Below are 288,358 nucleotides of genomic sequence, written 5' to 3'. Positions count from 1 at the left end.
GGCAGAATGCGCAAGTTGGCTATTGGCTCGACCCCCTCTGTGTGCTGCCGATAGTGCTGCCGCAACCCTTGGTCCGGTCCAATCTTAGACTAGGAATGAACTCCGTATGCTTAGCCTGGGAATGAACTCTGTATGCTTAAGTCAACCCACGAAACGAGTGTACGGACACTTAGCCGACCAGAGAGGCAGGATGCGCAAGCTGGGGATCGAACGGGTGGTAGGTGCGTTCAAGCACATCTTCATATTTCTGTCATGCCAAAGCCATTTTTATGGCTTGTAAATTCATACAATGGTCCCCTAAGCCTTCATGTGATGTTTCGTGGCAAGACGACCTATTTTCTATTTTTCATAATTTTTGAAACCTTTTGCGATTCGAGATTTTTTAAACTTTTTTTAGAAAGATTTTTGTCCCCAAATTTGGTAGAGCTAATCCTTGTATTTTTGTTGGCTTGCCAAAACATTCAACTAAAAACTCGAAGTGGAGAAGATTTTATGACCGTTTGAAAACCTATAAAGTCTCAAATGCTCTTTAAGGAGGTGTGAGTTCTCGAGGTTTGATGAGAGATAGGGGGCCAATATAAGGGCCAAGTACCAGCACCCATCACACATCATGTGCGCACACCCCCCAGACCCCCAATCGCCAGAACCCCTAATGCCGTCGGTTAGGCTCTCCGGTGATGCTCCGACGATGGTGCCCTGGGCGAAAAAAGTGTGGCACCAGTACATGCCCGAGCCTAGCATGTGCGCCTTGGCTCAAACTCTTAGATTGGGAATGAACTCCGTATACTTAGACATTGAATGAACTCCGTATGCCTAAGCCAACCCACGAAACGAGTGTGCGGGCGCTCAGCCAACCGGAGAGACAGAATGCACAAGTCGGGGATCAGCCCGATCCCCCTCTGCGTGCGGTCGGTCCCACTACCACAACCCTCTGTCCGACTGGGGCTTAGACATGGAATGAACTCCCTATGCCTAAGCCAACCCATGAAACGGGCGTATGGGCGCTCAGCCGGCCGAAAAGGCAGAATATGCAAGTTGGGTATTGGCCCAGTCCCCCTTGCGTGCTGCTGATAGTGCTGCCACAACCCTTGGTCCGGTCCAATCTTAGACTGGGAATGAACTCTGTATGCTTAGCCTGAGAATGAACTCTGTATGCTTAAGTCAACCAATGAAATGAGCATGCGGACGCTCAGCCGACCAGAGAGGCAGGATGCGCAAGCTAGGGATCGAACGGGTGGTAGGTGGGTTCAAGCACATCTTCATATTTTTGCCATGCCAAAGCCATTTTTATGGCTTGTAAATTCATACAATGGTCCCCTAAGCCTTCATGTGATGTTTCGTGCCAAGACGACCCGTTTTCTATTTTTCATAATTTTTGAAACCTTTTGCGGTTCGAGATTTTTTAAACATTTTTTAGAAAGAGTTTTGTCCCCAAATTTGGTAGAGCTGATCCTTGTATTTTTGTTGGCTTGCCAAAAAAAATTCAGCTAAAAACTCAAAGTGGAGAAGATTTTATGACCGTTTGAAAACCTATAAAGTCTCAAATGCTCTTTAAGGGGGTGTGAGTTCTCGAGGTTTGATGAGAGATAGGGGGCCAATGTAAGGGCCAAGTACCAGCACCCATCACACATCATGTACGCACACCCCCCCGACCCCCCAATCACCAGAACCCCTAATGCCGTCGGTTAGGCTCTCCGGTGATGCTCCGGCGATAGTGCCCTGGGCGAAAAAAATGTGGCACCAGCACATGCCCGAGGCCAGCATGTGCACCTTGGCTCAAACTCTTAGATTGGGAATGAACTCTGTATGCTTAGACATTGAATGAACTCCGTATGCCTAAGCCAACCCACGAAATGACCGAGCAGGCGCTCAGCCAGCCGGAGAGACAGAATGTGCAAGTCGAAGATCGGCCCGATCCCTCTCTGCGTGCGGCCGGTCCCACTGCCACAACCGGCGGTCCGGCTAGGGCTTAGACATGGAATGAACTCCCTATGCCTAAGCCAACCCACAAAACGGGCGTGCGGGCGCTTAGTCGACCGGAGAGGCAGAATGCGTAAGTCGAGGATCGACACGATCCCCCCTGCGTGCTGCCGATCCTGCTGCCGTAACCCTCGGTCTGATCCGATCTTAGACTGGGAATGAACTCCGTATGGTTAGACTGGGGATGAACTCCGTATGCCTAAGTCAACCCACAAAATGAGCGTGCGGGCGCTCAGCCGGTCGGAGAGGTAGAATGTGCAAGCCGGGGATCGGACCGGTCCACCCCTGCGTGTTGTCGATCCTACTACTGGTCCTGCTACCGATCCTGCTATTGGTCCTGCTATCGTAACCCTCGGTCCGGTCTGATCTTAGACTGGGAATGAACTCCGAATGCTTAGACATGGAATGAACTCCGTATGCCTAAGCCAACCCATGAAACGAGCGCGCAGGCGTTCAGCCGGCCGGAGAGGTAGAATGCGCAAGCCGGGGACCGGCCCGGTCCCCCTTACATGCTATCGATCCTGCTGCCACAACCCTCGGTCCAATCCGATCTTAGACTGGGAATTAACTTCGTATGCCTAAGTCAACCCATGAAATAAGCGTACGGGTGCTAAGCTGACCGGAGAGGCATAATGCGTAAGCCGAGGATCAGCCTGGTCCCCCTTCGCATGCTACCGGTGCCGCTGCCACAACCCTCGGTCCGGCTAGGCTTAGACACAGAATGAACTCCCTATGCCAAAGCCAACCCACGAAACGGGCGAGTGGGCACTCAGCCGTTCGGAGAGGCAAAATGTGTAAGCCGAGGAACGACCCGGTCCCCCCTGCGTGCTGCCGATCCTGCTATCGCAACCCTCGGTTCAATCCGATATTAGACTGGGAATGAACTCTATATGCTTAGACTGGGGATGAACTCTGTATGCCAAAGTCAACCCACGAAACGAGCTTATGGACGCTCAGCCGATCGGAAGGGCCGGTCGGAGGGCAAAATACGCAGGCCGGGGATCGGTCCAGTCCCCCTGCGTGCTGTTGGTCCTACTACCGTAACCCTCGATCCGGTCCGATCTTAGACTGGGAATGAACTTCGTATGCTTAGACTGGGGATGAACTCCGTATGCCTAAGTGAACCCACGAAAGGAGCGTACGGGCACTTAGTCGGCCGGAGAGGTCGGCCGAAGAGGCAGAATGTGCAAATCGGTGATAAGTTCGATCCCCCCTACGTTCTGCCGATCCTGCTGCTGGTCTTACTGCTGTAACCCTCGGTCTGATCTGATCTTAAACTAGGAATGAACTCCGCATGCTTAGACATGGAATGAACTCCGTATGCCTAAGCCAACCCACGAAACGAGCATACGGGTGCTCAACCGACCGGAGAGGCAGAATGCGCAAGCCAGGGATCGATTCGATCCCCCCTGCGTGCTGTCAATCCTGCTACGGCAACCTTCGATCCGATCCGATCTTAAACTGGGAATGAACTTTGTATGCCTAAGTGAACCCACGAAACGAGCGTTAGGGCGCTGAGCCGACTGGAGAGGCATAATGTGCAAGCCAGGGATGGCCAGGTCCCCCTCTGTGTGCTGTCAATCCCGCTGCCAGAACCCTCAGTCCAACTGGGGTTTAGACATGGAATGAACTCCCTACGCCTAAGCCAACCCACGAAACAGGCGTACGGGTGCTCAGCCGGTCGAAGAGGCAGAATGCACAAGCCGGGGATCAGCCTCGTCCCATCTTGTGTGCTGCCGATCCTACTACTGGTCCTACTGCTGTAACTTTCGGTCCGGTCTGATCTTAGACTGGGAAGGAACTATGTATACTTGGACATGGAATGAACTCCGTATGACTAAGCCAACCCACGAAACGAGTGTACGGGCACTTAGACGGTCGGAGAGGCAGAATGCGTAAGTCGAGGACCGACCCGATCCCCATCTGTGTGCTATCGATCCTGTTGTCGCAACCCTCGGTCCAATCCGATCTTAGACTGGGAGTGAACTCCGTATGCCTAAGGTAACCCACAAAAGGAGCATTCGGGCACTGAGCTGGCCGGAGAGGCCTAATGTGCAAGTCGGGATTGGCCCAGTCCCCCTCTGCGTGCTGTCGATCCCGCTGCCACAACCATCGGTTTGGCTGGGGCTTAGACATGGAATGAACTCCCTATGCCTAAGCCAACCCAGGAAACGGGCGTGCGGGTGCTCAGTCGATCGGAGAGGCAGAATGCGCAAGTCGGAGATCAGCCTGATCCCCCCTTCGTGCTACCAATCTTGCTACTGCAACCATCGGTCCGGTTCGATCTTAGAGTGGGAATGAACTCTGTACGCTTAGACTGGGGATGAACTCTGTATGTTTAAGTCAACCCATGAAACGAGCGTGCGGGCATTCAGTCGGTTGGAGAGGCATATTGTGCAAGCCGGGGTTCAGCCCGATCCCCCTCTGCGTGCTGTCGATCCCACTACCGTTCCTGCTACCACAACCCTCAGTTCGGCTGGGGCTTAGACATGGAATGAACTCTGTATGCCTAAGCCAACCTACGAAACGAGCAGGTGGGTACTCAGAATGCAGAAGCCGAGGATCAGCCCGGTCACCTCTGCGTGCTGTCAATCCTGCTACTGGTCCTACTGCCGTAACCCTTGGTCCGATTCGATCTTAGACTGGGAATGAACTACATATGCTTAGACATGGAATGAACTCCGTATGCCTAAGCCAACCCACGAAACAAGTGTACGGGCGCTCAACCGGTCAGAGAGGCAGAATGCGTAAGCCGAGGATCGACCCGATCCCCCCTGCGTGTCTGATCTTAGACTAGAAATTAACTTCGTATGCCTAAGTCAACCCACGAAACCAGCGTGCGGGTGCTGAGTCAGCCGGAGAGGCATAATGCGCAAGTCGGGGATCAGCCAGGTCCCCCTTGCGTGCCGTCAGTTCTGTTGCCAAATCCATCGGTCCAGCTGGGGCTTAGACAAGGAATAAACTCCCTATGCCTAAGCCAACCCACGAAACGGGCGTGCAGGCACTCAGCCGACCGGAGAGGCAGAATGTGCAAGCCTAGGAATGGCCCGGTCCTCCCTTGGTGCTGCCGATGCTGCTGTCGTAACCTTCAGCCCAGTCCGATATTAGACTGGGAATTAACTCCGTATGCTTTGACTGGGGATAAACTTCGTATGCCTAAGTCAACCCATGAAACGAGTGTGCGGGCGCTCAGTCGATCAGAGAGGCTGATCGAAGAGGCAGAATGCGCAAGCGGGGATCGACCTAGTCCCCCCTGTGTGCTGCTGGTCCTACTGTCGTAACCCTCCATCCGATCTGATCTTAGACTAGGAATGAACTCCGTATGCTTAGACTGGGGATGAACTCCGTATGCTTAAGTCAACCCACGAAACGAGCGTGCGGGCGCTCAGCCGACCGAAATGGCAGAATACGCAAGTCGGGGACCGGCCCGGTCCCCATGTGTGTTGTCGATCCTACTGTCGTAACCCTCAGTCCGGTCCAATCTTAGACTGGGAATGAACCCTATATGCCTAAGTCAACCCATGAAACGAGCGTTCGGGCGTCGAGCCGGTCGGAGAGGCATAATGCACAAGTTGGGGATCGGCTCGATCCCCCTCTGCATGCTGCCGGTCCTGCTACCACAACCCTTGATCTGGCTGGGGCTTAGACATGGAATGAACTCCCTATGCCTAAGCCAACCCACGAAATGGGCGTGTGGGCGCTCAGCCAATCGGAGAGGCAGAATGCACAAGCCGGGGATCGGCCCGGTCCCCCCTGCATGCTGTCGATCCTGCTACCACACCCCTCGATCTGGTCCGATCTTAGATTGGGAATGAACTCCATATGCTTAGACTGGGGATGAACTTTGTATGCCTAAGTCAACCCACAAAATGAGCATGCGGGCGCTTAGCCGGTTAGAGAGGCAAAATGCACTAGCTAGGGGTAGGCCCGGTCCCCCCTGCGTGCTATCGATCCTGCGATCGCAACCCTTTGTCCAGTCCTATCTTAGACTGGGAATGAACTCCGTATGCCTAAATCAACCCACGAAACGAGCGTTCGAAGGCTGAGCCGACCGGAGAGGCATAATGCGCAAGTCAGGGATTGACTCGATCCTCCTCTGCGTGCTGTCTGTCCTGCTGCCACAACCCTCGGTCCGGCTGGGGCTTAGACATGGAATGAACTCCCTATGCCTAAGTTGGGGATTAGCTCGATCCCCCTTTACTTGCTGTCGATCCCACTGCCGGTTCTACTGCCACGACCCTCGATTCGATTGGGGCTTAGACATGGAATGAACTTCGTATGCCTAAGCCAACCCACGAAACGAGTGTGCGGGTGCTCAACCGACCGGAGAGGCAGAATGCACAAGCCGGGGATCGACCTGGCCCCTCCCTGTATGCTGTCGATCCTGTTGCTGGTCTTGCTGTTGCAACCCTTGGTCTGATTCGATCTTAGACTGTGAATGAACTCCATATGCTTAGACATGGAATGAACTCCGTATGCCTAAGCCAACCCACATAACGAACGTGCAGGCGCTCAGTCGACCGAAGAGGTAGAATGCACAAGTCGTGGCCCGACTCGATCCCCCCTACGTGTTGTCGATCCTACTATCGTAACCCTCGATTCGGTCCGATCTTATACTGGGATTGAACTTTGTATGCCTAAGTTAACCCATGAAATGAGCATGCTGGTCCTGCTGTCGCTACCCTCGGTCCGGTCTGATCTTAGACTGGGAAGGAACTCCATATGCTTAGACATGGAATGAACTTCGTATGCCTAAACCAACCCCCGAAATGAGCGTCGGGCGCTCAGCTAACCAGAGAGGCAGAATGCGCAAGCCATGGACCGGCCTGGTCCCCCCTGCATGCTGTCGATCCTGCTACTGCAACCCTCGATCCGATCTAATCTTAGACTGGGAATGAACTCCATATGCCTAAGTTAAGCCACGAAACGAACATTCGAGCGCTGAGCTGGCTAGAGTGGCATAATGTGCAAGCCGAGGATCGGCCTGATCCCCTTCTACGTGCTATCGGTCCCACTGCCACAACCCTCAGTCGGACTGGGGCTTAGACGTGGAATGAACTCCCTATACCTAAGCCAACCCATGAAACGGGCATGCGAGCGCTAAGCCAGCTAGAGAGGCACAATGCACAAGTTGGGCATCGACTCGATCTCCCCTGCATGCTGTCGATCCTGCTGTCACAACCCTCAGTCTGGTTCGATCTTAGACTGGCAATAAACTCTGTATGCTTAGATGGGGGATGAACTCCGTATGCCTAAGTCAACCCACGAAACGAGCGTGCAGTCGCTCAGCCAGCTGGAGAGGCCGGTCGAAGAGGCATAATGAGTAAGCCGAGGATCAGCCTGGTCCCCCTCTACGTGTTGTCGATCCCGTTGTCGATCCTGCTACCACAACCCTCGGTCCGGTTGGGGCTTAGACATGGAATGAAGTCCGTATGCCTAAGCCAACCCATAAAATGAGTGTGCGGGCACTCAGTCGATCGGAGAGACAGAATGCGCAAGCCGAGGATCAGACCGATCCCCCTGCTTGCTGTCGATCTTGCTGTTGGTCCTGCTACCGCAACCCTCAGTCCGATCCAATCTTAGATTGGGAATGAAGTCTGTATGCTTAGACATGGAATGAACTCCGTAGGCCTAAACCAACCCATGAAACGAGCATACGAGGACTGGTCCGGTCCCCCCTGTGGGCTGTCGATCCTGCTGCCGTAACCCTCAGTCCGGTCTGATCTTAGACTGGGAATGAACTCAGTATGCCTAAGTCAACCAACGAAAAGAACGTGCGGGATTGAGCCAGCCTGAGAGGCATAATGCACAAGCCAGGGACCGACCCAATCCCTCTCTACGTGCTGTCGGTCTCGCTACCACAACCCTCAGTTCGGCTGGGGATTAGACATGGAATGAACTCCCTATGCCTAAGCTAACCCATGAAACGGGTGTGCGGGTGCTCAACCGGCCGGAGAGGTAGAATGCGCAAGCCGGGGATCGGCCTGGTCCTCCTTTCATGTTGCCGATCCTGCTGCCGCAACCCTCGGTCCGGTTTGATCTTAGACTGGGAATGAACTCTACATGCTTAGACTGGGGATGAACTCCGTATGCCTAAGTCAACCCACGAAACGAGCATACGGACGCTCAGCCGACTAGAGAGGCAGGATGCACAAGTCGGGGATCGAACAGGTGGTAGGTGGGTTCAAGCACATCTTCATATTTTTGCCATGCCAATGCCATTTTTATGGCTTGTAAATTTATACAATGGTACCCTATGCCTTCATGTGAAGTTTCGTGGCAAGACGACCCGTTTTCTATTTTTCACGATTTTCAAAACTTTTTGTGGTTCGGGATTTTTTAAAATTTTTTTAGAAAGAGTTTCATCCCCAAATTTAGTAGAGGTGATCCTTGTATTTTTGTTGGAATGCACAAAAATATTCAGCTAAAAAATCGAACTGGAGAAGATTTTGTGACCGTTTGAAAAAAGTGTCCCCATTTTAAACATTTTAATGGCTACTGGCAGCAAACCTATAAAATCTCAAATGCTCTTTAAGGGGCTGTGAGTTCTTAAGGTTTGATGAGGGATAGGGGGCCCACATAAGGGCCAAGTACCAGCACCGATCGCACATCATGTGTGCACACCCCCCGACCCCCCCAATCGTCGGAACCCCTAATGCCGTCGGTTAGGCTCTCCGACGATGCTCCGACGATGGTGCCCCGGGCAAAAAATATTCGGCACCAGCACATGCCCAAGCCCATCATGTGCACCATGGCTCAAACTCTTAGACTGGGAATGAACTGTGTACACTTAGACATGGAATGAACTTTGTATACCTAAGCCAACCCACGAAACCAGCGTACGGGCGCTCAGCCGGCCGGAGAGGCAGAATGCGCAAGCCGGGGATCGGCCCGGTCCCCCTCTGCGTGCTGCCGGTCTTGCTGCCACAACCCTCGGTCTGGCTGGGACTTAGACATGGAATGAACTCCCTATGCCTAAGCCAACCCACACAAACGGGCGTGCGGGCGCTTAGTCGGCTGGAGAGGCAAAATGCGCAAGCCGAGGATTGGCCCGGTCCCCCTTGCGTGCTATTGATCCTGCAGCCGCAACCCTCGATCCAGTTTGATCTTAGACTAGGAATGAACTCCATATGCTTACCCTAGGGATGAACTCCGTATGCCTAAGTCAACCCACGAAATGAATGTGTGGGCACTTAACCGATCGGAGAGGCCGACCGGAGAGGCAAAATGCTCAAGTCAGGGATCGGCCCGATCCCCCCTACGTGCTATCGATCCTGCTGTTGGTCCTGCTGCTGCAACCCTCGGTCTGATCTGATCTTAGACTGGGAATGAACTCCATATGCTTAGACATGGAATGAACTCTGTATGGCTAAGCCAACCTACGAAAGGAGCGTGCGGGTGCTTAACCGACCGGAGAGGCAAAATGCACAAGTCGAGGATCGACCCGGTCCCTCCTACGTGCTGTCGATCCTACTGCTAGTCCTGCTGCCACAACCCTCAGTCTGGTCCGATCTTAGATTGGGAATGAACTCCGTATGCTTAGACATGGAATGAACTCCGCATGCCTAAGCAAACCCACGAAACGAGCGTACGGGTGCTCAGCCAATCGGAGAGGCAGAATGCGTTAGCTAGGGATCGGCCCGATCCCCCCTGCGTGCTATCGATCCTGCGACCACAACCCTTGGTCCAGTCCTATCTTAGACTGGGAATGAACTCTGTATGCCTAAGTCAACCCACGAAACGAGTGTTCGGGCGCTGAGCCGACTGGAGAGGCATAATGGGCAAGTCAGGGATCGGCCCGATCCCCCTCTGCGTGCTGCCGGTCCCACTGCCACAACCCTCAGTCTGATTGGGGCTTAGAATGGAATGAACTCCCTATGCCCAACCCACGAAACGGGCGTGCGGGCACTCAACCAGCCGAAGAGGCAGAATGCGTAAGCTGGGGATCGGCCTGATCCCCCTACATGCTGTCGATCCTACTGTCGCAACTCTCGGTCAGGTCCGATCTTAGACTAGGAATAAACTCTATATGCTCTAGGAATAAACTCTATATGCTTAGACTGGCGATGAACTCCGTATGCCTAAGTCAACCCACGAAAAAAGCGTACGGGAACTCAGTAGGCCGGAAGGGCATAATACGAAAGTCGGGGTTCAGCCCGATCCCTCTCTCCGTGCTGTTGATCCCGCTGTCGGTCCTACCACCACAACCCGTATGCCTAACCCAACCCACGAAATGAGCGTGCGGGTGCTCAGTCGACCAAAGAGGCAGAATGCGTAAGTTAGGGATCAGTCTGGTCCCCCCCTGCGTGCTGTCGATTCTGCTACTGGTCCTACTGCTGTAACCCTCGGTCCAGTTTGATCTTAAATTGGAAATGAACTTCGTATGCTTAGACAAGGAATGAACTTCGTATGCTTAAACCAACCCACGAAATGAGCGTATGGGCACTCAACCGACCGGAGAGACAGAATGCGCAAGCCGGGGACCGACCCAATCCCCCTCTACGTGCTATCGATCCCACTATCGTAACCCTCGGTCCGATCTGATCTTAGACTGGGAATGAACTCCGTATGCCTAAGCCAACCCATGAAACGAGCGTTCGGGTGTTGAGCCGACCGAGGAGGCATAATGCGCAAGCCGGGGATCAGCCCGATCCCCCTCTGCGTGCTGTCGATCCCGCTGCCACAACCCTCAGTTCCGCTGGTGGTTAGACATGGAATGAATCCCTATGCCTAAGCCAACTCACGAAATGGGCGTACGGGGGCTCAACCGACTGGAGAGGCAGAATACGCAAGCTAGGGATCGGTCTGGTCTGCCTTGCATGCTACCGATCCTACTACCGTAACCTTCGGTCTGGTCTGATCATAGACTGGGAATGAACTCCGTATGCTTAGACTGGGGATGAACTCTGTATGCCTAAGTCAACCCATGAAACGAGCGTGTAGGCGCTCAGCCGATAGGAGAGGTTGGCCGAAGAGGCATAATGCACAAGCAGGGGATCAGCCAGGTCCCCCTCGTGTGCCGGGGATCAGCCAGGTCCCCTTCGGTCTGATCCAATCTTAGACTGGGGATGAACTCCGTATGCCTAAGTTAACCCATGAAAGGAGCATGCGGGCGCTCAACCGGTCGGAGATGTAGAATGCGCAAGTCGGGGATCGGTCGATCCCCCCCGACGTGCTGTCGATCCTACTGTTGGTCCTGTTATCGCAAGCCTCAGTCCGGTCCAATCTTAGACTGAGAATGAACTCTATACACTTAGACATGGAATGAACTCCGTATGCCTAAGCCAACTCACCAAACGAGCATACGAGCGCTCATCCGACTGGAGAGGCAGAATACGCAAGCCGGGGACCGACCCGATCCCCCCTACGTGCTGTCGATCCTGCTGTCGCAACCCTCCATCCGATCTGATCTTAGACTGGGAATGAACTCCGTAAGCCTAAGTCAACCCATGAAACGAGCGTTTGGGCGTTGAGCCGATCGAAGAGGCATAAACGCAAGTCGGGGATCAGCCCGGTCCCCCTCTGTGTGCTGCTGATCCCGTTGCCATAACCATCGATCTGGCTGGGGCTTAGACATGGAATGAACTCCCTATGCCTAAGCCAACCCATGAAACGGGCGTGCAGGTGCTCAGTCGATCGAAGAGGCATAATACGCAAGCCAGAGATCAGTTCAATCCCCCCTGCATGCCGTCGATCCTGCTGTCGTAACCCTCGATTCAGTCTGATCTTAGAGTGGGAATGAACTCCGTATACTTAGACTGGGGATGAACTCTGTATGCTTAAGTCAACCCACGAAACGAGCGTTCAGGCGCTCAGCCAGCCGGAGAGGCATAATGCATAAGTCGGGGATCAGCCCAGTCCCCTTCTGCGTGCTGTCGATCTCGCTACCGGTCCTGCTGCCACAACCTTCGACTTGGCTGGGGCTTAGACATGGAATGAACTTCGTATGCCTAAGCCAACCCATGAAATGAGCATCCGGGTGCTCAATCGGCCAGAGAGGCAGAACGCGTAGGCCGGGGATCGACCCGATCCCCCCCTGTGTGCTATCGATCCTGTTACTGGTCCTGCTGCCACAACCTTTGGTCCGATCTGATCTTAGACTGGGAATGAACTCTGTATGCTTAGACATGAAATGAACTCCGTATGCCTAAGGTAACCCATGAAACAAGCGTGCAGGTGCTCAGCCGGCCGAAGAGGCAGAATGCACAAGCTGAAAACCGGCCAGATCCCCCTGCATGCTATCGATCTTGCTACCGTAACCCTCGATTCAGTCTGATCTTAGACAGGGAATGAACTCCGTATGCCTAAGTCAACCCACAAAATGAGCGTGCAGGCGCTGAGCTGGCCGGAAAGGCATATTGCGTAAGTCAGGGATCGACCCGATCCCTCTCTGCGTGCTGTCGGTCCCGCTGCCACAACCCTCGGTCCGGCTGGGGCTTAGACATGGAATGAACTCCCTATGCCTAAGCCAACCCACGAAATAGGTGTGTGGGCGCTCAGCCAACCGAAGAGGTAGAATGCATAAATTGGGGATAGGCCTGGGCCCCCCTACGTGCTGTCGATCCTACTGCCGCAACCCTCGGTCTAGTTCGATCTTAGACTGGGAATGAACTCCGTATGCTTAGACATGGAATGAACTCTGTATGCCTAAGCCAACCCACGAAATGAGCGTATAGGCGCATAGCCTGTCGGAGAGGCAGAATACGTAAGTCGTGGATCGGCTCGGTCCCCCCTTTGTGTAACCGATCCTGCTACCGCAACCCTCAGTTCGGTTTGATCTTAGACTGGGAATGAACTTCGTATGCTTAGATTGGGGATGAACTCCGTATGCCTAAGTCAACCCATAAAACGAGCGTGCGGGCACTCAATCGATCGAAGAGGCCAGCTGGCAAGGTAGAATGTATAAGCCAAGGATCAGCCCGATCCCCCTACGTGCTGTCAATCCTACTGCTGGTCCTACGGCCGCAAGCCTCGGTCCAGTCAGATCTTAGATTGGGAATGAACTCTGTATGCTTAGACAAGGAATGAACTCCGTATGCCTAAGCCAACCCACGAAACGAGCGTGCTAGCGCTAAACCGATCAGAGAGGCAGAATGCACAAGTCGGGGATCGGCCCGGTCCCTTCTATGTGCTATCGATCCTACTATCGCAACCCTTAGTCTGGTCTGATCTTAGACTGGGGATGAACTTCGTATGCCTAAGTCAACCCACGAGATAAGCGTGCGGGCGCTTAACCGATCAGAAAGGCAGAATGCGTAAGCTGGGGATCGATCTGGTCCCCTCTACGTGTTGTCGATCCTACTGCTGGTCCTGCTACCGTAACCCTCGGTCCGATTCGATCTTAGACTGGGAATCAACTCCGTATGCTTAGACATGAAATGAACACTATATGCCTAAGCTGACCCATGAAACGAGCGTGCGGGCGCTCAGCCGACCAGAGAGGCAAAATGTGTAAGCTGGGGATCGACCCGATCCCCCATGCGTGCTATCGATCTTGCTATCACAACCCTCGATCTGGTCTGATCTTAGACTGGGAACGAACTTCGTATGCCTAAGTCAACCAACGAAACAAGCATTCGGGCACTGAGCCTGTCAGAAAGGCGTAATGCGTATGCCAGGGATCGGCCTAGTCCCCCTCTGTGTGCTACCGATCCCACTGCCACAACCCTCGATTCGACTGGGGCTTAGACATGGAATGAACTCCCTATGCCTAAGCCAACCCACGAAACAGGCGTCCAGGCGCTCAGCCAGCCGGAGAGGTAGAGTGCGTAAGCCGGGGATCAGCTCGGTCCCCCCTGCGTGCTACCGATACTACTATCGCAACCCTCGGCCCTGTCCGATCTTAGACTGGCAATAAACTCCGTATGCTTAGACTGGGGATGAACTCATATGCCTAAGTCAACCCACGAAATAAGCGTACGGATGTTCAGTCGATCGGAGAGGCATAATGTGCAAGCCGAGGATCAACCCGGTCCCCTTCTGCATGCTGTCGATCCCGCTATTGATCCCGCTGTTGGTCCTGCTACCACAACCCTCAGTCCAGCTAGGGCTTAGATATGGAATGAACTCTGTATGCCTAAGTCAACCCCCGAAACGAGTGTGCGGGTGCTCAACCGACCGGAGAGGTAGAATACGTAAGTTGGGGACCAGCCCAGTCCTCCCTGTGTGCTGTCGATCTTGCTACTGCAACCCTTGGTCTGGTCTGATCTTAGACTGGAAATGAACTTTGTATGCCTAAGTCAACCCACGAAATAAGCATTCGGACATTGAGCCTGCCGGAGAGGCATAATGCGCAAGCTAGAGATCAGCCCAATCCTCTTCTGTGTGCTGTCGATCCCACTGCCACAACCCTCGGTCTGACTGGGGCTTACACATTGAATGAACTCCCTATGCCTAATCCAACCCATGAAATAGGCGTGCAAGTGCTCAGCCAGCCGCAGAGGTAGAATGCGCAAGCCGGGGATCGACCCTGTCCCCCCTGTATGCTGTCGATCCTACTGCTGGTCCTACTACCACAACCCTCAGTCCGATCCGATCTTAGACTGGGAATGAACTTCGTATGCTTAGACATGGAATGAACTCTGTATGCCTAAGCCAACCCACGAAATTAGCGTGCAGGCGCTCAGTCAGTCGGAGAGGCAGAATGCGTAAGCCAGGGACCGACCCGGTCCGTTCTGTGTGCTATCGATCCTGCTATCGCAACCCTCGGTCCGGTCTGATCTTAGACTAGGAATGAACTCCGTATGCCAAGTCAACCCATGAAACAAGCGTGCGGGCACTGAGCCGACCGGAGAGGCATAATGTGTAAGCCGAGGATCGATCCGATCCCCCTTTACGTGCTGTCGATCCTGCTGCCACAACCCTCGGTCCGGTCTGATCTTAGACTGGGAATGATCTTCGTATGCTTAGACTGGGGATGAACTCCATATGCCTAAGTCAACCAATGAAATGAGCGTGCGAGCGCTCAGCCGACCAAAGAGACAGGATGCGTAAACCGGGGATCGAACGGTGGTAGGTGGGTACAAGCCCATCTTCATATTTTTGCCATGCCAATGCCATTTTTATGGCTTTTAAATTCATACAATGGTCCCCTAAGCCTTCATGTGAAGTTTCATTGCAAGACAATCCATTTTCTATTTTTCACGATTTTTCAAACTTTTTTCGATTTGAGATTTTTAAAAATTTTTCTAGAAAGAGTTTTGTCCCCAAATTTGGTAAAGGTGATCCTTGTAAAAACTCGAAGTGGAGAAGATTTTGTGACCGTTTGAAAAAAGTGTCCCCATTTCAGACACTTTAATGGCTACTGACAGCAAACCTATAAAATCTCAAATGCTCTTTAAGGGGGTGTGAGTTCTCGAGGTTTGATGAGGGATAGGGGGCCAATATAAGGGCCAAGTACCAGCACCCATCGCACATCATGTGCGCACAACCCCCAGCCCCCCCAATCACCGGAACCCCTAATGCCGTCGGTTAGGCTCTCCGGTGATGCTCCGACGATGGTGCCACGGGCGAAAAAAAATGTGGCACCAGCACATGCTCGAGCCCAGCATGTGCACCATGGCTCAAAATCTTAGACATGGAATGAACTCCGTATGCTTAGACATGGAATGAACTCCGTATGCCTAAGCCAACCAATGAAATGAGCGTGTGGGCGCTCAGCCAGTAGGAGAGGCAGAATGAGCAAGTCGGGGATCGACCCGATCCCTTCCTACATGCTATCGATCCTGCTACCGTAATCGTTGGTCTGGTCTGATCTTAGACTGGGAATGAACTCCTTATGCATAAGTCAACCCATGAAATAAGTGTGCAGGTGCTGAGCCGGTCGAAGAGGCATAATGCGTAAGCCGAGGATCGACCCAATCCCCCTCTGTGTGCTGTCGGTCTCACTGCCACAACCCTCAGTTCGGCTGGGGCTTAGACACAGAATGAACTCCTTATGCCTAAGCTAACCCACGAAACGGGTGTACGGGTGCTCAGTCGGCCGGAGAGGTAGAATGCGCAAGCCGAGGATCGGCCCGATCCCCCTTACGTGCTGTCGATCCTGCTGCCGTAACCCTCGATCTGGTCTGATCTTAGACTGGGAATGAACTTCGTATGCTTAGACTAGAGATGAACTCCGTATTCCTAAGTCAACCCATAAAACGAGCGTGTGGGCGCTCAGCTAGCCGAAGAGGCTGGCCGAAGAGGCAGAATGCGTAAGCTGGGGATCAGCCTGGTCCCCCTCTGTATGCTGTCGATCCCGCTACCAGTCCTGCTACCACAACCCTCGATCCGGCTGGGGCTTAGACATGGAATGAACTATGTATGCCTAAGCCAACCCATGAAACAAGCGTACGGGCGCTTAGCTTGTCGGAGAGGTAGAATGCGCAAGTCAGGGATCAATCCGGTCCCCCCTACGTGCTGCCGATCCTACTGCTAGTCCTGCTACCATATCCCAAGGTCCGGTCTGATCTTAGACTGGGAATGAACTCCGTATGCTTAGACATGGAATGAACTCCGTATGCCTAAAACAACCCACGAAACGAGCGTGCGGGTGCTCAGTCGATCGGAGAGGTAGAACGCGTAAGCTAGGGATCGGCCCAGTCCCTCCTGTGTGCTGTCGATCCTGTTGCCACAACCTTCGATCCAGTCCAATATTGGGCTGGGAATGAACTCCGTATGCCTAAGTCAACCCACGAAATGAGCATGCAGGCATTGAGCCGACCGAAAAGGCATAATGCGCAAGCCGGGTGTCATGAGCCAACCTTGTATAGGGCCATGATCGGGACTTAGGTTGCCATAAGCCACCCATGTACAGGGCCATGGCTGGGTATATCCCTTGTGCTAGGAAAAGTGTCCCCATTTCAAACATTGTAATGGTTACTGGTAGCATAGCTCTAAAATCTCTAAGGCTCTTTAGGGGGGTGAGCCGGCAACGTAGTGTTGGGCTGTCTCCCCGATTGCTATGCGAGCTTAGGCCACCCACCAAGGGCTGCCCCCTGGCCCTGGTGATGGTGGGAGGTCCTGATGTATGATTCCTGACTATAATAAAACTCACCCTAATTAAATGTCTCGATTGTTGCCTCGATGTGTTTTTCTTTTTCTCGATACGAATATGCCTTATTGTGTGTGTGCTTGAGATCGATCTCGATATATTGTGTCTTATTGTGAATGCTTAGGACTAACCATGGCTTATGGTTATTTGTTCAGATATCGATCTATTGAAGGCTGACTTGGTTGGGAGCACCCATTCAAGTGTCGTACAATCTATTGCTTGCTGAGAGAAAGATTAGTCCGTGACACGTGGTATTAGAGCACGGTTGAGAAGTGCTAGAAAAATGAATGAGATGGCCACAAGTGGTGGACCCAATCATCAACAGAGAATTGAGGAACTTGAGGCCGTGGTGGTCGCAATGAAAACTCATATGGCAACTAAAGATCAAGTGAGGGAGATCGAGACAACCTAGTGGGAGTTGTCCGATACTCTCCACAACATAAGCAAAGAGGCTAGAGATGCCTTGAACATTCTCCAAAAGGAGTTTGAGAAGCTCAGAGCATAGGTGAGCATCCTACAAATGGCTGTGGCCAGATCGGGTTCGAGCTCGATGGAAAAGGGAAAAAGGCCCAAGGTGCCAGAGCCTCGATGCTATAAGGGGGCAAGGGATGCTAAAGAACTTGAAAATTTCTTGTTTGACATGGAGCAGTACTTCCGAGCTGTACACACGGATTCAGAGGAAGACAAGGTAGCAATGGCGTCGATGTACCTCGCAGGGGATGCCAAGCTGTGGTGGCATTCCAAGTTTGTCGATGACGAGTGCTTGATTAAGACTTGGACGAATCTGAAGTGAGAATTGAAAAACCAGTTTTTCCCTGAGAATGTGGAGTATATGGCTCGAAGGAGACTTCGAGAATTGGTGCAAACAGGAATGGTGCGAGAGTTTGTAAGGAGCTTTTCTACCCTGATGTTGGATATTTGGGACATGTCCGAAAAGGACAAGATGTTCTATTTTCTTGAGGGCCTCAAGCCTTGGGCAAGAACAGAACTACAAAGGCAGAAAGTGCAAGATGTGGCCATGGCCATGGCTGCAACTGAACATCTCCACGATTATAATGATGGCTCTTCAAAATGAAAAAATCCTCCATCAGCTGGCAGTAGCTTCAACTTTGGGAGTGGGGGAAAGATGACCAGGTTGGACTGGCCCTTCAGTGGGGGATCAGATAGGAGGTCTTTTGGTCGAGATAGCACCCAACCCAAGATAAGCAACGCAGGGATTTTCAAGCCTAGGCAACCGCTAGCTTGCTTTCTTTGCAAGGGACTGCATCGGGTGGCTGAATGCCCGTACAAGGGAGCCCTTAATGCCTTAAGGACCTCGTCTCAAGAGTCTATAAAAGTGCCAGAGAGTGTTGAAGAAGCTGAAGAGGAGCCAGCCAGGATGGGTTCAATAAGGTTCCTTAATGCCCTCTGCACCCAATTGAACATTATAAATAAAGAGCAGAGTAGAGGCTTGATGTATGTGAACTTGACGATCAATGAGAAAGCCACTAAGGCTATGGTGGATACGGGTGCAACCGACACTTTCATCACACCAGAAGAAGCAAAAAGGTGTGGTCTTCAGATTAGTAAAGACTGTAGACGAATGAAGGCGGTCAACTTGCCAGCCTTTATGATCAGTGGAAGCTCCAAGAGTGTGACAACCCGATTGGGGCCATGGGAAGGGAAGGTAGACTTTACAATTTCCCCCATGGATGACTTTGATGTTGTTCTCGGATTGGACTTCATGATGTTGGCTCAGGTCATCCTTATTCCCGTCGCTAGCTGCTTGTTGTTCTTAGGGGAAAATCCATGTGTGGTGCCAGCCAACATCTTACCAAAGAGTAGGAAGAAAATGATTTCAGCTTTACAGTTCAAGAAAGGGGTAAAGAAAGGGGAACCCTCCTTTGTGGCTGTGTCGATCTATAAAAAAGGGTCAAAAGTAGAACCAATACTTGATGGTGTGGGAAAAATATTGGAAGAATTCGAAGAGGTGATGCCAGAGATGTTGCCTAAGGTTTTACCCCCTCGACGAGTAGTGGACCAAGAAATTGAGCTCCTCCTAGGAGCGAACTGCCTGCTAGAGCTCCTTATCGCATGGCCCCACCAGAGTTGGCCGAACTAAGAAAATAGTTAGATGAGCTGTTACAAGTCAAGTTCATCAGACCATCAAAGGCTTCTTTCGGAGCACCAGTGCTATTTCAGAAGAAGCATGATGGAAGTTTACGATTATGTGTTGACTATAGGTCCCTGAACAAAGTCACCATAAGAAACAAATATCCCATCCCCCTTATAGCAGACTTGTTTGATCAATTGAGCTGGGCCAAGTACTTCTCCAAATTGGACCTGAGATCTGGCTACCATCAGGTCAGAATCGTTGAGAGAGATGAGCCAAAGACCACTTGTGTGACACGATATGGTGCATTTCAATTTCTTGTTATGCCTTTTTGACTGACCAATGCTCCTGCCACATTTTGTACATTGATGAATCAGGTATTCCATGACTACCTAGACAAATTTGTAGTCATCTATTTAGATGATATAGTGGTATATAGCTCCACCTTGGAAGAACATCAAGAACACTTGCGCCAGGTACTTCAAAGATTACAGGACCACTAGTTATACGTAAAAAGGGAGAAGTGTGCATTTGCTCAGACCCAAATCTATTTTCTCGATCACATTGTCGAACATGGCCACATTCGAATAGACATGGAAAAGGTTAGGGCCATCAAGGAGTGGACAACACCGAAGAATGTTAGTGAGCTCCGCTCATTTTTGGGACTAGCCAACTATTATAGAAGGTTTGTGGAAGGGTACTCTCACAAGACCATAGCCCTCACGGAGCTATTGAAAAAGAAGCATAAATGGTGTTGGATGAGTGAGTACCAAGAGCCTTTCAAGGGATTGAAAGATGCTATTATGAAGGATCCCATCTTAGCTCTCCCTGATATTGAAAAGCCTTTCGAAGTTCAGACGGATGCATCTGATTTTGCTATTGGAGGAGTGCTTTTGCAACAACATCAACCGGTAGCATTTGAAAGTAGGAAGCTAAGTGAAGCTGAAAGGAAATATACGACCCAAGAAAAAGAACTCCTGGCAGTGGTTCATTGCTTGAGGGCTTGGCGACATTACTTGTTGGGTTCACACTTTGTCGTGAAGACAGACATTGCGACCGTTAGCCATTTTCTCACCCAACCAAGGCTACGACAAAACAAGCTAGGTGGCAGGAATTTTTAGTGGAGTTCGACTTTTGTTTTGAGCACACCACTGGAAAGACCAATCAAGTGGCCAATGCATTGAGTAGGCGAGCAGATTTAGCGGCCCTTAGAAGAATTACCCCAATGGTGACTAGCAGAGCCACTACAGACATTCACAAGTTGATTGGAGATCACTTAGGGAATGACCTGCAAGCTTGTGCCATCCTGAAGCTAGTGGAAGAAGGGAAGTCCAAGTACTTCTGGCAAGAAAATGGGATCTTATGAACCAAGGGGCCTCGAGTGTTTATGCCAAGAACAGAAGGTCTGGGACAGATGCTGATGAAGGAATGTCATGACACACCATGGGCGGGACACCCGGGCCGGCAACACACTTTGGCATTATTGAAACAGGGGTACTATTGGCCTCACATGCAACAAGATGTGATGGACTATACGAAGACTTGCCTCATTTTCCAACAAGACAAGGTTGAAAGAAGGAAACCTGCAGGCATGCTTGAACCACTACCAGTACCCGCCAAACCGTGGGAAAGCATCTCCCTCGATTTAATTTCGAGCCTACCCAAGGTTGGTGACCTTGGAGCTATTTTGGTGGTGATTGACCGGTTCTCTAAATACACCACATTCATTCCCGCTCACAAGTATTGCACAGCGAAAGACACAGCTCGACTATTATTCAAACATGTGGTCAAATACTGGGGCCTCCCTCAAAACATTGTTAGCGATCGAGATCCGATATTCATGGGGTCTTTCTGGAGAGAACTTTTCAAGATATTGGGGTCCCAACTCAACATCTCCTCAAGCTATCACCCTCAAACCGATGGTCAAACGGAACGGTTCAATGAATTATTAGAGGAATACTTGAGGCATTTTGTTCAAGCCAATCAGACAGACTGGCCTTCATTATTAGACATGGCTCAACTCTGCTTTAATTCCAACAAAAGCTCTTCCACCAATAAGAGCACATTTGAGGTGGTCACTAGACAATTACTAAGGCTACCCCACACTTCCTTGGAACAATATGGAGGAAAAAATTCGAGAGCCTTCAATCTCAGCAAGGAGTGGAAACAAAACACAGAGATTACATAAGCTTACCTGGAGAAAGCATCAAAGCAGATGAAGAAATGGGCAGACAAGGGTCGTAGGGCTCAACAATTTCAAGTTGGTGATTTGGTTCTTGTTCGACTAGTTCCTGAACAAACCAGGTTCTTGAGAAAGAGAGATCGTAGACTGGTGCATAAATATGAAGGTTCAGTAATCCAAAGTGGGGAATGCTTCTTACAAAATCGACCCACCAAAGTGGATGAAGGTGCACCCAGTATTTCATGTGAGCAACCTGAAACCTTTCCATGCAGATCCTACAGATGCTAGCCAAAAGGAGCCAACCAGAGCTGCCATCACCATGAAGACACCCTCAAAGCGTGGAGTTAAAGAGATCTTAGTTGACAGGGAAACCAAGATATCTTGAAGACTAGTTCGGGAGTACTTAGTGAAGTGGAAGGGATTAGGACTAGAAGAAACCAGCTGGGAGAGAGAACACGACCTCCAGAGATTTCAAAGGAAGATCAAAGAATTTCAAGCTAGCAAGTCGATGAGGACGTCGATAGAATAGGTGGGGGAAGATGTCATGAGCCAACCTTGTATAGGGCCATGATCGGGACTTAGATTGCCATAAGCCACCCATATATAGGGCCATGGCTGGGTAGATCCCTTGTGCTAGGAAAAGTGTCCCCATTTAAAACATTGTAATGGTTACTGGTAGCATAACTCTAAAATCTCTAAGGCTCTTTAGGGGGGTGAACCGACAGCATAGTGTTGGGCTGTCTCACCGGTTGCTATGCGAGCCTAGGCCACCCACCAAGGGCTACCCCCTAGCCCTGGTGATGGTGGGAGGTCCCGATGTATGATTCCTGACTATAATAAAACTCACCCCGATTGAATGTTCCGATTGTTACCTCGATGTGTTTTTCTTTTTCTCGATACAAATATGCCTTCTTGTGTGTGTGCTTGAGATCGATCTCGATATATTGTGTCTTATTGTGAATGCTTGGGACTAACCATGGCTTACGGTTATTTGTTCAGATATCGATCTATTGAAGGCTGACTTGGTTGGGAGCACCCATTCAAGTGCCGCACGGTCTATTGCTTGCTGAGAGAAAGCTTAGTCCGTGACATCGAGGACCGGTCGAGTCCCTCTCTGCGTGCTGTCAGTCCCGCTACCACAACCTTCGGTCCGACTGGGGCTTAGACATGGAATCAACTCCCTATGACTAAGCCAACCCATGAAATGGGCGTGCGGGCGCTCAGCCGACCGGAGAGACAGAATGCGCAAGCCAGGATTGGCTCGATCCCCCTACGTGCTGTCAATCCTACTGTCGCAACCCTCGGTTCGGTTCGATCTTAGACTGGGAATGAACTCCGTATGCTTAGACTGGGGATGAACTTCGTATGCCTAAGTCAACCAATGAAACGAGTGTGCGGGTGCTTAGCCGGTCGGAGAGGCCGGTCGAAGAGGCATAATACACCAACCGGGGATCAGCCCTGTTTCCCTCCACGTGCTGTCGATCCCGCTGTCGATCCTGCTGCCACAACCTTCAGTCCAGCTGGGGCTTAGACATGGAATGAACTCCGTATGCCTAAGCCAACCCACGAAATGAATGTGCGGGTGCTCAACCAACCGGAGAGGTAGAATACACAAGTCGGGGATCGGTCCGGCCCCTCTTATGTCTTATCGATCCTGCTGCTGGTCCTACGGTCTCAACCTTCGGTCCGGTCCGATCTTAGACTGGGAATGAACTCCGTATGCTTAGACATGGAATAAACTCCATATGCCTAAGCAAACCCATGAAACAAGCTCACGGGTGCTCAGTCGATCGGAGAGGCAGAATGCGCAAGCCGGAGATCGACCCGATCCTTCCCTACGTGTTGTCGATCCTGCTACTGCAACCCTCAGTCCGGTCTGATTTTAGACTGGGAATGAACTCCGTATGCCTAATTCAACCCATGAAACGAGCGTGTGGGCACTGAGCCAGCCGAAGAGCCATAATGCGCAAGTCGGGGTTCGGCCCGATCCCTATCTGCGTGCTGACGGTCCCCCTGCCACAACCCTCGGTCCGGTTGGGCCTTAGACATGGAATCAACTCCCTACGCCTAAGCCAACACATAAAACGGGCGAACGGGCGCTCAGCCAACAAGAGAGGAAGAGTGCGTAAGCCGGGGATTGGCTCGGTCCACCCTACATGCTGCCGATCTTACTGCTGGAACCCTTCGTCCGATCCGATCTTAGACTGGGAATTAACTTGGTATACTTAGACTGGGGATGAACTCCGTATGCCTAAGTCAACCCACGAAATGAGCGTACGGGTCTCTCAGCCAGTCGAAAAAGTTGGTCGGAGAGGCATAATGTGCAAGCCGGGGATCCTTGTATTTGGTAGAGGTGATCCTTGTATTTTTGTTGGCATGCACAAAAACATTTAACTAAAAACTGGAAGTGGAGAAGATTTTGTGATCGTTTGAAAAAAGTGTCCCCATTTCAGACACTTTAATGGCTACTGACAGCAAACCGATAAAATCTCAAATGCTCTTTGAGGGGGTGTGAGTTCTCGAGGTTTGATGAGGGATAGGGGGCAAGTACCAGCACCCATCGCACATCATGTGCGCACACCCCCCAGCCCCCCCAATCGTCAGAACTCCCAATGCCGTCACTTAGGCTCTCTGACGATGCTCCGAAGATGGTGCCCCGGGCAAAAAAAATGTGGCACCAGCATATGCCCAGCCCAGCATGTGCACCGTGGCTCCAAATCTTAGACTGGAATGAACTCCGTATGCTTAGACATTGAATGAAATTCGTATGTCTAAGCCAACCCACGAAACGAACGTACGGGCGCTCAATCGATCGAAGAGGCAGAATGCGCAAGTCGAGGATCGACCCTGTCCTCCCATGTGTGCTGTCGATCTTGCTGTGCAACCCTCGGTCCGATCCGTTCTTAGACTGGGAATGAACTCCGTATGCATAAGTCAACCCACGAAATGAGCATGCTGGCGTTGAGCCGACTGAAGAGGCATAATGCGTAAGTCGAGGATCGATCCGATCCCCCTCTGCGTGCTATCGGTCCCGCTACCATAACCCTCGGTCTGGCTGGGGCTTAGACATGGAGTGAACTCCCTATGCCTAAGCCAACCCATGAAACGGGTGTACGGGCGCTCAGTCGATCGAAAAGGCAGAATGCGTAAGCCGGGGATCGGCTCGGTCCCCCTGCATGCCGTCGATCCTACTGTCGCAACCCTCGGTCTGATCGGATCTTAGACTGGGAATGAACTCCATATGCTTAGACTATGGATGAAATCTGTATCCCTAAGTTAACACACGAAACGAGCGTACGGGCGCTCAGCCAACCAAAGAGGCCAGCCAGAGAGGCATAATGCACAAGCTGAGGATCAGCTCGGTCCCTCTCTACGTGCTGCCGGTCTTGCTATCACAACCCTCGGTCTGGCTGGGGCATAGACATGGAATGAACTCCGTATGCCTAAGACAACCCACGAAACAAGCGTATGGGGGCTCAGTCAGCCGGAGAGGTAGAATATGCAAGTCGGGGATCGGTCCAGTCCCCCCCTTCGTGCTGTCGATCCTGCTACTGGTCTTACTATCGCAACCCTCGGTCCGATCTGATCTTAGACTAGGAACGAACTCCGTATGCCTAAGTCAACCTACGAAACGAGCGTGCGGGCGCTCAGCCTACCGAAGAGGTAGAATTCGCTAGTGGGGACCGACCCGATCCCCCCTGTGTACTATCGATCTTGCTACTGCAACCCACGATCCGGTTCGATCTTTGACTGGGAATGAACTCTGTATGCTTAAGTCAACCTACGAAATGAGTGTGCGGACGCTGAGTCGACCAGAGAGGTAGAATGCGCAAGCCGGGGATCGACCTGGTCTCTCTTGCGTGCTATCGATCCTGCTACCGTAACCCTCAGGTTGGTCTGATCTTAGACTAGGAATGAACTCCGTATGCTTAGACTGGGGATGAACTTCATATGCCTAAGTCAACCAACGAAACGAGCGTGCGGACGCTCAGCCGACTAGAGAGGCAGGATGCATAAGCCAGGGATCGAACAGGTGGTAGGTGGGTTCAAGCACATCTTCATATTTCTGCCATGCCAATGCCATTTTTATGGCTTGTAAATTCATACAATGGTCCCCTAAGCCTTCATGTGAAGTTTCATGACAAGACGACCCGTTTTCTATTTTTCAAATTTTTTTAAAACTTTTTGCGGTTCGAGATTTTTTCTAAATTTTTTTAGAAAGTGTTTTGTCCCCAAATTTGGTAGAGGTGATCCTTGTATTTTTCTTGGCAGGCACAAAAAAATTTAGCTAAAAAATCAAAGTGGAGAAGTTTTTGTGACCGTTTCAAAAAAGCGTCCCCATTTCAGACACTTTAATGGCTACTGGCAGCAAACCTATAAAATCGCAAATGCTCTTTAAAGAGGTATGATTTCTCGAGGTTTGATGAGGGATAGGGGGCCAATATAAGGGCCAAGTACCAGCACCCATCACACATCATGCGCGCACACCCCCCGCCGCCCCAATTGTCGGAACCCCCAATACCACCGGTTAGGCTCTTCGGTGATGCTCCGACAATGCTCCGACGATGGTGCACTGGGCAAAAAAAATGCGGCACCAGCACATGCCCGAGCCCAGCATATGCACCGTGGCTCAAAATCTTAGACTGGAATGAACTCTGTATGCTTAGACATGGAATGAACTCCGTATGCCTAAGCCAACCCACGAAATGAGCGTGCGGGTGCTCAGTCGGTCGGAGAGGTAGAATGCACAAGCTGAGGATCGGCCTGGTCCCCCTGACGTGCTCTCAATCCTTCTGCCACAACCCTCGATTTGGTCTGATCTGAGACTGGGAATGAACTTCGTATGCATAAGTTAACCCATGAAACGAATGTGTGGGCGCTGAACCGGTCGAAGAAGCATAATGCATAAGATGAGGATCGGCCCGGTCCTCCTCTGTGTGCTGTCGATCTCGTTGCCACAACCCTCGGTCTGGCTGGGGCTTAGACATGGAATGAACTCCCTATGCCTAAGCGAACCCACGAAATGGGCGTGCGGGCGCTCAGCCGGCCGGAGAGGCAAAATGCGCAAGCCGGGGATCGGCCCGGTCCCCCTGCGTGCCGCTGATCCTGCTGTCGCAACCCTCGGTCCAGTCTGATCTTAGACTGGGAATGAACTCCGTATGCTTAGACTGGGGATGAACTTCGTACGCCTAAGTCAACCCACGAAACGAGCGTGCGGGTGCTCAACTGGTCGGAGAGGCATAATACGTAAGCCAGGGATCAACCCAATCCCCCTCTGCGTGCTGTCGATCCCGTTACCAGTCTTGCTACCACAACCCTCAGTCTGACCGAGGCTTAGACTTGAAATAAACTCTGTTTGCCTAAGCCAACCCATGAAACGAGCGTGCGGGCGCTCAGTAGACTAGAGAGGTAGAATGCGCAAGCCGAGGATCAGTTCGGTCCCCCCTGCATGCTGTAGATCCTGCTACCGTAACCTTCGATCCCATCTGATCTTAGACTGGCAATGAGCTCCATATGCATAAGTGAACCAATGAAACAAGCATTCGGGCTCTAAACCGGTCGAAGAGGCATAATGCGCAAGTCGGGGATCAACCCGATCCCCCTCTACGTCCTGTCGATCCTGATGCCACAACCCTCGATCCGACTGGGGCTTAGACATGGAATAAACTCCCTATGCCTAAGCCAATGCACGAAATGGGTGTGCGGGCGCTCAGTCGGCTGGAAGGGTAGAATGCACAAGCTAGGGATCGGCCCGGTCCCTCCTGTGTGCTATCGATCCTACTGACGCAACCCTCGATCTGGTCGGATCTTAGACTGGGAATGAACTCTGTATGCTTAGACTAGGGATGAACTCCGTATGCCTAAGTCAACCCATGAAACAAGCGTGCGAGCGCTCAGTCAGCCGGAGAGGCTGGCTAGAGAGGCATAATACGTAAGTCAGGGATCAGCCCGATCCCCTTCTACATGCTGTCGATCCCGCTGCCGGTCTTGCTACCACAACCCTCGGTCTGGCTAGGGCTTAGACATGGAATGAACTCCGTATACCTAAGCCAACCCACGAATCGAGAGCGCGCGTGCTCAGCTAGCCAGAGAGGTAGAATGCGCAAGCCGGGGATCGACCCGGTCCCCCACTGTGTCCTGTCGATCCTACTGCCATAACCCTCGGTCCGGTCCAATCTTAGACTAGGAATGAACTCTGTATGCATAAGTCAACCCACGAAATGAGCGTACGGGCGGTAAGCCGATCGAAGAGGCATAATGCACAAGCCGGAGATCAGCATGGTCCCCTTCTGCGTGCTGCAGGTCCCACTGCCACAACCCTCGGTCCGGCTGGGGCTTAGACATGGAATGAACTCGCTATGCCTAAGCCAACCCATGAAACGGGTGTGCGGGCGCTTAGTCGGTGGGAGAGGCAGAATACGCAAGTCGAGGATCAACCCGGTCCCCCCTGCGTGCTACTGATCTTGCTACCGTAAATCTCGGTCCGGTTCAATCTTAGACTGAGAATGAACTTCATATGCTTAGACTAGGGATGAACTCTGTATGCCGAAGTTAACCCATGAAATGAGCGTACGAGCGCTCAGCTGGCCAAAGAGGCATAATACGCAAGCCAGGGATCAGCCCGACCCCCCTCTGGGTGTTGTCGATCCTGCTGTCGATCTTGCTGCCACAACCCTTGGTTTGACTGGGGCTTAGACATGGAATGAACTCCGTATAACTAAGCCAACCCACGAAACGAGCGTGCAGGCGCTCAGCTGGCCAGAGAGGCAGAATGTGCAAGCCAAGGATCAACTCGGTCCCCCCTGCGTGCTACCGATCCTGCTGCCGCTACCCTCGGTCTGGTCCCATCTTAGACTGGGAATTAACTCTGTATGCATAAGTCAGCCCACGAAATGAGCGTGCGGTCGTTGAGCCGGCCGAAGAGGAGTAATGCGCAAGCCGAAGATCGGCCCGATCCCCCTCTGCGTGCTGCCGGTCCTGTTGCCACAACCCTCAGTCTGACTAGGGCTTAGACATGGAATGAACTCCCTATGCCTAAGCCAACCCACGGAATGGGCGTGCGGGCGCTCAGTCGACCGGAGAGGCAGAAAGCGTAAGCCGGTGACCTGTTCGATCCCCCTGCGTGCTGTCGATCTTGCTGCTGTAACCCTCGGTCCGATCTGATCTTAGATTGGGAATGAACTCTATATGCTTAGACTGGGGATGAACTCCGTATGCCTAAGTCAACCCACGAAACGAGCGTGCTGGCGCTCAGTCGGCCGGAGAGGCATAATGCGTAAGTCGGGGATCAACACGGTCCCCCTCTACGTGCTGTCGATCCCGCTGCCGGTCCTGCTGCCGTAACCCTCAGTTCGGCTGGGGCTTAGACATGGAATGAACTCCATATGCACAAAAAAATTCAGCTAAAAACTCGAAGTGGAGAAGATTTTGTGACTATTTGAAAAAAGTGTTCCCATTTCAGACACTTTAATGGCTATTGGCAGCAAACCTATAAAATGTCAAATGCTCTTTAAGGGGGTGTGAGTTCTCGAGGTTTGATGAGGGATAGGGGGCCAATATAAGGGCCAAGTGTCACACCCTGGGCGGGCATGCCAGGCAGATCAGGCGCACCAGCAGGCGAGCCGAGGTTGAGGCTTGCAGACCAGGCGTGCTGGCGGGTATCTACGCGCAGAGCCTAGCAAACGAGTTCAGAACGCCCGCCTAACTTGCAGGCCAGCCCGTGAGACCAAGGCTTGGCATACAAGCTACCCGCACCACATCCAGAAGGGCCCAAGGTGTTGGACACGCAAGGGAAGCTTCTGGAAGCAGGTAGGATCAGCAGCAGCATCCTAACAGATTTGGTTGACCCTGAAAATCAGGAGTTAGCATCCTGATTGATTGTAATATGTATAATCCCATGATTTTAGCCTTTATTCTAGGGATATTGCCATTAAGTGTAAGCTGGAGCCTCGACTATAAATAGAGGGCTACTCCTCCCTCATTTGTACACCATCAAACACTTCTGTTTCAGTGAATACAAGAGCATTTCCAGAATTCTGCCTTCTTATCCTGTTTCTCTTTAACTTGCATAATTAGCCCTTCTTGTTGTTCTAGTGCCCGTACGCTTGTGTTTTAGGCTGACTTAGGCATAAAGGAGGAGATTCCAAGCCTAAGGTCGTACGGTTTCTGAGTCTAAGGTTGAAGCCCGTGATAGTTGGTATCAGAGCAAGTTCGATTCTGCGTGTTTATGTTGTGAAGGTTAGAGGAGATGGCATCCCAAAGTGACGCTGCTAACCAACAACCAGAGGCCCAGGAGCATGGGCATGGAAGAGGGAGGAAAGCCACTTCTAGAGATATCTGGTCTACCATAGACGATAGGCTGGCCAAGGTGGAGGTGACCATGGGCAACATGGGGGAGAAGCTTGAGGGGGTAGAGACTCACATTGCATTGTTAGACTCCATGAGGGAGGAGATCCAGAGTGAGCTGCAAGTTGCTCTCAACAAAGGCTTGGACATGTTCACCCAAAAGAATCAGACCTTGGAGGCTGAAGTGCTGACCTTGCGCGATGGCATGGAAGCCATGTGCCAGCGGATGGAGGAGCTTACCAGTGAGCTCGTTGCTTGCAAGACTACCATTAGGAATGGCATGTTGGCTAGAGTGTCCAAGTCCAGATTGGATGTCCCCAAGCCTAAGAAGTTCAAGGGGACTAGGGTGGCCAAGGAAGTAGATAACTACCTTTGGGGTATGGAGCAGTACTTCCAGGCCATAGGCATGCAAGGCGAGGTGATAAAGGTAAGCACCGCTGCTATGTATCTCACTGATGTAGCCTTATTGTGGTAGAGGCATAGGTGTGATGATGTCAGGCGTGGGAGTGCCAAGATTGGAACCTGGGTAGAGTTTCAAAAAGAGTTCAGAAAACAATTTTACCCAGAGTATGCTGATGATGAAGCACGGGCAAAGTTACGTAGGTTGAGCCAGCAAGGGGACATAAGGGAGTATGTCCAAAAATTCTCTGAACTGATGCTACAGATCTCAGATCTAAGTGAAAAGGACACCTTATTTGCTTTCATGGATGGGCTGAAGCCGTGGGTGAAGCATGAGCTACAAAGGAGAGGAGTTCATGACTTGGCTAAAGCCATGACTACTGTCGAGGCCTTGATAGAGTTCAAGCCTCTGAACAAGTTCGAGTCTACCAAGCCCAAGGGTAAGGGCAAGGACGATAGGGATCAAAAGAAGTAGTCCAAGGGGAAGGACCGTGATCGAGAGTCCAAGGATGGAGACCGAGACCATTCAACCAAGGATGGCAAGAGGAAGCCACCAGCAGGCAAGTGGAAAGCAAAAGGGGACCGAGAGCCACTAGCATGCTACCTATGTGGAGGGAGACACATAACGCGTAATTACTCGCAGAAGGGTAAGCTGGCTGCTTTTGACAAGGAGTCTGATGAGGTGCTAGAGTCAGGGGCAGCAAATCTTGGGTCGTTAGTGCTCAATACTGTCCAAAGTAAGGGAAGTCGCAAGCCAAAGGGCTTCATGTTTGCAGATCTGATGGTTACGGGTCAAAAGGTGAGCGCACTAGTGGACACAGGTGCCTCACATCTTTTTATTCCAGGTGATAGAGCCTGGAAGCTCAGACTAAAAGTGCAAAAAAGGACTGGTACCATCAAAATGGTGAACTCCAAGGAAGTTTCAACCATTGGAGTAGTGCAGGGAATGGAGTTACAGCTTAGAGACTGGAAAGGCAAGGAGACCATTGAGGTAATACCCCTTAACGACTATGAGTTTGTGATTGGGTTGGATTTCCTTGTTCGGATTAATGCCCTCCTTATGCCTTTTACCGATTGTGTTTGCATCTTGGATGCACGGTGCCAATGCCTAGTGCCATTGAAGAGAGGGTTTGAAGTTGGGTCGCGGGTGGTGTCAGCCATCCAATTTGCCAAGGCGGTAAGCAGACAAAAAGACACCTGCTTGGCAGCCCTGAAATATGATGAGCCAAGGGAGAAGGAGACCGATTCACCCTTAAAGGTGCTAAAGGTGCTGAAGACCTTTAGTGATGTGATGCCCACAAAGCTACCTAGCAAGCTACCACCTAAGAGGGAGGTGGACCACAAGATCGAGCTGGTGTCTGAGGCCAAGCCACCAGCTAGAGCCCCTTACCGAATGTCTCCACCAGAGTTGGAGGAGTTGAGGAAGCAGCTCAAAGAGTTAGTTGATGTTGGCTTCATTAGGCCATCGAAGGCACCCTATGGTGCACCGATTCTATTTCAGCACAAGCATGATGGGTCGTTGTGGCTGTGCATAGACTACTAGGCTTTGAATAAGCTGACCATCAAGAATAAGTACTCCATCCCACTCATTGCAGACTTGTTCGATCAACTTGGGAGCGCAAAGTGGTTCACCAAGCTAGATTTGAGGTTAGGCTACTATCAAGTCAGGATCGAAGAGAGAGATGAGCCAAAGACAGCATGTGTCACTCGGTATGGTTCGTATGAGTTCTTAGTGATGCCTTTCGGACTCACGAACGCCCCAGCAACATTCTGCACCCTTATGAACAAGGTACTTCAGTCATTCCTTGATCGGTTTATTGTGGTTTATTTGGATGACATTGTGATCTACAACCAGACTTTGGGAGAGCATGTAGACCACTTTAGACAAGTGTTTGAGGTGTTGCGGGTGCACAAGCTATTTGTTAAGAGGGAGAAGTGCTCATTCACCCAGCAGGAGATCCCATTCCTTGGCCACATAGTGGGAGGTGGCAGGATACGCATAGATGAAGGCAAGATACATGCCATCCTGGAGTGGCAACCGCCAGCCAAGGTCACTGAGTTGATATCATTCCTTGGGCTAGTCAACTACTACAGGCGCTTCATCAAAGGTCACTTAGCAATAGCCATGCCATTGACTGACTTGCTCAACAAAAGGGAAAGCATGGGAGTGGAGCACAGGGTGCCAGGAAGCCTTTGACAGGTTGAAGTAGGCTGTGAACGAGGAGCCAGTCTTGGCCTTGCCAGACCATGCCAAGCTATATGAGGTGCATACGGATGCATCAGACTTTGCCATAAAGGGCGTGTTGATGTAGAAGGGATGTCCAATAATGTTCGAGAGTAAGAAGTACACGGTCCAAGAGAAGGAGATGACTGCAATGGTGTACTCCTTGCACACTTGACGCCATTACCTGTTGGGGTCGAGGTTCATGGTTAGGGCGGACAATGTGGCAACCAGCTACTTTCAGACGTAGAAGAAACTATCCCTCAAACAGGCGAGATGGTAAGATTTTCTTACGAAATTTGATTTCCAGATGAAGTAGAAGCCAGGGTGGGTGAACCTAGTGGTAGACACCCTGAGCAGGAAGGCTAACCTTGCTGCCATTAGCCAACCAAAGGGGTCACTAGTGTCGTGCATCAAGGAGGGACTTGCGCATGATCCTATAGCCAAGGCTTTGATGGAGTACGCCCAGCAATGTAAGACTAGGCGGTTTTGGTTACAGGATGGCTTGCTGTACACCAGGGGAAGTAGACTGTTTGTGCCGCAGCATGGGAAGCTTGGCAAGGAAGTTTTGCAAGAATGCCATGATTCAAGGTGGGCTAGACGCCCCAGAGTGAGCCGTACCTTGGTGTTAATCAAGGATTGGTACTACTGGCCGTACATGAGGGACGATGTGGAGGCCTATGTGAAGACTTGTCTTGTGTGCCAACAAGACAAGGTAGAGCTCAAGAAACTAGGCGGTCTCTTGGAGCCATTGCCAGTGCCAGAGCGACCATGGGAAAGTGTTTCTCTGGACTTTATAATCGGTCTACCCAAAGTAAAAGGGTTTAGAAGCATCATGGTAGTGGTGGACAAGTTTTCCAAGTATGGAATCTTCATTCCAGCAACCAAGGAGTGCCCAGTCGAAGAGGCAGCTCGATTGTTCCTGAAGAACATGGTTAAGTACTGGAGAGTGCCGAGGACCATTGTTAGTCATCGGGACAGGCATTTCACGTGCAGGTTCTGGACTGAGTTGTTCAAGCTGTTGGGGTCAGACTTAAACTTTTCCACCAGCATGCATCTGTGGACCGATGGGCAAACAGAACCAATGAATGGACTATTGGAGGTCTACCTCAGGCACTATGTGAGTGCCACACAAAGGGACTAGCCAAAGCTGCTAGATATTGCGTAGTTTTCTTACAACTTGCAAAGGAGCGAGGCAACGAACTAGAGCCCATTTGAGGTTGTGACAGGGCAACAACCACTAACACCCGGTTCGATTGCTACAGGTTATACAGGGCCGAATCCAGCAGCATACAAGTTTGCCAAGGCATGGCAGGAGCAAACTGACTTGGCCAAAGTTTGTCTACACAAGGCGGCCAAAAGGTCGAAGAAGTGGGCAGACCAGAATAGGCGAGACGTGCAGTTCCAAGTTGGAGACTTGGTGTTGGAGAAGCTGTATCCCATTGTACGCCATAGGGGGCTGCACAAAGGCCTAGTCCAGAGGTATGAGGGACCTTTTCGAGTAGTCAAGAGGGTAGGCAAGGTTGCCTACAAGTTGGATATGCCACCCAAGCTGAGGGTACACCCGGTGTTCCATGTGAGCATGCTCAAGCCGTTCCATAAGGATGAGGGAGATCTAGGACGGGTAGAGTCAAAGCGTGTGCCATTGGGAGTAAGGGCCTTATATGAGAAGGAGGTCCACAGCATCATAGCTGATCGAGAGGTGAGACGGAAGAACTATCAGCCAAGACAAGAGTACTTAGTGTGCTGGAAGGGACTTTCAGATAGTGAGGCGAGCTGGGAACCAGTAGATGACTTATGGTAGTTCAGGGACCAGATCAAGTAGTACCATGCAGAAGACGTAATGAGGGCGTTGTGCAATCCGGTGGGGGACAATTTCATGCCCTGGACGGGCATGCCAGGCGCATCAAGCACACCAACAGGTGAGCTAGAGGTTGAGGCCCGCAGACCAGGCATGCTAGCGTTTATCTACGCGTAAAGCCTAGCAAACGAGTTCAGAATGCTCACCCAACTTGTAGGCCAGCCTGTGAGACCAAGGCTTGGCATACAAGCTGCGCGTACTACACCCAGAGGGGCCCAAGGTGCTGGACACGGAAGGGAAGCTTTTGGAAGCAGGCAGGATCAGCAGCAGTATCCTGGCAGATTTGGTTAACCCTGAAAATCAAGAGTTAGCATCCTAATTGATTGTAATCTGTATAATCCAATGATTTTAGCCTTTATTCTAGGGATATTGCCATTAAGTTTAAGCTGGAGCCTCAACTATAAATAGAGGGCTGCTTCTCCCTTATTTGTACACCATCAAACACTTCTGTTTCAGTGAATACAAGAGAATTTCCAGAATTCTACCTTCATATCCCGTTTCTCTTTAACTTGCGTAATCAACCCTTCCTGTTGATTTAGTGCCCGTACGCTTGTGTTTTAGGCTGACTTAGGCATAAAGGAGGAGATTCCAAGCCTAAGGTCGCACGGTTTCTGAGTTTAAGGTCAGAGCCTATGACACAAGTACCAGCATCCATCGCACATCATGTGCGCACACCCCCCGACCCCTCATATCGCCGGAACCCCCAATGCTACCGATTAGGCTCTTCGGTGATTCTCCGACGATGCTCCGACGATGGTGCCCCGAGTGAAAACAAAGCGACACTAGTACATGCCCGAGCCCAGCATGTGCACCGTGGCTCAAAATCTTAGACTGGGAATGAACTCCGTATGCCTAAGCCAACCCATGAAACGAGCGTGCGGGCACTCAGCCGGCCGGAGAGGTAGAATGCGTAAGTCGGGGATCAGCTCGGTCCCCTCTACGGGCTACCGGTCCTGCTACTGGTCCCGTTACCGTAACAATCGGTCCGGTCTGATCTTAGATCGGGAATGAACTTCGTATGCTTAGACTGGGATGAACTCCGTATGCCTAAGTCAACCCATGAAATGAGCGTGCGGGCACTCAGTCGATCGAAGAGGCTGGTCAAAGAAGCATAATGCACAAGCCGGGGATCAGTTCTGTCCCCCTCTACATGCTACTGATCCCGCTACCAGTCCTACTGCCATAACCCTCGATCCGACTGGGGCTTAGACATGGAATGAACTCTGTAGGCGTAAGCCAACCCACCAAATGCTCGTGTAGGCGCCCAACCGATCGGAGATGTAGAATACGCAAGCCACGGATCGGCCCGGTCCCTCCTTGTAAGCTGTCGATCCTATACTGGTCCTACTGCTGCAACCCTCGATCCGATCTGATCTTAGACTGGGAATGAACTCTGTATGCCTAGACATGGAATGAACTCCATATGCTTAGACATGGAATGAACTCCGTATGCCTAAGCCAACCCACGAAACGAGCGTGCAGGCGCTCAGCCGATTGGAGAGGTAGAATGCGCAAGCTGGGGACCGACCCAATCCCCCCTACGTGCTGTCGATCCTGCTGCCACAACCTCGGTCCAGTCTGATCTTAGACTCGGAATGAACTCCGTATGCCTAAGTCAACCCATGAAATGAGCGTGCGGGCGTTGAACCGATCGGAGAGGCATAATGCGTAAGTCGAGGATCAGCCCGATCCCCTTCTGTGTGCTGCTGGTCCCACTGCCACAACCTTTGGTCCGGTTGGGGCTTAGACATGAAATGAACTCCCTCTACCTAAGCCAACCCAGAAAATGGGCATGCGGGCGCTCAGTCGATCGGACAGGCAGAATACGCAAGCCGGGGATCAACCCGGTCCCCTTGGGTGCTGTCGATCCTACTGTCGTAACCCTCGGTTTGGTCTGATCTTAGACTGGGAATGAACTCCATATACTTAGACTGGGGATGAACTCTATATGCCTAAGTCAACCCACGAAACGAGCGTGCGGGCGCTCAGCCGACCAGAGAGGCAGGATGCGTAAGCTGGGGATTGAACATGTGGTAGGTGGGTTCAAGCACATCTTCATATTTCTGCTATGCCAATGCCATTTTTATGGCTTCTAAATTCATACAATGGTCCCCTAAGCCTTCATGTGAAGTTTCGTCGCAAGACGACCCGTTTTCTATTTTTCACGACTTTTGAAACATTTTAAGGTTCAAGATTTTTTAAAATTTTTTCAGAAAGAGTTTTGTCCCCAAATTTGGCAGAGGTGATCCTTGTGTTTTTTTTTGGCATGCACAAAAAAATTTAGCTAAAAACTCAAAGTGGAGAAGATTTTGTGACCGTTTGAAAAAAGTGTCCCCATTTCAGACACTTTAATGGCTACTGGCAGCAAACCTATAAAATCTCAAATGCTCTTTAAGGAGGTGTGAGTTCTCGAGGTTTGATGAGGGATAGGTGGCCAATATAAGGGCCAATTACCAGCACCCATCGCACATCATGTGCACACACCCCCCAGCCCCCTAATCGTCGGAACCCCCAATGCCGCCAATTAGGCTCTCTGGCGATGCTCCGACGATGGTGCTCCGGGCAAAAAAAATGTGGCACCAGTACATGCCAAAGCCTAGCATGTGCACCATGGCTCAAAATCTTAGACTGAAAATGAACTCTATATGCTTAGACATGGAATGAACTTCGTATGCCTAAGCGAACCCATGAAACGAGCGTACGGGTGGTCAGCCGGCCGGAGAGGTAAAATGCGCAAGCCGGGGATCGGCCTAGTCCCCCCTACGTGCTGTCAATCCTGCTACTGCAACCCTTAGTCTGGTCCAATCTTAGACTAGGAATGAACCCCGTATGCATAAGTCAACCCACGAAATGAGCATGCGGGCGTTGAGCCGGCCGAAGAGGCATAATGCGCAAGCCGGGATCAGCCCAGTCCCCCTCTGCGTGCTGCTGGTCTCGCTGCCACAACCCTTAGTTCGGCTGCAGCTTAGACATGGAATGAACTCCCTATGCCTAAGCCAACCCATGAAACGGGCATGCGGGTGCTCAACCGACTGGAGAGGCAGAATGCGCAAGCCGAGGATCGGCTCGGTCCCACTTGCATGCTGTCGATCCTACTGTCGCAACCTTCGGTCCGGTTTGATCTTAGACTGGGAATGAACTCCGTATGCTTAGACTGGTGATGAACCCCGTATGCCTAAGTCAACCCACGAAAAGAACGTGCGGGCGCTCAGCCGGCCAGAGAGCCATAATGCGTAAGCTGTGGATCAGCCCGATCCCCCTTTGCGTGCTGTCGATCCCACTGTCAGTCCTACTGCAACAACCCTCAGTCCGGTTGGGGCTTAGGCATGGAATGAACTCTGTGTGACTAAGCCAACCCATTAAATGAGTGTACGGACGTTCAGCCGATTGAAAAGGCAGAAAGCGTAAGCCGGGGATCGACTCGATCCCCTCTGCGTGCTGCCGATCCTTCTGCTAGTCCTGCTGCAGCAATCCTCGGTCTGCCTAGGGCTTAGACATGGAATGAACTCCGTATGCCTAAGCCAACCCACGAAATGAGCGTTCAAGCTTTCAGCCGACCGGAGACGTAGAATGCACAAGCCGAGGATCGGTTCGGTCCCCCCTACGTGTTGTCGATCCTACTGCTGCAACCCTGGGTCCAGTTCGATCTTAGACTGGGAATACACTCCGTATGCCTAAGTCAACCCATGAAACGAGCGTGCGGACACTGAACCGACCGGAGGGGCATAATGCGTAAGCCAAGGATTGGCCCGATCCCCCTCTGCGTGCTGTCGGTCCCACTACCTCAACCCTCGGTCTGGTTGGGGCTTATACATGGAATGAACTCCCTATGCCTAAGCCAACCCACAAAACGGGCGTATGGGCACCGAGCAGGCCGATGAGGCATAATGCGCAAGCTGAGGATCGACCCGATCCCCTTCTGCATGCTGTCGGTCCCACTGCCACAACCCTCGATCTGGTTGGGGCTTAGACATGGAATGAACTCCCTATGCCTAAGCCAATCCACGAAATGAGCGTGTGGGTGCTCAGCTGGCCGGAGAGGCAGAATGTGCAAGCCGGGGAATGGCCCGATCCCCCCTGCATGGTGCCGATCCTGCTATCGCAACCCTCGCTCCGATCCGATCTTAGACTGGGAATGAACTCCATATGCTTAGATTGTGGATGAAGTCCGTATGCCTACGTCAACCCACGAAAAGAGTGTACGGACGCTCAGTCGACCAGAGAGGCAGGATGCGCAAGCCGGGGATCGAACGGGTGGTAGGTAGGTTCAAGCACATCTTCATATTTCTGCCATGCCAATGCAATTTTTATGACTTGTAAATTCATACAATGGTCCCCTACGCCTTCATGTGAAGTTTCGTGGCAAGATGACCCGTTTTCTGTTTCTCATGATTTTTGAAACTTTTTGTGGTTCGGGATTTTTTAAAAATTTTTTAGAAAGAGTTTTGTCCCCAAATTTGGTAGAGGCGATCCTTGTAATTTTTTTGGCATGCACAAAAAAATTCAGCTTAAAACTTGAAGTGGAGATGATTTTGTGACCGTTTGAAAAAAGTGTCCATATTTAAGACATTTTAATGGCTACTGATAGCAAACCTATAAAATCTAAAATGCTCTTTAAGGGGGTGTGAATTCTCAAGGTTTGATGAGGGATAGGGGGCCAATATAAGGGCCAAGTACCAGCAACCATCGTAGATCATGAGTGCACACCCCCCGGCCCCCCAATCGTCGGAACCCCCAATGCTGCCGGTTAGGCTCTCCGGTGATGCTCCGACGATGCTCCGGTGATGGTGCCCTGGGCAAAAAAAATGCGGCACCAGCACATGCCCGAGCCCAGCATGTGCACCGTGGCTCAAACTCTTAGACTGGGAATGAGCTCCGTATGCTTCAACATGGAATGAACTCCGTATGCCTAAGCCAACCCACGAAACTAGAGTGCAGGGGCTCAGTCGATCGGAGAGGCAGAATGCGCAAGCTAGGGACCGACCCATTCCCTCCTGCGTGCTGTCGATCCTGCTATCGCAACCCTCGGTCTGGTCTAATCTTAGACTGGGAATGAACTTCGTATGCCTAAGTCAACCCACGAAACGAGCGTTCGAGCGCTGAGTCGGCCGAAAAGGCATAATGTGCAAGCTAGGGATCGACCCGGTCCCCTTCTGTGTGCTGCGGGTCCCGCTACCACAACCCTCGGTCCGGCTAGGTCTGAGACATGGAATGAACTCCCTATGCTTAAGCCAACCAACGAAACGAGCATGTGGGCGCTCAGCCGACCGGAGAGGTAGAATACGTAAGCTGGGGATCTACCCGATCCCCCCACGTGCTATCGATCCAGCTGTCGCAACCCTCGGTCCGGTTCGATCTTAGACTGGGAATGAACTCCGTATGCTTAGACTAGGAATGAACTCCGTATGCCTAAGCCAACCCATGAAACGAGCGTGCGGGTGCTCAGTCGACCGGAGAGGTAAAATGCACAAGCCGGGGACAGGCCCGATCCCCCCCTGCGTGCTATCAATCCTGCTACAGCAACCCTCAGTTCGGTCCGATCTTACACTGGGAATGAACTCCGTATGCTTAGACTAGGGATGAACTCTGTATGCCTAAGTCAACCCATGAAACGAGCGCATGGGTGCTCAGTCGGGGATCGACCCGGTCCGCCTTACGTGCTGTCAGTCCTGCTACTGCAACCCTCGGTCTGGTCTGATCTTAGATTGGGAATGAACTCCGTATGCTTAGACTGGGGATAAACTCCGTATGCCTAAGCCAACCCACGAAACGAGCGTGTGGGTGCTCAGTCGACCGGAGAGGCCGGTCGGAAAGGCATAATTCGTAAGTCAGGGATCAGCCTGATATCCTTCTGCGTGCTGTCGATCCCGCCATCGATCCTGCTGCCATAACCCTCGGTTCGGCTGGGGCTTAGACATGGAATGAACTCCGTATGCCTAGGTCAACCCACGAAATGAGCTTTTACGGGCGCTGAGCCGACCGAAGTGGCAGAATGCGTAAGTCGAGGATCAGCTTGGTCCCCCCTGCGTGTTATCGATCCTACTGCTGGTCCTACTATCGTAACCCTTGGTGCGGTCTGATCTTAGACTAGGAATGAACTCCGTATGCTTAGACATGGAATGAACTTTGTATGCTTAAGCCAACCCATGAAATGAGCATACGGCGTTCAACCGATCGAAGAGGTAGAATACGCAAGCCGGGGACGAACCCGGTCCCCCCCTCCGTGCTGTCGATCCTGCTGCCACAACCCTCGATCCGATCCAATCTTAGACTGAGAATGAACTCCGTATGCCTAAGTCAACCCATAAAATGAGTGTGCTGGCGTTGAGCTGGCCGGATAGGCATAATGTGCAAGCCGAGGATCGACCGGATCCCCCTCTGTATGCTGTCGATCCTGCTGCCACAACCCTCGATCCGGCTGGGGCTTAGACGTGGAATGAACTCCCTATGCCTAAGCTAACCCATGAAACGGGAGTGCAGGCGCTCAGTCGGTCGGAGAGATAGGATGCACAAGTCGGGGATCTGCCCAGTCCCCCTACGTGCTACCGATCTTGCTATCGTAACCCTCGATCCGGTCTGATGTTAGACTAGGAATGAAATCTGTATGCTTAGACTGGGAATGAACTCTGTATGCCTAAGCCAACCCATGAAATGAGCGTGCGAGCACTCAGCTGGCCGGAGAGGCAAAATATGTAAGTCGGGTACAGGTCCGATCCCCTCCTACGTGCTATCAATCCTGCTGTCGCAACCCTCGATCTGGTCCGATCTTAGACTGGGAATAAACTTCGTATGCTTAGACTAGGGATGGACTTTGTAAGCCTAAGTCAACCCAAGAAATGAGCATATGGGTGCTCAATCGGGGATCAGCCCGGTCCCCCTACGTGCTATCGATCCTACTGTTGTAACCCTTGGTCCGATCCGATCTTAGACTGGGAATGAACTCCGTATGCTTAGACTGGGGATGAACTCCATATGCCTAAGTCAACCCATGAAATGAGGTGTAGGCGCTCAGCCGGTCGGAGAGGCAGAATGCACAAGCCGGGGATTTGCCCGGTCCCTCTACGTGCTACCGATCTTGCTGTCGTAACCCTCGATCCGGTTTGATCTTAGACTGGGAATGAACTCTGTATGCTTAGACTGGGGATAAATTCTGTATGCCTAAGTCAACCCATGAAACGAGCGTGCGGGCGCTCAGTCGACTAGAGAGGCAGGATGCGTAAGTCGGGGATCGAACGAGTGGTAGGTAGGTTCAAGCACATCTTCATATTTCTGCCATGCCAATGCCATTTTTATGGCTTGTAAATTCATACAATGGTCCCCCAAGCCTTGATGTGAAGTTTCGTGGCAAGACGACCCGTTTTCTATTTTTCACGATTTTTCAAACTTTTTGCGGTTCGGGATTTTTTAAAATTTTTTTAGAAAGCGTTTTGTCCACAAATTTGGTAGTGGTGATCCTTGTATTTTTTTTGGCACGCCCAAAAAAATTCAGCTAAAAACTCAAAGTGGAAAAGATTTTGTGACCGTTTGAAAAAAGTGTCCCCATTTTAGACACTTTAATGGCTATTGGTAGCAAACCTATAAAATCTCAAATGCTTTTTAAGGGGGTGTGAGTTTTCAAGGTTTGATGAGGGATAGGGGGCCAATATAAGGGCCAAGTAAAAGCACCCATTGCACATCATGTGCGCACACCCCCCGGCCCCCTCAATCCCTGGAACCCCCAATGTCGTCGGTTAGGCTCTCCGACGATGCTCCAGCGATGCTCCAACGATGGTGCCCTAGGCAAAAAAAATGCGGCAACAGCACATTCCCCGAGCCCAGCATGTGCACCGTGGCTTAAAATCTTAGACTGGGAATGAACTCCGTATGCTTAGACATGGAATGAACTCCGTATGCCCAAGCCAACCCACAAAACGAGCGTGCGGGCGTTGAGCTGGCCAGAGAGGCAGAATGCGCAAGCCAGGGATCGGCTCGGTCCCCCCTACGTGCTGTCTATCTTGTTGTCACAACCCTTGGTCCAGTCCAATCTTAGACTGGGAATGAACTCCGTATGCATAAGTCAACCTATAAAATGAGCGTACGGGCGCTGAGCCGACTGAAGAGGCATAATGCGCAAGTCGGGGATCGGCTCGGTCCCCCTCTACGTACTGCCGGTCCTGCTGCCACAACACTCGGTCTGGCTGGGGCTTAGACATGGAATGAACTCCCTATGCCTAAGCCAACCCATGAAATGGGCGTACGGGTGCTCAACCGACCGAAAAGGCAGATTGCGCAAGCCGGGGATCGACCCAATCCCTCCTACGTGCTGCCGATCTTGCTGACGCAACCCTCGGTCTGATTCGATCTTAGACTGGGAATGAACTCCGTATGCTTAGACTGGGGATGAACTTCGTATGCCTAAGCCTTGGAATGGGTCCGATTTAAAAAAAAGGGTCCCACTGCCACAACCGTCGATCCAGCTGGGGCTTAGACATGGAATGAACTCCCTATGCCTAAGCCAACCCACAAAACGGGCGTGTGAGCACTTAGCCGACCAAAGGGCAGAATGCACAAGCTTGGGATCGGCCCGATCCCCCCTGCATGCTGGCAATCCTACTACCAAAACCCTCAGATCGGTCCGATCTTAGACTGGGAATGAACTCCGTATGCTCAGACTGAGGATGAACTCCGTATGCCTAAGCCAACCCACAAAACGAGCGTGCGGGCGCTCAGCCGGTCGAAGAGGCAGAATGCGTAAGCCAGGGATCGACCTGGTCCCCACTGCGTGCTATCGATCCTGCTACCGTAACCCTTGGTCCAGTCCAATCTTAGACTGGGAATGAACTCCATATGCTTAGACTGGGGATGAACTCCGTATGCCTAAGTCAACCCACGAAACGAGCATGCGAACACTCAGCCGACCAGAGAGGCAGAATGCGTAATCTAGGGACTAGCTCGATCCCCCTTGCGTGCTATCGATCCTGCTGCCGCAACCCTCGATCCGGTCTGATCTTAGACTGGGAATGAACTCCGTATGCCTAAGTCAACCCACGAAATGAGCGTTCGGGGGCTAAGCCGGCTGGAGAGGCATATTGTGCAAGCTGCGGATCGGCCTGGTCCCCCTCTGTGTGTTGTCGGTCCCGTTACGACAACCCTCGGTCCAGCTGGGGCTTAGACATGGAATGAACTCCCTATGCCTAAGCCAACCCATGAAACGGCCGTACGGGCGCTCAGCTGGCTGGAGAGGAAGAATGAGCAAGCCAAGGATCAGCCCGGTCCCCCCTATATGCTGTCGATCCTGCTGTCGCAACCCTCGGTTTGGTCCGATCTTAGACTGGGAATGAACTCCGTATGCTTAGACTGGAGATGAGCTCTGTATGCCTAAGTCAACCCATGAAACGAGCGAACGGGTGCTCAGCCGACCGGAGAGGCCGATCGAAGAGGCATAATGCGCAAGCCAGGGATCAGCCCAGCCACCCTCTGTGTGCTACCAATCCTGCTGTCAGTCCTACTACCACAACCCTCGGTCCGTATGCCTAATCCAACCCACGAAACGAACATGCGGGCGCTTAGTCGGTCGGAGAGGCGAAATGCGCAAGTCAAGGATCAGCCCAGTCCCCTCTGCGTGCTGTCGATCTTGCTGCCGTAACCCTCAGTCCAATCTGATCTTAGACTGGGAATGAACTCCGTGTGCCTAAGTCAACCCACGAAATGAGCGTGCAGGAGCTTAGCCGGTCGGAGAGGTCGATCGGTGAGACAGAATGCGTAAGCCAGGGATCGACCCGATCCCCCCTGCATGTTGTCGATCTGCTGCTGGTCCTGCTGCTGCAACCCTAGGTCCGACCTGATCTTAGACTGGGAATGAACTCCATATGCTTAGACATGGAATGAACTCCGTATGCCTAAGCCAACCCACGAAACGAGCGTGTGGGCGCTCAGCTGACTGGACAAGTAGAATGCGTAAGCCGAGGGCCAGCCCGATCCCCCTATGTGCTGTTGATCCTGCTGCCACAACCTCGGTTCAGTCCTATCTTAGACTAGGAATGAACTCTGTATGCCTAAATTAACCCACGAAATGAGCGTTCAATCATTGAGCAGGCCAGAGAGGCATAATGCGCAAGCCGGGGATCGGTTCGGTCCCCTCTGGATGCTGTCGGTCCCACTGCCATAACCCTCGGTCCAGCTGGGGCTTAGACATGGAATGAACTCCCTATGCCTAAGCCAAGCCATGAAATGGGCGTGTGGGTGCTCAGTCGATCGGAGAGGCAAAATACACAAGTCGGGGATTGACCCGATCCCCTCTGGGTGCTACCGATCCTACTGTCGCAACCCTCAATCCGATCCGATCTTAGACTGGGAAAGAACTCCGTATGCTTAGACTGGGAGTGAACTCCGTATGACCAAGTCAGCCCATGAAATGAGCGTACGGGCGCTCAACTAGTCGGAGAGTCATAATGCACAAGCTGGGGATCAGCCCAGTCCCCCTCTGCGTGCTGCCGATCCCACTGTCGGTCCTACTGCAACAACCCTCGGACCGACTGGGGTTAGACAAGGAATGAACTCAGTATGCCTAAGCCAACCCACGAAACGAGAGTATGTATGCCCGATCCCCCCTGCGTGCTACTGATCTTGCTGCTGCAACCCTCGGTCCAGTCCGATCTTAGACTGGGAATGAACTCCGTATGCTTAGACATGGAATGAACTCCGTATGTGTAAGCTAACCCATGAAACGAGCGTGTGGGTGCTCAGCCTATCGAAGAGGTAGAATGCGTAAGCCAGGGACCGGCCCGATCCCCCTTACGTGCTATCGATCCTGCTGTCGTAACCCTTGGTTCGATCTGATCATAGACTGGGAATGAACTCCGTATGCCTAAGTCAACCCATTAAACGAGCGCGGGGGCACTGAGCCAACCGGAGAGGCATAATGCGCAAGTCGGTGCGCAAGCCGGGGATCGACCTGGTCACCCTCTACGTGCTACAGGTCCCACTGCCACAACCCTCAGTTCGGCTGGGGCTTAGACATGGAATGAACTCCCTATGCCTAAGCCAACCCACGAAATGGGCGTGCGGGCGCTCAGCAGGCTGGAGAGGAAGAATGTGCTAGTCAGGGATCAGCCCGATCCCCCCTGTGTGTTGTCGATCCTGCAGTCGCAACCCTCGGTCCAATCTGATCTTAGACTGGGAATGACTCTGTATGCTTAGACTGGGTATGAACTCTGTATGCCTAAGTCAACCAACGAAACGAGTATGCAAACGCTCAGCCGACCAGAGAGGCAGGATGCGCAAGCTGGGGATCGAACGGGTGGTAGGTGGGTTCAAGCACATCTTCATATTTTTCCCATGCCAATGCCATTTTTATGGCTTGTAAATTCATACAATGGTCCCTTAAGCCTTCATGTGAAGTTTCGTGGCATGACGACTCGTTTTCTATTTTTCATGATTTTTGAAACTTTTTACGATTTGGGATTTTTAAAATTTTTTTAGAAAGAGTTTTGTCCCCAAATTTGGTAGAGGTGATCCTTGTATTTTTGTTCGCATGCACAAAAAAATTCACCTAAAAACTCAAAGTGGAGAAGATTTTGTGATCGTTCGAAAAAAGTGTCCCCATTTTAGACACTTTAATGGCTACTGGCAGCAAACCTATAAAATCTCAAATTCTCTTTAAGGGGGTGTGAGTTCTCGAGGTTTGATGAGGGATAGGGGGCCAATATAAGGGCCAAGTACCAGTACCCATTGCACATCATGTGCGCACACCCCCCAGCCCCCCCAATCGTCGGAACCCACAATGCCACCAATTAGGCTCTCCGACGATGTTCCGACGATGTTTCGACGATGGTGCCCCGGGTGAAAAAAAAGTGGCACCAGTACATGCTCGAGCCCAGCATGTGCACTGTGGCTCAAAATCTTAGACTGGGAATGAACTCCGTATGCTTAGACAAGGAATGAACTCCGTATGCCTAAGCCAACCCATGAAACGAGCGTGCGGCCACTCAGTCGACCGAAGAGGTAGAATGCACAAGTCGAGGATCGGCTCGATCCCTCTCTGCATGCTGCCAGTCCTGCTGCCATAACCCTCGGTCCAGCTAGGGCTTAGACATCGAATGAACTCCCTATGCCTAAGCCAACCCATGAAACGGGTGCGCGGACGCTCAGTCAATTGGAGAGGCAAAATGCGCAAGCTGGGGATAGGCCTGGTTCCCCCTGCGTGCTGCTGATCTTGCTACTGCAACCCTCGATCTGGTCTGATCTTAGACTGGGAATGAACTCCATATGCTTAGACTGGGGATGAACTCCGTATGCTTAGACTGGGGATGAACTCCGTATGCCTAAGTCAACCCACGAAACGAGCGTACGGGCACTCAGCTGGCCAGAGAAACCGATCGGAGAGGTAGAATGCATAAGCCGGGGATCGACCTTGTACCCCCTACGTGCTATCGATCTTGCTGTTGGTCCTACTGTCGCAACCCTCGATCCAGTCCGATCTTAGACTAGGAATGAACTCCGTATGCTTAGACATCGAATGAACTCCGTATGCCTAAGCCAACCCATGAAACGAGTGTGCGGGTGCTCAGCCGGTCGGAGAGGCATAATGCACAAGTCGGGGATCGACCCGATCCCCCATGCGTGCTGTCGATCCTGCTGCCGCAACCCTTGGTCTGGTCCAATCTTAGACTGGGAATGAATTCTGTATGCCTAAGTCAACCCATGAAATGAACGTTCGGGCGCTAAGCCGGCCAGAGAGGCATAATGCACAAGCCAGGGATCGGCCCGATCCCCCTCTGCGTGCTGCTGGTCCCGCTGCCACAACCCTCAGTTTGGCTAGGGCTTAGACATGGAATGAACTCCCTATGCCTAAGCCAACCCACGAAATGGACGTGCGGGCGCTCAACCGACCGAAGAGGTAGAATGCGCAAGTTAGGGATCGACCCGATCCCCACTGCGTGCTACCGATCCTGCTGTCGCAACCCTCGGTCCTGTTTGATCTTAGACTGGGAATGAACTTTGTATGCTTAGACTGGGGATGAACTTCGTATGCCTAAGTCAACCCATGAAACGAGCGTGGGGACACTCAGCCTTCCAGAGAGACAGGATGCGCAAGCCGGGGATCGAACGAGTGGTAGGTGGGTTCAAGGACATCTTCATATTTCTGCCATGCCAATGCCATTTTTATGGCTTGTAAATTCATACAATGGTCCCTTACGCCTTCATGTGAAGTTTTGAGGCAAGACAACCCGTTTTCTATTTTTCACAATTTTTTAAACTTTTTACGGTTCGGGATTTTTTGAAATTTTTTTAGAAAGATTTTTGTCCCCAGATTTGGTAGAGGTGATGCTTGTATTTTTGTTGGCATGCACAAAAAAATTCAGCTAAAAACTCGTAGTGGAGAAGATTTTGTGATCGTTTGAAAAAAGTGTCTCCATTTCAGACACTTTAATGGCTACTGGTAGCAAACCTATAAAATCTCAAATGCTCTTTAAGGGGGTGTGAGTTCTCAAGGTTTCATGAGGGATAGGGGGCCAATATAAGGTTCAAGTACCAGCACCCATCACACATCATGTGCACACACCCCCCGGCCCCCCTAATCGCCGAAACCCCCAATGCCGTCGGTTAGGCTCTCTGATGATGCCTCGGTAATCGTGCCCGAGCCCAGCATGTGCACCGTGGCTCAAACTCTTAGACTGGGAATGAACTCCGTATGCTTAGACATGGAATGAACTCCATATGCCTAAGCCAACCCATGAAACGAGCGTGCGGGCACTCAGACGGTCGAAGAGGTAAAATGCGCAAGCCGGGGATCTGCCCGATCCCTCCTGCGTGCTACCGATCCTGCTGCCACAACCCTCAGTCCAGTTAGATCTTAGACTGGGAATAAACTCCGTATGCTTAGACCGGGGATGAACTCCGTATGCCTAAGTCAACCTACGAAACGAGTGTGCAGGCACTTAGCCTGCCAGAGAGGTCGACCAGAGAGGCAGAATGCGCAAGCAAGGGATTGGCCCGGTCCCCCTGCGTGCTGTCGATCCTGCTGCTGGTGTTACTGCTGCAACCCTAGGTTCGGTCTGATCTTAAGACTGGGAATGAACTCAGTATGCTTAGACATGGAATGAACTCTATATGCCTAAGCCAACCCATGAAACGAGTGTGCGACTGCTCAGTCGGTCGGAGAGGCAGAATGCACAAGCTGGGGACCGGCCCGATCCCTCCCTGCGTGCTGTCCATCCTGCTGTCGCAACCCTCGGTCCCGTCCAATCTTAGATTGGGAATGAACTCCGTATGCCTAAGTCAACCCACGAAACGAGCGTTTGGGCACTGACCCGATCGGAGAGGCATAATGCGCAGGCCGGAGATCGACCCGATCCCCCTCTATGTGCTACCGGTCTCGCTGCCACAACCATCGGTCCAGCTGGGGCTTAGACATGGAATGAACTCTCTATGCCTAAGCCAACCCATGAAACGGGTGTGTGGGTACTCAGCGAGTCGGAGAGGCAGAATGCGCAACCTGGGAATCGACCCAGTCCCCCTACATGCTGCTGATCCTGCTGTTGCAACCCTCCATCCAATTCGATCTTAGACTAGGAATGAACTCCGTATGCTTAGACTGGGGATGAACTATGTATGCCTAAGTCAACCCATAAAAGAGCGTGTGGGCGCTCAGCCAACCGGAGAGGCTAGCTACAGAGGAATAATGCACAAGCTGGGGATCAACCTGGTCCCCTTCTATGTGCTGTCGATCCCACTACCGATCCTGCTACCACAACCCTCAGTCCGGTTGGGGCTTAGACATGAAATGAACTTTGTATGCCTAAGCCAACCAATGAAATGAGCGTGCGGGCGCTCAACCGATCGAAGAGGTAGAATACGCAAGCCGGGGATCGACCCGGTCCCCCCTACGTGCTGTCGATCCTACTGCTGGTCCTGCTGTCGTAACCCTCGGTCCGGTCTGATCTTAGACTGGGAATGAACTCCATATGCTTAGACATGGAATGAACTCCGTATGCCTAAGCCAACCCATAAAACGAGCGTGCGGGTGCTCAGCTGGTCGAAAAGGTAGAATGCAAAAGCCAGGGATCGGCTCGGTCCCCCCTGCGTGCTGTCGATCTTGCTGTCACAACCCTCGGTCTGATCCGATCTTAAACTGGGAATGAACTTCGTATGCCTAAGTCAACCCACGAAATGAGCGTGCAGGTGCTGAGGCGGTCGAAGAGGCATAATGTGCAAGCTCGGGATCAGCTCGATCCCCCTCTGAGTACTGTCAGTCCCGCTGCCCAACCCACTAAATGGGCATGTGGGTGGGTCGGAGAGGCAGAATGCGCAAGTCAAGGATTGACCCGGTCCCCCTGCGTGCTATCGATCCTGCGCTGAAACCCTCGGTCCGGTCCGATCTTAGACTGGGAATGAACTCCGTATGCTTAGATTGGGGATGAACTCCGTATGCCTAAGTCAACCCATGAAACGAGAGTACGGGAGCTCAACCGACCGGAAAGGCCGGTCAGAGAGGTAGAATGCGTAAGCCAGGGATCAGCCTGGTCCCCCCTATGTGCTGCCGATCCTGCTGATGGTCCTACTGTCATGACCCTTGATCCGATTTGATCTTAGACTGGGAATGAACTCCGTATGCTTAGACATGGAATGAACTCCGTATGGTTAAGCCAACCCACAAAACGAGCGTACGGGGTCCGGGTGCTGTCGATCCTGCTATCGTAACCCTCGGTCCAATCCGATCTTAGACTGGGAATGAACTCTGTATGCCTAACACAACCCACGAAACATACGTTCGGGCGCTGAGTCGGCCGGAGAGGCATAATGGGCAAGCTGAGGATAGACCCGATCCCCCTCTGCGTGTTGTCGGTCCCGCTGCCACAGCCCTCGATCCGGTTGGGGCTTAGACATGGAATGAACTCCGTATCCTTAAGCCAACCCATGAAATGAGCGTGCGGGGTCCAGGTGCTATCGATCCTGCTACCGTAACCCTCGATCTAATCCGATCTTAGACTGGGAATGAACTCTGTATGCCTAAGACAACCCACGAAATAAACGTGTGGGCGCTCAGCCAGCTGGAGAGGCATAATGCGCAAGCCGAGGATCGGCTCGATCCCCTTTGCATCTTGTTGATCCTATTGCTGGTCCTACTGTCGTAGCCCTCGGTCTGATCCGATCTCAGACTAGGAATGAACTTCGTATGCTTAGACATGGAATGAACTCCGTATGCATAAGCCAACCCATTAAACGAGTGTGCGGGCGCTCAACCGATCGGAGAGGTAAAATGCGTAAATCGAGGATCGGCCTGATCCCCCCTGCGTGCTGTCGATCCTGCTACTGTAACCCTCAGTCCAATCCAATCTTAGACTAGGAATGAACTCTGTATGCCTAAGTCAACCCACGAAATGAGCATCCAAGCACTGAGCTGGCCGAAGAGGCATAATGTGCAAGCCGAGGATCAGCCCGATCCCCTTTTGTGTGCTGCCGATCCCGCTGCCACAACCTCGGTCCGGCTGGGGCTTAGACATGGAATGAACTCACTATGCCTAAGCCAACCCATAAAATGGGTGTGCGGGCGTTCAGCCGGCCGGAGATGCAGAATGTACAAGCCAGGTATCGTCCTGGTCCCCCCTACGTGCTGTCGATCCTACTACCGCAACCCTCATTTCGATCCGATCTTAGACTGGGAATGAACTCGGTATGCTTAGACTGGGGATGAACTCCATATGCCTAAGTCAACCCACGAAACGAGTGTGCAGGCACTCAGCTGGTTGGAGAGGCCGACCGAAGAGGCATAATACGTAGGTCGAGGATTAGCCCGGTCCTCCTCTACGTGCTGCCGATCCCGCTGCCGTTTCTGCTGCCACAACCCTCAATCCGACTAGGGCTTAGACATGGAATGAACTCCCTATGCCTAAGCCAACCCGCAAAATGGACGTGCGGGCTCTCAGTCGGACGGGGAAGCAGAATGCGCAAGCCGGGGATTAACCCGATCCCCCCTACGTGCTTCGATGATGCTCCAGCAATGGTGCCCCGAGCGAAAAAAATATGGCACCAGCACATGCTCGAGCCCAGCATGTGCACCGTGGCTCAAACTTTTAGACTGGGAATGAACTCCGTATGCTTAGACATGGAATGAACTCCGTATGCCTAAGCCAACCCACGAAATGAGCGTGCGGGCACTCAGTCGGCTGGAGAGGTAGAATGCGCAAGCCGGGGACTGCCCCGATCCCCCCTACGTGCTACCAATCCTGCTGCCACATCCCTCGGTCCAGTTCGATCTTAGGCTGGGAATGAACTCCGTATGCTTAGACTGGGGATGAACTCCGTATGCCTAAGTCAACCCACGAAATGAGCGTACGGGCACTCAGCCGACCGGAGAGGTAAGCCGGAGAGGTAGAATGTGCAAGCAGGGGATCGACCTGGTCCACCTTGTGTGCTGCTGGTCCTGCTACCGTAACCCTCGGTCCGGTTCGATCTTAGACTGGGAATGAACTTCGTATGCTTAGACATGGAATGAACTCCGTATGCCTAAGCCAACCCACAAAACGAGTGTGCGGGCGCTCAGCCGACCAGAGAGGCAAAATGTGTAAGCCAGGGACCAGCTCGGTCCCCTCCTGCGTGCTATCGATCCTACTGACGCAACACTCGATCTGATCCGATCTTAGACTGGGAATAAACTTCGTATGCCTAATTTAACCCACGAAACGAGCGTTCGGGCGCTGAGCCAACAGGAGAGGCATAATGTGCAAGCCGAGGATCGGCCTGGTCCCTCTCTACATGATGTTGGTCCCATTGCCACAACCCTCGATCCAGCTGGGGCTTAGACATGGAATGAACTCCCTATTCCTAAGCCAACCCATGAAACGGGCGTGTGGGCACCCAGCCGGCCAGAGATGCGGGCCGAAGAGGTAGAATGCGCAAGCCAGAGAATCAACCCAGCCCCCCCTGCGTGCTGTCGATCCTGCTGCTGCAACCCTCAGTCCGGTCTGATCTTAGACTGGGAATGAACTCCATATGCCTAAGTCAACCCATGAAATGAGCATGCGGGCGCTGAGCCGGTAGGAGAGGCATAATACGCAAGCTGGGGATCGGCTCGGTCCCCCTCTGCGTGCTGCCGATCTCACTGCCACAACCCTCGATCCAGCTAGGGCTTACACATGGAATGAACTCCCATTGCCTAGCCAACCCACGAAATGGGCATGCGGGTGCTTAGCTGGTCGGAGAGGTAGAATGCACAAGCCGGGGATTGGCCCAATCCCCACTGCGTGCTGTTGATCCTGTTATCGAAACCCTCGGTCCGTTCCAATCTTAAACTGGGAATGAACTTCGTATGCTTAGACTGGGGATGAACTCCATCTGCCTAAGTCAACCCATTAAACAAGCATGCGGGCGCTCAACCGACCAGAGAGGCAGGATGCGCAAGTCGGGGATCGAACAGGTGGTAGGTGGGTTCAAGCACATCTTCATATTTCTGCTGTGCCAATGCCATTTTTATGGCTTGTAAATTCATACAATCATCCCCTAAGCCTTCATGTGAAGTTTCGTGGCAAGACGACCCGTTTTCTATTTTTCATGATTTTTGAAACATTTTGCGGTTTGAGATTTTTTAAAATTGTTTTAGAAAGTGTTTTGTCCCGAAAATTGGTAGAGGTGATCCTTGTATTTTTGTTGGCTTGCATAAAAAAATTCAGCTAAAAACTTGAAGTGGAGAAGATTTTGTGATCGTTTGAAAAAAGTGTCCCCATTTCAGACACTTTAATGGCTACTGGCAGCAAACCTATAAAATCTCAAATGCTCTTTAAGGGGGTGTGAGTTGTCGAGGTTTGATGAGGGATAGGGGGCCAATATAAGGGCCAAGTACCAGCACCCATCGCACATCATGTGCGCACACCCCCCCGGCCCACCCAATCGCCGAAACCCACAATGCCACTGGTTAGGCTCTCCGGCGATGCTCCGGCCAGTGTCACACCCTGGGAGGGGTGCGCCAGGCACATCAGGTGCACCAGCAGGTGAACCAGAGGTTGAGGGCCACAGACCAGGTGTGCTAGTGGGTATCTGCATGCAAAGCCTAGCAAACGTGTTCAGAACGCCCGCCCAACTTACAGGCAAGCCCATGAGACCAAGTCCTGGCATACAAGTTACCCGTACCACATCCAGAAGGGCCCAAGGTGCTGGACATGCAAGGGAAGCTTCTAGAAGCAGGCAGGATCAGTAACAGCATCCTGGCAAATTTGGTTGACCCTAAAAATCTGGAGTTAGCATCCTGATTGATTGTAATCTGTATAATCCCATGATTTTAGCCTTTATTCTAGGGATATTGCCATTAAGTGTAAGCTGGAGCCTCAACTATAAATAGAGGGCTACTCTTCCCTCATTTGTACACCATTAAACACTTCTGTTTCAATGAATACAAGAGCATTTCTAGAATTCTACCTTCTTATCCTTTTTCTCTTTAACTTGCGTAATCATCTTTTCCTGTTGCTCTAGTGCCCGTACGCTTGTGTTTTAGGCTGACTTACGCATAAAGGAGGAGATTCCAAACCTAAGGCCACACGATTTCTGAGTCTAAGGTCAGAGCCCATGGCAGTTGGTATCCAAGCAAGTTTGATTCTGCGTGTTTGTGTTGTGCAGGTTAAGGAGATGGCATCCCAAAATGACGCTGCTAACCAACAACCAGATGCCCAGGAGCATGGGCGTGGAAGAGAGAGGAAAGCCAGTTCTAGAGATATCTAGTCTACCATGGACGGTAGGCTGGCCAAGCTGGAGGTAACCATGGGTGACATGGGGGAGAAGCTTGAGGGGGTAGAGACTCACATTGCATCGCTAGACTCCATGAGGGAGGAGATCCAAAGTGAGCTGCAAGCTGCTCTCAACAAAGGCTTGGACGTGTTTACCCAAAAGAATCAGACCTTGAAGGTTGAAGTGCTGACCTTGCACGATGGCATGGAGGCCATGTGCTAGCGGATGGAGGAGCTTACCAGTGAGCTCGTTGCTTGCAAGACTGCCATTGGGAATGGCATGTTTGCTGGAGTGTCCAAGTCCAAATTGGATGTCCCCAAGCCTAAAGAGTTCAAGGGGACTAGGGCGGCCAAGGAAGTAGATAACTACCTTTGGGGTATGGAGCAGTACTTCCAGGCCATGGGCATGCAAGACGAGGCAATAAAGGTAAGCACCGCTGCTATGTATCTCACTGATGTAGCCTTATTGTGGTAGAGGCACAGGTGTGATGATGTCAGGCGTGGGAGCGCCAAGATTGGAACCTGGGTAGAGTTTCAAAAAGAGTTCAGAGAATAATTTTACCCGGAGTATGTCGATGATGAGGCACGGGCAATGTTGCACAGGCTGAGCCAGCAAGGGGACATAAGGGAGTATGTCCAAAAATTCTCTGAACTAATGCTACAGATCTCGATTCTAGGTGAGAAGGACATCTTATTTGCTTTCATGGATGGGCTGAAGCCGTGGGTGAAGCATGAGCTACAAAAGAGAGGAGTTCATGACTTGGCTAAAGCCATGACTACTGTCGAGGCCTTGATAGAGTTCAAGCCTATGAACAAGTTCGAGTCTACCAAGCCCAAGGGTATGGGCAGGGATGATAGGGACCAGAAGAAGCAGTCCAAAAGGAAAGACCGTGACCGGGAGTCCAAGGATGGAGATCGAGACCGTTCAGCCAAGGATGCTGAGAGAAAGCCACCAGCAGGCAAGTGGAAAGCAAAAGGGGACCGAGAGCCACTAGCATGCTAGCTATGTGGAGGGAGCCACATAGCGCGCAATTACTTGCAGAAGGGCAAGCTGGCTGCTATAAACAAGGAGTCTGATGAGGAGCCAGAGTCTGGGGCAGCAAAGCTTGGGTCGTTGGTACTCAATGCTGTCCAGAGTAAGGGGAGCCGCAAGCCAAAGGGCTTGATGTTTATGGATCTGATGGTTACGAGTCAGAAGGTGAGCGCACTGATGGACACAAGTGCCTCACATCTTTTTATTTCAAGTGATAGAGCCCAGAAGCTCAGACTAAAGGTGCAGAAAGGGACTGGTACCATCAAAACGGTGAACTCCAATGAAGTTCCAGCCATTGGAGTAGCGCGGGGAGTGGAGTTGTAGCTTGGAGACTAGAAAAGCAAGGAGACCATCGAGGTAATACCCCTTGACGACTATGAGTTTGTGATTGGGTTGGATTTCCTTGTTCGGATTAATGCCCTCCTTGTGCCTTTTGTCGATTGTGTTTGCATCTTAGATGCACGGTGCCAATGCCTAGTGCCATTGAGGAGAGGGTCTGGAGTTGGGTCACGGGTGGTGTCAGCCATCCAATTTGCCAAGGCGGTAAGCAGCAAGAAGACACCTTCTTGGCAGCCCTGAAATATGATGAGCCAAGGGAGAAGGAGATCGAGTCACCCTTGGAGGTGCTAAAGGTGCTGAAGACCTTTAGTGATGTGATGCTCGCAAAGCTACCTAGCAAGCTACCACCTAAGAGGGAGGTGGACCACAAGATCAAGCTAGTGTCCGAGGCCAAGCCACCAGCTAGAGCCCCTTAACGAATGTCTCCACCAGAGTTGGAGGAGTTGAGGAAGTAGCTCAAAGAGTTAGTTGATGCTGGCTTCTGCAGGCCATCGAAGGCACCCTATGGTGCACCAGTTCTATTTCAGTGCAAGCATGATAGGTTGTTATAGCTGTGCATAGACTATCGGGCTTTGAACAAGCTGACCATCAAGAACAAGTACCCCATCCCACTCATTGCGGACTTGTTCGATCAACTTGGGAGCGCAAGGTGGTTCACCAAGTTGGATTTGAGGTCAGGCTACTATCAAGTCAGGATCACGGAGGGAGACGAGCCAAAGATAGCATGTGTCACTCGGTGTGGTTTGTATGAGTTCTTGGTGATGCCTTTTGGACTCACGAATGCCCCAACAACATTCTGCACCCTTATGAACAAGGTACTTCGGTCATTCCTTGATCAGTTTGTTATGGTTTATTTGGATGACATTGTGATTTACAGCCAGACTTTGGGAGAGCATGTAGACCACTTGAGACAGGTGTTCGAGGTGTTGTGGGTGCACAAGCTGTTTTTCAAGAGGGAGAAGTGCTCATTCGCCTAGCAGGAGATCCCGTTCCTTGGCCACATAGTAGGAGGTGGTAGGATACGCATGGATGAAGGCAAGTTACATGCCATTTTGGAGTGGCAACCGCTAGCCAAGGTCACTGAGTTGAGATCGTTCCTTGGGCTGGTCAACTACTACAGGCATTTCATCAAAGGTCACTCAGCAATAGCCACGCCATTGACTGACTTGCTCAAGAAAGGGAAAGCATGGGAGTGGAGCGCAGGGTGCCAGGAAGCTTTGATAGGTTGAAGCGGGCTATGATCGAAGAGCCAGTCTTGGCTTTGCCAGACCATGCCAAGCCGTATGAGGTGCATACGGATGCATCAGACTTTGCCATAAGGGGCGTGTTGATGTAGGAGGGACATCCAATCGCGTTTGACAGCAGGAAGCTGAACGAGACTGAGCGTAAGTACACGGTCTAAAAAAAGGAGATGACTACAGTGGTGCACTGCTTGCGCACTTGGTGCCATTACCTTTTGGGGTCGAGGTTCATGGTTAAGACGGACAATGTGGTGACCAGCTATTTTCAGACGCAGAAGAAGCTGTCCCCCAAGAAGGCGAGATGGCAAGATTTTCTTACGGAATTTGATTTCCAGATGGAGTACAAGTCAGGGCGGACGAACCTAGTGGCAGACACCCTGAGTAGGAAGGCTAACCTTGCTGCCATTAGCCAACCAGACGGGTCACTGGTGCCATGCATCAAGGAAGGACTTACGCATGATCCTACAACCAAGGCTTTGATGGAGTACGCCCAGTAAGGTAAGACTAGGTGATTCTGGTTGCAGGATGGCTTGCTGTACACCAGGGGTAGTAGATTGTTTGTGCCACAGCATGGAAGCTCCGCAAGGAAGTTTTGCAAGAATGCCATGATTCAAGGTGGGTTGGACACCCCGGAGTGAGTCGTACCTTGGTGCTAATCGAGGATCGGTACTACTGGCCGCATATGAGGGACGATGTGGAGGCCTATGTGAAGACTTGTCTTGTGTGCCAACAGGACAAGGTGGAGCTCAAGAAACCAGGCGGTCTATTGGAGCCATTGCCAGTGCTAGAGTGACCATGGGAGAGTGTTTCTCTGGACTTTATAGTCGGTCTACCCAAAGCAAAAGGGTTTGGAAGCATCATGGTAGTGGTGAACAAGTTTTCCAAGTATGGAATCTTCATTCCAGCAACTAAGGAGTGCCCAGCCGAGGAGGCAGCTCAATTGTTCCTGAAGAACATGGTTAAGTACTGGGGAGTGCCGAGGACCATTGTTAGTGATTGGGCCGGGTGTTTCACGGGCAGGTTCTGGACTGAGTTGTTCAAGTTGTTGGGGTCAGACTTGAACTTTTCCACCAGCATGCATCCACAGATCGATGGGTAGACAGAATGAGTGAATGGACTATTGGAGGTCTACCTCAGGCACTATGTAAGTGCCACACAAAGGGACTGGCTAAAGCTGCTAGATATTGCATAGTTTTCCTACAACTTGCAAAGGAGCGAGGTAACGAACCAGAGCCCATTTAAGGTTCTAACAGGGCAACAACCACTAACACCTGGTTCAATTGCTGTAGGTTATACAAGGTCGAATCCAGCAGCATACAAGTTTGCCAAGGCATGACAGGAGCAAACTGACCTGTCCAGAGTTTGTCTACACAAGGCAGCCAAGAGGTCGAAGAAGTGGGTAGACCAGAATAGGTGGGACGTGCAGTTCCAGGTTGGAGACTTAGTGTTGGTGAAGCTGCATCCCATTGTGCACCTTAGGGGGCTGCACAAAGGCCTAGTCCGAAGGTATGAGGGACCTTTTTGAGTAGTCAAGAGGGTAGGTAAGGTTGCCTACAAGTTGGATATGCCACCCAAGCTGAAGGTACTCCCAATGTTCCATGTGAGCATGTTTAAGCCGTTCCATGAGGATGAGGGAGATCCAGGACGGGCAAAGTCAAAGTGTGTGCCATTGGGAGCAAGGGCCTCATATGAGAAAGAGGTTCATAGCATCATAGCTAATGGAAAGGTGAGATGGAAGAAATATCAGCTAAGACAAGACTACTTGGTGCGTTAGAAGGGACTTCCAGACAGTGAGGTGAGTTGAGAACCAACAGATGACTTATGGCAGTTCGGGGACCAGATCAGGTAGTACCATACAAAAGATGTAACAGGGCATTGCACAATTAGGTGAGGGAGAATGTCATGCCCTGGGTGGGCGTACCAGGCACATCAGGTGCACCAACAGGTGAGCCAGAGGTTGAGGCTCGCAGACCAGGCGTGCTGGCAGGTATCAGTGCGCAAAGCCTAGCAAACGAGTTTAGAACACCCTCCCAACTTGTAGGCCAGCTCGTGAGACCAAGGCCTGGCATACAAGCTGTCCGCACCACATCCAGAAGGGCCCAAGGTGCTGGACTTGTAAGGGAAGCTTTTGGAAGCAGGCAGGATCAGCAATAGCATCCTGGCAGTTTGGTTGACCCTAAAAATCACGAGTTAGCATCTTGATTGATTGTAATCTATATAATCCCATGATTTTAGCCTTTATTCTAGGGATATTGCCATTAAGTGTAAGCTAGAGCCTCAACTATAAATAAAGGGCTGCTCTTCCCTCATTTGTACACCGTCAAACACTTCCGTTTCAGTAAATACAAGAGCATTTCTAGAATTCTGCCTTCATATCCTATTTCTCTTTAACTTGTGTAATCAGCCCTTTTCGTTGTTCTAGTGCCTGTACGCTTGTGTTTTAGGCTAACTTAGGCATAAAGGAGGAGATTCCAAGCCTAAGGTTGCACGGTTTCTGAGTCTAAGGTCGAAGCCCGTGAGATAAGTACCAGCACCCATCGCACATCATGTGCGTACACCCCCCGACCCCCCCAACCGTCGGAACCCCCAATGCCGTCGATTAGGCTCTCCGGTGATGCTCCGGTGATGCTCTGACGATGGTGCCCCGAGCAAAAAAAATGCGGCACCAGCACATGCCAGAGCCCAGCATGTGCACCATGGCTCAAAATCTTAGACTGGGAATGAACTCCGTATGCTTAGACATGGAATGAACTCCCTATGCCTAAGCCAACCCACGAAACGGGCGTGCAGGCGCTCAGCCGGTCGGAAAGGTAGAATGCACAAGCCGGGGATCGGCGTGGTTCCCCCAGGGTGCTATCGATCCTGCTGTCGCAACCCTTGGTTTGGTCAAATCTTAGACTGGGAATGAACTACGTATGCTTAGACTGGGGATGAACTTTGTATGGCTAAGTCAACCCACGAAATGAGCGCACGGGCACTCAATCGACCGGAGAGACTGGTCAGAGAGGCATAATGTGCAAGTCGAGGATCAGCGCAGTCCCCCTCTACGTGCTGCCGATCTTGGTGCCGGTCCTGCTATCACAACCCTTGGTTCGGTTGGGGCTTAGACATGGAATGAACTCCGTATACCTAGGCCAACCCACGAAACGAGAATACGGGCGCTCAACCGATCAGAGAGGCAGAATGCGCAAGCTACGGATCGACCCGGTCCCCCCTGCATGCTGTCGATCCTGCTGCCACAACCTCGGTCCGATCTGATCTTAGACTAGGAAGGAACTCGATATGTTTAGACAAGGAAAGCACTCCGTATGCCTAAGCCAACCCATGAAATGAGCATGCAGGTGCCCAGCAGCCCGGAGAGGCAGATTGCACAAGCTAGGGATCGGCCCGGTCCCCCCTGCGTGTTGTCGATCCTACTGTCACAACCCTCGGTTCGGTCTGATCTTAGACTAGGAATGAACTCTGTATGCCAAAGCCAGCCCATAAAACAAACGTGCGGGCGCTGAGCCTGCCGGAGAGGCATAATGCGCAAGCCGAGGATTGGTCGGTCCCCCTCTACGTGCTATCGATCCCACTGCCACAACCCTCTGTCTGACCGGGGCTTCGACATGGAATGAACTCCCTATGCCTAAGCCAACCCACAAAATGGGCGTGCGGGCGCTCAGCCGATCGGAGAGGCAGAATGCGTAAGCCGAGGATCGGCCAGTCCCACCTGCGTGCTGTCAATCCTGCTACCACAACCCTCGATCCAAACAGATCTTAGACTGGGAATGAACTCTGTATGCTTAGACTGGGGATGAACTCCATATGCCTAAGTCAACCCACGAAATGAGCGTGCGGGTGCTCAAGCCGACCAAAGAGGAAGGATGCGCAAGCTGGGGATCGAACGGGTGGCAGGTGGGTTCAAGCACATTTTCATATTACTATCATGCCAATGAAATTTTTATGGCTTGTAAATTCATAAAATGGTCCCCTAAGCCTTCATGTGAAGTTTCGTGGCAAGACGACCCGTTTTTTATTTTTCATGATTTTTGAAACATTTTACAGTTCGGGATTTTTTAAAATTTTTTTAGAAAGCGCTTTGTCCCCAAATTTGGTAGAGGTGATCCTTGTATTTTTTTTGGCATGCACAAAAAAATTCAGCTAAAAACTCGAAGTGGAGAAGATTTTGTGACCATATGAAAAAAATGTCCCCATTTTAGACACTTTAATGGCTACTGGCAGCAAACCTATAAAATCTAAAATGCTCTTTAAGGGGGTGTGAGTTCTCAAGGTTTGATGAGGGATAGGGGGCCAATATAAGGGCCAAGTACCAGCACCCATCGCACATCATGTGCGCACACCCCCCCGGCCCCTCCAATCGCCGGAACCCTCAATGTCGCCGGTTAGGCTCTCCGGCTATGCTCCGGCGATGGTGCCCCAGGTGAAAAAAATACGATACCCGCACATTCCTGAGACCAGCATGTGCACCGTGGCTCAAATTCTTAGACTGGGAATGAACTCTGTATGCTTAGGCATGGAAGGAACTCCGTATGCCTAAGCCAACCCATGAAACGAGCGTGCGGGCGCTCAGTCGACCGGAGAGGCAGAATGCGCAAGCCGGGGAGCAGCTCGGTCCCCCTTTGCATGCTGTTGATCCCACTGCCACAACCTTCGGTCTGGCTGGGGCTTATACATGGAATGAACTCCTTATGCCTAAGCAAACCCATGAAATGGGCGTGCGAGCGCTCAGTCGATCGGAGAGGTAGAATGCGCAAGCCGGGAATCGGCCCGATCGTCCCTACGTGCTGCCGATCCTGCTGTCGCAACCCTCGATTCAGTTTGATCTTATACTGGGAATGAACTCTGTATGCTTAGACTGGGATGAACTCCGTATGCCTAAGTCAACCCACGAAATGAGCGTGCGGGCGCACAGCCAATCGGAGAGGTCGACTATAGAGGCATAATGCGCAAGCTGGGGATCAGCTCGACCCCCCTCTACATGCTGCCAATCCCGTTGCCGGTCCTGCTGCCACAACCCTCGGTCTGACTAGGGCTTAGACATGGAATGAACTCCGTATGCCTAAGCCAACCCATGAAACAAGCGTACGGGTGCTCAACCGGTGGGAGAGGCAGAATGCGCTAGCTGAAGACTGGCCCAATCCCCCTGCGTGCTATCGATCCTGCTACTGGTCCTGTTGCCGTAACCCTCGGTCCAATTCGATCTTAGACTGGGAATGAACTCCGTATGCTTAGACATGGAATGAACTTCGTATGCCTAAGCCAACCCACGAAACGAGCGTGCAGGCACTCAGTCGATCAGAGAGGTAGAATGAGAAATCTGGGATCGACCCGATCCCCCCTGCATGCTGTCGATCCTAGTGTCGCAACCCTCGGTCTAGTCTGATTTTAGACTGGGAATGAACTTCGTATGCCTAAGTTAACCCATAAAACGAGCATACGAGCGCTGAGCATGATCGCAACCCTCTGCATGCTGCCGGTCCCGCTGCCACAACCCTCAATTCGGCTAGGGCTTAGACATGGAGTGAACTCCCTATGCCTAAGCCAACCCACGAAATGGGCGTGTGGGCTCTCAGCCGGCTGGAGAGGTAGAATGTGCAAGCCGAGGATTGACTCGGTCCCCCTTGTGTGCTGTCGATCCTACTACCCAACTCTCGGTTTGATTTGATGTTAGACTGGGAATGAGCTCCGTATGCTTAGACCGGGGATGAACTCCATATGCCTAAGTCAACCCACGAAACGAGCGTCGGGCGCTCAGCCGACCAGAGAGGCAGGATGCGTAACCGAGGATCCAACGGGTGGTAGGTGGGTTCAAGCACATCTTCATATTTTTGCTATGCCAACACCATTTTTATGGCTTGTAAATTCGTACAATGGCCCCCTAAGCCTTCATGTGAAGTTTCTTGGCAAGACGACCCGTTTTCTATTTTTCACGATTTTTGAAACTTTTTGCGGCTCAAGATTTTTCAAAATTTTTTTAGAAAGAATTTTGTCCCCAAATTTGGTAGAGGTGATCCTTGTATTTTTTTTTGCATGTACAAAACAATTCAGCTAAAAACTCAAAGTGGAGAAGATTTTGTGGCCATTTAAAAAAAGTGTCCCCATTTCAGACACTTTAATAGCTACTGGCAGCAAACCTATAAAATCTCAAATGCTCTTTAAGGGGGTGTGAGTTCTCGAGGTTTGATGAGGGATAGGGGGCCAATATAAGGGCCATGTACTAGCACCCATCACAAATCATGTACGCACACCCCCCGGCCCCCCCAATCGTCGGAACCCCCATTACCTTTGGTTAGGCTCTCCGACGATGCTCCGACAATGCTCCGATGATGGTGCCCCGGGTGAAAAAAATACGACACCAGCACATGCCGGAGCCCAGCATGTGCATCGTGGCTCAAAATCTTAGACTGGGAATTAACTTCGTATGCTTAGACATGGAATGAACTCCGTATGCCTAAGACAACACATGAAATGAGTGTGCGGGCGCTCAGCCGGTCGGAGAGGTAGAATGCGCAAGCCGGGAATCAGCTCGGTTCCCCCTACGTGTTATCGATCCTGGTGCCACAATCCTCGGTCCGGTCCGATCTTAGACTGGGAATGAACTCCGTATACATAAGTCAAACCACGAAACGAGCGTGCGGGCACTGAACAGGCCGAAGAGGCATAATGTGCAAGCCAGGGATCAGCCCGGTCCTCCTCTACGTGCTGCCGATCCCATTGCCACAATCCTCGGTCTGACTGGGGCTTAGACATGGAATGAACTCCCTATGCCTAAGCCAACCCACGAAACGGGTGTGCGGGCTCTCAGCCGACCGAAGAGGCAGGCTGTATAAGCCAGGGATCGACCTGGTCCCCCCTACATGCTTCTGATCCTGCTATCGTAACCCTCGATCGGGTCTGATCTTAGACTGGGAATGAACTCCGTATGCCTAAGTCAACCCATGAAATGAGAGTGCGGACGCTCAGCTGGTTGGAAAGGCATAATGCGTAAGCCAAGGATTAGCCCGGTCCCCCTCTACGTGCTGTCGATCCTGCTATCGATCCTGCTGCCACAAGCCTCGATCCAGCTGAGGCTTAGACATGGAATGAACTTCGTATGCCTAAGCCAATCCACGAAACGAGCGTGCGGGCGCTCAGGCGGTCGGAGAGGCAGAATGTGTAAGCCAGGGACCGACCCGGTCCCCCCTGTGTGCTGTCGGTCCTGCTACTGGTCCTGCTGCCCGTAACCCTCGGTCCGGTCTGATCTTAGACTGGGAATGAACTCCGTATGCTTAGACATGGAATTAACTCTGTATGCCTAAGCTAACCCACGAAACAAACGTGCGAGTGCTCACCGATCGGAGAGGCCGAATGTACAAGCCAGGGAGCGACCCAATCCCCCTTACGTGCTATCGATCCTACTACCGCAACCCTCGGTCTGGTCCGATCTTAGACTAGGAATGAACTCCGTATGCCTAAATCAACTCACGAAACGAGCATGCGGGCGCTGAGCTGGCCTGAGAGGCATATTGCACAAGTCGGGGAGCGACCCGATCCCCCTCTGCGTGCTGCCGGTCCCACTACCACAACCCTCGGTCTGGCTAGGGCTTAGACATGGAATGAACTCTGTATGCCTAAGCCAACCCATGAAACGAGCGTACGGGCACTCAGCCGATCAGAGAGGTAGGATGCGCAAGTCGGGGATCGAACGGGTCGTAGGTGGGTTCATGCACATCTTCATATTTCTACCATGCCAATACCATTTTTATGGCATTCAAACAATGGTCCCCTAAACCTTCATGTGAAGTTTCGTGGCAAGACGACCCGTTTTCTATTTTTCATGATTTTGGAAACTTTTTACGGTTCAGGATTTTTTAAAATTTTTTTAGAAAGAGTTTTGTAACCAAATTTGGTAGAGTTGATCCTTGTATTTTTTTTGGCATGCATAAAAACATTCAGCTAAAAACTTGAAGTGGAGAAGAATTTGTGACCGTTTGAAAAAAGTGTCTGCATTTCAGACACTTTAATGGCTACTGGCAGCAAACCTATAAAATCTCAAATGCTCTTTAAGGGGGTGTGAGTTCTCGAGGTTTGATGAGGGATAGGGGGCCAATATAAGGGCTAAGTACCAACACCCATCACACATCATGTGTGCACACCCCCCGGCCCCCCTAATCGTCGAAACCCCCAATGCCGCCGATTAGGCTCTGTGACGATGCTCCGACGATGGTGCCCCGGGCAAAACAAATGCGGCCCCAACACATGCCCGAGCCCAGCATGTGCACCGTGGCTCAAAATCTTAGACTAGGAATGAACTCTGTATGCTTAGGCATCGAATGAACTCCATATGCCTAAGCCAACCCACGAAATGAGCATGTGGGCACTCAGCCAGCCGGAGAGGCAGAATGTGCAAGCCAGGGATCGGCTCGGTCCCCCTGCGTGCTGTGGATCCTGCTGCTGCAACCCTTGGTGCGGTCTGATCTTAGAATGTGAATGAACTTCGTATGCATAAGTTAACCCACGAAATGAGCGTGCGGCGGCTGAGCCAACCGAAGAGGCATAACACGCAAGTCGAGGATCGGCTCAGACACCCTCTGCATGCTGCTGGTCCCGCTGCCACAACCCTCGGTTTGGCTGGGGCTTAGACATGGAATGAACTCCCTATGCCTAAGCCAACCCACGAAACAGACGTGCGGGTGCTCAGTCGATCGGAGAGGCAGAATGCATAAGTCGGGGATCGACTCGATCCCTCCTGCATGCTATTGATCCTGCTGTCGAAGCCCTCTATCCGGTTCGATCTTAGACTAGGAATGAACTCCGTATGCTTAGACTAGGGATGAACTCCGTATGCCTAAGTCAACCCACGAAACGAGTGTGTGGGCGATCAGCCAGCCGAAGAGGCCGACTGGAGTAGCATAATACGTAAGCCGAGGATCAGCCCGATCCCCCTCTGCGTGATGCTGACTCACTGTTGGTCCTTCTGCCACAACCCTCGGTCCAGCTTAGACATGGAATGAACTCCGTATGGCTAAGCCAACCCATGAAACGAGCAACGGGCGCTCAGTCAGCCGGAGAGCCTAAATACATGAGCTGGGGATCGACCCGGTCCCCCCTACGTGCTGACGATCCTGCTGCTAGTCTTGCTATCACAACCCTCGATGCGGTCTAATCTTAGACTGGGAATAAACTCTGTATGCTTAAGTCAACCCATGAAATGAGCGTGCGGGTGCTGAGCTGGCCAAAGAGGCATAATGTGCAAGCCAGGGATCGACCCGGTCCCCCTCTGCGTGCTATCGGTCCCACTGCCACAACCCTCGGTCAGGCTGGGGCTTAGACATGGAATGAACTCCCTATGCCTAAACCAACCCACGAAACGGGCGTGCGGACGCTCAGTCGGCCGAAGAGGTAGAATGCGCAAGCCGGGGATCAGCTCGGTCCCTCCTGCGTGCTATCGATCCTGCTGCGGGTCTTACTATCGCAACCCTCGGTCTAGTTCGATCTTAGACTGGGAATGAACTCTGAATGCTTAGACATGGAATAAACTCCGTATGCCTAAGCCAACCCATGAAACGAGCGTACGGGCGCTCAGTCGGCCAAAGAGGTAGAATGCATAAGCCGGGGATTGACCCGATCTCCCCTACGTGCTGTTGATCCTGCTATCGTAACCCTCGATCTAGTCTGATCTTAGACTAGGAATAAACTCTGTATGCTTAGACTAGGGATGAACTCCGTAAGCCTAAGTCATCCCATGAAACGAGTGTGCGGGCGCTCAGCCGACCAGAGAGGAAGGATGCTCAAATCGGGGATCGAACGGGTGGTAGGTGGGTTCAAGCACATCTTCATATTTCTGCCATGCCAATGCCATTTTTATGGCTTGTAAATTCATACAATGGTCCCCTAAGCCTTCATGTGAAGTTTCATGGCAAGACGACCCATTTTTTATTTTTCATGATTTTTGAAACATTTTGTGGTTCGGGATTTTTTAAAAATTTTTTAGAAAGATTTTTGTCCCCAAATTTGGTATAGGTGATCCTTTTATTCTTGTTGGCATGCACAAAAATATTCAGCTAAAAACTCGAAGTGGAGAAGATTTTGTGACCGTTTGAAAAAAGTGTCCCCATTTCAGACACTTTAATTGCTATTGGCAGCAAACCTATAAAATCTCAAATGCTCTTTAAAGGGGTTTGAGTTCTCCAGGTTTGATGAGGGATAGGGGGCCAATATACGGGCCAAGTATCATGCCCTGGGCAGGCAAGCCAGGCACATCAGGCGCACCAGCAGGCAAGCCAGAGGTTGAGGCCCGTAGACCAGGCGTGTTGGCGGGTATCTACGCGCAAAGCGTAGCAAACGAGTTCAGAACGCCCGCCCAACTAGCAGGCCAACCCGTGAGACCAAGGCCTGGCATACAAGCTGCCCGCACCACATCTAGAAGGGCCCAAGGTGCTGGACATGCAAGGGAAGCTTTTGAAAGCAGGCAGGATCAGCAACAGCATCCTAGCATATTTGGTTGACCCTGAAAATCAGGAGTTAGCATCCTAATTGATTGTAATCTGTATAATACCATGATTTTAGCCTTTATTCTAGGGATATTGCCATTAAGTGTAAGCTAGAGCCTCAACTACAAATAGAGGCCTGCTCCTCCCTCATTTGTACACCATCAAACACTTCTGTTTCAGTGAATACAAGAGCATTTCTAGAATTCTGCCTTCTTATCCTGTTTCTCTTTAACTTGTGTAATCAGGCCTTCCTATTGTTCTAATGCCCGTACGCTTGTGTTCTAGGCTAACTTAGGCATAAAGGAGGAGATTCCATGCCTAAGGCCGCACGGTTTCTGAGTCTAAGGTCAGAGCCCATGACAGTTGGTATCAGAGCAAGTTCGATTCTACATGTTTGTGTTGTGCAGGTTAGAGGAGATGGCATCCCAAAATGATGCTTCTAACCAACAACTAGAGGCCCAGGAGCATGGGCATGGAAGAGGGAGGAAAGCCAGTTGTAGAGATATCTGGTCTACCATGGACGGTAGGCTAGCCAAGGTGGAGGTGACCATGGGCGACATGGGGGAGAAGCTTGATGGGGTAGAGACTCACATTGCATCGCTAGACTCTATAGGGGAGGAGATCCAAAGTGAGCTACAAGCTGCTCTCAACAAAGGCTTGGGTGTGTTCACCCAAAAGAATCAGACCTTAGAGGCTGAAGTGTTGACCTTGCGCGATAGCATGGAGGCCATGTGCTAGCGGATGGAGGAGCTTACCAGTGAGCTCGTTGCTTGCAAGATTGCCATTGGGAATGGCATGTTTGCTGGAGTGTCCAAGTCCAGATTGGATGTCCCCAAGCCTAAGGAGTTCAAGGGGACTAGGGCAGCCAAGGAAGTAGATAACTACCTTTAGGGTATGGAGCAGTACTTCTAGGCCATGGAGAAGCAAGACGAGGTGATAAAGGTAAGCACTGCTGCTATGTATCTCACTGATGTAGCCTTATTGTGGTAGAGGCACAAGTGTGATGATGTCAGGTGTGGGAGCACCAAGATTGGAACCTGGGCAGAGTTTCAAAAGGAGTTCAGAGAACAATTTTACCCGGAGTATGCCGATGATGAGGCGTGGGCAAAGTTGCACAGGCTGAGCCAGCAAGGGGACATAAGGGGGTATGTCTAGAAATTCTCTAAACTGATGCTACAGATCTCGGATCTAGGTGAAAATGACACCTTATTTGCTTTCATGGATGGGCTGAAGCCGTGGGTGAAGCATGAGCTACAAAGGAGAGGAGTTCATGACTTGGCTAAAGCCATGACTACTATCGAGGCCTTGATAGAGTTCAAGCCTCTGAACAAGTTCGAGTCTACCAAGCCCAAAGGTAAGGGCAGGGACAATAGGGACAGAAAAAAGTAGTCCAAAGGGAAGGATCGTGACCGGGAGTCCAAGGATGGAGATCGAGATCGTTCAACCAAGGATGGCAAGAGGAAGCCACCAGCAGGCAAGTGGAAAGCAAAGGGGGATCGAGAGCCACTAGCATGCTACCTATGTGGAGGGAGCCACATAGCACGCAATTACCCATAGAAAGGCAAGCTGGCTGCAGTAGACAAGGAGTCTATAGCAAAGCTTGGGTCGGTGGTGCTCAATGCTGTCTAGAGTAAGAGGAGCCGCAAGCCAAAGGGCTTGATATTTATGGGTCTGATGGTTGCAAGTCAGAAGGTAAGTGTACTGGTGGACACAAGTGCCTTACAACTTTTTATTTCAGGTGATAGAGCCCGAAAGCTCGGACTAAAGGTGTAGAAAGGGACTGGTACCATCAAAACGGTGAACTCTAATGAAGTTTCAGCCATTGGAGTAGTGCGGGGAGTGGAGTTACAGCTTGGAGACTAGAAAGGCAAGGAGACCATTGAGGTAATACCCCTTGATGACTATGAGTTTGTGATTGGGTTAGATTTCCTTGTTCGGATTAACGCCGTCCTTGTGCCTTTTGTCGATTGTGTTTGCATCTTGGATGCACGGTGCCAATGTCTAGTGCCATTGAAGAGAGGGTCTGGAGTTGGGTTGCGGGTGGTGTCAGCCATCCAATTTGCCAAGGCGGTAAACAGACAAGAAGACACCCTCTTGGCAGCCCTGAAATATGATGAGCCAAGGAAGAAAGAGATCGAGTCACCCTTGGAGGTGCTAAAGGTGCTGAAGACCTTTAGTGATGTGATGCCCGCAAGGCTACCACCTAAGAGGGAGGTGGACCACAAGATCGAGCTGGTGTTTGAGGCCAAGCCACCAGCTAGAGCCCCTTACTGAATGTCTCTATCAGAGTTGGAGGAGTTGAGGAAGCAGCTCAAAGAGTTAGTTGATGCTGGCTTCATCAGGCCATCGAAGGCACCCTATGGTGCATCGGTTCTATTTCAGTGCAAGCATGATGGGTTGTTACGGCTGTGCATAGACTATCGGGCTTTGAACAAACTAACCATCAAGAACAAGTACCCCATCCCATTCATTACGGACTTGTTCGATCAACTTGGAAGCGCAAGGTGGTTCACCAAGCTTGATTTGAGGTCAGGCTACTATCAAGTCAGGATCACAGAGGGAGATGAGCCAAAGATAGCATGTGTCACTCGATATGGTTCGTATGAGTTCTTGGTTATGCCTTTTGGACTCACGAACGCCCTAGCAACATTCTGCACCCTTATGAACAAGGTACTTCAGTCATTCCTTGATTGGTTTGTTGTGGTTTATTTGGATGACATTGTGATCTATAGCCAGACTTTGGGAGAGCATGTAGACCACTTGAGACAGGTGTTCGAGGTGTTGCGGGCACACAAGTTATTTGTCAAGAGGGAGAAGTGCTTATTCACCCAATAGGAGATCTCGTTCCTTAGCCACATAGTAGGAGGTGGCAGGATATGCATGGATGAAGGCAAGATACACGTCATCCTGGAGTGGCAACCGCCAGCCAAGGTCACTGAGTTGAGATCATTCCTTGGGCTGGTCAACTACTACAGGCACTTCATCAAAGGTCACTTAGCAATAGCCACGCCATTGACTGACTTGCTCAAGAAAGAGAAAGCATGGGAGTGGAGCACAGGGTGCCAGGAAGCCTTTGACAGGTTGAAGCGGGCTCTGACCGAGGAGCCAATCTTGGCCTTGCCAGACCATGCCAAGCCGTATGAGGTGCATACGGATGCATCAGACTTTGCCATAGGGGGCGTGTTGATGTAGGAGGGACGTCCAGTCGCGTTCGAGAGCAGGAAGCTGAACGAGACTAAGCGCAAATACACGGGCCAAGAGAAGGAGATGACTACAGTGGTGCACTGCTTTCGCACTTGGCACCATTACCTGTTGGGGTCGAGGTTATGGTTAGGATGGACAATGTGGCGACCAACTACTTCTAGACGCAGAAGAAGCTGTCCCTCAAGTAGGCAAGATGGTAAGATTTTCTTACAGAATTTGATTTCCAGATGGAGTACAAGCCGAGGTGGGCGAACCTAGTGGCAGACGCCCTGAGCAAGAAGGCTAACCTTGCTGCCATTAGCGAACCAGAGGGGTCACTGGTGCCTTGCATCAAGGAGGGACTTACGCATGATCCTACAGCCAAGGCTTTGATAGAGTACGCCCAGTAAGGTAAGACTAGGCAGTTTTGGTTACAGGATGGCTTGCTATACACTAGGGGCAGTAGACTATTTGTGCCGTAGCACGGGAAGCTCCGCAAGGAAGTTTTACAAGAATGCCATGATTCAAGGTGGGTTGGACACCCCGGAGTGAGTCGTACCTTGGCGCTAATCGAGGATCGATACTACTGGCCGCACATGAAGGACGATGTGGAGGCCTATGTAAAGACTTGTCTTGTGTGCCAACAGGACAAGGTGGAGCTCAAGAAACCAGGTGATCTCTTGGAGCCATTACCAGTGCTAGAGCGACCATGGAAAAGTGTTTCTCTGGACTTTATAGTTGGTCTACCCAAAGCAGAAGGGTTTGGAAGCATCATGGTAGTGGTGGATGGGTTTTCCAAGTATGGAATCTTCATTCCAGCAACCAAGGAGTGCCTAGCCGAGGAGGCAGCTCTATTGTTCCTGAAGAACATGGTTAAGTACTGGGAAGTGCTGAGGACCATTGTTAGTGATCTGGATGGGCGTTTCACGCGTAGGTTTTGGACTGAGTTGTTCAAGCTGTTGGGTCAGACTTGAACTTTTCCACCAGCATGCATCTACAGACCGATGGGCAGACAGAACGTGTGAATGGACTATTGGAGGTCTACCTCAGGCACTATGTGAGTGCCACACAAAGGGACTGGCCAAAGTTGTTAGATATTGCACAGTTTTCCTACAACTTGCAAAGGAGCGAGGCAACGAACCAGAGCCCATTTGAGGTTGTGACAGGGCAACAACCACTAACACCCGGTTCAATTGCTGTAGGTTATACAGGGTCAAATCCAGTAGCATACAAGTTTGCCAAGGCATGGCAGGAGCAAACTGACTTGGCCAGAGTTTGCCTACACAAGGCGACCAAGAGGTCGAAGAAGTGGGCAGAACAGAATAAGCGGGATGTGCAGTTTCAGGTTGGAGAGTTGGTGTTAGTGAAGTTGCATCCAACTGTGCACCATAAAGGGGCTGCACAAAGGCCTAGTCAAGAGTTATAAAGGACCTTTTCGAGTAGTGAAGAGGGTAGGCAAGGTTGCCTACGAGCTGGATATGCCACCCTAGCCGAGGGTACACCCGGTGTTCCATGTGAGCATGTTCAAACCGTTCCATGAGGATGAGGGAGATCCAGCACGGGCAGAGTCAAAGCGTGCACCATTGGGAGCAAGGGCCTCATATAAGAAGGAGGTCCACAGCATCATAGCTGATTGGGAGGTGAGACGAAAGAACTATCAACCAAGACAAGAGTACTTGGTGCACTATAAGGGACTTCCAAACAGTGAGGCAAGTTGGGAACCAACAAATGACTTATGGCAGTTCGGGGACCAGATCAAGTAGTACCATGTAGAAGATGCAACAAGGGCGTTGCACAATCAGGTGGGGGAGAATGTCATGCCCTGGGTGGGTGCGCCAGGCACATCAGGTGCACTAACAAGCGAGCTAGAGGTTATGGCTTGCAGACCAGGTGTGCTGGGAGGTATCTGCATGCAAAGCCTAGTAAACGAGTTCAGAACGCCCACCCAACTTGCAGGCCAACCCGTGAGACCAAGACCTGGCATACAAGCTACCCGCACCACATCCAGAAGGGCCTAAGGTGCTGGACACGCAAGGGAAGCTTCTGGAAGCAGGCAGGATCAGCAGCAGCATCCTGGCATATTGGGTTGACCCTGAAAATCAGGAGTTAGCATCCTGATTGATTGTAATCTATATAGTCCCATGATTTTAGCCTTTATTCTAGGGATATTGCCATTAAGTGTAAGCTGGAGCCTCAACTATAAATAGAGGGCTACTCCTCTCTCATTTATACACCATCAAACACTTTCGTTTTAGTGAATACAAGAGCATTTCCAGAATTCTACCTTCTTATCCTATTTTTTTTTAACTTGCATAATCAGCCCTTCCCGTTGTTCTAGTGCCCGTACGCTTGTGTTTTAGGCTGACTTAGTCATAAAGGAGAAGATTCCAAGCCCAAGGCTGCATGGTTTCTGAGTCTAAGGTTAGAGCCCGTGACACAAATACCAGCACCCATCGCACATCATGCGCGCACACCTCCCAGCCCCTCAATCACCGAAACCCCCAATGCCATCGGTTAGGCTCTCCGGTGATGCTCCGACGATGGTGGCCCGGGCAAAAAAAATGTGATACTAGCACATGCCCGAGCCTAGTATGTGCACCGTGGCTTAAAATCTTAGACTAGGAATGAACTCCGTATGCTTAGACATCGAATGAACTCTGTATGCCTAAGCCAACCCAAGAAACAAGCGTGCGGGCACTCAGCCGATCGAAAAGACAGAATGTCCAAGTCGGGGATTGACCCAGTCCCCCCGTACGTACCGTCGATCCTGCTGTCACAACCCTTGGTCTGATCTGATCTTAGACTGGGAATGAACTCTGTATGCATAAGTTAACCCACGAAACGAGCATGCGGGCATTGAACCGATCGAAGAGGCATAATGCGCATGTCGGGGATCGGTCGGAGAGGCAGAATGTGCAAGTCAAGGATTGGCCCGATCCCTCCTACGTGCTATCGATCCTGTTACAGCAACCCTCGGTCCGATCCGATCTTAGACTGGGAATGAACTCCATATGCTTAAACTGGGGATGAACTCCGTATGTTTAAGTGAACCCACAAAACGAGCATGCGGGTGCTCAGCCGATCGAAGAGGCCTACCAGAGAGGTAGAATGCACAAGTCGAGGATCGACCCGATCCCCTTTGCGTACTGTCGATCCTGTTGCCGGTGCTGCTGTCGCAACCCTCGATCCAGTCTGATCTTAGACTGGGAATGATCTCCATATGCTTAGTAACGGAATGAACAGCATATGCCTAAGCCAACTCACGAAACAAATGTACGTGCACTCAGTCGATCGAAAAGGTAGAATGCGCAAGTCATGGATCAACCCGGTCCCCCCTGCGTGCTACCGATCCTGCTGCTGCAACCCTCGGTCCGGTCCGATCTTAGACTGGGAATGAACTCCATATGCATAAGTCAACCCACGGAACGAGCGTACGAGCGCTGAGCCGGTCAAAGAGGCATAATGCACAAGCCGAGGATCGGCTCGATCCCCCTCTGCATGCTGTCAGTCCTGCTGCCACAACCCTCAGTCTAGCTGGGGCTTAGACATGGAATCAACTACCTATGCCTAAGCCAACCGATGAAATGGGCGTGCGGGCATTCAGCCAACCGGAGAGACAGAATGCGCAAGCCGGGGATTGGCCCGATCCCCCCTACGTGCTACCGATCCTACTACCGTAACCCTCGGTCTGATCCGATCTTAGACTGGGAATGAACTCCGTATGCTTAGACTGGGGATGAACTCCGTATGCTTAGACTAGGGATGAACTCCATATGCTTAGATTGGGGATGAACTCTGTATGCCTAAGTCAACCCACGGAACGAGCGTGCGAGCGCTCAGCAGGTCGGAGAGGTCGATCGGAGAGGCATAATGCCCAAGCCGATGATCAGCCTAATCGCCCTCTGTGTGCTACCGATCCCGCTGCCGGTCTTGCTGCCATAATCCTCGGTATGGCTGGGGCTTAGACATGGAATGAACTCCATATGCCTAAGCCAACCCATGAAACGAGCGTACGAGCGCTCAACCGAACGGAGAGGCAGAATGTGCAAGCCGGGGAATGACCTAATCCCCACCTGCGTGCTGTCGATCCTACTACCGTAACCCTTGGTCCGATCTGATCTTAGACTGGGAATGAACTTTGTATGCCTAAGTCAACCCACGAAACGAGCGTTCAGGCGTTGAGCCAGCCAGAGAGGCATAATGTGCAAGCCGGGGATCGACCCGATCCCTCTCTGCGTGCTGCCGGACCCGCTACCACAGCCCTCGATCTGACTGGGGGTTAGACATGGAATGAACTCCCTATGCCTAAGCCAACTCACGAAACGGGCATGCGAGCGCTCAGCTGGCTGAAAAGGTAGAATGCGCAAGTTCGGGATCGACCCGGTCCCCCTTGCGTGCTGTCGATCCTACTTCCGCAACCCTCGGTTCAGTCCGATCTTAGACTGGGAATGAACTTTGTATGCTTAGACTGGGGATGAACTCCGTATGCCTAAGTTAACCTATGAAACCAGCGTACGGGCGCTCAGCCGACCAGAGAGGCAGGATGCGCAAGCTGGGGATCGAACGGGTGGTAGGTGGGTTCAAGCACATCTTCATATTTCTGCCATGCCAATGCCATTTTTATGGCTTGTAAATTCATACAATGTTCCCCTAAGCCTTGATGTGAAGTTTCATGGCAAGACGACCCGTTTTCTATTTTTCGTGATTTTCAAAACTTTTTACGGTTCGGGATTTTTTAAAATATTTTTAGAAAAATTTTTGTCCCCAAATTTGGTAGAGGTGATCGTTTTATTTTTTTTGGCATGCATAAAAAAATTCAGCTAAAAACTCGAAGTGGAGAAGATTTTGTGACCGTTTGAAAAAAGTGTCCCCATTTCAGACACTTTAATGGCTACTGGCCGCAAACCTATAAAATTTCAAATGCTCTTTAAGGGGGTGTGAGTTCTCAAGGTTTGATAAGGGATAGGGGGCCAATATAAGGGCCAAGTACCAGCACCCATTGCACATCATGTGCGCACACCCCCCGGCCCCCCCAATCGTCAAAACCCCTAATGCCGTCGGTTAGGCTCTCCGACGATACTCTGACGATGGTGCCCCGAGAAAAAAAAATACGGAACCAGCACATGCTCAAGCCCAGCATGTGCACTGTCACTCAAAATCTTAGACTGGGAATGAACTCCGTATGCCTAAGCCAACCCACGAAATGAGCGTGCGGGTGCTCAGCCGGTTGGAGAGGCAGAATACGCAAGCCAGGGATCGACTTGGTCCCCCCTGCGTGCTGTCTATCCTGCTGCCACAACCCTCAGTCCGGTCTGATCATAGACTAGGAATGAACGACGTATGCATAAGTCAACCCACGAAACGAGCGTGCAGGCGCTGAGCCAGCCGAAGAGGCATAATGTGCAAGCTGGGGATCGGCCTAATCCCCCTCTGTGTGCTGCCGGTCCCTCTCTGCGTGCTATCGGTCCCACTACCACAACCCTCGGTCAGGCTGGGGCTTAGACATGGAATGAACTCCCTATGCCTAAGCCAACCTATGAAACGGGCGTGCGGGCGCTCGGCTGGTCGGAGAGGCAGAATGAGCAAGCTGGGGAATGGCCCGATCCCCCTACGTGCTGTCGATCCTTTTGCCGCAACCCTCAATCTGGTCTGATCTTAGACTAGGAATGAAATCCATTTGCTTAGACTGGGGATGAACTCCGTATGCCTAAGTTAACCCATGAAACGAGCATACGGGTGCTCAATCGGTTGGAGAGGCATAATGCGTAAGTCGGGGATAAGCTCGGTCCCCCTCTACATGCTACCGAACCCGCTGCCGATCCTGCTGCCACAACCCTCAGTCAGACTAGGGCTCAGACATGGAATGAACTCCGTATGCCTAAGCCAACCCATGAAACGAGCATACAGGCACTCAGCCGATCAGAGAGGTAGAATGCGTAAGTCGGGGATCAGCTCGGTCCCCCCTTGCATGCTAGCCGATCCTGTTACCGCAACTCTCAGTCCGGTCTGATCTTAGATTGGGAATGAACTCCGTATGCTTTGATATGGAATGAACTCTGTATGCCTAAGCCAACCCACGAAACGAGCAAGCGTCTGGGCGTTCAGGCAGTCAGAGAGGCAGAATGCGTAAGCGGAGGACTGACCTAATCCCCCCTGCGTGCTGTCGATCCTACTATCGCAACCCTCGATCCAATCCAATCTTAGACTAGTAATGAACTCTGTATGCCTAAGTCAACCCATGAAACGATCGTGCGGGCACTGAGTCGGTCGGAGAGGCAGAATGCACAAGCCAGGGATCGGCCCGATCCCTCTTTGCGTGCTTTCAGTCCCACTGCCACAACCCTCGGTCTGACTGGGGCTTAGACATGGACTGAACTCCCTATGCCTAAGCCAACCCATGAAATAGGCGTACGGATGCTCAGCTGATCGAAGAGGAAAAATGCGCAAGCCAGGGATCGGCCCGGTCCCCCTAAGTGCTACCGATCCTATTGTCGCAACCCTCGATCTGGTCTGATCTTAGATTGGGAATGAACTTTGTATGCTTAGACTGGGGATGAACTCTGTATGCCTAAGTCAACCCACGAAATGAGCATGCGGATGCTCAGCCGACGAGAGAGGCAGGATGCGCAAGCCGGGGATCGAACGGGTGGTAGGTGGGTTCAAGCACATCTTCGCATTTCTGCCATGCCAATGCCATTTTTATGGCTTGTAAATTCATACAATGGTCCCCTAAGCCTTCATGTGAAGTTTCGTGGCAAGACGACCCGTTTTCTATTTTTCATGATTTTTGAAACTTTTTATGGTTCAAGGTTTTTTAAAATTTTTTTAGAGAGCGTTTTGTCCCCAAATTTGGTAGAGGTGATCCTTGTATTTTTTTTGGCATGTAAAAACAAATTTAGCTAAAAACTCGAAGTGGAGATGATTTTGTGACCGTTTGAAAAAAGTGTCCCCATTTCAGACACTTTAATCGCTACTGGCAGCAAACCTATAAAATCTCAAATGCTCTTTAAGGGGGTGTGAGTTCTCAAGGTTTGATGAGGGATAGGGGGCAATATAATGGCCAAGTACCAGCACCCATCGCACATCATGTGCGCACACCCCCCGACCCCCCAATCGTCGGAACACCTAATACTGCCAGTTAGGCTCTCCAGCGATGCTCCAACGATGGTGTCTCGGGTGAAAAAAATGGGGCACGAACACATGTTCGAGCCCAACATGTGCACTGTGGCTCAAACTCTTAGACTGGGAATGAACTCCGTATGCTTAGAGTTGGAATGAACTTCATATGCCTAAGCTAACCCATGAAATGAGCGTGCGGGCGCTCAGCCGGCCGGAGAGGCAGAATGCGCAAGCCGGGGATCAGCCTGGTCCCCCACTGCGTGCTGTCGGTCCCGCTGCCACAACCCTCGGTCCGGCTGGGGCTTAGACATGGAATGAACTCCCTATGCATAAGCTAACCCACGAAACGGGCGTACAGGGACTCAGCCAGTCGGAGAGGCAGAATGCGCAAGCTGGGGATCGACCCGATCCCCCCTACGTGCTGTCGCAACCCTCCGTCCGGTTTGATCTTAGACTGGGAATGAACTTCGTATGCTTAGACTAGGTATGAACTCCGTTTGCCTAAGTCAACCCACGATACGAGCATGCGGACGCTCAGCGTGCTGCCAATCCTGCTGCTGGTCCTGCTGCCGTCGACCTCGATCCGGTCCGATCTTAGTCTGGGAATGAACTCTGTATGCTTAGACATGGAATGAACTTCGTATGTGTAAGCCAACCCGTGAAACGAGTGTGCGGGTGCTCAGCCGACCGAAGAGGCAGAATGCGTAAGTTGGGGATCAGTTCGGTCCTCCCCTACGTGCTGTCGATCCTGCTACTGCAACCCTCAGTTCGATCTGATCTTAGGCTGGGAATGAACTCCGTATACCTAAGTCAAACCACGAAATGAGCGTTCGGGTGCTGAGCTGACCGGAGAGGCATAATGCACAAGCCGGGGATCGACTCAATCCCCCTCTGCGTGCTACCGGTCCCGCTGCGACAACCCTTAGTTCCGATGGGGCTTAGACATGGAATGAACTCCCTATGCCTAAGCCAACCCACGAAAGGGGCGTACGGTTGCTCAGCCGACCGGAGTGGCAGAATGCGCAAGCCAGGGATTGGTCTGGTCCCCCCTGTATGCTGTCGATCCTACTACTGGTCCTGCTACTGCAACCCTCGGTTTGGTCTGATCTTTGACTGGGAATGAACTCCATATGCTTAGACATGGAATGAACTCTGTATGCCTAAGCCAACCCACGAAATGAGCGTGTGAGCGCTCAACCGACTGGAGAGGCAGAAACGTAAGCCGGGGATCAACTCGATCCCCCCTTACGTGCTATCGATCCTGTTATCGCAACCCTCGGTCCGTATGCCTAAGTCAACCCACGAAATGAGCGTTTGGGCGTTGAACGGGCCGGAAAGGCATAATGCCCAAGCTGGGGATCAGTTCGGTCCCCCTCTGTGTGTTGTCGATCCCACTACCGATGTTGCTACCATAACCCTCGGTCCGACGGGGCTTAGACATCGAATGAACTCTGTATGCCTGAGCCAGCCCACAAAATGAGCGTGCGAGCACTCAGCCGGTCGGAGAGGCAGAATGTGCAAGTCGAGGATCGGCCCGGTCCCCCCTACATGCTATCGATCCTGCTGCTGGTCTTACTATCGCAACCCTCGATTCAGTTCGATCTTAGACTGGGAATGAACTCCATACGCTTAGACATGGAATGAACTCCGTATGCCTAAGCTAACCCACAAAACGAGCGTGCGGGCATTGAGCCGGCCAGAGAGGCATAATGCACAAGCCTGGGATTGACCTAGTCCCTCTCTGCGTGCTGTCGATCCCGCTGCCACAACCTTTAGTTAGGCTGGGGCTTGGACATGGAATAAACTCCCTATGCCTAAGCCAACCCATGAAACAGGCGTACGGGAGCTCAACCGGCCAAAGAGGCAGAATGCGCAAGCCAGGGATCGATCCGGTCCCCCCTGCATGCTGTCGATCCTGCTGCCACAACCCTCGATCCGATCCGATCTTAGACTAGGAATGAACTTCGTATGCTTAGACTGAGGATGACCTCCGTATGCCTAAGTCAACCCATTAAACGAGCGTGCGGGCGCTCAGCCAGTCGGAGAGGCCGATCGGAGAGACATAATGCACAACCCAGGGATCAGCCCGATCCCCCTCTAAGTGCTGTCGATCTCGCTGCCGGTCCTGCTACCATAAAATTAGCGTGCGGGCACTAAGCCGGCCAGAAAGGCATAATGCGCAAGCCAAGGATCGGTTCGATCCCCCTCTGTGAGCTATCGGTCTCGCTGCCACAACCCTCGGTCCAACTGGGGCTTAGACATGGAATGAACTCCCTATGCCTAAACCAACCCACGAAATGGGCGTGCGGGCGCTCAACCGGCAGGAGAGGCAGAATGTGTAAGCCGGGGATCGGTCCGGTCCCCCCTACGTGCTACCGATCCTGCTACCCCAACCCTTGATCTGATCAGATCTTAGACTAGGAATGAACTCCGTATGCTTAGACTGGAGATGAACTCCGTATGCCTAAGTCAACCCACGAAACGAGCGTGCGGGCGCTCAGCCGACCAGAGAGGCAAGATGCGCAAGCCGGGGATCGAATGGGTGGTAGGTTAGTTCAAGCACATCTTCATATTTCTGACATGCCAATGCCATTTATGGCTTTTAAATTCATACAATGGTCCCCTAAGCCTTCATGTGAAGTTTCGTGGCAAGACGACCCGTTTTCTATTTTTCACAGATTTTTGAAACTTTTTACGGTTCGAGATTTTTAAAATTTTTTTAGAAATAGTTTTGTCCCCAAATTTGGTAGAGGTGATCCTTGTATTTTTTTTGGCATGCACAAAAAAATTCAGCTAAAAACTCGAAGTGGAGAAGATTTTGTGACCGTTTGAAAAGGTGTCCCCTTTTCAGACACTTTAATGGCTACTGGCAGCAAACCTATAAAATCTCAAATGCTCTTTAAGGGGGTGTGAGTTCTAGAGGTTTGATAAGGGATAGGGGGCCAATATAAGGGCCAAGTACCAGCACCCATCGCACATCATGTGCGCACACCCCCCCGGCCCCCCAATCGTCGGAACCCCCAATGCCGTCGGTTAGGCTCTCCGGCGATGCTTCGGCGGTGCTTCGGCGGTGCTTCGACGATACTCCGATGATGGTTCCTCGGGTGAAAGAAATGTGGCACCAGCACATGTCAGAGCCCAGCATGTGCACCGTGGCTCAAAATCTTAGACTGGGAATGAACACTGTATGCTTAGACATGGAATGAACTTTGTATGCCTAAGCCAACCAACGAAACAACCGTGCGGGCACTTAACCGGCCGGAGAGGCAGAATGCACAAGTAAGGGATCGGCCTGGTCTCCCCCTACGTGCTGTCGATCCTGCTACTGTAACCCTCGGTCTGATCCGATCTTAGACTGGGAATGAACTCCGTATGCCTAAGTCAACCCATGAAATGAGCATGCGGGTGTTAGGCTGACCAAAGAGGCATAATGTGGAAGCCGAGGATTGGCCTGATCCCCCTTTACGTGCTACCGGTCCCGCTACCACAACCCTCAGTCCAACTGGGGCTTAAAGATGGAATGAACTCCCTATGCCTAAGCCAACCCACGAAACGGGCGTGCGGGCGCTTAGCCGACCGGAGAGGCAGAATGCGCAAGCCGAGGATCGGCTCGGTCCCCACTGCGTGCTATCGATCCTACTGCCGCAACCCTCGGTCTGGCCCGATCTTAGACTGGGAATGAACTTCGTATGCTTAGATTGGGGATGAACTTCGTATGCCAAAGTCAACCCATGAAACGAGCGAACGGGCGCTCAACCGGCCGGAGAGGCTGGCCGAAGAGGCATAGTGCGTAAGTCGAGGATCAGCCCGGTCCCCCTCTGCGTGCTGTCAATCCCTCTGCCGGTCCTGCTGCAACAACCCTTGGTCTGGCTGGGGCTTAGACATGGAATGAACCCCGTATGCCTAAGCCAACCCATGAAATGAGCGTGCGGGCACTCAGCCGACCAAAGAGGTAGAATATGCAAGCCGGGGATCGACCCGGTCCCCTCTGTGTGCTGTCGATCCTACTGCTGGTCCTGCTACCGCAACCCTCGATCCGATCCAATCTTAGACCGGGAATGAACTTCGTATGCTTAGACATGGAATGAACTCTGTATGCCTAAGCCAACCCACGAAACGAGCATGCGATCGCTCAGTCGGTCAGAGAGGCAGAATGTGCAAGTCGAGGATCGGTCTGGTCCCCCTACGTGCTGTCGATCCTGCTACCGTAACCCTTAGTCCGATCTGATCTTAGACTGGGAATGAACTCCGTATGCCTAAGTCAACCCACGAAACGAGCGTACAGGCGCTGAGTCAGTCGGAGAGGCATAATGCGCAAGCCGGGTGTCATGAGCCAACTTTGTATAGGGCCATGACTAGGACTTAGGTTGCCATAAGCCACCCATGTATAGGGCCATGGCCGGGTAGATCCCTTGTGCTAGGAAAAGTGTCCCCATTTCAAACATTGTAATGGTTACTGGTAGCATAGCTCTAAAATTCTAAGGCTCTTTAGGGGGGTGAGCCGACAGCGCAGTGTTGGGCTATCTCACCAGTTGCTATGCGAGCCTAGGCCACCCACCAAGGGCTACCCCCTGGCCCTGATGATGTGGGAGGTCCCGATGTATGATTCTCGACTATAATAAAACTCACCTCGATTGAATGTCCCGATTGTTGCCTCGATGTGTTTTTCTTTTTCTCGATGTGAATATGCCTTCTTATGTGTGTGCTTGAGATCAATCTCGATATATTGTGTCTTATTGTGAATGCTTGGGACTAACCATGGCTTATGGTTTTTTGTTCAGATATCGATCTATTGAAGGCTAACTTGGTTAGGAGTGCCCATTCAAGTGCCGCACGGTCTATTGCTTGTTGAGAGAAAGCTTAGTCTGTGACACGTGGTAGCAGAGCATGATTGAGAAGTGCTAGAAAAATGGATGAGATGGCCATAAGTGGTGGATGCAATCATCAACAGAGAATTGAGGAACTTAAGGCCGCGGTGGCCACAATGAAAACTCATATGGTGACTAAAGACCGAGTGAGGGAGATCGAGACAACCCAGCGGGAGTTGTCCAATACTCTCCACAACATGAGTGAAGAGGCTAGAGATGCCTTGAACATTCTCCAAAAGGAGTTTGAGGAGCTCAGAGCACAGGTGAGCATCCTACAAATGGCTGTGGCCAGATCGGGTTCGAGCTCAATGGAAAGGGGAAAAAGGCCCAAGGTGCCGGAGCCTCGATGCTATAAGGGGCCAAGGGATGCTAAGAAACTTGAAAATTTCTTGTTTGACATAGAGTAGTACTTCTGAGCTGTACACATGGATTCAGAGGAAGACAAGGTAGCAATGGCATCGATGTACCTCATAGGGAATGCCAAGCTGTGGTGGCATTCCAAGTTTGTCGATAATGAGTGCCCAATTAAGACTTGGAGGGATCTGAAGCGAGAATTGAAAAACCAATTTTTCCCTGAGAATGTGGAGTATATGGCTCGAAGGAGACTTCAAGAATTAGTGCAAACAGGAACGGTGCGAGAGTTTGTAAGGAGTTTTTTTACCCTGATGTTGGATATTCGAGACATGTCTGAAAAAGACAAGATGTTCTATTTCCTTGAGGGCCTCAAGCCTTGGGCAAGGACAGAACTACAAAGGCAGAAAGTGCAAGATGTGGCCACGGCCATGGCTGCAGCTGAACGTCTCCATGATTACAATGATGGCTCTTCAAAACGGAAAAATCCTTCATCAGCTGGCAGTAGCTTCAACTTTGGGAGTAGGGGAAAGATAACTAGGTTGGATCGGCCCTTCAGTGGGGGATCAGACAGGAGGTCTTTTGGTCGAGATAGTACCCAACCCAAGACAAGCAACGCAGGGATTTTCAAGCCTAGGCAACTGTTAGCTTGCTTTCTTTGCAAGGGGCCACATCGGGTGGCTGAATGCCCGTACAGGGGAGCCCTTAATGCCTTAAAGACCTCATCTCAAGAGTCTGTAAAAGTGCCAGAGAGCGCTGAAAAAGTTGAAGAGGAGCCAGCCAGGACGGGTTCAATAAGGTTCCTCAATGCCCTCCGCACCCAATTGAACACTATAAAGAAATAGCAAAGTAGAGGCTTGATGTATGTGAACTTAATGATCAATGAGAAAGCCATTAAGGCTATGGTGGATACGGGTGCAACCGACACTTTCATCACACCAGAAGAAGCAAAAAGGTGTGGTCTTCAGATTAGTAAAGACTGTGGACAAATGAAGGCGGTCAACTCGCCAGCCTTTACGATCAATGGAAGCTCTAAGAGTATGACAACCCGATTGGGGCCATGGGAAGGGAAGGTACCATGGATGACTTTAATGTTGTTCTCATATTGGACTTCATGATGTTGGCTCAGGTCATCCCTATCCTCACCGCTAGCTACTTGTTGTTCTTAGGGGAAAACCCATGTGTGGTGCCAACCAACATCTTACCAAAGAGTGGGAAGAAAATGATTTCAACTTTGCAGCTCAAGAAAGGAGTAAAGAGAGGGGAACCCTCCTTTGTGGCTGTGCCGATCTACAAAGAAGGGTTGAAAGTAGAACCAATACCTGATGGTGTGGGAAAAGTGTTGGAAGAATTCGAAGAGGTGATGCCAGAGATGTTGCCTAAGGTTTTACCCCCTCGACGAGCAGTGGACCATGAAATTGAGCTCCTCTCAGGAGTGAAACCCCCTGCTAGAGCTCTTTACTACATGGCCCTGCCAGAGTTGGTCGAACTAAGAAAATAGTTAGATGAGCTGCTGCAAGTCGGGTTCATCAGACCATCAAATGCTCCTTTCGGAGCGCCAGTGCTATTTCAAAAGAAGCATGATGGAAGTTTGCGATTATGTGTTGACTACAGGGCCCTGAACAAAGTCACCGTAAGAAACAAATATCCCATCCCCCTTATAGCAGACTTGTTTGATCAATTGAGCTGGGCTAAGTACTTCTCCAAATTGGACCTGAGATCTGGCTACCATCAGGTCAGAACTGTTGAGGGAGATGAGCCAAAAACCACTTATGTGACATGGTATGGTGCATTTGAATTTCTTGTTATGCCCTTTGGACTGACCAATGCTCCTGCCACATTTTGTACATTGATGAATCAGGTATTCCATGACTACCTAGATAAATTTGTAGTCATTTATTTAGATGATATAGTGGTATATAGCTCCACCTTGGAAGAACATCAAGAACACCTACGCCAGGTACTTCAAAAATTACAGGACCACCAGTTATACTTAAAAAGGGAGAAGTGTGCATTTGCTCAGACCCAAATCCATTTTCTCGATCACATTGTCGAATGTGGCCACATTCGAATGGACATGGAAAAGGTTAGGGCCATCAAGGAGTGGACAACACCGAAGAACATTAGTGAGCTCCACTCATTTTTAAGACTAGCTAACTATTATAGAAGGTTTGTGGAAGGGTACTCTCGCAAGACCACGGCCCTCACGGAGCTATTGAAGAAGGAGCATAAATGGTGTTCGATGAGTGAGTGCCAAGAGGCCTTCGAGGGATTGAAAGATGCTATTATGAAGGATCCCATCTTAGCTCTCCCTGATACTGAAAAGCCTTTTGAAGTTCAGACGGATGCATCTAATTTTGCTATTGGAGAAGTGCTTTTGCAACAACATCAATCGGTAGTGTTTGAAAGTAGGAAGCTAAGCGAAGCTTAAAGGAAATATACGGCCCAAGAAAAAGAACTCCTGGCAGTGGTTCACTGCTTGAGGGCTTGGCGACATTACTTGTTGGGTTCACACTTTGTTGTGAAGACAGACAATGTGGCCGTTAGCCATTTTCTCACCCAACCAAGGCTTACGGCAAAATAAGCTAGGTGGCAGGAATTTTTAGCAGAGTTTGACTTTTATTTTGAGCACACCATTGGAAAGACCAATCAAGTGGCCGATGCATTGAGCAGGCGAGCAGATTTAGCAGCCCTTAGAAGAATTGCCCCAATGGTGGCTAGCAGAGCCACTATAGACACTCACAAGTTGATTGGAGATCACTTAGGGAAGGACCCGCAAGCTTGTGCCATCCTGAAGCTAGTGAAAGAAGGGAAGTCCAAGTACTTCTGGCAAGAAAATGGGATCTTATGAACCAAGGGGCCTCGAGTGTTTGTGCCAAGAGTAGAAGGTCTGAGATAGATGCTGATGAGGGAATGTCATGACACACCATGGGCGGGACACCCGGGTTGGCTATGCACTTTGGCATTATTAAAACAGGGATACTATTGGCCTCACATGCGACAAGATGTGATGGACTATACGAAGACTTGCCTCATTTGCCAACAAGACAAGGTTAAAAGGAGGAAACCTGCAGGCATGCTTGAACCACTACAAGTACCCACCAAACCATGGGAAAGCCTCTCCCTCGATTTAATTTCAAGCTTACCCAAGGTTGGTCACCTTGGAGATATTTTGGTGGTGATTGACCGGTTCTCTAAGTACACCACATTCATTCCCGCTCACAAGTATTGCACAGTGAAAGACACAGCTCGACTATTGTTCAAACATGTGGTCAAATACTGGGGCCTCCCTCAAAACATTGTCAGCGATCGAGATCCGAGATTCACGGGGTCTTTCTGGAGAGAACTTTTCAAGATATTAGGGTCCCAACTCAACATCTCCTCGAGCTATCACCCTCAAACCGATGGTCAAATGGAACGGTTCAATGGATTATTAGAGGAATACTTGAGGCACTTTGTTCAAGCCAATCAGAAAGACTGGCCTTCATTATTAGACATGGCTCAACTCTGTTTTAATTCCAATAAAAGCTTTTTCACCAATAAGAGCCCATTTGAGGTGATCACCAGACAATTACCAAGGCTACCCCACACTTCCTTGGAACAATATGGAGGAAAGAATCTGAGAGCCTTCAATCTCAGTAAGGAGTGAAAACAAAACACAGAGATTGCACAAGCCTACCTAGAGAAAGCATCAAAACGGATGAAGAAATGGGCAGACAAGGGTTGTAGGGCTCAATAATTTCAAGTTGGTGATTTGGTTCTTGTCCGACTAGTTTTTAAACAAACCAGGTTCTTGAAAAAGAGAGATCATAGACTGGTGCACAAATATGAAGGTCTAGTAAGGGTCCTTCCCAAGGTAAGGAATGCTTCTTACAAAATCGACCCACCAAAGTGGATGAAGATGCACCCAGTATTTCATGTGAGCAACCTGAAACCTTTTCATGTAGATCCTACAGATGCTAGCCAAAGGGAGCCAACCAGAGCCACCATCACTATGAAGCCACCTTCAGAGCGTCGAGTCGAAGAGATCTTAGCTGATAGGGAAACCAAGATATCTCGAAGACTAGTTCGAGAGTACTTAGTGAAGTGGGAGGGATTAGGACTAGAAAAAACCAACTGGGAGAGAGAACATGACCTCCAGAGATTTCAAAGGAAGATCAAAGAATTTCAAGCCAGCAAGTCGATGAGGACGTCAATAGAATAGGTGGGGGAGGATGTCATGAGCCAACCTTGTATAGGGCCATGACTAGGACTTAGGTTGCCATAAGCCACCCATGTATAGGGCCATGGCCGGGTAGATCCCTTGTGCTAGGAAAAGTGTCCCCATTTCAAACATTGTAATGGTTACTGGTAGCATAGCTCTAAAATCTCTAAGGCTCTTTAAGGGGTGAGTCGGCAGCGTAGTGTTGGGCTGTCTCACCGGTTGCTATATGAGCTTAGGCCACCCACCAAGGGCTACCCCCTGGCCCTGGTGATGGTGGGAGGTCCTGATGTATGATTCCCAACTATAATAAAGCTCACCCTGATTGAATGTCCCGATTGTTGCCTCGATGTGTTTTTCTTTTTCTCGATGTGAATATGCCTTTTTGTGTGTGTGCTTGAGATCGATCTCGATATATTGTGTCTTACTGTGAATGCTTGGGACTAGCCATGGCTTATGGTTATTTGTTCATATATCGATCTATCGAAGGCTGACTTGGTTGGGAGCGCCCATTCAAGTGCCGCACGATCTATTGCTTGCTGAGAGAAAGCTTAGTTCATGACACCGGGGACCAACCCGATCCCCCTCTACGTGCTGTCAGTCCTGCTGCCACAATCCTCAGTCCAACTGGGGCTTAGACATGGAATGACCTCCCTATGCCTAAGCTAACCCATGAAACAGGTGTACGGGCGCTCAGCCGACCGGAGAGACAGAATGCGCAAGCCAGGGATCGACCCATCCCCCTGTGTGCTGTCGATCCTACTGTCGCAACCCTTGGTCCGATCCAATCTTAGATTAGGAATGAACTCTGTATGCTTAGACTGGGGATAAACTCTGTATGCCTAAGTCAACCCACGAAACGAGCGTGCAGGCGCTTAGCCAGCCGAAGAGGCAAAATGCGCAAGCAGAGGATCGAATGGGTGGTAGGTGGGTTAAGCACATCTTCATATTTTTTCCATGCCAATGCCATTTTTATGGCTTGTAAATTCATACAATGGTCCCCTAAGCCTTCATGTGAAGTTTCGTGGGAAGACGACCCGTTTTCTATTTTTCATGATTTTTGAAACTTTTTACGGTTCGAGATTTTTTTAAATTTTTTTAAAAAGAGTTTTGTCCCCAAATTTAGAGGTGATCCTTGTATTTTTGCTGGCATGCACAAAAAAATTCAGCTAAAAACTCGAAGTGGAGAAGATTTTGTGACACTTTGAAAAAAGTGTCCCCATTTCAGACACTTTAATGGCTACTAGCAGCAAACCTATAAAATATCAAATGCTCTTTAAGGGAGTGTGAGTTCTCGAGGTTTGATGAGGGATATGGGGCCAATATAAGGGCCAAGTACCAGCACCCATCACACATCATGTGCGCACACCCCCCTGGCCCCCCCAATTGTCGAAACCCGTAATGTTACCGGTTAGGCTCTCTGACGATGCTCCGACGATGCTCCGACGAGGGTGCCCCGAGAGAAAAAAATGTGGCACCAGCACATGCCCGAGCCCAGCATGTGCACTGTGGCTCAAAATCTTAGACTGGGAATGAACTCTATATGCTTAGACAGGGAATGAACTCCGTATGCCTAAGCCAACCCACGAAACGAGCGTGCGGGCGCTCGCTGGCCGGAGAGGCAGAATGCACAAGCAGGAGATCGGCCCAGTCCCCCCCTGCGTGCTGTCGATCCTGCTATTGCAACCCTCAGTTTGGTCTGATCTTAGATTGGGAATGAACTCCATATGCATAAGTCAACCCACGGAACGAGCGTGCGGGCAATGAGCCTGCCGAAGAGGCATAATGCGCAAGCCGAGGATCGGCCCGATCCCCCTCAGCATGCTACCGGTCCCATTGCCACAACCCTCAATCTAGTTGGGGCTTAGACATGGAATGAACTCCCTATGCCTAAGCCAACCCACGAAATGGGCGTGCGGGGGCTTAACAGGCCGAAGAGGCAAAATGCGTAAGCCGGGGATTAGCCTGGTCCCCCCTGCATGCTGTCGATCCTGCTGTCGCAACCCTCGGTCTGATCTGATCTTAGACTGGGAATGAACTCTGTATGCTTAGACTGGGGATGAACTCCGTATGCCTAATTCAACCCATGAAACGAGCGTGCGGGCGCTCAGCCAGCCAAAGAGGCATAATGCGTAAGCCAGGGATCAATTCGGTCCCCCTCTACATGCTGTTGATCCCAATGCCGGTCTTGCTGCCACAAACCTCAGTCCGACTAGGGCTTAGACATGGAATGAACTCTGTATGCCTAAGCCAACCCACGAAATGAGTGTGTGGGCGCTCAGCCGGTCGAAGAGGCAGAATGCTCAAGTCGGGGATCGGCTTGATCCCCCCCTGCGTGCTGTCGATCATGCTGCTGGTCCTACTGTCGCAACCCTCGGCCCAGTCTGATCTTAGACTGGGAATGAACTTCGTATGCTTAGACATGGAATGAACTTTGTATGCCTAGGCCAACCCATGAAACGAGCATGCGACCACTCAGTTAGTCGGAAAGGCAGAATGCGTAAGCCGATGACCAACTCGGTCCCCCCTGCGTGCTGTCTATGGCTGATCTTAGACTAGGAATGAACTCCGTATACCTAAGTCAACCCATGAAACGAGCGTGTGGGTGCTGAGCCGGCCGAAGAGGCATAATGCTTAAGTCGAGGATCGGTCCGATCCCCCTCCGCGTGTTGTCGGTCCCACTGCCACAACCCTCGATCTGGCTGGGGTGTAGATAAGGAATGAACTCCTTATGGCTAAGCCAACCCACGAAACGGGCGTGCGGGCGTTCAGCCGATCAAAGATGTAGAATGCACAAGCCGAGGATCGACCCGGTCCCCCCTGCGTGCTGCCAATCCTGCTGCCTTAACCCTCAGTCCGGTCTGATGTTAGACTGGGAATGAACTCTGTATGCTTAGACTGGGGATGAACTCCGTATGCCTAAGTCAACCCACGAAACGAGTGTGCCGGTGCTCAGTCGACCAGAGAGGCAGGATGCGCAAGTCGGGGATCGAATGGGTGGTAGGTGGGTTCAAGCTCATCATCATATTTCTGATGTGCCAATGCCATTTTTATGGCTTGTAAATTCATATAGTGGTCCCCTAAGCCTTCATGTGAAGTTTCATGGCAAGACAACCCGTTTTCTATTTTTCACGATTTTTGAAACTTTTTACGGTTTGGGGATTGTTTAAAAATTTTTTAGAAAGAGTTCTGTAGCCAAATTTGTTAGAGGTGATCCTTGTATTTTTGTTGGTATGCACAAAAAAGTTCAGGTAAAAACTCAAAGTAGAGAAGATTTTCTAACCGTTCGAAAACAATGTCCCCACTTCAGACACTTTAATGGTTACTGGTAACAAACCTATAAAATCTCAAATTCTCTTTAAGGAGGTGTGAGTTCTCGAGGTTTGATGAGGGATAGGAGGCCAATATAAGGGCCAAGTACTAGCAGCCATCACACATCATGTGCGCACATCCCCCCGGCCCCCCTAATCATCAGAACCCCTAATGCTGCCGGTTAGGCTCTCCGGTGATGCTCCGATGATGGTGCCCCGGGCGAAAAAAATACGGCACCAGCACATGCTCGAGCCCAGCATGTGCACCGTGGCTCAAAATCTTAGACTGGGAATGAACTTCGTATGCTTAGACATGGAATGAACACCGTACGCCTAAGCTAACCCACGAAATGAGCGTACAGGTGCTCAGTCGATTGGAGAGGCAGAATGCACAAGCCGGGGATCGGCCCGCTCCCCCCCTACGTGCTGTCGATCCTGCTACCACAACCCTTGGTCCGGTTCAATCTTAGACTGGGAATGAACTCCGTATGCATAAGTCAACCCACGAAACGAGCGTGTGGGTGTTAAACTGATCAAAGAGGCATAATGCACAAGCCGAGGATCGACCCGATCCCTTTCTATGTACTGTCGGTCCCGCTGCCACAACCCTCAGTCCAGCTGGGGCTTAGATATGGAATGAACTCCCTATGCCTAAGCCAACCCACGAAATGGACGTGCGGGCGCTCAATCGACTGGAGAGGTAGAATGAGCTAGCCGGGGATCGGCCCGATCCCCCCTGCGTACTGTTGATCCTGCTGCCGCAACCCCCGGTCCAGTCTGATCTTAGACTGAGAATGAACTTCATATGCTTAGATTGGGGATGAACTCCATATACCTAAGTCAACCCACGAAACGAGCGTGCGGGCAATCAGCTGACCGAAGAGGCAGAATGCACAAGTTGAGGATCGACCCGATCCCCCCTACGTGCTGCCGAACCTGCTGTTGGTCCTGCTACCGTAACCTTCGATCTGGTCTGATCTTAGACTGGGAATGAACTCCATATGCTTAGACATGGAATGAACTCCGTATGCCTAAGCCAACCCACAAAACGAGTGTACGGGCACTCAACCGGCCGGAGAGGTAGAATCCGTAAGCTGGGGACCGACCTGGTCCCCCCTGCGTGCTATCGATCCTGCTCCCGCAACCCTTGGTCCGGTTTGATCTTAGACTGGGAATGAACTCCGTATGCCTAAGTCAACCCACGAAATGAACGTGTGGGCACTGAGCCGATCGGAGAGGCATAATGCACAAGTCGAGGATCGACTCGGTTCCCCTCTGCATGCTGTCGGGTCCCGCTGCCACAACCCTCGGTCCGGCTGGGGCTTAGACATGGAATGAACTCCCTATGGCTAAGCCAACCCACGAAATGGATGCGCGGACGCTCAGCCGACCGGAGAGGCAGAATGTACAAGCCGAGGATCAGCCCGATCCCCCCTACATGCTGCCGATCCTGCTGTCGTAACCCTCGATCTGGTCTGATCTTAGACTGGGAATGAACTCCGTATGCTTAGGCTGGGGATGAACTCCGTATGCCTAAGTCAACCCATGAAACGAGCGTGCGGGTGCTCAACCGGTTGGAGAGGTAGAAAGCGTAAGCCAGAGATCGATCTGATCCCCCCTGCGTGCTGTTGATCCTGCTGTCGTAACCCTCGGTCCAGTTCGATCTTTGACTGGGAATGAACTTCGCATGCTTAAACATGGAATGAACTCCATGTGCCTAAACCAACCCACGAAACAAGCGTGCTGTAGCTCAGCCGACCGGAGAGGCAGAATGCTTAAGTCGGGGACCGGCCCGGTCCCCCCTGCATGCTGTAGATCCTGTTGCCGCAACCCTCAGTCTGATCCAATCTTAGACTGGGAATGAACTCCATATGCCTAAGTCAAACCACGAAACGAACGTGTGGGCGTTGAGCCGGTCGGAGAGGTGTAATGCACAAGTCGGGGATCGATTCGATCCCCTTCTGTGTGCTGTCGATCCCGCTGCGACAACCCTCGATTCGGCTGGGGCTTAGACATGGAATGAACTCCGTATGCCTCAGCCAACCTATGAAACAGGCATGCGGGCGCTCAGTCGATCGAAGAGGCAAAATGCACAAGTCGGGGATTGACCCGGTCTCCCCTACGTGCTGTCGATCCTGCTGCCGTAACCCTCGGTCCGGTCTGATCTTAGACTAGGAATGAACTTCGTATGCTTAGAATGGGAATGAACTCCGTATGCATATGTCAACCAACGAAACGAGCGTGCGGGTGCTCAGCCGGCCAAAGAGGCAGGATGCGCAAGCCGGGGACCGAACGGGTGGTAGGTAGGTTCAAGCACCTCTTCATATTTCTGCCATGCCAATGCCATTTTTATGGCTTGTAAATTCATACAATGGTCCCCTAAGCCTTCATGTGAAGTTTCATGGCAAGACAACCCATTTTCTATTTTTCATGATTTTCGAAACGTTTTGCGGTTCAAGATTTTTTAAAATTTTTTTAGAAAGAGTTTTGTCCCTAAATTTGGTAGAGGTGATCCTTTTATTTTTTTGGCATGCACAAAAAAATTCAGCTAAAAACTCGAAGTGGAGAAGATTTTGTGACCGTTTGAAAAAAGTGTCCCCACTTCAGACACTTTAATGGCTACTGGCAGCAAACCTATAAAATCTCAAATGCTCTTTAAGAGGGTGTGAGTTCTCGAGGTTTGATGAGGGATAAGGGGCCAATATAAGGGCCAAGTACCAGCACCCATCGCACATCATGTACGCATAGCCCCCGGCCCCCTCAATGGCCGGAACCCCCATTGCCGCCGATGAGGCTCTCCGATGATGCTCCGACGATGCTTTGGCGATGGTACCCCGGGTGAAAAAAATGTGGCACCAGCACATGCCAAAGCTCAGCATGTGCACCATGGCTCAAAATCTTAGACTGGGAATGAACTCCGTATGCTTAGACATGGAATGAATTCCGTATGCCTAAGCCAACCCATGAAATGAGCATGCGGGCGCTCAGCCGGTCGGAGAAGCAGAATGCGTAAGCCAAGGACTGGCCCGATCCCCCCTGCGTGCTGTCGATCTTACCGTCGCAACCCTCGGTCCGGTCTGATCTTAAACTGGGAATGAACTCCGTATGCTTAAGTCAACCCACGGAACGAGCGTGCGGGCGCTGAGCTAGCCGGAGAGGCATAACGCACAAGCCGAGGATCGGCCCGATCGCCATCTACGTGTTGCCGGTCCCGCTGCCACAACCTTCAGTCCAGCTAGGGCTTAGACATGGAATGAACTCCCTATGCCTAAGCCAACCCATGAAACGGGCATGTGGGCGCTCAACCAGCCGGAGAGGCAGAATGCGTAAGCCAGGGATCAGCCCGATCCTCTCTGCATTCTGTTGATGCTACTGTCGCAACCCTCGGTCCGATCCGATCTTAGATTGGGAAAGAACTCCATATGCTTAGACTAGGGATGAACTCCGTATGCCTAAGTCAACTACGAAACGAGCGTGCAAACACTCAGCAGACCAGAGAGGCAGGATGTGCAAGCCAGGGATCGAACGGGTGGTAGGTGGGTTCAAGCACATCTTCATATTTCTGTCGTGCCAATGCCATTTTTATGGCTTGTAAATTCATACAATGGTCCCCTACGCCTTCATGTGAAGTTTCGTGGCAAGACATGGAATGAACTCCGTTTGCCTAAGTCAACCCATGAAATGAGCGTACGAGCGCTGAGCCAACCGAAGAGGCATAATGCGCAAGCCGGGGATTGACCCGATCACCATCTGTGTGCTGCCAGTCCCACTGCCACAACCCTCGGTCCAGCTGGGGCTTAGACATGCAATGAACTCCCTATGCCTAAGCCAACCCACAAAACTGAAGTGCTGGCGCTCAGCTGGTCGGAGAGGCAAAATGCACAAGTCGAGGATCGGGTCGATCCCCCCTGCGTGCTACCGATCCTACTGCCGTAACCCTCGGTCTGATTCGATCTTAGACTGGGAATGAACTCTGTATGCTTAGACTAGGGATGAACTCCGTATGCCTAAGTTGACCCACAAAACGAGTGTGCGGACGCTCAGCCGACCAGAGAGGCAGGATGCGTAAGTCGGGGATCGAACCGGTGGTAGGTGGGTTCAAGCACATCTTCATATTTCTGCCTTGCTAATGCCATTTTTATGGCTTGTAAATTCATACAATGGTCCCCTATGCCTTTATGTGAAGTTTTGTGGCAAGACGACCCGTTTTCTATTTTTCATGATTTTGGAAACTTTTTATGGTTCGGGATTTTTTAAAATTTTTTTAGAAAGAGTTTTGTCCCCATTTTGGTAGAGATGATCCTTGTATTTTTGTTGGCATGCATAAAAAATTTCAGCTAAAAACTCAAAGTGGAGAAGATTTTGTGACCGTTTGAAAAAAGTGTCCCTATTTCAAACACTTTAATGGCTACTGGCAGCAAACCTATAAAATCTCAAATGCTCTTTAAGGGGGTGTGAGTTCTCGAGGTTTGATGAGGGATAGGGGGCCAATATAAGGGCCAAGTACCAGCACCCACCACACATCATGTGCGCACACCCCCCGGCCCCCCAATCACCGGAACAACCAATGCCGTCAGTTAGGCTCTCCGGTGATGCTCCAACGATGGTGCCCCAGGCAAAAAAAATGTGGCACCAGCACATGCCCGAGCCCAGCATGTGCACCATGGCTCAAACTCTTAGACTGGGAATGAACTCCGTATGCTTAGACATGGAATGAACTCCGTATGCCTAAGCCAACCCACGAAACGAGCGTGCCGATGCTCAGCCGGGCAAAGAGCCAGAATGCGCAAGTCGAGGATCAGCCTGGTCCCCCTCTGCATGCTGCCGGTCTCACTGCCACAACCCTCGGTCCGGCTGGGGCTTAGACATGGAATGAACTCCCTATGCCTAAGCCAACCCACGAAACGGGCGTGCGGGCGCTCAGTCGGCCGGAAAGGCAGAAAACGCAAGCCGAGGATCGACTTGATCCTTCCTGTACGCTACTGATGCTGCTGTCGCAACCCTCGGTCTGATTTGATCTTATGCTTAGACTAGGAATAACTCCGTATGCCTAAGTCAACCCACGAAACGAGCGTGCGGGTGCTCAGTCAATCGGAGAGGCCAACCAGAAAGGCAGAATGCGTAAGCCGAGGATCGCCCGATCTCGCCCAACATGCTTTCGATCCTGCTGCTGGTCCTGCTGCCGAAACCCTCGGTCCGGTTCGATCATAGACTGGGAATGATCTTCGTATGCTTAGACATGGAATGAACATTGTATGCCTAAGCCAACCCACGAAACAAGCGTACGGGCACTCAGTCGTCCGGAGAGGCAGAATGCGTAAGCCGAGGACCGGCCCAAACCCCCCCTGCGTGCTGTCGATCTTGCTACCGCAACCCTCGGTCCGATCCGATCTTAGACTGGGAATGAACTCCGTATGCCTATGTCAACCCATGAAACGAGCGTTCAGATGCTGAGCCAGTCGGAGAGGCATAATGCGCAAGCCGAGGATCGACCCTATCCACCTCTGCGTGCTGCCGATCCCGTTACCACAACCCTCTGTCCGACTGGGGTTTTGAAATGGAATGAACTCCCTATGCCTAAGCCAACCCATGAAACGGGCGTGCGGGCACTCAGACGGTCGGAGAGGCAGAATGCGCAAGCCGAGGATCGGCCCGATCCCCCCTGCATGCTGTCGATCCTACTATCGCAACCCTCGGTCCGATCCGATCATAGACTGGGAATGAACTCCGCATGCTTAGACTGGGGATGAACTCCATATGCCTAAGTCAACCCATGAAACGAGCGTGCGGGAGCTCAGCCGACCGGAGAGGCATAATGCGCAAGCCAGGGATTTACGTGTTGCTGATCCCGCTACCAGTCCTGCTACCACAACCTTTGATTCGGTTGGGACTTAGACATGGAATAACTCCGTATGCCTAAGCTAACCAACGAAATGAGCGTGCGGGTGCTCAGCCGGTCGGAGAGGCAAAATGCGCAACTTGGGGATCAACCTGGTCCCCCCTGCGTGCTGTCGACCCTGCTACTGGTCCTGTTGTTGCAACCTTCAGTCCAGTCCAATCTTAGACTGGGAATGAACTACGTATGCCTAAGTCAACCCATGAAATGAGCGTGCGGGTGCTCAGTCGGTCGGAGAGGCAGAATGTGCAAGTTGGGGACCGACCTGGTCCCCCCTACGTGCTGTCGATCCTCCTGCCGCAACCCTTAGTCCGGTTCGATCTTAGACTAGGAATGAACTCTATATGCCTAAGTCAATCCCACAAAATGAGCGTGCGGGTACTGAGCCTACCGGAGAGGCACAATGTGCAAGCCGAGGATTGGCTCGATCCCTCTCTACAAGCTACCGGTCCACTGCCACAACCCTCTGTCCGACTGGGGCTTAGACATGGAATGAACTCCCTATGCCTAACCCAAACCATGAAACGGGCGTGCGGGCGTTCAGTCGGTCGGAGAGGTAGAATACGCAAGCCGAGGATCAGCCTCGTCCCCCCTGCACGCTATCGATCCTGTTGTCGCAACCTATGGTCTGTCCAATCTTAGACTGGGAATGAACTCCGTATGCTTAGACTGAGGATGAACTCCGTATGCCTAAGTCAACCAATGAAACGAGCGTGCGGACGCTTAGCCAACCAGAGAGGCAGGATGCGCAAGCTGGGGATAGAACGGGTGGTTGGTGGGTTCAAGCACATCTTCATATTTTTTCCATGCCAATGCCATTTTTATGGCCTGTAAATTCATATTTCTGCCATGCCAATGCCATTTTTATGCCAATGCCATTTTTATGGCCCGTTTTCTATTTTTCACGATTTTTGAAACTTTTTGCGGTTCGATATTTTTTAAAATTTTTTTAGAAAGGGTTTTGTCCCCAAATTTAGTAGAGGTGATCCTTGTATTTTTGTTGGCATGCACAAAAAAATTCAGCTAAAAACTCGAAGTGGAGAAGATTTTGTGATAGTTTGAAAAAAGTGTCCCCATTTCAGACACTTTAATGGCTACTGGCAGCAAACCTATAAAATCTCAAATGCTCTTTAAGGGGGTGTGAGTTCTCGAGGTTTGATGAGGGATAGGGGGCTAATATAAGGGCTAAGTACCAACACCCATCGCACATCATGTGCGCACACCCCCAGCCCCCCAATTGTCGGAACCCTTAATGCCGCCGGTTAGGCTCTCTGGCGATGCTCCGGCGATGGTGCCCCACGGCTCAAACTCTTAGACTGTGAATGAACTCCGTATGTTTAGACTAGGGATGAATGTTGTATGCCTAAGTCAACCCACAAAACGAGCGGTCGGAGAGGCGGAATGCGCAAGCTGGGGATCGACCCGATCCCCTCTGCGTGCTGCCAATCCTACTGCTGGTCCTATTACCGTAACCCTCGGTCTGGTCCGATCTTAGACTAGGAATGAACTCCGTAAGCTTAGACATATAATGAACTCCGTATGTCTAAGCCAACCCATGAAACGAGTGTGCGGGCGCTCAACCGGTTGGAGAGGCAGAATGCACAAGTCGGGGATCGACCCGGTCCCCCTTTACTTTCTGTCGGTCCCGCTACCACAACCCTCGGTCTGGCTGGGGCTTAGACATGGAATGAACTCACTATGCCTAAGCCAACCCACAAAACGGTCATACGGGTGCTCAGCCGATTGGAGAGACAGAATGATCAAGCTGGGGATCAGCTCGATCTCCTTTGCGTGCTATCGATCCTGCTGCCACAACCCTCGGTCCAATTCGATCTTAGACTGGGAATGAACTCTGTATACTTAGACTGGGGATGAACTCCGTATGCCTAAGTCAACCCATAAAACGAGCGTATGGGTGCTCTTCCAGCTGGACAGGCCGGTCGGAGAGGCAAAATGCAAAAGTTGGGGATCGACCTAGTCCCCCCTGCATGCTGCTGATCCTGCTGCTGGTCCTACTATCGCAACCCTCGGTCCGGTCTGATCTTAGACTAGGAATCAACTCCGTATGCTTAGACATGGAATGAAATCCGTATGCCTAAGCCAACCCACGAAATGAGCGTGAGGGTACTCAGTCGGTCGGAGAGGCATAATACACAAGCCGGGGATCGTCTCGATCCCCCTCTTTTCGGCTGGGGCTTAGACATGTAATGAACTCCCTATGCCTAAGCCAACCCACGAAACGGGCGTACGGGTGCTCAGTCGACCAAAGAGGCAGAATACGCAAGCCGGGGATTGACCCGATCCCCCCTACGTGCTATCAATCTTGCTACCGCAACCCTCGGTTCAGTTTGATCTTAGACTGGGAATGAACTCCGTATGCTTAGACTGGGGATGGACTCCGTATGCCCAAGTCAACCAACGAAACGAACGTGTGGGTGCTCAGTCGATCGGAGAGGCCAGCTGGAGAGGCAGAATGCAAAAGTTGGGGATCGGCTCGGTCCCCCCTGCATGCTACCGATCTTGCTGCTGGTCCTGTTGTTGCAACCCTCGATCCAATTGAATCTTAGACTGGGAATGAACTCTGTATGCTTAGACATGGAATGAACTCCGTATGCCTAAGCCAACCCATGAAATGAGCGTGCGGGCACTCAGCCAGTCGGAGAGGTAGAATGTGCAAGCCAAGGACTGACCCGATCCCCCCTACGTGCTGTCGATGCTGCTGCCGCAACCCTCGGTTCGGTCTGATCTTAAACTAGGAATAAACTTTGTATGCCTAAGTCAACCCACGAAACAGGCGTTTGGATGCTGAGCCAGTCGAAGAGGGATAATGCACAAGTCAGGGTTCGACCCGATCCCCCTCTGCGTGCTGTCGGTACCACTACCACAACCCTCGTTCCGGCTGAGGCTTAGACATGGAATGAACTCCCTATGCCTAAGCCAACCCATGAAACGGGCGTGCGGGCACTCAACCGATTGGAGAGCCAGAATGCGGGAGCCAGGGATCGGCTTGGCCCACCCTACGTGCTATCGATCCTACTGCCGCAACCCTCGATCTAGTTTGATCTTAGACCGAGAATGAACTTTGTATGCTTAGACTAGGGATGAACTCCGTATGCCTAAGTCAACCCACGAAACAAGTGTACGGGCGCTCAACTGGCCGGAGAGGCATAATGCCAAAGCCAAGGATTAACCCGATACCCCTCTGCGTGCTGCCGATCCTGCTGCCGGTCCTGCTGCTACAACCCTCGATCCGGCTAGGTCTTAGACATGGAATGAACTCCGTATGCCTAAGCCAACCCACGAAATGAGCGTACGGGTGCTCAGCTGGTCGAAAAGGTAGAATGCGCAAGCCAAGGATCGACCCGATCCCCCTTACGTGCTGTCGACCTTACTACTGGTCCTGCTACTGTAACCCTTGGTCTGATCCGATCTTAGACTGGGAATGAACTTCGTATGCTTAGATATGGAATGAACTCCGTATGCTTAGATATGGAATGAACTCCGTATGCCTAAGCCAACCCATGAAACAAGTGTGCGGGCGCTTTGCTGGCTGGAGAGGCAGAATGCACAAGCCGGGGACTGGTCCGGTCCCCCCTGCATGCTGTCGATCTTGTTACCGCAACCCTCGATCCAGTCCAATCTTAAATTGGTAATGAACTTCGTATGCCTAAGTCAACCCACGAAACGAGCGTGCGGGTGCTGAGCCGGCCAGAGAGGCATATTGCGCAAGCCGGGGATCAGCCCGATCCCCCTCAGCGTGCTGCCGGTCCCGCTGCCACAACTCTCGGTCCAGCTGGGACTTAGACATGGAATGAACTCCCTATGCCTAAGCCAACCCACCAAACGGGCATGTGGGTGCTCAGTCGGCCAGAAAGGCAGAATGCGTAAGTTCGAGATCAGCTCGGTCCCCCTACGTGCTATCGATACTGCTGTCGCAACCCTCGGTCCAGTCCGATCTTACACTAGGAATGAACTCCATATGCTTAGATTGGGGATGAACTCTGTATGCCTAAGTCAACCAAAGAAACGAGCGTGCAGACGCTTAGCCGACCAGAGAGGTAGGATGCGCAAGCCGGGGATCGAACGGGTGGTAGGTGGGTTCAAGCAGATCTCTATATTTCTGCCATGGCAATGCCATTTTTATATCTTTTAAATTCATACAATGGTCCCCTATGCCTTCATGTGAAGTTTTGTGACAAGACGACCTGTTTTCTATTTTTCACGATTTTTGAAACCTTTTGCGGTTTGGGATTTTTTAAAATTTTTTTCGAAATAGTTTTGTCCCCAAATTTGGTAGAGGTGATCCTTGTATTTTTGTTGGCATGCACAAAAAAATTCAGCTAAAAACTCAAAGTGGAGACGATTTTGTGACTGTTTGAAAAAAGTGTCCCTATTTCAGACACTTTAATGGGTACTGGCAGCAAACCTATAAAATCTCAAATACTCTTAAAGGGGGTGTGAGTTCTTGAGGTTTGATGAGGGATAAGGGGCCAATATAAGGGCCAAGTACCAGCACCCATCGCACATCATGTGCGCACACCCCCCCGACCCCCCAATCGTCAGAACCCGCAATGCCGTCGGTTAGGCTCTCCGACGATGCTCCGGCAATGGTACCTCGGGCAAAAAAAATGTGCCACCAGCACATGCCCGAGCCCAGCATGTGCACCGTGGCTCAAACTCTTAGACATGGAATGAACTCCATATGCTTAGACATGGAATGAACTCCGTATGCCTAAGCCAACCCACGAAACGAGCGTGTGGGCGCTCAGCTGGCTGGAGAGGCAAAATGCGCAAGCCAGGGATCAGCTCGGTCCCCCTCTACATGCTGCCGGTCCCGCTACCACAACCCTCGATCCATGCTACCAATCCTACTACCGCAACCCTCAATTCGGTACGATCTTAGACTGGGAATGAACTCCGTATGCTTAGATTGGGGATGAACTCCGTATGCCTAAGTCAACCCACGAAATGAGCGTGCGGGCGCTCAACCGGTCAGAGAACTAGCCGGAGAGGTAGAATGCGTAACCTACATGCTTTCGATCCTTCTGCTGGTCCTACTGCCGTAACCTTCGGTCCGATTTGATCTTAGATTAGGAATGAACTTTGTATGCTTAGACATGGAATGAACTCCGTATGCCTAAGCCAACCTACGAAACGAGCGTGCGGCTGCTCAGTCGGCCAGAGAGGTAGAATGCGCAAGCCGGGGATCAGCTTGATCCCCTCTTACATGCTGTCGATCCTGCTACCGCAATCCTCGGTCCGATCTTAGACTGGGAATGAGCTTCGTATGCCTAAGACAAACCATGAAACGAGCATTCAGGCACTGAGCCAGCCGAAAAGGCATAATGCGTAAGCCAGTGATCGGCCCGGTCCCCCTCTGCGTGCTACCAGTCTCGCTGCCACAACCCTCAGTCCAGTTGGGGCTTGGACATGGAATGAACTCCCTATGCCTAACCTAACCCACGAAACGGGCGTGCGGGCGCTCAGCCGACCAGAGAGGCAGAATGTGCAAGCCGGGGATCGGCCTAATCCCCCCTATGTGCTACTGATCCTACGCCATAACCCTCGATCCGATTCAATCTTAGACTGGGAATGAACTCCGTATGCTTAGACTGGGGATGAACTCCGTATGCCTAAGTCAACCCACGAAATGAGCGTGCGGGCGCTCAATCGATCGAAAAAGTCGGTCGGAGAGGCAAAATGTACAAGTCGTGGTTCGGCCTGGGCCTCTTACATGCTGTCGATCCTACTGTCGGTCCTGCTACCGGTCCTGCTACAACAACCCTCAGTCCGATTCGATTTTAGACTGGAATGAACTTTGTATGCTTAGACATGGAATGAACTCAGTCCGGTTCGATCTTAGACTGGAATGAACTCTCCATATTTCTGCCGTGCCAATGCCATTTTTATATCTTATAAATTCATACAATGGTCCCCTACGCCTTCATGTGAAGTTTCGTGACAAGACGACCCGTTTTCTATTTTTCATGATTTTTGAAACTTTTTGCGGTTCGGGATTTTTTAAAATTTTTTTAGAAATAGTTTTGTCATCAAATTTGGTAGAGGTGATCCTCGTATTTTTGTTGGCATGCCCAAAAATATTCAGCTAAAAACTCGAAGTGGAGAAGATTTTGTGACCATTTGAAAAAAGTGCCCCATTTCAGACACTTTAATTACTACTGGCAGCAAACCTATAAAATCTCAAATGCGCTTTAAAGGGGTGTGAGTTCTTGAGGTTTGATGAGGGATAAGGGGCCAATATAAGGGCCAAGTATCAGAACCCATCGCACATCATGTGTGCACACCCCCTGGCCCCCCTAATCGTCGGAACCTCTAATGTCGTCGGTTAGGCTCTCCGACGATGCTCTGACAATGGTGCCCCGGGTGAAAAAAATGTGGCACCAGCACATGCCCAAGCCCAGCATGTGCACCGTGGCTCAAAATCTTAGACTGGGAATGAACTCAGTATGCTTAGACACGGAATGAACTCTGTATGCCAAAGCCAACCCATGAAACGAGCGTGCGGGCGCTCAGCCGACCGGAGAGGTAGAATGCGCAAGCCGGGGATCGACCTGATCCCCCATTGCGTACTGTCGATCCTACTACCGCAACCCTTGGTCCGGTCCAATCCTAGACTGGGAATGAACTATGTATGCATAAGTCAACCCACGAAATGAGCATACGGGCACTGAGCCGGTCGATAAGGCATAATGCAAAAGTCGAGGATCGGCGTGATCCCCCTCTGCGTGCTGTCGGTCCCGCTGCCACAACCCTCAGTCTGGTTGGGGTTTAGACATGGAATGAACTCCCTATGCCTAAGCCAACCCATGAAACGGGTGCGCGGGCGCTCAGCCAGTCGAAGAGGCAGAATGCGTAAGCTAGGGATCAGCCCGGTCCCCCCAGTGTGCTGCTGATCTTGCAGCCGTAACCCTCGGTCCGGTTTGATCTTAGACTGGGAATGAACTTCGTATGCTTGGACTGAGGATGAACTCTGTATGCCTAAGTCAACCCACGAAATGAGCGTGCGGACGCTCAGCGGATCGGAGAGGTCGGTCAGAGAGGCATAATGCGTAAGTCGGGGATTAGCCCGGCCCTCCTCTGCGTGCTGTCGATCTCGTTGCCAGTCCTGCTACCACAACCCTCGGTCTGGCTGGGGCTTAGACGTGGAATGAACTTCGTATGCCTAATCCAACCCATGAAACGAGTGTGCGGGCGCTCAGCCGATCGGAGAGGCAGAATGTACAAATCGGGGATCGGCCCGATCCTCCCTGGGTACTGTCGATCCTGCTACGCAACCCTCGATCCGATCTAATCTTAGACCCGGAATGAACTCCGTATGCTTAGACTGGGGATGAACTCCGTATGCCTAACTCAACCCATGAAACGAGTGCGCGGGTGCTCAACTGACCGGAGAGGCATAATGCACAAGCCGGGGATCAGCCTGATCCCCCTCTGCGTGCTGTCGATCCCGCTGTCGGTCCTGCTACCACAACCTTGGGTCTGGCTGGGGCTTAGACATGGAATAAACTCCATATGCCTAAGCCAACCCATGAAACGAGCGTGCGGGCGCTCAGTCGACCGAAGAGACAGAATACGTAAATTGAGGATCGGCCCGATCCCTCCTACGTGCTGCCGATCCTGCTGTCATAACCCTTGGTCTGATCTGATCTTAGACTGGGAATGAACTCCGTATGCTTAGACATGGAATGAACTCCATATGCCGAAGTCGACCCATGAAACGAGCGTACGATCACTCAACCGATCGGAGAGGCAGAATGCGTAAGTCGAGCCTAGCATGTGCATCGTGGCTCAAACTCTTAGACTGGGAATGAACTCCATATGCTTAGACATGGAATGAACTCTCCATGCCTAAGCGAACCTACAAAATCGGCGTGCGGGCGCTCAGCCGACCGGAGAGGCATAATGCGTAAGTAGGGGATCGACCCGGTCCCCCCTGCATGCTATCGATCCTACTGCCGCAACTCTCGATCCAGTTTGATCTTAGACTGGGAATGAACTCTGTATGCTTAGACTAGGATGAACTCCGTATGCCTAAGTCAACCCACGAAATTAGCGTGCAGACGCTCAGCCGACCAAAGTGGCAGGATGTGCAAGCTGGAGATCGAACGGGTGGTAGGTGGGTTCAAGCACATCTTCATATTTCTGCCATGCCAATGCCATTTTTATGGCTTGTAAATTCATACAATGGTCCCCTAAGCCTTCATGTGAAGTTTCATGGCAAGACAACCCGTTTTCTATTTTTCACGATTTTTAAAACTTTTTACGGTTCGGGATTTTTTAAAATTTTTTTAGAAAGAGTTTTGTCCCTAAATTTGGTAGAGGTGATCCTTCTATCTTTTTTGGCATGCACAAAAAAATTCAACTAAAAACTTGAAGTGGAGAATATTTTGTGACTGTTTGAAAAAAGTGTCCCCATTTCAGACACTTTAATGGCTACTGGTAGCAAACCTATAAAATCTCAAATGCTCTTTAAAGGGGTGTGAGTTCTCGAGGTTTGATGAGGAATAGGGGGCCAATATAAGGGCCAAGTACCAGCACCCATAGCACATCATGTGCGCACACCCCCCGGCCCCCCATGATGTCGGCTAGGCTCTCCGGCGATGCTCTGGTGATGGAGCCCTGGGCGAAAAAAATGCAGCACCAGCACATGTTTAAGCCCAGCATGTGCACCGAGGCTTAAACTCTTAGACTGGGAATGAACTCTGTATGCTTAGACATGGAATGAACTCCGTATGCCTAAGCCAACCCATGAAATGAGCGTGCGGGCGTTCAATCGGCCGGAAAGGTAGAATGCACAAGTCGAGGATCAGCTCGGTCCCCCTCTACGTGCTGCCGATCCTGTTGCCACAACCCTCAGTCTAGTTGGGGCTTAGACATGGAATGAACTACCTATACCTAAGCCAACACACGAAACTGGCGTGCAGGCGCTCACCCGGTCGGAGAGGCAGAATGCGCAAGCCGAGGATCGGCCTGGTCCCCCCTACGTGCTATCGATCCTGCTACCGCAATTCTCGGTCTGGTCTGATCTTAGACTAGGAATGATCTTCGTATGCTTAGACTGGGGATGAACTCTGTATGCCTAAGTCAACCCACGGAACGAGCGTGCGAGCGCTCAGTCGGTCGGAGAGGCCGGCTGGAGTGGCAGAATGCACAAGCCGTGGATCAACTCGGTCCCCCCTGCGTGCTGTTGATCCTGCTGCTAGTCCTGCTGCTGTAACCCTCGATCCAATCCGATCTTAGACTGGCAATGAACTCTGTATGCCTAAGCCAACCTATGAAATGAGCGTGCGGGTGCTTAACCGACCGGAGAGGTAGAATACGTAAATCGGGGACTGGCCTGGTCCTCTCCTGCATGCTGTCGATCCTGCTGCTGTAACCCTCGGTTCGATCCAGTCTTAGACTGGGAATGAACTCCGTATGCCTAAGTCAACCCACGAAACGAGCATTCGGGCACTGAGTCGACCGGAGAGGCATAATGTTCTCTAGAACTGGCTTTCTTGCCTCTTCCACGCCCATGCTCCTGGGCCTCTAGTTGTTGGCTAGCAACATCGCTTTGGGATGCCATCTCCTCAATACGATCTAACCTGCACAACACAGACACACAGAATCGAACTCGCTCTGATACCAACTATCACGGGCTCCGACCTTAGACTCAGAAACCGTACGGCCTTAGGCTTGGAATGTCCTCTTTTATGCCTAAGTCAGCTAAAACACAAGCGTGTGGGCACTAGAACAATGGGAAGGGCTGATTACGCAAGTTAAAGAGAAACAGGATAAGAAGATAGAATTCTAGAAATGCTCTTGTATTCACTGAAACAGAAGTGTTTGATGGTGTACAAATGAGGGTGGAGCAGCCCTCTATTTATAGTTGAGGCTCCAGCTACAACTTAATGGCATATCCCTAGAATAAAGGCTAACATCATGGGATTATACAGATTACAATCAATCAAGATGCTAACTCCTAATTTTTAGGGTCAACCAAATCTGCCAGGATGCTCCAGCTGATCCTGCCTGCTTTCAGAAGCTTCCCTTGCGTGTCTAGCACCTTGGGCCCTTCTGGATGTAGTGCGGGCAGCTTGTATGCCAGGCCTTGGTCTCACGGGCTGGCCTGCAAGTTGGGCGGGCATTCTGAACTTGTTTGCTAGGCTTTACGCACAGATACCTGCCAGCACGCCTGATCTGTGGGCCTTAACCTTTGGCTCGCCTGCTGGTGTGGCTGATGTGCCTGGCGCGCCCGCCCAGGGCATGACATTCTCCCCCACCTGATTGTGCAATGCCCTCATTGCATCTTCTGCATGGTACTGCCTGATCTGGTCCCCAAACTGCCCTAAGTCATCTGCTAGTTCCCAGCTCACCTCACTGTCTGGAAGTCCCTTCCAGCGCACCAAGTACTCTTGTCTTGGCTGATAATTCTTTCATCTCACCTCGCGGTCAGCTATGATGTTGTGGACCTCCTTCTCATATGAGGCCCTTGCTCCCAATGGTGCACGTTTTGACTCTGCCTGTCCTGGATATCCCTCATCCTCATGGAACGGCTTGAGCATACTCACATGGAACACCGGGTGTACCCTCGACTTGGGTGGCATATCCAGCTTGTAGGCAACCTTGCCTACCCTCTTGACTACTCAGAAAGGTCCCTCATACCTTCGGACTAGGCCTTTGTGCAGCCCCCTATGGCGCATAATGGGATGTAGCTTCACCAGCACCAAGTCTCCAACCTGGAACTACACGTCCTGCCTATTCTGGTCTACCCACTTCTTCGACCTCTTGGTCGCCTTGTCTAGACAAACTCTGGCCAAGTCAGTTTGCTCCTGCCATGCCTTGGCAAACTTGTATGCTGCTGGATTCGGCCCTGTATAACCTGCAGCAATCGAACTGGGTGTTAGTGGTTGTTGCCCTGTCACAACCTTAAATGGGCTTTGGTTCGTTGCCTCGCTCCTTTGCAAGTTGTAGGAAAACTGCACAATATCTAGTAGCTTTGGTCAGTCCCTTTATATGGCACTCACATAGTGCCTGAGGTAGATCTCCAATAGTCCATTTACTCGCTCTATCTGCCCATCGGTCTGCGGATGCATGCTGGTGGAAAAGTTCAAGTCTGACCCCAATAGCTTGAACAACTCAGTCCAGAACCTGCCCGTGAAATGCCCGTCCTGATCACTAACAATGGTCCTCGACACTCCCCAGTACTTAACCATGTTCTTCAGGAACAATCAAGCTGCCTCTTCGGCTAGGCACTCCTTGGTTGCTGGAATAAAGATTCCATACTTGGAAAACCTGTCCACCACTAGCATGATGCTTCCAAACCCTTCTGCTTTGGGTAGACCGACTATAAAGTCCAGAGAAACACTCTCCCATGGTTACTCTGGCACTGGTAATGGCTCTAAGAGACTCCCTGGTTTCTTGAGCTCCACCTTGTCCTATTGGCACACAAGACAAGTCTTCACATAGGCCTCCACATTGTCCCTCATGTACGGCCAGTAGTACCAGTCCTTGATCAACGCCAGGGTGTGGCTCACTCCGGGGTGTCCAGCCCACCTTGAATCATGGCATTCTTGCAAAACTTCCTTACAGAGCTTCCCGTGTTGCGGCACAAACAGCCTATTGCCCCTGGTGTACAACAACCCATCCTACAACCAAAACCGCCTAGTCTTACCTTGCTGGGCGTACTCCATCAAAGCCTTAGCTGTAGGATCATACGCAAGTCCCTCCTCGATGCACGGCACCAGTGACCCCTCTGGTTGGCTAATGGCAGCAAGGTTAGCCTTCTACTCAGGGCGTCTGCCACTAGGTTCGCCCGTCCTGGCTTGTACTCCATCTAAAAATCAAATTCTACAAGAAAATCTTGCCATCTCGCCTGTTTGAGGGATAGCTTCTTCTGCATCTGGAAATAGTTGGTCGCCACATTGTCCATCCTCACCAGGAACCTCGACCCCAACAGGTAATGGCTCTAAGTGTGCAAGCAGTGTACCACTGCAGTCATCTCCTTCTCTTGGACCGTGTACTTACATTCAGTCTCATTCAGCTTCCTGCTCTCAAATGTGACTGGACGTCCCTCCTGCATCAACACACCCCCTATGGCAAAGTCTGATGCATCCGTATGTACCTCATATGGCTTGGCATGGTCTGGCAAGGCCAAGACAGGCTCCTCGGTCACAGCCTGTTTCAACCTATCAAAGGCTTCCTGGCACCCTAAGCTCCACTCCCATGCTCTCCCTTTCTTGAACAAGTCAGTCAATGGCGTGGCTATTGTTGAGTGACCTTTGATGAAGTGCCTATAGTAGTTAACCAGCCCAAGGAACAATCTCAACTCAGTGACCTTGGCTAGCGGTTGCCACTTCAGGATGGCGTGTATCTTGCCTTCATCCATACGTATCCTACCACCTCCCACTATGTGGCCTAGGAAAGGGATCTCCTATTGGGGAATGAGCACTTCTCCCTCTTGACAAATAGCTTGTGCACCCACAACACCTCGAACACCTATCTCAAGTGGTCTACATGCTCTCCCAAAGTCTAACTGTAGATCACAATGTCATCCAAATAAACCACAACAAATAGATCAAGGAACGACTAAAGTACCTTGTTCATAAGGGTGCAGAATGTTGCTGGGGCATTTGTGAGTCTGAAAGGCATCACCAAGAACTCATACGAACCATACCGAGTGACACATGTTGTCTTTGGCTCATCTCCCAGCTTGGTGAACCACCTTGCGCTCCCAAGTTGATCGAACAAGTCCGCAATGAGTGGGATGGGGTACTTATTCTTGATGGTTAGCTTGTTCAAAGCTCGATAGTCTATGCACAGCCACAACGACCCATCATGCTTGCGTTGGAATAGAACTGATGCACCATAGGGCACCTTCGATGGCCTGATGAAGCCAGCATCAACTAACTCTTTGAGCTACTTTCTCAACTCCTCCAACTCTGGTGGAGACATTCGGTAAGGGGCTCTAGCTGGTGGCTTAGCCTCGGACACCAGCTTGATCTTGTGGTCCATCTCCTTCTTAGGTGGTAGCTTGCTAGGTAGCTTTATGGGCATCACATCACTAAAGGTCTTCAGCACCTTTAGCACCTCTAAGGGTGACTCGATCTCCTTCTCCCTGGGCTCATCATATTTTAGGGCTACTAAGAAGGTGTCTTTTTGTCTGCTTACCACCTTGGAAAATTGGATGGCTGACACCACCCATGACCCAACTCCGGACCCTCTCCTCAATGGCACTAGGCATTGGCATCATACATCCAAGATGCAAACACAATCGATAAAAGACACAAGGAGGGCATTAATCCGAACAAGGAAATCCAACCCAATCACAAACTCATAGTCGTCAAGGGGTATTACCTTTATGGTCTCCTTGCCTTTCCAGTCTCCAAGCTACAACTTACCCCTCGTGCTACTCCAATGGCTGGAACCTCCTTAGAGTTCACCGTTTTGATGGTACCAATCCTTTTCTGCACCTTTAGTCCGAGCTTCCGGGCTTCATCACCTAAAATAAAAAGATGTGAGGCACTTGTGTCCACCAGTGCACTCACCTCTGACCCACAACCATTAGATCCGCAAACATCAAGCCCTTTGGCATGTGGCTCCCTTTACTCTGGATAGCATTGAGCACCAACGACCCAAGCTTTGCTGCCTTTGACTCTGGCTCCTCGTTAGAGTCCTTGTCTACAGTAGCCAGTTTACCTTTCTGCAAGCAATTACGTGCTATGTTGCTCCTTCCACATAAGTAGCATGCTAGTGGCTCTCGGTCCCCTTTTACTTTCCACTTGCCTGCTAATGGCTTCCTCTCGCCATCCTTGGTTGAACGGTCTTGGTCTCCATCCTTGGACTCCTAGTCACGGTCATTCCCCTTGGACTACTTCTTTCGGTCCCTATCATCCCTGCCCTTAACCTTGGGCTTGGTAGACTCGAACTTGTTCAGAGGCTTGAACTCTATCAAGGCCTCGACAGTAGTCATGGCTTTAGCCAAGTCATGAACTCCTCTCCTTTGTAGCTCATGCTTCACCCACAGCTTCAGCCCATCCATGAAAGCAAGTAAGGCATCCTTCTCACCTAGATCTGAGATCTGTATCATCAGTTCAGAGAATTTTTAGACATACTCCCTTATGTCCCCTTGCTGGCTCAGCCTGTGAAACTTTGCCCGCGCCTCATCATTGGTATACTTCGGGTAAAATTGTTCTCTGAACTCCTTTTGGAACTCTGCCCAGGTTCTAATCTTGGCGCTCCCATGCCTGACATCATCACACCTGCGCCTCCACCATAATAAGGCTACATCAGTGAGATACATAGTAGCGGTACTTACCTTTATCGCCTCGTCTTGCATGCCCATGGCCTGGAAGTACTGCTCCATACCTTATAGGTAATTGTCTACTTCCTTGGCTGCCCTAGTCCCCTTGAACTCCTTAGGCTTGGGGACATCCAATCTAGACTTGGACACTCCAGCAAACATGCCATTCCCAATGGTAGTCTTGCAAGCAACGAGCTTATTGGCAAGCTCATCCATCCGCTAGCGCATGGCCTCCATGCCATCGCGCAAGGTCAGCACTTCAACCTCCAAGGTCTGATTCTTTCGGGTGAACACGTCCATGCCTTTATTGAGGGCAGCTTCTAGCTCACTTTGGATCTCCTCCCCCACGGAGTCTAGTGATGCAATGTGAGTCTCTACCTCCTCAAGCTTCTCCCCCTTGTTGCCTACGGTCACCTCCACCTTGGCCAGCCTACCATCCAAGATAGACCAGATATCTCTAGAACTGGCTTTCTTGCCTCTTCCACGCCCATGCTCCTGGGCCTCTGGTTGTTGGCTAGCAACGTCGTTTTGGGATGCCATCTCTTCAATCATGATCTAACTTGCACAACATAAACACGCAGAATCGAACTCGCTCTGATACCAATTGCCACGGGCTCTGACCTTAGACTTAGAAACCGTGCAGCCTTAGGCTTGGAATCTCCTCTTTTATGCCTAAGTCAGCCTAAAACACAAGCGTGCGGGCACTAGAACAATGGGAAGGGCTGATTATGCAAGTTAAAGAGAAACAGGATAAGAAGACAGAATTCTGGAAATGCTCTTGTATTCACTAAAACAGAAGTGTTTGATGGTGTACAAATGAGGGTGGAGCAGCCCTCTATTTATAGTTGAGGCTCCAGCTACAACTTAATGGCATATCCCTAGAATAAAAGCTAAAATCATGGGATTATATAGATTACAATCAATCAGGATGCTAACTCCTGATTTTTAGGGTCAACCAAATCTGCTAGGATGCTCCAACTGATCTTGCTTGCTTCCAGAAGCTTCCCTTGCGTGTCCAGTACCTTGGGCCCTTCTGGATGTGGTGCGGGCAGCTTGTATGCCAGGCCCTGGTCTCACGGGCTGGCCTACAAGTTGGGTGGGTGTTCTAAACTCATTCGCTAGGCTTTGCGCATAGATACCCACCTGCATGCCAGGTCTGCGGGCCTTAACCTCTGGTTCGCCTGTTGGTGCACCTAATGTACCTGACGCGCCCGCCTAGGGTGTGACACAGGCGCTCTACTGATCAGAGAGGTAGAATGCGTAAGCCAGGGATCGACCCGATCCCCCTTACGTGCTGTCGATCCTGCTGCTGGTCCTACTGCCGTAACCCTCGGTCCGACCCAATCGTAGACTAGGAATGAACTCTGTATGCTTAAACTGGGGATGAACTCCGTATGCCTAAGTCAACCCATGAAACAAGCGTACGGGCACTGAGCCAGCCAGAGAGACATAATGCACAAGCTGGGTATCGGTCTGGTCCCCCTCTACGTGCTGTCAGTCCAGCTGCCACAACCCTCGGTCCGGCTGGGGCTTAGACATGGCATGAACTCCCTATGCCTAAGCCAACCCACGAAACGGGCGTGCGGGCGCTCAGCTGACCAGAGAGGCAGAATGCGCAAGTCGAGGATAGGCCCAGTCCCCCTCCATACTGTCGATCCTGTTGCCGCAACCCTCGGTCCGGTCTGATCTTAGATTAGGAATGAATTTCGTATGCCTAAGTCAACCCACGAAACGAGCGTACGGGCGCTCAGCCGACCAGAGAGGCAGGATGCGCAAGCCGGGGATCGAACAGGTGGTTCAAGCACATCTTCATATTTCTGCCGTGCTAATGCCATTTTTATGGCATGTAAATTCATACAATGGTCCCTTAAGCCTTCATGTGAAGTTTCATGGCAAGACGACCCGTTTTCTATTTTTCATGATTTTTGAAACTTTTTACGGTTCAGGATCTTTTAAAATTTTTTTAGAAAGAGTTTTGCCCCCAAATTTCTTAGAGGTGATCCTTGTATTTTTCTTGGCATGCACAAAAAAATTCAGCTAAAAAATCGAAGTGGAGAAGATTTTGTGCCCATTTGAAAAAAGTGTCCCCATTTCAGACACTTTAATGGCTATTGGCAGCAAACCTATAAAATCTCAAATGCTCTTTAAAGGGGTGTGAGTTCTCATGGTTTGATGAGGGATACGGGCCCAATATAAGGGCCAAGTACCAGCACCCATCGCACATCATGTACGCACATCCCCTGCCCCCCCAATCACCAGAACCCCCAATGCCGCATGTTAGGCTCTCCGACGATGCTCCGACGATGGTGCCCCGGGCGAAAAAAATGCGGCACCAGCACATGCCCGAGCCCAACATGTGCACCATGGCTCAAAATATTAGACTGGGAATGAACTCCGTATGCTTAGACATGGAATGAACTCTGTATGCCTAAGCCAACCCATGAAGCAAACGTGCGGGCGCTCAGTTGGTCGAAGAGGTAGAATGCGCAAGCTGGGGATCAGCCCGGTCCCCCCTACATGCTGTCGATCCTACTACCATAGCCATCGATTTGGCCTGATCTTAGACTGGGAATGAACTCCTATGCATAAGTCAACCCACGAAACAAGCGTACGGGTGCTGAGCCGATCGAAGAGGAATAATGCGCAAGCTGGGGATCAGCCCGGTCCCCCTCTGCGTGCTGTCAGTCCCGCTGCCACAACCCTCGGTCCAGCTGGGGCTTAGACATGGAATGAACTCCCTATGCCTAAGCCAACCCACGAAACGGGCATACGGGCGCTCAGCCGACCAGAAAGGCAAAATTCGTAAGCCAAGGATCGGCCCGATCCCCCCTGCGTGCTGTCGATCCTGCTGTCACAACCCTCGGTCCGATTCGATCTTAGACTGGGAATGAACTTCGTATGCTTAGACTGGGGATGAACTCCGCATGCCTAAGTCAACCCATGAAACGAGCGTACGGGCGCTCAGTCGACCGGAGAGGCATAATGCGTAAGCCGATGATCAGTTCGATCCCCCTCTGCATGCTATCGATCCCGCTGTCGGTCCTATTGCCACAACCCTCGGTCCGGTTGGGGCTTAGACATGGAATGAACTCTGTATGCCTAAGCCAACCCACGAAACGAGCGTGTAGGCACTCAGTCGGCCGGAGAGGCAGAATGTGCAAGCTGAGCATCGGCTCGATCCCCCCTGCGTACTGTCGATCCTGCTGCTAGTCCTACTGTCGCAACCCTCGGGCCGGTCTAATCTTAGACTGGGAATGAACTCTGTATACTTAGACATGGATTGAACTCCGTATGCCTAAGTCAACCCACGAAACGAGTGAACGGGCGCTCAATCGGCCAGAGAGGCAGAATGCGATCCTGCTACCTCAACCCTCAGTCCGGTCTGATCTTAGACTGGGCATGAACTCTATATGCCTAAGTCAACCAACGAAATGAGCGTACGGGTGCTGAGCCGATCGGAGACACATAATGCGCAAGCCGAGGATCAGCCCGATCCCCCTCTGCATGCTGTCGGTCTCGCTATCACAACCCTCAGTCTGGCTGGAGATTAGACATGGAATGAACTCCCTATGCCTAAGCCAACCCACCAAAACAGGTGTGCGGGTGCTTAGCCGGCTAGATAGGCAGAATGCGCAAGCTAGGGATCGGCCCGATCCCCTCTGCATGCTGCCGATCCTGTTGTCGATCCTGCTACCGCAACCCTCGGTCCGATTTGATCTTAGACTAGCAATGAACTCCGTATGCTTAGACTATGGATGAACTCCGTATGCCTAAGTCAACCCACCAAACGAGCGTGCAGGCGCTCAGCCGACCAGAGAGGCAGGATGCGCAAGTCGGGGATCGAACGGGTGGTAGGTGGGTTCAAGCACATCTTCATATTTCTGTCATGCCAATGCCATTTTTATGGCTTGTAAATTCATACAATGGTCCCCTAAGCCTTCATGTCAAGTTTCGTGGCAAGACGACCCATTTTCTATTTTTCACGATTTTTAAAACTTTTTACGGTTCGAGATTTTTTTAAATTTTTTTGGAAAGAGTTTGGTCCCCAAATTTGGTAGAGGTGATCCTTGTATTTTTGTTGGCTTGCTCAAAAAACTTCAGCTAAAAACTCGAAGTGGAGAAGATTTTGTGACCGTTTGAAAAAAGTGTCCCATTTTAGACACTTTAATGGCTACTGGCAGCAAACCTATAAAATCTCAAATGCTCTTTAAGGGGGTGTGACTTCTCGAGGTTTGATGATGGATAGGGGGCCAATATAAGGGCCAGGTACCAGCACCCATCGCACATCATGTGCGCACACCCCCAATCGTCGGAACCCCCAATGCCACCGGTTAGGCTCTCCGACGATGCTTTGGCGATGCTCCAGCAATGGTGGCCCAGGTGAAAAAAATGGGGCACCAGCACATGCCCGAGCCCAGCATGTGCACCGTGGCTTAAAATCTTAGACTGGGAATGAACTCCGTATGCTTAGACATGGAATGAACTCCGTATACCTAGGCCAACCCATGAAATGATCGTGCGGGCGCTCAGTCGATCGGAGAGGCAGAATGCACAAGCCGGGGATCGACTCGGTCCCCTCCTACGTGCTATCAATCTTGCTGCCACAACCCTCAGTCCGGTCTGATCTTAGACTGGGAATGAACTTCGTATGCATAAGTCAATCGATGAAATGAACGTGCGGGCGTTGAGCCGACTGAAAAGGCATAATGCGTAAGCCGGGGATCGGCCCGATACCCCTCTACGTGCTGTCGGTCCCACTGCCACAACCTTCGGTCCAGCTAGGGCTTAGACATGGAATAAACTCCCTATGCCTAATCCAACCCACAAAACGGGCGTGCGAGCGCTCAGTCGATCGGAGAGGCAGAATGCGCAAGCCAGGGCTTGACCCGGTCCCCCTTACGTGCTGTCGATCCTGCTACCGTAACCCTCTGTCCGGTCTGATCTTAGACTGGGAATGAACTCGTATGCTTAGACTGGGGATGAACTCTATATGCATAAGTCTGCCAGTCGGAGAGGCATAATGCGCAAGCCGAGGATCAGCCCGGTCCCTTTCTGCGTGCAGTCGATCCCGCTGTTGGTCCTGCTACCACAACCCTCGGTCTGACTGGGGCTTAGACATGGAATGAACTCCGTATGCCTAAGCCAACCCACAAAACGAGCGTATGGATGCTCAGCGGGTCGGAAAGGCCGAATGCGGAAGTCGGGGATCAGCCCAGCTCCCCCTGCGTGTTGTCTATCCTGCTGCTGGTATGCTACAGCAACCCTCAATCCGGTCCAATCTTAGACTGGGAATGAACTCCGTATGCTTAGACATGGAATGAACTATCTATGCCTAAGCCAACCCATGAAACGAGCGTACCGGTGCTCAGTCGATCGAAGAGGTAGAATGCGTAAGCCGGGGACCGGCCTGATCTCCGCTGCGTGTTGTCGATCCTGCTACCGCAACCCTCGGTCCAATCTGATCTTAGACTGGGAATGAACTCCTTATGCCTAAGTCAATCCACGAAATGAGCGTGCGGGCACTGAGCCGGTCGGAGAGGCATAATGCGCAAGCTCGAGATCGGCCTGATCCCCCTCTGTGTGCTACCGGTCCCACTGCCACAACCCTCGTTTTGGTTAGGGCTTAGACATGGAATGAACTCCCTATGCCTAAGCCAACCCACGAAATGGGCTTGCAGGTGCTCAACCAGCTGGAGAGGCAGAATGCGCAAACTGGGATCGACTCGATCCCCCCTGCGTGCTGTAGGTCTTGCTACCGCAACCCTCGATCCAATCCGATCTTAGGCTGGGAATGAACTCCATATGCCTAGACTGGGGATGAATTCTGTATGCCTAGGTCAACCCACGAAACGAAAGTGCTGGCGCTCAGCCGACCAAAGAGTCAGGATGCACAAGCCAGGGATCGAACGGGTGGTAGGTGGGTTCAAGCACATCTTCATATTTCTGCCATGCCAATGCCATTTTTATGGCTTGTAAATTCATACAATGTCCCCTAAGCCTTCATGGGAAGTTTCTTGGCAAGACAACCTGTTTTCTATTTTTCACGATTTTTGAAACTTTTTACGATTCGGTATTTTTTAAAATTTTTTTAGAAAGAGTTTTGTCCCCAAATTTGGTAGAGGTGATACTTGTATTTTTTTTGGCTTGCACAAAAAAATTCAGCTAAAAAATCGAAGTGGAGAAGATTTTGTGACCGTTTGAAAAAATTGTCCCCATTTTAGACACTTTAATGGCTTCTGGCAGCAAACCTTTAAAATCTCAAATGTTCTTTAAGGGGGTGTGAGTTCTCAAGGTTTGATGAGGGATAGGGGGCCAATAAAAGGGCCAAGTACCAACACCCATCGCACATCATGTGCGCACACCCCCCGGCCCCCCAATCGTCGAAACCCCTAATGCCATCGATTAGGCTCTCCGACGATGCTCCGACGATGGTGCCCCGAGCGAAAAAAATGCGGCACCAGCACATGCCTGAGCCCAGCATGTGCACCGTGGCTCAAAATCATAGACTGGGAATGAACTTCGTATGTTTAGACATGGAATGAACTCCGTATGCCTAATCCAACCCACAAAATGAGCGTGCGGGCGCTCAGCCGGTCAAAGAGGCCCGATCGCCCCCTGTGTGCTGTCGATCCTACTACCGCAACCCTCAGTCCGGTCTGATCTTAGACTGGGAATGAACTTCGTATGCATAAGTCAACTCACGAAATGAGCGTGCGGGCGTTGAGCCAGCCGAAGAGGCATAATGTGCAAGTCGGGGATCGGCCCAGTACCCCTCTGCGTGTTGCCGGTCCCGCTGCCACAACCCTCGGTCCGACTGGGGCATAGACATGGAATGAACTCCCTATGCCTAAGCCAACCCATGAAACGGGCATGCGGGTGCTCAGTCGGTCGGAGAGGCAGAATGCGTAAGCTCGGGATCAGCCCGGTCCCCCTTACGTGCTGTCGATCTTGCTGCCGCAACCCTCGATCCAATCCGATCTAAGACTTGGAATGAACTCCGTATACTTAGACTAGGGATGAACTCCGTATGCTTAGACTGGGGATGAACTCCGTATGCCTATACTGGGAATGAACTCTGTATGCTTAGCCATGGAATGAACTCCATATGCCTAAGCCAACCCACGAAACGAGCATGCGGGCGCTCAATCGACCGGTGAGGCACAATGCGTAATCCGGGGATCGGCCTGATCCCCCCTGTGTGCTGTTGATCCTGCTACTGCAACCCTCGGTTCAGTCTGATGTTAGACTGGGAATGAACTCTGTATGAATAAGTCAACCCACGAAATTAGCGTGCGGGTGCTGAGCCGACCGAAGAGGCATAATGCGTAAGTTAGGGACCAACCGGGTCCCCCTCTGCATGCTGCAGGTCCTGCTGCCACAACCCTTGGTTCTGCTGGGGCTTACACATGGAATGAACTCCCTATGCCTAAGCCAACCCATGAAACGGGCGTGCGGGCGCTTAGCCGATCGGAGAGACAGAATGCGTAAACCGGGGATCAGCCCGATCCCCCCTGCGTGCTACCGATCCTACAGCCGCAACCCTCAGTCCAGTCTGATCTTAGACTGGGAATGAACTTTGTATGCTTAGACTGGAGATGAACTCCGTATGCCTAAGTCAACCCACCAAACGAGCATGCGGGCGCTCAGCTGACCAAAGAGACAGATGCGTAAGCCGGGGATCGAACGGGTGGTAGGTGGGTTCAAGCACATCTTCATATTTTTGCCGTGCCAATGCCATTTTTATGGCTTGTAAATTCATACAATGGTCCCCTAAGCCTTCATGTCGAGTTTCGTGGCAAGAAGACCCATTTTCTATTTTTCATGATTTTCGAAACTTTTAGCGGTTCGAGATTTTTTAAAATTTTTTTAGAAAGAGTTTTGTCCCCAAATTTCGTAGAGGTGATCATTGTATTTTTGTTGGCATGCACAAAAACAATTTAGCTAAAAACTCGAAGTGGAGAAGATTTTGTGACCGTTTGAAAAAAGTGTCCCCATTTCAGACACTTTAATGGCTACTTGCAGCAAACTTATAAAATCTCAAATGCTCTTTAAGGGGGTGTGAGTTCTCGAGGTTTGAAGAGGGATAGGGGGCCAATAATGGCCAAGTACCAGCACCCACCGCACATCATGTGCGCACACCCCCCCGGCCCCCCAAATCACCGGAGCCCCCAATGCCGTCGATTAGGCTCTCCGACGATGCTCCGACGATGGTGCCCCGGGCAAAAAAAATATGGCACCAGCACATGCCCGATCCTAGCATGAGCATCGTGGCCCAAAATCTTAGATTGGGAATGAACTCCGTATGCTTAGACGTGGAATGAACTCCGTATGCCTAAGCTAACCTACGAAACGAGCGTCCGGGTGCGCAGCCGGCCAGAGAGGCAAAATGCGCAAGCCGGGGATCGGCCCGATCCCCTTGCGTGCTGTCGATCCTACTGTCGCAACCTTCGGTCCGGTTCGATCTTAGACTGGGAATGAACTTCGTATGCATAAGTCAACCCACGAAACAAGCGTGCGAGCGCTGAGTTGGTCGAAGAGGCATAATGCGCGACCCGGGGATCAACCTGGTCCCCCTATGAATGCTGCCGGTCCCGCTACCACAACCCTCGGTCTGGCTGGGGCTTAGGCATGGAATGAACTCCCTATGCCTAAGCCAACCCACAAAACGGGCGTGCGGGCACTCAGCTGGTCGGAGAGGCAGAATGCGCAAGCCGGGGATCAGCCCAGTCCCCTCGATGTGCTACCGATCCCACTGCCACAACCCTCAGTCCGGCTGTGGCTTAGACATGGAATGAACTCCCTATGACTAGGCCAACCCATGAAACGAGCGTGCGGGCGTTGAGCCGGTCAGAGAGGCATAATGCGCAAGCAGGGGATCGGCTCGGTCCCCCTCTGTGTGCTGCTGGTCCCGTTGCCACAACCCTCGGTCTGGCTGGGGCTTAGACATGGAATGAACTCCCTATCCCTAAGCCAACCCATGAAACGGGCGTACGGGCGCTCAGCCAACGGGAGAGGCAGAATGCGCAAGCCGGGATCGACCCGATCTCCCCTGCGTGCTGTCGGTCCTGCTGTCGTAACCCTCGATCCAATCCGATCTTAGGCTGGGAATGAACTTCGTATGCTTAGACTGGGGATGAGCTTCGTATGCCTCCCACGAAACGAAAGTGCTGGCGCTCAGCCGACCAGAGAGGCAGGATGCACAAGCCGGGGTTCGAACGGGTGATAGGTGGGTTCAAGCACATCTTCATATTTATGCCGTGCCAATGCCATTTTTATGGCTTGTAAATTCATACAATGGTCCCCTAAGCCTTCATGAGAAGTTTCATGGCAAGACAACCCGTTTTTTATTTTTCACGATTTTTGAAACTTTTTACGGTTCAGGATTTTTTAAAATTTTTTTAAAAAGAGTTTTGTCCCCAAATTTGGTAGAGGTGATCCTTTTATTTTTTTTGGCTTGCACAAAAAAATTCAGCTAAAAACTCAAAGTGGAGAAGATTTTGTGACCGTTTGAAAAAAGTGTCTCCATTCCAGACACTTTAATGGCTTCTGGCAGCAAACCTTTAAAATCTCAAATGCTGTTTAAGGGGGTGTGAGTTCTCGAGGTTTGATGAGGGATAGGGGGCCAATAAAAGGGCCAAGGACCAGCACCCATCGCACATCATGTGCGCACACCCCCCGACCCCCCCAATCGCCGAAACCCCCAATGCCGCTGATTAGGCTCTCTGGTGATGCTCCGACGATTGTGCACCAGGCGAAAAAAATGTAGCACCAGCACATGCCTGAGCCCAGCATGTGCACCGTTGCTCAAAATCTTAGATTGGGAATGAACTCTGTATGCTTAGACATGGAATGAACTCCGTATGCCTAATCCAACCCACGAAACGAGCGTGCGGGCGCTCATCCGGTCGAAGAGGCAGAATGCGCAAGCCGAGGATCGACCCGGTCCCCCCTGCGTGCTGTCGATCCTGCTACCGCAACCCGCAGTCTGATCTGATCTTAGACTGGGAATGAACTCCGTATGCATAAGTCAACCCACAAAACAAGCGTGCGGGCACTGAGCCGACCGAAGAGGCATAATGCGTAAACCGAGGATCGACCCAGTCCCCCTCTGTGTGTTGTCGGTCCCGCTGCCACAACCCTCGGTCTGACTGGGGCTTAGACATGGAATGAACTCCCTATGCCTAAGCCAACCCACGAAATGGGCATGTGGGCGCTCAGTCGATCGGAGAGGCAGAATGCGTAAGACAGGGATTGGCCCGATCCCCCCTTCGTGCTGTCGATCTTGCTGTTGCAACCCTCGGTTCGATCTGATCTTAGACTGGGAATGAACTCCGTATGCTTACACTGGGGATGAACTCCATATGCTTCGACTGGGGATGAACTCTGTATGACTAGACTGGGAATGAACTCTGTATGCTTAGCCATGGAATGAACTCCGTATGCCTAAGCCAACCCACGAAACGAGCATGCAGGCGTTCAGTCGGCTGGAGAGGCAGAATGCGTGAGCCAGGGATCGACCCGGTCCCTCCTACGTGTTGTTGATCCTGCTGTCATAACCCTCGGTCCGATTTGATGTTAGACTGGGAATGAACTCTGTATGCATAAGTCAACCCACGAAATGAGCGTGCGGGTGCTGAACCGGCCGAAGAGGCATAATACGCAAGTCGGGGACCAGCTCGGTCCCCCTTTGCATGCTGCCGGCCCCGTTGCCACAACCCTCGGTCTGACTGGGGCTTACACATGGAATGAACTCCCTATTCCTAAGCCAACCCACGAAACGGGCATACGGGCGCTCAGTCGGTTGGAGAGACAGAATACGTAAGTCAGGGATCGGCCCGGTCCCCTCTATGTGCTATCGATCCTGCAGCCGCAACCCTCGATCCAGTCCAATCTTAGACTGGGAATGAACTTTTTATGCTTAGACTGGGGATGAACTTCGTATGCCTAAGTCAACCCATGAAACGAGCGTACGGGCGCTCAGCCGACCAGAGAGGTAGGATGCGTAAGCCGGGGATCGAACGGGTGGTAGGTGGGTTCAAGCACATCTTCATATTTTTGCCGCGCCAGTGCCATTTTTATGGCTTGTAAATTCATACAATGGTCCCCTAAGCCTTCATGTGAAGTTTCATGGCAAGAAGACCCATTTTCTATTTTTCATGATTTTTGAAACTTTTAGCGGTTCCAGATTTTTTAAAATTTTTTTCGAAAGAGTTTTGTCCCCAAATTTGGTAGAGGTGATCCTTGTATTTTTGTTGGCATGCACAAAAAAAATGCAGCTAAAAACTCAAAGTGGAGAAGATTTTGTGACCATTTGAAAAAAGTGTCCCTATTTCAGACACTTTAATGGCTACTGGCAGCAAACCTATAAAATCTCAAATACTCTTTAAGGGGGTGTGACTTCTCAAGGTTTGAAGAGGGATAGGGGGTCAATAATGGCCAAGTACCAGCACCCATCGCACATCATGTGCGCACACCCCCTGGCCCCCCAAATCGTCGGAACCCCCAATGCCGTCGGTTAGGCTCTCCGACGATGCTCCGGCGATGGTGCCCCGGTGGAAAAAATGCGGCACCAGCACATGCCCGAGCCTAGCATGTGCATCATGGCTCAAAATCTTAGACTGGGAATGAACTCCGTATGCTTAGACGTGGAATAAACTTCGTATGCCTAAGCCAAACCACGAAATGAACGTGCGGGTGTTCAGCCGGCCAGATAGGTAGAATGCGCAAGCCGGGGATCGACCTGGTCCCTCCTGCGTGCTGTCGATCCTACTACCGTAACCCTCGGTCCGGTCTGATCTTAGACTGGGAATGAACTCCGTATGCATAAGCCAACGCACGAAATGAGTGTGCGGGTACTGAGCCAGCTGAAAAGGCATAATGCCCAAGCTGGGGATCGGCCTGGTCCCCTTCTACGTGCTGTCGGTCCCGCTACCACAACCCTCGATCTGGCTGGGGCTTAGGCATGGAATGAACTCCCTATGCGTAAGCCAACCCATAAAACGGGCGTGCGGGCACTCAGCCGACCAGAGAGGCAGAATGCGCAAGTCGGGGATCAGCCCGGTCCCTCCGACGTGCTGCCGATCCCACTGCCACAACCCTCGGTTCGACTGTGGCTTAGACATGGAATGAACTCCCTATGACTAAGCCAACCCATGAAACGGTCATGCAGGGTGCTCAGTCGGTCGGAGGGGCAGAATGCGCAAGTCGGGGATCGGCTCGGTCCCCCCTTCGTGCTGCCGATCCTGCTGTCGCAACCCTTGGTCTGGTCTGATCTTAGACTGGGAATGAACTCCATATGCTTAGATTGGGGATGAACTTCGTATGCCTAAGTCAACCCATGAAATGAGCATACGGGCGCTCAATCGACCGGAGAGGCATAATGCACAAATCGGGGATCAACCCGGTCCCCCTTTGCGTGCTGCCGATCCCGCTGCCGGTCCTGCTACCACAACCCTTAGTCCGACTGGGGCTTAGACATGGAATGAACTCGTATGCCTAAGCCAACCGACAAAATGAGCGTACGGGCGCTCAGTCAGCCGGAGAGGTAGAATGCGTAAGCCATGGATCGGTCTGATCCCCCCTACGTGCTACCGATCCTACTGCTGCAACCCTCGATCCGGTCTGATCTTAGACTGGAAATGAACTCCGTATACTTAGACTGGGGATGAACTCCATATGCCTAAGTCAACCCACAAAACAAGTGTGCGGGCGCTCAGCCGACCAAAGAGGCAAGATGCGCAAGCGGGGGATCGAATGGGTGGTAGGTGGGTTCAAGCACATCTTCATATTTCTGCCGTACCAATGCCATTTTTATGTCTTGTAAATTCATACAATTTCCCCCTAAGCCTTCATGTGAAGTTTCGTGGCAAGACGACCCATTTTTTATTTTTCACGATTTTCAAAACTTTTTACGGTTCGGGATTTTTTAAAAAATTTTTAGAAAGCGTTTTGTCCCCAAATTTGGTGGAGGTGATCCTTGTATTTTTGTTGTGATGCACAAAAAAATTCAGCCAAAAAATCGAAGTGGAGAATATTTTGTGACCGTTTGATAAAAGTGTCCCCATTTCAGACACTTTAATGGCTACTGGCAGCAAACCTATAAAATCTCAAATGCTCTTTAAGTGGGTGTGAGTTCTCAAGGTTTGATGAGGGATAGGGGGCCAATATAAGGGCCAAGTGTCACACCTTGGGAGGGCGCGCCAGGCACATCAGGTGCACCAGCAGGTGAGCCAGAGGTTGAGGCCCACAGACCAGGTGTGCTGGCGGGTATCTGCACGCAAAGCCTAGCAAACGAGTTCAAAATGCCCGCCCAACTTGCAGGCCAGCCCGTGAGACCAAGGCCTGGCATACAAGCTACCCGCACCACATCTAAAAGGGCCCAAGGTGCTGGACACCCAAGGGAAGCTTCTGAAAGCAGGCAGGATCGACAGCAGCATCCTGGTAGATTTGGTTGACCCTGAAAATCAAGAGTTAGCATCTTGATTGATTGTAATCTATATAATCCCATGATTTTAGCCTTTATTCTAGGGATATTGCCATTAAGTGTAAGCTGGAGCCTCAACTATAAATAGAGAGCTGCTCCTCCCTCATTTGTATACCATCAAACACTTCTGTTTCAGTGAATAGAAGAGCATTTCCAGAATTCTACCTTCTTGTCATGTTTCTCTTTAACTTGCATAATCAGCTCTTCCTGTTGTTCTAGTACCCGTACGCTTGTGTTTTAGGCTGACTTAGGCATAAAGAAGGAGATTCCAAGCCTAAGGCTGTATGGTTTCTGAGTCTAAGGTCGGAGCCCATGACAATTGGTATCAGAGCAAGTTTGATTCTGCGTGTTTGTGTTGTGCAGGTTAGAGGAGGTGGCATCCCAAAGTGATGCTGCTAACCAACAACCAGAGGCCCAAGAGCATGGGTGTGGAAGAGGGAGGAAAGCCAGTTCTAGAGATATTTGGTCTACCATGGACGGTAGGCTAGCCAAGGTGGAGGTGACCATGGACGACATGGGGGAGAAGCTTGAGGGGGTAGAGACTCACATTGCATTGCTAGACTCCATGAGGGAGGAGATCCAAAGTGAGCAAGCTGCTTTCAACAAAGGCTTGGACTTGTTCACCCAAAACAATCAGACCTTGGAGGCTGAAGTGCTGACCTTGTGCGATGCATAGAGGCCATGCACCAGTGGATGGAGGAGCGTACCAGTGAGCTCGTTGCTTGCAAGACCGCCATTGGGAATGGCATGTTTGCTGAAGTGTCCAAGTCAAGATTGGATGTCCCAAAGCCTAAGGAGTTCAAAAGGACTAGGGTGGCCAAGGAAGTAGATAACTACCTTTGGGGTATGGAGCAGTACTTCTAGGCTATGGGCATGCAAGATAAGGCGATAAAGGTAAGCACCGCTGCTATGTATCTCACTGATGTAGCCTTATTGTGGTAGAGGCACAGGTGTGATGATGTCAGGTATGGGAGCGCCAAGATTAGAACCTGGGCAGAGTTCCAAAAAGAGTTCAGAGAATAATTTTACCCGGAGTATGCCGATGATGAGACGCGGGTAAAGTTGCGCAGGCTGAGCCAGCAAAGGGACATAAAGGAATATGTCCAAAAATTCTCTGAACTGATGTTACAGATCTCAGATCTAGGCGAGAAGGATGTCTTATTTGCTTTCATGGATGGGCTGAAGCCATGGGTGAAGAATGAGCTACGAAGGAGAGGAGTTCATGACTTGGCTAAAGCCATGACTACTGCCGAGGCCTTGATAGAGTTCAAGTCTCTGAACAAGTTTGAGTCTACCAAGCCCAAGGGTAAGGGCAGGGACGATAAAGACTGAAAGAAGCAGTCCAAGGGGAAGGATCGTGACTGAGAGTCCAAGGATGGAGACCGAGACCATTCAACCAAGGATGGCGAGAGGAAGCCACCAGTAGGCAAGTGGAAAGCAAAAGGGGACCGAGAGCCACTAGCATGCTACCTATGTGAAGGGAGCCACATAGCGCGTAATTACCCATAGAAGGGCAAGCTGGCTACTGTAGACAAGGAGTCTGACGAGAAGCCAGAGTCAGGGGCAGCAAAGCTTGGGTCGTTGGTGCTCAATGCTGTCCAGAGTAAGGGGAGTCGCAAGCCAAAGGGCTTGATGTTTACGGATCTGATGGTTGCGGGTCAGAAGGTGAGCGCACTAGTGGACACAGGTGCCTCACATCTTTTTATTTTAGGTGATAGAGCCCGGAAGCTCAGACTAAAGGTGCAGAAAGAGACTGGTACCATCAAAACAGTGAACTCCAAGAAAGTTTCAGCCATTGGAGTAGCGCGGAGAGTGGAGTTGCAGCTTGAAGACTGGAAAGGCAAAGAGACCATTGAGGTAATACCCCTTGATGACTATGAGTTTGTGATTGGGTTAGATTTCTTTGTTCGGATTAACGCCCTCTTTGTGCCTTTGACCGATTGTGTTTGCATCTTGGATGCATGGTGCCAATGCCTAGTGCCATTAAGGAGAGGGTCTAGAGTTGGGTCGTGGGTGGTGTCAGCCATCCAATTTGCCAAGGCGGTAAGCAGACAAGAAGACACCTTCTTGGCAGCCCTAAAATATGATGAGCCAAGGGAGAAGGAGATTGAGTCACCCTTAGAGGTGCTAAAGGTGCTGAAGACCTTTAGTGATGTGATGCCCGCAAAGCTACCTAGCAAGCTACCACCTAAGAGAGAGGTGGACCACAAGATCGAGCTGGTGTCCGAGGCCAAGCCACCAGCTAGAGTCCCTTACCAAATGTCTCCACCAGAGTTGGATGAGTTGAGGAAGTAGCTCAAAGAGTTAGTTGATGCTGGCTTCATCAGGCCATCGAGGGCACCCTATGGTGCACCGATTCTATTTCAGCACAAGCATGATGGGTTGTTGCAACTGTGAATAGACTACCAGGCTTTGAACAAGCTAACCATCAAGAACAAGTACCCCATCCCACTTATTGCGGACTTGTTCGATCAACTTGGGAGCGCAAGGTGGTTCACCAAGCTGGATTTGAGGTCAGGCTACTATCAAGTTAGGATCGCAGAGGGAGATGAGCCAAAGATAGCATGTGTCACTCGGTATGGTTCGTATGAGTTCTTAGTGATGCCTTTCAGACTCACGAATGCCCCAGCAACATTCTGCACCCTTATGAACAAGGTACTTCAGTCATTCCTTGATCCGTTTGTTGTGGTTTATTTGGATGACATTATGATCTATAGCCAGACTTTGGGAGAGCATGTAGACCACTTGAGATAGGTGTTCGAGGTGTTGTGGGTGCACAAGCTGTTTGTCAAGAGGGAGAAGTGCTCATTCGCCCAGTAGGAGATCCCGTTCCTTGGCCACATAGTGGGGGGTGGCAAGATACGCATGGATGAAGGCAAGATACACACCATCCTGGAGTGGCAACCGTTAGCCAAGGTCACTAACTTGAGATCATTCCTTGGGCTGGTCAACTACTACAGGCACTTCATCAAAGGTCACTCAGCAATAGCCACGCCATTGATTGACTTGCTCAAGAAAGGGAAAGCATGGGAGTGGAGCGCAGGGTGCCAGGAAGCTTTTGACAGGTTGAAGCGGGCTGTGACCGAGGAGCTAGTCTTGGCCTTGCCAGACCATGCCAAGCCGTATGAGGTGCATACGGATGCATCAGACTTTGCCATAGGGGGCATGTTGATGCAGGAGGGACATCCAGTCGCGTTCGAGAGTAGGAAGCTGAATGAGACTGAACGCAAGTACACGATCCAAGAGAAGGAGATGACTGCAGTGGTGCACTACTTATGCACTTGGTGCCATTACCTATTGGGGTCGAGGTTTATGGTTAGGATGGACAATGTGGTGACCAGCTACTTCCAGACGTAGAAGAAGCTATCCCCCAAGCAGGCGAGATGGCAAGATTTTCTTACGGAATTTGATTTCTAGATAGAGTAGAAGTCGGGGCGGGTGAACCTAGTGGCAGATGCCCTGAGTAGGAAGGCTAGCCTTGCTGCCATTAGCCAACCAGAGGGGTCACTGGTGCCGCTCATCAAGGAGAGACTTGTGCATGATCCTACAGCCAAGGCTTTGATGGAGTACGCCCAGCAAGGTATGACTACGCGGTTTTGGTTGTAGGATGGCTTGCTGTACACCAGGGGAAGTAGACTGTTTGTGTCGTAGAACGAGAAGCCCTGCAAGGAAGTTTTGCAAGAATGCCATGATTCAAGGTGGCCTGGACACCCCGGATTGAGTTGTACCTTGGTGTTGATCGAGGATCGGTACTACTGGCCGCACATAAGGGACGATGTGGAGGCCTATGTGAAGACTTGTCTTGTGTGCCAATAGGACAAGGTGGAGCTCAAGAAACCAGGCGGTCTCTTGGAGCCATTGCCAGTGCCAAAGCAACCATGGGAGAGTGTTTCTCCGTAAGCTTACACATGGAATGAACTCCATATGCCTAAGCCAACCCACGAAACGAGTGTGCGGGTGCTCAGCCGACCGGAGAGGTAGAATCCACAAGCCGGGGATCGGCCCAGTCCCCCTCTGCGTGCTGTCGGTCCCGCTACCACAACCCTCGGTCTGGCTGGGGCTTAGACATGGAATGAACTCCCTATGCCTAAGCCAACCCATGAAACAGGTGTGCGAGCGCTCAGCCGATCGGAGAGGCAGAATGCGTAAGCCGAGGATCGACCTGGTCCCCCCTGTATGCTATCGATCCTGCTGCCACAACCCTCGGTCCGGTCACATTCTAGACTGGGAATGAACTCTGTATGCTTAGACTGGGAATGAACTCCGTATGCCTAAGTCAACCCACGAAACAAATGTTCGGGCACTGAGCCGGCCGGAGAGGCATAATGCGCAAGCCGGGGATTGGCCCGATCCCATTCTACATGCTGCCGATCTCGCTGCCACAACCCTCGGTCCGATTGGGGCTTAGACATGGAATGAACTCCCTATGCCTAAGCCGACCCACAAAATGGGCGTGCGGGCGCTCAGTCGATCGGAGAGGCAGAATGCGCAAGCCGGGGATCGGCCTGGTCCCTCCTGCATGCTGTTGATCCTGCTATCGCAACCCTCGGTCCAGTCCAATCTTAGACAGGGAATGATCTCCGTATGCTTAGATTGGGGATGAACTTCGTATGCCTAAGTCAACCCACGAAACGAGCGTGCGAGCGCTCAGCCGGCCAAAGACGCATAATGCGTAAGTCAAGGATCAGCCCGATCCCCCTCTGCATGCTGTCGATCTCGCTGCCGGTCCTGCTGCCACAACCCTTGATCCAGCTGGGGCTTAGACAAGGAATGAACTCCATATGCCTATGCCAACCCATGAAACGAGCGTGTGGGCTCTCAGTCGACTGGAGAGGTAGAATGCACAAGCCGAGGATCGGCCCGGTCCCCCTACATGCTGTCGATCCTGCTGCTGGTCTTGCTGCTGTAACCCTCGATCTGATCTGATCTTAGACTGGGAATGAACTGCGTATGCTTAGACATGGAATGAACTCTGTATGCCTAAACCAACCCATGAAGCGAGCGTGTAGGCACCCAGTCGATCGGAGAGGCAAAATGCACAAGCCGAGGACCGACTCGATCCCTCCTGCATGTTATCGATCCTGCTGCTGCAACCCTCGGTCCGATCCGATCTTAGACTGGGAATGAACTCCGTATGCCTAAGTCAACCCATGAATTTGTGACCATATGGATTTCATTCCCAGTCTAAGCATACAGAGTTCATTCCCAGTGTAAGATCAGACCAGATCGAAGGTTGCGACAGCAGGATCGGTAGCACGCAGGATAGGGCCTGACCAATCCTCGACTTGCGCATCCTACCCCTCTGGCCGACTGAGCGCCTGCACGCTTATTTCATGGGTTGACTTAGGCATACGGAGTTCGTTCCCAGTCTAAGCATACGGAGTTCATTCCCAGTGTAAGATCGGATCGGACCAAGGGTTGCGGGTGCAAATGCTGGGCTCGGGCATGTGCTGGTGCTGTATTTTTTTTCATCTGGGGCACCATCACCGGAGCATCATCGTAGAACCTGACTGGCGGCATTGAGGTTTTGACGATTGGGGGGGCGGCGGGGTGTGCGCATTTTTTTTTCACTCGGGGCACCATCACCGGAGCATCATTGGAGAACCTGACCGACAGCATTGGGGTTTTGGCGATTGGAGGGGCGGGGGTGTGTGCGCACATGATGTGCGATGGGTGCTGGTACTTGGCCCTTATTGGCCCCTTATCCCTCATCAAACCTTGAGAACTCACACCCCCTTAAAGAGCATTTGAGATTTTACAGGTTTGCAGCCAGTAGCCATTAAACTGTCACACCTTTTTCAAATGGTCACAAAATCCTGTACACATTGAGTTTTTAGCTGAATTTTTTTGTGCATGCCAAAAAAAATTCAAGGATCACGTTTTCCAAGTTTGGGGCTAGAACTCCTTTTAAAAAAATTTTAAAAAAATCCTGAACCGTAAAAAGTTTCAAAAATCATGAAAAATAGAAAACGAGTCATCTTGCCATGAAACTTCACATGAAGGCTTAAGGAACCATTGTATGAATTTACAAGCCATAAAAATGGCATTGGCATGGTAGAAATATGAAGATGTGCATAAACCCACCTACCACCCTATCGGTCCACGACTTGCGCATCCCACCTCTCTGGCTGGCGTAGTGCCCGCCCGTCCGCTCATTTCGTTGGTTGGCTTAGGCATGCGGAGTTCATTCCCAGTCTAAGATTGAATCGGACCGAGGGTTGAGGAAGCAGGATTGGCAACACATAGGGGGGACCCGACCAATCCCCGGCTTGCACATCTTACCCCTCTGGCCGGTTGAGCGCCCACACGTTCATTTCCTGGGTTGACTTAGGCATACGGAGTTCATTCCCAGTCTAAGCATATGGATTTCATTCCCAGTTTAAGATTAGATCGAACCCAAGGTTGGGGGTGCATTTTTTTTTGCACGGGGCACCATCGCCGGAGCATCACCGGAGAACCTGACCGGTGGCATTGGGGTTCCGACGATTGGGGGGCGGGGGGTGTGCGCACATGATGTGCGATGGGTGTTGGCACTTGGCCCTTATATTGGCCCCCTATCCCTCATCAAACCTCGAGAACTCACACCCCCTTAAAGAGCATTTGAGATTTTACAGGTTTGCTGCCAGTAGCCATTAAAGTGTCTGAAATGGGGACACTTTTTTCAAATGCTCACAAAATCCTGTACATTTCGAGTTTTTAGCTGAATTTTTTTCTACATGTCAAGAAAAATACAAGCATCACGTCTACTCAGTTTGGGGCCAAAAATCCTTCTAAAAAAATTTTTAAAAAATCCCGAACCGTAAAAAGTTGGGACCATTGTATGAATTTACATGCCATAAAAATGGCATTGGCAAGGCAAAAATATGAAGATGTGCCTAAACCCACCTACCACCCTATCGATCCATGGCTTGCGCATCCCACCTCTCTGGTCGGAGTAGTACCCGCCCGCCCGCTTGTTTCATCGGTTGGCTTAGGCATACAGAGTTCATTCCTAGTCTAAGATCAGAATGGACTGAGGGTTGCGGTAGCAGGATCGACAGTACGTAGGGGGGGACTCGATCGATCCCCAGCTTGTGCATCCTGCCCCTCTGGCCGGTTGAGCGCCTGCACGCTCGTTTCATGGATTGACTTAGGCATACAGAGTTCATTCCCAATCTAAGCATACGGAGTTCATTCCAGTGTAAGATCAGACCGGATCGAGGGTTACGGGTGCACATGCTGGGCTCGAGCATGTGCTGGTGCCGTATTTTTTTTCACCTGGTGCACTATCACCGGAGAACCTAACCGACGGCATTGGGGTTCCAACGATTAGGGGGTGGGGGGGTGTGCGCACATGATGTGCGATGGGTGCTGGTACTTGGCCCTTATATTGGCCCTCCTTAAACCTCGAGAACTCACACCCCCTTAAAGAGCATTTAAGATTTTACAGGTTTGCTGCCAGTAGCCATTAAAGTGTCTGAAATGGGGACACTTTTTTCAATTGGTCACAAAATCATGTACACTTCAAGTTTTTAGCTGAATTTTTTGTGCATGCCAACAAAAATACAAGGATCACGTCTACCAAGTTTGGGGCCAAAACTCCTTCTGAAAAAATTTTAAAAAAATCCCAAACCGTAAAAAGTTTTGAAAATCATGAAAAATAGAGTTGTCTTGCCATGAAACTTCACATGAAGGCTTAAGGGACCATTGTATGAATTTACAAGCCATAAAAATGGCATTGGCATAGCAGAAATATGAAGATGTGCCTAAACCCACCAACCACCCTATCGATCAATGGCTTGCGCATCCCGCCTCTCTGGCCGGCGCAGTGCCCGCCTGCCCGTTCGTTTCATCGGTTGGCTTAGGCATACGGAGTTCATTCCTAGTCTAAGATCAGACTGGACTGAGGGTTGCGGTAGCAGGATCGGTAGCACGTAGGGGGGACCCGACCGATCTTCGGCTTGTGCATCCTGCCCCTCTGGCCGGCTGAGCTCCCGCGCGCTCGTTTCGTGGGTTGACTTAGGCATACGAAGTTCATTCCCAGTGTAAGATCAGACCGAATCGATGGTTGTGGGTGCACATGCTGGGCTCTGGCATGTGCTAGTGCCGGATTTTTTTTACCCGGGGTACTATCGTCGGAGCATCGCCGAAGAACCTAACCAGCGGCATTGGGGTTCCGGCGATTGGGGGGGTGAGGGGGGTGTGCGCACATGATGTGTGATGGGTGCTGGCACTTGGCCCTTATATTGGCCCTCTATCCCTCATCAAACCTCAAGAACTCTCACCCCTTAAAGAGCATTGGAGATTTTACAGGTTTGCTGCCAGTAGCCATTAAAGTGTCTGAAATGGGGACACTTTTTTCAAATGGTCACAAAATCGTGTACACTTCTAGTTTTTAGCTGAATTTTTTTGTGCATGCCAACAAAAATACAAGGATCACCTCTACCAAGTTTAGGGCCAAAAATCCTTCTGAAAAAATTTTAAAAAAATCCCAAACCGTAAAAAGTTTTGAAAATCGTAAAAACTAGAGTCGTCTTTCCATGAAACTTCACATGAACGCTTAAGGGACCATTGTATGAATTTACAAGCCATAAAAATGGCATTGGCACGGCAGAAATATGAAGATGTGCCTAAACCCTCCTACCACCCTATCGATACACGACTTACACATCCCGCCTCTCTGGCCGGCGTAATGCCCGTCCGCCCGCTCGTTTCATCGGTTGGCTTAGGCATACGGAGTTCATTCCCAGTCTAAGATCAGACCGAATTGAAGGATGCTATAGTAGGATTGGTAGCACGTAGGGGGGACTCGATCGATCCTCGACCTACGCATCCTGCCCTTCTAGTCGACTGAGCGCCTGCACGCTCATTTAATGGGTTGACTTAGGCATACGAAGTTCATTACTAGTCTAAGCACACGGAGTTCATTCCCAGTGCAAGATCAAACCAGACCGAGTGTTGGGGGTGCACATACTGGGCTTGGGGATGTGCTGGTGCCGCATTTTTTTTGCTCGAGGTACCATCATCGGAGAACCTGACCGACGGCATTGGGGTTCCGGCGATCGGGGGGGCGGGGGGTGTGTGCACACGATGTGCGATGGGTGCTGGTACTTGGCCCTTATATTGGCCCCCTATCCCTCATCAAACCTCGAGAACTCACACCCCTTAAAGAGCATTTGAGATTTTACAAGTTTGCTGCCAGTAGCCATTAAAATGTCTGAAATGGGGACATTTTTTTCAAATGGTCACAAAATCCTGTACACTTCGAGTTTTTAGCTAAATTGTTTTGTGCATGCCAACAAAAATACAAGGATCACGTCTACCAAGTGTGGGGAAAAAACTCCTGAAAAAATTTTAAAAAAATCTCGAACTGTAAAAAGTTTCAAAAATTGTGAAAAATAGAAAACGACTCGTCTTGCCAAAAAACTTCACATGAAGGCTTAAGGGACCATTGTATGAATTTACAAGCCATAAAAATGGCATTGGCAAGGCAGAAATATGAAGATGTGCCTAAACCCATGTACCACCCTATCGATCCACGGCTTGCGCATCCCGCCTCTCTGGCCGGTATAGTGCCCGCCCGCTCGTTTCGTCAGTTGAGGGTTGTGGGTGCACATGCTAGGCTCGAGCATGTGCTGGTGCCACATTTTTTTTCACCCGGGGCACCATCGTCAGAGCATCGTCGGAGAACCTGACCGACGGAATTGGGGTTCCGACGATTGGGGGGGCGGGGGGGGGTGTGCGCACATGATGTATGATGGGTGCTGGTACTTGGCCCTTATATTGGCCTTCTATCCCTCATCAAACCTTGAAAACTCACACACCCTTAAAGAACATTTGAGATTTTACAGATTTGCTACCAGTAGCCATTAAAGTGTCTGAAATGGGGACACTTTTTTCAAATGGTCACAAAATCTTGTACAGTTCGAGTTGTTAGTTGAATTTTTTTGTTCATGCCAACAAAAATACATGGATCATGTCTACCAAGTGTGGGGATAAAACTCCTTCTGAAAAAATTTTTAAAAAATCTTGAAACTTCACATGAAGGCTTAAGGGACCATTGTATGAATTTACAAGCCATAAAAATGGCATTGGCATGGCAGAAATATGAAGATGTGCCTAAACCCACCTACCACCCTATCGATCCATGGCTTGCACATCCCGCCTTTCTGGCCAGCGTAGTGCCCACCTGCCCGCTCGTTTCGTCGGTTGGCTTAGGCATACGAAGTTCATTCCTAGTCTAAGATCAGATCAGACCGAGGGTTGTGGCTGTAGGATCGACAGAATGCAGGGGGCACCCGGTCGATCCCCGGCTTGTTCATCCTACCCCTCTGTCTGGTTGAGTGCCCGTATGCTCATTTCGTGGGTTGACTTAGGCATACAGAGTTCATTCCCAGTCTAAGCATACGGAGTTCATTCCTAGTGTAAGATCGGACCAGACCGAAGGTTGCGAGTGCACATTTGGGCTCGAGAATGTGCTGGTGCCACATTTTTTTCACCCAGGGCACCATCGTCGGAGCATCGTCGGAGAACCTGACCGGCAGCATTAAGGTTTCGGCGATTGAGGGGGCGAGGGGGTGTGTGCACATGATGTGCGATGGGTGCTGGTACTTGGCCCTTATATTGGCCCCCTATCCCTGATCAAACCTCGAGAACTCATACCCCCTTAAAGAGCATTTGAGATTTTACAGGTTTGCTGGCAGTAGCCATTAAAGTGTCTGAAATGGGGACACTTTTTTCAAATGGTCACGAAATCCTATACACTTTGAGTTTTTAGCTGAATTTTTTTGTGCATGCCAACAAAAATACAAGGATCACATCTACCAAGTTTAGGGCTAAAACTCCATCTGAAAAAATTTTAAAAAAATCTCGAACTGTAAAAAGTTTCAAAAATTGTGAAAAATAGAAAACGACTCGTCTTGCCAAAAAACTTCACATGAAGGCTTAAGGGACCATTGTATGAATTTACAAGCCATAAAAATGGCATTGGCAAGGCAGAAATATGAAGATGTGCCTAAACCCACCTACCACCCTATCAATCCACGACTTGCACATCCCGTCTCTCTAGTCGGCGTAGTGCCCGCCTGCCCGCTCGTTTCGTCGGTTGGCTTAGGCATACGGAGTTCATTCCTAGTCTAACATAAGACCAGACCAATGGTTGTGGTAGTATGATCAGCAGCACGTAGGGTGGGACACGGTCAATCCCCGGCTTGTACATCCTGCCCCTCTGGCAGGCTAAGCGCCCACACACTCGTTTCATGGGTTGACTTAGGCATAAGAGTTCATTCCCAGTCTAAGCATATGGAGTTCATTCCCAGTGTAAGATCAGATCGGACCGAGGGTTGCAGGTGCACATGTTGGGCTCGGGCATGTGCTGGTGCTGAATTTTTTTTTCGCCTGGGGCACCATCGTCGGAGAACCTGACCGACGACATTGGGGTTCCAACAATTGGGGGGCCGGGAGGGGTGTGCGCACATGATGTGCGATGGGTGCTGGAACTTGGCCCTTATATTGGCCCCCTATCCCTCATCAAACCTCCAGAACTCACACCCTCTTAAAGAGCATTTGAGATTTTACAGGTTTGCTGCCAGTAGCCATTAAAGTGTCTGAAATGGGGACACATTTTTCAAATGGTAACAAAATCCTGTACACTTCGAGTTTTTAGCTGAATTTTTTTGTGCATGCCAACAAAAATACAAGGATCATGTCTACCAAGTTTGGGGCCAAAACTCCTTCTGAAAAAATTTTTAAAAAATCCCGAACCGTAAAATGTTTCAAAAATCATCAAAAATAGAAAACGAGTCGTCTTGCCGTGAAACTTCACATGAAGGCTTAAGGGACCATTGTATGAATTTACAAGCCATAAAAATGGCATTGGCATGGCAGAAATATGAAGATGTGCCTAAACCCACCTACCACCCTATCGATCCACGGCTTGCGCATCCTGCCTCTCTGGCCGACATAGTGCCCGCCCGCTCGCTCGTTTCGTCGGTTGGCTTTGGCATACAGAATTCATTTCCAGTCTAAGATCGGATCAAACCGAGGGTTACGGTAGCAGGATCGATAGCACACAGGAGGGACCCGATCGATCCTCGGCTTGTGCATCCTACCCCTCTGGCTGGCTGAGCGCCTGCACGTTCATTTCGTGGGTTGACTTAGGCATACGGAGTTCATTCCCAGTGTAAGCATACGAAGTTCATTCCCAGTGTAAGATCGGACCGGACTAAGGGTTGTGGGTGCACATACTGGGCTCGGGCATGTGCTGGTGCCACATTTTTTTTCGCCGAGGGCACCATCGCCGAAGCATCGTCGGAGAACCTAACCGGCGGCATTGGGGGTTCCGACGATTGAGGGGGGTGAGGGGGTGTATGCACATGATGTGTGTTGACATCAATTTTGTCCTCAAAAATAAAAATAATAATATTATACGAAATACAAAAAAAATAAATACCAAAAAATAATACAAAAAATAGCAAAAAAACAAAAAAAAAGAAAAAAAATTGAGGATGGCATTGGTGCCATCCCCGGCACCACTGCCACCAAGCCCACCACCCAGGCGGCGGCCGGAGCGATGGCCCGATGACCAAATGGTGGATGGCCAGACCTCTCCCCCAACTCTTTTTCTCACTCTCTCCCTTTTTTTTCTAAAACAGAAACCAAATGAACCAAAAAAAATCTTCAGCTATATATAGTAAAGCAAAAACTCAAAACGACGCCGTTTAGGGAAAGACCCAAAACGATGCCGTTTTAACCAAAGAAGATTCGTGCGTGGACCCAGATCCGACCCGAGATCTGTGCAAACCGACCCATCAACCTGCTTCATCCAACCTTAAACCGGTCCAGTGAACCGGTCTGAGCCGATCTGAACCACTGGATCGCCCGAACCACCTATTGAATCATAGAACCGGTCAGACTGGTCCAGACCAGCGCTAACCGGACTGTTGACCAGTCCGGTTCAGGTAAAAAATTTTTTTTTTAATTTTTAATTTTTTTTTAATTTTTAATTTTGTTATTTTAAGTATATTTTTATATTTATGCATGATAAATTTCTAAATTTGTTAGAATAAATGTTTAATTGTTTTAATAATAAAATTGAAAACAAATAATAGTTAAAAATATATTAAAAATGTTCAAAAAAATATTTATTATTATTATTATTATTATTATTATTTTTCCTGTCTAGATGTTGGAGGGAATAAAAAATATTTTTCTAAAAGATAATTCCGCCTAGATGTTGGGGAATTATTATGAAAAATTTTCTTAAGAAAACACATAAGAAATTTTTAATTAGTTTTGAAAAATTATAAAAATTGAACTTGCTCCGAAAGTTCGCCTAGACGATGGGGATTTTTAGAGATGTTCGTGTTTTACTTAAATCTTAAACACTAATTTTTAATTTTCAAAATCCTAAGTTTTTAAAACCCCTAAAAATCCAAAATCCCCTAAAATTCAAAACCTCTTAAAATCCAAAGTCCTAAAAATCCTAAAGACAAGTGTGAAAATTCTATTTGAAGCAATTTGTTCCCGAATGCCTCCTAGATGATGGTGTATTTAGAAAATTTTACTTCGTTAAGTCTTTTCACATGATTTCTTAATTTGCATCAACAATAAGATTAATAAATAAAAAGTATAATAGTAAATTGGGAGCTTAAATATAAACAGTCGCACCTAAGCTCTGCCTAGATGTTGGAGAGTTAGGGTGGTCTTATTATACTTAAGAATCCAACTTTTAAATTACATTTCATTTTACATAACATTCATTGACATACACATATTAGCATGTTATTATTAGTATTTATTTGTACTATTCTGTCTTTAATTTTTATTTGTACTACTTTTTAAAAAAATTATGATATTATAAAATAAAATAAAAATAACATTCCGAAAGAAATAATTCTTGGTACTCTGCCTAGACGTTGGAGAGTCACTAACAATTATTTTCTATAAAGATTGTTATTTTATTTTATGGATTATTATGTTAAATCTTAAGTAAAAAGAGTTATTTTAAATTCTACCTAGATGTTGGAGAATTTTAAGATAATTCTTTAACTTAAAGATTTTCTCAATATTTCTAAATAAATATTTTAGCAAAATTTTATTCAAGTGAAGGGAATTAGTGTTAAATTTCAAATTAAAATCATTTTTATCCAACACCGAAAATAACGCGTAATTAAATGGTACCAATTTATGGGCGTTGTGGGGGTGCTAATCCTTCCCCATGCGTAACTGACTCTCGGACCCAACCTGGTTTTTTGTAGACCAAAATTATCTTTTTGATAAACTTTAAATCTGTTTTATAGTTTTATTAAAAAGATAAACTTTTGGGTGGCCAATCACACCCTAACAAAGATTGGTGGCGACTCCACTTTTTATTTATTTTTCTCTATTTTAAAACATCACTTTTACGTCTGGCGATCCCAAAACCGTTACGACAGCTTGGTGACTCCACTGGGGATTTTTGAGAGTCAGGCCAAATTTTAGTTATGCGCTATTAATAACTGTTGGATTTAATTGGTTTTATTTGATATTTAATTTAATTCTCTTTATTTTAATTTTTCAAAATATACATACAAGTTAATAAATAAAATAAATTGCTTGTTATCTATTACTTTATTTTGATTTTTTGTTTATGATTTATTTATGTTATTTTGATTAATACATTACTTTGCACACACTTTGCATATTTATTCGCATGCATGAGCTCTAAACCCGGGCTCTTTCCCTTTTAGGAGGAAGTGAAGTAGCTACGCTCTCGTGAGGTGATAACCTCTGCATTTGCTAGTGAAACACTTCCACTCAGACTGAACCCTTTCCGTTAGTAACTTATAATGGGTGAGGATCGGGGAACCTTACTAGTCTATCCAGACAACGATGTGAGGAATAGTTTGGGAACCGTTAGACGCATAAACCTTAACCCAGCATATCGTAAGCCATATGAATCTTGCTGATCTTTTTATAGAAATAACCAAAAGAAAAGCATTTTCTTAAAAATATATATATATATATAAATTTCCTCTTTACATGTAGTTCATTCATTTGGTAATTGTTCAAATTTTGCAATTTCATAAAATATTTTAGAATAAAGTGATTTTTTTTAAAGCATTATCCAACAAGCCAAAAAAACAAAAAAAAAAAGTGGTTTTCAAAAAAATTAAAGAATTTTCTTAAATTCTTTGTTTATTGGCCCAATAAAAAAGTCAATTTTCATGTCCTAGTTATTTTGTTTTTCCCTCTAAATTTTTTTTTATTTTGTTTCATCTTTTGCATTTCATACATCATAAAAAATAATACATGTATCCCATTCCATATGCATCATAAAAGGTAGTGTCAGTTTCACTAGGTTGGCATAATACAAGCATTGTATTCCATGTAAAAATATAACATGCACTTTAAAGGTTCATGTATTCCATACAAATATGCTGCATTAGTCATAGGAATACATCTCATCATTCATGTAAATATGTCATTGCATTTCATGCATATAAATTCATGAATGGTAAGGTCATATGGAACAAACGTTGCATTTCATATCCCACTATCTCAGCAATATAATATTCATTACATACACAGTCATGGTTGATAAAAATTTTCATTTGGGTCATTTGTACATATAAAAATTCATTGTTATAGGCATATACGCATGTCATGACATTCTTTAGCCATCATATTCATGTATTCATACTTCGTGTGTCATTGTTTTTATGATATTCATTCAATAAGGGTAGTAATCTAGAATTTTTTGTCTAAGTCTTGGAATAAGTTGTCGTCTTGGTGGGAATCAGAGTCACGAAAATGGGAGATCAATTAGAAGCAAGGATTAGTGCTTTGGAGTTGAATCAAGAGGAATTATGGCTTGAGCTTCAAGAGATGAAATGACAAATGGCTCAATTGATAGAAATGGTTAAAAGTAGTGGTATGGTTGAATTAGTTGCTCCTCAAATACCGTTGTCACTTCCATCAAGTCAAGCTTAATTGGCTCCCATTAGTTCCAGCATTCTGCCAGAGCATGCTAAAGCATTGGGTGATCTCAACAATGACCAAGGTTTGGGCGAACTCAAGAGAGGAATGGGTGAACTGGCCATGCAAATGACTGAGCTCAAGAGTTTGATTTCCAAAAATAAGTCAGCTAGCTTCAAACAACCTCCACAAACTATCCCAAGTCCAAACCCATACCTAAATCCTCCTTATGACCATTTTCAACCTTCTTTCCAAGTACCTAAGATTAGACCCCCAATTTTCATGCAACCACCAAGAATTTCACACCTGAACCCATATCCACCATCTCATATTTCACAATTGCCTGTTCAGCATGCTATACCATCATTACCTTTTGAACCCAATCTTCGACCCAAAGTTTTTCAATTCACCTCAAGACCAACTAACTATCATCTTTTCAGTAAAGCAAACCAACTGTAGGACAGAAAAACTTTGGTAACACCAAAGAAAAAATCCTTGTTGATCTGATACCCATGTCCTACGTAGAGTTGTACCCATTACTTCTAGAAAATTATCTTATTGCCCCTATCCCTGCTGAACCTCGCAAACCACCTTTCCCCGAATGCTATGACCCCAATGCTCGATGTGAATACCATTTTGGCATCATTGGCCATTCTTTGGAAAATTGCACAGCTTTGAAACATAGGGTGCAAGGACTGATGAAAGCTGGATATCTGAGTTTTGATACCAAGATGAAGCCAGTTATTCACAACAACCCTTCTTTGATCCATGTCAAAATGGTAGGCAGTGCTGTAGGCAACAGTAGGGTTGGTCAGGATGATGAATAAAAAGCTTTTTAAGCAAAGAGTTATCTTCCCTAGTAATCATAGTCAACTATTTTTTAGGAGAAACAAAGGGAAGTGGGAGTAGGTTTGGCACTTTTTGGCCCCAGCCCTAGAATAGTTCATGATGTGTAAACTTGACGCTTTTGGAAATGAATGGAAACTTCTTTTAACCTAGATTTTCTATGAATTGATGCATCTGTTTATTTTATTGGCATGCCTAAAAGAGTATAAGAAAGAATGATGGTTGCAAGTATGTTTTCACCAAACTTTTAAGACAGAAAAGATATATCTAGATGACCCATTTTGAATATAGGATGGAATTCAAGTTTCCCCTCACCAAAACAACAAAATTTGACTTGCATATCATGTATCATTTGCTTGAATTTATCGCTTTTCATGCCAGCTAAGGACAATGAATGATAATTGTAAATATACTTTCGTCAAACCTTCGAAGCAATTTTTTTTTTATATACAATAGAATTCATGCCATGCATTTCTGACTTCTGATGATTAATAAAAGATTCAAGGATAGCTATCTTAGGAAATGAGGTCAGTTGAGTTTGCACACTTATAGCACTCGAGCTAGTACCATAATCATGGAAAATGAAAGTGCCAGTCGAATGGATAGAGTGGAAAAAACCTAAGGAGAGATCGGTGAAACAGTTATAGGAATACAACAAAACGTGAACAGACAACTAACAGAATTAAAACAGATGATAATGGAATTGACAAAAGGAAAAGAAATTGTTGAGACGTATAGGACAAAGGAGGAAACAGCTATCGAGACACCGTTGTATCTATCTGGGTTCACATATGTTTAAGATCCCCATATGTCACAAACACCTCAAACAACTGATCAACCTTATATTGGCCATTTTACCAAGTTACCATCAGTTCAGACAAATATCAATCTGGGCATACTCCTCACGACTTCACTACTGTGCCTAATGTAGATGATCATAAAAAATTAAAGAAATTGAAGAGGGTGCCAGATCCATCAGAAGATATAGTGATGAAAGATAACTATGATCTGTTAGAAGGGAGATTGAAAGTAATTAAAACTCATGATGTCTACGAGAATGTTGACGCCAACGAGCTTAGTCTAGTGCCTGATCTCATTATTCCATCAAAATTCAAAGCCCCAAAATTTGAAAAGTATAATGGAACTGGATGTCCTAAAATACATTGGCTCAATACTGTCACAAAATGGTTGGGTATACTGGTGATGAAAAGCTACTTATTTATGTCTTTCAAGAAAGTTTGACTGGGACAGCAGCTAATTGGTATCATAGCTTGAAAAGCAGTCAAATTCATACTTGGAGAGATTTATCACGGGCATTCTTGAAGCAATACCAATATATGTTAGAGTTAGCTCCGGATCGATTAACCCTCCAAAATATGAGATAAAACCCAATGAGAGCTGCAAAGAATATGCTGTTAAATGAAAGAATATGGCATCATAAGTATAACTACCTCTTACCAATAGGGAGTTGAATTCCTTGTTTATGGATACCCTTCCTTCTCCCTATTATGATAAGTTGATTAGCAATACTTCATAAGAGTTTGCAAATTTATTGTTTGCTGTGGGTAGAATTAAGGATGGGATAAGAAGGAGAAGAATTATAAATACTGGTGATGAAAAAAGATGAGATATTTTTGCAAAACAAGCCCAAGAAATAATTGTTATAGGGCAAAATAAGAGAAATCTCACCATGATGCAAGAAGATCCAACAGATGATTATTCACAATGGCTACCATATTGGCCCCAACCAATATTTACGATCGATGATTTTCCTCGACCACTTCATCTGTATGCTCAAATTCCTTCACCACGAACAGAACCAAGGATCAACTTAAACCATTCACAGAGTCGTAAGAGAAAGAGAGCCAAAGTGTATCATTCACTTTCAATACCTTACGCTAAGCTCTTTACTTTACTGATAGAGAATCATATGATCTCTGTTATTCCTGCAAGACCTAGAAAGCCTCTATACCCGAAGTGGTATGATCCTAATGCTAAATGTGAATTTCATGATAGAGTTAAAGGGTATTCCATAGAAGATTGTACTACCTTCAAGGATAAAGTTCAAGCTTTGATCAATGCAGATGCTGTAAAGTTTAAAGTGCTAGTTGGTGGTTTTGATGATTGATAGTAGTAAAGTTGCAAGTTAGTGATGCTAAAGTTGAAACATCAAGGGGAAAACTTTTGTTTATGTAACTTTAAATATCACCTCAAGAGTATGATCTAGATAATAAATTCTTTTTGGTCAAGTCTTAAGGTTTGCATTTCATGAGCAAACATTGTGCATCATAGTGTTTTATTTCGTGTAAGTTTCGATATATAGTTGTTTTTTTCTTTTTATAAAAAAAGGGGAAGATATTAGATGTGAATAAAGCCTTATGTGGTTAACTACCAAGGCTAGAGAAATTTTCTTGAGAAAAAAAACAAAAAAAGAGAAAAAAAAAATGAAGTTTTGAGTCTAAGATGAATTGGCGATCACTATTAGAAAATTTTCAAATACCTAAATGCCATTTTGCTCATTCAGTTGACCCCATTTCATCAGTCATGACCCCTTGATAGCCTTAAATTCGAATTTGTGAACCTTATTTTCACCTGATATTGTTGGCAATATTCTTTTCTAAGGCAATGAACAAATGAAACAGCCATTAACAAATGTGTGGTTCCTAGAAAATCAAGTCTATATGACTTTTTTTTTTTAGAATTCAAATGCGATAATTGAATATGATAAGATTATACTGCAGTTCCAAAATTTTCAAATCCAAAATACACTTAAGCATACTACCATTTCATTTTTTTATCCCAAAATTAAACCGATCCTTTGTCTTGAGGTATATTTGTCAGAAAAGAAATATCTCATTACCTCTAAGGTAACTTGAGTTATGATTAACCCTTTTGTTCTCTTTTTGTGGAGTAACTTAGATCATTTGATACCTTAAACATGTTTACCCCACATAATCTTTTTCTTATCCATTTCATATGACCCTTCTTTTGTAATTATTTTCATTATGGGTAGTTTGCTAAAATGGGACATCTTTCATGAAACGTGTTACTGGCAAAATGAATCTAGGTGTGAACTATGGGGGCATAAAAAAAATAAAAACAACAAAAAAAAGAGAAAAAAAAAGAAAAAAAAAAGAAAAAAAAATTGGTTATGACATCATGCACTAAAAAATTTGAGCAAATCCAAAAAGGTTATGACAAAGTCAAGGTTTTGAAAAAAAAAAAAACAAAAAATTTTTTTTGAGATTAAAAAGAAAAAAACCTTTTTCCAAGTTCATTTTCCTGAAGAGTAGTCTTCAATTTAAGTGTTTATGCTTGAAGTGACAAATGGCCATCTTTCATTATCTCTTCACAAAAATAAAAATTTATCTCTTGTTACCCCTTTGAGCTTGATTGAATTCTTTCAAAATAAACCCTGACTAAGGATCACTTTTCATATTTGCGAAAAAAAAAACAAAAAAAAATATGTTTGAAGGATAAGAATGAGAATGTCTAACGAAATCTCATGTGATAGGGGCACAAACCCAGTATAAAAGTCATAAAAGTTTTGAATCCACTCAGTGAAAAGGTGTAAAAAAAAAAAGGAAAGGAAGAATAAAAAAAAAAGGGAAAGAAATTAATTGGTGGAAAACACAAAATAAAATATACCTTAGAGTGTATCCTTCCAATGAAAAATGATCCTTAGTTTCAAATACCCTTAAATAGTTGTTTTGGGCCTTTTTATCCTTTTCTTTGGCGACCATGAACCTTAATCTACATTACAACCTTTGAAAAGTCCATATTGGATCAGCCATGAAAGCTTAAACTTGAAGAGTTTCTCTTGAAAGATGAACATTAATTTTTTGAGTTTTCCTTTTTGAAAAAAATTATTTTCCTCTTTTGGATTAGATTTGAATTCTCAAGTGCATGGTGTGTAAAAAACAAAAAAATAGAAAAATAGAAATAAATGTGGTTCTAGGATGAAAACCCTCAAAAGGGTAGTCTAGAGCCAACCCTGAAAGGTCACTTCTGATGGTAAGTATGGTGGATGCTAAACAAAAGTAAAGCCAAACCTTTTGAAAGATCTAAAATATCAAAGCCATAGAAGTCTGAGATGGGTTGATTATTCCCAAAAAACCCTTTAAAATCTTAAGCCCTTACAGCTGATCTTAATATATATCAAAATGTCGCATTTGGAGACTAAGAAAAATGTTGAATATGTTTGATTTTCAAGGAATTCATGCTTTTAGAAAAGCTTGTGTTTCATTTGTGAGCTTGCATGCCTCTTTCACTCCTTTCAAGGATTGGAACCTTTTGAATCAACATCGCTATCTACAAAACTATTACATCCATTTGGAAAGAAAATCCTCACCTTTTTCATTTTTGATAGGGATCGGCAAATTCTAAAAAGGAATAAAATAAAATGAAATAAAATTTAAGCCTAGTTTATCTGGCAATTAATGAAGTTTTAAGCCCAGTTTATCTGGCCTCAAATGAAGATTTAAGCCCAGTTTATCTAGCCATTAATGATATTTAAGCCTAGTTTATCTGGCCATTAATGAAGCTTTAAGCCTAGTTTATCTAGCTCTCAATGAAACTTTAAGCCCAGTTTATCTGGCCATTAATGAAGCTTTAAGCCAGTTCATCTGGCCATCAATGAGGTTTTAAACCTAGTTTATCTGGCTTCAAATGAAGATTTAAGCCCAGTTTAGCTGGCCTTCAATAAATTTAAGCCAAGTTTATTTAGCCCCAAAAGAAGTTTTAGAGTTTCAAAGTTCTATCCATAATAAAATTTCTCGATACATAACCTTTTGAAAGATCTTGCATTTGCATTACTTGTATCATGAGAAAGACATTTAACCTAAAAAAGAAAAGAGATATTCAAATTTGCATCGCTTATTTGTACATCATGAAAGGGATATTTGCATTTGCATCACTTACATCTGTACTACAAGAAAGACATTTGCATTTGCATCACTTGCATTTGCACTTGCACAAGATATTTGCATTTGCACCATAAAATTTTTTTTTTCATATTTGCAAAACTATGGCATCCACATCCTAAGAAAAGGTATTTGTAGAAGCATTTACATGAAAAGAACATTGTCATTGTCAAATATAGTTGCATCAAGCATTCGCATCCTTGCATTTGCATTGAAATTTATATTTTTATCAACATTTCCATTAGCATCATTTGATCAAGATGGACATTTGTATCATTGATTGCATTCATTAAATCTAATTGAAAAAAAAAAACATTTTCAAAAAAAAAATTCAAATTTTAAAGTTTCATCGCCTCTGATTATGAAGAGCATTTAAGGATTTTGAGATTTGTAAGACCTCCAGGCATAATCTCTAAAAGCCTCTGCGCATGACTTTCAAGATTAAAAGATTTTCAAATTTTACAGTTTCATCGCTTCTGATTATAAAGAGCATTCAAAGATTTTGAGATTTGTAAGACCTCTAGGCATAATTTCGATTTACGGTGTTGTCCCGATCGATTCTTTATTTCTGACTTGCAATGTTACCCGAGTCAATTCTGTAAGACCTCCGGGCATGATTCTATAAGACCTTCGAGCATGATTTCTAAGACCTCCAGGCATAATTTTGATTCGCGATGTTATCTCGATCGATTCCTTATCTTTCGACTTACGATTTTATTCCAGTCGATTTTGTAAGACCTCCGGGCATGATTCTATAAGACCTCCAGGTATGATTCTTAAGACCTCCGAGCGTAATTTTGATTCGTAGTGTTATCTCAATCGATGCCTTATCTTTTGACTTACGATGTTATCCCAGTCGATTTTGTAAGACCTTTGGACATAATTTCGATTCGTGGTGTTATCCCGATCGATTCTTTATCTTTTGACTGCAATGTTGTCCCAGTCTATTCTGTAAGACCTCCGGGCATAATTTTGATTCACGTGTGTTATCTCGATCGATTTATTATTTTTTTTAAACTTGTGGTGTCATCCCAATTATTTTGTTTAAAAAAAAAATTCATGATCCATTTTTGGACAAAATCATTATCTTTGTCTTTGCCCTATTCTTGATTCTCAGTAATGTGCAAAGAGGGGCAGCTGTTGACATCAATTTTGTCCTCAAAAATAAAAAGAATAATATTATACGAAATACAAAAAAAGTAAATACCAAAAAATAATACAAAAAATAGCAGAAAAACAAAAAAAAAAGAAAAATAATTGAGGATGGCAATGGTGCCACCAAGCCCACCACCCATCACATACCCTGTTCATCCTACCCTACTACTAGAAAATACAAAAGAAATAAAGAGGCGGGCTCGTGTTTACATGTCGTGATCGAGCCCCATGCCCTTCCTTCCAAACAGATATGGCTGGAGCTCTGTAAATAGAGCTTATAGCGAAGCCAAAACGGACAAAAAAGAAGGAGGGAGAGATTTTGTAAAAAAAAACTACAAAAAGAAAACAAAAACCACAGTCCTCCCCACAGGGAGGAACCCAGGGCCGAAGCTACCTACAAAAGCAAGAAAATAGATCAGTCTTGCTTCAACAAAACAAATAAAAAAAAATTGAAAACAGAAACTTTGAGCCCCGATCTACGTTGATCGGGGCTGTTTTCGACAAAAAAGAGGTCAGATCTTGAAAGAGCACGTTGAAAAGCACTTCTGGAAGTATTTTGGCATTTTTCGATCACCAGCGACCACTGCTGGCGTTGACCCAAGCGGCGGCTGGAATGGTGGCCCGGTGACCGAACGGTGGATGGCCAGACCTCTCCCCCAGCTCTCTCTCTCCTTCTCTCCCCTTTTTTTCTGAAACAAAAACCAAATGAACCGAAAAAAATCTTCAGCTATATATAGTAAAGCAAAAACTCAAAACGACGTCGTTTAGGGAAAAACCCAAAACGACACCGTTTTAACCAAAGAGGATCTGTGCGTGGACCCGGATCCGAGATTCGCGTAAATCAACCCGTCAACCCGCTTCATCCAACCTTGAACCGATCCAGTGAACTGGTCTGAGCCGGTCCGAACCACTGGACCATCCGAACCACCGGACCATCCGAACCACCTATCGAATCGCAGAATCGATCCAGACCAGCACTGATCAGACCATTGACCGGTCTGGTTCATGTAAAAAATTTTCTTTTTAATTTTCTAATTTTTTTATATTATTATTTTTGTTATTTTAAGTATATTTTTATATTTATGCATGATAAATTTCTAAATTTGTTAGAATAAATGTTTAATTGTTTTAATAATAATAAAATTGAAAACAAATAATAGTTAAAAATATATTAAAAATGTTCAAAAAAATATTTATTATTGTTATTATTATTTTCCATGCCTAGATGTTGGAGGGAATAAAAAATATTTTCCTAAAAGATAATTCCGTCTAGATGTTGGGGAATTATTATGAATAAATTTTCATAAAAAAACACATAAGAAATTTTTAATTAGTTTTGAAAAATTATAAAAAATTGAACTTGCTCCAAAAGTCCACCTAGATGATGGGGATTTTTAGAGATGTTCGCGTTTTACTTAAATCTTAAACACTAATTTTTAATTTTCAAAATCCTAAGTTTTTGAAACCCTTAAAAATCCAAAATCCTCGAAAATTCAAAACCTCTTAAAATCCAAAGTCCTAAAAATCCTAAAGTCAAGTGTGAAAATTCTATTTGAAGCAATTTGTTCCTGAATGCTGCCTAGATGATGGGGTATTTAGAAAATTTTACTTCTTTAAGTCTTTTCACATGATTTCTTAATTTGCATCAACAATAAGATTAATAAATAAAAAGTATAATAGTAAATTGGGAGCTTAAATATAAACAGTCGTACCTAAGCTCTACCTAGATGTTGGAGAGTTAGGGTGGTCTTATTATACTTAAGAATCCAACTTTTAAATTACATTTCATTTTACATAACATTCATTGACATACACACATTAGCATGTTATTATTAGTATTTATTTGTACTATTCTGTCTTTAATTTTTATTTGTACTACTTTTTAAAAAAATTATGATATTATAAAATAAAATAAAAATAACATTCCGAAAGAAATAATTCTTGGTACTCTGCCTAGACGTGGGAGAGTCACTAACAATTTTTTTCTATAAAGATTGTTATTTTATTTTATGGATTATTTTGTTAAATCTTAAGTAAAAAGAGTTATTTTAAATTCTGCCTAGATGTTGGAGAATTTTAAGATAATTCTTTAACTTAAAGAATTTCTCAATATTTCTAAATAAATATTTTAGAAAAATTTTATTCAAGTGAAGGGAATTAGTGTTAAATTTCAAATTAAAATCATTTTTCTCCAACACCGAAAATAGCGCATAATTAAATGGTACCAATTTATGGGCATTGTGGGGGTGCTAATCCTTCCCCATGCGTAACCGACTCCCGGAACAAACTTGGTTTTTCGTAGACCGAAATTATCTTTTTGATAAACTTTAAATCCGTTTTATAGTTTTATTAAAAAGATAAACTTTTGGGTGGCCAATCACACCCTAACAAAGATTGGTGGCGACTCCACTTTTTATTTATGTTTCTCTATTTTAAAACATCACTTTTATGTCTGGCGGTCCCAAAACCGTTACGACAATGTGTGATGGGTGCTGGTACTTGCCCTTATATTGGCCCCCTATCCCTCATCAAACCTCAAGAACTCACACCCCCTTAAAGAGCATTTGAGATTTTACAGGTTTGCTGCCAGTAGCCATTAAAATGTCTGAAATGGGACACTTTTTTCAAATGGCCACAAAATCCTGTACACTTCGAGTTTTTAGCTGAATTTTTTTGTGCATGCCAAAAAAAATACAAGAATCACGTCTACCAAGTTTGGGGTCAAAAATTCTTCTGAAAAAATTTTAAAAAAATCTCGAACCGTAAAAAGTTTTGAAAATCATGAAAAATAGAAAACGAGTCGTCTTGCCATGCGTGAAGGCTTAAGGGACCATTGTATGAATTTACAAGTCATAAAAATGGCATTGGCATGGAAAAAATATGAAGATGTGCCTAAACCCACCTACCACCCTATCGATCCACGGCTTGTGCATCCCGCCTCTCTGGCTGACATAGTGCCTGCCCGTCCGCTCGTTTCGTCGATTGGCTTAGGCATACGGAGTTCATTCCCAGTCTAAGATCGACCAGACCGAGGGTTCTGATAGTAGGATCAGCAACACGTAGGGGGGACCTGGCCAATCCCCGGCTTGTGCATCTTGCCCCTCTGGCCGACTGAGCTCCCGCACGCTCGTTTCGTGGGTTGACTTAGGTATACGGAGTTCATTCCCAATCTAAGCATACGGAGTTCATTCCCAGTGTAAGATTGGACCGGACTGAGGGTTGCGGATGCACATACTAGGCTTGGGCATGTGCTGGTGCCGTATTTTTTTTCACCCGGGGCACCATCGCCGGAGCATTGTCGGAGAACCTGACCGGCGGCATTGGGGTTTCGGCGATTAGGGGGGCGAGGGGGGGTGTGCAAACATGATGTGCGATGGGTGCTGGTACTTGTCCCTTATATTGGCCCCTATCCCTCATCAAACCTTGAGAACTCACACCCCCTTAAAAAGCATTTGAGATTTTACAGGTTTGCTGCCAGTAGCCATTAAAGTGTTTGAAATGGGGACATTTTTTTCAATTGGTCACAAAATCCTGTACACTTCGAGTTTTTAGCTAAATTGTTTTGTGCATGCCAAAAAAAATACAAGGATCACGTCTACCAATTGTAGGGCCAAAAATCCTTTTGAAAAAATTTTAAAAAAATCTCAAACAGTAAAACGTTTCAAAGATCGTGAAAAATAGAAAATGAGTCATCTTGCCATTAAACTTCACATGAAGGCTTAAGGGACCATTGTATGAATTTACAAGCCATAAAAATGGCATTGGCACGACAGAAATATGAAGATGTGCCTAAAACCACCTACCACCCTATCGATCCATGGCTTGCGCATCTCGCCTCTCTGGTCGGCGTAGTGCCTGCCCGCCCGCTCGTTTCGTCGGTTGGCTTAGGCATACGAAGTTCATTCCCTGTCTTAGATTAGACCGGCTGGAGGGTTGCAGCAGCAGGATCGGTAGCATGCAGGAGGGGCTCGACCAATCCCCAGTTTGCACATTCTGCTCCTCTGGCCGGTTGAGCGCCCGCACGCTCGTTTCATGGGTTGACTTAGGCATATGGAGTTCATTCACAGTCTAAGCATACGGAGTTCATTCCCAATGTAAGATTAGATCAGACCGAGGGTTACGGGCGCACATGCTGGGCTTGGGCATGTGCTGGTGTTGTATTTTTTTTTGCCCGGGACACCATCATCGGAGCATCGTCGAAGAACCTGTCCGACGGCATTGGGGTTCCGACGATTGGGGGGCGGGGGGTGTGCTCATATGATGTGTGATGGGTGCTGGTACTTGGCCCTTATATTGGCCCCCTATCCCTCATCAAACCTCGAGAACTCACACCCCCTTAAAGAGCATTTGAGATTTTACAGGTTTACTGCCAGTAGCCATTAAAGTGTCTGAAATGGGGACACTTTTTTTGAAATGGTCACAAAATCCTGTACACTTCGAGTTTTTAGCTGAATTTACAAGCCATAAAAATGGCATTGGAACGGCAGAAATATGAAGATGTGCCTAAACCCACCTACACCTATCGATCCACGACGTGCGTATCCCGCCTCTCTGGCCGACGTAGTGCTCGCATACAGAGTTCATTCCCAATCTAAGATCGGTTGGCTTAGGCATACAGAGTTCATTCTCAATCTAAGATTGGACCAGACCGAGGGTTGAGGTAGCAGGATCGACAGCACGCAGGGGGGACCCGGCCGATCCCCGGCTTGTGCATCTTGCCCCTCTGGCCAGCTGAGCGCCCGCACGCTCATTTCATGGGTTGACTTAGGTATACAGAGTTCATTCCCAGTGTAAGATCGGACCGGATTGAGGGTTACGGGTACACATGCTGCTAGCAGCCATTAAAGTGTCTGAAATGGGGACACTTTTTTCAAATGGTCACAAAATCTTGTACACTTCGAGTTTTTAGCTGAATTTTTTTGTGCATGCCAACAAAAATACAAGGATCATGTCTAACAAGTTTGGGGCAAAAACTCCTTCTGAAAAAACTTTTAAAAAATCTCGAACCATAAAAAGTTTCAATAATCATGAAAAATAAAAAATGAGTCGTCTTGCCATGAAACTTCACATGAAGGCTTAAGGGACCACTGTATGAATTTACAAGAAATAAAAATGGCATTGCAATGGCAGAAATATGAAGATGTGCCTAAACCCACCTACCACCCTATCGATCTACGGCTTGCGCATCCCACCTCTCTGGCTGACGTAGTGCCTGCCTGTCCGCTCGTTCCGTCGGTTGGCTTAGGCATACGGAGTTCATTCCCAGTCTAAGATCGACCAGACTGAGGGTTCTGACAGCAGGATCAGCAAGACGTAGGGGGGACCTCACCGATCCCCGGCTTGTGCATCTTGCCCTCTGGCCGGCTGAGCTCCCGCACGCTCGTATCATGGGTTGACTTAGGCATAAAAAGTTCATTCCCAATCTAAGCATACGGAGTTCATTCCCAGTGTAAGATCAGACTGGACTGAGGGTTGCGGGTGCACATACTGGGCTCGGGCATGTGCTGGCACCATATTTTTTTTCCACCCAGGGCACCATGTCAGAGCATCGCCGGAGAACATGACCGGCGGCATTGGGGTTCTGGCGATTGGGGGGGCGAGGGGGGGATGTGCGCACATGATGTACGATGGGTGCTGGTACTTGGCCCTTATATTGGCCCCCTATCCCTCATCAAACCTCGAGAACTCACACCCCCTTAAAGAGCATTTGAGATTTTACAGGTTTGCTGCCAGTAGCCATTAAAGTGTTTGAAATGGGGACACTATTTCCAAGTGGTCACAAAATCTTGTACACTTCGAGTTTTTACCTGAATTTTTTTGTGCATGCCAACAAAAATACATGGATCACGTCTGCCAAGTTGGGGGCCAAAACTCCTTTTGAAAAAGTTTTAAAAAAATCTTGAACCGTAAAAAGTTTCAAAAAACGTGAAAAATAGAAAACGAGTCGTCTTGCCATGAAACTTCACATGAAGGCTTAAGGGACCATTGTATGAATTTACAAGCCATAAAAATGGCATTGGCATGGCAGAAATAAGAAGATGTGCCTAAACCCACCTACCACGCTATCGATCCACGGCTTGCGCATCCCGTCTCTTTGGCCGGCATAGTGCCCGCCTGCCCACTCGTTTCATTGGTTGGCTTAGGCATACGGAGTTCATTCCCAGTCTAAGATCAAACCGAACCAAGGATTGTGGCAGCAGGATCGACCGCACGTAGGGGGGACCCAACCGATCCCCGGCTTACGCATTCTGCCCCTCTGGCCGACTGAGCGCCCGAACGCTCGTTTCGTGGGTTAACTTAGGCATATGGACTTCATTCCCAGTTTAAGCATATGGAGTTCATTCCCAGTGTAAGATCAGACCGGACCAAGGGTTGTGGGTGCACATGCTAGGCTCGGGCATGTGCTGGTGCCACATTTTTTTTTCGCTCAGTGCACCATCGTCGGAGAGCCTGACCGACGGCATTGGGTTCCGACGATTGGGGGGCGGGGGGTATGCGCACATGATGTGTGATTGGTGCTGGTACTTGGCCCTTATATTGGCCCCCTATCCCTCATCAAACCTCGAGAACTCACACCCCCTTAAAGAGCATTTGATATTTTACAGGTTTGCTGCCAGTAGCCATTAAAGTGTCTGAAATGGGGACACTTTTTTCAAATGGTCACAAAATCCTATACACTTTGAGTTTTTAGCTGAATTTTTTTGTGCGTGCCAACAAAAATACTAGGATCACGTCTACCAACTTTGTTGCCAAAACTCCTTCTGAAAAAATTTTTAAAAAATCCCAAACCGTAAAAAGTTTTGAAAATCGTGAAAAATAGAAAACGAGTCGTCTTGCCATGAAACTTCACATGAAGGCTTAAGGGACCATTGTATGAATTTACAAGCCATAAAAATGGCATTGGCATGGTAGAAATATGAAGATGTGCCTAAACCCACCTGCCAGCCTATCAATCCACGGCTTACGCATCCCGCCTCTCTAGCCGACGTAGTGCCCGCCCGCCCGCTCGTTTTATCGATTGGCTTAGGCAAAAATATGAAGATGTGCCTAAACCCACCTACCACCCTATCGATCCACGGCTTGCGCATCCCGCTTCTCTGGCTGGCGTAGTGCCCGCCCGCTCGCTCGTTTCGTCGGTTGGCTTAAACATACGGAGTTCATTCCCAGTCTAAGATCAGACCAGATCGAGGGTTGGGGTAGTAGGATCGGTAGCACGCAGTGGGGGCCCGGCCGATCCCCGACTTGCGCATCTTGCCTCTATGGCCAATTTTGTGCCCGCACGCTCGTTTCATGGGTTGACTTAGGCATACGGAGTTCATTCCCAATGTAAGATTAGACCGGACCGAGGGTTACGGGTGCACATGCTGGGCTCGGGCATGTGCTGGTGCCACTTTTTTTTTCACCCGGGGCACCATCGTCGGAGAACCTGATTGGCGGCATTGGGGTTCCGGTGATTGGGGGCCAGGGGGTGTGCACACATGATGTGCGATGGGTGCTGGTACTTGGCCCTTATATTGGCCCCCTATCCCTCATCAAACCTCGAGAACTCACACCCCCTTAAAGAGCGTTTGATATTTTACAGGTTTGCTACCAGTAGCCATTAAAGTGTCTGAAATGGGGACACTTTTTTCAAATGGTCACAAAATCCTGTACACTTCGAGTTTTTAGCTGAATTTTTTGGTGCATGCCAAAAAAAGTGCAAGGATCACGTCTCCCAGGTGTGGGGCCAAAACTCATTCTGAAAAAATTTTTAAAAAATCCCGAACCGTAAAAAGTTTCGAAAATCATGAAAAATAGAAAACAAGTCATCTTGCCATGAAACTTCACATGAAGGCTTAAGGGAGCATTGTATGAATTTACAAGTGATAAAAATGACATTGGCATGGAAGAAATATGAAGATGTACCTAAACCCACTTACCACCCTATCGATCCATGGCTTGTGCATCCCGCCTCTCTGGCTGATGTAGTGCCCGCCCACCCACTCGTTTCGTCGGTTGGCTTAGGCATACGGAGTTCATTCCAGTCTAAGATCAGATAGAATCAAGGGTTGTGGTAGTAGGATCGGTAGCACCCAGGGGGGGACCCGACCGATCCCTGGATTGTGCATCCTACCCCTCTGGCCGACTGAGCGCCCGCACGCTCATTTCGTGGGTTGACTTAGGCATACAGAGTTCATTCCCAGTCTAAGCATATGGAGTTCATTCCCAGTGTAAGATGAGATCGGACCGAGGGCTGTGAGTGTACATGCTGAGCCTGGGCATATGCTGGTGCCGCATTTTTTTTTCGCACGGGGAACCATCGTCGGAGCATCGTCGGAGAACCTGACGGGCGGCATTAGGGTTCCGACGATTAAAGGGCAAGGGGAGGTGTGCGCACATGATGTGAGATGGGTGCTGGTACTTGGCCCTTATATTGGCCCCCTATCCCTCATCAGACCTCGAGAACTCACATCCCCTTAAAGAGCATTTGATATTTTACAGGTTTGTTGCCAGTAGCCATTAAAGTGTCTGAAATAGGGACGCTTTTTGAAATGGTCACAAAATCTTGTAGACTTCGAGTTTTTAGCTGAATTTTTTTGTGCATGCCAACAAAAATACAAGGATCACGTCTACCATGTTTGGGGCCAAAACTCCTTTTGAAAAAATTTTAAAAAAATCCCGAACCTCAAAAAGTTTTGAAAATCATGAAAAATAGAAAACGAGTCGTCTTGCCATGAAACTTCACATGAAGGCTTAAGGGACCATTGTATGAATTTACAAGCCATAAAAATGGCATTGGCATGGTAGAAATATGAAGATGTGCCTAAACCCACCTGCCAACCTATCGATCCACAGCTTACGCATCCTGCCTCTCTAGCCGACGTAGTGCCCGCCCGTCCGCTCGTTTTATCGATTGGCTTAGGCATACGGAGTTCATTCCTGGTCTAAGATCAGACCGGGTTGAGGGTTGTAGTAGTAGGATCGAAAGCATGTAGGGGGACTCGGTCGATCCCTGACTTGTGCATCCTGCCCCTTTGGCTGGCTGGGCGCCCGCACGCTCGTTTAATGGGTTGACTTAGGCATACGGAGTTCATTCCCAGTGTAAGATCAGACCGGGCCGAGGGTTGCGAGTGTACATGCTAGGCTCGAGCATGTGCTAGTGGCGCATTTTCTTTTCGTCTGGGGCACCATCGTTAGAGCATCGTCGGAGAACCTGACCGACGGCATTAGGGTTCCGACGATTGGGGGGCAGGGGGTGCGTGCGCACATGATGTGCGATGGGTGCTGGTACTTGGCCCTTATATTCGCCCCCTATCCCTCATCAAACCTCGAGAACTCACACCCCTTAAAGAGCATTTGAAATTTTACAGGTTTGCTGCGAGTAGCCATTAAAGTGTTTGAATTAGGGACACTTTTTTCAAATGGTCACAAAATCCTCGAGTTTTTAGCTGAATTTTTTTGTGCATGCCAAAAAAATTATGAGGATCACATCTACCAAGTTCGGGGCCAAAACTCCTTCTGAAAAAATTTTAAAAAAATCCTGAACCATAAAAAGTTTCAAAAATCGTGAAAAATATAAAACCAGTCGTCTTGCCATGAAACTTCACATGAAGGCTTAAGGGACCATTGTATGAATTTACAAGCCATAAAAATGGCATTGGCATGGTAGAAATATGAAAATGTGCCTAAACCCACCCACCACCCTATCGATCCACGGCTTTCGCATCCCGCCTCTCTGGCCAGCGTAGTGCCCGCCTGCCCGCTCGTTTCGTCAGTTGGCTTAGGCATACGGAGTTCATTCCCAATCTAAGATTGAACTAGACCGAGGGTTGTGGGTGCACATGCTAGGCTTGGGCTTGTGCTGGTGCCGCATTTTTTTTCGCCCGAGGCCTCATCGCCAGAGCATTGTTGGAAAACCTGACCGACGACATTAGGGTTTCGGTGATTGCGGGGTCGGGGGTGTGCGCACATGATGTGCGATGGGTGCTGGTACTTGGCCCTTATATTGGCCCCTTATCCCTCATCAAACCTTGAGAACTCACACCCCCTTAAAGAGCGTTTGATATTTTACAGGTTTGCTACCAGTAGCCATTAAAGTGTCTAAAATGGGGACACTTTTTTCAAATGGTCACAAAATCATGTACACTTCGAGTTTTTAGCTGAATTTTTTGGTGCATGCCAAAAAAAGTGCAAGGATCACGACTCCCAGGTGTGGGGCCAAAACTCATTCTGAAAAAATTTTTAAAAAATCCCGAACCGTAAAAAGTTTCAAAAATCATGAAAAATAGAAAACAAGTCATCTTGCCATGAAACTTCACATGAAGGCTTAAGGGAGCATTGTATGAATTTACAAGTGATAAAAATGACATTGGCATGGAAGAAATATGAAGATGTGCCTAAACCCACTTACCACCCTATCGATCCATGGCTTGTGCATCCCGTCTCTCTGGCTGACGTAGTGCCCGCCCACCCACTCGTTTCGTCAGTTGGCTTAGGCATACGGAGTTCATTCCAGTCTAAGATCAGATCGAATCAAGGGTTGTGGTAGTAGGATCGATAGCACCCAGGGGGGGACCCGACCGATCCCTGGATTGCGCATCCTACCCCTCTAGCCGACTGAGCGCCCGCACGCTCGTTTCGTGGGTTGACTTAGGCATACAGAGTTCATTCCCAGTCTAAGCATATGGAGTTCATTCCCAGTGTAAGATGAGATCGGACCGAGGGCTGTGAGTGTACATGCTGAGCCTGGGCATATGCTGGTGCCGCATTTTTTTTTCGCACGGGGAACCATCGTCGGAGCATCGTCGGAGAACCTGACCGGTGGCATTAGGGTTCCGACGATTAGGGGGTGAGGGGAGGTGTGCGCACATGATGTGAGATGGGTGCTGGTACTTGGCCCTTATATTGTCCCCCTGTCCCTCATCAAACCTCGAGAACTCACATCCCCTTAAAGAGCATTTGATATTTTACAGGTTTGTTGCCAGTAGCCATTAAAGTGTCTGAAATGGGGACGCCTTTTTCAAATGGTCACAAAATCTTGTAGACTTCGAGTTTTTAGCTGAATTTTTTTGTGCATGCCAACAAAAATACAAGGATCACGTCTACCATGTTTGGGGCCAAAACTCCTTTTGAAAAAAATTTAAAAAAATCCTGAACCTCAAAAAGTTTTGAAAATCATGAAAAATAGAAAACAAGTCGTCTTGCCATGAAACTTCACATGAAGGCTTAAGGGACCATTGTATGAATTTACAAGCCATAAAAATGGCATTGGCATGGTAGAAATATGAAGATGTGCCTAAACCCACCTGCCAGCCTATCGATCCACGGCTTACGCATCCCGCCTCTCTAGCCGACGTAGTGCCCGCCCGCCCGCTCGTTTTATCGATTGGCTTAGGCATACGGAGTTCATTCCTGGGCTAAGATCAAGCCAGGCTGAGGGTTGTAGTAGTAGGATCGAAAGCATGCAGGGGGACTCGGCCGATCCGTGACTTGTGCATCCTGCCCCTTTGGCTGGCTGGGCGCCCGCACGCTCGTTTAATGGGTTGACTTAGGCATACGGAGTTCATTCCTAGTGTAAGATCAGACCGGGCCGAGGGTTGCGAGTGTACATGCTAGGCTCGGGCATGCGCTAGTGGCGCATTTTCTTTTCGTCTGGGGCACCATCGTTAGAGCATCATCGGAGAACCTGACCGACGGCGTTAGGGTTCTGACGATTGGGGGCAGGGGGTGCGTGCGCACATGATGTACGATGGGTGCTGGTACTTGGCCCTTATATTTGCCCCCTATCCCTCATCAAACCTCGAGAACTCACACCCCTTAAAGAGCATTTGAAATTTTACAGGTTTGCTGCGAGTAGCCATTAAAGTGTTTGAATTAGGGACACGTTTTTCAAATGGTCACAAAATCCTCGAGTTTTTAGCTGAATTTTTTTGTGCATGCCAAAAAAATTACGAGGATCACATCTACCAAATTTGGGGCCAAAACTCCTTCTGAAAAAATTTTAAAAAAATCCTGAACCGTAAAAAGTTTCAAAAATCATGAAAAATATAAAACCATTCGTCTTGCCATGAAACTTCACATGAAGGCTTAAGGGACCATTGTATGAATTTACAAGCCATAAAAATGGCATTGGCATGGCAAAAATATGAAAATGTGCCTAAACCCACCCACCACCCTATCGATCCACGGCTTTCGCATCCCGCCTCTCTGGCCAGCGTAGTGCCCGCCTGCCCGCTCGTTTCGTCAGTTGGCTTAGGCATACGGAGTTCATTCCCAGTCTAAGATTGAACTGGACTGAGGGTTGTGGGTGCACATGCTAGGCTTGGGCTTGTGCTGGTGCCGTATTTTTTTTCGCCCGAGGCACCATCGCCAGAGCATTGTTGGAGAACCTGACCGACGACATTAGGGTTTCGGTGATTTGGGGGTCGGGGGGTGTGCGCACATGATGTGCGATGGGTGCTGGTACTTGGCCCTTATATTGGCCCCCTATCCCTCATCAAACCTCGAGAACTCACACCCCCTTAAAGAGCGTTTGATATTTTACAGGTTTGCTACCAGTAGCCATTAAAGTGTCTGAAATGGGGACACTTTTTTCAAATGGTCACAAAATCCTGTACACTTCGAGTTTTTAGCTGAATTTTTTGGTGCATGCCAAAAAAAGTGCAAGGATCACGTCTCCCAGGTGTGGGGCCAAAACTCATTCCGAAAAATTTTTTAAAAAATCCCGAACCGTAAAAAGTTTCGAAAATCATGAAAAATAGAAAACAAGTCATCTTGCCATGAAACTTCACATGAAGGCTTAAGGGAGCATTGTATGAATTTACAAGTGATAAAAATGACATTGGCATGGAAGAAATATGAAGATGTGCCTAAACCCACTTACCACCCTATCGATCCATGGCTTGTGCATCCCGCCTCTCTGGTTGACGTAGTACCCGCCTACCCACTCCTTTCGTCGGTTGGCTTAGGCATACGGAGTTCATTCCAGTCTAAGATCAGATTGAATCAAGGGTTGTGGTAGTAAGATCGGTAGCACCCAGGGGGGGACCCGATCGATCCCTGGATTGCACATCCTACCCCTTTGGCCGACTGAGCGCCCGCACGCTCGTTTCTTGGGTTGACTTAGGCATACATAGTTCATTCCTAGTCTAAGCATATGGAGTTCATTCCCAGTGTAAGATGAGATCGGACCGAGGGCTGCGAGTGTACATGCTGAGCCTGGGCATATGCTGGTGCCGCATTTTTTTTTCGCACGGGGAACCATCGTCGGAGCATCGTCGGAGAACCTGACCGACGGCATTAGGGTTCCGACGATTAGGGGGCGAAGGGAGGTGTGCGCACATGATGTGAGATGGGTGCTGGTACTTGGCCCTTATATTGGCCCCCTATCCCTCATCAAACCTCGAGAACTCACATCCCCTTAAAGAGCATTTGATATTTTACAGGTTTCTTGCCAGTAGCCATTAAAGTGTCTGGAATGGGGACGCTTTTTTCAAATGGTCACAAAATCTTGTAGATTTCGAGTTTTTAGCTGAATTTTTTTGTGCATGCCAAAAAAAATACAAGGATCACGTCTACCATGTTTGGGGCCAAAACTCCTTTTGAAAAAATTTTAAAAAAATCCCGAACCTCAAAAAGTTTTGAAAATTGTGAAAAATAGAAAACGAGTCGTCTTGCCATGAAACTTCACATGAAGGCTTAAGGGACCATTGTATGAATTTACAAGCCATAAAAATGGCATTGGCATGGTAGAAATATGAAGATGTGCCTAAACCCACCTGCCAGCCTATCGATCCACGGCTTACGCATCCCGCCTCTCTAGCCGACGTAGTGCCCACCCGCCCGCTCGTTTTATCGATTGGCTTAGGCATACGGAGTTCATTCCTAGTCTAAGATCAGGCCGGGCTGAGGGTTGTAGTAGTAGGATCGAAAGCATGCAGGGGGACTCGGCCAATCCCTGACTTGTGCATCTTGCCCCTTTGGCTGGCTGGGCGCCCGCACGCTCGTTTAATAGGTTGACTTAGGCATACGGAGTTCATTCCCAGTGTAAGATCAGACCGGGCCGAGGGTTACGAGTGTACATGCTAGGCTCGGGCATGTGCTAGTGGCGCATTTTCTTTTCGTCTGGGGCACCATCGTTAGAGCATCGTCGGAGAACCTAACCGACGGCATTAGGGTTCCGACGATTGGGGGGCAGGGGGTGCGTGCGCACATGATGTGCGATGGGTGCTGGTACTTGGCCCTTATATTCGCCCCCTATCCCTCATCAAACCTCGAGAACTCACACCCCTTAAAGAGCATTTGAAATTTTACAGGTTTGCTGCGAGTAGCCATTAAAGTGTTTGAATTAGGGACACTTTTTTCAAATGGTCACAAAATCCTCGAGTTTTTAGCTGAATTTTTTTGTGCATGCCAAAAAAATTATGAGGATCACATCTACCAAGTTCGGGGCCAAAACTCCTTCTGAAAAAATTTTAAAAAAATCCTGAACTGTAAAAAGTTTCAAAAATCGTGAAAAATATAAAACCAGTCGTCTTGCCATGAAACTTCACATGAAGGCTTAAGGGACCATTGTATGAATTTACAAGCCATAAAAATGGCATTGGCATGGCAGAAATATGAAAATGTGCCTAAACCCACCCACCACCCTATCGATCCACGGCTTTCGCATCCCGTCTCTCTGGCCAGCGTAGTGCCCGCCTGCCCGCTCGTTTCGTCAGTTGGCTTAGGCATACGGAGTTCATTCCCAGTCTAAGATTGAACTGGACCGAGGGTTGTGGGTGCACATGCTAGGCTTGGGCTTGTGCTGGTGCCGTATTTTTTTTCGCCCGAGGCACCATCGCCAGAGCATTGTTGGAGAACCTGACCGACGACATTGGGGTTTCGGTGATTGGGGGGTCGGGGGGTGTGCGCACATGATGTGCGATGGGTGCTGGTACTTGGCCCTTATATTGGCCCCCAATTCCTCATCAAACCTTGACAACTCACACCCCCTTAAAGAGCATTTGAGATTTTACAGGTTTGCTGCCAGTAGCCATTAAAGTGTCTCAAATGGGGACACTTTTTTCAAATGGTCACAAAATCCTGTACACTTCGAGTTTTTAGCTGAATTTTTTTGTGCATGCCAAAAAAATACAAGGATCACGTCTACCAAGTGTGGGGCAAAACTCCTTCTGAAAAAATTTTAAAAAAATCCCAAAACATAAAAAGTTTCAAAAATCATGAAAAATAGAAAACGAGTCGTCTTGCCATGAAACTTCACATGAAGGCTTAAGGGAGCATTGTATGAATTTACAAGCCATAAAAATGGCATTGGCATGGAAGAAATATGGAGATGTGCCTAAACCCACCTACCAGCATACCGATCCACGGCTTGCGCATCCCGCCAGTCTGGCCGGCGTAGTGCCCGCCTGCCCGCTCGTTTCGTCAGTTGGCTTAGGCATACAGAGTTCATTCCTAGTCTAAGATTGGACCGAACTAAGGGTTGCGGTAGTAGGATTGGCAGCACGTAGGGGGGACCCAGCCGATCCGTTACTTGGGCATCTCGTCTCTCTGGCTGACGTAGTGCCCGCCCGCCTACTCGTTTCGTCGGTTGGCATAGGCTTACGGAGTTCATTCCCAGTCTAAGATCGGACCGGGCCGAGGGTTGTGGCAGCAAGATTGACAGCATGTAGGGGGGACCTAGTCGATCCCCGGCTTGCGCAACCTACCCCTCTGGCCGGTTGAGCGCCTGTACCCTCGTTTCGTGTGTTGACTTAGGCATATGGAGTTCATTTCCAGTCTAAGCATATGGAGTTCATTCCTAGTGTAAGATCAGACCGGACAGAGGGTTGCAGGTGCACATGCTGGGCTTGGGCATGTGCTGGTGTCGCATTTTTTTTCCCCCGGGGCACCATCACCGGAGCATCACCGGAGAACCTGACCACCGGCATTGGGGTTCTGGCAATTTGGGGGCGGGCGGGGTGTGCGTACATGATGTGCGATGGGTGCTGGTACTTGGCCCTTATATTGGCCCCCTATCCCCCATCAAACCTCGAGAAATCACACCCCCCTTAAAGAGCATTTGAGATTTTATAAGTTTGCTACCAGTAGCAATTAAAGTGTCTGAAATGGGGACACTTTTTTCAAATGGTCATAAAATCCTGTACACTTGGTGTTTTTAGCTGAATTTTTTTGTGCATACCAAAAAAAATACAAGGATCACGTCTACCAAGATTGGGGCCAAAACTACTTCTAAAAAAATTTTTAAAAAATCTCAAACTGTAAAAAGTTTCAAAAATTATGAAAAATAGAAAATGAGTCGTCTTGTCATGAAACTTCACATGAAGGCTTAAGGGACCATTGTATGAATTTACAAGCCATAAAAATGGTATTGGCACGGTAAAAATATGAAGATGTGCCTAAACACACCTACCACCCTATCGATCCACTACTTGCGCATCCTGCCTTTCTGGCCGGCGTAGTGCCCGCCCGCCCGCTCATTTAATCAGTTGGCTTAGGCATACGGAGTTCATTCCCAGTCTAAGATCGGACCGGACCGAGGGTTGTGGCAGCAAGATCGGCAGCACGTAAGGGGGGACCCGATTGATCCCTAACTTGTGCATCCTGCCCCCCTGGTTAGCTGAGCGCCCACACGCTCGTTTCGTGGGTTGACTTAGGCATACGGAGTTCATTCCCAATCTAAGCATATGAAGTTCATTCTCAGTGTAAGATCGGACTGGACCGAGGGTTGTGGGTGCACTTGCTGGGCATGGGCATGGGCATGTGCTGGTGCCACATTTTTTTTTCGCTCGAGGCACCATCGTCGGAGCATCACCGGAGAACCTGACTGGCCGCATTTAGGTTTCAACGATTGAGGCGGGCGGGGGGTTGTGGTGTGGGCACATGATGTGTGATGGGTGCTGGTACTTGGCCCTTATATTGGCCCCATATCCCTCATCAAACCTTGAGATTTTAGACCCCCTTAAAGAGCATTTGAGATTTTACAAGTTTGCTGCCAGTAGCCATTAAAGTGTCTGAAATGGGGACATTTTTTTCAAATGGCAGTAAAATCTTGTACACTTCGAGTTTTTAGCTAAATTTTTTTGTGCATGCCAAAAAAAATGCAAGGATCATGTCTACCAAGTTTGGGGCTAAAACTCCTTCTGAAAAAATTTTTAAAAAATCCTAAACCATAAAAAGTTTCAAAAATTGTGAAAAATAGAAAACGAGTCTTGCCATGAAACTTCACATGAAGGCTTAAGGGACCATTGTATCAATTTACAAGCCATAAAAATGGCATTGGCATGGCAGAAATATGAAGATATGCCTAAACCCACCTACCACCCTATCGATCCACGGCTTGCGCATCCCGACTATCTGGTCGGCGTAGTGCTCGCCCGCCCGCTCGTTTCGTCGGTTGGCTTAGGCATACGGAGTACATTCCTAGTCTAAGATTGGACCAGACCGAGGGTTGCAGTAGTAGGATCGGTGGCACACAGGGGGGACCCGACCTATCCTCCGCTTGTGCATCCTGCCCCTCTGGCCGGTTGAGCGCCCGCATGCTCGTTTCGTGGTTTGACTTAAGGATACGAAGTTAATTCTCAGTCTAAGCATACGGAGTTCCTTCCCAGTGTAAGATCGAACCAAATCGAAGGTTGTGAGTGCACATGCTAGGCTCGAGCATGTGCAGGTGTCGCATTTTTTTTCGCCCGGGGCACCATCGTCGGAGCATCGTCGGAGAACCTGACCGGCGGCATTGGGGTTCCGACGAATGGGGGGGCAGGGGGTGTGTGCACATGATGTGCGATGGGTGCTGGTACTTGGCCTTTATATTGGCCCCCTATCCCTCATCAAACCTCGAGAACTCACACCCCCTTAAAGAGCATTTGAGATTTTACAGGTTTGCTGCCAGTAGCCATTAAAGGGTCTGAAATGGGGACACTTTTTTCGAATGGTCACAAAATCCTGTACACTTCGAGTTTTTAGCTGAATTTTTTTGTGCATGCCAAAAAAAATATGAGGATCCTGTCTTCTAAGTGTGGGGCCAAAACTCCTTCTGAAAAAATTTTTAAAAAATCCCGAACCGTAAAAAGTTTTGAAAATCATGAAAAATAGAAAACGAATCGTCTTGCCATGAAACTTCACATGAAGGCTTAAGGGACCATTGTATGAATTTACAAGCCATAAAAATGGCTTTGGCATGGCAGAAATATGAAGATGTGCCTAAACCCACCTACCACCCTATCGATCCACGGCTTGCGCATCCCGTCTCTCTGGCCGGCGTAGTGCCCGCCCGCCCGCTCGTTCCGTCAGTTGGCTTAGGCATAGAGAGTCCATTCCCAGTCTAAGATCAGAACGGACTGAGGGTTGCAGCAGCAAGATCGACAGCACGCAGGGGGGGACCCGATCGATCCCCAACTTCTACATCCTGCCCCTCTGGCTGGCTGAGCACCCGCACGCTCGTTTCGTGGGTTGACTTAGGCATATAGAGTTCATTCCCGGCCTAAGCGTATGGAGTTCATTCACAGTGTAACATCGGACCAAACTGAGAGTTGCAGGTGAACATGCTTGGCTCGGGCATATGCTGGTGTCATATTTTTTTTTTGCCCGAGGCACCATCGCTGGAGCAATCGCCAGAGAACCTGACCGATGGCATTGGGGTTGCGACGATTGGGGGGCGAGGGGGGTGGGTGTGCGCACATGATGTGCGATGGGTGCTGGTACTTGGCCCTTATATTGGCCCCCTATCCCTCATCAAACCTCGAGAACTCACACCCCCTTAAAGAGCATTTGAGATTTTACAGGTTCGCTGCCAGTAGCCATTAAAGTGTCTGAAATGGGGACACTTTTTTCAAATGGTCACAAAATCCTGTACACTACGACTTTTTAGCTGAATTTTTTTGTGCTTGCCAATAAAATTACAAGGATCCTGTCTTCCAGGTGTGGGCCAAAACTCCATTTGAAAAAATTTTAAAAAAATCCCGAACCGTAAAAAGTTTCGAAAATCATGAAAAATAGAAAACGAATCGTCTTGCCATGAAAATTCACATGAAGGCTTAAGGGACCATTGTATGAATTTACAAGCCATAAAAATGGCATTGGCATGGAAGAAATATGAAGATGTGCCTAAACCCACCTACCACCCTATCGATCCACGGTTTGCGCATCCCACCTCTCTAGCCGACGTAGTGCCCGCCCGCCCGCTAGTTTCGTCGGTTGGCTTAGGCATACGGAGTTCATTCCCAGTCTAAGATCAGATCAAACTGAGGGTTGCAGCAGTAGGACTGGCAGCACACAGGGGGGGTCCCGATCGATCCCCGACTTACGCATCCTGCCCCTCGGGCCGGCTGAGCACCCGCACACTTGTTTCATGGGTTGAGTTAGGCATACGGAGTTCATTCCCAGTCTAAGCATACGGAATTCATTCCCAGTGTAAGATCGGACCGGACAGAGGGTTGCGAGTGCACATGCTTGGCTCGGCCATGTGCTGGTGCCGCATTTTTTTTTCACCCGGGGCACCATCGTCGGAACATCTTCGGAGAACCTGACAGGCGGCATTGTGGTTCCGGAGATTAGGGGGCGGGGGGTGTGCGCACATGATGTGCGATGGGTGCTGGTACTTGGCCTTTATATTGGCCCCCTATCCCTCATCAAACCTCGAGAAGTCACACCCCCTTAAAGAGCATTTGAGATTTTACAGGTTTGCTGCCAATAGCCATTAATGTGTCTGAAATGGGGACATTTTTTTCAAATGGTTGTAAAATCCTGTACACTTCGAGTTTTTAGCTAAATTTTTTTGTGCATGCCAAAAAAAATGGAAGGATCATGTCTACCAAGTTTGGGGCCAAAACTCCTTCTGAAAAAATTTTAAAAAAATCCTGAACCATAAAAAGTTTCAAAAATCGTGAAAAATAGAAAACGAGTCTTGCCATGAAACTTCACATGAAGGCTTAAGGGACCATTGTATCAATTTACAAGCCATAAAAATGGCATTGGCATGGTAGAAATATGAAGATATGCCTAAACGCACCTACCACCCTATCGATCCACGGCTTGCGCATCCCGCCTCTCTGGTCGGCGTAGTGCCCGCCTGCCTGCTCGTTTCGTCGGTTGGCTTAGGCATATAGAGTTCATTCCCAGTATAAGATTGAACCGGACCGAGGGTTGTGGCAGCAGGATCGGTAGCATGCAGGGGGGGACCCGACCGATCCCCGGCTTTCCCATCCTGCCGCCCTAGCCGGTTGAGCGCCCGTACGCTCGTTTCGTGGGTTGACTTAGGCATACGGAGTTCATTCCCAGTCTAAGCATACGGAGTTCATACCTAGTGTAAGATCAAACCGGACAGAGGGTTGCGGGTGCACATGCTGGGCTTGAGCATGTGCTGGTGCCATATTTTTTTTCTCCTGGGGCACCATCACCAGAGCATCGTCGAAAAACCTGACCGGCGGCATTGGGGTTCCGACAATTGGGGGCGGGGGGGGGATGTGCGCACATGATGTGCGATGGGTGCTGGTACTTGGCCCTTATATTGGTCCCCTATCCCTCATCAAACCTCGAGAACTCACACCCCCTTAAAGAGCATTTGAGATTTTACAGGTTTGCTGCCAGTAGCCATTAAAGTGTCTGAAATGGCGACACTTTATTCAAATGGTCACAAAATCCTGTATACTTCGAGTTTTTAGCTGAATTTTTTTTTGCATGCCAACAAAAATACAAGGGTCAATTCTACCAAGTTTGGGGCCAAAAATCTTTCTGAAAAAATTATAAAGAAATCCCAAACTGTAAAAAGTTTAAAAAATCGTGAAAAATAGAAAACGGGTAGTCTTGCCATGAAACTTCAAATGAAGGCTTAAGGAACCATTGTATGAATTTACAAGCCATAAAAATGGCATTGGCATAGTAGAAATATGAAGATGTGCCTAAACCCACCTAGCACCCTATTGATCCACGGCTTGCGCATCCCGCCTCTCTGGCCGGCATAGTATTCGCCCGCATGCTCGTTTCGTCGGTTGGCTTAGCCGTACGAAGTTCATTCCCAATCTAAGAATGGATCGGACTGAGGGTTGCAGCAGCAGGATCGGCAACACGCAGGGGGGCACCCGATCGATCCCCAGCTTGCGCATCTTACCCCTCTGGTCGGCTGAGCGCCCACATGCTCGTTTCGTGGGTTGACTTAGGCATACCGGGTTCATTCCCAGTGTAAGATCAGATCGGACCGAGGGTTGCAGGTGCACATGCTGAGCTCAGGCATCTGCTGGTGTCGCATTTTTTTTGCTCGGGGCACAATCGCTGGAGCATCGTTGGAGAACCTGACCGACGGCATTGAGGTTCTGGCGATTGAGGGGGTGGGGGGTGTGTGCACATGATGTGCGATGGGTGCTGGTACTTGGCCCTTATATTGGCCCCTCATCCCTCATCAAACCTTGAGAACTCACACCCCCTTAAAGAGCATTTGAGATTTTACAGGTTTACTGCCAGTAGCCATTAAAGTGTTTGGAATGGTGACACTTTTTTCAAATGGTCACAAAATCCTATTGATCCACATCGAGTTTTTAGCTATATTTTTTTATGGATGCCAACAAAAATACAAGGATCATGTCTACCATGTTTGGGGCCAAAAGTCCTTCTGAAAAAATTTTAAAAAAATCTCGAACCGTAAAAAGTTTCAAAAATCGTGAAAAATAGAAAACGAGTCGTCTTACCATGAAACTTCACATGAAGGCTTAAGGGACCATTGTATGAATTTACAAGCCATAAAAATGGCTTTGGCATGGCAAAAATATGAAGATGTGCCTAAACCCACCTACCAACCTATCGATTCACGGCTTGCGCATCCTGCCTCTCTGGCCAGCATAGTGCCCACTCGTCCGTTTGTTTCGTCAGTTGGCTGAGGCATACGGAGTTCATTCCCAGTCTAAGATCAGACCAGATCGAGGGTTATGGTAGTAAAATTGGTAGCACGTAGGTGTCACGGGCTCTGACCTTAGACTCAGAATCTGTGCAGCTTTAGGCTTGAAATCTCCTCCTTTCTGCCTAAGTCAGCCTAAAACATGAGCGTGCGGGCACTAGAACAATGGGAAGGGCTGATTACGCAAGTTAAAGAGAAACAGGATAAGAAGACAGAATTCTGGAAATGCTCTTGTATTCACTGAAACAAAAGTGTTTGATGGTGTACAAATGAGGGTGGAGTAGCCCTCTATTTATAGTTGAGGCTCCAGCTACAACTTAATGGCATATCCCTAGAATAAAGGCTAAAATCATGAGATTACAATCAATCAAGATGCTAACTCCTGATTTTTACGATCAACCAAATCTACCAGGATGCTTTTGCCTGTTTCCAGAAGCTTCTCTTGATTATCCAGCACCTTGGACCTTTCTGGATGTGGTACGGGCAGCTTGTATGCCAGGCCTTAGTCTCACAGGCTGGCCTGCAAGTCGGGCAGGCATTCTGAGTTTGTTTGCTAGGCTTTGCATAAAGATACCTGCTAGCACGCCTGGTCTGCAGGCCTCAACCTCTGGCTCACCTACTGGTCTGCCTAATGTGCCTAGCGCGTCTGCCCAGGGTATGACATTCTCCCTCACCTGAATGCGCAATGCCCTCATTGCATCTTCTGCATGGTACTACCGATCTGGTCCTCAAACTGCCATAAGTCTTCTGCTAGTTCCCAACTCACCTCACTATCTGGAAGTCCCTTCCAGCGCACCAAGTACTTATGTCTTGGTTGATAGTTCTTCCGTCTCACCTCCCGATCAGCTATGATGCTATGGAGCTCCTTCTTATGAGGCCCTTGCTTCCAATGGTGCACGATTTGACTCTGCCCGTCTTGGATCTCTCTCATCCTCATGGAACAGCTTAAGCATGCTCACATGGAACACCAGGTGTACCTTCGGCTTGGGTGGCATATCCAGTTTGTAAGGAACCTTGCCTACCCTCTTGACTATTCGAAAAGGTCCCTCATACCTCTAGACTAGGCCTTTGTGCAGCCCCCTGTGGATCACAATGGGATGCAACTTTACCAACACCAAGTCTCCAACCTGGAATTGCAAGTCCCACCTATTTTGGTCTGCCCATTTCTTTGACCTCTTGGCCGTCTTATGTAGACAAACTCTGGCCAAGTCAGTTTGCTCCTGCTATGCCTTGGCAAACTTGTATGTTGCTGGATTCGGCCCTGTATAACCTACAACAATCGAACCAGGTGTTAGTGGTTGTTGCCCTGTCACAACCTCAAATGGGCTTTGGTTTGTTTCCTCGCTCCTTTGCAAGTTGTAGGAAAGCTGCACAATATCTAGCAACTTTGGCCAGTCCCTTTGTGTGGCACTCACATAGTACCTAAGGTAGACCTCCAATAGTCCATTCACTCGTTCTATCTGCCCATCGGTCTATGGATGCATGCTAGTGGAAAAGTTCAAGTCTGACCCCAACAGCTTGAACAACTCAACCTGCCCATGAACCGCTCGTCCCGATCACTAACAATGGTCCTCGACACTTCCTAGTACTTAACCATGTTCTTCAGGAACAATCGAGCTGCCTCCTCAACTGGGCACTCCTTGGTTGCTGGAATGAAAATTCCACACTTGGAAAACCTGTCCACCACTACCATGATGCTTCCAAACCCCTCTGTCTTGGGTGGACCGACTATAAGTCCAGAGAAACACTCTCCCATGATCACTCTGGCACTGGCAATGTCTTCAAGAGACCGCCTGGTTTCTTGAGCTCCACTTTGTCCTGTTGGCACACAAGACAAGTCTTCACATAGGCCTTCACATAGGCCTTCACATCATCCCTCGTGTGTAGTTAGTAGTATCGATCCTCAATCAGTGCCAACGTATAGCTCACTCCAAGGTGTCCAGCCCATCTTGAATCATGACATTCCTGCAAAACTTCCTTGTGGAGCTTCCCGTGCTGTGACACAAACAGTCTACTACCCCCGGTGTACAACAAACCATCCTGCAACTAAAACCACCTAGTCTTACCTTGCTAGGCGTACTCCATCAAAGCCTTAGCTGTAAGATCATGTGTAAGTCCCTCTTTGATGCACGGCACCAGTGACCCCTCTGGTTGGCTAATGGCAGCAAGGTGGGCCTTCGTGCTCAGGGCGTCTGCCATTGGTTTGCCCGTCCCGGCTTATACTCCATCTGAAAATCAAATTCTACAAGAAAATCTTGCCATCTCACCTGCTTGGGGGATAGCTTCTTCTACGTCTGGAAGTAGTTGGTTGCCACATTGTTCATCCTTACCACGAACCTCGACCCCAACAAGAAATGGCACCAAGTGCGCAAGCAGTGCACCACTGCAGTCATCTCCTTATCTTGGACCGTGTACTTGCGTTTAGTCTCATTTAGCTTCCTATTCTCGAACGTGACTGGACGTCCCTCTTGCATCAACACACCCCCTATTGCAAAGTCTGATGCATCTGTATGCACCTCATATGGCTTGGCATGGTCTAGCAAGGCCAAGATTGGCTCCTCGATCACAGCCCGCTTAAACCTGTCAAAGGCTTCCTGGCACCCTATGCTCCACTCCTATGCTCTTCCTTTCTTGAGCAAGTCAGTTAATGGCATGGCTATTGCTGAATGACCTTTGATGAAGCACCTATAGTAGTTAACTAGCCCAAGGAACAATCTCAACTCAGTGACCTTGGTTGGCGGTTGCCACTCTAGAATGGCATGTATCTTGCCTTCATCCATGCGTATCCTGCCACCTCCCACTATGTGGCCTAGGAACGGGATCTCTTACTGGGTGAATGAGCACTTTTCCCTCTTAACAAATAGCTTGTGCGCCCGCAACACCTCGAACACCTATCTCAAGTGGTCTACATGCTCTCCCAAAGTCTGGCTGTAGATCACAATGTCATCCAAATAAACCACAACAAACCAATCAAGGAATGACTGAAGTACCTTGTTCATAAGGGTGCAGAATGTTGCTGGGGCATTCATGAGTCTGAAAGGCATCACCAAGACCTCATACGAACTATACTGAGTGACACATGCTATCTTTGGCTCATTTCCCTCCGCGATCTTGACTTAATAGTAACTTGACCTCAAATCCAGCTTGGTGAACCACCTTGCGCTCCCAAGTTGATCGAACAAGTCCGTAATGAGTGGGATAGGGTACTTGTTCTTGATAGTTAGCTTGTTCAAGGCTCGGTAGTCTATGGATAGTTACAACGACCCATCATGCTTACGCTGGAATAGAATCGGTGCACCATAGGGTGCCTTTGATGGCCTGATGAAGTTAGCATCAACTAACTCGTTGAGTTGCTTCCTTAACTCCTCCAACTCGGGTGGAGACATTCGGTAAGGGGCTCTGGCTGGTGGCTTGGCCTCGGACACCAGCTCGATCTTGTGGTCCACCTCCCTCTTAGGTGGTAGCTTGCTAGGCAGCTTTGCGGGCATCACATCACTAAAGGTCTTCAGCACCTTTAGCACCTTCAAGGGTGACTCGGTCTCCTTCTCCCTTGGCTCATCATATTTCAGGGCTGCCAAGAAGGTGTCTTCTTGTCTGCTTACCGCCTTGGCAAGTTGGATGGCTGACACCACCCGTGACCCAACTCCAGACCCTCTTCTCAATGGCACTAGGCATTGGCACTGTGCATCCAAGATGCAAACACAATTGGCAAAAGGCACAAGGAAGGCATTAATCCGAACAAGAAAATCCAACCAAATCATAAACTCATAGTCGTCAAGGGGTATTAACTCAATGGTCTCTTTGCCTTTCCAGTCTCCAAGCTGTAACTCCACTCCCTGTGCTACTCCAATGGCTAGAACTTTCTTGGAGTTCACCATTTTAATGGTACTAGTCCCTTTTTGCACCTTTAGTCCGAGCTTTCGGGCTCCATCACCTGAAATAAAAAGATGTGAGACACTTGTGTCCACCAGTGCGCTCACCTTCTGACCTGCAACCATCAGATCCGCAAACATCAAGCCCTTTGGCTGGTGGCTCCCCTTACTCTGGACAGCATTGAGCACCAACGACACAAGCTTTGCTGCCCCTGACTCTGGCTCCTCATCAGACTCCTTGTCTACAGCCACCAACTTGCCTTTTTGTGGGCAATTGCGTGCTATGTGGCTCCCTCCACATAGGTAGCATGCTAGTGGCTCTCGATCCCCCTTTGCTTTCCTCTTGGCTCTCCCACGCCTGACATCATCACACCTGCGCCTCCACCACAACAAGGCTACATCAATGAGATACATAGCAGCGGTGCTTACCTTTATCACCCCGTCTTAAATGCCCCTGGCCTGGAAGTACTGCTCCATACCCCAAAGGTAGTTATGTACTTCCTTGGCCGCCCTAGTCCCCTCAAACTCCTTAGGCTTGGGGACATCCAATCTGGATTTGGACACTCCAGCAAACATGTCATTCCCAATGGAGGTCTTGCAAGTAACGAGCTCACTGGTAAGCTCTTCAATCCGCTGGCGCATGGCCTCAATGCCATCGCGCAAGGTCCGCACTTCAGCCTCGAAGGTCTGGTTCTTTTTGGTGAACATGTCCAAGCCTTTGTTGAGAGCAGCTTCTAGCTCACTTTGGATCTCCTTCCCCATGGAGTCTAGCAATGCAATGTGAGTCTCTACTTCCTCAAGCTTCTCCCCATGTCACCTATGGTCACCTCCACCTTGGCCAGCCTACCATCCATGGTAGACCAGATATCTCTAGAACTGGCTTTCTTACCTCTTCCCCGATCATGCTCCTGGGCCTCTAGTTGTTGACTAGCAACGTCGCTTTGGGATGCCATCTCTTCAATCACGATCTAACCTGCACAACACAAACATGCAGAATCGAACTTGCTTTGATACCAACTGTCACGGGCTCTGACCTTAGACTCAGAATCCGTGCGGCCTTAGGCTTGGAATCTCCTCCTTTATGCCTAAGTTAGCCTAAAACACAAGCGTGCGGGCACTAGAACAATGGGAAGGGCTGATTACGCAAGTTAAAGAGAAACAGGATAAGAAGACAGAATTCTGGAAATGCTCTTATATTCACAAAAACATAAGTGTTTGATGGTGTACAAATGAGGGTGGAGCAGCCCTCTATTTATAGTTGAGGCTCTAGCTACAACTTAATGGCATATTCCTAGAATAAAGGCTAAAATCATGGGATTACAATCAATCAGGATGCTAACTCCTGATTTTCAGGGTCAACCAAATCTGCCAGGATGCTCTTGCCTATTTCCAGAAGCTTCCCTTGCGTGTCCAGCACTTTGGGCCCTTCTAGATGTGGTACGGGCAGCTTGTATGCCAGGCCTTGGTCTCACGGGCTGGCCTGTAAGTCGGGCGGGCATTCTGAGCTCGTTTGCTAGGCTTTGCGCGCAGATACCCATCAGCATGCTTGGTCTGTGGGCCTCAACCTCTGGCTTGCCTGCTGGTCTGCCTAATGTGCCTAGCGCGCCCGTCCGGGTGTGACACAGAGGGGGACCCGGCCGATCCCCTGCTTGCACATCCTGCCTCTTTGGCCGGCTGAGCGCTCGCACGCTCGTTTCATGGGTTGACTTAGGCATACAGAGTTCATTCCCAATCTAAGCATACGGAGTTCATTCCCAATGTAAGATCGGATCGGATCGAGGGTTGTGGGTGCAAATGCTGGGCTCGGGCATGTGCTGGTGCCATATTTTTTTTTTACCCGAGGCACCATCGTTGGAGCATCGCCGGAGAACCTGACCGACGACATTGGGGTTCTGGTGATTGGGGGGGTCGGGGGGGTGTGCGCACATGATGTGCGATGGCTGCTAGTACTTGGCCCTTATATTGTCCCCCTTTCCCTCATCAAACCTCGAGAACTCACACCCCCTTAAAGAGCATTTGAGATTTTACAAGTTTACTGCCAGCAGCCATTAAAGTGTCTGAAAAAACTTTAAACAAATCTAAACCGTAAGAAGTTTCGAAAATCATGAAAAATAGAAAACGAGTTGTCTTGCCACGAAACTTCACATGAAGGCTTAAGGGACCATTGTATGAATTTACAAGCCATAAAAATGGCATTGGCACAGCAGAAATATGAAGATGTGCTTAAACTCACCTACCACCCTATCGATCCACAGCTTGTGCATCCCTCCTCTCTGGCCGGCGTGTGCCCGCCCCCCACTCGTTTCGTCAGTAGGCTTAGGCATACGGAGTTCATTCCCAATCTAAGATCGTACCGGACCGAGGGTTACGACAGTAGGATCGGCAGCAGGCAAGAAGGGACCCAGCCGATCCTCGACTTTCGCATCCTGCCCTTTGGCTGGCTGAGTGCCCGCACGCTCGTTTCGTGGGTTGACTTAGCCATATGGAGTTCATTCCCAGTCTAAGCATACGGAGTTCATTCCTAGTATAAGATTGAACTGGACCGCTCGTTTCGTCGGTTGGCTTAGGCATACGGAGTTCATTCCCAGTCTAAGATTGGACCAGATCGAGGGTTGGGGTAGCAGGATCGGCAGCACGCAGGGGGGACCCAGCCGATCACTGGCTTGTGCATCCTACCCCTCTGGCCGGGTGAGAGCCCGCACGTTCGTTTTGTGGGTTAACTTAGGCATACGGAGTTCATTCCCAGTCTAAGCATACAGAGTTCATTCCCAGCATAAGATCGGACCAGACCGAGGGTTACGAGTGCACATGCTGGGCTCGGGCATGTGCTGGTGCCATATTTTTTTTTTGCCCGAGGTGCCATCATTGGAGCATCGCCGAAGAACCTAACCAGCGGCATTGGGGTTCCAACGATTGGGGGGGCGGGGGGGTGTGCGCACATGATGAGCGATGGGTACTGCTACTTGGCCCTTATATTGGCCCCTTATCCCTCATCAAACCTCGAGAACTCACACCCCCTTAAAGAGCATTTAAGATTTTACAGGTTTGCTGCCAGTAGCCATTAAAGTGTCTAAAATGGGGACACTTTTTCCAAATGGTCAAAAAAACCTGTACACTTCGAGTTTTTAGCTGAATTTTTTGTGCATGCCAATAAAAATACAAGGATCACGTCTACCAAGTTTGGGGCCAAAACTCCTCCTGAAAAAATTTAAAAAAAATCTCAAACCGTAAAAAGTTTTCAAAATCGTGAAAAATCGAAAACGAGTTGTCTTGCCATGAAACTTCACATGAAGGCTTAAGGGACCATTGTATGAATTTACAAGCCATAAAAATGGTATTGGCATGGCAAAAATATGAATATGTGCCTAAACCCACCTACCAACCTATCGATCCACGGCTTGTGCATCCCGCCTCTCTGGCCAACGTAGTACCCGCCTGCCTGCTCATTTCGTCAGTTGGCTTAGGCATATGGAGTTCATTCCTAGTCTAAGATCGGACTAGACAGAGGGTTGCGGCAGCAGGATCAGCAACATGCAGAGGGGACCCGATCGATCCCCGGCTTGCGCATCCTGCCCCTCTGGCCGGCTGAGCGCCCGCATGTTCGTTTCGTGGGTTGACTTAGAAATACAAAGTTCATTCCCAGTCTAAGCATACGGAGTTCATTCTCAGTGTAAGATCAGACCAGACTGAGGGTTGCGGGTGCACATGCTGGGCTCGAGCTTGTGTTGGTGCCATATTTTTTTTCGCCCGGAGCATCGTCGGAGAACCTGACCGACGTCATTAGGGTTCCGGCGATTAGGGGGGCAGGGGGGTGTGCGCACATGATGTGCGATGGGTGTTGGCATTTGGCCCTTATATTGGCCCCCTATCCCTCATCTAACCTTGAGAACTCACACACCCTTAAAGAGCATTTGAGATTTTACAGGTTTGCTGCCAGTAGCCATTGAAGTGTCTGAAATGGGGACACTTTTTTCAAATGGTCACAAAATCCTGTACACTTCGAGTTTTTAGCTGAATTGTTTAGTGCATGCCAAAAAAAATACAAGGATCACGTCCACCAAGTTTGGGGGCAAAACTCCATCTGAAAAAAGTTTAAAAAAATCCCGAACCATAAAAAGTTTCAAAAATCGTGAAAAATAGAAAATGAGTCGCCTTGCTATGAAACTTCACATGAAGGCTTAAAGGACCATTGTATGAATTTACAAGCCATAAAAATGGCATTGGCATGGCAAAAATATAAATATGTGCCTAAACCCACCTGCCACCTTATCGATCCACGGCTTGCGCATCCCGCCCCTCTGGCCGACGTAGTGTCCGCCCGCCCGCTAGTTTCGTCGGTTGGCTTAGGCATACGGAGTTCATTCCCAGTCTAAGATCAGACCGAACCCAAGGTTGCAGTAACAGGATCAGCACGTAAGGGGGACTCGATCGATCCCCGGCTTGCGCATCCTGCCCCTTTGGCCGACTGAGCGCCCGCACGCTCGTTTTGTGTGTTGACTTAGGCATACGGAGTTCATTCCCAGCCTAAACATATGGAGTTCATTCCCAGTGTGAGATCGGACCGGACCGAGGGCTGTGGGTGCACATGCTAGGCTCAGGCATGTGTTGGTGCCACATTTTATTTCGCCCGGGGCACCATCGCCGGAGCATCGCCGGAGAACCTGATTGGCGCCATTGGGGTTCCGGCAATTGGGGGGCAGGGGGTGTGCGCACATGATGTGCGATGGGTGCTGGTACTTGGCCCTTATATTGGCCCCCAATCCCTTATCAAACCTCCAGAACTCACACCCCCTTAAAGAGCATTTGAGATTTTACAGGTTTGCTGCCAGTAGCCATTAAAGTGTCTGAAATGGGGACACTTTTTTCAAATGGTCACAAAATCCTGTACACTACGAGTTTTTAGCTAAACTTTTTTGTGCATGCCAACAAAAATACAAGGATCACGTCTACCAAGTTTGGGGCCAAAAATCCTTCTAAAAATATTTTAAAAAAATCCCGAACTGTAAAAAGTTTTGAAAATCGTGAAAAATAAAAAACGAGTCGTCTTGCCATGAAACTTCACATGAAGGCTTAAGGGACCATTGTATGAATTTACAAGGCATAAAAATGGCATTGGCATGGCAGAAATATGAAGATGTGCCTAAACCCACCTACCACCCTATTGATCCATGGCTTGCACATCCCACCTCTCTGGTCGGCGTAGTGCCCGCCCGCTCGCTCGTTTGGTCAGTTGGCTTAGGCATATGGAGTTCATTCCCAATCTAAGATCAAATCGAACTGAAGGTTACGACAGTAGGATCGACAGCACGCAGGTGTCACGGGCTCCGACCTTACACTCAGAATCTGTACGGCCTTAGGCTTGGAATCTCCTCTTTTGTGCCTAAGTCAGCCTAAAACACAAGTGTGCGGGCACTAGAACAATGGGAAGGGCTGATTACGCAAGTTAAAGAGAAACATGATAAGAAGATAGAATTCTGGAAATGCTCTTGTATTCACTGAAACAGAAGTGTTTGATGGTGTACAAATAAGGGTGGAACAACCCTCTATTTATAGTTGAGGCTCCAGCTACAACTTAATGGCATATCCCTAGAATAAAGGCTAAAATCATGGGATTACAATCGATCAGGATGCTAACTCCTGATTTTCAGGGTCAACCAAATCTGCCAGGATGCTCTTGCCTGTTTTCAGAAGCTTTCCTTGCGTGTCCAGCACCTTGGGCCCTTCTGGATGTGGTACGGGCAGCTTGTATGCCAGGCCTTGGTATCACGGGTTGGCCTGCAAGTCAGACGGGTGTTCTTAGCTTGTTTGCTAGGCTTTGTGCACAGATACCCACCAACATGCTTGGTCTACGGGCCTCAACCTCTGGCTCGCCTATTGGTTTGCCTGATGTGCCTGGCGTACCCACCCAAGGTGTGACATTCTCCCTCACCTGATTGTGCAATGCCCTCATTGCGTCTTCTGCATGGTACTGCCTGATCTGGTCCCCGAACTACCATAATTGCTCTGCTGGTTCCTAGCTTGCCTCACTATCTAGAAGTCCCTTCCAGCGCACTAAGTGTTCATGTCTTGGTTTTTAGTTCTGCTGTCTCACCTATCGATCAGCTATGATGCTGTGGACCTCCTGCTCCCAATGGCACACGCTTTGACTCTGCCCATCCTAGATCTCCCTTATCTTCTTGGAAGGGCTTGAGCATGCTTACATGGAACACCGGGTGTACCCTCGGCTTGGGTGGCATATCCAGCTTGTAGGCAACCTTGCCTACCCTCTTGACTATTCAGAAAAGTCCCTCATACCTCCGGACTAGGCCTTTGTGCAGCCCCCTGTGGCACACAATGGGATGCAACTTTACCAACACCAAGTTTCCAAACTGGAACTGCACGTCCTGCCTATTATGGTCTGCCAACTTCTTCGACCTATTGGTCACCTTGCGTAGACAAACTTTGGCCAAGTCAGTTTGCTCCTGCCATGCCTTGGCAAACTTGTATGCTGCTAGATTCAACCCTGTATAACCTACAGCAATCGAACCGAATGTTAGTGGTTGTTGCCCTGTCACAACCTCAAATGGGCTCTGGTTCGTTGCCTCGCTCCTTTGCAAGTTGTAGGAAAATTGCGCAATATCTAGCGGCTTTGGCCAGTCCCTTTGTGTGGCACTCACATAGTGCCTGAGGTAGACCTCCAATAGTCCATTCACTCGTTCTGTCTGCCCATCGGTCTGCGGATGCATGCTAGTGGAAAAGTTCAAGTCTGACCCTAACAGCTTGAACAACTCAGTCCAGAACCTGCCCATGAACCGCCCATCCCGATCACTAACAATGGTCTTCGACACTCCCCAGTACTTAACCATGTTCTTCAGGAACAACCGAGCTGCCTCCTCGACTGGGCACTCCTTAGTTGTTGGAATGAAAATTCCATACTTGGAAAACCTGTCCACCACTACCATGATGCTTCCAAACCCCTCTGTCTTGGGTAGATCGACTATAAAGTCCAAAGAAACACTCTCCCATGGTCGCTCTGGCACTGGTAATGGCTCCAAAAGACCGCCTGGTTTCTTGAGCTCCACCTTATCCTGTTGGCATACAAGAGAAGTCTTCATATAGGCCTCCACATCGTCCCTCATGGGCGGCCAATAGTACCGGTCCTTGATCAACGCCAAGGTACGACTCACTCCAGGGTGTCCAGCCTACCTTCAATCATGACATTCTTGCAAAACTTCCTTACGGAGCTTCCCGTGCTACGGAACAAACAGTCTACTACCCCTGGTGTACAACAAACCATCCTGTAACTAAAACCACCTAGTCTTACCTTACTGGGCGTACTCCATCAAAGCCTTGGCTATAGGATCATGCGCAAGTCCCTCTTTGATGCGCGGCACCAGTGACCCCTTTGGTTGGCTAATGACAGCAAGGTTAGCCTTTTTGCTCAGGGCGTCTGCCACTAGGTTCACTCGTCCTGGCTTGTACTCCATTTGGAAATCAAATTCTGTAAGAAAATCTTACCATCTCGCCTGCTTGGGGGACAACTTCTTCTACGTCTGGAAGTAGCTCGTCGACACATTGTCCGTCCTCACCATGAACCTCGACCCCAACAGGTTATGGCACCAAGTGCACAAGCAGTGCACCACTGCAGTCATCTCTTTCTCTTGGATCGTGAACTTGCGTTCAGTCTCATTCAGCTTCCTGCTCTTGAACGCGACTGGACGTCCCTCCTGCATCAACACACCCCCTATGGCAAAGTCTGATGCATTCGTATTCACCTCATATGGCTTGGCATGGTCTGGCAAGGCCAAGACTGGCTCCTCAGTCACAGCCTGCTTCAACCTGTTAAAAGCTTCCTGGCACCCTACACTCCACTCCCATTCTCTCACTTTCTTGAGCAAGTCAGTCAATTATGTGGCTATTACTGAGTGACCTTTGATGAAGTGCCTGTAGTAGTTAACCAGCCCAAGGAACGATCTCAACTCAGTGACCTTGGCTGGCGGTTGCCACTCCAAGATGGCATGTATCTTGCCTTCATCCATGCGTATCCTGCCACCTCCCACTATGTGGCCTAGGAACGGGATCTCTTACTGGGCGAATGAGCACTTCTCCCTCTTGACAAACAGCTTGTCCACCCATAACACCTCAAACACTTGTCTCAAGTGGTCTACATGCTCTCCCAAAGTCTGGCTGTAGATCACAATGTCATCCAAATAAACCACAACAAACCGATCAAGGAATGACTGAAGTACCTTGTTCATAAGGGTGCAGAATGTTGCTAGGGCATTCGTGAGTACGAAAGGCATCACCAAGAACTCATACGAACCATACCGAGTGACACATGTTGTCTTTGGCTCATCTCCCTCGCGATCCTAACTTGATACTAGCCTGACCTCAAATCCAGCTTGGGAAACCACCTTGCGCTCCCAAGTTGATCGAACAAGTCGGCAATGAGTGGGATGGGGTACTTGTTCTTGATGGTCAACTTGTTCAAGGCCCGATATTCTATGCACAGCTGCAACTACCCATCATGCTTGTGCTGGAATAGAATCGGTGCACCATACGGTGCCTTCGACGGCCTGATAAGCCAGCATCAACTAACTCTTTGAGCTGCTTCCTTAACTCCTCTAACTCTGGTAAAAACATTCGGTAAGGGGCTCTGGCTGGTGGCTTGGCCTCGGACACCAGCTCGATCTTGTGGTCCACCTCCCTCTTAGGTGGTAGCTTGCTAGGCAGCTTTACGGGCATCACATCACTAAAGGTCTTTAGCACCTTTAGCACATCCAAGGGTGACTCGGTCTCTTTCTGCCTTGGCTCATCATATTTTAGGGTGCCAAGAAGGTGTCTTCTTGTCTACTTACCACCTTGGCAAATTGGATGGCTGACACCACTTATGACCCAACTCCAGACCCTCTTCTCAATGGCACTAGGCATTGGCACCGTGCATCCAAGATGCAAACACAATCGGTAAAAGGCACAAAGAGGGCGTTAATTCAAACAAGGAAATCCAACCCAATCACAAACTCATAGTCATCAAGGGGTATTACCTCAATGGTCTCCTTGCCTTTTCAGTCTTCGAGCTATAACTCCACTCCCCGTGCTACTCCAATGGCTGGAACTTCCTTGGAGTTCACCGTTTTAATGGTACCAATCCCTTTCTGCACCTTTAGTCTGAGCTTCTAGGCTCCATCACCTGAAATAAAAGGATGTGAGGCACTTATGTCCACCAGTGCGCTCACCTTCTGACCTGCAACCATCAGATCTGCAAACATCAAGCCCTTTGGCTTACGGCTCCCCTTACTCTGGACAGCATTGAGCACCAATGACCCAAGCTTTACTGCCCCTGACTTTGGCTCCTCGTCAGACTCCTTGTCTACAGCAGCCAGCTTGCCCTTCTGCGGGCAATTGCATGCTATGTGGCTCCCTCCACATAGGTAGCATGCTAGTGGCTCTCGGTCCCCCTTTGCTTTCTACTTGCCTGCTGGTGGCTTTCTCTCATCATCCTTAGTTGAACGGTCTCGGTCTCCATCCTTAGACTCCCAATCACGATCCTTCCCCTTGGACTGCTTCTTCTGGTCCCTATCGTCCCTGCCCTTACCCTTGGGCTTGGAAGACTCGAACTTGTTCAGAGGCTTGAACTCTATCAAGGCCTCAACAGTAGTCATGGCTTTAACCAAGTCATGAACTCCTCTCCTTTGTAGCTCATGCTTCACCCACGGTTTCAGCCCATCCATGAAAGCAAAGAATGCATCCTTCTTGCCTAGATCCAAGATCTGTAGCATCAGTTTAGAGAATTTTTAGACATACTCCCTTATGTCCCCTTGCTGGCTCAACCTACATAACTTTGCTCGCGCCTCATCATCGGCATACTCCAGGTAAAATTTTTCTCTGAACTCCTTTTGGAATTCTGCCCAGGTTCCAATCTTGGCGCTCCCATGCCTGACATCATCACACCTGCGCCTCCACCATAATAAGGCTACATCAGTGAGATACATAGTAGCGGTGCTTACCTTTATCACCTCGTCATGCATGCCCATGGCCTGGAAGTACTGCTCCATACCCCAAAGGTAGTTGTCTGCTTGTTTTGCCACCCTAGTCCCCTTAAACTCCTTAGGCTTGGGGACATCTAATCTAGATTTGGACACTCCAGCAAACATGCCATTCCCAATGGCAGTCTTGCAAGTAATGAGCTCACTGGTAAGCTCTTCCATCCGCTGGTGCATTGCCTCTATGCCATCGCGCAAGGTCTGCACTTCAGCCTCCAAGGTCTAGTTCTTTTTTGTGAACACGTCCAAGCCTTTGTTGAGAGCAGCTTCTAGATCACTTTGGATCTCCTCCCCTATGGAGTCTAACGATGCAATGTGAGTCTCAACTTCCTCAAGCTTCTCCCCCATGTCACCTACAGTCACCTCCACCTTGGCCAGCCAACCATCCATGGTAAACTAGATATCTCTAAGACTGGCTTTCTTGCCTCTTCAGTGGCCATGCTCCTGGGCCTCTGGTTTTTGGCTAGCAACGTCGCTTTGGTATGCCATCTCCTCAATCATGATCTAACCTGCACAACACAAACATGCAGAATCGAACTTGCTCTGATACCAACTATCATGGGCTCCGACCTTAGACTCAGAATCCATGCGGCGTTAGGCTTGGAATCTCCTCCTTTGTACCTAAGTCAGCCTAAAACACAAGCATGCAGGCACTAGAACAATGGGATGGGCTGATTACGCAAGTTAAAGAGAAACAGGATAAGAAGATAGAATTCTGGAAATGCTCTTGTATTCACTGAAACAGAAGTGTTTGATGGTGTACAAATGAGAGTGGAGCAGCCCTTTATTTATAGTTGAGGCTCCAGCTACAACTTAATGGCATATCCCTAGAATAAAGGCTAAAATCATGGGATTACAATTAATCAGGATGCTAACTCCTGATTTTCAGGGTCAACCAAATCTGCCAGGATGCTCCTGCCTATTTCCAGAAGCTTCCCTTGCGTGTCCAGCACCTTGGGCCCTTCTGGATGTGGTGCGGGCAGCTCGTATGCCAGGCTTTTGTCTCACGCGTTGGCCTACAAGTTGGGCAGGCATTTTGAGCTCTTTGCTAGGCTTTGCGCATAGATACCCGTCAGCACGCCTGGTCTATGGGCCTCAACCTCTGGCTCACCTGCTGGTCTGCCTAATGTGCTTGGCGTGCCCACCCAGGGTGTGACACAGGGGGGGACCCGACCGATCCCCGGCTTGCGCATCCTGCCCCTCTGGCCGGCTGAGCGGCCGCACGTTCATTTCATGGGTTGACTTGGCATACAGAGTTCATTCCCAGTCTAAGCATACGGAGTTCATTCCCAGTGCAAGATCGGACCAGACCAAGGGTTACGGGTGCAAATGTTGGGCTCGGGCATGTGCTGGTGCCATATTTTTTTTTGCCTAGGGCACCATTGTCGGAGCATCATGAGAACCTGACCGACAACATTGGGGTTTCAGTGATTGGGGGGGCGGGGGGGTGTACGCACATGATGTGCGATGGGTGCTGGTACTTGGCCCTTATATTGGCCCCCTATCCCTCATCAAACCTCGAGAACTCAGACTCCCTTAAAGAGCATTTGAGATTTTACAGGTTTGCTGCCAGTAGCCATTAAAGTGTCTGAAATGGGGACACTTTTTTCAAATGGTCACAAAATCCTGTACACTTCGAGTTTTTAGCTGAATTTTTTTTTGCATGCCAAAAAAAATACAAGGATCACGTCTACCAAGTTTGGGGCCAAAAATCCTTTTCAAAAAAGTTTAAAAAAATCCCGAACCATAAAAAGTTTTGAAAATCGTAAAAAATAGAAAACGAGTCGTCTTGCCAAGAAACTTCACATGAAGGCTTAAGGGACCATTGTATGAATTTACAAGCCATAAAAATGACATTGGAAGGGCAAAAATATGAAGATGTGCTTAAACCCACCTACCACCCTATCGATCCATGGCTTGTGCATCCCGTCTCTCTGGCCGACGTAGTGCCCGCCCGCCCGCTCGTTTCGTCAGTTGGCTTAGGCATAAGGAGTTCATTCCTAGTCTAAGATCAGACCAAACCGAGGGTTGTGGTAGTGGGATCGGCAGCACACAGGGGGGACCCGACCGATCCCCAACTTGTGCATCCTGGCCCTCTGGCCGGCTGAGCGCCGGCACGTTCGTTTCGTAGGTTGACTTAGGCATACGGAGTTCATTCTAGTCTAAGCATACGAAGTTCATTCCCAGTGTAAGATCGGATCAGACTGAGGGTTACGGGTGCACATGCTGGGCTCGGGCATGTGCTGGCACAGCATTTTTTTTTCGCCCGGGGCACCATCACCGGAGAACCTGACCGACGGCATTGGGGTTCCGACGATTGGGGGGCAGGGGGTGTGCGCACATGATGTGCGATGGGTGCTGGTGGTTCGCCCTTATATTGGCCCCCTATCCCTCATCAAACCTAGAGAACTCACACTCCCTTAAAGAGCATTTGAGATTTTACAGGTTTGCTGCCAGTAGCCATTAAACTGTCTGAAATGGGGACACTTTTTTCAAATGGTCACAAAATCCTGTACACTTCGCGTTTTTAGCTGAATTTTTTTGTGCACGCCAACAAAAATACAAGGATCACGTCTACCAAGTGTGGGGCCAAAAATCCTTCTGAAAAAATTTTAAAAAAATCACGAACCGTAAAAAGTTTTGAAAATCATGAAAAATAGAAAACGAGTCGTCTTGCCATGAAACTTCACATGAAGGCTTAAGGGGACCATTGTATGAATTTACAAGCCATAAAAATGGCATTGGCATGGCAAAAATATGAAGATGTGCCTAAACCCACCTACCACCCTATCGATCCACGGCTTACGCATCCCACCTCTCTGGCCGGCGTAGTGCCCGCCCACCCACTCATTTCGTCGGTTGGCTTAGGCATACTGAGTTCATTCCCAATCTAAGATCGGACCAGACCGAGGGTTGCACCAGCAGGATTGGTAGCACGTAGGGGGTGACCCGATCGATCCTCGACTTGCGCATTCTGCCCCTCTGGTCGGCCGAGCGCTCACACGCACATTTCATGGGTTGACATAGGCATACGGAGTTCATTCCCAGTCTAAGCATACAGAGTTCATTCCAAGTGTAAGATCAGACATGACCAAGGGTTACGGGTGCACATGCTGGGCTCGGGCATGTGCTGGTGGCACTTTTTTTTTTTGCCCGGGGCACCATTGCCTGAGCATCGTCGGAGAACCTGACCAGCGGCATTGGGGTTCCGACGATTAAGGGGGTGTGTGCACATGATGTGCGATGGGTGCTCGTACTTGGCCCTTATATTGGCCTCCTATCCCTCATCAAACCTCGAGAACTCACACCCCCTTAAAGAGCATTTGAGATTTTACAGGTTTGCTGCCAGTAGCCAGTAAAGTGTCTGAAAATGGGGACACTTTTTTCAAATGGTCACAAAATCCTGTACACTTCGAGTTTTCAGGTGAATTTTTTTGTGCATGTCAACAAAAATACAAGGATCACGTCTACCAAGTGCGGGGCCAAAACTCCTTCTGAAAAAATTTTAAAAAAATCTCGAACCATAAAATTTTAAAAATCGTGAAAAATAGAAAACGAGTTGTCTTGCCATGAAACATCACATGAAGGCTTAAGGGACCATTGTATGAATTTACAAGCCATAAAAATGGCATTGCCATGGCAAAAATATGAAGATGTGACTAAACCCACCTACCACCCCATCGATCCACGGCTTGCGCATCCCACCTCTCTAGCCGGCGTAGTGCCCGCCCACCCACTAATTTCGTCGGTTGGCTTAGGCATACGGAGTTCATTCCCAATCTAAGATCAGACCAGACCGAGGGTTGCACCAGTAGGATTGGTAGCACTAGGGGGTGACCCGATCGATCCTCGACTTGCGCATTCTGCCCCTCTAGTCGGCCGAGCGCTCACACGCACATTTCATGGGTTGACATAGGCATACGGAGTTCATTCCCAGTCTAAGCATATAGAGTTCATTCCAAGTGTAAGATCAGACATGACCAAGGGTTACGGGTGCACATGCTGGGCTCGGGCATGTGCTGGTGGCACTTTTTTTTTTGCCCGGGGCACCATTGCCTGAGCATCGTCGGAGAACCTGACCAGCGGCATTGGGGTTCTGACGATTAAGGGGGTGTGTGCACATGATGTGCGATGGGTGCTCGTACTTGGCCCTTATATTGGCCTCCTATCCCTCATCAAACCTCGAGAACTCACACCCCCTTAAAGAGCATTTGAGATTTTACAGGTTTGCTGCCAGTAGCCAGTAAAGTGTCTGAAAATGGGGACACTTTTTTCAAATGGTCACAAAATCTTGTACACTTCGAGTTTTCAGGTGAATTTTTTTGTGCATGTCAACAAAAATACAAGGATCACGTCTACCAAGTGCGGGGCCAAAACTCCTTCTGAAAAAATTTTAAAAAAATCTCGAACCATAAAATTTTAAAAATCATGAAAAATAGAAAACGAGTTGTCTTGCCATGAAACATCACATGAAGGCTTAAGGGACCATTGTATGAATTTACAAGCCATAAAAATGGCATTGCCATGGCAAAAATATGAAGATGTGACTAAACCCACCTACCACCCCATCGATCCACGGCTTACGCATCCTGCCTCTCTGGCCGGTGTAGTGCTTGCCCGTCCGCTCGTTTCCTCGGTTGGCTTAGGCATACAGAGTTCATTCCCAGTCTAAGATCGGACCAAACCGAGGGTTACAGTAGTATGACCTGTAGCATGCAGGGGGGACCCGACCGATCCCCGGCTTGTGCATCCTGCCCCTCTGGTCGACTGAGCGCCCGTACGGTCGTTTTGTAGGTTGACTTAGGCATACGGAGTTCATGTTCATTCCTAGCGTAAGATCGGATCGGACCGAGGGTTACGGGTGCACATGCTGGGCTTGTGCATGTGCTGGTGTCGCATTATTTTTTCACCCGGGGCACCATCGCCAGAGCATCGCCGGAGAACCTGATCCGCGACATTGGGGTTCCGACGATTGAGGGGGCGAGGGGGGTGTGCGCACATGATGTGAGATGGGTGCTGGTGCTTGGCCCTTATATTGGCCCCCTACCCTCATCAAACCTCGAGAACTGACACTCCCTTAAAGAGCATTTCAAATTTTATAGGTTTGCTGCCAGTAGCCATTAAAGTGTCTGAAATAGAGACATTTTTTTCAAATGGTCACAAAATCCTGTACACTTCGAGTTTTTAGCTGAATTGTTTTGTGCATGCCAACAAAAATACAAGGATCACGTCTATCAAGTGTGGGGCCAAAACTCCTTCTGAAAAAATTTTAGAAAAATCCCGAACCATAAAAATTTTGAAAATCATAAAAAATAGAAAACGAGTCATCTCACCATGAAACTTCACATGAGGGCTTAAGGAACCATTGTATGAATTTACAAGCCATAAAAATGGCATTGGCACGGCAGAAATATGAAGATGTGCCTAAACCCACCTACCACCCTATCGATCCACAGCTTGCGCATCCCGCCTCTCTACTTGGATCGGACTAAGGGTTACGACAACAGGATCGACAGCACATAGGGGGGGACTCGACCGATCCCCGACTTGTAAAACCTGCCCCTCTGGCCGACTGAGCACCCACACGCTCGTTTCATAGGTTGACTTAGGCATACGGAGTTCATTCCCAGTCTAAGCATACGGAGTTCATTCCCAGTCTAAGCATACATAGTTCATTCCCAGTGTAAGATCAGACCGAATCGAGGGTTGCGAGTGCACATGCTGGGCTGGGGCATGTGCTGATGTCGCATTTTTTTTCACCTGGGGCACCATCACCGGAGCATCACCGGAGAACCTGACCGACGGCATTGGGGTTTCGGCGATTGGGGAGGCGGGGGGTGTGCGCACATGATTTGCGATGGGTGCTGGTGCTTGGCCCTTATATTGGCCCCCTATCCCTCATCAAACCTCGAGAACTCACACCCCCTTAAAGAGCATTTGAGATTTTATAGGCTTGCTGCCAGTAGCCATTAAAGTGTCTGAAATGGGGATACTTTTTTCAAATGGTCACAAAATCCTGTACACTTCGAGTTTTTAGCTGAATTTTTTTGTGCATGCCAACAAAAATACAAGGATCATGTTTAAAAAGTGTGGGGCCAAAACTCCTTTTGAAAAAATTTTAAAAAAAATCCAAAACCGTAAAAAGTTTCAAAAATCTTGAAAAATAGAAAACGAGTCATCTTGCCATGAAACTTCACATGAAGGCTTAAGGGACCTTTGTATGAATTTACAAGCCATAAAAATGGCATTGGCATGGTAGAAATATGAAGATATGCCTAAACCCACCTACCACCCTATTGATCCACGGCTTGCGCATCCCGGCTCTCTGGTCGGTGTAGTGCCCGTCCGCCCGCTTGTTTCGTCAGTTGGCTTAGGCATACGGAGTTCATTCCCAGTCTCAGATTAGAGTAGATCAAGGGTTGTAGTAGCAGGATCGGTAGCACGCAGGGGGGGACCCGGCTGATCCCCGGCATGCGCATCCTGCCCCTCTGGTCGGTTGAGCGCCCGCACGCTCGTTTCGTGTTTTGACTTAGGCATACGGAGTTCATTCCCAATCTAAGCATGCGGAGTTCATTCCCAGTGTAGGATCAGACCAGACCAAGGGTTGCGGGTGCACATGCTGGGCTTGGGCATGCGCTGGTGCCGTATTTTTTTTTTGCCCGGGGCACCATAGTCGAAGAACCTGACCGGCGGCATTGGGGTTCCGGCGTTTGGGGGGACCGGGGGGGTGTGCGCACATGATGTGCGATGGGTGCTGGTACTTGGCCCTTATATTGGCCCCCTATCCCTCATCAAACCTCGAGAACTCACACCCCTTAAAGAGCATTTGAGATTTTACAGGTTTGCTGCTAGTAGCCATTAAAGTGTCCGAAATGGGGACACTTTTTTCAAATGGTCACAAAATCCTGTACACTTCGAGTTTTTAGTTGATTTTTTTTGTGCAGCCAAAAAAAATACAAGGATCACGTCTACCAAGTTTGGGGCCAAAACTCATTCTGAAAAAATTTTTAAAAAATCCTAAACCGTAAAAAGTTTCAAAAATCGTGAAAAATAGAAAACGAGTCGTCTTGCCATGAAACTTCACGTGAAGGCTTAAGGGACAATTGTATGAATTTACAAGCCATAAAAATGGCATTGGTATGGCAGAAATATGAAGATATGCCTAAACCCACCAACCACCCTATCGATCCACGGCTTGCGCATCCCGCCTCTCTGACCGACGTAGTGCCCCCCCACCTGCTCGTTTTGTCGGTTGGTTTTGGCATACGGAGCTCATTCCTAGTCTAAGATTGAACTGAACCGAGGGTTACAACAGCACGTAGGGGGGACCTGGTCGATCCCTGCGTATCTTGCCCCTCTGGCCGGCTGAGCACCCGCACGCTCGTTTCGTCGGTTGACTTAGGCATACGGAGTTCATTCCCAATGTAAGATCGGATCAGATCGAGGGTTGTGGGTGCACATGCTAGGCTAGGGCAAGTGCTGGTGCCATATTTTTTTTTTGCCCGGGCCACCATCGTCGGAGAACCTGAACAACGGCATTGGGGTTCCGTCGATTGGGGGTGGCGGGAGGGGTGTGCGATGGGTGCTGGTACTTGGCCCTTATTTGGCCCCCTATCCCTCATCAAACCTTAAGAACTCACACCCCCTTAAAGAGCATTTGAGATTTTACAGGTTTGCTGGCAGTAGCCATTAAAGTGTCTGAAATGGGGACACTTTTCAAATGGTCATGAAATCCTACACACTTTGAGTTTTTAGCTTATTTTTTTTTGTGCTTGCCAACAAAAATACAAGGATCACGTCTACCAAATTTGGGGACAAAACTCCTTCTAAAAAAATTTTAAAAAAATCTGAAACAGTAAAAAGTTTCAAAAATTGTGAAAAATAGAAAACGAGTCATCTTGCCATGAAACTTCACATGAAGGCTTAAGGGACCTTTGTATGAATTTACAAGCCATAAAAATGCCATTGGCATGGTAGAAATATGAAGATGTACCTAAACCCACCTACCACCCTATCGATCCACGGCTTGCGCATCCCGCCCCTTTGTTCGGCGTAGTGCCCGCCCGCCCGCTCGTTTCGTCGATTGGCTTAGGCATACGGAGTTCATTCCCAGTCTCAGATCAGAAGGGACCGAGTGTTGCAGCAGCAGGATCGATAGCATGAGGGGGGACCCAGCTGATCCCAGGCTTGCGCATCCTGCTCCTCTGGCCTGCTGAGCGCCCACACGCTCGTTTCGTGTGTTGACATAGGCATACGGAGTTCATTCCTAGTGTAAGATCAGGCTGGACTGACGGTTGTGGGTGCACATGCTGGGCTCGACCATGTGCTGGTGCTACATTTTTTTTGCCCGGGGTACCATCACCGGAGCATCGTCGGAGATCCTGACCGACGGCATTGGGGTTTCGACGTTTGGGGGGGCAGGGGGGGTGTGAGCACATGATGTGCGATGGGTGCTGGTGCATGGCCCTTATATTGGCCCCCTATCCCTCATCAAACCTCGAGAACTCACACCCCTTTAAAGAGCATTTGAGATTTTACAGGTTTGCTGCCAGTAGCCATTAAAGTGTTTAAAATGGGGACACTTTTTTCAAATGGTCACGAAATCCAATACACTTTGAGTTTTTAGCTTATTTTTTTGTGCTTGCCAACAAAAATACAAGGATCACGTCTACCAAGTTTGGGGCCAAAACTCCTTCTGAAAAAATTTTAAAAAAATCTCGAACCGCAAAAAGTTTTAAAAATCGTGAAAAATAGAAAATGAGTCATCTTGCCATGAAACTTCACATGAAGGCTTAAGGGACCATTGTATGAATTTACAAGCCTTAAAAATGGCATTGGCATGATAGAAATATGAAGATGTGCCTAAGCCCACCTACCACCCTATCAATCCATGGCTTGCGCATCCCATCTTTCTGGCCGGCTTAGTGCCCGCCCGCCCGCTCGTTTTGTCGATTGGCATAGGCATACGGAGTTCATTCCCAGTCTAAGATCAGACCAGATGGAGGGTTGCGGTAGCAAGATCGATAGCACGTAAGGGGGACTCGATCGATCCCTGGCTTATGCATCCTGCCCCTCTGGCCGGCTGAGCGCTCGCACGCTCGTTTCGTGGGTTGACTTAGGCATACGAAATTCATTCCTAGTGTAAGATCGGATCGGACCGACAGTTGCAGGTGCACATGCTGGGCTTGGGCATGTGCTGGTGCCGTATTTTTTTCTGCCCGGGGCACCATCGTCGGAGCATCGTCGGACAACCTAACCGACGACATTGGGGTTCTAGCGATTGAGAGGCAGGGGGGTTCGAGCACATGATGTGCGATGGGTGCTGGTGCATGGCCCTTATATTGGCCCCCTATCCCTCATCAAACCTTGAGAACACACACCCCTTAAAGAGCATTTGAGATTTTACAGGTTTACTGCCTGTAGCCATTAAAGTGTCTGAAATGTGGACACTTATTTCAAATGGTCACAAAATCCTGTACACTTCGATTTTTTAGTTGAATTGTTTTTGTGCATGCCAACAAAAATACAAGGATCATGTCTACCAAGTTTGGGGCCAAAACTCCTTCTGAAAAATTTTTTAAAAAATCCTGAACCGTAAAGAGTTTCAAAAAACGTGAAAAATAGAAAACAAGTCGTCTTGCCATGAAACTTTAGATGAAGGCTTAAGGGACCATTGTATGAATTTACAAGCCATAAAAATGGCATTGGCATGGCAGAAATATGAAGATGTGCCTAAACCCACCCACCACCATATCGATCCACAACTTGCGCATCGCGCCTCTCTGGTCGGCGTAGTGCCCGCCCGCCCGCTTGTTTCGTCGGTTGGCTTAGGCGTATGGAGTTCATTCCAAGTCTAAGATTGGACCAGACTGAGGGTTGTGGTAGTAGGATTGGCAGCACGAAGAGGGGGATCCGATCGATCCCCGGCTTGCTCATCCTGCCCCTCTGGCCGGCTGAGCGCCTGCACGCTCGTTTTGCGGGTTGACTTAGGCATACGGAGTTTCTTCACAGTCTAAGCATATAGATTTCACTCCCAGTGTAAGATCCGACCGGCCTAGAGGTTATGGGTGCACATGCTGGGCTTGGGCATGTGCTGGTGTCACATTTTTTTTCGCCCGGGGCACCATCGCCGGAGCATCATCGGAGAACCTGACGGGCGGCATTGGAGTTCTGACGATTGGGGGGGTGGGAGGTGTGCACACATGATGTGCGATGGGTGCTGGTACTTGGCCCTTATATTGGCCCCCTATCCCTCATCAAACCTTGAGAACTCACACCCCTTTAAAGAGCATTTGAGATTTTACAGGTTTGCTGCCAGTAGCCATTAAAGTATTTGAAATGAGGACACTTTTTTCAAATGGTCACAAAATCCTGTACACTTCGAGTTTTTAGCTGAATTTTTTTATGCATGTCAAAAAAAATACAAGGGTCACGTCTACCAAGTTTAGGGCCAAAACTCCTTCTGAAAAAATTTTAAAAAAATCCCAAACCGTAAAACGTTTCAAAAATCATGAAAAAAAGAAAACGAGTCGTTTTGCCATAAAACTTCACATGAAGGCTTAAGGGACCATTGTATGAATTTACAAGCCATAAAAATGGCCTTGGCAGAGCAGAAATATACAGATGTGCCTAAACCCACCTACCACCTTATCAATCCACGGCTTACGCATCCCACCTCTCTGGCCGGCGTAGTGCACACTCGCCCGCTCATTTCGTCGGTTGGCTTAGGCATACGGAGTTCATTCCCAGTCTAAGATCAGATCGGACCGAGGGTTGCTGCAGTAGGATCGACAGCATGCAGGGGGGGACCTAGCTGATCCCTGACAGCATGCTGGTGGCATTTTTTTTTTCGCTTGGGGCACAATCGCCTGAGCATCACCGGAGAACCTGACCGGCGACATTGGGGTTCCGACGATTAAGGGGGTGTGCGCAAATGATGTGCGATGGGTGCTAGCACTTAGCCCTTATATTGGCCCCCTATCCCTCATCAAACCTCGAGAACTCACACCCCCTTAAAGAGCATTTGAGATTTTACAGGTTTGCTGCTAGTAGCCATTAAAGTGTCTGAAATGGGGCACTTTTTTCAAATGACCACAAAATCCTGTACACTTCGAGTTTTTAGCTAAATTTTTTTGTGCATCCCAAAAAAAATACAAGGATCACGTCTACCAAGTTTGGGCCAAAACTCTTTCTGAAAAAATTTTAAAAAAATCTCAAACCGTAAAAAGTTTCAAAAATCATGAAAAATAGAAAACGAGTCATCTTGCCATGAAACTTCACATGAAGGCTTTATGGACCATTGTATGAATTTACAAGCCATAAAAATGGCATTGGCATGGCAGAAATATGAAGATGTACCTAAACCCACCTACCACCCTATCGATCCACGGCTTGCACATCCCACCTCTCTGGCCGACGTAGTCCCCGCCCACCAGCTCGTTTCGTCGGTTGGCTTAGGCATACGGAGTTCATTCCCAGTCTAAGATCAGACCGGATCGAGGGTTACGACAGCAGGATCGATAGCACATAGGTGTCATGAGCTCGGACCTTAGACTCTAAATCCATGCGGCCTGAGGCTTGGAATCTCCTCTTTTGTGCCTAAGTCAGCCTAAAACATAAGCGTGCGGGCACTAGAACAATGGGAAGGGCTGATTATGCAAGTTAAAGAGAAACAGGATAAGAAGACAGAATTTTGGAAATACTCTTATATTTACTGAAACAGAAGTGTTTATGGTGTACAAATGAGGGTAGAGCAGCCCTCTATTTATATTTGAGACTCCAGCTACAACTTAATGGCTTATCCCTAGAATAAAGGCTAAAATCATAGGATTACAAGCAATTGGGATGCTCACTCCTAATTTTCAGGGTCAACCAAATCTGCCAGGATGCTCCTACCTGTTTCCAGAAGCTTCCCTTTCGTGTCCAACACCTTGGGCCCTTCTGGATGTGGTACGGGCAGCTTGTATGCCAGGCCTTGGTCTCACGGGCAGGCCTGCAAGTCAGACGGGTGTTCTGAGCTCGTTTGCTAGGCTTTGCACACAGATACCCACTAGTACACCTGGTCTGTGGGCCTCAACTTTTGGTTCACCTACTGGTCTGCCTGATGTGCCTGGCTTGTCCGCCCAAGGTGTGACATTCTCCTCCACCTGATTGTGCAATGCCCTCATTGCATCTTCTGTATGGTACTGCTTGATCTGGTCCCTGAACTGCAATAAGTCCTCTGCTAGTTCCTAGCTCACCTCATTATCTGGAAGTCCCTTTCAGTGCACCAAGAACTCTTATCTTGGTTGATAGTTTTTTCGTCTCACCTCCCAGTCAACTATGATGCTATGGACCTCCATCTTATATGAGGCCCTTGCTCCCAATGGCGCATGCTTTGACTCTGCCCGTCTTGGATCTCCCTCATCCTCATGGAACGGCTTGAGCATGCTCACATGGAACATTGGGTGTACCTTCAGCTTAGGTGGCATATCCAGCTTGTAGGCAACCTTGCCTACCCTTTTGACTATTCAGAAAGGTCCTTCATACCTCCGGACTAGGCCTTTGTGCAGCCCCCTGTGGTGCACAATGGGATGCAGCTTTACCAACAGCAAGTCTCCAACTTGGAACTGCACGTCCCGCCTATTCTGGTCTGCCCACTTCTTCGACCTCTTGGCCACCTTGTGTAGACAAACTCTAGCCAAGTTAGCTTGCTCCTGCCATGCCTTGGCAAACTTGTATGCTGCTGGATTTGGCCCTGTATAACCTATAGCAATCGAATCGAGTGTTAGTGGTTGTTGCCCTATCACAACCTCAAATGGGCTCTGGTTTGTTGCCTCACTCCTTTACAAATTGTAGGAAAACTGTGCAATATCTAGCAACTTTGGCCAATCCCTTTATGTGGCACTCACATAGTGCCTGAGGTAGACTTCCAATAGTCCATTCACTCATTCTGTCTGCCCATCGGTCTGCAGATGCATGCTGGTGGAAAAGTTCAAGTCTGACCCCAACAGCTTGAACAACTCAGTCCAGAACTTGCCCATAAACTGCCCGTCCCAATCACTAACGTGGTCCCCGACACTCCCCAGTACTTAACCATGTTCTTCAGGAACAATCAAGTTGCCTCCTCAGCTGGGCACTCTTTAGTTGTTGGAATGAAAATTCCATACTTGGAAAACCTGTCCACCACTACCATGATGCTTCCAAACCCCTCTGTCTTGGGTGGACCGACTATAAAGTCCAGAGAAACACTCTCCCATGGTCGTTCTGGCACTGGCAATGGCTCCAAGAGATCGCCTGGTTTCTTGAGCTCCACCTTGTCCTGTTGGCACACAAGACAAGTCTTCACATAGGCCTCCACATTGTCCCTCATGTGCGGCCAGTAGTACCATTCCTCGATCAGTGCCAAGGTACGGCTCACTCCAGGGTGTCCAGCCCACCTTGAATCATGACATTCTTGCAAAACTTCCTTGCGGAGCTTTCCGTGCTGCGGCACAAATAGTCTACTGCCCCTGGTGTACAACAAACCATCCTGCAACCAAAACCGCCTAGTCTTACCTTGCTGGGCATACTCCATCAAAGCCTTGGCTGTAGGATCATGTACAAGTCCCTCCTTGATGCACGGCACTAGTGACCCCTCTGATTGGCTAATGGCAACAAGGTTAGCCTTCCTGCTCAGGGTGTCTGCCACTAGGTTCACCCGTCCTGGCTTGTACTCCATCTGGAAATTAAATTCTACAAGAAAATCTTACCATCTCGCCTGCTTGGGGGATAGCTTTTCCTGTGTCTGGAAGTAGCTGGTCACCACATTGTTCATCCTCACCACGAAGCTCGACCCCAACAGGTAATGGCACCAAGTGCACAAGCAACGCACCATTGCAGTCATCTTCTTCTCTTGGACCGTGTACTTACGTTCAATCTCATTCAACTTCCTGCTCTCGAACGTGACTGGACGTCCCTCCTGCATCAACACACCCCCTATGGCAAAGTCTGATACATCCATATGCACCTCATACGGCTTGGCATGGTCTGGCAAGGCCAAGACTGGCTCTTCGATCATAGCCCGCTTCAACCAGTCAAAGGCTTCCTAGCACCCTGTGCTCCACTCCCATGCTCTCTCTTTCTTGAGTAAGTCAGTCAATGGTGTGGCTATTACAGAGTGACCTTTGATGAAGCGCCTGTAGTAGTCAACCAGCCCAAGGAACGATCTCAACTTAATGACCTTGGCTGGCGGTTGCCACTCCAGGATGGTGTGTATCTTGCCTTCATCCATGCGTATCCTGCCACCTCCCACTATGTGGCCTAGGAACAAGATCTCCTGCTGGGCGAATGAGCACTTTTCCCTATTGACAAATAGCTTGTGCACCTACAACACCTTGAACACCTATCTCAAGTGGTCTACATGCTCTCCCAAAGTCAGGCTGTAGATCACAATGTCATCCAAATAAACCACAACAAACCGATCAAGGAATGACCAAAGTACCTTGTTCATAAGGGTGCAGAATGTTGCTGGGGCATTTGTGAGTCCGAAAGGCATCACCAAGAACTCATACGAACCATACCAAGTGACACATGCTGTCTTTGGCTCATCTCCTTCCGTGATCCTGACATTGATAGTAGCCTGACCTCAAATCCAGCTTGGTGAACCACCTTGCACTCCCAAGTTGATCGAACAAGTCTGCAATGAGTGGGATGGGGTACTTGTTCTTGATGGTCAGCTTCTTCAAGGCCTGGTAGTCTATGCACAGCTGCAACGACCCATCATGCTTGCGTTGGAATAGAACTGGTGCACCATAGGGTGCCTTCGATGGCCTGATAAAGCTAGCATCAACTAACTCCTTGAGCTACTTCTTTAACTCCTCTAACTCTGATAGAGACATTCGGTAAGGGGCTCTGACTGGTGGCTTGGCCTCGGACACCAGCTCGATCTTATGGTCCACCTCCCTCTTAGGTGGTAGCTTGCTAGGTAACTTTGCGAGCATCACATCACTAAAGGTCTTCAGCACCTTTAGCACCTCCAAGGGTGACTCGATCTCTTTTTCCCTTGGCTCATCATATTTCAGGGCTGCCAAGAAGGTGTCTTCTTGTCTGCTTACCGCCTTGGCAAATTGGATGGCTGACACCACCCGTGACCCAACTCCAGACCCTTTTCTCATTGGCACTAGGCATTGGCACCGTGCATCCAAGATGCAAACACAATCGACAAAAGGCACAAGGAGGGCATTAATCCGAATAAGGAAATCCAACCCAATCACAAACTCATAGTCGTCAAAAGGTATTACTTCAATGGTCTCCTTGCCTTTCCAGTCTCCAAGCTGCAACTTCACTCCCCGTACTACTCCAATGGCTGAAACTTCCTTGGAGTTCACTGTTTTAATGGTACCAATCCCTTTCTGTACCTTTAGTTCGAGCTTCTGGGCTCTATCACCTGAAATAAAAAAATGTGAGGCACCTGTGTCCACCAGTGCCCGCACCTTTTGACCCGTAACCATCAGAGCCGTAAACATCAAGCCCTTTAGCTTGCGGCTCCTCTTACTTTGGACAACATTGAGCACCAACGACCTAAGCTTTGCTGCCTCTGACTCTGGCTCCTCATCAAACTCCTTGTCTACAGCAGCCAGCTTGCCCTTCTGCGGGCAATTACGTGCTATGTGGCTCCCTCCACATAGGTAGCATGCTAGTGGCTCTCGATCCCCCTTTGCTTTCCACTTGCCTACTGGTGGCTTCCTCTCGCCATCCTTGGTTGAACGGTCTCGATCTCCATCCTTGGACTCCCTGCCATGGTCCTTCCCCTTGGACTGCTTCTTCTGGTCCCTATCATCCCTGCCCTTACCCTTGGGCTTGAAAGACTTAAACTTGTTCAGAGGCTTGAACTCTATCAAGGCCTTAGCAGTAGTCATGGCTTTAGCCAAGTCATGAACTCCTCTCCTTTGTAGCTCATGCTTCACCCATGACTTCAGCCCATCCATGAAAGTAAATAATGCGTCTTTCTTGCCTAGATTTGAGATCAGTAGCATCAATTCAGAGAATTTTTGGACATACTCCCTTATGTCCCCGTGCTGGCTCAACCTGTGCAACTTTGCCCCTGCCTCATCATCGGCATACTCCAGGTAAAATTATTCTCTGAACTCCTTTTGGAACTTTGCCCAGGTTTCAATCTTGGCGCTCCCACACCTGACATCATCACACCTGTGCCTCCACCACAATAAGGCTACATCAATGAGATACATAGCAGCGGTGCTTACCTTTATCACCTCGACTTACGTGCCCATGGCCTAGAAGTACTGCTCCATACCCCAAAGGTAGTTGTCTACTTCCTTGGCCACCCTAGTCCCCTTAAACTCCTTAGGCTTGAGGACATCCAATCTGGATTTGGACGCTCCAGCAAACATGCAATTCCCAATGGCAGTCTTGAAAGTAACGAGCCCACTGGTAAGCTCTTCCATCCGCTAGCGCATGGCCTCCACGCCATCGCGCAAGGTCCGCACTTCAGCCTCCAAGGTCTGGTTCTTTTTGGTGAACACGTCCAAGCTTTTGTTGAGAGTAGCTTCTAGCTCACTTTGGATCTCCTTCCCCATGGAGTCTAGCGATGCAATGTGAGTCTCTACTTCCTCAAGCTTCTCCCCCATGTCGCCTATGGTCACCTCCACCTTGGCCAGCCTACCGTCCATGGTAGACCAGATATCTCTAGAATTGGCTTTCCTGCCTCTTCCCTGGCCATGCTCCTGGGCCTCTAGTTATTGGCTGGCAACGTCATTTTGGGATGCCATCTCTTCAATCACAATCTAACCTACACAACACAAACACGCAGAATCAAACTTGCTCTGATACCAACTATCATGGGCTCTGACCTTAGACTCAGAATCCATGTGGCCTTAGGCTTGGAATCTCATCTTTTGTAACTAAGTCAGCCTAAAACACAAGCGTGCAGGCACTAGAACAATGGGAAGGGCTGATTACGCAAGTTAAAGAGAAACAGGATAAGAAGATAGAATTCTGGAAATGCTCTTGTATTCACTGAAACAGAAGTGTTTAATGGTGTACAAATAAGGGTGGAGCAGCCCTCTATTTATAGTTGAGGCTCCAGCTACAACTTAATGGCATATCCCTAGAATAAAGGCTAAAATCATGGGATTACAATCAATCAAGATGCTAACTCCTGATTTTCAGGGTCAACCAAATCTGCTAGGATGCTCCTGCCTGTTTCCAGAAGCTTCCCTTGCATGTCCAGCACCTTGGGCCCTTCTGGATATGGTGCGGGCAGCTTGTATGCCAGGCCTTGGTCTCACGAGCTGGCTTGCAAGTCAGACGGGTGCCCTGAGCTCATTTGCGTGACTTTGCGCACAGATACTCGCCAGCACACCTGGTCTGTGGGCCTCAACCTTTGGCTCACCTGCTGGTCTGCCTGATGTGCCTGGTGCACCCGTCGAGGGTGTGACATAGGGGGGAACCCGGCCGATCCCCGGCTTGCGCATCCTGCCCCCCTGGCCAGCTGAGCTTCCGCACTCTTGTTTCGTGGGTTGACTTAGGCATACGGAGTTCATTCCCAATCTAAGCATAAAAAGTTCATTCCCAGTGTAAGATCGGATCAGACCGAGGTTTACGGATGCACATGCTGGGCTCGAGCAAGTGCTGGTGCCACATTGTTTTCCCCCGTGGCACCATCGTCGGAGCATCGTTGGAGAACCTGACCGATGGCATTGGGGTTTCGACGATTGGGGGGCGGGGGGGTGTGCGCACATGATGTGCGATGGGTGCTAGCACCTGGCCCTTATATTGGTCCCTTATCCCTCATCAAACCTTGAGAACTCACACCCCTTCAAAGAGCATTTGAGATTTTACAGGTTTGCTGCCAGTAGCCATTAAAGTGTCTGGAATGGGGACAATTTTTTCACATGGTCCCAAAATCCTGTACACTTCGAGTTTTTAGCTGAATTTTTTTGTGCATGCCAACAAAAATACAAGGATCACGTCTACCAAGTTTGGGGCCAAAAATCCTTTTAAAACAATTTTAAAAAAATACCGAACCGTAAAAAGTTTTGAAAATCGTGAAAAATAAAAAACGAGTCGTCTTGCCATGAAACTTCACATGAAGGCTTAAGGGACCATTGTATGAATTTACAAGCCATAAAAATGGCATTGGCATGGTAGAAATATGAAGATGTGCCTAAACCCACCTACCATCCTATCAATCCATAGCTTGCGCATCCCGTCTCTCTGGCCGACGTAGTGCCCACCCACCTGCTCGTTTCGTCGGTTGGCTTAGGCATACAGAGTTCATTCCCAGTCTAAGATCGAACCAGACCGAGGGTTGAGGCAACAGGATTGATAGCACGCAGGGGGGACCCGACCGATCCCCGACTTACGCATCATGCCCTTCTGGTCGGCTGAACGCCTGCACGCTCATTTCGTGGGTTGACTTAGGGATACAGAGCTCATTCCTAGTCCAAGCATACAGAGTTCATTCCCAATGTAAGATCAGAATGGACCGAGGGTTACGGATGCACATGCTGGGCTTGAGCATGTGCTGGTACCTTATTTTTTTTCACCCGGGGCACCATCGTCGGAGCATCGTCGGAGAACCTGACCGGCGGCATTGGGGTTCCGGCGATTGGGGGTGAGCGCACATGATGTGCGATGGGTGCTGGTACTTGGCCCTTATATTGGCCCCCTATCCCTTACCAAACCTCGAGAACTCACACACCCTTAAAGAGCATTTGAGATTTTACAGGTTTGCTGCCAGTAGCCATTAAAGTGTCTGAAATGGGGACACTTTTTTCAAATGGTCGCAAAATCTTGTACACTTCGAGTTTTTAGCTGAATTTTTTTGTGCATGCCAAAAAAAATACAAGGATCACATCTACCAAGTTTGGACCAAAACTCCTTCTAAAAAAATTTTAAAAAAAATCCTGAACCGTAAAAAGTTTCAAAAATCGTGAAACATAGAAAACAAGTCATCTTGCCATGAAACTTCGCATGAAGGCTTAAGGGACCATTGTATGAATTTACAAGCCATAAAAATGGCATTGGCATGGCAGAAATATGAAGATGTGCCTAAACCCACCTACCACCCAATCGATCCGTGGATTGTGCATCCCGTCTCTCTGCCCAGCGTAGTGCCCGCCTACCTGCACATTTCATCGGTTGGCATTGGCATACAGAGTTCATTCCCAGTCTAAGATCAGATCAGACCGAGGGTTGGGGCAGCAGGATCAGCAGCACACAGGGGGGACCCGTTCGATCCCCGGCTTGCGCATCCTGCCCCTCTAGTCGGTTGAGTGCCCGCACACTCATTTCGTGGGTTAACTTAGGCATACGGAGTTCATTCCCAGTCTAAGCATATGGAGTTCATTCACAGTGTAAGATCAGACCGGACCGAGGGTTACGGGTGCACATGCTGGGCTCGGGCATGTGCTGGTGCCACATTTTTTTTTCGCCAGGGGCACTATCGCCGGAGAACCTGACCGACGGCATTGGGGTTTCGGCGATTGGGGGGCGGGGGGGTGTGCGCACATGATGTGCGATGGGTGCTGGTACTTGGCCCTCATATTGGCCCCCTATCCCTCATCAAACCACGAGAACTCACAACCCCTTAAAGAGCATTTGAGATTTTATAGGTTTGCTGCCAGTAGCCATTAAAGTGTCTGAAATGGGGACACTTTTTTCAAATGGTCACAAAATCTTGTACACTTCGAGTTTTTAGCTGAATTTTTTTGTGCATGCCAGAAAAAATACAAGGATCACATCTACCAAGATTGGGGTCAAAACTCTTTCTAAAAAAATTTTTAAAAAATCCCAAGCCGTAAAAGGTTTTAAAAATTGTGAAAAATAGAAAACGAGTCGTCTTGCCATGAAACTTCGCATGAAGGCTTAAGGGACCATTGTATGCATTTACAAGCCATAAAAATGGCATTGGCATGGCAAAAATATGAAGATGTGCCTAAACCCACCAACCACCCTATCGATCCACGGCTTGCGCATCCCGCCTCTCTGGCTGACGTAGTGCCCGCCCACCCGCTCGTTTCGTCGATTGGCTTAGGCATACGGAGTTCATTCCCAGTCTAAGATGGGACCAGACCGAGGGTTGCGGTAGCAAGATCGGCAGCATGTAGGGGGGACCCGACCGATCCCCAGCTTGCGCATCCTGCCCCTCTGGCCGGCTGAGCGCCCGCACGCTCGTTTCGTGGGTTGACTTAGCCATACGAAGTTCATTCCCAGTCTAAGCATACGGAGTTCATTCCCAGTGTAAGATTTGACTGGACCGAGGGTTACGGGTGTACAAGCTGGGCTCGAGCATGTGCTGGTGCCGCATTTTTTTTCCCCCGGGGCACCATCATCGAAGAACCTGACCTGCGGCATTGGGGTTCAGATGATTGGCAGGGGCGGGGGGTGTGTGCACATGATGTGCGATGGGTGCTGGTACTTGGCCCTTATATTGGCCCTCTATCCCTCATCAAACCTCGAGAACTCACACCCCCTTAAAGAGCATTTGAGATTTTACAGGTTTGCTGCCAGTAGCCATTAAAGTGTCTGGAATGGGGACACTTTTTTCAAATGGCCACAAAATCCTGTACACTTTGAGTTTTTAGCTGAATTCTTTTGTGCATGCTAACAAAAATACAAAGATCACGTCTACCAAGTTTGGGGCCAAAACTGGTTCTGAAAAAATTTTAAAAAAAATTTGAAACCGTAAAAAGTTTTGAAAATCGTGAAAAATAGAAAACGAGTCGTCTTGCCATGAAACTTCACATGAAGGCTTAAGGGACCATTGTATGAATTTACAAGCCATAAAAATGGCATTGGCATGGTAGAAATAGGGAGATGTGCCTAAACCCACCTACCACCCTATCGATCCACGGCTTGCGCATCACGCCTCTCTGACCGGCGTAGTGCCCGCCCGCCTGCACATTTCGTCGGTTGGCTTAGGCATTAGGAGTTCATTCCAAGTCTAAGATCAGACCGGACTGAGGGTTGCAGCTACAGGATCGGTAGCACGTAGGAGGGGACCCAGCCGATCCCCGGCTTGCACATCCTACCCCTCTAGCCGGCTGAGCGCCTGCACGCTCGTTTCGTGGGTTGACTTAGGCATATGGAGTTCATTCCAGTCTAAGCATATGAAGTTCATTCCTAGTGTAAGATCGGACCGGACCGAGGGTTGCGGGTGCACATGCTGGGCTCAGGCATGTGCTGGTGCCGCATTTTTTTTTGCCCGAGGCACCATTGTCGGAGAACCTGATCAACAGCATTGGGGTTTCGGCGATTGAGGGGGGTAGGGGGTGTGCGCACATGATGTGTGTGGGTGCTGGTACTTGGCCCTTATATTGGCCCCCTATCCCTCATCAAACCATGAGAACTCACACCCCCTTAAAAAGCATTTGAGATTTTGCAGATTTGCTGCCAGTAGCCATTAAAGCGTCGGAAATGGGGACACTTTTTTCAAATGGTCGCAAAATCATGTACACTTCGAGTTTTTAGTTGAATTTGTTTGTGCATGCCAACAAAAATACAAGGATCACGTCTACCAAGTGTGGGGCCAAAACTTATTGTGAAAAAATTTAAAAAAAATTTGAAATCGTAAAAATTTTTGAAAATCATGAAAAATAGAAAATGAGTCGTCTTGCGATGAAACTTCACATGAAGGCTTAAGGGACCATTGTATGAATTTACAAGCCATAAAAATGGCATTGGCATGGAAGAAATATGAAGATGTGCCTAAACCCACGTACCACCCTATCGATCCACGGCTTGCGCATACGGAGTTCATTCCCAGTAAAAGATTGGATCGGACTGAGGGTTGCAACAGCAGGATTGTCAGCACATAGGGGGGGACCCAGTCGATCCTTGACTTATGCATCCTGCCCTTCCGGCCGGCTGAGCGCCCGCACGCTTATTTCATGGGTTGACTTGGGCATACGGATTTCATTCCCAGTCTAAGCATACGAAGTTCATTCCCAGTGTAAGATCGGATCGGACCGAGGGTTGCGGGTGCACATGCCACACTTGGGCATGTGCTAGTGTCATATTTTTTTTTCACCCGGGGCACCATTGCCGGAGAACTTGACCGACGGCATTGGGGTTCTGACGATTGGGGGGCGAGGGGGTGTCCGAACATCATGTGCGATGGGTGGTGGTACTTGGCCCTTATATTGGCCCCCTATCCCTCATCAAACTTCGAGAACTCACACCCCCTTAAAGAGCATTTGAGGTTTTATAGGTTTGCTGCCAGTAGCCATTAAAGTGTCTAAAATGGGGACACTTTTTTCAAATGGTCACAAAATCCTGTACACTTCAACTTTTTAGCTGAATATTTTTGTACATGCTAAAAAAAATACAAGGATCATGTCTACCAAGTTTGGGGCCAAAACTCCTTCTGAAAAAATTTTCAAAAAAATCCCGAACCGTAAAAAGTTTCAAAAATCGTGAAAAATAGAAAACGAGTCGTCTTGCCATGAAACTTCACTTGAAGGCTTAAGGGACCGTTGTATGAATTTACAAGCTATAAAAATGGCATTGGCGTGGTAGAAATATGAAGATGTGCCTAAACCCACCGACCACCCTATCGATCCATGGCTTGTGCATCCCGGCTCTCGGGCCGGTGTAGTGCCTGCCCGCCCGCTCGTTTCTTCGGTTGGCTTAGGCATATAGAGTTCATTCCCAGTCTAAGATCAGATTGGACTTTTGGTTAAGACATCATGCAGGGGAGACCCGACCGATCCCCGGCTTGTGCATCCTGCCCCTCTGGCCGACTGAGCGCCCGCATGCCCATTTTATGGGTTGACCTAGGCATACGGAGTTCATTCCCAGTCTAAGCATATGGAGTTCATTCCCAGTGTAAGATCAGACCGGACCGAGGGTTGTGGGTGCACATGCTGAGCTTGGGCATACGCTGGTGGCGCATTGTTTTTCACCCAGGGCACCATCGCCGGAGCATCATTAGAGAACCTGACCGGTGACATTGGGGTTTCGGCGATTGGGGGGGCGGGGGGGTGTGCACACAAGATGTGCGATAGGTGTTGGTACTTGGCCCTTATATTGGCCCCCTATCCCTCATCAAACCTTGAGCACTCACACCCATTAAAGAGCATTTGAGATTTTACAGGTTTGCTGCCATTAGCCATTAAAGTGTCTAAAATGGGGATACTTTTTTCAAATGGTCACAAAATCCTGTACACTTCGAGTTTTTAGCTGAATTTTTTTGTGCATGCCAAAAAAAATACAAGGATCATGTCTACCAAGTGTGGGGCCAAAACTCCTTCTGAAAAAATTTTAAAAAAATCTCAAACTATAAAAAGTTTCAAAAATCGAGAAAAATAGAAAACGAGTCGTCTTGCCATGAAACTTCACATGAAGGCTTAAGGGACCATTGTATGAATTTACAAGCCATAAAAATGGCACTGGCATGGCAGAAATATGAAGATGTGCCTAAACGCACCTACCACCCTATCGATCCACGGCTTGCGCATCCCGCCTCTCTGGCCGACGTAGTGCTCACCTGCCCGTTTGTTACGTCGGTTGGCTTAGGCATACGGAGTTCATTCCCAGTCTAAGATCAGACCAAACTGAGGGTTGTAGCAGTAGGACCAGCAACATGCACGGGGGACCCGACCGATCCCCGGCTTCTGCATCCTGCCCCTCTGGGCGGTTGAGTGCCCGTACGCTCGTTTCGTAGGTTGACTTAGGCATACAGACATCATTCCCAGTTTAAGCATACGGAGTTCATTCCCAGTGTAAGATCAGACCAGATCAAGGGTTACGGGTGCACATGCTGGGCTCGGGCATGTGCTGGAGTCACTTTTTTTTTCACCCGGGGCACCATCGTCGGAGTATCGTCGGAGAACCTGATCGACGACATTGGGGTTCCGGCGATTGGGGTGGCAGGGGGTGTGCGCACATGATGTACGATGGGTGGTGGTACTTGGCCCTTATATTGGCCCCTTATCCCTCATCAAACCTTGAGAACTCACACCCCCTTAAAGAGCATTTGATATTTTGCAGGTTTGCTGCCAGTAGCCATTAAAGTGTCCGAAATGGGGACACATTTTTCAAATGGTCACAAAATCCTGTACACTTCGAGTTTTTAGCTGAATTTGTTTGTGCATGCCAACAAAAATGCAAGGATCACGTCTACGAAGTTTGGGGCCAAAAATCCTTTTAAAAAAATTTTAAAAAAATCCCGAACCATAAAAAGTTTTGAAAATTGTGAAAAATAGAAAACGAGTCGTCTTGCCATGAAACTTCACATGAAGGCTTAAGGGACCATTGTATGAATTTACAAGGCATAAAAATGGCATTGGTATGGTAGAAATATGAAGATGTGCCTAAACCAACCTGCCACCCTATCGATCCACGGCTTGCGCATCCCGTCTCTCCGGCCGACTCAGTGCCCGCCTGCCCGCTCGTTTCGTCGGTTGGCTGAGGCATACGGAGTTCATTCCCAGTCTAAGATCAAACCAGATCAAGGGTTACGGTAGGAGGATCGGCAGCACGTAGGGGAGGCCCTGGCTGGTCCCTGGCTTGCGCATCCTGCCCCTCTAACTGACTGAGCACCCGCGTGCTCGTTTCGTTGGTTGACTTAGGCATACAGAGTTCATTCCCAGTCTAAGCATACGGAGTTCATTCTCAGTGTAAGATCGGATCAGACCAAGGGTTGTAGCTGCACATGCTAGGCTCGAGCATGTGCTGGTGCCGCATTTTTTTTCACACAGGGCAGCATCAACGGAGCATTGCCAGAGAACCTGGTCGACGACATTGGGGATCCAGCGATTGGGGGTGGTGGGGGGTGTGCGCACATGATGTGCGATGGGTGCTGGTACTTGGCCCTTATATTGGCCCCCTATCCCTCATCAAACCTTGAGAACTCACACCCCCTTAAAGAACATTTGAGATTTTACAGGTTTGTTGCCAGTAGCCATTAAAGTGTCTGAAGTGGGGACACTTTTTTCAAATGGTCACAAAATCCTGTAAACTTCAAGTTTTTAGCTGAATTTTTTTGTGCATGCCAAAAAAAATACAAGGATCACGTCTACCAAGTTTGGGTCCAAAAATCCTTCTGAAAAAATTTTTAAAAAATCTCAAACTGTAAAAAGTTTCAAAAATCTTGAAAAATAAAAAATGAGTCATCTTGCCATGAAACCTCACATGAAGGCTTAAGGGACCATTGTATGAATTTACAAGCCATAAAAATGGCATTGGCATGGCAAAATGTGAAGATGTGCCTAAACCCACCTAGCACCCTATCGATCCTCGGCTTGCGCATCCCGTCTCTCTGGCCAGCGTAGTGCCCGCCCGCCTGCTCGTTTCGTTGGTTGGCTTAGGCATATGAAGTTCATTCCCAATCTAAGATCAGACCAGACTGAGGGTTGCAACAGTAGGATCGGTAGCACGCAGGGGGGGACCCGACCGATCCCCAGCTTGTGCATCCTGCCCCTCTGGCTGGCTGAGCGCCCGCACGCTTGTTTCGTGGGATCACTTAAGCATATGGAGTTCATTCCCAATCTACGCATATGGAGTTCAATCCCAGAGTATGTTTGGACCAGACCGAGGGTAAAGGGTGCACATGCTGGGCTCAAGCATGTGCTAGTGCCGCATTTTTTTTAGCCCGGGGCATCATCGCCGAAGCATCGTCGGAGAACCTGACCGGTGGCATTGGGGTTCCGACGATTGGGGGGCGGGGGGTGTGCACACATGATGTGTGATGGGTGCTGGTACTTGGCCCTTATATTGGCCCCTATCCCTCATCAAACCTCGAGAACTCACACCCCTTTAAAGAGCATTTAAATGTTACAGGTTTGCTGCCAGTAGCCATTAAAGTGTCTAAAATGGGGACATTTTTTTCAAATGGTCAAAAAATCCTGTACACTTCGAGTTTTTAGCTGAATTTTTTTGTACATGCCAAAAAAAATACAAGGATCACATCTACCAAGTTTGGGGCCAAAAATCCTTTTAGAAAAATTTTAAAAAAATCCCAAACTGTAAAAAGTTTCAAAAATCGTGAAAAATAGAAAACAAGTCGTCTTGCCATGAAACTTCACATGAAGGCTTAATGGACCATTGTATGAATTTACAAGCCATAAAAATGGCATTGGCATGGCAGAAATATGAAGATGTGCCTAAACCTACCTACCACCCTATCGATCCACAGCTTGCGCATCCCGCCTCTTTGGCCGGCGTAGTGCCCGCCCGCCAGATCGTTTCGTCGATTGGCTTAGGCATACAGAGTTAATTCCCAGTCTAAGATTGGACCGGACCGAGGGTTGCAGTAGTAGGATTGGCAGCACGTAGGGGGAAACCCGGTCGATCCACGGCTTGTGCATCCTACCCCTCTGGCCGACTGTGCGCCCATACGCTCATTTCGTGGGTTGACTTAGGCATACGGAATTAATTCCCAGTCTAAGCATATGGAGTTCATTCCCAGTGTAAGATCGGACCAGACTGAGGGTTGCAGGTGCACTTGCTGGGCTCAGGCATCTGCTGATGCCACATTTTTTTTCGCCCGGGGCACCAGCACCGAGCATCGCCGGAGAACCTGATCGACGGCATTGGGGTTCCGACGATTGGGGGGGCGGGGGGGTGTCCGCGCATGATGTGCGATGGGTGTTGGTACTTGGCCCTCATATTGGCCCCCTATCCCTCATCAAACCTCAAGAACTCACACCCTCATAAAGAGCATTTGAGATTTTACAGGTTTGCTGCCAGTAGCCATTAAAGTGTCTGAAATGGGGACACTTTTTTCAAATGGTCACAAAATGCTGTACACTTCGAGTTTTTAGCTGAATTTTTTTGTGCAAGCCAAGAAAATTACAAGGATCATGTCTACCAAGTTTGGAGTCAAAACACCTTCTAAAAAAATTTTAAAAAAATCCCGAACCGTAAAAAGTTTCAAAAATCGTGAAAAATAGAAAACGAGTCGTCTTGCCATGAAACTTCACATGAAGGCTTAAGGGACCATTGTATGAATTTACAAGCCATAAAAATGGCATTGGTATGGCAGAAATATGAAGATGTGCCTATACCCACCTACCACCCTATCGATCCACGGCTTGCGCGTCCCGCCTCTCTGGCCGACGTATTGCCCACCCGTCCGCTCGTTTTATCGGTTGACTTAGGCATACGGAGTTCATTCCCAGTCTAAGATCGGACCAAGCCGAGGGTTGTGGCAGTAGGATCAGCACCATGCAAGGGGTACCCGACCGATCCTCAGCTTGCGCATGCTGCCCCTCTGGCCGACTGAGCGCCCGCACGCTCGTTTCGCGGGTTGACTTAGGCATACGGAGTTCATTCCCAGTCTAAGCATACAGAGTTCATTCCCAGTGTAAGATCGAACCAGACCGATGGTTGTGGGAGCACATGCTGGGCTCGGGCATGTGCTGGTGCCACATTTTTTTTCGCCCAGGGCACCATTGCCGGAGCATCACTGGAGAACCTGACTGGCGGCATTGTGGTTCCGGTGATTGGGGGGCGGGGGGGTGTGCGCACATGATGTGAGATGGGTACTGGTACTTGGCCCTTATATTGGCCCCCTATCCCTCATCAAACCTTGAGAACTCACACCTCCTTAAAGAGCATTTGAGATTTTATAGGTTTGCTGCCAGTAGCCATTAAAGTGTCTGAAATGGGGACACTTTTTTCAAACGGTCACAAAATCTTGTACACTTCGAGTTTTTAGCTGAATTTTTTGGTGCATACCAAAAAAAATACAAGGATCATGTCTACCAAGTTTGGGGCCAAAACTCCTTCTGAAAAAATTAAAAAAAACCCCAAACAGTAAAAAGTTTTGAAAATCGTGAAAAATAGAGAACGAGTCGTCTTGCCATGAAACTTCACATGAAGGCTTAAGGGACCATTGTATGAATTTACAAGCCATAAAAATGGCATTGGCATGGCAGAAATATGAAAATGTGCCTAAACCCACCTACCAACCTATCGATCCACAGCTTGCGCATCCTGCCTCTCTGGCCGGCATAATGCCCGCCCGCCCGCTCGTTCCGTCGGTTGGCTTAGGCATACGGAGTTCATTCCCAGTCTAAGATCGGACTGAACTGAGGGTTACGGTAGCAGAATCGGTAGAGCACAGGGGGGGACCCCACCGATCCCCGGCTTGTGCATCCTACCCCTTTGGCCGGTTGAGCACCCACACGCTCGTTAAATGGGTTTACTTAGGCATACGGAGTTCATTCCCAGTCTAAGTATACGGAGTTCATTCCCAGTGTAAGATCAGACTGGACCGAGGGTTGTGGGTGCACATGTTGGGCTCAGACATGTGCTGGTGCCGTATTGTTTTTCACTCGGGGCACCATCGTCGGAGCATCGTCGGAGAACCTGATTGGCGACATTGGGGTTCCGACGATTGGGGGGACGGGGGGTGTGCGCACATGATGTGCAATGGGTGCTGGTACTTGGCCCTTATATTGGCCCCCTATCCCTCATCAAACCTTGAGAACTCACACCCATTTAAAGAGCATTTGAGATTTTACAGGTTTGCTGCCAGTAGCCATTAAAGTGTCTGAAATGGGGACACTTTTTTCAAATGCTCATAAAATCCTGTACACTTCGAGTTTTGAGCTGAATTTTTTTGTGCATGCCAAAAAAAATACAAGGATCACGTCTACCAAGTTTGGGGCCAAAACTCCTTTTGAAAAAATTTTAAAAAAATCCCAAATCGTAAAAAGTTTCAAAAATCATGAAAAATAGAAAACAAGTCATCTTACCATGAAACTTCACATGAATGCTTAAGGGACCATTGCATGAATATGCAAGCCATAAAAGTAGCATTGGCATGGCAAAAATAAGAAGATACGCCTAAACCCACCTACCACCCTATCGATCCATGGCTTGCACATCCCGTCTCCCTGGTCGGCGTAGTGCCCGCCCGTCCGCTCGTTTCATCGGTTGGCTTAAGCATACGGAGTTCATTCCTAGTCTAAGATTGAACTAGACCAAAGGTTGCGGTAGCAGGATCGAAAACACGCAGGGGGGGACACAGCCAATCCCCGGCTTGGGCATCCTGTCCCTCTGGCCGGCTAAGCACCCGCGCGCTCATTTCGTGGGTTGACTTAGGCATACAGAATTCATTCCCAGTCTAAGCATACTGAGTTCATTCCCAGTGTAAGATCGGACCGAACCAAGGGATGTGGGTGCACATGTTGGGCTCGAGCATGTTCTGGTGCCGTATTTCTTTTTCGCTCGGGGCACCATCGTCGAAGCATCGTCGGAGCATCATCGGAGAACCTGACCAGCGGCATTGGGGTTCCGGGGATTGGGGGGCAGGGGGTGTGCGCACATGATGTGGGATGGGTGCTGGTACTTGGCCCTTATATTGGCCTCCTATCCTTCATCAAACTTGGAGAACTCACACCCCCTTAAAGAGCATTTGAGATTTAACAAGTTTGCTACCAGTAGCCATTAAAGTGTCTGAAATGGGGACACATTTTTCAAATGGTCACCAAATCCTGTACACTTTGAGTTTTTAGCTGAATTGTTTTGTGCATGCCAACAAAAATACAAGGATCACATCTACCAAGTTTGGGGCCAAAACTCCTTCTGAAAAAATTTTAAAAAAATCCCGAACCGTAAAAACTTTCAAAAATCGTGAAAAATAGAAAACAAGTCGTCTGGCCATGAAACTTCACATGAAGGCTTAAGGGTCCATTGTATGAATTTACAAGCCATAAAAATGGCATTGGCATGGTAGAAATATGAAGATGTGCCAAAACCCACCTATCACCCTATCGATCCTCGACTTGCGCATCCCACCTCTCTAGCCAACGTAGTGCCTGCCCGCCTGCTCGTTTCATCGATTGGCTTAGGCATACGGAGTTCATTCCTAGTCTAAGATCAAACCGAACCAAGGGTTGCGGCAGCATGATCGGCAACACGCAAGGGGGACCCGACCGATCCCCAGCGTATGCATCCTACCCCTTTGGTCGGCTGAGCGCCCGCACGCTCGTTTCGTGGGTTGACTTAGGCATACGGAGTTCATTCCCAGTCTAAGCATACAGAGTTCATTCCCAGTCTAAGATCAGATCGGACCGAGGGTTATGGGTGCACATGCTAGGCTCGGGCATGTGCTTGTGCTGCATTTTTTTTTGCTCGGGGCACCATCACCAGAGCATCATCGGAGAACCTGACCGACGGCATTGGGGTTCCAAGTACCTAAGATTAGACCCCTAATTTTCATGCAACCACCAAGAATTTCACACCTGAGCCCATATCCACCATCTCATATTTCACAATCGCCTATTCAGCATGCTATACCATCATTACCTTTTGAACCCAATCTTCGACCCAAAGTTTCTCAATTCTCCTCAAGACCAACTAAACTATCATCTTTTCAGCTGATACCCATGTCTTACGCAGAGTTGTACCCATTACTTCTAGAAAATTATCTCATTGCCCCTATCCCTGCTGAACCTCGGAAACCACCTTTCCCCGAATGCTATGACCCCAATGCTCGATGTGAATACCATTTTGGCATCATTGGCCATTCTTTGGAAAATTGCACAGCTTTGAAACATAGGGTGCAAGGACTGATGAAAGCTGGATATCTGAGTTTTGATACCGAGATGAAGTCAGTTATTCACAACAACCCTTCTTTGATCCATGTCAAAATGGTAGGCAGTGCTGCAGGCAACAGTAGGGTTGGTCAGGATGATGAATAAAAAGCGTTTTAAGCAAAGAGTTACCCTCCCTAGTAATCATAGTCAACTATTTTTTAGGAGAAATAAAGGGAAGTGGGAGTAGGTTTGGCACTTTTTAGCCCCAGCCCTAGAATAGTTCATGATGTGTAAACTTGATGCTTTTGGAAATGAATGGAAGCTTCTTTTAACCTAGATTTTCTATGAATTGATGCATTTGTTTATTTTATTGGCATGCCTAAAAGAGTATAAGAAAGAATGATGGTTGCAAGTATGTTTTCACCAAACTTTTGAGACAAAAAGGATATATCTAGATGACCCATTTTGAATATAGGATGGAATTCAAGTTTCCCCTCACCAAAACAACAAAATTTAACTTGCATATCATGCATCATTTGCTTGAATTCATTGCTTTTCATGCCAGCTAAGGACAAGGAATGATAATTGTAAATATACTTTCGTCAAACCTTCGAAGCAATTTTTTTTTTATATACAATAGAATTCATGCCATGCATTTCTAGCTTCTGATGATTAATAAAAGATTCAAGGATAGCTATCTTAGGAAACAAGGTCAGTTGAGCCTGCACACTTATAGCACTCGAGCTAGTACCATAATCATGGAAAATGAAGGTGCCAGTCAAATGGATAGAGTAGAAAAAACCCAAGGAGAGATCGGTGAAACAGTTACAGGAATGCAACAAAACGTAAACAGACAACTAACAAAATTAAAACAGATGATAGTGGAATTGACAAAAGGAAAAGAAGTTGTTGAGACGTACAGGACAAAAGAGGAAACAGCTGTCAAGACACCATTGTATCTATCTGGGTTCACATATGTTCAAGATCCCCATGTGTCACAAACACCTTAAACAACTGATCAACCTTATATTGGCCATTTTACCAAGTTACCATCAGTTCAGACAAATATCAATCCTGGGCATACTCCTCACGACTTCACTACGGTGCCTAAAGTGGATGATCATAAAAAATTGAAGAAATTAAAGAGGGTGCCAGATCCATCAGAAGATATAGTGATGAGAGATAACTATGATCTGTTGGAAGGGAGATTGAAAGCAATTGAAAGTCATGATGTCTACGAGAATGTTAATGCCAACGAGTTTAGTCTAGTGCCTAATCTCATTATTCCATCAAAATTCAAAGCCCTGAATTTTGAAAAGTATAATGGAACTAGATGTCCTAAAATACATTTGGCTCAATACTGTCACAAAATGGTTGGGTATGCTGGTGATGAAAAGCTACTTATTCATGTCTTTCAAGAAAGTTTGATTGGGACAGCAGCTAATTGGAATCATAGTTTGAAAAGCAGTCAAATTCATACTTGGAGAGATTTATCATGGGCATTCTTGAAGCAATACCAATATAAGTTGGAGTTAGCTCCGGATCGATTAACCCTTCAAAATATGAGAAAGAACCCAATAAGAGCTATAAAGAATATGCTGTTAGATGGAAGAATATGGCATCACAGGTACAACCACCTCTTACCAATAGGGAGTTGAATTCCCTATTTGTGGATACCCTTCCTTCTCCCTATTATGATAAGTTGATTAGCAATACTTCATAAGAGTTTGCAAATTTATTGTTTGCTATGGGTAGAATTGAGGATGGGATAAGAAGAGGAAGAATTATAAATACTGGTGATGAAAAAAGAAGAGATATTTTTGTAAAACAAGCCCAAGAAATAATTGTTAAAGGGCAAAATAAGAGAAATCTCACCATGATGCAAGAAGATCCAATAGATGATTATTCACAATGGCTACCATATTGCCCCCAACCAATATTTGCGATCGATGATTTTCCTCGACCACTTCATCTGTATGCTCAAATTCCTTCACCACGAAACGTGTTACTAGCAAAATGAATCTAGGTGTGAACTATGGGGGCATAAAAAAAATAAAAACAACAAAAAAAAAGAAAAAAAAATTGGTTATGACATCATGCACTAAAAAATTTGAGCAAATCCAAAAAAGGTTATGACAAAGTCAAGGTTTTGAAAAAAAAAAAAACAAAAAATTTTTTTTGAGATTAAAAAGAAAAAAATCTTTTTCCAAGTTCATTTTCTTGAAGAGTAGTCTTCAATTTAAGTGTTTATGCTTGAAGTGACAAATGGCCATCTTTCATTATCTCTTCACAAAAATAAAACTTTATCTCTTGTTACCCCTTTGAGCTTGATTGAATTCTTCAAAATAAACCCTGACTAAGGATCACTTTTCATATTTGTGAAAAAAAAAACAAAAAGAAAGAAATACATTTGAAGGATAAGAATGAGAATGTCTAATGGAATCTCATGTGATAGGGGCACAAACCCAGTATAAAAGTTCATAAAAGTTTTGAATCCACTCAGTGAAAGGGTGTAAAAAAAAAAGGAAAGGAAGAATAAACAAAAAAAGGGAAAGAAATGAATTGGTGGAAAGCACAAAATAGAATATACCTTAGAGTGTATCCTTCCAATGAAAAATGATCCTTAGTTTCAAATACCCTTAAATAGTTGTTTTGGGCCTTTTTATCCTTTTCTTTGGCGACCATGAACCTTAACCTACATTACAACCTTTGAAAAGTCCATATTGGATCAGGCATGAAAGCTTAAACTTGAAGAGTTTCTCTTGAAAAATGAACATTAATTTTTTGAGTTTTCCTTTTTGAAAAAAACTCTTTTCCTCTTTTGGATTAGATTTGAATTCTCAAGTGCATGTTGTGTAAAAAAAAAAAAAAAGAGAAAAATAGAAATAAATGTGGCTCTAGGGTGAAAACCCTCAAAAGGGCAGTCTAGAGCCAACCCTGAAAGGTCACTTCTGATGCTAAGTATTGTGGATGCTAAACAAAAGTAAAGCCACACCTTTTGAAAGATCTAAAATATCAAAGCCATAGAAGTCTGAGATGGGTTGATTATTCCCAAAAAACCCTTTAAAATCTTAATTCCTTACAGTTGATCTTAACATATATCAAAATGTCGCATTTGGAGACTAAGAAAAATGTTGAATATGTTTGATTTTCAAGGAATTCATGCTTTTAGAAAAGCTTGTGTTTCATTTGTGAGCTTGCATGCCTCTTTCACTCCCTTCAAGGATTGGAACCTTTTGAATCAACATCGCTATCTACAAAACTATTACATCCATTTGGAAAGAAAATCCTTACCTTTTTCATTTTTGATAGGGATCGCCAAATTCTAAAAAGGAATAAAATAAAATAAAATAAAATTTAAGCCCAGTTTATCTGGCCATTAATGAAGTTTTAAGCCCAGTTTATCTGGCCATCAATGAAATTTAAGCTCAGTTTATCTGGCCTCAAATAAAGATTTAAGCCCAGTTTATCTGGCCATCAATGATATTTAAGCCTAGTTTATCTAGCCATTAATGAAGCTTTAAGCCCAATTTATCTGGCTCTCAATGAAACTTTAAGCCCAGTTTATCTAGCCATTAATGAAGCTTTAAGCCCAGTTCATCTGGCCATTAATGAGGTTTTAAACCTAGTTTATCTGGCTTCAAATGAAGATTTAAGCCCAGTTTAGCTGGCCTTCAATAAATTTAAGCCAAGTTTATTTAGCACCAAAAGAAGTTTTAGAGTTTTAAAGTTCTATCCATAATAAAATTTCTCGATACATAACCTTTTGAAAGATCTTGCATTTGCATTACGTGTATCATGAGAAAGACATTTAACCTAAAAAAAAAAAGCGATATTCAAATTTGCATCGCTTATCTGTGCATCATGAAAGGGATATTTGCATTTGCATCACTTACATCTGTACTACAAGAAAGACATTTGCATTTGCATCACTTGCATTTGCACTTGCACAAGATATTTGCATTCGCACCATAAAAAAAAAATTTTCATATTTGCAAAACTATGGCATCCGCATCCTAAGAAAAGGTATTTATAGAAGCATTTACATGAAAAGAACATTGTCATTGTCAAATATAGTTGCATCAAGCATTCGCATCCTTGCATTTGCATTGAAATTTATATTTTTATCAACATTTCCATTAGCATCATTATGGACATTTGTATCATTGATTGCATTCATTAAATCTGATTGAAAAAAAAAACATTTTCAAAAAAAAATTTCAAATTTTAAAGATTCATCGCCTCTGATTATGAGGAACATTTAAAGATTTTGAGATTTGTAAAACCTCCGGGCATAATCTCTAAAAGCCTCTGCGCATGACTTTCAAGATTAAAAGATTTTCAAATTTTATAGTTTCATCGCTTCTGATTATAAGGAGCATTCAAAGATTTTGAGATTTGTAAGACCTCTAGGCATAATTTTGATTTGCGGTGTTGTCCTGATCGATTCTTTATTTTTGACTTGCGATGTTACCCGAGTCAATTCTGTAAGACCTCCGGACATGATTCTGTAAGACCTCCGGACATGATTCTGTAAGACCTTCGAGCACGATTTCTAAAACCTCCGGGCATAATTTCGATTCGCGATGTTATCCCGATCGATTCCTTATCTTTTGACTTAGGATTTTATTCCAATCGATTCTGTAAGACCTCCGGGCATGATTCTATAAGACCTCCAGGTATGATTCTTAAGACCTCTAAGCGTAATTTCGATTTGCGATGTTATCCCGATCGATTCCTTATCTTTTGACTTACGATGTTATCCCAGTCAATTTTGTAAGACCTTCGGACATAATTTCGATTCGCGGTGTTATCACAATCGATTCTTTATCTTTTGACTGCGATGTTATCCCAGTCTATTTTGTAAGACCTCCGGGCATAATTTTGATTCACGTGTGTTATCTCAATCGATTTATTATTATTTTTTTTAACTTGCGGTGTCATCCCAATTGTTTTGTTTAAAAAAAAAATTCACGATCCATTTTCGAACAAAATCGTTGTCTTTGTCTTTGCCCTATTCTTGATTCTTAGTAATGTGCAAAAAGGGGCAGTTGTTGACATCAATTTTGTCCTCAAAAATAAAAATAATAATATTATACGAAATACAAAAAAAATAAATACAAAAAAATAATACAAAAAAATAGCAGAAAAACAAAAAAAAAGAAAAATAATTGAGGATGGTAGTGGTGCCGCCACTGCCACCGGCCCACCACCCATCACATACCCTGTTCATCCTACCCTACTACCAAAAAATACAGAAAAATAAAGAGGCGGGCTCGTGTTTACATCCCGTGATCGAGCCCCATGCCCTTCCCTCCAAACACATATGGCTGGAGCTCTATAAATAGAGCTCATAGCAAAGCCAAAACAGACAGAAAAGAAGGAGGGGGAGATTCTGTCAAAAAAACTACAAAAAAAAAAACAAAAACCACAGTCCTCCCCGTAGGGAGGAACCCAGCGCCGAAGCTACCTACAAAAGCAAGAAAATAGATCAGTCTTGCTTTAACAAAACAAATAAAAAAAAATTGAAAACAAAAACTTTGAGCCCCGATCTCGACAAAAAAGAGGTCAGATCTTAAAAGAGCGCGTTGAAGAGCACTTCTGGAAGTATTTTGGCATTTTTCGATCACCAGCGACCACCGTCAGCATTGACCCAGGCGACGACTAGAGTGGTGGCCCGGCGACCGAACGATGGACGGCCAGACCTCTCCCCCAGCTCTCTCTCTCCTTCTCTCCCTTTTTTTTTCTGAAACAAAAACCAAATGAACCAAAAAAAATCTTCAGCTATATATAGTAAAGCAAAAACTCAAAATGACATCGTTTAGGGAAAGACCAAAAACGACACCGTTTTAACCAAAGAGGATCCGTGCGTGGACCCTGATCCGAGATCTGTGTAAACTGACCCGTCAACCTGCTTCTTCCAACCTTGAACCAGTCCAGTGAACCGGTCTGAGTCGGTCCGAACCACTGGACCGCCCGAACCACCTATCGAATCGCAGAATCGGTCCAGACCAGCACTGACCGGATCGTTGATCGGTCCGGTTCAGGTAAAAATTTTTTTTTTTAATTTTCTAATTTTTTTATAATATTATTTTTATTATTTTAAGTATATTTTTATATTTATGCATGATAAATTTCTAAGTTTGTTAGAATAAATGTTTAATTGTTTTAATAATAATAAAATTGAAAACAAATAATAGTTAAAAATATATTAAAAATGTTTAAAAAAATATTTATTATTATTATTATTATTTTCCTTGCCTAGATGTTGGAGGGAATAAAAAATATTTTTCTAAAAGATAATTCCGCCTAGATGTTGGGGAATTATTATGAATAAATTTTCATAAAAAAACACGTAATAAATTTTTAATTAGTTTTGAAAAATTATAAAAAATTGAATTTGCTCCGAAAGTCCGCCTAGATGATGGGGATTTTTAGAGATGTTCGCGTTTTACTTAAATCTTAAACACTAATTTTTAATTTTCAAAATCCTAAGTTTTTAAAACCCCTAAAAATCCAAAATCCCCTAAAATTCAAAACCTCTTAAAATCCAAAGTCCTAAAAATCCTAAAGTCAAGTGTGAAAATTCTATTTGAGGCAATTTGTTCCCGAATGCTGCCTAGATGATGGGGTATTTAGAAAATTTTACTTCGTTAAGTCTTTTCACACGATTTCTTAATTTGCATCAACAATAAGATTAATAAATAAAAAGTATAATAGTAAATTGGGAGCTTAAATATAAACAGTCGCACCTAAGCTCTGCCTAGATGTTGGAGAGTTAGGGTGGTCTTATTATACTCAAGAATCCAACTTTTAAATTACATTTCATTTTGCATAACATTCATTGACATACACACATTAGCATGTTATTACTAGTATTTATTTGTACTATTCTGTCTTTAATTTTTATTTGTACTACTTTTTTAAAAAATTATGATATTATAAAATAAAATAAAAATAACATTCCGAAAGAAATAATTCTTGGTACTCTGCCTAGACGTTGGAGAGTCACTAACAATTATTTTCTATAAAGATTATTATTTTATTTTATGGATTATTGTGTTAAATCTTAAGTAAAAAGAGTTATTTTAAATTCTGCCTAGATGTTGGAGAATTTTAAGATAATTCTTTAACTTAAAGATTTTCTCAATATTTCTAAATAAATATTTTAGCAAAATTTTATTCAAGTGAAGGGAATTAGTGTTAAATTTCAAATTAAAATCATTTTTATCCAACACCGAAAATAGCGCGTAATTAAATGGTACCAATTTATGGGCATTGTGGGGGTGCTAATCCTTCCCCATGCGTAACCGACTCCCGGACCCAACCTGGTTTTTCGTAGACCGAAATTATCTTTTTGATAAACCTTAAATCTGTTTTATAGTTTTATTAAAAAGATAAACTTTTGGGTGGCCAATCACACCCTAACAGAGATTCCTGCGACTCCACTTTTTATTTATTTTTCTCTATTTTAAAACATCACTTTTACGTCTGGCAGTCCCAAAACCGTTACGACAATGTGTGATGGGTGCTGGTACTTGCCCTTATATTGGCCCCCTATCCCTCATCAAATGTCGAGAACTCACACCCCCTTAAAGAGCATTTGAGATTTTACAGGTTTGCTGCCAGTAGCCATTAAAGTGTTTGAAATGGGACACTTTTTTCAAATGGTCACAAAATCCTGTACACTTCGAGTTTTTAGCTGAATTTTTTTGTGCATCCCAACAAAAATACGAGGATCACATCTATCAAGTTTGGGGCCAAAAATCCTTCTGAAAAAATTTTAAAAAAATCCCGAACCGTAAAAAGTTTTAAAAATCATGAAAAATAGAAAACGAGTCGTCTTGCCATGAAACTTCACATGAAGGCTTAAGGGACCATTGTATGAATTTACAAGCCATAAAAATGGCATTAGCATGGCAGAAATATGAAGATGTACCTAAACCCACCTACCACCCTATCGATCCATGGCTTGCGCATCCCGCCTCTCTGGCCGGCGTAGTGCTTGCCTATCGGCTCGTTTCGTCGGTTGGCTTAGGCATACAGAGTTCATTCCTTGTCTAAGATCAGACCGAACCAAGGCTTACAGTAGCAAGATCGGTAGCATGCAGTGGGGGACCCGACCGATCCCCGACTTGTGCATCCTGCTCCTCTGGCTGGCTAAGTGCCCGCACACTCGTTTCATGGGTAGACTTAGGCATACGGAGTTCATTCCCAGTCTAAGCATACGGAGTTCATTCCCAGTCTAAGATCAAACCGGATAGAGGCTTGCGGGTGACATGCTGGGCTTGGGCATGTGCTGGTGCCACATTGTTTTCGCCCAGGGCGCCATCACCGGAGAACCTGACCGGCGACATCGGAGGTTCCGACGATTTGGGGGGGCGGGGGGTGTGTGCACATGATGTGCGATGGGTGCTGGTACTTAGCCCTTATATTGGCCCCCTATCCCTCATCAAACCTTGAGAACTCACACCCCCTTAAAGAGCATTTGAGATTTTACGGGTTTGCTGCCAGTAGCGATTAAAGTGTCTAGAATGGGGACAGTTTTTTCAAATGGTCACAAAATCTTGTACACTTCGAGTTTTTTGCTGAATTTTTTTGTGCATGCCAATAAAAATACAAGGATCATGTCTACCAAGTTTGGGGCCAAAACTCCTTCTGAAAAAATTTTAAAAAAATCCCGAATCGTAAAAAGTTTCAAAAATTGTGAACAATAGAAAACGAGTTGTCTTGCCATGAAACTTCACATGAAGGCTTAAGGGACCATTGTATGAATTTACAAGCCATAAAAAAGGCATTGGCATGGCAGAAATATGAAGATGCACCTACACCCACCTACCACCCTATCGATCCACAGCTTGCGCATGCCGCCTTTCTGGCCGGCGTAGTGCCCGCCCACCCGCTCGTTTTGTTGGTTGGCTTAGGCCTATGGAGTTATTCCCAGTCTAAAATCAGATCAGACCGAGGGTTGTGGTAGCAAGATCAGCAGCATGCAGAGGGGGACCCGACCGATCCCTAGCTTGCGCATCCTGCCCCTCTGGCCGACTGAGCACCCACACGCTCATTTCATGGGTTGACTTAGGCATACGGAGTTCATTCCCAATTTAAGCACACGGAGTTCATTCCCAGTGTAAGATCGGACCGGACCGAGGGTTGCAGGTGCACATGCTGGGCTTGGACATGTGCTGGTGCCACATTTTTTTTTGCTTAGGGCAGCATCACCGGAGCATCGTCGGAGAACCTGACCGACGGCATTGGGGGTTCCGATGATTTGGGGGGGTGGGAAGGGGTGTGCGCACATGATGTGCGATGGGTGCTGGTACTTGGCCCTTATATTGGCCCCCTATCCCTCATCAAAACTCAAGAACTCACACCCCCTTAAAGAGTATTTGAGATTTGACATGTTTGCTGCCAGTAGCCATTAAAGTGTCTGAAATGGGGACACTTTTTTCAAATGGTCACAAAATCCTGTACACTTCGAGTTTTTAGCTGAATTTTTTTGTGCATGCCAACAAAAATACAAGGATCACGTCTACCAAGTTTGGGGTCAAAACTCCTTCTGAAAAAAATTTTAAAAAAATCTCGGACGTAAAAAGTTTCAAAATTTGTGAACAATAGAAAACGAGTCGTCTTGCCATGAAACTTCACATGAAGGCTTAAGGGACCATCGTATGAATTTACAAGCCATAAAAATGGCATTGGCAGGGCAAAAATATGAAGATGTGCCTAAACCCACCTGCCACTCTATCGATCCACGGCTTGCGCATCCCGTCTCTCTGGCCGATGTGGTGCCCACCCGCCCGCTCATTTCATCGATCGGCTTAGGCATACAGAGTTCATTACTAGTCTAAGATTGGATCAGACCGAAGGTTGCGGCAGCAGGATCGACAGCACACAGAGGGGGACCCGACCGATCCTCGACTTGCTTATCCTGCCCCTCTGGCCGGCTGAGCACCCGCACACTCGTTTCGTGGTTGACTTACGCATACGGAGTTCATTCCCAGTCTTAGCATATGGAGTTCATTTCCAGTCGGGGCACCATCACCGGAGCATCGTCAGAGAACCAGACCGGCGGTATTGGGGGTTCTGGCGATTGGGGGGGCAGGGGGTGTGCACACATGATGTGTGATGGGTGCTAGTACTTGGCCCTTATATTGGCCCCCTATCCCTCATCAAACCTCAAGAACTCACACTCCCTTAAAGAGCATTTGAGATTTTACAGGTTTGCTGCCAGTAGCATTAAAGTGTCTGAAATAGGGACACTTTTTTCAAATGGTCACCAAATGTTGTACACTTCGAGTTTTTAGCTGAATTTTTTTGTGCTTGCCAAAAAAAATAAAAGGATTACGTCTATCAAGTTTGGGGCCAAAACTCCATCTGAAAAAATTTTAAAAAAATCCCGAACTGTAAAAAGTTTTAAAAATCATGAAAAACAGAAAGCGAGTTGTCTTGCCATGAAACTTCACATGAAGGCTTAAGGGACAACTGTATGAATTTACAAGCCATAAAAAAGGCATTGACATGGCAGCAATATGAAGATGTGCCTAAACCCACCTACCACCCTATCGATCCATGGCTTGCGCATCCCGTCTCTCTGACCGGCGTAGTGCCCGCCCACCCGCTCGTTTCGTCGGTTGGCTTAGGCATACGGAGTTCATTCCCAGTCTAAGATTGGTCTGGATCGAGGGTTGCGACTGCAAGATTGGTAGCATGCAGAAGGGGACCCGATCGATCCTCGGCTTGCGCATCCTGCCCCTCTGGCCGAGTCAGCACCCGTACCCTCATTTCATGGGTTGACTTAGGCATACGGAGTTCATTCCCAGTCTAAGCATACGGAGTTCATTCCCAGTGTAAGATCAGACTGGACCGGTGGTTGCGGGTGCACATGCTGGGCTCGAGCATGTGCTGGTGCCACATTTTTTTTTGCCCGGAGAACCTGAACGGCGGCATTGGGGGTTCCGACGATTGGGGGGGCGGGGGGGTGTGCGCACATGATGTGTGATGGGTGCTGGTACTTGGCCCTTATATTGGCCCCCTATCCCTCATCAAACCTCGAAAACTCACACCCCCTTAAAGAGCATTTGAGATTTTACAGGTTTGCCGTCAGTAGCTATTAAAGTGTCTGAAATGGGGACACTTTTCTCAAATGGTCACAAAATCCTTTACACTTTGAGTTTTTAGCTGAATTTTTTTATGCATGCCAAAAAAAATACAAGGATCACGTCTACCAAGTGTGGGGCCAAAACTCCTTCTAAAAAAATTTTTAAAAAATCCTGAACCGTAAAAAGTTTTGAAAATCGTGAAAAATAGAAAACGAGTCGTTTTGCCATGAAACTTCACATGAAGGCTTAAGGGACCATTGTATGAATTTACAACCCATAAAAATGGCATTGGCATGGCAGAAATATGAAGATGTGCCTAAACCCACCTACCACCCTATCGATCCACGGCTTGTGCGTCTTTCCTCTCTAATCAGCATAGTGCTCACCCGCCCACTCGTTCCGACGTTTGGCTTAGGCATACGGAATTCATTCCCAGTCTAAGATCAGACCAGACTGAGGGTTGCAGCAGCAGTATCGACAGCACCGAGGGGGGACCCAACCGATCCCTGACTGAGCGCCCGCACGTTCGTTTCGTGGGTTGACTTAGGCATACGGAGTTCATTCCTAGTCTAAGATCGGACCGGACCGAGGGTTGCAGGTGCACATGCTGGGCTTGGGCATGTGCTGGTGCCACATTTTTTTTCACTCGGGCCACCATCATCGGAGCATCTCCGGAGAACCTGACCGACGGCGTTGGGGTTCCGGGGATTGGGGGCGGGGGGTGTGCACACATAATGTGTGATGGGTGCTGGTACTTGGCCCTTATAGTGGCCCCCTATCCCTCATCAAACCTCGAGAACTCATACCCCCTTAAAGAGCATTTGAGATTTTACAGGTTTGCTGCCAGTAGCCATTAAAGTGTCTGAAATGGGGACAATTTTTTCAAATGGTCACAAAATCCTCTACACTTTGAGTTTTTAGTTGAATTTTTTTGTGCATGCCTAAAAAAATACAAGGATCACGTCTACCAAGTGTGGGGTCAAAAATCCTTCTGAGGAAATTTAAAAAAATTCCTGAACCGTAAAAAGTTTTGAAAATCATGAAAAATAAAAAATGAGTCATCTTGCCATGAAACTTCACATGAAGGCTTAAGGGACCATTGTATGAATTTACAAGCCATAAAAATGGCATTGGCATGGCAGAAATATGAAGATGTGCCTAAACCCACCTACCACCCTATCGATCCACGGCTTGTGCGTCTTTCCTCTCTAGTCAGCGTAGTGCTCGCCCGCCCACTCGTTCCGACGTTTGGCTTAGGCATACGGAGTTAATTCCCAGTCTAAGATCAGACCGAACCAAGGGTTGTGACAGCAAGATCAACAGCATGTAGTGGGGGACCCGATTGATCCCCGACTTACGCATCTTGTCCCTTTAGCCGGCTGAGCACCAGTACGCTCGTTTCGTGGTTGACTTAGGCATACGGAGTTCATTCCCTGTCTAAGCATACGGAGTTCATTCCCAATGTAAGATCGGATCGGACTGAGGGTTGCGAGTGCACATACTGGGCTCGAGCATGTGCTGGTGCCAAATTTTTTTTCGCATCGTCGGAGCATCACCGGAGAACCTGACCAGCGGCATTGGGGTTACGGCGATTGGGGGGGCGGGGGGTGTGCACACATGATGTGCGATGGGTGCTGGTACTTGGCCCTTATATTGGCCCCCTATCCCTCATCAAACGTTGAGAACTCACACCAATTTAAAAAGCATTTAAGATTTTACAGGTTTGCTACTAGTAGCCATTAAACTGTCTGAAATGGGGACACTTTTTTCAAATGGTCACAAAATCCTGTACACTTTGAGTTTTTAGCTGAATTTTTTTGTGCATGCCAACAAAAGTACAAGGATCAATTCTACCAAGTTTGGGGCCAAAACTCCTTCTGAAAAAATTTTAAAAAAATCATGAATCATAAAAAGTTTCAAAAATTCTGAAAAATAGAAAATGAGTCGTCTTGCCATGAAACTTCACATGAAGGGTTAAGGGACTATTGTATGAATTTACAAGCCATAAAAATGGCATTGGCATGACAAAAATATGAAGATGTGCCTAAACCCACTTGCCACCCTATCGATCCACGGCTTGCACATCCCGCCTCTCTGGCCGACGTAGTGCTCGCTCATCCGCTCAGTTCGTCGGTTGGCTTAGGCATACATAGTTCATTCCCAGTCTAAGATTGGATCAGACTGAGGGTTGCGGTAGCAGGATCGACAACACGTAGGGGGGGACCTGACCGATCCTCGGCTTGCGCATCCTACCCCTCTGGCTGACTGAACGCCCGCACGCTCATTTCATGGGTTAACTTAGGCATACGGAGTTCATTCCCAGTCTAAGCATACGGAGTTCATTCCCAGTGTAAGATCGGACCAGACCGAGGGTTGCAGGTGCACATGCTGGGCTTGAGCATGTGCTGGTGCCACATTTTTTTTTCACCCGGGGCACGGTCTCAGGAGCATGTCGGAGAACCTGACCGACGGCATTGTGGTTCCGATGATTGGGGGGCCGGAGGGGGTGTGCGCGGATGACGTGCGATGGGTGCTGGTACTTTTCCCTTATATTGGCCCCCTAGCCCTCATCAAACCTCGAGAACACACCCCTCCTTAAAAAGCATTTGAGATTTTACAGACTTGCTGCCAGTAGTCATTAAAGTGTCTGAAATGGGGACACGTTTTTCAAAAGGTCACAAAATCCTGTACACTTTAAGGCTTTAGCTGAATTTTTTTGTGCATGCCAACAAAAGTACAAGGATCGTGTCTACCAAGATTGGGGCCAAAACTCCTTCTGAAAAAATTTTAAAAAAATCTTGAACCATAAAAAGTTTTGAAAATTGTCAAATATAGAAAACAAGTCGTCTTGCCATGAAACTTCACATGAAGGCTTAAGGGACCATTGTATGAATTTACAAGCCATAGAAATGGCCTTGGCATGGTAGAAATATGAAGATGTGCCTAAACCCACCTACCACCCTATCGATCCACGGCTTGCGCATCCCGCTTCTCTGGCCGGCGTAGTGCCCGGTCGCCCGTTCGTTTCGTCGGTTGGCTTAGGCATATGGAGTTCATTCCCAGTCTAAGATTGGATCAGACCAAGGGTTGTAGTAGCAGGATTGGTAGCACGTAGGGGGGGACCCGGCCAATCCCCGGCTTGGGTATCCTGCCCCTTTGGCAGGCTGAGCGCCCGCACACTCATTTTGTGGGTTGACTTAGGCATATGGAGTTCATTCCCAGTCTAAGCATACGGAGTTCATTCCCAGTGTAAGATCAGATCGGACTGACGGTTGTGGGTGCACATGCTAGGCTCGAGCATGTGCTGGTGTCACATTTTTTTCGCTCGGGGCACCATCGTCGAAGCATCGTCGGAGAACCTGATCAGCGGCATTAGCGTTCCAATGATTGGGGGGGCGGGGGGGTGTGCGCACATGATGTGCGATGGGTGCTGGTCCTTGGCCCTTATATTGGCCCCCTATCCCTCATCAAACCTCGAGAACTCACACCCCCTTCAAGAGCATTTTAGATTTTACAGGTTTGCTGTCAGTAGCCATTAAAGTGTCTGAAATGGGGACACTTTTTTCAAATGATCACAAAATTCTTTACACTTCGAGTTTTTAGCTGAATTTTTTTGTGCTTGCCAAAAAAAATACAAAGATCACGTCTACCAAGTTTGGGGTCAAAAATCCTTCTCAAAAAATTTTAAAAAAATCTTGAACCGTAAAAAGTTTCAAAAATTATGAAAAATAGAAAACGAGTCATCTTGCCATGAAACTTCACATGAATGCTTAAGGGACCATTGTATGAATTTACAAGCCATAAAAATTTCATTGGCATGGTAAAAATATGAAGATGTGCCTAAACCCACCTACCACCCTATCGATCCATGGCTTGTGCATCTCGTCTATCTGGCCGGCGTAGTGCCCGCCCGCCCCCTCGTTCCATCGGTTCGCTTAGGTATACAGAGTTCATTCCCAGTCTAAGATCGGATCAGACTGAGGGTTGGGGCAGTAGGATCGGTAGCATGCAGGGGGGGACCCGACCGATCCCTGGCTTACGCATCCTGCCCCTCTGATCGGCTGAGCGCCTGGATGCTCGTTTTGTGGGTTGACTTAGGCATACAGAGTTCATTCCCATTCTAAGCATACGGATTTCATTCCCAGTGTAATATCGAACCGGACCGAGGGTTGTGGGTGCACATGCAGGGCTCAGGCATGTGCTGGTGCCACATTTTTTTTCCCCCGGGGCACCATCGCCGGAGCTTCGTTGGAGAACCTGATTGGCGGCATTGGGGTTCCGGGGATTGCGGGACGGGGGGTGTTCGCACATGATGTGCATTGGGTGCTGGTACTTGGCCCTTATATTGGCCCCCTATCCCTCATCAAACCTTGAGAACTCACACCCCCTTAAAGAGCATTTGAGATTTTACAGGTTTGCTGCCAGTAGCCATTAAAGTGTTTAAAATGGGGACACTTTTTTCAAATGGTCACAAAATCCTGTACACTTCGAGTTTTTAGCTGAATTTTTTTTTGCATGCCAAAAAAAGTACAAGGATCAATTCTACCAAGTTTGGGGCCAAAAATCCTTCTGAAAAAATTTTAAAAAAATCTTGAATCGTAAAAAGTTTCAAAAATTTTGAAAAATAGAAAACGAGTCGTCTTGCCATGAAACTTCACATGAAGGGTTAAGGGACCATTGTGTGAATTTACAAGCCATAAAAATGGCATTGGAATGACAAAAATATGAAGATCTGCCTAAGCCCACCTGCCACCCTCTCGATCCACGACTTGCACATCCCGCCTCTCTGGCCGGCGTAGTGCCCGCCCGCCCGCTCGTTTCGTCAGTTGGCTTAGGCATACATATTTCATTCCTAGTCTAAGATTGGATCAGATAGAGGGTTATGGCAGCAGGATCAGCAACACGCAGGGGGGGACCCGACCAATCCCCGGCTTGAGCATCCTGCCCCTCTGGCCTACTGAGCGCCCGCACGCTCGTTTCGTGGGTTGACTTAGGCATACGGAGTTCATTCCCAGTCTAAGCATACAGAGTTCATTCCCAGTGTAAGATCGGACCGGACCGAGGGCTCCGGGTGCACATGCTGGGCTTGAGCATGTGCTGGTGCCACATTTTTTTTTCGCCCGGGGCACCGTCTCAGGAGCATCGCCAGAGAACCTAACCGGCGGCATTGTGGTTTCGACGATTGGGGGGCCGGAGGGGATGTACGCACATGACGTGCGATGGGTACTGGTACTTTTCCCTTATATTGGCCCCCTATCCCTTATCAAACCTTGAGAACTCACACCCCCTTAAAGAGCATTTGAGATTTGATAGGCTTGCTGCCAGTAGCCATTAAAGTGTCTGAAATGGGGACACTTTTTTCAAATGGTCACAAAATCCTGTACACTTCGAGTTTTTAGCTGAATTTTTTTATGCATGCCGAGAAAAGTACAAGGATCATGTCTACCAAGATTGGGGTAAAAACTCCTTCTGAAAAAATTTTAAAAAAATCTTGAACCGTAAAAAGTTTTGAAAATTATGAAATATAGAAAACTAGTCGTCTTGCCATGAAACTTCACATGAAGGCTTAAGGGACCATTGTATGAATTTACAAGCCATAGAAATGGCCTTGGCATGGCAGAAATATGAAGATGTGCCTAAACCCACCTACCACCCTATCGATCCACGGCTTGCGCATCCTACCTCTCTGGCCGGCGTAGTGCCCGGTCACCCGTTCGTTTCATCGGTTGGCTTGGGCATATGGAGTTCATTCCTAGTCTAAGATCGAAGCAGAATGAGGGTTACAGTAGCAAGATTGGTAGCACACAGGGGGGGACCCGACCGATCCCCGGCTTGGGCATCCTGCCCCTCTGGCCGACTGAGCACCCGCACGCTCGTTTCGTGGGTTGACTTAGGCATACGGAGTTCATTCCCAGTCTAAGCATACGGAGTTCATTCCCAGTGTAAGATCGGACCGGACCGAGGGTTGTGGGTGCACATGCTAGGCTCAAGCATGTGCTCGTGCCACATTTTTTTTCGGTCGGGGCACCATCGCCAAAGCATCGTCGGAGAACCTGATCAGCGGCATTGGGGTTCCAGCGATTGGGGGGGTGAGGGGTGTGCGCACATGATGTGCGATGGGTGCTGGTACTTGGCCCTTATATTGGCCCCCTATCCCTCATCAAACCTTGAGAACTCACACCCCCTTCAAGAGCAATTGAGATTTTACAGGTTTGCTGCCAGTAGCCATTAAAGTGTCTGTAATGGGGACACTTTTTTCAAATGGTCACAAAATCCTTTACACTTCGACTTTTTAGCTGAATTTTTTTATGCTTGCCAACAAAAATACAAGGATCGCGTCTACCAAGTTTGGGGCCAAAAATCCTTCTCAAAAAATTTTAAAAAAATCCTTAACCTTAAAAAGTTTCAAAAATTGTGAAAAATAGAAAACGAGTCATCTTGCCATGAAACTTCACATGGAGGCTTAAGGGACCATTGTATGAATTTACAAGCCATAAAAATGGCATTGGCACGATGAAAATATGAAGATGTGCCTAAACCCACCTACCACCCTATCGATCCACGGCTTGTGCATCCCGCCTATCTGGCCGACGTAGTGCCTGCCCGCCCGCTCGTTTCGTTGGATGGCTTAGGTATACGGAGTTCATTCCCAGTCTAAGATCAGATCGGACTGAGGGTTACAGTAGCAGGATCAGTAGCACACAGGGGGGGACCTGACCGATCCCTGGCTTACGCATCCTGCCCCTCTGATCGGCTGAGCGCCCGGACGCTCGTTTTGTGGGTTGACTTAGGCATACGGAGTTCATTCCCAGTCTAAGTATACGGAGTTCATTCCCAGTGTAATATCGAACTGGACCGAGGGTTGTGGGTGCACATGTAGGGCTCGAGCATGTGCTGGTGCCGTATTTTTTTTCGCCCGGGCACCATCGCCGGAGCATCGTCGGGGAACCTGACTCGCGGCATTGGGGTTCCGACGATTGGGGGGCAGGGGGTGTGCACACATGATGTGCGATGGGTGCTAGTACTTGGCCCTTATTTGGCCCCCTATCCCTCATCAAACCTCGAGAAGTCACACCCCCTTAAAAAGCATTTGAGATTTTACAGGTTTGTCTGCCAGTAGCGATTAAAGTGTCTGGAATGGGGACATTTTTTTCAAATGGTCACAAAATCTTGTACACTTTGATTTTTTAGCTGAATTTTTTTGTGCATGCCAAAAAAAATACAAGGATCACATCTACCAAGTTTGGGGCAAAAACTCTTTCTGAAAAAATTTGAAAAAAATCCCAAACCGTAAAAAGTTTCAAAAATCATGGAAAATAGAAAACGAGTCGTCTTGGCATGAAACTTCACATGAAGGCTTAAGGGACCATTGTACGAATTTACAAGCCATAAAAATGGCATTGGCATGGCAAAAATATGAAGATGTGCCTAAACCCGCCTACCACCCTATCGATCCACGGCTTGCGCATCTTGCCTCTCTAACCGGCGTAGTGCCCGCCCGCTCGCTTGTTTCGTCGGTTGGCTTAGGCATACGGAGTTCATTCCCAGTCTAAGATTGGACTGGACCAAGGGTTGCAGCAGCATGCAGGGGGGGACCTGGCTGATCCCTGGCATGCGCATCCTGCCCCTCTGGCCGGCTGAGCGCCCGCATGCTCGTTTCATGGGTTTACTTAGGCATACGGAGTTCTTTCCCAGTCTAAGCATACGGAGTTGATTACCATTGTAAGATCATACCAGACCGAGGGTTGCGGGTGCACATGTTGTGCTCAGGCATGTGCTGGTGCTACATTTTTTTTTGCCCAGGGCACCATCGCCGCAGCATCACCAGAGAACCTTACTGGCGGCATTGGGGTTCCGACGATTGGTGGGGCGGGGGGGGTGTGCGCACATGATGTGCGATGGGTACTGGTACTTGGCCCTTATATTGGCCCCTTACCCCTCATCAAACCTCGAGAACTCACACCCCCTTAAAGAGCATTTGAGATTTTATAGGTTTGCTGCCAGTAGCCATTAAAGTGTCTGAAATGGGGACACTTTTTTCAAATGGTCACAAAATCCTGTACACTTCGAGTTTTTAGTTGAATTTTTTTGTGCATGCCACCCAAAATACAAGGATCATGTCTACCAAGTTTGTGGCCAAAACTCATTCTGAAAGAATTTTTAAAAAATCTCGAACCGTAAAAGGTTTCAAAAATCATGAAAAATAGAAAACGAGTCGTCTTGCCATGAAACTTCACATGAAGGCTTAAGGGACAATTGTATGAATTTACAAGCCGTAAAAATGGCATTGGCACAGCAAAAATATGTAAATGTGCCTAAACCCACCTACCACCTTATCAATCCATGGCTTGCGCATCCCGCTTCTCTGGCCGACGTAGTGCCCGCCCACCCGCTCGTTTCGTCGATTGGCTTAGGCATACGGAGTTCATTCCCAGTCTAAGATCAAATCGGACTGAGGGTTGCGGCAGTAGGATCGGCAGCACACAGGGGGTGATCGACTGATCCTCGGCTTGTGCATCCTACCAATCTGGCCAGCTGTGCTCCCGTTCGCTCGTTTTGTGGGTTGACTTAGGCATACAGAGTTCATTCCCAGTCTAAGCATACAGAGTTCATTCCCAGGGTAAGATCGGACAGGACCGAGGGTTACGAGTGCACTTGTTGGGCTCGGGCATTTGCTAGTGCTACATTTTTTTTTCGCCCGAGTCACCATATTCGGAGCATCATCGGAGAACCTGACCGACAGCATTGCAGTTCCGGCGACTAGGGGGGCGGGGGGTGTGCACACATGATGTGCAGTGGGTGCTGGTACTTGGCCCTTATATTGGCCCACTATCCCTCGCCAAAACTCGAGAACTCACACCCCCTTAAAGAGCATTTGAGATTTTATAGGTTTGCTGCTAGTAGCCATTAAAGTATCTGAAATGAGGACATTTTTTTCAAATGGTCACAAAATCCTGTACACTTCGAGTTTTTAGCTGACTTTTTTTATGCATGCCAACAAAAATACAAGGATCACGTCTACCAAGTTTGGGGCCAAAACTCCTGAAGAAATTTTAAAAAAATCTCGAATCGTAAAAAGTTTCAAAAATCATGAAAAATAGAAAACGAGTCGTCTTGCCATGAAACTTCACATGAAGGCTTAAGGGACCATTGTATGCATTTACAAGCCATAAAAATGGCACTGGCATGGCAAAAATATGAAGATGTGCCTAAAGCCACCTACCACCCTATCGATCCATGACTTACACATCCCGTCTCTCTGGCTGGCGTAGTCCTCGCCCGCCCGCTCATTTCGTCGGTAGGCTTGGCCATACAGAGTTCATTCCCAGTCTAAGATTAGACCAGATCGAGGGTTGTGGCAGCAGGATCGGCAGCATGTAGGGGGGACCCGACCGATCCCCGGCTTGCGCATCCTACCCCTCTAGCCGACTGAGCACCCGTACGCTCATTTCGTGGGTTTACTTAGGCATACGGAGTTCATTCCCAGTCTAAGCATATGGAGTTCATTCCCAGTGTAAGATCAGACTGGACTGAGGGTTGCGGGTGCACATGCAGGGCTAGAGCATGATGTGCGATAGGTGCTGGTACTTGGCCCTTATATTGGCCCCCTATCCCACATCAAACCTCGAGAACTCACACCCCCTTAAAGAGCATTTGAGATTTTACAGGTTTGCTGCTAGTAGCCATTAATGTGTCTGAAATGAGGACACTTTTTTCAAATGGTCACAAAATCCTGTACACTTCGAGTTTTTAGCTTAATTTTTTTGTACATGCCAACAAAAATACAAGGATCACGTCTACCAAGTGTGGGGCCAAAACTCCCTCTGAAAAAGTTTTAAAAAAATCTCGAACCGTAAAAAGTTTCAAAAATCGTGAAAAATAGGAAACGAGTCGTCTTGCCATGAAACTTCACATGAAGGCTTAAGGGACCATTGTATGAATTTAAAAGCCATAAAAATAGCATTGGCATGGCAAAAATATGAAGATGTGCCTAAACCCACCTACCACCCTATCGATCCACGGCTTACGTATCCAACCTCTTTGGCCGACGTAGTGCCCGCCCGCCCGCTCGTTTCGCCGGTTGGCTTAGGCATACGGAGTTCATTCCCAGTCTAAGATTAATCGAACCAAGGATTGGGGCAGCAGAATTGGTAGCATGCAGGGGGGGACCCGACCGATCCTTGGCTTACGCATCCTACCCCTCCGGCCGGTTGAGCGCCCGCACGCTCATTTTGTGAGTTGACTTAGGCATACGAAGTTCATTCCCAGTCTAAGCATACGAGGTTCATTCCTAGTGTATGATCGGACTGGACCGAGGGTTGCGGGTGCACATGCTAGGCTCAGGCATGGGCTGGTGCCACATTTTTTTTCGCTCGGGGCACCATCGCCGGAGCATCGCTGGAGAACCTGACCGACGGCATTGGGGTTCCGACGATTGGGGGGCCAGGGGGTGTGTGCACATGATGTGCGATGGATGCTGGTACTTGGCCCTTATATTGGCCCCCTATCCCTCATCAAACCTCGAGAACTCACACCCCCTTAAAGAGCATTTGAGATTTTACAGGTTTGCTGCCAGTAGCCACTAAAGTGTCTGAAATGGGCACACTTTTTTCAAATGATCACAAAATCCTGTACACTTCGAGTTTTTAGATGAATTTTTTTGTGCACGCCAAAAAAAATGCAAGGATCACGTCTACCAAGTGTGGGGCCAAAACTCCTTCTGAAAAAATTTTTAAAAAATCTTGAACCGTAAAAGGTTTCAAAAATCGTGAAAAATAGAAAACGAGTTGTCATGCCATGAAACTTCACATGAAGACTTAAGGGACCATTGTATGAATTTACAGCCATAAAAATGGCATTGGCATGGTAGAAATATGAAGATGTGCCTAAACCCACCTACCACCCTATCGATCCACGGCTTGCCCATCCCGCCTCTCTGGCCGGCGTACTGCCCGCCCGTCCGCTCATTTCGTCGGTTGGCTTAGGCATACGGAGTTCATTCCCAATCTAAGATTGAACCAGACTGAGGGTTGCAGCAGCAGGATCGGCAGTAGCATGGGGGGACTCGATCGATCCTCGACTTGTGCGTCCTGCCCCTCTGGCTGGCTGAGTGCCTGCACATTCATTTCGTGGGTTTACTTAGTCATGCAGAGTTCATTCCCAGTCTAAGCATACGGAGTTCAATCCCAGTGTAAGATCGAACCAGACCGAGGGTTGTGGGTGCACATGCTGGGCCCGAGCATGTGTTGGAGTCGTATTTTTTTTCACCTGGGGCACCATCGTCGGAGAACCTGATCGGTTGCATTGGGGTTCCGGCGATTGGGGGGCAGGAGGGGTGTGCGCACATGATGTTCGATGGGCACTGGTACTTGGCTCTTATATTGGCCCCCTATCCCTCATCAAACCTCGAGAACTCACACCCCCTTAAAGAGCATTTGAGATTTTACAAGTTTACTGCCAGTAGCCCTTAAAGTGTCTAAAATGGGGACACTTTTTTCAAATGGTCATAAAATCCTATACACTTCGAGTTTTTAGCTGAATTTTTTTATGCATGCCAAAAAAAATACAAGGATCACGTCTACCAAGTGTGGGGCCAAAACTCCTTCTGATAAAATTTTAAAAAAATCTCGAAACGTAAAAAATTTTAAAAATCATGAAAAATAGAAAACGAGTCATCTTGCCATGAAACTTCACATGAAGGCTTAAGGGACCATTGTATGAATTTACAAGCCATAAAAATGGCATTGGCATGGCAGAAATATGAAGATGTGCCTAAACCCACCTACCACCCTATCGATCCACGGCTTGCACATCCCGCCTCTCCGACCGGCATAGTGCTTGCCTGCCCACTCGTTTCGTCGGTTGGCATAGGCATACGGAGTTCATTCCCAGTCTAAGCATACAGAGTTCATTCCCAATGTAAGATCGAACCGGACCAAGGGTTACGGGTGCACATGCTGGGGGGTGTGCGCACATAATGTACGATGGGTGCTGGTATTTAGCCCTTATATTGGCCCCCTATCCCTCTTAAAACCTCAAGAACTCACACCGCCTTAAAGAGCATTTGAGATGTTACAGTTTTGCTACCAGTAGCCATTAAAGAGTTCGAAATGGGGACACTTTTTTCAAATGCTCACAAAATCTTGTACACTTCGAGTTTTCAGCTGAATTTTTTTATGCATGCCAACAAAAATACAAGGATCACGTCTACCATGTTTGGGGCCAAACTCCTTCTAAAAAAATTTTACAAAAATTTTGAACCGTAAAAAGTTTCGAAAAACGTGAAAAATAGAAAACGAGTCGTCTTGCCATGAAACTTCACATGAAGGCTTAAGGGACCATTGTATGAATTTACAAGCCATAAAAATGGCATTGTAATGGCAAAAATATGAAGATGTGCCTAAACCCACCTACCACCCTATCGATCCACGGCTTACGCATCCCGCCTCTCTGGCCGACGCAGTGCCCGCCCGTCCGCTCATTTCGTCGATTGGCTTAAGCATACGAAGTTCATTCCCAGTCTAAGATTGGACCAGACCGAGGGTTGTGGCAGTAGGATCGGCAGCACATAGGGGGGACCCGGCTGATCCCCGGCTTGCACATCCTGCCCCTCTGGCCGACTAAGCACCCGCACGCTCGTTTCGTGGGTTCAGTTAGGCCTACGGAGTTCATTCCTAGTCTAAGCATACGGAGTTCATTCCCAGTGTAAGATCAGACCAGATCAAGGGTTGCGGGTGCACATGCTAGGCTCAGGCATGTGCTGGTGCCACATTTTTTTTCGCTCGGGGAACCGTCGCCGGAGCATCACCGGAGAACCTGATCGACGGCATTGGGGTTCCGGTGATTTGGGGGGCGGGGGGTTGTTCGCACATGATGTACGATGGGTGCTAGTACTTGGCCCTTATATTGGCCCCCTATCCCTTATCAAACCTCTAGAACTCACACCCCTTTAAAGAGCATTTGAGATTTTATAGGTTTGCTGCCAGTAGCCATTAAAGTGTCTGAAATGGGGACACTTTTTTCAAATGGTCACAAAATCCTATACACTTCGAGTTTTTAGCTGAATTTTTTTGTGCATGCCAAAAAAAATACAAGGATCATGTCTACCAAGTGTGGAGCCAAAACTTCTTCTAAAAAAATTTAAAAAAATCTCAAATCGTAAAAAATTTTGAAAATCATGAAAAATACAAAACGAGTCGTCTTGCCATGAAACTTCACATGAAGCCTTAAGGGACCACTGTATGAATTTACAAGCCATAAAAATGGCATTGGCACAGCAAAAATATGAAGATGTGCCTAAACCCACCTACCACCCTATCGATCCACGGCTTGCGCATCCCACCTCTCTGGTCGACGTAGTGCCCGCACGCCTACTCGTTTCGTTTGTTGGCTTAGGCATACGAAGTTCATCCCTTGTCTAAGATTACACTAGACTGAGGATTGCGGTAGTAGGATCGGTAGCACGTAGGGAGGGACTCGACCGATGCCCGACTTGTTCATCCTGCCCCTCTGGCCAGCTGAGCGCCCTTACACTCGTTTCGTGGGTTGACTTAGGCATACGGAGTTCATTCCTAGTCTAAGCATACAAAGTTCATTCCCAGTGTAAGATCGGACCGGACCGAGGGTTGCGGGTGCACATGCTAGGCTCGAGCATGTGCTGGTGCCGCATTTTTTTTTCACTCGGGGCACCATCGTCGGAGCATCACTGGAGAACCGAACAGGTAGCATTAAGGTTAGGCGATTGGGGGGGCGGGGGGGTGTGCACACATGATGTGCGATGGGTGGTGGTACTTGGCCCTTATATTGGCCCCCTATCCCTCATCAAACCTTGACAACTCACACCCCTTTAAAGACCATTTGAGATTTTACAGGTTTGCTACCAGTAGCCATTAAAGTGTCTGAAATGGGAACACTTTTCTTAAATGTTCACAAAATCTTGTACACTTCAAGTTTTTAGTTGTATTTTTTTGTGCTTGCCAACAAAAATACAAGGATCACGTCTACCAAGTGTGGGGCCAAAACTCCTTCTGAAAAAATTTTAAAACAATCCGGAATCGTAAAAAGTTTTGAAAATCATGAAAAATAGAAAACGAGTCGTCTTGCCTTGAATCTTCACATGAAGGCTTAAAGGACCATTGTATGAATTTACAAGCCATAAAAATGGTATTGGCACGGTAGAAATATGAAGATGGACCTAAACCCACCTACCACCCTATCAATCCACGGCTTGCGCATCTCGCCTCTCTGGCCGGCGTAGTGCTCACCTGCCCGCTCGTTTTGTCGGTTGGCTTAGGCATATGGAGTTTATTCCCAATCTAAGATCAGACCGGACCAAGGGATAGGGTAGCAGCATCGGCAGCATGCAGGGGGGGACCCGACCGATCCTTGGCTTGCGCATCCCGCCCCTCGGCCAGCTGAGCACCCGCACGCTCGTTTCGTTTGTTGACTTTGGCATACAGAGTTCATTCCCAGTCTAAGCATATGGAGTTCATTCCCAGTGTAAGATCAGATCAGACCGAGAGTTACGGGTGCACAAGCTAGGCTCGGGCATGTGCTGGTGCCACTTTTTTTTTCGCCCAGGGCACCATCATTGGAGCATCACCAGAGAAACTAACCATCGGAGTTAGGGTTCCGACGATTGGAGGGGGGCGGGGGGTGTGCGCACTTGATGTGCGATGGGTGCTAGTACTTGGCCCTTATATTGGCCCCCTATCCCTCATCAAACCTCTAGAACTCACACCCCCTTAAAGAGCATTTGAGATTTTACAGGTTTGTTGCCAGTAGCCATTAAAGTGTCTGAAATGGGGACACTTTTTTCAAATGGTGACAAAATCCTGTACACTTCGAGTTTTTAGCTGAATTTTTTGTGCATGCCAACAAAAATACAAGGATCACGTCTACCATGTTTGGGGCCAAAACTCCTTCTGAAAATATTTTTAAAAAATCCTGAACCATAACAAGTTTCAAAAATCGTGAAAAATAGAAAATGAGTCATCTTTCCATGAAACTTCACATGAAGGCTTAAGGGACCATTGTATGAATTTACAAGCCATAAAAATGGCATTGGCACGGTAGAAATACGAAGATGTGCCTAAACCCACCTACCACCCTATCAATCCACGGCTTACGCATCCAGCCTCTCTGGCCGACGTAGTGCCCGCCCGCCCGCTCGTTTCGTCGATTGGCTTAGGCATGCGGACCTCATTCCTAGTCTAAGATCGGACCAGACTGAGGGTTGTGGCAGCAGGATCGACAACCCGTAGGGGGGACCCGGTCGATCCCCGACTTACGCATCCTGCCCCTTTGGCCAGCTGAGCACCCGTACGCTCATTTCATGGGTTGAGTTAGGCATACGGAGTTCATTCCGAGTCTAAGCATACGGAGTTTATTCCTAGTGTAACAGCGGACCAGATCGAGGGTTGTGGGTGCACATGCTGAGCGTCCGCACGCTCGTTTTATGGGTTGACTTAGGCATATAGTGTTCATTCCTAATGTAAGATCAGACTGGACCTAGGGTTACGAGTCCACATGCTGGGCTCGGGCTTGTGCTGGTGCCATATTTGTTTTCACCCGGGGCACCATCATCGGAGCATCACCGGAGAACCTGACCGACAGTATTGGGGTTTCGACGATTGGGCGGGGTGGGGGGTGTGCGCACAAGATGTGCGATGGGTGCTGGTACTTGGCCCTTATATTGGCTCCCTATCCCTCATCAAACCTTGAGAATTCACACCCCCTTAAAAGCATGTGAGATTTTACAGGATTGCTGCCAGTAGCCATTAAAGTGTCTTAAACGGGGATACTTTTTTCAAATGGTCACAAAATCCTGTACGCTTCGAGTTTTTAGCTGAATTGTTTTGTGCATGCCAAAAAAAATACAAGGATCACGTCTACCAAGTTTGGGGCCAAAACTCCTTCTGAAAATATTTTAAAAAAATCCTGAACTGTAAAAAGTTTCGAAAATCATGAAAAATAGAAAACGAGTCGTCTTGCCATGAAACTTCGCATGAAGGCTTAAGGGACCACTGTATGAATTTACAAGCCATAAAAATGGCATTGGCATGGCAGAAATATGAAGATGTGCCTAAACCCACCTACCACCCTATCAATACACAGCTTGCGCATCCCACTTCTCTGGACGACGTAGTGCCCGCCCACCCGCTTGTTTCGTCGGTTGGCTTAGGCATACAAAGCTCATTCCCAGTCTAAGATCAAATCCAATCGAGGGTTACGGCAGTAGGATCGGTAGCACGTAGGGGGGCCCAGTCGATCCCCGGCTTGCACATCCAGCTCCTCTGGTCCGCTGAGCGTCCGTACGCTCGTTTCGTTGGTTGACTTAGGCATACGGAGTTCATTCCCAGTCTAAGCATACGGAGTTCATTCCCAGTATAAGATTGGACCGGACCAAGGGTTGTTGGTGCACATGATGGGCTCGGGCATTTGCTGGTGCCGCATTTTTTTCGCTCGGAGCACCATCGTCGGAGAACCTGATCGACAGCATTGGGATTGAGGGGGCGGGGGGGGATGTGCGCACATAATGTGCGATGGGTACTGGTACTTGACCCTTATACTGGACCCCTATCCCTCATCAAACCTCAAGAACTCACACCCCCTTAAAGAGCATTTGAGATTTTATAGGTTTGCTACCAGTAGCCATTATAGTGCCGAAATGGGGACACTTTTTTCAAATGGTCACAAAATCCTGTACACTTCGAGTTTTTAGCTGAATTTTTTTGTGCACGCCAACAAAAATATAAGGATCACGTCTACCAAGTTTGGGTCCAAAACTGATTCTGAAAAAATTTTAAAAAAATCTAGAATCGTAAAAAGTTTCAAAAATCGTGAAAAATAGAAAATGAGTCGTCTTGCCATTAAACTTCACATGAAGGCTTAAGGGACCATTGTATGAATTTACAAGCCATAAAAATGGAATTGGCATGGTAGAAATATGAAGATGTGCCTAAACCCACCTACCACCCTATCGATCCACGGCTTACGCATCCCGCCTCTTTGGCCTGCATAGTGCCCGTCCGCCCGCTCGTTTCGTCAGTTGGCTTAGGCATACGGAGTTCATTCCCAGTCTAAGATCAGACCGAACTGAGGGTTGTGGTAACAAGATCAGCGGCACGTAGGGGGACACCCGGTCGATCCCCGGCTTGCGCATCCCGCCCCTCTGGCCGGCTGAGCACCCGCACGCTCGTTTCGTGGGTTGGCTTAGGCATACGGAGTTCATTCCCAGTCTAAGCATACGGAGTTCATTCCCAGTATAAGATCGGACCGGACCGAGGGTTACGGGTGCACATGCTGGGCTCGGGCATGTGTTGGTGCCACATTTCTTTTTGGCCCGGGGCACCATCATCGGAGCATCGTCGGAGAACCTGACCGACAGCATTGGGGTTTCGGCAATTGGGGGGGCGAGGGGTGTGCGAACATGATGTGCGATGGGTGCTGGTACTTGGCCCTTATTTTGACCCCCTATCCCTCATCAAACCTCGAGAACTCACACCCCTTTAAAGAGGATTTGAGATTTTACAGGTTTGCTGTCAGTAGCCATTAAAGTGTCTGAAATGGGGACACTTTTTTCAAATGGTCACAAAATCCTGTACACTTCGAGTTTTTAGCTACATATTTTTGTGCATGCCAAAAAAAATACAAGGATCACGTCTACCAAGTTTGGGGCCAAAACTCATTCTGAAAAAATTTTTAAAACATCTCGAACTGTAAAAAGTTTCAAAAATCGTGAAAAATAGAAAATGAGTCGTCTTGCCATGAAACTTCACATGAAAGCTTAAGGGACCATTGTATGAATTTACAAGCCATAAAAATGGTGTTGGCATGGTAAAAATATGAAGATGTGCCTAAACCCACATACCACCCTAGTGATCCACGGCTTGCGCATCCCACCTCTCTGGCCGGCGTAGTGCCCGCCCACCCGCTCGTTTAATCGGTTGGCTTAGGCATACGAAGTTCATTCCCAGTCTAAGATCAGACCGAATCAAGGGTTACGGTAGCAGGATCGGTAGCACGCAGGTGTCACGAGCTTCAACCTTAGACTCAGAATCCATACGGCCTTAGGCTTGGAATCTGTTCCTTTGTGCCTGAGTCAGCCTAAAACACAAGCGTGCGGGCACTACCACAGTGGGAAAGGCTGATTACGCAAGTTAAAGAGAAACAGGATAAGAAGATAGAATTCTGGAAATGCTCTTGTATTCACTGAAACAGAAGTGTTTGATGGTGTACAAATGAGGGTGGAGCAGCCCTCTATTTATAGTTGAGGCTCCAGCTACAACTTAATGGCATATCCCTAGAATAAAAGGCTAAAATAATGGGATTACAATCAATCAGGATGCTAACTCCTGATTTTCAGGGTCAACCAAATCTGCCAGGATGCTCCTGCCTATTTCCAGAAGCTTCCCTTGCATATCCAGCACCTTGGGCCCTTCTAGATGTGGTACGGGGTAGCTTGTATGCCAGGCCTTGGTCTCAAGGGCTGGCCTGCAAGTCGGGCGGGAGTTCTGAGCTCGTTCACTAGGCTTTGCGCACAGATACCTGCCGGCACGCCTGGTCTATGGGCCTCAACCTCTGGCTCACCTGCTGGTCTACCTGATGTGCCTGGCGTGCCCATCTAGGGCATGACATTCTCCCCCACTTGATTAGGTAATGCCCTCGTTGCGTCTTCTGCATGGTACTACCTGATCTGGTCCTCGAACTGCCATCAATCCTCTGCTGGTTCCCAGCTTGCCTCACTATCTGAAAGTCCCTTCCAGCGTACCAAGTACTCATGTCTTGGGTTTTAGTTCTTCCGTCTTACCTCTCGGTCAGCTATGATGCTGTGGACCTCCTTCTCATATGAGGCCCTTGCTCCCAATGGTGCACGCTTTGACTCTGCCCATCCTGGATCTCCCTCATCCTCATGGAACGGCTTGAGCATGCTCACATGAAACACCGGGTGTACCCTCGGCTTGGATGGCATATCCAACTTGTAGGCAACCTTGCCTACCCTCTTGACTATTCGAAAAGGTCCCTCATACCTCCGGACTAGGCCTTTGTGCAACCCCCTATGGCGTAAAATGGGATGCAACTTTACCAACACCAAGTCTCCAACCTGGAACTGCACGTCCCACCTATTCTGGTCTACCCACTTTTTCGACCTCTTGGCAGCCTTGTGTACATAAACTTTGGCCAAGTCAGTTTGCTCCTGCCATGCCTTGGCAAACTTCTATGATGCTAGATTCGGCCCTGTATAACCTGCAACAATCGAACCGGGTGTTAGTGGTTATTGCCCTATCACAACCTTAAATGGGCTCTGGTTCGTTGCCTCGCTCCTTTGCAAGTTGTAGGAAAACTGCACAATATCTAGCAGCTTTGGCCAGTCCCTTTGTGTGGCACTCACATAGTGCTGGGGTAGACCTCCAATAGTCCATTCACTCATTCTGTCTGCCCATCGGTCTACGGATGCATGCTGGTGGAAAAGTTCAAGTCTGACCCCAACAGCTTGAACAACTCATTCCAGAACCTACCCATGAACCGCCCATCTCGATCACTAACAATGGTCCTCGACACTCCCTAGTACTTAACCATGTTCTTCAGGAACAACCGAGCTGCCTTCTCAGTTGGGCACTCCTTGGTTGCTGGAATGAAAATTCCATACTTGGAAAACCTGCCCACCACTACCATGATGCTTCCAAACGCCTCTGTCTTGGGTAGACCGACTATAAAGTCCAGAGAAACACTCTCCTATGGTCATTCTGGCACTAGCAATGGCTCTAAGAGACTGCCTGGTTTCTTGAGCTCCACCTTGTCCTATTGGCACACAAGACAAGTCTTCACATAGGCCTCCACATCGTCCTTCATGTGCAACCAGTAATATCGATTCTCGATCAGCACCAAGGTGCGGCTCATTCCAGGGTGTCCAGCCTACCTTGAATCATGACATTCTTGCAAAACTTCCTTGCGGAGCTTCCCGTGCTACGGCACAAATAGTCTACTGCCCCTGGTGTACAACAAACCATCCTGCAACCAAAACTGCCTAGTCTTACCTTGTTGGGCGTACTCCATCAAAGCTTTGGCTGTAGGATCATGCGCAAGTCCCTCCTTGACGCGCAGCACTAGTGACCCCTTTGGTTGGCTAATGGCAGCAAGGTTAGCCTTTTTGCTTAGGGCGTCTGCCACTAGGTTCGCCCGTCCTGGCTTGTACTCCATCTAGAAATCAAATTCTGCAAGAAAATCTTGCCATCTCGCCTGCTTGGGGGACAGCTTCTTCTGCGTCTGGAAGTAGCTGGTCACCACATTGTCCAACCTCACCACGAACCTTGACCCTAACAGGTAATGGTGCCAAGTGCACAAGTAGTGCACCACTGCAGTCATCTCTTTCTTTTGGACCATGTACTTACGTTCAGTCTCATTCAGCTTCCTACTCTCGAACGTGACTGGACGTCCCTCTTGCATCAACATACCCTCTATGGCAAAGTCTGATGCATCCGTATTCACCTCATATGGCTTGGCATGGTCTGGCAAGGCCAAGACTGGCTCTTCGATCACAGCCTACTTCAACCTGTTAAAGGCTTCCTGGCACTCTACGCTCCACTCCCATGCTCTCCCTTTCTTGAGCAAGTCAGTCAATGGCGTGGCTATTTGCTGAGTGACCTTTGATGAAGTGCCTGTAGTAGTTAACCAGCCCAAGGAATGATCTCAACTCAGTGACCTTGGCTGGCGGTTGCCACTCTAGGATGGCATGTATCTTGCCTTCATCCATGCGTATCCTGCCACCTCCCATTATGTGGCCTAGGAACGGGATCTCCTGCTGGGCGAATGAGCACTTCTCCCTCTTGACAAATAGCTTGTGCACCTGTAACACCTCAAACACCTGTCTCAAGTGGTCTACATGCTCTCCCAAAGTCTGGCTGTAGATCACAATGTCATCCAAATAAACCACAACAAATCGATCAAGGAATGACTGAAGTACCTTGTTCATAAGGGTACAGAATGTTGCTGGGGCATTCGTGAGTCTGAAAGGCATCACTAAGAACTCATACGAACCATACCGAGTGACACATGCTGTCTTTGGCTCATCTCCCTCCACGAACCTGACTTGATAGTAGCCTAACTTCAAATCCAGCTTGGTAAACCACCTTGTGCTCCCAAGTTGATCGAACAAGTCCGCAATGAGTGGGATGGGGTACTTGTTCTTGATGGTCAGCTTGTTCAAGGCCCGGTAGTCTATGCACAGCTACAATGACCCATCATGCTTGTGCTGGAATAGAACTGGTGCACCATAGGGTGCCTTCGATGGCCTAATGAAGCCAACATCAACTAACTCCTTGAGCTGCTTCCTTAACTCCTCCAACTCTGGTGGAGACATTCGGTAAGGGGCTCTAGCTGGTGGCTTGGCCTCAGACACCAGCTCGATCTTGTGGTCCACCTCCCTCTTAGGTGGTAGCTTGCTAGGCAGCTTTGCGGGCATCACATCACTAAAGGTCTTCAGCACCTTTAGCACCTCCAAGGGTGACTTGGTCTCCTTCTCCCTTGGCTCATCATATTTTAGGGCTGCCAAGAAGGTGTCTTCTTGTCTGCTTACTACCTTGGCAAATTGGATGGCTGACACCACCCGCGACCTAACTCCAGACCCTCTTCTCAATGGCACTAGGCTTTGGCACCGTGCATCCAAGATGCAAACACAATCGACAAAAGGCATAAGAAGGGCGTTAATCCGAACAAGGAAATCCAACCCAATCACAAACTCATAGTCGTCAAGGGGTATTACCTCAATGGTCTTCTTGCCTTTCCAGTCTCCAAGCTGTAACTCCACTCCCCGTGCTACTCCAATGGCTGAAACTTCCTTGGAGTTCATTATTTTAATTGTACCAGTCCCTTTTTGCACCTTTAGTCTGAGCTTCTGGGCTCCATCACCTGAAATAAAAAGATGTGAGGCACCTGTGTCCACCAGTGCGCTCACCTTCTAACCCACAACCATCAGATCTGTAAACATCAAGCCCTTTGGCTTGCGGCTCCCCTTACTCTAGACAGTATTGAGCATCAATGACCCAAGCTTTGCTGTCTTTGACTCTGGCTCCTCATCAGACTCCTTGTCTACAGCAGCTAGCTTGCCTTTCTGTGGGTAATTACGTGCTATATGGCTCCCTCCACATAAGTAGCATGCTAGTGGCTCTCGGTCCCCCTTTGCTTTCCACTTGCCTACTGGTGGCTTTCTCTTGCCATCCTTGGTTGAACGGTCTTGATCTTCATCCTTGGACTCCCGATCACGGTCCTTTCCTTTGGACTGCTTCTTCTGCTCCCTATCGTCCCTGCCCTTACCCTTGAGCTTGGAAGACTCGAACTTGTTTAGAGGCTTGAACTCTATCAAGGCCTCAACAATAGTCATGGCTTTAGCCAAGTCATGAACTCCACTCCTTTGTAGTTTATGCTTCACCTATGGCTTCAACCCATCCATGAAAGCAAAAAATGCATCCTTATCACCTAGATCCAAGATCTTTAACATCAGTTCAGAGAATTTTTGGATATACTCCCTTCTGTCCCATTGTTGGCTCAACCTGCGCAACTTTGCATGTGCCTCATCATCGACATACTCCGAGTAAAATTGTTCTCTGAACTCCTTTTGGAACTCTGCCCAGGATCCAATCTTGGTGCTCCCATGCCTGACATCATCACACCTGCGCCTCCACCACAATAAGGCTACATCAATGAGATACATAGCAGTGATGCTTACCTTTATCGCCTCGTCTTGGATGCCCATGGCTTGGAAGTACTGCTCCATACCCTAAAGGTAGTTGTCTACTTCCTTGGCCGCCCTAGTCCCCTTCAACTCCTTAGGCTTGGGGACATCCAATATGGATTTGGACACTCCAGCAAACAGGCCATTCCCAATGGCAGTCTTGCAAGTAACGAGCTCACTGGTAAGCTCTTCCATCCGCTGGCGCATGGCTTCCATGCCATCGCGTAAGGTTTGCACTTCAGCCTCCAAGGTCTAGCTCTTTTTGGTGAACACGTCCAAGCCTTTGTTGAGAGCAGCTTCTAGCTCACTTCAGATCTCCTCCCCCATGGAGTCTAGCGATGCAATGTGAGTCTCTACTTCCTCAAGCTTCTCCCTCATGTCACCTATGATCACCTCCACCTTGGCTAGCCTACCATCCATGGTAGACCAGATATCTCTAGAATTGGCTTTCTTGCCTCTTCCCTGGCCATGCTCCTGGGCCTTTGGTTGTTGGCTTGCAACATCGCTTTGGGATGCCATCTCCTTAACCATGATCTAACCTGCACAATAAAAACACGCAAAATCGAACTTGCTTTGATACCAACTGTCACGGGCTCCGACCTTAGACTCAGAATCCGTGCGGCCTTAGGCATGGAATCTCCTCCTTTGTGCCTAAGTCAACCTAAAACACAAGCGTGGGGGCACTAGAACAATGGAAGGGCTGATTACGCAAGTTAAAGAAAAATAGGATAAGAAGATAGAATTCTGGAAATGCTCTTGTATTCATAAAACAGAAGTGTTTGATGGTGCACAAATGAGGGCGGAGCAGCCCTCTATTTATAGTTAAGGCTCCAGCTACAACTTAATGGCATATCCCTAGAATAAAGGCTAAAATCATGGGATTACAATCAATCAAGATGCTAACTCCTGATTTTCAGGGTCAACCAAATCTGCCAGGATGCTTCTGCCTGTTTCCAGAAGCTTCCCTGGTGTGTCCAGCACCTTGGGCCCCTCTAGGTGTGGTGCAGGCAGCTTGTATGCTAGGCCTTGGTCCCACGGGCTGGCCAGCAAGTCGAGCGGGCATTCTAAGCTCGTTTGCTAGGCTTTGAGCACAGATACCCGTCAGCACGCCTGGTCTATAAGCCTCAACCTGTGGCTCGCCTATTGGTCTACCTGATGTGCCTGGTGCGCACATACAGGGTGTGACACAGGGGGGACCCGGCTAATCCCCGGCTTGTGCATCCTGCCCCTCTGGCCGGCTGAGCACCCGTATGCTCGTTTCGTGGGTTGACTTGGCATATGGAGTTCATTCCTAGTCTAAGCATACGGAGTTCATTCTCAATGTAAGATCGAACCGGACCAAGGGTTACGGGTGCACATGCTGGGCTCGGGCATGTGCTGGTACTATATTTTTTTTTCGCCCGGGGCACCATCGTAAGAGCATCGCCAGAGAACCTGACCAGAGGCATTGGGGTTCCGGCGATTAGGGGGGCGGCGGGGTGTGCGAACATGATGTGCGATGGGTGCTAGTACTTGGCCCTTATATTGGCACCCTATTCCTCATCAAACCTCGAGAACTCACACCACCTTAAAAAGCATTTGAGATTTTACAGGTTTGCTGCCAGTAGCCATTAAAGTCTCTGAAATGGGGACACTTTTTTCAAATGGTCACAAATCCTATACACTTCGAGTTTTTAGCTAAATTTTTTTGTGCATGCCAACAAAAATACAAGGATCACGTCTACCAAGTTTGGGGCCCAAACTCCTTCTGAAAAAATTTTTAAAAAATCTCGAACTGTAAAAAGTTTTAAAAATCGTGAAAAATAGAAAACGAGTCGTCTTGCCATGAAACATCACATGAAGGCTTAAGGGACCATTGTGTGAATTTACAAGCCATAAAAATGGCATTGGCATGGTAGAAATATGAAGATGTGCCTAAACCACCTACCACCCTATCGATCCACGGCTTGCGCATCCTGCCTCTCTGGCTGACGTAGTGCCGCTCGTCCGCTCGTTTCGTCGGTTGGCTTAGGCATACGGAGTTCATTCCCAGTCTAAGATCGGACCAGACAGAGGGTTGTGATAGTAGGATCGACAGCACGTAGGGGGGACCCGACCGATCCCGGGCTTGCGTATCCTGCCCCTCTGGTCGGCTGAGAGCCTGCACGCTCGTTTTGTGGGTTGACTTAGGCTACGGAGTTCATTCCCAGTCTAAGGATACGAAGTTCATTCCCAGTGTAAGATCGGACCAGACCGAGGGTTACGGGTGCACATGCTGGGCTCGAGCATGTGCTGGTGCCGGATTTTTTTTCGCCCGAGGCACCATCACCGGAGAACCTGACCGACGGCATTGGGGTCTCGACGATTGGGGGGCAGGGGGTGTGCGCACATGATGTGCGATTTGTGCTGGTACTTGGCCCTTATATTGGCCCCCTATCCCATATCAAACCTCGAGAACTCACACCCCCTTAAAGAGCATTTGAGATTTTACAGGTTTGCTGCTAGTAGCCATTAAAGTGTCTGAAATGGGGACACTTTTTTCAAATGGTAACAAAATCCTGTACACTTCGAGTTTTTAGCTTAATTTTTTTGTGCATGCCAACAAAAATACAAGGATCATGTCTACCAAGTGTGGGGCCAAAACTCCTTCTGAAAAAATTTAAAAAAAATCTCGAGCCGTAAAAAGTTTCAAAAATCATGAAAAATAGAAAACGAGTCGTCTTGCCATAAAACTTCACATGAAGGCTTAAGCGACCATTGTATGAATTTACAAGCCATAAAAATGGCATTAGCATGGCAGAATATGAAGATGTGCCTAAACCTACCTACCACCCTATCGATCCACGGCTTACGCATCCCTTCTCTCTGGCCGACGTAGTGCCTGCCCGCCCGCTCGTTTCGTCGGTTGGCTTAGGCATACAGAGTTTATTCCTAGTCTACGATTAGACCAGATTGAGGGTTGTGGTAGGAGGATCAGCAGCACGTAGGGGGGACCCGGCCGATCCCCGGCTTGCGCATCCTACCCCTCTGGCCGGTTGAGCACCTGCACTTTCGTTTCGTGGGTTGACTTAGGCATACGGAGTTCATTCCCAGCCTAAGCATACGGAGTTCATTCCTAGTGTAAGATCAGACCGGATCGAGGGTTACGGGTGCTCATGCTGGGCTCGAGCATGTGCTGGTGCCACATTTTTTTTCGCCTGGGCCACCATGCCGGAGAGCCTGACTTGCGGCATTGTGGTTCCAGTGATTAGGGGGGCGGGGGGTGTGCGCACATGATGTGTGATGGGTACTGGTACTTGGCCCTTATATTGGCCCCCTATCCCTCATCAAACCTTGAGAACTCACACCCCCTTAAAGAGCATTTGAGATTTTACAGATTTGCTGCCAGTAGCCATTAAAGTGTCTAAAATGGGGATACTTTTTTCAAATGGTCCCAAAATCATGTACACTTCTAGGTTTTAGCTGAATTTTTTTTCCATGCCAACAAAAATACAAGGATCACGTCTACCAAGTTTGGGGCCAAAACTCCTTTTGAAAAAATTTAAAAAAATCCCAAACAGTAAAAAGTTTCACTAATCGTGAAAAATAGAAAACGAGTCGTCTTGCCATGAAACTTCACATAAAGGCTTAAGGGAGCATTGTATGAATTTACAAGCCATAAAAATGCCATTGGCATGGCAAAAGTATGAAGATGTGCCTAAACCCACCTACCACCCTATTGATCCACGGCTTGCGCATCCCGCCTCTCTGACCGACGTAGTGCCCGTCTGCCCGCTGTTTCGTCGGTTGTCTTAGGCATACGGAGCTCATGCCAAGTCTAAGATCAAACTGGACTGAGGGTTGTGGTAGTAGGATCGGCACCACATAGGGGGGGACCCGGCCAATCCCCGGCTTGCGCATCCTGCCCCTCTGGCCGGCTGAGCGCCCGCACGCTCGTTTTGTGACTTGACATAGGCATACGGAGTTCATTCCCAGTCTAAGCATAGAGTTCATTCATAAGATCAAACCAGACGGAGGGTTACGGGTGCACATGCTAGGCTCAGGCATGTGCTGGTGCCACGTTTTTTTTCGCCCGGGGCACCATCGCCAGAGCATCGCCGAAAAACCTAACCGACGGTGTTGGGGTTCCGACAATTGGGGGGCGGGCGGGTGTGCGCACATGATGTGCAATGGGTGCTGGTACTTGGCCCTTATATTGGCCCCCTATCCCTCATCAAACCTCGAGAACTCACACCCCCTTAAAGAGCATTTGAGATTTTACAGGTTTGCTGCCAGTACCCATTAAAGTGTCTGAAATGGGGACACTTTTTTCAAATGGTCACAAAATCCTGTACACTTCGAGTTTTTAGCTGAAATTTTTTGCACATGCCAACAAAAATACAAGGATCACGTCTACCAAGTTTAGTTCCAAAACTCCTTCTAAAAAAATTTAAAAAAAATCCTGAATCGTAAAAAGTTTCAAAAATCATGAAAAATAGAGAACGAGTCGTCTTGCCATGAAACTTCACACGAAGGCTTAAGGGATCATTGTATGAATTTACAAGCCATAAAAATGGCATTGGCATGGCAGAAATATGAAGATGTGTGTAAAGCCACCTACCACCCTATCGATCCATAGCTTGCGCATCCCGTCTCTCTGCCGACGCAGTGCCTGCCGCCCGCTCGTTTCATCAATTGGCTTATGCATGCAGAGTTCATTCCCAGTCTAAGATCCGACCAGACCGAGGGTTATGGCAGCAGGATTAGCAGCACGCAGGGGGGGTCTAGGTCGATCCCCTGCTTGCGCATCCTTCCCCTCTGGCCGGCTGAGCGCCCACACTCTCATTTCATTGGTTGACTTAGGCATATGGAGTTCATTCCCAGTCTATGCATACGGAGTTCATTCCCAACGTAAGATCAGACCAGACCGAGGGTTGTGAGTGCACATGCTGGGCTCGGGCATGTGCTAGTGCCACATTTTTTTTCGCCCGGGGCACCATCGCTGGAGCATCGCAGGAGAACCTGACCAACTGCATTGGGGTTTCTGGCGATTGGGGCGGGCGGGGGGGTGTGCGCACATGATGTGTGATGGGTGCTGGTACTTGGCCCTTATATTGGCCCCCTATCCCTCATCAAATCGTGATAACTCACACCCCCTTAAAGAGCGTTTGAGATCTTACATGTTTGCTGCTAGTAGCCATTAAAGTGTCTGAAATGGGGACACTTTTTTCAAATGGTCACAAAATCTTGTACACTTTGAGTTTTTATCTAAATTTTTTGTGCATGCCAACAAAAATAAAAGGATCACATCTACCAAGTTTGGGGCCAAAACTCCTTCCAAAAAAATTTTAGAAAAATCCTGAGCCTTAAAAAGTTTCAAAAATTGTGAAAAATAGAAAACGAGTCGTCTTACCATAAAACTTCACATGAAGGCTTAAGGGACCATTTTATGAATTTACAAGCCATAAAAATGGCATTGGAATGGCAGAAATATGAAGATGTGCCTAAACCCACCTACCACCCTATCGATTCACGACTTGCGCATCCCACCTCTCTGGCCGACGTAGTGCCCACCCACCCATTTGTTTCGTCGGTTGCCTTCGACAGACGGAGTTCATTCCCAGTCTAAGATTGAAATGGACTGAGGGTTATGGCAGTAAGATTGGAAGCACGGAGGGGGGACCAGGTTGATCCCCGGCTTACGCATCCTACCCCTCTGGCCGACTGAGCGCCCGTGTGCTAGTTTCGTGGCTTGACTTAGGCATACGGAGTTCATTCCCAGTCTAAGCATACGGAGTTCATTCCCAGTGTAAGATCAGACCGGACCGAGGGTTGTGGGTGCACATGCTGAGCTAGGGCATATGTTGGTGCCACATTTTTTTTTGCCCAGGGCACCATCGTCGGAGCATCCTTGGAGAACCTGACTGACGACATTGGGGTTCCGGTGATTGGGGGGGCGGGGGGGAGGTGTGCACACATGATGTGCGATGGGTGCTGGTACTTGGCCCCTATATTGGCCGTCTATCCCTTAGCAAGACTCGAGAACTCACACCCCCTTAAAGAGCATTTGAGATTTTACAGGTTTGCTGCCAGTAGCCATTAAAGTGTCTGAAATGGCTACACTTTTTTCAAATGGTCACCAAATCTTGTGCACTTCGAGTTTTTCGCTGAATTTTTTTGTGCAAGCCAAAAAAAATACAAGGATCACGTCTACCAAGTTTGGGGACAAAAATCCTTCTGAAAAAATTTTAAAAAAATCCCAACCACAAAAAGTTTCAAAAATCGTGAAAAATAGAAAACGAGTTGTCTTGCCATGAAACTTCACATGAAGGCTTAAAGGGCCATTGTATGAATTTACAAGCCATAAAAATGGCTTTGGCATGGCAGAAATATGAAGATGTGCCTAAACCCTCCTACCACCCTATCGATCCACGGCTTGCGCATCCCACCTCTCTGGCCGACGTAGTGCCCACCAACACGCTTGTTTCGTGGGTTGACTTAGGCATACGGAGTTCATTCCCAGCTAAGCATATGGAGTTAATTCCCAGTGTAAGATCGGACCGGACTGAGGGTTGTGGGTGCACATGCTGGGCTCGAGCATGTGCTGGTGCCGCATTTATTTTTCACCCGGGGCACCATCACCGAAGCATCGTCGAAGAACCTGACCGATGGCATTGGGGTTCCGGCGATTGGGGGGATAGGGGGTGTGTGCGCACATGATGTGTGATGGGTGCTGGTACTTGGCCCTTATATTGGCCCCCTATCCCTCATCAAACCTTGAGAACTCACACCCCCTTAAAAAGCATTTGAGATTTTATAGGTTTGCTGCCAGTAGCCATTAAAGTGTCTGAAATGGGGATACTTTTTTCAAATGGTCACAAAATCTTGTTCACTTCGAGTTTTTAGCTGAATGTTTTTGAGCATGCCAACAGAAATACAACGATCATGTCTACCAAGTTTGGAGCCAAAACTCCTTCTGAAAAAATTCTGAAAAAATCCTGAACCATAAAAAGTTTCAAAAATCGTGAAAAATAGAAAACGAGTCGTCTTGCCATGAAACTTCACATGAAGGCTTAAGGGACCATTGTATGAACTTACAAGCCATAAAAATGGCATTGGCATGGTAGAAATATGAAGATGTGCCTAAACCCACCTACCACCCTATCGATCCACGGCTTGGGCATCCTGCCTCTCTGGTCGACGTAGTGCCCGCCCGCCCGCTCGTTTCGTCGGTTGGCTTAGGCATACGGAGATCATTCCCAGTCTAAAATTGAACCAGACCGAGGGTTACGGCAGCAGGATCGACAACACGTAGAGGGGGACCCGATCGATCCCCGGCTTGCGAATCCTACCCCTCTGGCCGACTGAGCGCCTGTATGCACGTTTCGTGGGTTGACTTAGGCATACGGAGTTCATTCATAGTCTAAGCATACGGAGTTCATTCCTAGTGTAAGATCAGACTGGATCGAGGGTTGTGGGCGCACATGCTTGGCTTGAGCATGTGCTGGTGCCACAATTTTTTTCGCCCGGGGCACCATGTCGGAGCATCACCGAAGAACCTAACCGGCGACATTGGGGTTTCGATGATTGGGGGGGCGGGGGGGTGTGCACGCATGATGTGCGATGCGTGCTGGTACTTGGCCCTTATATTGGCCCCCTCTCCCTCATCAAATCTCAAGAACTCACACCCCTTTAAAGAGAATTTGAGATTTTACAAGTTTGCTGCCAGTAGCCATTAAAGTGTCTGAAATGGGGACACTTTTTTCAAATGGTCACAAAATCTTGTACACTTCAAGTTTTTAGCTGAATTTTTTTGTGCATGCCAACAAAAATACGAGGATCACATCTACTAAGTTTGGGGCAAAAACTCTTTCTAAAAAAATTTTTAAAAAATCTCGAACCATAAAAGTTTCAAAAATCATGAAAAATAGAAAAGGAGTCGTCTTGGCATGAAACTTCACATGAAGGCCGTTGTATGAATTTACAAGCCACAAAAATGGCATTGGCATGGTGGAAATATGAAGATGTGCCTAAACCCACCTACCACCTTATCGATTCATGGGTTGTGCATCCTGCCCCTCTGGCCGATTGAACGCTTGCATGCTCGTTTCGTCGGTTGACTTAGGCATACGGAGTTCATTCCTAGTCTAAGCATATAGAGTTCATTCCCAGTGTAAGATTGGACCGGACCGAGGGTTGCGGGTGCACATGCTAGGCTCGAGCATGTGCTGGTGCCGTTTTTTTTTCGCCCAAGCCACCATCACGAGGGGTGTGCACACATGATGTGCGATGGGTGCTGGAACTTGGCCCTTATATTGGCCCCCTATCCCTCATCAAACCTCAAGAACTCACACCCCCTTAAAGAGCATTTGAGATTTTACAGGTTTGCTGCCAGTAGCCATTAAAGTGTCTACATTGGGGACACTTTTTTCTAATGGTCACAAAATATTGTACACTTCCAATTTTTAGCTGAATTTTTTTGTGCATGCCGAAAAAAATACAAGGATCACGTCTACCAATTTTGGGGCCAAAAATCCTTTTGAAAAAATTTTAAAAAAATCTTGAGCCGTAAAAAGTTTTAAAAATCGTGAAATATAGAAAACGAGTCATCTTGCCATGAAACTTCACATGAAGGCTTAAGGGACCAATGTATGAATTTACAAGCCATAAAAATGGCATTGGCATGGCAGAAATATGAAGATGTGCCTAAACCCACCTACCACCCTATCAATCCATGGCTCGCACATCCCGCCTCTCTGGTCGACGTAGTGCTCGCCCACCCACTCGTTTCGTCGGTTGGCTTAGGCATACGGAGTTCATTGCAAGTCAAGATTGAATCGGACCGAGGGTTGTAGTAGCAAGATCGGCAGCACACAGGGGGGGACCCGACCGATCCTCGGCTTACTCATCCTGCCCCTCTGGCCAACTGAGCACCCGCACGCTCGCTTTGTGGGTTGACTTAGGCATACGAAGTTCATTCCCAGTCTAAGCATACGGAGTTCATTCCCAATGTAAGATCGGACCACACCGAGGGTTGCGGGTGCACATGCTAGGCTCGGGCGGGTTGCGGGTGCTGGTTCTTGGCCCTCATATTGGCCCCCTATCCCTCATCAAACCTCAAGAACTCACACCCCCTTAAAGAGCATTTGAGATTTTTCAGGTTTGCTGCCAGTAGCCATTAAAGTGTCTGAAATGGGGACACTTTTTTCAAATGGTCACAAAATCCTATACACTTCGAGTTTTTAGCTGAATTGTTTTGTGCATGCCAAAAAAAATACAAGTATCACGTCTACCAAATTTGGGGCTAAAACTCCTTTTGAAAAAATTTTAAATAAATCTCGAACCGTAAAAAGTTTCAAAAGTCGAGAAAAATAGAAAACGAGTCGTCTTGCCATGAAACTTCGCATGAAGGCTTAAGGGACCATTGTATGAATTTACAAGCCACAAAAATGGCATGGGCTTGGCAGAAATATGAACATGTCCCTAAACCCACCTATCACCCTATCAATCCACAGCTTGCGCATCCCACCTCTCTAGCTGGAATAGTGCCCGCCCGCCCACTCGTTTCGTCGGTTGGCTTAGGCATACGGAGTTTATTCCAAGTCTATGATCACACCAAACCAAGGGTTGCGGCAGCAGGATCGGTAGCATGCAGGGGGGACCCGACCGATCCTCGACTTGCCCATCCTGCCCCTCTGGCCGACTGAGCGCCCCCACACTCGTTTCGTGGGTTGACTAGGCATACGGAGGTCATTTCCAGTCTAAGAATATGGAGTTCATTCCCAGTGTAAGGTCAGACTGGATCGACGGTTGCGGGTGCACATGCTGGGCTCAGAAATGTGCTGGTGTCGCATTTTTTTTCGCCCGGGGCACCATCGTCGGAGCATCGTCGGAGAACTTGACCGACAGCATCGGGGTTTCGACGATTGGGGGGGCGCGCACATGATGTGCGATGGGTGCTGGAACTTGGCCCTTATATTGGCCCCCTGTCCCTCATGAAACTTCGAGAACTCACACCCCTTAAAAAGCATTTGAGATTTTACAGGTTTGCTGCCAGTAGCCATTAATGTGTTTGAAATGGGGACACTTTTTTCAAATGGTCACAAAATCCTGTACACTTCGAGTTTTTAGTTGAATTTTTTGTGCATGACAAAAAAAATACAAGGATCACGTCTACCAAGTTTGGGGCCAAAACTCCTTCTGAAAAAATTTTTAAAAAAATCCTGAACCGTAAAAAGTTTCAAAAATCGTGAAAAATAAAAAATGAGTCGTGTTGCCATGAAACTTCACATGAAGGCTTAAGGGATCATTGCATGAATTTACAAGCCATAAAAATGGCATTGGCATGGCAAAAATTTGAAGATGTGCCTAAACCCACCTACCACCCTATCGATCCACGGCTTGCTTATCCCGCTTCTCTAACCGGCGTAGTGCCCGCCCGCCCGCTCGTTTCGTTAGTTGGCTTAGGCATACGGAGTTCATTCTTAGTCTAAGATTGGACTAGACCGAGGGTTACAACAGTAGGATCGGCAGCACATAGGGGGGGACCCGATCGATCCACGGCTTGCGCATCCTGCCTCTAGCCGGCTGAGCGCCCGCACGTTCGTTTCGTGGGTTGACTTAGGCATACGGAGTTCATTCCCAGTCTAAGCATATAAAGTTCATTCCTAGTGTAAGATCGGACCAGACCGAGGGTTACGGGTGCACATGCTGGGCTCGGGCATGTGCTGGTGCCACATTTTTTGTTCGCCCGGGGCACCATCGTCGGAGAACCTGACCGACGGCATTGGGGTTCTGGCGATTGGGGGGCGGGGGGGTGTGCGCACATGATGTGCGTTGGGTGCTGGTACTTGGCCCTTATATTGGTCCACTATCCCTCATCAAACCTCAAGAACTCACACCCCCTTAAAGAGCATTTGAGATTTTTCAAGTTTGTTGCCAGTAGCCATTAAAGTGTCTGAAATGGGGACATTTTTTTCAAATAGTCACAAAATCCTGTACACTTCGAGTTTTTAGCTAAATTTTTTTGTGCATGCCAAAAAAAATAGAAGGATCACGGCTACCAAGTTTGGGGCCAAAACTTCTTCTGAAAAATTTTTTAAAAAATCCCAAATCGTAAAAAGTTTCAAAGATCGTGAGAAATAGAAAACGAGTCGTCTTGCCATGAAGCTTCACATGAAGGCTTAAGGGACCATTGTATGAATTTACAAGCCATAAAAATGGCACTGGCACGGCAGAAATATGAAGATGTGCCTAAACCCACCTACCACCCTATCGATCCACGGCTTGTGCATCCCGTCTCTCTAGCTGACGTAGTGCCCGCCCGCCCACTCGTTTCGTTGGTTGGCTTAGGCATACGGAGTTCATCCCAGTCTAAGATGGGACCAGACCGAGGGTTACGATAGTAGGATCGATAGCACGTGGGTGTCACGGGCTCTAATCTTAGACTTAAAATTCGTGCGGCCTTAGGCTTGGAATCTCCTCTTTTGTGCCTAAGTCCGCCTAAAACACAAGCGTGCGGGCACTAAAACAATGGGAAGGGCTGATTACGCAAGTTAAAGAGAAATAGGATAAGAAGACAGAATTCTGGAAATGTCTTGTATTCACTAAAATAGAAGTGTTTGATGGTGTACAAATAAAGGTGGAGTAGCCCTCTATTTATAGTTGAGGCTCCAGCTACAACTTAATGGCATATCCCTAGAATAAAGGCTAAAATCATGGGATTACAATCAATCAGGATGCTAACTCCTGATTTTTAGGGTCAACCAAATCTGCCAGGATGCTCCTGCCTGTTTCCAGAAGCTTCCCTTACGTGTCCAGCACCTTGGACCCTTCTGGATGTGGTGCAGGCAGCTTGTATGCCAGGCCTTGGTCTCACGAGCTAGCCTGCAAGTCGAGCGGGCGTTCTGAGCACGTTCGCTAGGCTTTGCGCATAGATACCTGCCAGCACACCTGGTCTACGAGCCTCAACCTCTGGCTCGCCTGCTGGTCTGCCTGATGTGCCTGTCGTGTTCACCCAGGGCATGGCATTCTCCCCCACCTGATTATGCAATGCCCTCGTTACGTCTTCTGTGTGGTACTACCTGATCTGGTCCTCGAACTGCCATAAGTCCTCTGCTGGTTCCCAGCTCGCCTCACTATCTGGAAGTCCCTTCCAGTGCCCCAAGTACTCATGTCTTGGTTGATAGTTCTTTCGTCTCACCTCTCGGTCAGTTATGATGCTGTGGACCTCCTTCTTATATGAGGCCCTTGCTCCCAAATGGTGCACGCTTTGACTATGCCTGTCCTGGATCTCCCTCATCCTCATGGAACGGCTTGAGCATGCTCACATGGAACATCGAGTGTACCTTCAGCTTGGGTGGCATATCCAGCTTGTAGGTAACCTTGCCTACCCTCTTGACTATTCGAAAAGGTCCCTCATACCTTCGACTAGGCCTTTGTACAGCCCACTGTGGTGCACAATGGGATGCAGCTTTACCAACACCAAGTCTCCAACCTAGAACTGTACATCCTGCTTATTCTGATCTGCCCACTTCTTCGACCTCTTGGTTGCCTTGTGTAGACAAACTTTGGCCAAGTCAGTTTGCTCCTACCATGCCTTGGCAAACTTGTATGCTACTGGATTCGACCTTGTATAACCTGCAGCAATCAAACCAGGTGTTAGTGGTTGTTGCCCTATCACAACCTCAAATGGGCTCTGGTTTGTTGCCTCGTTCCTTTGCAAGTTGTAGGAAAACTGCACAATATCTAGTAGCTTTGGCCAGTCCCTTTGTGTGGCACTCACATAGAACTTGAGGTAGACCTCCAATAGTCCATTCACTCGTTCTGTCTGCCCATCGGTCTACGGATGCATGTTGGTGGAAAAGTTCAAGTCTGACCCTAATAGCTTAAACAACTCAGTCCAGAACCTGCCCATGAACTGCCCGTCCCGATCACTAATAATGGTCCTCGACACTCCCCAGTACTTAACCATGTCCTTCAAGAACAATCGAGCTGCCTCCTCGACTGGGCACTCCTTGGTTGCTGGAATGAAAATTCCATACTTGGAAAACCTATCCACCACTACCATGATGCTTCTAAACCCCTCTATCTTGGGTGGACTAACTATAAAGTCCAGAGAAACACTCTCCCATGGTCGTTCTGGCACTGGCAATGGCTCCAAGAGACCGCCTGGTTTCTTGAGCTCCACCTTGTTTTGTTGGCACATAAGACAAGTCTTCACATAGGCCTCCACATCGTCCTTCATGTGTGGCCAGTAGTACCGATCCTCAATCAGCACCAAGGTGCGGCTCACTCCAGGGTGTCTAGCCCACCTTGAATCATGACATTCTTGCAAAACTTCCTTACGAAGCTTCCTGTGCTGTGGCATAAACAGTCTACTGCCCCTGGTGTACAACAAACCATCCTGCAACCAAAACTACCTAGTCTTACCTTGCTGGGCGTACTCCATCAAAGCCTTGGCTGTAGGATCATGCACAAGTCCCTCCTTGATGTGTGGCACCAGTGACCCCTCTGGTTGGCTAATGGTAGCAAGGTTAGCCTTTCTGCTCAGGGCATCTACCACTAGGTTCACCCATCCTGGCTTGTACTCCATTTGGAAATCAAATTCTGTAAGAAAATCTTACCATCTTGCTTGCTTGGGGGACAGCTTCTTCTGCGTCTGGAAGTAGCTGGTCACCACATTTTTTGTCCTCACCATGAACCTTCACCCCAACAGGTAATGGTGCCAAGTGCGCAAGCAGTGCACCACTGCAGTCATCTCCTTCTCCTGGACCGTGTACTTACGTTCAGTCTCATTTAGCTTCCTACTCTCGAATGCGACTGGATGTCCCTCCTGCATCAACATGCCCCTTATGGCAAAGTCTGATGCATCCGTATGCACCTCATACAGCTTGGCATGGTCTGGCAAGGCCAAGACTGGCTCTTCGGTCACAGCCCGATTCAACCTGTCAAAGGCTTCCTAGCACCCTACACTCCACTCCCATGCTCTCCCTTTCTTGAGCAAGTCAGTCAATGGCATGGCTATTATTGAGTGACCTTTGATGAAGCGCCTATAGTAGTTAACCAACCCAAGGAATGATCTCAACTCAGTGACCTTGGCTGGTAGTTGCCACTCCAGGATGGCGTGTATCTTGCCTTCATCCATGTGTATCCTACCACCTTCCACTATGTGGCTTAGGAACAGGATTTCTTGCTGGGTGAATGAGTACTTCTCCCTTTTGACAAACAGCTTGTGCGCTCGTAACACCTCGAACACCTGTCTCAAGTGGTCTACATGCTCTCTCAAAGTCTGGCTGTAGATCACAATGTCATCCAAATAAACCATAACAAACCGATCAAAGAATGACTAAAGTACCTTGTTCATAAGGTTGCAGAATGTTGCTAGGGCATTCATGAGTTCGAAAGGCATCACCAAGAACTCATACGAACCATACCGAGTGACACATGCTATCTTTGGCTCATATCCCTTTGTGATCCTAACTTGATAGTAGCCTGACCTCAAATCCAGCTTGGTGAACCACCTTGCGCTCCCAAGTTGATCGAACAAGTCCGTAATGAGTGGGATCGGGTACTTGTTCTTGATGGTCAGCTTGTTCAAGGCCTGGTAGTCTATGCACAGCTACAATGACCCATCATGCTTGTGCTAGAATAGAATCGGTGCACCATAGGGTGCTTTCGATGGCCTGATGAAGCCAGCATCAACTAACTCCTTGAGCTGCTTCCTTAACTCTTCCAACTCTGGTGGAGACATTCGGTAAGGGGCTCTGGCTGGTGGCTTGGCCTCGAACACCAGCTCGATCTTGTGGTCTACCTTCCTCTTAGGTGGTAGCTTGCTAGGCAGCTTTACGAGCATTACATCACTAAAGGTCTTCAGCACCTTTAGCACCTTCAAGGGTGACTCGGTCTCCTTCTCCCTTGGCTCATCATATTTCAGGGCTGTCAAGAAGGTGTCTTCTTGTCTGCTTATCACCTTGGTAAATTGGATGGCTGACACCACCCGCGACCTAACCCAGACCCTCTTCTCAATGGCACTAGGCATTGGCACCGTGCATCCAAGATGCAAACACAATTGGCAAAAGGCACAAAGAGGGCGTTAAGCCGAACAAGGAAATCCAACCCAATCACAAACTCATAGTCGTCAAGGGGCATTACCTAAATGGTCTCCTTGCCTTTCCAGTCTCCAAGCTACAACTCCGCTCCCCATGCTACTCCAATGGCTGGAACTTCCTTGGAGTTCACCGTTTTAATGGTACTAGTCCCTTTCTGCACCTTTAGTCTGAGCTTCCGGGCTCCATCACCTGAAATAAAAAGATGTGAGGCACCTGTGTCCACCAGTGCACTCACCTTCTGACCTGCAACCATCAAATCCGCAAACATCAAGCCCTTTGGCTTGTGACTCCCCTTACTCTGGACAACATTGAGCACCAACGACCCAAGATTTGCTGCCTCTAACTCTGGCTCCTCATCAGACTCCTTGTCTACAACAGCCAGCTTGCCCTTCTACGGGTAATTACGTGCTATGTGGCTCCCTCGACATAGGTAGCATGCTAGTGGCTCTCGGTCCCCCTTTGCTTTCCACTTGCCTGCTGGTGGCTTCCTCTCACCATCCTTGGTTGAATGGTCTCGATCTCTATCCTTGGACTCTCAGTCACGGTCCTTCCCCTTGGACTACTTTTTCTGGTCCCTATTGTTCCTGCCCTTACCCTTGGGCTTGGAAGACTCGAACTTGTTCAGAGGCTTGAACTCTATTAAAGCCTCGACAGTTGTCATGGCTTTAGCCAAGCCATGAACTCCTCTCCTTTGTAGCTCATGCTTCACCCATGGCTTTAGCCCATCCATGAAAGCAAAGAATGCATCCTTCTCACCTAGATCTAAGATCTGTAGCATTAGTTCAGAGAATTTTTGGGCATACTCCCTTATGTCCCCTTGCTGGCTCAACCTGTGCAACTTTGCCCGCGCCTCATCATTGGCATACTCCGGGTAAAATTGTTCTCTGAACTCTTTTTGGAACTTTGCCCAGGTTCCAATCTTGGCGCTTCCACGCCTGACATCATTACACCTGTGCCTCCACCACAATAAGGCTACATCAGTGAGATACATAGCAGTGGTGCTTAGCTTTATCACCTCGACTTGCATGCCCAAGGCTTGGAAGTACTGCTCCATACCCCAAAGGTAGTTGTCTACTTCCTTGGCCACCCTAGTCCCCTTAAACTCCTTAGGCTTGGGGACAACCAATCTGGATTTGGACACTCCAGCAAACATGTCATTCCCAATGGCAGTCTTGTAAGTAACGAGCTCACTGGTAAGCTCTTTCATCCACTGGCGCATGGCCTCCATGCCATCGCGTAAGGTCTGCACTTCAACCTCCAAGGTCTGGTTCTTTTTGGTGAACACGTCCAAGCCTTTGTTGAGAGCAGCTTCTAGCTCACTTTGGATCTCCTCCCCCATAGAGTCTAGCGATACAATGTGAGTCTCTATTTCCTCAAGCTTTTCCCCCATGTCGACTATGGTCACCTCCACCTTAGCCAGCCTACCGTCCATGGTAGACCAGATATCTCTAGAACTGGCTTTCTTGTTTCTTCCCCGACCATGCTCCTGGGCCTCTGGTTGTTGGCTAGCAACGTCATTTTGGGATGCCATCTCTTCAATCACGATCTAACCTGCACAACACAAACACGCAGAATTGAACTTGCTCTGATACCAATCGTCACGGGCTCTGACCTTAGACTCAGAATCCATGTGGCCTTAGGCTTGGAATCTCCTCCTTTGTGCCTAAGTCAGCCTAAAACATAAACGTACGGGCACTAGAACAATGGGAAGGGCTGATTACGCAAGTTAAAGAGAAACAGGATAAGAAGACAGAATTCTGGAAATGCTCTTGTATTCACTGAAATAGAAGTGTTTGATGGTGTACAAATGAGAGTGGAACAGCCCTCTATTTATAGTTGAGGCTCCAGCTACAACTTAATGGCATATCCCTAGAATAAAGGCTAAAATCTTAGGATTACAATCAATCAGGATGCTAACTCCTGATCTTCAGGGTCAACCAAATCTGCTAGGATGCTTCTGCCTGTTTCCAGAAGCTTTCCTTGCGTGTCCAGCACTTTGAACCCTTCTGGATGTGGTGCGGGCAGCTTGTATGCCAGGCCTTGGTCTCACGGGCTGGCCTGCAAGTTGGGCGGACGTTCTGAGCTCGTTTGCTAGGCTTTGCGCACAGATACTCGTCAGCACACCTGGTCTACGGGCCTCAAGCTCTGGCTCGCTTGCTGGTCTGCCTGATGTGCCTGGCGCGCCCGCCTAAGTGTGACACAGATGGGGACCCAACCGATCCCTGACTTGCGCATCCTGCCCCTCTGGCTAGCCGATCCCTGTACGCTCGTTTCGTGGGTTCACTTAGGCACATCGAGTTCATTCCTAGTGTAAGATCAGACCAGACCAAGGGTTACAGGTGCACATGTTGGGCTAGGGCATGTGCTGGTGCCGCATTTTTTTTTCGCTCGGGGCACCATCGCTGGAGCATCGCCGGAGAAACTGACCGGCAGTATTGGGGTTCCGACGATTGGGGGGCGGGGAGGGGGTGTACGTACATGATGTGAGATGGGTGCTGGTACTTGGCCCTTATATTGGCCCCCTATCCCTCATCAAACCTCGAGAACTCACACCCCCTTAAAGAGCATTTGAGATTTTACAGGTTTGCAGCCAGTAGCCATTAAAGTGTCTGAAATGGGGACACTTTTTTCAAATGGTCACAAAATCCTGTACACTTCTAGTTTTTAGCTAAATTTTTTTGTGCATGCCAATAAAAATACAAGGATTACGTCTACCAAGTTTGGGGCCAAAACTCTTTCTAAAAAAATTTTAAAAAAATCCTGAACCGTAAAAAGTTTCAAAAATTGTGAAAAATAGAAAACGAGTCGTCTTGCCATGAAACTTCACATGAAGGCTTAAGGGACCATTGTATGAATTTACAAGCCATAAAAATGGCATTGGCATGAAAGAAATATGAAGATGTGCCTAAACCCACCAACCACCCTATCGATCCACGGCTTACGCATCCCGTCTTTCTGGCCGGCGTAGTGCTCGCCCGCCCGCTCGTTTCGTCAGTTGGCTTTGGCATACGAAGTTAATTCCCAGTCTAAGATCGAACCGGATCGAGGGTTCTGGCAGCAAGATCCGTAGCACGCAGGGGGGGACCCGGCCTATCCCCGGCTTCCGTATCCTGCCCCTCTGGCCGATTGAGCGCTCGCATGCTCGTTTCGTGGGTTGACTTAGGCATACGAAGTTCATTCCCAGTGTAAGATCAGACCAAATCGAGGGTAGTGGGTGCACATGCTGGACTCAGGCATGTGCTGGTGCCGTATTTTTTTTTCGCCCGAGCCACCACCATCGGAGCATCATCGGAGAACTTAACCAACGGCATTTGGGTTCTGACGATTGGAGAGGTGGGGGCTGTGCGCACATGATGTGCAATGGGTGCTGTACTTGGCCCTTATGTTGGCCCGCTATCCCTCATCAAACCTTGAGAACTCACACCCCTTTAAAGAGCATTTGAGATTTTACAGGTTTGCTGCCAGTAGCCATTAAAGTGTCTGAAATGGGGACACTTTTTTCAAATGGTCACAAAATCCTGTACACTTCTAGTTTTTAGCTGAATTTTTTTGTGCATGCCAACAAAAACACAAGGATCATGTCTACCAAGTTTGGGGCCAAAACTCCTTCTGAAAAAATTTTAAAAACATCCCAAACCGTAAAAAGTTTCAAAAATCGTGAAAAATAAAAAACGAGTCATCTTGCCATGAAACTTCACATGAAGGCTTAAGGGACCATTGTATGAATTTACAAGCCATAAAAATGGCATTGGCATGGCAGAAATATGAATATGTGCCTAAACCCACCTACCACCCTATCAATCCACGGCTTGTGCATTCCGCCTCTTTGGCCGGTGTAGTGCCCGCCCGCCTGCTCGTTTCGTCGGTTGGCTTAGGCGTACGGAGTTCATTCCCAGTCTAAGATTGCTCCAGACTGAGGGTTGTGGCAGCAGGATCAACAGCACGTACAGGAGACCCGACCGATCCCCAGTTTACGCATCCTGCCCCTCTGGCCGGCTGAGCGCTCGCACGCTCGTTTCGTGGGTTGACTTTGGCATACGGAGTTCATTCCCAGTCTAAGCATACGAAGTTCATTCCCAGTGTAAGATCGGACCAGACCGAGGGTTGCGGGTGCACATGCTGGTGCCGCATTTTTTTCTCGCCCGGGGCACCATCGTCGGAGCATCGCCAGAGAACCTGACCGGTGACATTAGGGTTCCGACGATTGGGGGGCGGGGGGGGGTGCGCACATGATGTGCGATGGGTGCTGGTACTTGGCACTTATATTGGCCTCCTATCCCTCATAAAACCTTGAGAACTCACACCCCTTTAAAGAGCATTTGAGATTTTACAGGTTTGCTGCCAGTAGCCACTAAAGTGTCTTAAATGGGGACACTTTTTTCAAGTGGTCACAAAATCCTGTACACTTCGAGTTTTTGGCTGAATTTTTTTGTGCATGCCAATAAAAATACAAGGATCACATCTTCTAAGTTTGCAGCCAAAACGTCTTCTGAAAAAATTTTTAAAAAATCTCGAACTGTAAAAAGTTTCAAAAATCGTGAAAAATATAAAAAGAGTCGTCTTGCCATGAAACTTCATAAGAAGGCTTAAGGGACCTTTATATGAATTTACAAGCCACAAAAATGGCATTGGCATGGCAGAAATATGAAGATGTGCCTAAACCTACCTACCACCCTATCGATCCACGGCTTGCACATCCCACCTCTCTGGCCGGCGTAGTGCTCACCTGCCCGCTCGTTTTGTCAGTTGGCTTAGGCATACGGAGTTCATTCCCAGTCCAAGATCAGATTGGATCAAGGGTTGCAGTAGTAGGATCGGCAGCATGTAGGGGGGACCCGACCGATCTTGGGCTTGCGCATCCTACCCTTCTTGCCGGCTGAGCGCCCGTACGCTCGTTTCATGGGTTGACTTAGGCATACAAAGTTCGTTATGAGTCTAAGCATACGGAGTTCATTCCCAGTGTAAGATCGGACCAGACCGAGGGTTACGGGTGCACATGCTGGGCTCGGGCATGTGCTGGTGCCTCATTTTGTTTTCGCCTGGGGCACCATCGCAAGAGCATCGCCGGAGAACCTGATCGGCGGCTTTAGGGTTCCGACGATTGGGGGGGCAGGGGGTGTGCGAACATGATGTGCGATGGGTGCTGGTACTTGGCCCTTATATTGGCCCACCGTCCCTCATCAAACCTCAAAAACTCACACCCCCTTAAAGAGCAATTGAGATCTTACAGGTTTGCTGCCAGTACCATTAAAGTGTCTGAAATGGGGATACTTTTTTCAAATGGTCACAAAATCCTGTACACTTCAAGTTTTTAGCTGAATTTTTTTTGTGCATGCCAAAAAAAAATACAAGGATCACATCTACCAAGTTTGGAGCCAAAACCCCTTCTGAAAAAATTTAAAAAAAATCCTAAACCATAAAAAGTTTCAAAAATCATGAAAAATAGAAAACGAGTTGTCTTGCCATGAAACTTCAAATGAAGGTTTAAGGGACCATTGTATGAATTTACAAGCCATAAAAATGGCATTGGCATGGCAGAAATAGGAAGATGTGCCTAAACCCACCTACCACCCTATCGACCCACGGCTTGCGCATCCCACCCCTCTGACCGGCGTAGTGAACGCCCACCCGCTCGTTTCGTCGGTTGGCTTAGGCATACGAGGTTCATTCCAAGTCCTAGATCAGATCGGACCAAAGGTTACGGTAGCAGGATCGACAGCACGTAGGGGGGACCCAACCAATCCCCGGCTTACGCATCCTGCCCCTCTGGCCGGCTAAACGCCCGCATGCTCGTTTCATTGGTTGACTTAGGCATATGGAGTTCATTCCCAGTCTAAGCATATGGAGTTCATTCCCAGTGTAAGATCGGACCAGACTGAGGGTTGAGGATGCACATGCTGGGCTCAGGCATGTGCTGGGGCAGCATTTCTTTTTTACCTGGGGCACCATCGCCGGAGCATCACCGGAGAACCTGACCGACGGCATTAGGGTTCCGACGATTGGGGTGGTGGGGCGGGTGTGCGCACATGATGTGCGATGGGTGCTAGTACTTGGCCATTATATTGGCCCCCTATCCCTCATCAAACCTTGAGAACTCACACCCTTTAAAGAGCATTTGAGATTTTACAGGTTTGCTGCCAGTAGCCATTAAAGTGTTCAAAATGGGGACACTTTTTTCAAATGGTCACAAAATCCTGTACACTTCTAGTTTTTAGCTAAATTTTTTTGTGCATGCCAAAAAAAATACAAGGATCATATCTACCAAGTTTGGGGCCAAAACTCCTTCTAAAAAAATTTTTAAAAAATCCTGAACCATAAAAAGTTTTAAAAATCGTGAAAAATAGAAAACGAGTCATCTTGCCATGAAACTTCACATGAAGGCTTAAGGGACCATTGTGTGAATTTACAAGCCATAAAAATGGCATTGTCATGGTAGAAATATGAAGATGTGCCTAAACCCACCTACCACCCTATCAATCCACGGCTTGCGCATCCCGCCTCTCTGGCCGACATAGTACCCACCCGCCCGCTCGTTTCGTCGGTTGGCTTAGGCAGAGGGAGTTCATTCCCAATCTAAGATCAGACTGGACTAAGGGTTGTGGTAGCAAGATCGACAGCACGTAGGGGGGACCCGGCCGATCCTCGGCTTGCGGATCCTACCCCTCTGGCCAGTTGAGAGCTCGAATGCTCATTTCGTGGCTTGACTTAGGCATACGGAGTTCATTTCCAGTCTAAGCATACGGAGTTCATTCCCAGTGTAAGATCGGACCGGACTGAGGGTTGTGGGTGCACATGCTGGGCTCGGTCATGTGTTGGTGCTACATTTTTTTTTCACCCAGGGCACCATCGCCGGAGAACCTGACCGACAGCATTGGGGTTTCGACGATTGGGGGGCGAGGGGGTGTGCGCACATGATGTGTGATGGGTGCTGGTACTTGGCCCTTATATTGGACCCCTATGCCTCATCAAACCTTGAGAACTCACACCCCCTTAAGGAGCATTTGAGATTTTACAGGTTTGCTGCCAGTAGCCATTAAAGTGTCTGAAATGGGGACACTTTTATGAAATGGTCACAAAATCCTGTACACTTCGAGTTTTTAGCTTAATTTTTTTTGTGCATGCCAAAAAAAATACAAGGATCACGACTACCAAGTTTAGGGCCAAAAATCCTTCTGAAAAAATTTTAAAAGAATCCCGAACCGTAAAAAGTTTTGAAAATTTTGAAAAATAGAAAATGAGTCGTCTTGCCATGAAACTTCACATGAAGGCTTAAGGGACCATTGTATGAATTTACAAGCCATAAAAATGGCATTTGCATGGCAGAAATATGAAGATGTGCCTAAACCCACCTACCACCCTATCACGACTTGCGCATCCCACCTCTCGGCCGGCGTAGTGCCCGCCCGCCCACTCGTTTCGTCGGTTGGCTTAGGCATACGGAGTTCACTCCTAGTCTAAGATTAGGCTGGACCGAGGGTTACGATAGCAAGATTGGCAGCATGTACGGGGGACCCAGTCGATCCCTGGCTTGCGCATCCTGCCCCTCTGGCCGGTTGAGCACAGGCACGCTCGTTTCGTGGGTTGACTTAGGCATACGGAGTTCATTCCCAGTCTAAGCATACGAAGTTTATTCCCAGTGTAAGATCGGACTAGACCAAGGGTTGTGGGTGCACATGTTGGGCTTGGGCATGTGCTGGTGTCGCATTTTTTTTGCCCGGGGCACCATCGTCGGAGCATCACTGGAGAACCTGATCGGTGACATTGGGGTCCGACGATTGGGGGGGCGAGGGGTGTGTGCACATGATGTGCAATGGGTGCTGGTACTTGGCCCTTATATTGGCCCCCTATCCCTCATCAAACCTCAAGAACTCACACCCCCTTAAAGAGCATTTGAGATTTTACAAGTTTGCTGCTAGTAGCCACTAAAGTGTCTAAAATGGGGACACGTTTTTCAAATGGTCACACAATCCTGTACACTTCGAGTTTTTAGCTGAATTTTTTTGTGCATGCCAAAAAAAAATACAAGGATCATGTCTACCAAGTATGGGGCCAAAAATCCATCTGAAAAAATTTTAAAAAAACCCAAACCGTAAAAAGTTTCAAAAATCGTGAAAAATGGAAGACGAGTCGTCTTGCCGTGAAACTTCACATGAAGGCTTAAGGGAGCATTGTATGAATTTACAAGCCATAAAAATGGCATTGGCATGGCAAAAATAGGAAGATGTGCCTAAACCCACCTACCACCCTATCGACCCACGGCTTGTGCATCCCACCCCTCTGACCGGCGTAGTGCCCTGCCACCCACTCGTTTCGTCGGTTGGCTTAGGCATACGAGGTTCATTCCAAGTCGAAGATCAGATCAGACTGAGGGTTGCGATAGTAGGATCGGCAGCATGAAGGGGGGGACCCGACCGATCCTCGGCTTACGCATCCTACCGCTTTGGCCGGCTGAGTGCCCGCACGCTCGTTTTATGGGTTGACTTAGGCATACAGAGTTCATTCCCAATCTAAGCATACAGAGTTCATTCCCAGTGTAAGAACGGACTAGACTGAGGGTTGCGGGTGCACATGCTGGGCTCGGGCATGTGCTAGTACCACATTTTCTTTTCGCCAGGGGCACCCTCGCCGGAGCATCGCTGGAGAACCTGACCGACGACATTGGGGTTTCGACGATTGGGGGGGCAGGGGGTGTGCGCACATGATGTTCGATGGGTGCTGGTTCTTAGCCCTTATATTGGCCCCTTATCCTGCATCAAACCTCGAGAACTCACACCCCCTTAAAGAGCATTTGAGATTTTACAGGTTTGCTACCTGTAGCCATTAAAGTGTCTGAAATGGGGACACTTTTTTCAAATGGTCACAAAATCCTGTACACTTCGAGTTTTTAGCTGAATTTTTTTGTGCATGCCAAAAAAAATACAAGGATCACGTCTACCAAGTATGGGGCTGAAACTCCTTTTGAAAAAATTTTGAAAAAATCCTGAACTGTAAAAAGTTTTGAAAATCATCAAAAATACAAAACGAGTCGTCTTGCCATGAAACTTCACATGAAGGCTTAAGGGACCATTGTATGAATTTACAAGCCATAAAAATTGTATTGGCATGGCAAAAATATGAAGGTGTGCCTAAACCCACCTACCACCCTATCGATCCATGGCTTGCGCATCTCGCCTCTCTGGTCGGCATAGTGCCCGCCCGCCCGCTCGTTTCATCGATTGGCTTAGGCATACAGAGTTCATTCCTAGTCTAAAATCAGATCAGACCGAGGGCTGTGGCAGTAGGATCGATAGCATGCAAGGGGGACCCGATCGATCCCCGACTTATGCATCTTGCCCTCTGGCCGGCTGAGTACCCTCACGCTCGATTCGCAGGTTGACTTAGGCATACGGAGTTCATTCCCAGTCTAAGCATACGGAGTTCTTTCCCAGTGTAAGATCAGACCAGATCGAGGGTTGCGGGTGCACATGCTGGGCTCAGACATGTGCTGGTGCCACATTTTTTTTTTGCCTGGGGCACCTTCGCCGAAGCATCGCCGAAGAACATAGCCGGCGGCATTGGGGTTCCCGTGATTGGGGGCCGGGGGGTGGCGCACATGGTGTGCGATCGGTGCTGGTACTTGGCCCTTATGTTGGCCCCCTATCCCTCATCAAACCTTGATAACTCACACCCCCTTAAAGAGCATTTGAGATTTTATAGGTTTGCTGCCAGTAGCCATTAAAGTGTCTTAAATGGGGCCACTTTTTTCAAATGTCACAAAATCCTGTACACTTAGAGTTTTTAGCCGAATTTTTTTATGCTTGCCAACAAAAATACAAGGATCACGTCTACCAGGTTTGAGGCCAAAACTCCTTCTAAAGAAATTTTAAAAAATCCTGAACCATAAAAATTTTCAAAATCGTAAAAAAAATATGAGTCGTCTTGCCATGAAACTTCACATGAAGGCTTAAGGGACCATTGTATGAATTTACAAGCCATAAAAATGGCATTGGCAGGGTAGAAATATGATGATGTGCTTGAACCCACCTACCACCCTATCGATCCATGGCTTGCGCATCCTGCCTCTCTGGCTAGCGTAGCGCCCGCCCGCCTGCTCATTTTGTCGGTTGGCTTAGGCATACAGAGTTCACTCCCAGTCTAAGATCAGACCAGACTGAGGGTTGTGGCAATAGGATCAGTAGCACGTAGGGGGGACCCAGTTGATCCCCAGCTTGCGCATCCTGCCCCTCTGGCCGGCTGAGCGCCCGCACGCTCATTTTGTGGGTAGACTTGGGTATACGGAGTTCATTCCTAGTCTAAGCATATGGAGTTCATTCCCAATGTAAGATCAGACCAGACCGAGGGTTGCGGGTGCACATGCTGGGCTCGGGCATGTGCTGATGTCGCATTTTTTTTTTGCCCGGGGAACCATCGTCGGAGCATCGCCGGAAAACCTGACCGACGGCATTGGGGATTCGACGATTGGGGGGGCGGGGGGGTGTGCGCACATGATGTGCGATGGGTGCTGGTACTTGGCCCTTATATTGGCCCCCTATCCCTCATCAAACCTCGAGAACTCACACCCCCTGAAAGAGCATTTGATATTTTATAGGTTTGCTACTAGTAGCCATTAAAGTGTCTGAAATGGGGACACTTTTTTCAAATGGTCACAAAATCCTGTACACTTCGAGTTTTTAGCTGAATTTTTTTGTCCATGCCAACAAAAATACAAGGATCACATCTACAAAGTTTGGGGTGAAAAATCCTTCTAAAAAAATTTAAAAAAAATCTCAAATCGTAAAAAGTTTCAAAAATCGTGAAAAATAGAAAACGAGTCGTCTTGCCATGAAACTTCACATGAAGGCTTAAGGGACCATTGTATGAATTTACAAGCCATAAAAATGGCATTGGTGTGGCAGAAATATGAAGATGTGCCTAAACCCACCTACCACCCTATCGATCCATGGCTTGCGCATCTCGCTTCTCTGGCCGGCGTAGTGCCCTCCCGCCGGCTTGTTTCGTCGGTTGGCTTAGGCATACGGAATTCAATACCAGTCTAAGATCAGACCAGACCAATGGTTGCAGCAGTAGGACCAGAAGCACATAGGGGGGGACCCGATCGATCCTCAGCTTGTGCATCCTGCCCCTCTGGCCGGCTGATCGCCCGCACGCTCGTTTTGTGGGTTGACTTAGGCATACGGAGTTCATTCCCAGCCTAAGAATATGGAGTTCATTCCCAGAGTAAGATCGGACCGGACCAAGGGTTGTGGGTGCACATGCTGGGCTTGGGCATGTGCTGGTGCCACATTTTTTTTAGCCCGGGGCACCATCACCGGAGCATCGCTGGAGAACCTAACCGACGGCATTAGTGTTTCGACGATTGGGGGGACAGGGGGTGTACGCACATGATGTGCGATGGGTGCTAGTACTTGGCCCTTATATTGGCCCCCTATCCCTCATCAAACTTCAAGAACTCGCACCCCCTTAAAGAGCATTTGAGATTTACAGGTTTGCTACCAGTAGCCATTAAAGTGTCTGAAATGGGGACATTTTTTTCAAATGGTCACAAAATCCTGTACGCTTCGATTTTTTAGCTGAATTTTTTTGTGCATGCCAACAAAAATACAAGGATCATGTCTACCAAGTTTGGGGCCAAAACTCCTTCTGAAAAAATTTTTAAAAAAATACCAAACTGTAAAAAGTTTCAAAAATCGTGAAAAATAGAAAACGAGTCGTCTTGCCATGAAACTTCACATGAAGGCTTAAGGGACCATTGCATGAATTTACAAGCCTTAAAAATGGCATTGGCATGGCAGAAATTTAAGGATGTGCCTAAACCCACCTACCACCCTATCGATGCACGGCTTGCGCATCCCGCCTCTCTGGCAGGAGTAGTGCCCGCCCGTCCGCTCGTTTCGTCAGTTGGCTTAGGCATACGGAGTTCATTCCCAGTCTAAGATTGAATCAAACTGAGGGTTGCAGTAGCAGGATTGGCAGTATGTAGGGGGGGACCCGACCGATCCCTGGCTTGTGCATCCCACCCCTCTAGCCGACTGAGCAGCCGCACGCTCATTTCATGGGTTGACTTAGGCATACAGAGTTCATTGCCAGTCTAAGGATACGGAGTCCATTCCCACTGTAAGATCGAACCAAATCAAGGGTTGTGGGTCCACATGCTGGGCTCAGGCATGTGCTGGTGCCACATTTTTTTTCGCTCGGGGCACCATCGTCGGAGCAACACCGGAGAACTTGACCGGTGGCATTGGGGTTCCGGCGATTGGGGGGCGGGGGGGGGGCGTGCAGTCATGATTTGTGATGGCTGCTGGTGCTTGGCCCTTATATTAGCCCCCTGTCCCTCATCAAACCATCAGAACTCATACCCCCTTAAAGAGCATTTGAGATTTTAAAGGTTTGCTGCCAGTAGCCATTAAAGTGTTTGAAATGGAGACACTTTTTTCAAATGGTCACAAAATCCTCTACACTTCAAGTTTTTAGCTGAATTTTTTTGTGCATGCCAAAAAAAATGCAAGGATCACGTCTACAAAGTGTGGGGCTAAAACTCTTTCTGAAAAAATTTTAGAAAAATCTCGAACCGTAAAAAGTTTTAAAAATTGTAAAAAATAGAAAACGAGTCGTCTTGCCATGAAACTTCACATGAAGGCTTAAGGAACCATTGTATGAATTTACAAGCCATAAAAATAGCATGGGCATGGTAGAAATATGAAGATGTGCCTAAACCCACCTACCACCCTATCGATCCATGGCTTACGCATCCCGCCTCTCTGGCCGGCGTAGTGCCCTCCCGCCTGCTTGTTTCGTCGGTTGGCTTAGGCATACGGAGTTCATTCTCAGTCTAAGATCATACCAGACCGAGGGTTGCGGCAGTAGGATCAGAAGCACACAGGAGGGGACCCGACCGATCCCCGGCTTGCGCATTCTGCCCCTCTAGCCGGTTGAGCACCCGCACACTCGTTTCGTGGGTTGACTTAGGCATACGGAGTTCATTCCCAGTGTAAGATCAGACCAGACCAAGGGTTGTGGGTGCACATGCTGGCCTTGGGCATGTGCTGCCGCATTTTTTTTTGCCCGGGGCACCATCACCGGAGCATCGTCGGAGAACTTAACCGACGGCATTGGGGTTTCGACGATTTGGGGGGGCAGGGGTGTACGCACATGATGTGCGATGGGTGCTGGTACTTGGCCTTGATAATGGCCCCCTATCCCTCATCAAACCTCAAGAACTCACACCCCCTTAAAGAGCATTTAAGATTTTACAGGTTTGCTGCCAGTAGCCATTAAAGTGTCTAAAATGGGGACACTTTTTTCAAATGGTCACAAAATCCTGTATGCTTCGAGTTTTAGCTGAATTTTTTTGTGCATGCCAACAAAAATACAAGGATCATGTCTACCAAGTTTGGGGCCAGAACTTCTTCTGAAAAAATTTTAAAAATTCCCAAACCGTAAAAAAAATTTCAAAAATCGTGAAAAATAGAAAACAAGTTGTCCTGCCTTGAAACTTCACATGAAGGCTTAAGGGACCATTGTATGAATTTACAAGCCATAAAAATGGCATTGGCACAGCAGAAATATGAAGATGTGCCCAAACCCATTGACGGAGCATCGCCAGAGAACCTGACCGGCGGCATTGGGGTTCCGGTAATTGGGGGGGCGGGGAGGTGCGCACATGATGTGCAATGGGTACTGGTACTTGGCCCTTATATTGGCCCCCTATCCCTCATTAAACCTCAAGAACTCACACCCCTTTAAAGAGCATTTGAGGTTGCGGTAGCAAAATCGGCAGCTGGCAGGGGGGGACCCAACCGATCCCTGGCTTGTGCATCCTGCCCCTCTGGCCGGCTGAGCACCCGCACGCTCATTTCATGGGTTGACTTAGGCATACGGAGTTCATTCCCAGTCTAAGCATATGGAGTTCATTCCCAATGCAAGATCGGACCGGACCGAGGGTTGCGAGTGCACATGCTGGGCTCGAGCATGTGCTGGTGCCGCATTTTTTTTTCACCCGGGGCACCATCGCCGGAGCATCACCGGAGAACCTGACCGACGGCATTGTGGTTTCGACGATTGGGGGGGGCGGGGGGGGTGTGCGCACATGATGTGCGATGGGTGTTGGTACTTGGCCCTTATATTGGCCCCCTATCCCTCATCAAACCTTGAGAACTCACACCCCCTGAAAGAGCATTTGAGATTTTACAGTTTGCTGCCAGTAGCATTAAAGTGTCTGAAATGGGGACACTTTTTTCAAATGGTCACAAAACCCTGTACACTTCGATTTTTTAGCTAAATTTTTTTGGGCATGCCAAAAAAAATACAAGGATCACATCTACCAAGTTTGGGGCCAAAACTCCTTCTGAAAAAATTTAAAAAAAAACTTGAACCGTTAAAAGTTTCAAAAATCGTGAAAAATAGAAAATGAGTCGTCCTGCCATGAAACTTCACATGAAGGCTTAAGGAACCCTTATATGAATTTACAAGCCATAAAAATGGCATTGGCATGGCAGAAATATGAAGATGTGCCTAAACCCACCTACCACCCTATCGATCCATGGTTTGCGCATCCCGTCTCTCTGGCCGACGTAGTACCCTCCCGCCCGCTTGTTTCATCATTTCGCTTACGCATACGGAGTTCATTCCCAGTCTAAGATCAGACCACACTGAGGGTTGCGGTAGTAGGATCAGAAGCACATAGGGAGGGGCCTGATCGATCCCCGACTTGCGCATCCTGCCCCTCTGGCTGGCTAAGCACCCACATGCTTATTTCGTGGGTTGACTTAGGCATACGGAGTTCATTCCCAATCTAAGCATACAGAGTTCATTCCTATTGTAAGATCGGAACGGACCAAGGGTTGCGGGTGCACATGCTGGGCTCGGGCATCTGCTGGTGCTACATTTTTTCTCCCTCGGGGCACCATCGCCTGAGCATCGTCAGAGAACCTGACCGGCGGCATTGGGGTTCCGGCAATTGGGGGGGAGGTTGTGTGCGCACATGATGTGTGATGGGTGCTGGTACTTGGCCCTTATATTGGCCCCCTATCCCTCATCAAACCTCGAGAACTCACACCCCTTTAAAGAGCATTTGAGATATTGTAGGTTTACTGCCAGTAGCCGTTAAAGTGTCTAAAATGGGGACACTTTTTTCAAATGGTCACAAAATCCTGTACACTTCGAGTTTTTAGCTGAATTGTTTTGTGCATACCAACAAAAATACAAGGATCACGTCTACCAAGTTTGGGGCCAAAGCTCCTTCTGAAAAAGTATTTAAAAAATCCCAAACCGTAAAAAAAGTTTCAAAAATCGTGAAAAATACAAAACAAGTCGTCTTGCCTTGAAACTTAACATGAAGGCTTAAGGGACCATTGTATGAATTTACAAGCCACAAAAATGGCATTGGCATGGTAGAAATATGAAGATGTGCCTAAACCCACCTGCCACCCTATCCATCAATGGCTTGCACATCCCGCCTCTCTGGTCGACGTAGTGCCCGCCCGCCCGCTTGTTTCGTCAGTTGGCTTAGGCATACGGAGTTCATTCCTAGTCTAAGATTGAACCAGATCGAGGGTTGAGGTAGCAAGATCGATAGCACGCAGGGGGGACCCAACCGATCCCTGGCTTGTGCATCCTGCCCCTCTGGCTGGCTGAGCACCCACACGCACATTTTGTGGGTTAACTTAGGCATATAGAGTTCGTTGCCAGTCTAAGCATACGGAGTTCATTCCCACTGTAAGATCGGACCGGATCAAGGGTTGCGGGTCCACATGCTGGGCTCAGGCATGTGCTGGTGCCACATTTTTTTTTGCCCGGGGCACCATCATCGGAGCATCACCGGAGAACCTGACTGGCGGCATTGGGGTTATGGCAATTAGGGGCGGGGGGGTGTGTAGTCATGATTTGCGATGGGTGCTGGTGCTTGGCCCTCATATTGGCCCCCTATCCCTCATCAAACCTTGAGAACTCATACCCCCTTAACGAGCATTTGAGATTTTATAGGTTTTCTGCCAGTAGCCATTAAAGTGTCTGAAATGGGGACACTTTTTTCAAATGGTCACAAAATCCTCTACACTTTGAGTTTTTAGCTGAATTTTTTTGTGCAAGCCAACAAAAATGCAAGGATCGTGTCTACGAAGTGTGGGGCAAAAACTCCTTCTAAAACAATTTAAAAAAAATCTCGAACTGTAAAAAGTTTCAAAAATTGTAAAAAATAGAAAACGAGTTGTCTTGCCATGAAACTTCACTTGAAGGTTTAAGGGACCATTGTATGAATTTACAAGCAATAAAAATGGCATTGGAATGACAGAAATATGAAGATGTACCTAAACCCACCTACCACCCTATCGACCAACGACTTGCGCATCCCGTCTCTCTGGCCAGTGTAGTGCCCGCCCGTCCGCCCATTTCATCGGTTGGCTTAGGTATACGGAGTTCATTCCCAGTCTGAGATTAAATCAGACCGAGGGTTGCGGCAACAGTATCGGTAACATGCAGGGGGACCCAGCCGATCCCCTACTTGCGCATCTTGCCCCTCTGACCGGCTGAGCGCCTGCACGCTCGTGTCATGGGTTGACTTAGGCATGCAGAGTTCATTCCCAGTCCAAGCATACAGAGTTCATTCCCAGTGTAAGATCGGATCGGACCGAGGGTTGCATGTGCACATGCTGGGCTAGGATTGTGCTGGTGTCGTATTTTTTTTCGCCCAGGCCACCATCGCCGGAGCATCACCAGAGAGCTTGACCGACAGCATTGGGGTTCCGACGATTAGGGGGTGGGGGGTGCGCACATGATGTGCGATGGGTGCTTGTACTTGGCCCTTATATTTGCCCCCTATCCCTCATCAAACCTTGAAAACTCACACCCCCTGAAAGAGCATTTGAGATTTTACAGGTTTGCTGCCAGTAGCAATTAAAGTGTTTGAAATGGGGACACTTTTTTAAAATGGTCACAAAATCCTATACACTTCGAGTTTTTAACTGAATTTTTTATGCATGCCAACAAAAATACAAGGACCACGTCTACCAAATTTGGGGCTAAAACCCCTTCTGAAAAAATTTTAAAAAAATCCCGAAGCATAAAAAGTTTCGAAAATCATGAAAAATAGAAAACAAGTCGTCTTGCCATGAAACTTCACATGAAGGCTTAAGGGACCATTGTATGAATTTACAAACCATAAAAATGGCATTGGCATGGCAGAAATATGAAGATGTGCCTAAACCCACTGACCACCCTATCGATCCATGTCTTGCGCATCCCGCCTCTCTGGCCGACGTAGTGCCTGCCCGCCAACTCGTTTTGTCGGTTGGCTTAGGCATAGGAGTTCATTCCCAGTCTAAGATAAGACCGGACCAAGGGTTGTGGCAGCAGGATTGGCAGCATGCAGGGGGAACCCGGCCGATCCCCGGCTTACGCATCTTGCCTCTCGGGCCGGCTGAGCGCCCGCACGCTCGTTTTGTGGGTTGACTTAGGCATACAGAGTTCATTTCCAATCGAAGCATACGAAGTTCATTCCCAGTGTAAGATCGAATTAGACCGAGGGTTGCAGGTGCACATGCTGGGCTCCGGCATGTGCTAGAGCCACATTTTTTTTCGCCCGAGGCACCATCACCGGAGCATCATCGGAGAACCTAACCGACGATATTAGGGTTCCGACGATTGGGGGGGCGGGGGGTGTCCGCACATGATGTGCGATGGGTGCTGGTACTTGGCCCTTATATTGGCCCCTATCCCTCATCAAACCTTGAGAAATCACACCCCCTTAAAGAGCATTTGAGATTTTACAGGTTTGCTGCCAGTAGCCATTAAAGTGTCTGCAATGGGGACACTTTTTTCAAATGGTCACAAAATCTTGTACACTTCGAGTTTTTAGCTGAATTTTTTTCTGCATGCCAACAAAAATACAAGGATCACGTCTACCAAGTTTGGGGCCAAAAATCCTTCTGGAAAAATTTTAAAAAAATCCGAACCGTGAAAAGTTTCAAAAATCGTGAAAAATAGAAAACGAGTCATCTTGCCATGAAACTTCACGTGAAGGCTTAAGGGACGTTGTATGAATTTACAGGCCATAAAAATGGCATTGGCATGGTAGAAATATGAAGATGTGCCTAAACCCACCTACCACCCTATCGATCCACGGCTTGCACATCCCGTCTCTCTGGCCAGTGTAGTGTCCGCCCGCTCGCTCATTTCATCGGTTGGCTTAGGCATACGGAGTTCATTCACAGTCTAAAATTGGACCAGATCGAGGGTTACAGTAGCAGGATTGGCAACACGTAGGGGGGGACCCGATCGATCCTCGACTTGCGCATCCTGCACCTCTGGCCGGCTGAGCGCCCGCACGCTCGTTTCGTGGGTTGACTTAGGCATGATTTGCAATGGGTGCTGGTACTTGGCCCTTATATTGGCCCCCTATCCCTCATCAAACCCCGAGAACTCACACCCCCTTAAAGAGCATTTGAGATTTTACAGGTTTGCTGCCAGTAGCCATTAAAGTGTCTGAAATGGGGACACTTTTTTCAAATGGTCACAAAATCCTGTACACTTCGAGTTTTTAGCTAAATTTTTTTGTGCATGCCAATAAAAATACAAGGATCATGTCTACCAAGTTTGGGGTGAAAACTCCATCTGAAAAAATTAAAAAAAACTCCCGAACCTTAAAAAGTTTCAAAAATCATGAAAAATAGAAAACGAGTCGTCTTGCCATGAAACTTCACATGAAGGCTTAAGGGACCTTTGTATGAATTTACAAGCCATAAAAATGGCATTGGCATGGCAGAAATATGAAGATGTGCCTAAACCCACCTACCACCCTATTGATCCATGGCTTGCGCATCCCATCTCTCTGGCCGACGAAGTGCCTGCCCGCCCACTTGTTTCGTCAGTTGGCTTAGGCATACAGAGTTCATTCCCAGTCTAAGATCAGATCGCACCAAGGGTTGTGGTAGCAGGATCAACAGCACGTAGGGGAGGACCCGACCGATCCCTGACTTGCGCATCCTGCCCCTTCTGGCCGACTGAGCGCCCGCACGCCCGTTTCACTGGTTGACTTAGGCATACGGAGTTCATTCCCAGTCTAAGCATACAGAGTTCATTCCCAGTGTAAGATCAGACTGGATAGAGGGTTGCGGGTGCACATGCTAGGCTCAGGCATGTGCTGGTGCGGCATTTTTTTTTTGCCTAAGGCACCATCGCCAGAGCATCGTCGGAGAACCTGACCGACGGCATTTGGGTTTCGGCGATTGGGGATGGCGGGGGGGGTGTACGCATATGATGTGTAGTGGGTGCTGGTACTTGGACTTTACAGGTTTGAGATTTTACAGGTTTGCTGCCAGTAGTAATTAAAGTGTCTGAAATGGGGACACTTTTTTGAAATGGTCACAAAATCCTGTACACTTTGAGTTTTTAGCTGAATTTTTTTGTGCATGCCAAAAAAAATATAAGGATCATGTCTACCAAGGGGCCAAAACTCCTTCTGAAAAAATTTAAAAAAAATCTCGAACCGTAAAAAGTTTTGAAAATCGTGAAAAATAGAAAACGAGTCATCTTGCCTTGAAACTTCACATGAAGGCTTAAGGGACCATTGTATGAATTTAAAACCCATAAAAATGGCATCGGCATGGTAGAAATAAGTAGATGTGCCTAAACTCACCTACCGCCCTATCGATCCACGGCTTACGCATCCCGTCTGTCTGGCTGGCGTAGTGCCCGCCCGCTCGTTTCATCGGTTGGCTTAGGCATACGAAGTTCATTCCCAGTCTAAGATCAAACCAAACCGAGGGTTGCGACATCAAGATCAGTAGCACACAGGGGGGACCCGACCGATCCTCGACTTGTGCATCCTGCCCCTCTGGCCGGTTGAGCGCCCGCACGTTTGTTTCGTGGGTTGACTTAGGCATACGGAGTTCATTCCCAGTCTAAGATCGAACCGGATCGAGGTTTGCAGGTGCACATGCTGGGCTCGGGCATGTGCTCGTGCCACATTTTTTTTTGCCCGAGGCACCATCGCCAGAGCATCATCGAAGAACCTGACCGGTGGCATTAGGGTTCTGGCGATTGGGGGGTGGGGGGTGTGCGCACATGATGTGCTATGGGTGCTGGTACTTGGCCCTTATATCGGCCCCCTATCTCTCATCAAACCTCGAGAACTCACACCCCCTTAAAGAGCATTTGAGATTTTACAAGTTTGCTGCCAGTACCATTAAAGTGTCTGAAATGGGGACACTTTTTTCAAATGGTCACAAAATCCTGTACACTTCGAGTTTTTAGCTGAATTTTTTTGTGCATGCCAAAAAAAGTACAAGGATCACATCTACCAAGTTTCTAGCCAAAACTCATACTGAAAAATTTTAAAACAATCCAGAACCGTAAAAAGTTTTGAAAATTGTGAAAAATAGAAAACGAGTCGTCTTGCCATGAAACTTCACATGAAGGCTTAAGGGACCATTGTATGAATTTACAAGCCATAAAAATGGCATTGCCATGGCAAAAATATGAAGATGTGCCTAAACCCACCTACCACCCTATCGATCCATGGCTTGCGCATCCCGCCTCTCTGGTCGGCGTAGTGCCCGCCCGCCCGCTTATTTCGTCGGTTGGCTTAGGCATACGGAGTTCATTCTCAGTCTAAGATCAGATCGGACCGAGGGTTACGGCAGCACAAAGGGGGGACCCGACCGATCCTCAGCTTGTGCATCCTCTCCCTTTGGCCGGCTGAGCGCACGCACGCTCGTTTCGTGGGTTGACTTAGGGATACAGAGTTCCTTCCCAGTCTAAGCATATGGAGTTCATTCTCAGTGTAAGATCGGATCGGATCAATGGTTGCGGGTGCACATGCTGGGCTCGAGCGTGTTCTGCTACAGCATTTTTTTTTCTCTCGGGGCACCATCGTCAGATCATCACCGGAGAACCTGACCGATGGCATTGGGGTTCCGGCGATTGGGCGGGTGGGTGGGGTATGCTCACATGATGTACGATGGGTGCTGGTACTTGGCCTTTATATTGGCCCCCTATCCCTCATCAAACCTCAAGAACTCACACCCCCTTAAAGAGCATTTGAGATTTTACAGGTTTGCTACCAATAGCCATTAAAGTGTCTGAAATGGGACACTTTTTTCAAATGGTCACAAAATCCTGTACACTTCGAGTTTTTAACTGAATTTTTTTGTGCATGCCAACAAAAATACAAGGATCACATCTGCGAAGTCTGAGGCGAAAACTCCTTCTGAAAAAATTAAAAAAAATCCCGAATCGTAAAAAGTTTCAAAAATCATGAAAAATAGAAAACGAGTCGTCTTGCCATGAAACTTCACATGAAGGCTTAAAGGACCATTGTATGAATTTACAAGTTGAAATATGAAGATGTGCCTCAACCCACCTACCACCCTATCGATCCACGGTTTTTACATCCCGCCTTTCTGGCCGACGTAGTGCCCGCCCGCCCGCTCGTTTCGTCGGTTGGCTTAGGCATACGGAGTTCATTCCCAGTCTAAAATCAGATCAGATCGAGGGTTGTGGCAGTAGGATTAGCAGCATGCAGGGGGGGACTCGACTGATCCTCGATTGTGCCCGCCCGTTCGCTCGTTTCGTCAGTTGACTTAGGCATACGGAGTTCATTCCCAGTCTAAGCATACGAAGTTCAATCCCAGTGTAAGATCAGACCAAACCGAGGGTTGTGAGTGCACATGCTAGGCTTGGGCAAGTGCTGGTGCCACATTTTTTTTCGCCCGGGCACCATCGTCGGAGCATCACTGAAGAACCTGACCGACGGCATTGGGGTTCCGGCGATTGGGGGGGCTATGCAGACATGATGTGCGATGGGGGTTGGTACTTGGCCCTTATATTGGCCCCCTATCCCTCATCAAACCTCGAGAGCTCACACCCCTTAAAGAGCATTTGAGATTTTATAGGTTTGCTGTCAGTAGCCATTAAAGTGTCTGAAATGGGGACATTTTTTTCAAATGGTCACAAAATCCTATACACTTTGAGTTTTGAGCTGAATTTTTTTATGCATGCCAACAAAAATACAAGGATCACGTCTACCAAGTTTGGGCCCTAAATCCTTTAGAAAAAATTTTAAAAAATTTCAAACTGTAAAAAGTTTCAAAAATCGTGAAAAATAGAAAATAAGTCGTCTTGCCATGAAACTTCACATGAAGGCTTAAGGGGCCATTGTATGAATTTACAAGCCATAAAAATGGCATTGGCATGGCAGAAATATGAAGATGTTCCTAAACCCACCTACCACCCTATCGATCCACGGCTTGCGCATCCCACCTCTCTAGCTGACATAGTGCCCGCCCGCCCGCTCATTTCGTCGGTTAGCATAGGCACACGGAGTTCATTCCCAGTTTAAAATTGAATCAGATCGAGGGTTGTGGTGGTAGGATCGGCAGCACGCAGGGGGCGACCCGATCGATCCCCGGATTGGGCATCTGCCCCTCTGGCCGGCTGAGCACCTGCACGCTTGTTTCGTGGGTTGACTTAGGCATACGAAGTTCATTCCCAGTCTAAGCATATGGAGTTCATTCCCAGTGTAAGATCAGATCGGACCGAGGGTTGTGGGTGCACATGCTGGGCTCGGGCATGTGCTGGTGCCGTATTTTTTTCACCCGGGGCTCCATCGTCGGAGCATCACCGTAGAACCTGACCGACGGCATTAAGGTTCCGACGATTAGGGGGCTGGGGGGTGTGCACACATGATGTGCAATGGTTTCTGGTACTTGGCCCTTATATTGGCCCCCTATCCCTCATCAAACCTCGAGAACTCACACCCTCTTAAAGAGCATTTGAGATTTTACAGGTTTGTTGGCAGTGGCCATTAAAGTGTCTAAAATAGGGACCTTTTTTCCAAATGGTTACAAAATCCTGTACACTTTTTAGCTGAATTTTTTTATGCATGCCAAAAAAAAATACAAGGATCACGTCTACCAAGTTTGTGGCCAAAACTCCTTCTAAGAAAATTTTAAAAAAATCTCGAACCGTAAAAAGTTTCAAAAATCATGAAAAATAGAAAACGAGTCGTCTTGCCATGAAACTTCACATGAAGGCTTAAGGGACCATTGTATGAATTTACAAGCTGAAATATGAAGATGTGCCTCAGCCCACCTACCGCCCTACCGATCCACGGCTTTTGCATCCCACCTTTCTGGCCGACGTAGTGTCCGCCCGCTCGCTCGTTTCGTTGGTTGGCTTAGGCATACGGAGTTCATTCCTAGTCTAAGATCGGACCGGGCCGAGGGTTGCGGTAGCAAGATTGGCAGCACGTAGGGGGGACCCGACCGATCCTCAGCTTGTGCATCCTGCCCCTCTGGCCGACTGAGCGCCCGCATGCTCATTTTGTGGGTTGACTTAGGCATACGAAGTTCATTCCCAATCTAAGCATACGAAGTTCATTCCCAGTGTAAGATCAGACCAGGCCGACGGTTGCGGGTGCACATGCTAGGTTCAGGCAAGTGCTGGTGTCGCATTTTTTATCACTCGGGGCACCATCATCGGAGCATCACCGGAGAGCCTGTGCACACATGATGTGCGATGGGTGCTGGTACTTGGCCCTTATATTGGCCCCCTATCCCTCATCAAACCTTGAGAACTCACACCCCCTTAAAGAGCATTTGAGATTTTACAGGTTTGCTGCCAGTAGCCATTAAAGTGTCTGAAATGGGGACATTTTTTTCAAATGGTCACAAAATCTTGTACACTTCGAGTTTTTAGCTGAATTGTTTTGTGCATGCCAAAAAAAATACAAGGATCACATCTACCAAGTTTGGGGCCCAAAATCCTTTTGAAAAAATTTAAAAAAAATCCCGAACCGTAAAGAGTTTTGAAAATCGTGAAAAATAGAAAACAAGTCGTCTTGCCATGAAACTTCACATGAAGGATTAAGGGGCCATTGTATGAATTTACAAGCCATCAAAATGGCATTGGCATGGCAGAAATATGAAGATGTGCCTAAACCCACCTACCACCCTATCGATCCATGGCTTGCGCATCCCGTCTCTCTAGCTGACGTAGTGCCCGCCCGCCCGCTCGTTTCGTCGGTCGGCATAGGCATACAGAGTTCATTCCCAGTCTAAAATCAGACTGGATCGAGGGTTGTGGCAGCAAGATCGGCAGTACGTAGGAGGGGACCCGATCGATCCCCAGCTTGGGCATCCTGGCCCTTTGGCCAGCTGAGTGCCCGAACGCTCGTTTCGTGGGTTGACTTAGGCATACGAAGTTCATTCCTAGTCTAAGCATACGGAGTTCATTCCCAGAGTAAGAGCAGATCAGACCGAAGGTTGTGGGCGCACATGCTAGGCTCGGGCATGTGCTGGTGTCGTATTTTTTTTTCGCCTGGGGCTCCAACGTCGGAGCATCACCGTAGAACCTGACCGGCGGCATTGGCGTTCCGGCGATTGGGGGGCGGGGGGGTGTGTGTACATGATGTGCAATGGATGATGGAACTTGGCCCTTATATTGGCCCCCTATCCCTCATCAAACCACTAGAACTCACACCCCCGTAAAGAGCATTTGAGATTTTATAGGTTTGCTGCCAGTAGCCATTAAAGTGTCTGAAATGGGGACACTTTTTTCAAATGGTCACAAAATCCTGTACACTTCGAGTTTTTAGCTGAATTTTTTTGTGCATGCCAACAAAAATACAAGGATCACATCTATCAAGTTTAGGGCCAAAAATCTTTCTGAAAAAATTTTTAAAAAAATCCCGAACTGTAAAAAGTTTCAAAAATCGTGAAAATTAGAAAACGAGTCGTCTTGCCATGAAACTTCACATGAAGGCCTAAGGGGCCATTGCATGAATTTACAAGCCATAAAAATGGCATTGGTAGGGTAGAAATATGAAGATGTGCCTAAACCCACCTACCACCCTATCGATCCACGACTTACGCATCCCATCTCTCTAGCCGACATAGTGCCCGCCTGCTCGTTTCGTCGGTTGGCTTAGGCATACGGAGTTCATTTCCAGTCTAAGATAAGACTGGACCGAGGGTTGTGGTAGGAGGATCAACAGCACGCAGGGGGTTCCCGACCGTTCCTCGGCTTGGGCATCCTACCCCTCTGGCCGGCTGAGCGCCCACACGCTCGTTTCGTGGGTTGACTTAGGCATATGGAGTTCATTCCCAGTGTAAGATCGGATCGGACCGAGGGTTGTGGGTGCACAAGCTGGGCCCAGGCATATGCTGGTGCCGTATTTTTTTTCACCCGAGGCACCATCGTCGGAGCATCACCAGAGAAGCTGACCGATGGCATTGGGGTTCTGGCGATTGGGGGGTGGGGGGTGTGCGCACATGATGTGCAATGAATGCTGGCACTTGGCCCTTATATTGGCCCCCTATCCCTCATCAAACCTCAAGAACTCACACCCCCTTAAAGAGCATTTAAGATTTTACAGGTTTGCTGCCAGTGGCCATTAAAGTGTCTAAAATGGGGACATTTTTTTCAAATGGTCACAAAATCCTGTACACTACGAGTTTTTAGCTGAATTTTTTTGTGCATGCCAAAAAAAAATACAAGGATCACGTCTACCAAGTTTGTGGCCAAAACTCCTTCTGAAAAAATTATAAAAAAATCTCGAACCGTAAAAGGTTTCAAAAATCTTGAAAAATAGAAAACGAGTCGTCTTGCCATGAAACTTCACATGGAGGCATAAGGGACCATTGTATGAATTTGCAAGCTGAAATATAAAGATGTGCCTCAACCCACCTACCACCTTATCTATCCACGGTTTTTGCATCCCGCCTTTCTGGCGGTGTAATGCCTGCCCGTCCGCTCGTTTCGTCAGTTGGCCTAGGCATACGGAGTTCATTCCTAGTCCAAGATTGGACCGGACCGAGGGTTGCGACAGCAGGATCGGCAGCACATAGGGGGGGGGGCCCGGCCGATCCCCGGCTTGTGCATCCTGCCCCTCTGGTCGGCTTAGCACCTGCACGCTCGTTTCGTGGTTTGACTTAGGCATACAAAGTTCATTCCCAGTCTAAGCGTACGGAGTTCATTCCCAGTGTAAGATCGGACCAGATCGAGGGTTGTGGGTGCACATGCTAGGCTCGGGCAAGTGCTGGTGCCGCATTTTTTTTTCACCCGAGTTACCATCGTCGGAGCATCGTTGGAGAACCTGACCGACGGCATTTGGGTTCCGGCGATCGAGGGGTGTGCACACATGATGTGCGATGGGTGCTGGTACTTGGCCCTTATATTGGTCCCCTATCCCTCATCAAACCTTAAGAACTCACACCCCCTTAAAGAGCGTTTGAGATTTTACAAATTTGCTGCCAGTAGCCATTAAAGTTTCTAAAATGGGGACACTTTTTTCAAATGGTCACAAAATCCTGTACAGTTTGAGTTTTTAGCTGAATTTTTTTGTCCATGCCAAAAAAAATACAAGGATCACGTCTACCAAGTTTGGGGCCAAAAATCCTTCTGAAAAAATTTTAAAAAAATCTTGAACTGTAAAAAGTTTCAAAAATCATGAAAAATAAAAAATGAGTCGTCTCGCCATGAAACTTCACATGAAGGCTTAGGGGACCATTGTATGAATTTACAAGCCATAAAAATGGCATTGGCATGGAAGAAATATGAAGATGTGCCTAAACCCACCTACCACCCTATCGGTCCATGCCTTACGCATCCCGCCTCTCTGGCCGGCGTAGTGCCCGCCCGTCCTTTCGTTTCGTCGGTTGGCTTAGGCATACGGAGTTCATTCCTAGTGTAAGATCAGACTGGATCGAGGGTTGTTGGTGCACATGCTAGGCTCAGGCATGTGCTGGTGTCGTATTT

Source organism: Durio zibethinus, chromosome 8 (assembly GCF_047325235.1).
Source record: "Durio zibethinus cultivar Kanyao isolate XHJ-2024 chromosome 8, ASM4732523v1, whole genome shotgun sequence".
Classification (NCBI taxonomy): Eukaryota; Viridiplantae; Streptophyta; class Magnoliopsida; order Malvales; family Malvaceae; genus Durio; species Durio zibethinus.
The sequence above is the reverse complement of the archived record's forward strand: the minus strand, read 5'-3'. Positions refer to the sequence as shown.